The sequence below is a fragment of the Saccopteryx leptura genome, chromosome 2 (genome assembly GCF_036850995.1).
Source record: "Saccopteryx leptura isolate mSacLep1 chromosome 2, mSacLep1_pri_phased_curated, whole genome shotgun sequence".
In the NCBI taxonomy this organism is placed as follows: domain Eukaryota; kingdom Metazoa; phylum Chordata; class Mammalia; order Chiroptera; family Emballonuridae; genus Saccopteryx; species Saccopteryx leptura.
In genome coordinates this window covers 6,219,382-6,453,600 of record NC_089504.1, presented here as the reverse complement: position 1 = coordinate 6,453,600, position 234,219 = coordinate 6,219,382, and the positions used below count along the sequence as shown (strand labels likewise).

At 46.2% G+C, this 234,219-nt stretch overlaps 2 protein-coding genes across 15 annotated transcripts; one reads left to right on the top strand and one right to left on the bottom strand.

Moving 5' to 3' along the window:
* Positions 1 to 3,965: 3,965 nt before the first annotated feature.
* On the bottom strand, positions 3,966 to 138,565 carry FNBP1 (formin binding protein 1). 14 transcript variants are annotated; one of them, XM_066366905.1, is made up of 17 exons: positions 138,307 to 138,479; positions 83,807 to 83,922; positions 72,444 to 72,500; positions 70,767 to 70,914; positions 61,414 to 61,476; positions 60,900 to 61,004; positions 33,842 to 33,970; positions 32,852 to 32,998; positions 26,824 to 27,021; positions 25,668 to 25,850; positions 19,703 to 19,717; positions 15,844 to 15,953; positions 11,555 to 11,687; positions 9,823 to 9,944; positions 9,404 to 9,543; positions 7,669 to 7,827; positions 3,966 to 4,127 (listed from the first exon to the last, which is right to left on the bottom strand). In XM_066366905.1, the coding sequence occupies exons 1-17, from the start codon at positions 138,328 to 138,330 to the stop codon at positions 4,120 to 4,122; spliced, it is 1,857 nt and encodes a 618-aa protein (XP_066223002.1). In that variant the 5' UTR covers positions 138,331 to 138,479; the 3' UTR covers positions 3,966 to 4,119. The 14 variants fall into 14 exon arrangements, with proteins under 14 accessions (XP_066223002.1, XP_066223015.1, XP_066223001.1 ...); XM_066366918.1 differs by lacking the exon at positions 3,966 to 4,127 and having other exon boundaries at positions 6,810 to 7,827; positions 138,307 to 138,565; XM_066366904.1 differs by lacking the exon at positions 3,966 to 4,127 and having other exon boundaries at positions 6,810 to 7,827; positions 9,404 to 9,540.
* A 10,440-nt stretch (positions 138,566 to 149,005) lies between these two features.
* Positions 149,006 to 228,767, top strand: GPR107 (G protein-coupled receptor 107). The gene is made up of 18 exons (XM_066366919.1): positions 149,006 to 149,357; positions 170,609 to 170,731; positions 171,242 to 171,292; positions 171,537 to 171,616; positions 172,655 to 172,794; positions 175,557 to 175,594; positions 177,357 to 177,413; positions 189,495 to 189,605; positions 190,133 to 190,266; positions 194,244 to 194,319; positions 196,575 to 196,648; positions 197,078 to 197,195; positions 201,011 to 201,141; positions 205,124 to 205,167; positions 218,735 to 218,784; positions 219,861 to 219,944; positions 220,973 to 221,094; positions 228,409 to 228,767. The coding sequence occupies exons 1-18, from the start codon at positions 149,211 to 149,213 to the stop codon at positions 228,503 to 228,505; spliced, it is 1,677 nt and encodes a 558-aa protein (XP_066223016.1). The 5' UTR covers positions 149,006 to 149,210; the 3' UTR covers positions 228,506 to 228,767.
* Positions 228,768 to 234,219: the final 5,452 nt, after the last annotated feature.

The window sequence follows — 234,219 nt, the reverse complement described above, 5'->3', positions numbered from 1 at the left end:
CCGCCTCGTCCCCAGCGGTCATGTTCCCGCGGCAGCTCCCGAGGGCCACGGTGTCCTCGCTCCACAACCCCCACACCGAAGCCCAGAGAGTGGGGGCGCGGGCCCCATGCAGGACACCCAGCTCCCAGCCCAGCCAGGCCCTTCAGGGAAGGAATGTTCTAAGTGAGATGGGGACACGTGTCATCTCTGACAGGGACCAACTATTCCCCAAATATGACAAAGCCCAAAAAGAACATGCTGGAAACATTCTTCCTAGATTAACCTTTTGCTGACAAGCTAGACAAGAGGCCTCAGGGCACTAATCAAGTGACCTGGGTCTCTTTACCATCTTCCTGGGAACCAGGACACCTGGGTTGTTGAGAAGCTTTGGCTCCCTGATCGCATCCTCCCGACACGGATGGCCCATTCCTGTGTGGGAGGCGGTGAAGGTGCGGGGAGACTGGCCTCCCCTTCCAGCCTCAGCACACGAGTGCACACGTGGCCTTGGCAAGCCTGCTCTGCTCACAGGCGGGTGCTCAGAGACCCTTAGGAAACGAAGGGGTGAGAACACAAACCAACCACACTCCCCTCAAAGGCCCCGGGTGAGGTTTCCAGGGCTGGATGGAAACAGCCTTCCACTGCACATGTCCAGGGGACGCCAGGCACGAGGCCCCCACCCCAGAGCGGCACACCATCCACAGCTTCACAGAAACCGGGGGTGATTCAGCCAAGCCACCCGATGGTGGGCTCTAGTCCCCTGCCCCCACAACAGGGTCCCTGAAAACCTACAGTAGCTGCCAGCTGAATTTGCACGCAAAAAAAAAGTCCTGGTCTCCTGGCCTGTGTTGGCGCAGTGGACAGAGCATCAACCTGGCATGCTGAGGTCGCAGGTTCGAAACACCAGGCTTGCCTGATCGAGGCTCACACAGGAATCCACTACTGCAAGTTGAGGCTTCCTGCTCCCCTCCTCCCTTCTCTCTCTCTACTCTCTCTAAAGTCAATCAGTAGGATCTTAAAAAGAAAATGCCCCGGTCATCAGAAGTGTCCCTCAAATCCTTTGACAGAATCCAGAAGTCACCAGGCCCTCCCCAAGCAGATGGGGAGGGCGTGACTGGCCCAGGGTTTGCCCAGTTAATCGGGTGCCAACAGGAGCCCAGCCCCAGCCCCAGGGACTCGGGCTGCGTCTGTGACCCGAATCCTCGGTGTGCCACAAAACACTCCCGCGATACCGTGCCAGGAGTCATACTTTTATTTAACATTTAGAGGATTAACATATAGTTACAAGGTCAATAGAAGCCTTCCAATGGAACACTTATTTGGTTTAATTCTATCTCCAGAGACAAACGGGCAACTGCAGAACCTTGACATTGGCGATGACCGTGACCACAGTAAAGTGCCTCCACAGTTTCGAGTTAGTGCAACACACACAGACAAACCAGAACGTTTAAGGGTGCTCGACATCAGGTTAAAATAGAATCTTGGATTGCTTTTTAAAGGTTTTTTGTTTTTGTTTTTTTGGATGACAAGCACAGGAGGCAGCGCCATTAAGAAGTCTGAAATCAAAATTTCTGGAAAAATATTGAGCATCAACATAACTTTTTCTTGTCCAGTCAACTTTCTTCTGTAATGGCCAATGTTACCAAAAGGCATGAGAGGCCTCTGTGCTCCCGCTGGTGAGACGAGCTCGGGGCTTATGTTGTCGCTGCTGGAGAGAGGCTTCCAGTGTCAGGATGAAAACCAAGGGGAAACACACCCTGCCCTTTCATGCTCCCCATCCTGCAGATAACAAGTCTCTCTCGTTCATCTGAAGTCCTTTTCAGGGCAGGTTCTTTAAACATTGTGTCATTCTGACAACACAGCAGTACCCCAGCCCTGGTGGGGAAGAGGCGGGCGGTGTGTCCGAGCGCCCAGGGAGCCCGTGTGCGGCTCCGCGTTTCCGCTCTGCGGGCGCTGCCCCTCAAGGCCAGGGCACTTTGCAGGAGGGTTCCCAGGATGAGCGAGGTGTCCCCACTCTCACGCAAGGACCTAACCCCTTCAGTGAGCCCGGCCGCGCAGTTTGGCAGACCAGCTGATGCCCAGGTGAACACTGAAAAGCACTCACTGCCCATTCTTCTTTGGACACAGGTGGCACAGAAGGGGAAAAAAAAAACGGTGCAGGGGACACAAGAGGAGACAAGCATATTCCATACTGGGTTTAACTGACATGAAAAGAACAAATGACTGCAGCTTATACCTCTCCCTATGTTGCAAGAAATTAACCTATCCTGACCCATTACAAGAGGCAATGCACATGCGTGACGGAGGCTCTAAGATCAGAGTTGAAAAACCACTAACACCCTCGCGGAGCGGAGAGGGGCCCGCTGGCCTTGGTGGAGCTCAGATCCCGGAGGGAGCCGATCACCCCGCTGCCGGAGGGACCCTGGGCGGAGTCGCGTTGCCCGTGCACCCGTTGGTTTGCAGAGACACAGGTGAGGCCCTGCCTAGTCTCACCTGCGGCATCCTGGCTTCAGTGTCACCTGCCCAACCCTCTCCTGATATTATTTTTGCTACAATGGGCTGCCCACCATGAGGAATGTAAGCTGCTTCGGAGGCGGCAGCCCTGAGACTCCCCAGCTGCAAGGCTCCAGGCAGCTGGTTTGGGCCCCCGGGGCTGGCTCCACTTCTGGGGAAGAGAGAGTGAGAGAGGGCCCAGGCGCCTCGCTCGCTTGCCCTGGACCTGAAGCCACTTCCTCCGCCGGCTCACCACAGGCGCCATCGCTCTCAGTCTGGTGGCCAAGGGTTGGCTGAGCCGCCCCGGAGGGGGCCACTCCCCCCCACTGGACAGAGGCCCAGCCCCCAGGACCGGTCGCTCCTTCCCCTGACCCTCTGGCTCCTATAAGACGGCCTTGTCTTTGATTCCATCACACCGGGAAGAACCAAGGATGTCCGAGGTGACTGCCTAGCTCCTGAAGGCCAAGCAAAGGCAGAACAGGCCCGGTTTCATCCTTGGGCTTCTGATGGCCTCTCGTCCACAGCTCACAGCCAGTGACTTCTCTCGACTGTTTCTGCACCAAAAAAGAGAAGCTTCGCTGCACTAAGGCGTGAGCGGGCACAGGCTGCATGAGCTCACGGTTTCTTCCGAGAGCCGTGAGAGGAAGGAAACGTGCTCAACAGCCAACTCGGTCCACTCCAAGGGGCCCGCCGAGCAGGTGGCAAATGCAGAAGCCGGAGCCGCAGGGTCACTGCAAGGACCACAGGAAGCACAGGGTCTCTGGTGATGGAAGCCCGAGAGCCTAGGAGGCCAACCTGGGGATTCACGAGGAGGGGGGTGTTCACTCTGCGACTAGCTAGCGGAGGGGAGACACTTGTTCACCGAGCACCAGGGCTGCGGTTCCCACGGGGGGGCAGTGGTCGCCCCAAGAGGCGGGCACAGGCAAGACAGCAGGGCTGGTCCGCGAGCTGGAATCTGAACTCCAATGTGAGCCCCAAACAAAAACGTGTGCACATGTGTGTACGCGCCAGTGCCCACCACTGACACGCTCAGGCTGAGCAATGTTGCAAGGGCCAATGTTTAGTATGAGGTGAGAAGCTGCCGTCAGGAAAGGTCCCCTGAATGCTCAGTGGACCTGGGAAAAGATGAGTCCTTTCTAACGTAAACAACACGGGACCACGTCCATGGCGTCTGGGCGCTCAGTCCTCCCAGGGAGCTCCTGACCCTCCTGGCCCGGGTTCTGATAGTCTCCCTAGGAGACCAGTGGCAAAGTTTTCACAAAAGGCACAGTACGAACCGTGGATGGGCCGGGGCGGGCCAGGAGGCCTGCGCACCGAGGCAGGATCTGGGGGCAGAGGGAGCCCGCATCCAGCTGCCTTCCATGGTCCTGTGTGGGGTGAGGGGCGGGACAGGGACAGACCAGCCCCCAAGGGTGGTGCGACTGGGCCGTGGGAGGAGCTGGGCCCCAAGGAGCATGCTGTGAAAGGAAAGAAAGAAGAGGCAAGCCGCTGGACGCGTGGGGGGGTCACTTCGGGTCCGGTTACCGGAGCCACACCCCAGCCAGCCCGGGAGTGGTCCGCTCGCTCGCTTGCGGCGCAGGCCGGTGGGGACAAGTGGACCGAGGGGTTTCTCCTGGGAAGGCTCCCGCGGCTCTGGCTCCTTAACCACCTTTAGGAATCTACAACACAAAAAGAGAGAAAAACACTCCGTTAGAGGAAGGCCCAAGGTCCGGGGTGGGCTGTCTGCTGTTCCCGGCAAACTGCACCACCAGGAGGGGCGTGGGCGGGGGAGGGGGCCAGGCCCAAGGTCCGGGTGGGCTGTCTGCTGTTCACGGCAAACTGCACCACCAGGAGGGGCGTGGGCGGGGGAGGGGGCCATTTTAGAGCAGCCGTTATGGGGGCACCACAGATAAGGAACTTTCACGGTTTACTCTTCCCCCTCCCTCCAGAGCCCACCTAGAGGGCGCGGCACCCATCCACCCAGATCGTCTCTAAGCAGCTGAGTCCTGAGACACCGACAGGCGGCCGCTCCCCGGAGGGGAGCAGGAACGTGGAGCCGCTCCCGGGTGGGTGCAGTCCCGAGTCCACAGCCACCAGAGCTACAACCTTTGGTAAAAAGGCAGGCCTGTCGCTCAACATGCACCCGCCATAAACAGTGAAAGTTCTTCATCGTGGAGGGGGGAGAGAAGCCCGAGAGATGGACTCCTGAAGCCCTGAGGTGCACACAGGGTACAGACAGAAGGTATCACCAGGTAAAGGGGGAAAGGGCAGAATGTTTAAAAAGCATCGGCTAGAAAATTCCCCATTACTGAAGACAAAGGAGTTAAATACTTATAACACACAGAGTCATTTTCTCAGAACGGTGAAAAAGAAAAATCACTTAACAACACTGAGAAAAATATAACGTTTATTAGAGAGGTGGGTATGAGGGTACAACTAGGAGGTGCCAGACAGATTCTTTTCTTTTAGGGTGAGAGTAGAGAAAAACAATCATGTTGGCCATATTCAAACAAAACTTACTCAGAACCCAAGTGTCTATAATAAACTCAAGTGTGGAGCAGCTGGCAGGGCCCTAGCTACCCGTGGAAGTCCTTCCGGCTTCCCCGGCGGTTACAAAAACAAAAAGGTCATTAGGCAGCAGAGTCACCAATAAAACAAACAGATAAGAGAGTAAAACATTAAAACAACGAATTCAAGTAATCCTTTTAGTTTATAAATTGCAGTATATATACAAATATATTGGGGGAGGGCTTATGGACATATATAACAGAAAGCAACTTTGACAACAAAACAGAACCATGAAAGACGGTAGTCACGGTAGTCTAAATATTTTGGCAATTTTTAAAGAGTCACATCGTAGACGCCACACACGCACAAGGGCACGGGCGAGGCTGAACACGAAACGAGCAGCCGCGCCGACCAATCGGGGCGCCCCTGGTGACCGGGCGGAGGGGGGCGGGCAGGGTTGGTAGAGGGGGGGCGGGCAGGGTTGGTGGGGGGGGGGGGGCGCGGGCAGGGTTGGTGGGGGGGGGGGCGCGGGCAGGGTTGGTGGGGGGGGGGCGCGGGCAGGGTTGGGGGGGGGGGGCGCGGGCAGGGTTGGTGGGGGGGGGGGCGCGGGCAGGGTTGGTGGGGGGGGGGGCGCGGGCAGGGTTGGTGGGGGGGGGCGCGGGCAGGGTTGGTGGGGGGGGGGCGCGGGCAGGGTTGGTGGGGGGGGGCGCGGGCAGGGTTGGTGGGGGGGGGCGCGGGCAGGGTTGGTGGGGGGGGGGGGCGGGCAGACCTCTAAACCCGGAAGGGAGAAGGCTGCTACACAGACGTTACTAACCTAGAGTGTAGCTCTAAAGTAACAGGAGAAAACTTTATAGAACGTGCTGAGACCGCTGCTTTTATGAGAACAGATAACTAGGGGAGAAAACAAATTATACTTTGGGAGGAAAGGGACGTTCCGGATTCTTTGGGAACTGTTTCAGCAAACTGAAACTACAAAATACATCGCCATTTAATCAATATTACATCGATCCATGGCCTACAGGTACTGAGGCATACAACTTAATAAGCATAAGATAACTGATGCACCCAGACCGCAGGGAAAACCGTCTGAGCTATTTCCTGAACCACGTTTGCACAACACCAAAGGAAAAACAGAAAACAAAGGCAAGGACTTCACAGAATGCTGTACTTTTCAAGGCAGGCCTTTCAAAGGCTACTGTTGTGTGGCCCCATTTTCAAGACTTTTTTCAGTGTTAAGGTTTTTTTCCGAGTAGTTCATCGTCTGGAAATGCATCTATCGCTGGGCAGAAGAGTTCGATCTTAAATCCTCGGTTATGGGCCTAAAGCTGTGACCTCCTGCTCATTAAATCGTACCCCTGTGGTTTAAGGGCCAGCTGATTTTCTCGTCACCATGCTTGTCCTAGACCCCCCCCCCCCCCATGCACTGCTGTTGCTTTTAAAATCAGCTCCAAACTGACTTGGGTGTATAAAAGGAGCCCGCAGTATCGAGGCAAGGAGCTAACTTCCCATTTAAAAGCAGGAAGGATATGAATAATTTTCAAAGCCAAATAAAAAGCAGCTCAATCCGACACCTTCATCCTGACCAACTTATAGTTACCCTCTGTGATCCCAGGGTAGATTCTGGAAATGGGCAAACCCTGGGCTTGGTACCATTCTGTGCATGCAACAATTTCACCACCAGTCCTGCCAACTTCAAAATGCAAATCCCCATGTGACCCAGTTCCCTTTAGAGATGGTGAAACATTGTATCTTATCCTGGCTACAGTTAATTATGTGAAACCAGCTAGCAATTCCAAAACAATCTGCAGCCAATTTACACTTTGGGGTTTAAAGAACAATGATTTAAAAAAAAAAAAAACCCTCTTCTTTGACAAGTACTGTGCTGGACACAGGTGCTGCTCATAGTACTTACAGCTACGCCCAGGAAGGACCAGTGGGACACAGCTCCACCTGCCACACCACCTCCACAGAGCAGAACAGAACTAAGAGAGCTATTTTTACAGGGGTTTGTCCAAACGACACTGGCAAACCTGATCAACTCTGTCAACTGTCGGAGGGGAGGTCACTAGTCATGTATAAAAATCAACTGGGTAATTAACCAAACTTTTCCGGATTTCAACTGGTTGTTTGGGATGAAATAGGCATACTAGGATAATCCTGATGATCTAACAATGACCTTACCAGGTTTAGGTGAAAATAAACCCTTCTGGTTCCAATGAAAGAATCTTATTTGCTTCTCTACTCAAGAAGGGGGCTTTTTATTTATGACTTCCTCCAAAGTGAATGACTGTAAAATTTAACAAACTAGTGTGGGAATTGAAGTCTTCTGCACGTGGTGTGTGTGTGTGTGCGGAACTTTCAAATTCAGAAATACTGATTGGAAACTAGAAGACAACTTTTTTGTTCTTATCTACAGATGCTGCCGAAAGAAGAAATGTCTATCAGATTTCAAATGACACAGTTGTGAATTGGCGGTTGGCAGCTTTCCACATAAAATTTCATCAGCAAGTGAAACCTGGTCTACAGTCACACCCAGACCAGGAAACGCGGTGTGCGATCCCTAACGTCCACAGAGGGCTCTCTATGCAAGCATGTTCTCCGTCCAGCCTTTTGAAGAACTGCCTGTAACAGTCACAGGTGTGGGGAGAAAACTCCAACTGTTTTTTAAAAGTTTTTTTTTTTTTAAGTTGTATTAAATATAAGTCTTAGCACCTTTGGCATTTTTGTCCAAATAGACTTCGACGTATGAAGTGGGGACATAGCCCTCTTCATCTTCATTTCGCCGGATGCGGGTCCACCCGTCCCCTTTGTCTTCCTCTATGACATACAGCGTTTCTCCTTCAACCACTGAAATGGTTCCTTCATTCTGACCTGAAACAGCAACATCAGAATTTATCAGGTTTCTAGGCAAAGCCGGGTTGACAGCAAAGAGGGAGGTTTGCAGTGAGACAGGTGCAGTGAAAGCGTAGGCGCTGGGGCGCAGTGACCCCGCCCCCCCCGCAAAGGCCCCGCCCCTCCTCACACGGGGAGGACTTCCGGTCCTAGGTATTCATCCCGCACCCCTCCCCACACACACCTCCTGTCCTTTCCTCGCCTCTTCCCCTCTCTCCGGGTGTAGGAACTCCCACAGCTTCAATGAAACCTCTTTCCACACCATCCCCCCTTCTCTTTCTCCGTTCTGGTTCTTTTCTGCACCTAAGGTTCCCCTTCTCCTCCTGCCTGAGCCCGTGTTCGCCTGGATGTTGTCCCGACACCTGGAACACTACCAGGGCGGACCTGAGCCCGGACGGCCCCCTCTCCCCGTCCCAGGATGCCCCATCTTTGATTTCCTTCCCGCTTTGTCCCCACTGGCCAGCAGCCAGGAGTCTGGCGGGGTGTTAACTGCAGCATCGCTGGGTCCGTCCCTCCTGCGAGCTCCCAAGGCCATCTGCTCAGATAATTTCCCAAGACAAGCCACCACTGCCCAAACGGTTCTGAAAGGCAACCTGTTTCCCGAGCTGTCAGTAGGGGCACGGTGGGGGGAGGGGGTCAGGATGGAGACGGTTTAGACGGAAATACCATTGAGAAGGTTTAACCTGGTCCTTCTCTGTTTTGTCACAGTGAGGACTCATTTACCGCAAGGCTTCCCCGCCGTATGGGAACTCGGACTGCTTCCTTCACGGCATCCTGTCGACATTCTGCAGGGTGCTGCCTCAGGTTCACCCGTTTATAAAGCACGGCTCATCTTTCTAACCATTATCCCTGCTTTCTAATTGCTCCTACATATATGGCAAATGTCCCAAGACACAGCTTTGACCAGGTCAAGACCTTGCTCAGATACTCCAACCAGCTTCTCAGCGGTTGTCCAATAAAATCCAAATGTGTCTCTTAGCACACCGCCCACTTCCTCGTGTCATATTCCGCTGTTACCACCTAAGACGCCCGAGCTCAGCCACACAGAGCCCATGCGTGACAACGCCTGTGCCTCCAATACGCTGCAGCCCAGAGGTCTTTAATTCCCGTAAGGAAGTGAGGCCACTCCTGTGACTCCCCCACCAGCCTGGACCCCTCCCCCGGTGGGTGCTGCAAGTGCCTGTCCTAGACACCGTCTGCTCTGTTTCTCCAGGGGTGGGCACCACACCCCACCTGCGCCCCACCACCATTTCAGGAGTCTTTTCAAAACAGGAGTCCTATAAATAGTGAATGAATGCATGAAATAATCATTATACCATATTATCCGCTGCAATTAAGCTCATTGAAAGTTGTCAAATTATATGGACCAAAAGGCAAAATATACAGCTATCAACCTAATAAATAATGATAATAATAATAATAATAATGATACTATCAGTGGAACAAGAGTCCTAAGAGAAAGATCTGGGAGGCTTTAGCAGAGTCACATCACAGAAAGCGCAGGGCGGCTGAGAGTTTATGAGAGGCGGGGTGTTGGGCTGAAGCTGAGTGCTACCGTCAAACGTGTAGAGCGCTTTGCAAGTCCCGATGGCAGGCAGGGGCTCCTCGTCGTCAAACTCGTCGTCGAAATCCGCCGCCAGCACCTTCACCTCGCTCTCCTGACTCTGCTCCTCCGTGTAACTGCCATCCGGGCTGCTCAAGAAAGGAAAACACACAGCAACTATAGCCACTGCGCCCAGACGGGACGCCAGCTCAGCCCCGCGGGAGCACGGTGCTCAGAACTAGGACCGTCTTAGCTCGTCCTGAACCCCGGGGGGAATCAGACACCCGCCCGCGGGAAAATCCTAGGTCCATCATCGCCGACACGATGGTGTCTAACACGTGTCGTCTTACAACCGCTTCCAGATTCTGGAATGGAGCAGTAGGAGCAAAGCTGCTGGCCCGCCAGGGAGCAGGGCTGTACCCATACTGTACCTCTCCCGGGCCTGCGCGCAGTTGTTGACCGTCGGGGCAGTCTGGGCGTCGTACAGTCCACTCTGTCTGCGGGCCTGATCGCTGCGAGCCGGGAGCCTGCCTTCCACTTCCGCCAGCCAGGCCTGGAAACAGAAGCCACCCGAGAGCTGGCCTGAGCTCAGCTGAAGGCCCCACCCTGGGGTCTCAGGGCCCCCAATTCCATCTGCTCCTGGTCACCGAAGCTGATGGAGGAGGACCACCACACGGGGCAGGCCTCCAGTGTTTTTGCATTCAGCTGTATAAACAGACTGGAGGAGACTGTTTCCACTCCCTCCCAGGTTGGAGAAGAGGAAGTAAATGCATTTAGACAACTGCTCAGGACGGGGCAGGAGGGACACTGGGCAGTGTTGAACTCTTGGGCTTTAAACAGCTGTGGGACTTTGGAAAAGTCACTTCTTGTTCCTTCTGGTTCCTAAACTTCCGTGACCATGAGGAGGTCACACTGGGAAGCATGACGGTATTGCTAAACTTGAGCAGTGACTCAGTTTGAAAGTCACACTTCCCTTTTCCATTTTTTTTAGGAGTGTAACTTTATTTAATAGTGGAGAAACTTGTACACAGGACATCAAAGTAGATCATGTTACTGATGGTAACATCTAAACTAGTAGTTACACTATTCAGCTTGAATTGTTACACTGTTCAAAAGGCAAAAGAATACAAATGATCGGAAAAGGACATTTCTAGGTTCTAAAAACTCAAACATTCATGACTTATTGACAGATTCCAGAAATAATGAAAAAGCTATATTTGACCCCACATTGATAGAAAGAACCTATTCTGATGGGAATGATTGTTTCTTAGTTGCTCTGAAGTCTTTTACACGGGGGGAGGGGGGAAGAAGCCTTTTGTACATAGCTTCCGTGTACTCGCCTCTCTTTAAAACATTTATTAAGGTGTTTTCAGAAGGGTTTCAACCTCATTTGTATTTCCTACAGGTTTTCACATCTATAACCTTTTAATAATGGGTCCTCTGAAAGAACAACATATTTCAATTTAATTGTCCTTTTGATTCTCTGAGATGATGGATGGTACATTCCCAATTACACTTTGTCAACATGAGATGTCATAGCACAAACTGAAGTCAAACACTTCAATTAAAAAACAACACTGCCTGACCAGGTGGTGGCGCAGTGGATAGAGCGTCGGACTGGGATGCAGAGGACCCAGGTTTGAGACCCCGAGGTCGCCAGCTTGAGCACAGGCTCATCTGATTTGAGCAAAAAAGCTCACCAGCTTGGACACAAGGTCGCTGGCTCAAGCAAGGGGTTACTCGGTCTGCTGAAGGCCCGCGGTCAAGGCACATATGAGAAAGCAATCAATGAACAACTAAGGTGTCCAGACGAAAAAGTAATGATTGATGCTTCTCATCTCTCTCCGTTCCTGTCTGTCCCTATCTGTCCCTCTCTCTGACTCTCTCTCTTTCTCTGTAAAAAAAACAACCCCCAAATAACAACAAAAGACACTGTACATACACCTTCTGATGGTGCTGATTTGAAGGGACACAGTTAACACAGGATCTGCTGGAAGCAGGCACCCAGGGTGACAGCGTTCTCCCCATTCCCACAGCCCGGGCCACCTGACACTGCAACATTGTCGCCCTCAGAGAACAACACTGGCGTTCCGTAACCACGTCCGCCTCACGACACCCGTCCCTTCCGCTTCTCCCCTCCCCGCCACGGGAGCTTTTTCATACCTCAAATTTCTGGGCCTCTAGTCGTAGCTTTTCTATATTTTGGCTGACTTCTGTTAATTTGTGGTCCAGACTGGCTGGGTCTCCCATCTGGGGGTTCTTCAGGTAAACATCTTTCATTTTTGTTATGGCATCTCTGCAAAAAGGACAGCACGTGGGCAAGGTGAACGTCCCCAGGCGGTGGTGTGTCCCCGTCGCCCTGGGAGCGAGGGAGCGGAGGGCTGTGTCCGAGTGGGGACTGCAGGGAAGGCTGGGACTCCTCTGTAGGAGCTCCGCTCCCAGGTCTGCGTAGGCCGGGCTGATATTAGCACCTCGGCTGCCTTCTCCGGGTGGGCTCTCCCCACTGTCCTCAGTGAGTGAGAAGCAGAAATCAACCCTGCCCCTCCCTTTGCCCCAAACAACAGAAACGAAGTCCCCACAGTTCCCAGCACACAGTCCTCATGCAGACCAGAGCCACAGCTGGCATCTGGGTGGTGTGGGCTGCACGATGTTACTTCATGAAGAAGTCTGGTTAATTAATTGTTTTGGAAACTTTATTACACACTATTCCAACTATTAGGAAACTGAACCCACAGCTGGTGTCCATGCGAGGCAGACAGCAGAGCTTCAAAGCCACCCGCTCCCTGAACCGGGGGCCCCCCGAATCGGGGTTTGGGAGCCGCCCTCTCCCGCGGCGGCTGAGGGAGAGGCCCCAGGAGGCGCACTGCGGGCATGCCTGGTGTCCTCTCCGGGACCAGAGCTCCGTGGACTTGAACTCGAGCTCCACGGGGCTTTCAGAGGGTTTGAGTTGTTAAAAGTTTAGAGCAGATGATTTTGCCAATCAACTTCATGAGCTTCAGCAAAAGAAAATCTAAACCAACTGATAACAACACAAGACTAACAGATTAAACCGTATTTTGAGTCATGGGAAATAGTTTAACCGAAGATGCAGAATCAACAGGAAGAGAATTTCCACAGGTCCTCACCACCCACCACCCACTTCCTCGCATCTCAGCCCATACATCCTGCGGCCCCCAGGGTCTTCCAAGAACCGCTGCTGCTCCCTCAGGCCCCCTCCTCGGCTTACCTGCACTCCCAGCACCCCCACTTTGCTCGACTTCCTCTTCTTGCAGAGCACGTACACTCTACCACCTTATATAATTTATTACTATGCTGATTGTCTGTCTCTTCCTATTAGTTTGGAAGCTCTCTGAGGAAGACTGGATGTACTCAAGCTCTTTGCTACCTTGATAAAATCCCAGGGGCAGGGCAATACTGGGCACACAGTAGATGCTCAATAAACACTCACTGGGGGACTCAACATTCTTACAACTGTCACGCCGTCCACCTTCACAAAATTCCTCTCTGGACTTCCTGGCCTACACCTCCAGCCACTGCTCTGTCTCAGCGAAACTTCTCAAAAGAGTGGCTCTCTGGCTTTTAGTGTCCTTGTTTTTAACGTGCAGGGAAAGCTCCGAGTTTCCCTTTGTCACTGTGGCTTTAGTGACTCCCCAGAAATGGACACGCAGGGTGTCTGTCCAGGCTCTGTTCAGGCTCGTGCATTTCCCAATATCTGGACGGTTCCTCCTTTAGTCTCTGACTTTAGAGCTCCCATTGGCTAATATCTGAATTTTTGTGACTGCTGTCCAGTTTCAGTGTAGCCTTTAGAGCACACACCTTGAGTGACACCTGTCCTTGGCTGTTTCCTGCGACTTGCATTATGATACCAGGACAAGCTCAATTTTCGGAAGTGTCCTATGTGTGTGCTTAAAAACACTTGTGTCATGCAGCAATTGGATATGTGTGAGTTAGGTCAGCTTTATGAATTGCACTATTCAGATACTCTATCCTGACCCTGGGCATATCTGTTCCAGCAATTACTGAGGGAAGTGCACTGACAAGCTTTCACTCTCAGGAGGTAGTTCTGTTCCTTGTACTTATGTCAGAAGGTCAACAGCACAGCCTTTCTGTATGGGGCGGCGTGGCCTGGCCGGCAGTCTCGCCATGCCAGTTTTCTCTGGGTTGGCATTGGCATGGCATATATTTTCCATTTTTTAGCATTCACCCTTTTTGACCGTTGGGAGATGTGTCTTGTGTGGAGAGTGCGCAGGTGGATCCTGGGTTTTTGTCCAGTCAGAAAATCTCTTTTCATTGGCTTTGTGAACACTCCTGTGCCAGGCACTGTTCTCAGCACTTGACACACACTGTGTTTGTGTTCGTTCCTCACACAAACAGGCACGAGAAACTGAGGACCCAGAGGGTGAGGCGCTTGTCCAGAGTCTGCAGGACAAGGAGGGCGAATCGGACTTGGGTCCAGGGTGCCTGGAGCACCCAGCATTTTACGCCTACAACCCAGACCTGAGCTTCCGAGCCACCTGCCTCGTCTATGGATTGTCTCTCTCTTCCTTGCCTTTTTGGACAAAAAAAAAAAAAAAAAAATCCAGTACTGTCTTCTCTGCACGAAATCATTCCGCAAAAATGTAAGTTGCGTAAGAACAGAGGTTTCTGTTTTGCTCACTGCTTTCTCCTCAGTGCCTAGAACACTCCCTGCGCCCAGGGACACTCGGAGAGTCATGACGTGAACAGCTGAATGTGACCCGCCTTCCCATCAGCAAGGGCTACTATGGGGCTAAAAGGTTCACCGGGTGCCAGGGCCTCGACCCAAGTGACAGAGAAATTTTTTTGCATGTTATTGGACAGTGAGAGTGTCAGTACCCTATAAAATGTCCTTTCAGATACTTGAGTCCTAACATCTTACTCCTGCACAAAATATAAATCTGCTTACTTATTAAACAGCAAGAGGCTTAATTGGTTTATGTATTTATAAACCCTTTGTATTTGGTCCCATATGTAATAAAAGATACAAAGACAAAATTTCCATCTCATGAAGTATATTCTAATACAAAACTAGAACACAGTTAATGACGTGGGTTCCATTTCCTTACCCCTTCTCCGGGAGCTGCTCTAACAGAGGTGAAGAAGAAAAGGCCGCTTTTCTTTGGCGTGTACTGACACTGTGCGCAATTCTGTTTGTTCTTAGCGTAACCAAATTTTAAACCCAGCTTCGCCAAAACTAAATTGCTGTCGGATCAGCAAGCAGCCTGTTTATAGAGTGTGTAATCTCAAGTTGTCTTTTAGAAAATCTCAAGTTCAAATATCAAATACATGAGCGATGGACTCACCTAATGCACTCACTGAGGGAGTTTAATGTTAAAAGGCGAGAGACAATTCATAAAGGGGCTTTCGCTTGGGATCAATGGCAGATATCCCTTCAGTGACGTGCAAGCGGTAGAGGTTATAAATGTAGGGAGGAAAGTGCACATGAAGAGGAATCGGATCTTTCCTTACCGTATCGCCCGCGCAGCAACCTACCACCCCTAGGCTCAAACTTACAAAGCCGCTCAGGAAGCAGGAGCCCCTCCCGCGGGAGCCTGGAGCAGCCGGACTCACCGGCACCTCTTAGGGCGGGGCCGCGTGGAAGACACACTGCGCTTTGTTTTCTAGGCACCGTCAGTGCGCTCTATAAAAGGACAGGAAGACGGGAGAGCCGACGGGAAGGCTAACAGTTACATCAAGTAGAAAGACAAGTACATTTCTGACCCAAAGCTAGGATGTGGGGGCGAGGGAGAGAGGGTGGGGGCCAGGCCACATTGCTCTTCCTGTTTTGTACCAAAAATCTCACCTTCTCACTCAAGATAGAAGGGGTAAATCCTAGCCTGACCTGTGGTGGCGCAGTGGATAGAGCACAGACCTGCAATGCTGAGATTGCCAGTTCAAACCCCCGGGTTTGCCTGGTCAAGGCATGTACGAGAAGCAATTATATGAGTTGATGCTTCCCGCTCCTCCCCCACTTTCTCTCTCTCTGAAAATCAATAAATAAAATCTTAAAGAGAGACAGAGATGGAGAGGGAGAATTCTATGTGTTTGTTCCGCACACTCAGAATAAAATCTGCTGATAAAATAAACTCTCCCAGTCCATAATAAAGCAATCTGGTAGACTACCTCTGGCACAACACGTGGCTGAAATAAGAACTCAGAGTAAAATCTAGTTTAGAGCTTCTGCTCTTTCCAAACTGAATTTGAATTTCTTCTAAAATTTTTTTATTTATTCACTTTAGAGAGGAGAGGGAAAGACAGAGAGAGAGAAGGGGGGGAGGAGCTGGAAGCATCAACTCCCATATGTGCCTTGACTAGGCAAGCCCAGGGTTTCGAACCAGCGACCTCAGCATTTCCAGGTCGACGTTTTATCCACTGCGCCACCACAGGTCAGGCTGAATTTGAATTTCTTAATGAGTCACAATGATCCACTCTACCTTTGATCCATCTCTTTCTGAATCTCCTTATTTAACTCGTCGACTTTCTGTTGGAGCTTTTTCCTCCTCTGTTCGGGTGGGAGGTTGCTGAAATCCTCTGGTGTGGCACCCTGCAAATGCAAACAGAAATAAGCCAGACACAGCCTCAGGGCTCCTTGGAAAACAGGCAGGGAGGCGGCCTGCGGGGACTCCCGACACCAGGGTGCAGGCGGCTGTGCGCTCGCTCGCTCGCTCGCTCGCGGAAGAAACCCAGCCCTTTCCCGGGACACCAGCCCGAGGCAGAATCAGTGCATGCAAACCAGTCCCAGAGCCACTCGTGTTTCCTGGCGGCTCCCAGCCGCCTCCCCAGAGGCGAGAGCAATGCTGCAGGGAGGGGAGAGAGGAAGAAATACCTCCGACTTCGGGGAGAGGCAAAAATCCGATTTTGAGACAGATTCCTCACTTTGCCGTCAGTGTTGGTGACAACACTGAGGCTTTAAGGAAGCTTTACATCTAGACTGTCTTCATCTAGAACAGTGACGCGTGCCCCACCCACCGTTCCACACGGCAGGCACTGCTCCCCCCTGGTCTGAGTCTTCCTTCCCGTCTCTTCCCACAGGCTGAGGCCAAACATATCCGTCCCCGTGAGGTGACGGACGGACATCGAGTTCCTCAGAGAATGTGGGTGAAAAGGGCATTTGGGAAATAGACCCTCTCTCCCCCCATGCGCTCTTTGCCCCGCTGCCTCTGAAATTCTGGTCACTTCTTTCTGACAGCCCTCCGGTAATCTCGGAAAATCCGTCAAGGACGCTCCCCCGAGCGCGTCTTCCCGCACCGTGCGCCGTGCGTATGAAATCGGCCTCAGCTGCTCTCAGTCCATCAGAAGTGTATTTTGATATCTTGATTCCCTTTTAAAAAACAACTGCTCTTTCCTCTGTGCATGCCATGGAAGTAGAAAACACCAACCCTGAGCTTCTAGACTGACGTAGATTCGCCTGTTAGATGTGGAGCGGTGGTTTATCCAGTGCTTTTAACGTAAATGAGGCGATTTTCATAAAGAAAGAGACATGTAAATGTAGCCGATGACCTGGGATAGACCTGAGATATTCACAAGAGATCTGACTTTGGAACCAGCTAGACAAAGGCAAGGCTGGCTCAGGGGGTGGGTGGGAAGGAAGGGCCCCGGATAACGTCATCCCCGAGTTGAGTCCGCCAAGCAGCTTAGACGGGGGATTGTGGCTGGGGTTCCTGGGCTGCTTAGCAGGAAGTGCCAGGCTGCCTGCTTAGCAGAAAATGCCAGGCTGCCGTCCTGAAGTGTGTGACCCAGCAGACAGCTTAGGGCCAGGGCCACACAGAGACCTGTCAGCTCCTGTTCTCAGGGAAGTGCGTGCGTGCAGATAAGACGAGTGGAGAACCAGAATGGAAGCGGCTATTCCCTAATGCCAAACCAAGGAAATTCAACTCGCCCCTAAAACCAAAATGAAGCGAACTACTCTCAACATATTCAATAAAAATAAACCAGACTGTGTTCTCTCCCATGTCCTACTGTGTCATAATACTCGAAACCTCGAGTATGTGCTTTTCCATTCGCTCCGTTCAGCCACCGAGCCTGAACTCAGTCGTCGGCCCTCATGTTGGATTCACCTAACACAGAGCAGCTTGTTAAAAACCCCAGAACTGAGGTTTGGTTCTTCTTTTGTTTGGTTCCTCGCTGCTGAATGCAACAAAATGCAGTGTGAGAGTCGCTGCTCAGAAGTCCGGAGGACCAGCAGGTGGTCAGTGTTAACTCATTGATATCCTCTGAGCCTTTCGAAGTGCTGAGTTCAAAAGAACTTTCTACGTGACGGGCACGCTCCATACTTGCACCGTCCCGTACAGAAGTCGCACGTGGCTACTGAGTGCTGGGAAAGCGGCTAGTGCCTCTATGGAACTGAATTCCAAAATGTTATTTAATTTTAATTAGCTGAAGTTTAAATAGCCACATGTGGTGAGTGGTTACCAACTTGGGTGACACGGGTCTAGACTGAACAGGTGTAAGATCTGGACTGGTGGATAAACAGCTGCAAAGAACTGTGTAAATAAAACACAGTGTACCTGTGGCTTACAAATAGACACCCCTAAACGATAACATAAAATACAGCCCTGATTATTTAAAAAACTAAAATGATTCAGTAATAAATAAATGAATTCTTTTCAGTGGATCAGGAGTTGGTCTAATGGACCGATTAGGACCCTCCCGACAGATTGTCTGTGTGTCTATGTGGTCCCTTAAAAGCTAATCTCAGTAACTATGCCTCAGATAGACTTCCTGTTGCTTGTGGAGGTCAACAGCTTCTTCTGGGTTCGAAAAAACTTAGGGTTTACTCTGACCTGTGATTCATTCTGCCATGAAGGAATTTGTGTTTATAGCGTTGAGTCAGAATAGATTTTCTGAAACCTCTGGAGCATCCTGGGGTTCAGAGAACGTGGTGGCAGTGGCTCTGGAAGAAGGGGTCACACACATACATGTGTGTTTTCAGTGGCAGTGGCTCTAAGAGAATCCTGTTTTATAGTGTCTGGAATCAGGCACAGATGGGTTTGCTGTTTGTGTGACACTTCACCTCTTCATTAGCTTCAAGGCAATGGGATAAAGCAGCGATCCAATGCCAGGGTGGTAAAGTGACTTCTACCTCGCATCAGAAAGTCTGCGTAACACCATCATCTTTCCGCAGAAGGACAAATAAAGGACGAGAAAGAGCCCCTGGCATCCGAGAGACGCCCCAGTTAGCCGATCCAGCTTCTCCCGAATTCATACTGCGGAGGGATGCGGTTCATTTCGCTTCCAGATCTTTCCATCTGGTCCTTCATCAAGGACTCTTCTTAAGATTTTTATCTCAGTCTAGGAAATGCTTAATTTCATAAAAATATTCCTTGGCTTTAGGGTTGGGTCCGTTTCTCTAGGGTTGAGTCAGGTTGAAAAGCTGTGGGGATGTGGACATATACACATGCACACACATACGTGTGTAAGAATGACTGTACAGTAGAGGCCTCACTACTGATGGCAGGGCGGGGCACACTCGTCTTGTCCCCGTATGAATTGTCACCCTTCCTTTATCATCATCCATAATTTCAGGACGTTCTCAGCTGGAATGTTTGAGAATACTGTGTAACGTGCAAATGTTTGAAGCATAGTTATGGGTTTTGTTGGTTAAGATTTCCTTTTAATATATGTAAGTGATTATTAGTTTGTTTGCCAGGGCTGTGCGGTTACGTAGACACAACACAGAACACTCAGCCAGGCATTCTGGAGAGGCCGGGGGGATGGGGGGGGCTCTTTCCACTGCCCGCAAGGAGCACCCGGAAGAGCCCCTGGCTCTCCGTTCCGCGGCCGCCTGGGACCCGCGGCTGCCTGGGACCCGCGCCTGAGACGGGCGTCATTCCTGCACGTGTCCCTCAGGCTCCCCGCACCCTTCCTCAGCTCCGTGGCCCTCTGGGAGCGGCCTCTCACAGCTATTAAATTTACTTCTATTCCAAATGATCCAAGAAATAAACTCCCCACTGCTTGACATTTATGTTCATATTTAAGTCAAGTTCATCATCAGGGGCCGTCCCCTTATGGCCCCAACAGTGTAAAAAAATAAAATAAAATAAAAAAATCACGAGTTAAGCGTTAATTTTCTTAGCAACTTAAAAAGATTAAGATTTTTTTTAAAAAAGATTAAGATTAGATTCTCAACCTTTGTGTTTCAAAGGTCTAATAGAGAAAGAGCCGCAAAAGCACCCACGAGGGAAACGCAAGCCACCCGTGCCCTCTGAAGGCAAGCTGCACACGGCAGAGCACCCACAAACACACGGCAAGACACCTGGTCGGACAGGACATGCACGGGCCGATTGTGCTTACCAGCTTGAGAGAAAGCTTCGTGTACAAATCGGAGGGGGTAACGGGGAAAAAAGAGAGAGAGAGAAACAACACATCAGAAGAAGAGGAACGTGGTCAGCGCCACCGCGTTAACATAACACAAATTCACCTGTCGCTTCGTGAAAATGACTCAGAGCGGATCTGTGCGGAAGTTCACAAGAGGGGCTGCTCCCCGCCAAAACCTTCCTTTAGCTGCCATGTTGCCAAAGCAAAGGGCAGACGGAACAGGAGGGTTTCTGTCCACAGTCTGTACGGTCCCAATCAGCCTGGACAGAAACCAGGCTTGTAGTTGGTGACATGGAATGATTGTAAGAGACAAAATAACCACACAGGCTGTTGTTCACCAAACCTGCTACAGACTAAGAGTCTGGAGAGCAATGACTCCCACAACACGCAGGCTACCTTTTCATAGCAAGGGAGTCTAATGAGTGTGAACACGGGCGATTCTTACAGGCACGTGGGCGGACTCTCAGATGGTGAAGAGGAACCCCAGGACTGGGAGCTGCTCTGAGAAACTACAGACAGGAGCCAGAGAGCCCTGGGCGCCCGGCCGGAGGCAGGAGGACAATGCTGCTGGCCACCTGAGCACCACGTCCACTGCCGGCCCTGCGGAAGCGGTCGTCAGAGGCCTTCCGTCCACTCTGGGCCCTACCAACAGGGGCAATGGAGCGTGCGGGGAATTCACAGGAGTAGCTGCCCTTGAAAGTTAGCTTTGGGAAATAGCCAATTTTCTCCAATTTTCTCCACAGCCACGGGCTACTCCTTGCTGTGGCTTTCGTGACAATCATCAGGACACAGCAGCTGCCATCCTACCAGGCCTTAAGGTTAGCAAAGGTGTAGTGATTACTGGACCCCAAACAGATGAAAAGGCATCTCGAAATTAGGAAAAGAAACATTTGGTTTTTCACTGACATGTGAGCCCTGGCCTCTGGCTACAGAAGTGCTATTCTGAGAGTTGAGTGCATACTTACTTAGCTCCTGTGAATTCTACATGTTCTGGCAATGGGGAGTGGGACCCTAAGATATGTCAGAGACAAAATATTGCAGATAGTGCATTTTCACTTTACATTAGGAGCCGGGAGGGTGTTCAAAATTCCTTAAACAGATTGAGAAAGTTGTATGCTTAAGATTAACTCAAAGTTGGCACTTTGCAAATAGGCATTAAACTTTTAGACAAATTGTCTGTGTGAAGGAAAAGGAGACTTTTAAGGATAGAAATTGCAAGACAAAACTTTTTTGGGGAACGGTGCAGACGGTCATATTCCCGGCTGTTCTGTGGGCAGCCAATGTGAACTCCTTGAGCCCCTCTGGTGAACTTAGCACAGATCTATTCGTCACAACTGGCGGTCTTTACAGACAACATTCAGGGCACAGCAGGAAACTTTGCATAGACCTTCCCTACGAAGGGCTGCCAGAGACAAATGTTTTCTCATACATCACTGGCTAAATGTCACTGACTCAAAGAACAGAGATGTGAAGTCAGATCACTATCTGTTCTCTATTTGGCTATTTCCGTTATTTAAAGTTTCATATACTTTCTTAAGCATTCCAAAACACGGAGTCCTAACATCAAGATGAATAGCCTTGGGACTATTACCACTTCATAATAATAAAGTCATTAGGGTTGAGAATAAATCCCCATAGAAATAGGAAATACCAAATTCTGGGATACATTCCCTTTTCCCGCCATCACAGCTACTCCTTTTAATGATTATAAACAGGTTCTTGGTCTTCCGTTGTAAGTTAGATCACTTACAATCAGAAACCGAATCATCTGCTAAGAGAGAATTCTAAAGGCTGCCCATGGTGCATAGCAAGACACCTGGAGAACTAAAAAGCTGTCAGCTTCAGGCAACGGTTATGGAACCTGCGGAGCCACAAATGTCAGGAGCACAGGAGGGAACACAGAGCCAGCGCTACTGTCCATGTGTTATTGGCAGTCACAGGTACTAACCTCAAGTACAAAGAAAGGGGACAGTGAAAATGAATATCTAAGCAATGTGCGGAAGGTCTGCAGAAAGCCATTTCTCTCCTCTGTGACCTTGCTCACGCATCATGGTTTTTTTTGGGTTCTCCAAGCTTTATGGTATAACTCCCTTAGGAATCATCCGTTACAGGTGTGGATGTGGGTGACCATGCCTCACAACTGCCACCTGTAAGAGCGTCATCCTCCTGTGACCATGCTCTGCAGATGCATTTTATGGGGAAAATTCTGCTGTAAAAATGCACCCAGAGAGATCTCAGACGGCAGTCACCGTCAATGACGAGGGGAAAGAAATCTGGCTCTGCTGACTGATTGTTACTGGGAAGTCCGGTTCCTTTTCCCATTCGAGTTTCCCAGACGAAGTAGTCCGGGGTTGGATTTGTACAATTAAGATCCTCCCCATCTGCCTCCCTCCGACTCCGGTGACCAGCTCTCAATTGAGAATTTCATTTCTCAATGGAAATACAACAGAGTGCGTCTGGGTCCCCAGTCTTGGTGGTGTCAATGGGGTTAGTGCCTGTGCCGTGACTGTATGACCTGGCCGTCACAGGTGAACTTACAACATAGTCCCTAGCTTCAAAAGCATACGTGGGTTTCCCTATTGTCCTCTTCATGAGTTCTTTGTGAAAACAGAAAGACTGAGTCTGCCAATAATCAGCAAGAGAACAAAATGAATAAAATAAAGTAACCATGAGATTGTAACATCTGACAAACAATTGGTAAGGACTTGCAAAGTCATTCAAGTAACTTCGATGGCATTTCCCATACAATTACTTTTAAAACACGGGGCAAGCAGGTCCATATTTCAGATTTACAAATCCTTTGCTCAGACCTGGAAAGAATCCCAATTTATGACAACACATTTATTTATACTTTGTAGATTGCACATTGAAAATATACAATCTAGGGTAAAGATGGAATATGGTTACTAATGCTCAAGTGGCATGCCATCTTTTAAGATGTTCAATGAAACAAAGTTTTCTTACAGATGTCACCAAGGTACAACAAAAAACATTTTATACTGCTTAATTATTTAGAAACAAAATCAGCTAAGAAAATGTTTGCACAAGATTTAAACATTGTAATAGCAGAAACAAATGATTCAACTCTAAATCTGGAAGCTGCAAACATGATTAAATTAAAAGACACATTAAAATCATAGACCTGTTATCTTCCTAGGATACTTTTCCTACCATTGGCACAATAGTCTTAAAGTTATAGAGCAGAACAAACAAAACAGTACCAAGGACTGTAGCACTTGGTCATGGATCCAATAAACCATGTACCTTCTGTTTTGAAATTGCTTTAAAATCAAATTTATTTCCCCAAACTTCAGATTTGTTTTTTATTTTAAACTTCCTAATCTTACTTCTCTGATGTATTTCCTTTTCCTTTTTTCCTTCCTTCCTTCCTCCTTCCTCCTTCCTCCTTCCTCCCTTCCTCTCTCCCTCCCTTCCTCCCTCCTTCCCTTTCTTCCTTCTCTTTCCTTCTCTCTCTCTCTCTTTCTTTCCTTCTCCCTCCCACTTCCGGAAGTCAGGGCCATCAAATCTGACCCTGATTAACATAAGGGAAAGAAAAATACGGTTCTGCCTGACCAGGTGGTGGCACAGTGGCTAGAGTGTCAGACTGGGATGCAGAAGACCCAGGTTCAAGACCCCAAGGTTGCCAGCTTGAGGCGGGCTCATCTGGCTTGAGCAAAAAGCTCACCAGCTTGGACCCAAGGTTGCTGTCTTGAGCAAGGGGTTACTCAGTCTGCTGAAGGCCCACGGTCAAGGCACATATGAGAAAGCAGTCAATGAACAACTAAGGTGTCGCAACGAAAAACTAATGATTGATGTTTCTCATCTCTCTCCGTTCCTGTCTGTCTGTCCCTATCTATCCTTCTCTTTGACTCTCTCTCTCTGTCCCTGTAGAAAAAAAAAAGAAAAAAAAAAAAAAAAAGAAAGAACAATACGGTTCTATGTATTTACTAATAATGCTTTGAGTGTGTGTGAAAGAAAACACACTCACTGTTTAGGAAATTTTTTTTTTTAATTTTAATAATTTTATTTTTTTAATGGGTGAGGAAATTTTTTAAAGAGAGGTTTGCTGAACATAGATTTGAGGAGTAAGAAATAAAATTAATTTTACTAATTATGGTTAAAAAAAAGAGGGGTGGAGGGGTCCTTTATATCATCAAAATAACCAGTTTCCCATTTTACTGGTTTTTAAGCGTTCTATTTTTCTTGCCATCTTTTCTTATACTTGTTGATTCCTGCCATTCTTTGGTTTTCCTAAACATTTAGAAAACACCATGAAACAGATTCAGAAACCACACGCAACCAACAGACTGTGATGTCGAGAGAAGAATGCAACAGCTACAGAAACAAAAAGTCAGCCATCCCCAACAGGCACACCCCTCCTCGTGACATTCCAGAGGACAGTGCGCAGATACTTATTATGAATACAATAACTGGGTGCTCTGTAAAGGTTTTGGAAGTGGCAGAAATACACTCTGGTCAGACCTGGGACATTTCCTGAAGAACACGTTGGGACGGGCGGGGGTTCTGAAAGCCAGCACACTTGAGCTCGAGTTATTGAGCTCAACGCGACCTATTGTCTACTTGGGAAGCTATACTCTGACTTTTAACAATGGTTGTCCTGAAATCTCCAGGAAATTAAATTTCCAATTTTTAACCTGATATGCTGGGTAACCTTAAAACAAGATAGTTCCACCAACTGTACTCTGCATAAATCTCTGAGATTCTCTTATTAAAGGACCTCTGGATATAAAGTAGTGGGGGCTTTTGTCCCTTATTTTTAAAGTGAACAGCTTAGTTATCTACTATATATTTGCATTCTTTTTTACTCAGAAGGAGGAAAAAGTAGAAATCCCATTTGTGTGAGACCACAGCCCACAATAGCCGGCCCCAGCACAGGGTTGAAGAAGCCCTTTATGGATGTGCTAAGGCACTAAATGCTTACTCTTGATACACACACTTCATTATTTATTCTAAAGAATAACTGGGGACAGCTTAGGCTAGACTGACAATTTAGATTTATTCAGGATGCCACCTCTTACTTTATTCCAATCTTTCTTCTAACTGCTGGCTACTCTGGGTCACCGGCTCAATTCCATAAAGCCGTTCCAATGTTCCGATGGCCCACCTGAGTCTGCTTGCTATGAGTTACCTGTGTCATAACAGATTCTCCCAGTGGGGACGTCACCGAATCCAGGCTATGAACAGGTTCCCTGGCTTCAACCCCTGCCTGTCCATCTTCCTAGCATTATCTTTTTATGTCTGTTTTCTCATTTTTCAGAGTTCCCTGGGTGGTTGAAGAAAATCAACGAGCGCATGGGACAGCCTGGCACGGAACAAGCGCTCAGTCAACGTCAGCGGCCGCGACGTCACCTTTTGCAGACAAATGCTGCATGAGGCCTTTTCCAGTCAGAGATTTCATCAGACTGTGTATCAGTATCTTCTAAGTCGCCAGGACAGCTGAAGAAGCCACGGGAACCGATTTCCCTTCGCACCCTGTGGCACAGCTCAGAGACCCGTCCTCACCAACTCGCCTCGTTTCAGTCATTATTAAACAAGCATTTTCTGACATACAGCGACCTCTAAGCCCTCATCTCACAGGGCACTAACTTTAGAACTGACTCAAAGTCTCCCTTTTTTTTTTGGTAAAATTAAGTAAAATATTAATGACTCGGATGTTAAAAGGGAAGTGGAGAAAAGTCCTTCCAGAATCTGTATGAAAGACAGAAAGAGCTCGGGGCCGGCTGGCTCTCTCCTTCCACCCACCCTGCTTCCTTCTTCCCTTCTTCCTCGTCTTTCTAACTGCCCGTCATGAGCCACAGGTCCTTACTGTTTTATGCCATGGGGAAACACAGTGAATTCAGTCACCAACAAAACAAGTTCTGCAGAACCAGACATGCAACCCCAGCGCACGAGAGAGACAGGATTCCGGAGCAGAACTTACCCCTCGCTTTAGGCTCCTGAAGCAGTGGATTTTGGGTTTGGAGGTCATGAACTCGTTGAAGCGATGGGAGAGGGGTTCCTTTGGCTGCTTGGGAGACTGGGGGCCGTTGGGAACAGCAGAGGGTGAGGCAGAGGCAGGGGGAGGAGGGGGAGGCTGATGGGGGGATGTTAAAAGGGACATAAGCTACGTGTAAGAGATGGAGCGGTGACAGTAAATCAGAAACAAGAAGATAAGACACAAAACAAAAGTAAGCATCAAATAATATTTGAAATCCAAAGCAAGTAAAACACAAACAATTAAATATTTAGGCCATGGTCCAAAAGAAAACATGGAGAATATGCCAAAATGAAGGATAGGATGAGAGTGGGATTTTTTAGTAAGTAAGGCAACAGCAGAAGAGCAAGAAATATTTGACAAAGCAGCTCATGCAGATTTCACATGCAAATTACAGTTCTAATCAGTTACTCTAAACCAGTTTAAGCCAGAAGGGTAAATATTTTGAAATCACCTAAACTTACACAGCTTGATGGGAAAATAAAAAAATAAAAGACCTTAAATGCTAAGATTGTGAAAACAGCAAGGCAGTCTTTTTTTTTTTTTTTTTTTTAATTAAAGAGTAAATTATTCTAAGGGAGAAGCAGTCACGTCGCCTCGATCAATCATATTTTATGCCCCGGTTAATGCCGTCATGCACCTACGTATTATTACGCTATGAAAAGAAAATGAAAAACGTTCATGGAGCCACATGTTAGCATGAATTCCAAACCAAGTTATTAACCCATGGAAACAATTTCAATTAGCTATGCCGATGGATGGTTACAGGAATTTTGCACACTGTCCCTTCGCCCAGCCCAGGTAACCAGCAGTCTAGGACACTGAGGAGTGAGAGGCGTGATGGGAAGCGGCGAGGTCAGGAATCTGTTAGTGTGGGTGACAATGCATCTGAAATCAGACAAATGGCCATGGCAAAGGTACCACCACCAAAGAGAAACACTGTTGTAAAAGAAAGTAACACTCTAGCTTTTTCTGCACGTTGAAGCATAGAACCCTAGTTTTCTCTCTCTCTCTCTTTTTTTTTTTTAGACTAAAAGATAAAGTCAAAATCTGCACAATTTATTAAACTCATTTCACACCGGGTACCAACAATGATCAGTACCTTATTTTTCTTGATGAACGGCCATAACTTTCCTTTGGATTTGCCACCAAATTTGGGTTCTGCTTTGCCTTCTCCTCTGGAATTCGAGAGGCTGTTGTCCGACACGGTGCGCTTCATCGGCTGAGTGTAATCCTCAAATTCAATGTCTCCGGGAGGCTCAAACCCTGACTTATACGCTTCTATGACCAGCTGTGAGTCCTGAAATTACACCCATCAAACGCAAGTACATTCAAATACGCGTAAATGCTTTTAACATAATGAATTGTTTACTGCATATAGATGCTATTCTAAGGCAGTTATATTGATTGATACCATATTTTTCTAGTAATAGTATTATTAGAAGAGAGAATAATTTATAAAGCTGTATGTCCAGTTGAGGTTTGGAGATATTTTACTTTCAATAACCAGTTTTCTGCATTTGGAGAAACAAATATTAAGAACAACTTGGCTAGCCTCACCGGTGGTGGCACAGTGGATACGCGTCAACCTGGGACACTGGAGGTCCCAGGTTCAAAGCCCCCAGGTTGCTGGCTTGAGCCCAGGCTCACCAGCTTGAGCATGGATGATCCCATGGTTGCTCTAATTTCTTGGTTCACTGTGATATGAATTTATTGAACAATTTTACTTCACGTATGTATTTGTTCAGTCTCTCCTCTGCTAGAATGTAAGTTCTCCTGTTTTCCCACTGCTGTATCCCTTGAGCTTCGATGGCACCAGTGTGAATGACATTCTGCCAGGAACATTGGGTTCAACATGTCCCCAGGGGGGCTCATAGTCAGGTGGAAGAGATAAGTGTGTGAGAAAATTACAAACATCATGCCCGCAATAAATTGATGTGTAGAGCAAGTATTCTGAAAATACATGTGATTTGTGATAGCATTCTAACTCAATGATCATCTGATTAAAAAAAAAAAAACAAAAAAACACAACTAAACAACCAGGAAGATAATTTGAAAAGATTTTAACTTCTTACCATGAGCCCGCATTTTAATTTGCCATGGTTACTTTAGCTAATAATTTGTAGGTGTGTTATGGGCTGCCAGTGGTCTTCCAATAGCCAACCACCCTCCCTCCTTAGTGACGAGAACCCTGATTTTTGAGCCGGGCACACTGCCACCCAGCTAAAGGCTTCACCCCCAGCCTGCTGGATAACAGCAGGTAGCCACCTGTCTTGACCTCTGAGACCTCTGATGTAGGCAGAAGTACAGCATGCAGTTTTAGAAAGCCTCTTTAAAATTTTTTTCCCCACTGATTTGCGAGGAGTGGGGAAGGCGAAGGGAGAGCATGAACTCGCTGTTCCACGTAGTTCCATTTTTAGTTGTGTATGCAGTGATTGCTTCTCGTACGTGCCCTGACCAGGGATTGAACCTGCGACCTTGGTACACCAGGATGATGCTTTATCCACTGACCACTTGGCCAGGGCCTTAGGAAACCTTTTTATTTTATTTTACTTTTAATTTTGTTTTGAGAGACAGAGGGTGAGAAGCATCAACTTATAGTCACTTTCATTTTAGTTGTACATTGATTGCTTCTCACATGTGCCTTGACTGGGGATGAGCCAGTGTCCCCTTGCTCAAGCCAGCAACCCTGGGCTTCTCATACCAGAGACCTTTGGGTCAAGCTGGCGAGCTTTGGGATCATATGGCGATCCCCCCCACCTCAAGCCAGCAACCCCACGCTGCTGAGCCCATGCTCAGAGCTAGAGACCTTGGGGCCTCGATCCAGTGCTCTTAGTGTTCCGGGTGAGGCTTGATCCACTGCACCACCACTGGTCAGGTAGAAAGCCTCTTTAAAGGGATGATGTGGGCCTGTCTCTATTCTGCTTCCTGGACTTTGGATGCAATGGTTGGAGTTCCAGAAGTCCTATTAAGTTTGAAAGTCATGTCATCAGAGGCTGTGATCTGGGAGGAACCCGGGTCCATGAAAACTCGCCCAGGCCATGGCCGGACCCTCTGCCTGTAGCAATCTGTTCCACGAGAGGAAAACAAAACCGCCTTGTGTAAAACACAATTGTTCTTGTTATATGACGCTCAACCTACACTAGCAGATTCTCTCCCACAATCCCAAGTGTGCCCGTGAGTACAGCCTTCATCTATTCTAGTGAAAACAGGACCATATGGTATAAATGGGAATGAACTTTACATCAATAAACCAGTTTGACTTCCAAGTAATCATGTGACCGAGAAGTTACATTAAGGGGTAGGAGCAGGTAACAGAGCCGGGAGCTTTCTATCCTCCGCCCCACCTAAATCATTATGAAATCGCTTCTTTCTTTCAAGTCTGCGCTCAACGGCGCTCAACGGCGCTCAACGGCACCTTCCGGGAGGAATACGGCCCCGCCCCGCTCCCTCCAGCACTTCCATCGCCCTTTTCTACTTTATTTTTTCCAAAGTGCTCTAAAAAATGTTCCTGTTTGTTCTGTTGTTCTGTCTCTTCGGAACTGTGCTTAGCACTTGTGAAGGAGCGAGTCGATTCACACGTGTGCTAGAAACTGTCCTTGTTCTGGAAATACAAAGAGCAAGGTGGTGGCCCTTGAGGGGAGAAAGACAGGCTTGGAGCTGGATGGGTGCATTCAGCATGTGGCCCTGGGCAGGCTGCCACCTCTGGGTTTAGGGGTTTCCTCAGTGGGTTGTGGTGAGGACAGCAGGCATGAAATGCAGTAAATGCTCAGTAAACAATTTTATAATGACACCATCAACTTTTCTCAAAGTGAAAATTTTAAGAATGGGTATAACAGTAATTAAAGGCGAATAAGACGGAGAGGAAGAAGGTACGATGAAGTAAAAACTACAATAAGAATGCCTAAGATCAGGGCAGCAAGACCATAATACGCTTTGCCAAGAACCAAAGCTTCGAAATATAAACTTGAAGAACACATCGAAAATGTAGCAGAGATATCTGAAAGAGGGAAAGAGCATTCAGGGAAAGACGACCTAGATGGGTTAAGTAAGATCCGACCTTTGAATTCTCAAAGACAGAACAGAACAAGACATTCGTTCATTGAAGTCAAGACCCAAAGGAGTGGCGGGGGAGTCACGCAGCATCTGCGGGAAGAGCATGCCCCGCAGAGGGAGCAGCAGGGCAGAAGCGTGGTGCTCAGGGAGTGCCACGGAGAGCACGGTGGCAGGCGTGCTGGGGAGAACCGAGAACAGGTGACGTCAGGAAGATAGATGGGGACGAAATTAAAGGTGTTCCTGACAGCGTAGGGCGTTGAGGCTCCAGACGGCTTTGAGGCTTCCTCCGAGGGAGGTGGAAGCCCGCGGAGGGTTCTGAGAAGAGGCGGGGCGCGACTGGCTTCCTGTGAAAGAATCCCTGGTCTGCATGTGAAGAAGGGAATTGGGGTTCGAGTCAGGGGCAAAGGGGGAGGGGCTAGTTAGATGTCTCCTGCAGTCATCTACGCTCCTCCTGCAGTCATCCGAGATGACAAAGGTCTTGAATCAGGAAAGTGAAGGTAGGGGTGATGAGAACTGTCTGAGTTCTTAATGTATTTTAAAGCTAAAAGCAACAGGGTTGGCTGGTAAAATTGACACAGGTGTGAGAAAGGGGGAGTTCCAAGTATGACTCTCAGATCCGGGAAGGAGGGAACTGCTTATAACCGAGACAGGGAAGACCACGGGAGGAGCAGGTCTGGTGAGAAAGGTCAGCAGTGTGGCTTGGGATATGCTGAGTCTTCGGCCCCTATTAGACAGCCAACTGGACAAGCCATGAATATGCGAGCCGGCGTGCAGGGAGAGCCCGGGCCAAGATGCGAAATGTGAGTCGGTTCTGAGAGGGGCTTGATGCTCCAACAGTCGACAGATCGCTCAGAGGAGTAAATGTAGAGAACAGGGAGGTTTCAGGTCAAAACCCCAGAGGAGGCCCTGGCCGGTTGGCTCAGCGGTAGAGCGTCGGCCTGGCGTGCGGGGGACCCGGGTTCGATTCCCGGCCAGGGCACATAGGAGAAGCGCCCATTTGCTTCTCCACCCCCCCCCCCTTCCTCTCTGTCTCTCTCTTCCCCTCCCGCAGCCAAGGCTCCATTGGAGCGGGGATGGCCCGGGTGCTGGGGATGGCTCCTTGGCCTCTGCCTTGGGCACTGGAGTGGCTCTGGTCGTGGCGGAGCGACGCCCCGGAGGGGCAGAGCATCGCCCCCTGGTGGGCAGAGCATCGCCCCTGGTGGGCGTGCCGGGTGGATCCCGGTCGGGCGCATGCGGGAGTCTGTCTGACTGTCTCTCCCCGTTTCTAGCTGCAGAAGAAAAAAAAAAATACAAAAAAAAAAAAAAACAACCCAGAGGACCCCAAAGTTCAGTGAGAACGAGACAAACGAGCAAAGGACACTGAGACCAGTGACCAGGACAAAAGCCATCACAGTGTGGGCTCTGAGAGAGCAGGGGGAGGAGGGACAGGTTAGAGGGGCCGAGGCTGACAGTTCAAGAAAAACCTGAAGACTTAGAATAAACTCTTCAAATGAGCAACGTACAGATTATAGGTAAAAAAGAATTATCAGGGATATAAAGGAAAACAAGGCTCCCACGTGGGAGAAACGGCCTGTAAATGGAGACGGGGCACAATTTCCCAGATAAAACTGATAAGATGGGCACCAACATTCTGACATGATTGTTTTTAGATTTTATTTATTCATTTTAGAGAGAGAGAGAGAGAGAGAGAGAGAGAGAGAAGGGGAAGGAGCAGGAAGCACCAACTCCCACATGTGCCTTGACCCGGCAAGCCCGGGGTTTCGTGCCAGCGACCTCACACTCCAGGTCAACGCTTTATCCACTGCGCCACCGCAGGTCAGGCCTGACACAATTTTGTGAAAATGTAAAATTTCAAAGACAAAGAAATTTCCAAACTTCTAATAAAAGAAATTAAAATTATGTTTATTTCAGATTTTAATCAATGCCAGAAGTCAATGAAGCTAAAATAAAAGATTCACAAAGAGTTGACACTTTTGAAGGCTTAACTTATAAACCTCACTATTACTATTTCTTTTTAAAAGACCCCTCCTGCCTGACCTGTGGTGGCGCAGTGGATAAAGTGTCAACCTGGAAACGCTGAGGTTGCCGGTTCAAAACCCTGGGCTTGCCTGGTCAAGGCACATATGGGAGTTGATGCTTTCTGCTCCTCCCCCCTTCTCTCTCTCTCTCTCTCTCTCTCTCTCTCTCTCTCTCCCCTCTCTATAATGAATAAATAAAATCTTTGAAAGACCCCTCCTGTCTTTGGCTAGGTAGCCCAGTTGGTTAGTGCATCATCCTGATACACCAAGGTTGCGGGTTTGATCCCTGGTCAGGGCACAGACAAGAATCAAGTAATGGCCTGACCGGTGGTGGCACAGTGTATAGAATGTGGCACTCGCATGCTGAGGTCCCAGGTTCAAAATCTCAAGGTCACTGGCTTGAGCATAGGATCATAGACATGATCCCATAGACGCTCACTTGAGACCAAGCTCGCTGGCTTGAGCATAGAGGTCACTGGTTCAGCTGGAGCCCCCAATCAAGGCACATATGAAAAGCAATCAATGAACAACTAAAGTGATGCAACTATGAGTTGATGCTTCTCATCTCTCTCCCTTCCCCCCCCCTCTCTCTCGTACTAAAAATACCCAAAAACTAAAAAAAAACAAAAAAAAGAGAATCAAGCAATCAATGCATAAGTAAGTGGAATGATAAATCAATGTTTCTCTCTTTCTCTCTAAAAAGCAATCAATAAAAATTATTTTAATAGGGTAGTCAGAGAAGGCCTCCCTGAGACTATTTCTTGATTTCCTTCTATAAGCCAGGCATATATAACCACGACAAGCCTTTGACCAAACTGAAGATGCTGAAATGTATGGAAACGATGAACCAATAGTGATGAGAAAACGGAACAGGTGCTCATGACACGGAAAACTCAGACAGCGTGGAAGCAGCTACTGCTGAAAGGTGCCCCTGACCACTGGAAAGCGGCGACCCATCACGAGAAGACCGAATGAGGTCACCATGGAAGGGACGGAGGAGGGAGAAATAATGGAACCACAGACAGTGGTCAATGAGGTGCAAAGTACAATACTTACATTTTTCTCATCGATTGACTCGGCCGCCTTTACTATCCCATCCAAGCACTTCCCAACGATCGGAATCACCTGCCGGTCAACCTCCGCGTAGGTCTTCATCGACTCTCCGATCCTCACCACCCTCCTCTCTTCCATCTCTTGTATTTTCTGTAACACCAAGTTGTGTAGGAAAGTAACTGGCCCACTGCTGTTATTTCAGGATGCCCCTTTTCGGCAGCGCTGTTACCATTAACAAACTGACCAGTAAGGAACCAGGCCTACAGGGGGGGTTAGAGTTAGAGTCTCCGGAAGCGGAAGCTTCACTGCGCCCCAACGTTAACCAGCGTTCTATGAACTGTGAGTCTGCCCAGATGTACACTTCACACCATTCCACTCCAATTTCAACTAGAACCCCAAACTCAAGCGCTTTCCCAACCCAGGCTGGGGTGTAATTAGCGCACCTTCCTTCTACAAGGTGGATGCTCTTGTTGGCTGTGTTGGGTAGACACCATGGAGCAAATATATATTATTTTTTCTACACCAGGACTTGAAGTTGTAAAAGATTCCCAAGATATATATATATATATATTTTTTTTTTCTCATACCATTTTTGAAAATGTAAAGAAGTCGAAAGAAAAACAATTCATCAAAGAACTGTCACTTGTGTTCAAATCCTACAACTATGAATGCTGCTTTGATTCCTCAAGTTAAGGTGGTTTGTTTTCTTTTTGTAACCGGAATGGTCCTTTTAGCAAAGGGAGCGTTAACCTAAGGGTCACAGTTCTAGGACTAGCACGGCAAACCACGGACACTTGCAAAGGCTGTCGACTGCTCTTGAGATGAACAGTGTATTTCATTGTACTGCTAGTCAGTGCTTGATCCAGATGCTTTACAAGATGATCTGAGTTCGAGGAAACTGAGAATTACATGAACACCCAGAACGACAGCCCAGCCATCCCGACCCCACTCCGCCTGTCTGTGGAAAGGCCGCGCGAGGCCCGAGCCGCTCACCTGGAATATGTTGGGGATGTGCGTGTGGTAATACTCGCGCTGCTCCTGGTTGAACTTCTGGAGAATCGATGAGTAATCCGCTTTGCTGTCCTCTGCCATTTGGTGACGCATTTGAGCTTGTTGTCGCGCCTGGAGGCAAAAAATGAGAATATGCCCATTTACCGAGACCAAAAAAAAAAAGTCTAGAATTGCAAACTGGAGGGGCTGGGTTCAAATTTACTTCAAATGAGTTGTACTTAGCAGGTGCTATTTAAAAACAATTTTTTTTAAATTAAAGTTTACATTCAATATTATTTTGTATTAATTTCAGATGTACAGCATAGTGATTAGATAATCACATATTTTACAGTGTTCTACCCTCCCATATTTCATGCCCACCTGGCAGGGTATGTAGGTATTACAGTACTATTAACTGTATTCCCTGTGCTGTACTTCACATCCCTGTGACTGTTTTGTTACTGCCAGTTTTTTATATATTTAAAGATTTTATTTATTCATTTTAGAGAGGGGGGAGAGAGAAGGAAGGGGAGGAGCAAGAAGCATCAACTCCCATATGTACCCTGACCAGGCAAGCCCAGGGTTTCTAGCCAGCGACCTCAGCATTCCAGGTCGAGGCTCTATCCACTGCGCCACCACAGGTCAGGTGTAACTGCCAATTTGTACTTCTCGATCCCTTCACCTTTTTCAACCCGCCCCCAACCCCCGACCCTCTGGTAACCATCAGTCCATTCTCTGTATCCATGAATCTGTTTTTATTTTGTTTGTTCATTTATTTTGCTCTTTAGTTTCTAAATGTAAGTGAAGCCATATGGTATTTGTCTTTCTCTGATTTATTTCACTGCGCTTGATACCCTCTAGGTCCATCCATGCTGTTGCAATCGGTAAGATTTCATTCTTTTTTATGGCCAAGTAATATTCCTTTGGATATACCCACCAGATCTTTATCTACTCATCTAGTGATGGGCACCTGGGTTGCTTCCAAACCTTGCCTATTAATAAAATACCAGGTGCTATTTTAAAAACATGGTTTAGAATTTCAATTTAGGTAAGAATGTGCATTGTAATTTGTCACAAATTGCACAATAATGTATCATCATTATTGTCTTAATTTGGCGTCCCTTTCTAGTTAGACACAAGTATCACCATTCTTTACTGCCTGCACTTGGCCAGATTCACAGATTTATGTTGCCCAGATGGTCCTTGTGAGAACCTCTGTGCATGCGCACACACACATATATGTATGTGTGTATATATATACACAAATATATGTATATATATTTTTTTGAGAAGGAGGAGAGAAGATGAGAGATTTCATATATATTTTTAAATGTTTACTTTATTGACTTGGAACCCTTTGTGCTTTTTATGTTTTTGTATATGTGTGCTATTTTGTCATTTACTGCATTGCTTTCCTCCTGAATAATCAATGATAAAATTCACAAATTGGTTTCTCACTTCTAATTCATGTCTGGTTTATCACATGCCTACCAGGGGCAACTGTTGACTCATTACGAAATTGATATTAAAGCTCCAGCAAGAATGTACGTAAATGCTAAAGACATCCACAAATACCAGCGAGTGTTAGGATGGTAATGCCGTCTTACATTCACCTAGATACTGGAGGCTCCCTAGATAAATATCATCTCAGGACTCGCTAAGACAGTCTGTGGGGTCCACATGCGGCAAGACCTCCAGCCGCCCGAGGAAGAGCTGGCACGGCTTACAGGTGACCTGGCAAACTTGCCACACCGAGCCAAAAACACCACAGGGAAGGGGCCTTGTTCCAACATAACCAGGCAACTTTTTGTTTTGTTTTATCAAACTCAATCTTTAAAAAAGAAAAAATAGAAACATTCAAATGTAAACCCTAAGAAGAGGTGCTGGAGTAGTTCATCACTCTTTTATCTGATCGTTGATCACATCTCCTATTGGGTTTTAGCATCTCAGTGTTCTTCATCGGTTTCCTGCCTCTGTGACTTAAAGGCTTAACCTGGTTTTCACTTCCTTGACTCACTGACTCATTTGTGTAAAAGCCCAAGGTGGTCACTTAGAGAGGCTTCCTTTATTCTCTTCCCCATTCATACATAAGCACTTCCCAAACCAAGGTAACAATATCAGTCTTTCCACACGAATTTCCTTATCACCGCAGGCTTTTTTAGTTTCTTAAGAGGCCTGCAGGTACCTCAACACCACCGTATCCACTTCTCACCCCCCCTTGGTTATTTCAGCTGCCACCTTCTTCCTCTTTGCCGGCAGCCTGCTAACTCCCTTCCTGACCGTATGCTTGGTTTGGCTTCCTCTTCTCTGTCCACCAGTAAGGACAGTCCCCAAAATGTTACGTGCCCAGCTACCCTGAAAAGTCCGTGCCCTCCTCTGTGTAAACAGCTTCCCCACCTACATGCATTCCATCTGCTCCTCGATGGGACCAACACAGATCCTCTTAACTCTTTCAATTACCTAGAGCTTTATCACTTATCACTTTGTCATGAGTGTGAAAAAACAACAACAAGGGAATCCCCAAGGTGACCTCAAATGTCTAAAACATTCTCTACTTCACTCAGAAACCTTCCTCAGAAAAAGACACAAAAATCCAGGGTGGCTGAGGACAGTTTCTATATCACTTTTGGAGAAATGATTCTACTCTGGTGAATTTTTAAAATAGCTTCATTCTGAAACAGATATCAGAACATCATTATTATACATACACACATGCACATGTGTCTGTGTGTGCACACAGACACACACCACATGAGCAGATGCACACTCCCTGACCACAGATCCTTCGTGCGGACCACTGAATACTTGACCGATGAGCTCTGGAGGCTCCCTGTGGAGGAGCCCAGCACCATTTGGATGGAAGTGACTGATTTTCCTCCTCCCTCCCCGGGATCTCCAATGAAGTCTTCGCTCTGGTATAGGACAGCTTTTGTAAGCACATTCACTGGTAATAGTTTCCTGCTGTCCTTTACCTTGTTTATCTGCAGTAATTCTAACGCAAAACAGTAATTCTAACACCTAACTAGGGACCGCTCTTATGTGAGCTGTGGAGACAACTGAAATACGCAGTAACAAGTATAAAAGCTGAATAGGAATTTGAAAATAAACGTATAAAACCCGAAAAGTGAGCTAAGTAGGAGAAAACAAACAGGTGCTGAAGGGAATGGGTCTCCCTCTTATGTTAAAGAAGCATTATCTCTCTGAGAGTTTTTCTTGAACGCAAAAGCTTGCACATAGGTGGCAAAAGTCTATGCAATTCTCCAGTCTCCCTCTCCTTCGCTGGCCGGGCCGGCGGAGAAGCACTTAAAAGCAGCGAAACATCGTTGCCCATGAAATTCCGCAGAGCCACAGCAGGAAGACAGGGTGGACTGTCTCGTCCTCAATCCCGGCACCCATCTGCTTCGAATTAATGCTGTTCCTGGGCCCAGAACGTGCCATTGTTCTGACCAAGTTTTAAGATGGAAAAATCTATTTTTATTTAGTAAGCTGTTGTTTCTTTTACAAGGGAAAGAGCCAGCCTCATCGGTTACTAGGACAGAGATATTTAAAGATATCTCTCTAACAGTATTTTTTTAAATGTGTATCTGCAGCAACCAGTTAGTAACTAAGTGGTTTCGACAGGGCAGCTGCTGACGGACGCTAAGGCCCCACGGAGAGGAGAGCGTCACTAATTCTCCCCTCTGAGCCCGCCTAAAAATAGCAACCATTGTCTTGAAGAGGTACAGTAGCTCCATTCTAAACCAGACCATTAGAGTTGTCTTGTAATTAAATTTTCCATTCTAATACTAAAAGACACTGCATCTTAGGGCGACATTACTGTGGGGCACAGAGAAGTTCAGAGGATTGGGTGTTTTTTCTTTTTTCTTTTAATGAGTCAGAGTCACGGAATTTAAAGATAATCTAAAAAAGTCCGGAATGACCACAGCTGCCTGAGACTGTAAGTCACAGACACCTTTGAATAAGACCTAGACCACTTTCATTGTCAATCAGAAAGACTGAATTTAAACTTCCAAATTTCCATGACAAGCCCAGGGGACTGTCCCTAAGGAGATCCACAGAACCATGCACTGTTCACACCCGAGTTCACTGCTGGGTAATTAAAAAAATTTTTTTTTAGTTTTTAATTTTTATTGAATTTATTGGGGTGACATTGGTTAATTAAAAGTATACAGGTTTCAGATGTACAATTCTATAATACATCATCTGTATATTGCGTTGTGTTCAACACCAAAGTCAAGGCCCCTTCTGTCACCATTTGGGTCATTCTTAATATGGTCCACCCCCATGTCCTGCCTAAAAGGTCAGACTGGCAGTTTCTAAGTAAAGAAAACAGTGTATCAGAACTGCAGCCCCATGTTTCTAAATCCTAATGTTTAAAGACAAAAACGCTGTAATCCGTTTACATTATTAGCATGGACAAACATGTGTAGTGACTTCCTGTTCAAGTCAGTACTGCTTTTTCCTTACTATTTCAAATAGCAAAGAGGAACTTCCACTGCTGCCTGGCTCCACTGGCATAATCAGCCCAGCCAGCAGGGGGGGTGCCAGAAACTTCTCACCTTCACCTAAGGACCCTGGTAAATTTGCTTACCAAGGGAGACCCTCACAACTTTGATCAGGGCTGCTTCTGGCTTCTGACCTTTTAATACAATGAGCAAGTAGTTCTACATTTACTGTAGATAAATAACAAGAGCTACTGTCGTTTTAAATCATAACCTCAGACACCTCCAAATGGGACCCACGGCTGTTCCTAAGGGATACACCAGCCATTGCAGAGCTTTGGAAAGTCCCTTTCCCCCTTTGAATGTAACATTTAATTACAAAGGCCTACTTTTCATAACCAAAACTTTGGGGACAGCAAGTGAGGACAATTTTACGGTTATCCCCGGCAGCTCAAATAACGGTAAATGTTCTGAGGAGCAGCTGTACTTTCAGTATTTTCTTTTGTCATGATCATCAGAGACCAATTATTTCAGGCCGGAAGATAAAGGGACGGCATTGAAATTTTATTCTGAATTTACTATCCTGCACAGCAGCCAGGCAGTCTGTAACTGTCACTGCACTGGCCACGTGCGGAGGCTTGGCTCAGAGGGCAGATGGCCGGACCACAGGGCCAGGACCCAGCCAGGAGGAGCATGTGCACGGCCCAGGTGCAGCGAGAACCTGGTGCTTGGCTCTTGACCCACCTCTCTTCAATTTACCCAAGCTACTGACTTAGAATTCTATGTATTGTGGGTAAAATGATATGTGTGACTTTAATCACCTGGCTTATCTGGCCCCACCCCTCTTTAGTTCTTTTTTTCCACCCAATTATAAAAATTTGCTTGTGGTAAAATAGTTTGAATTTATAGAATTGTGTGGTTTAGAATGTAGAAGTCCTTGCATCTTCTAGCCTCTGATAATCACTATTAACAGGGACAATCTGGAGTTCTTAATTTGTGTGTGTGTGAGAGGGGGTGGGAGATAGGGGGTCTGAGAAAATGCGGGGGCGGGGGGCAGGCACAACAGCCCGGGGCAAGTCACTGGAAAGTTCTAGAAGTACAGTTGCAAGGACACCACTAAATGATGTTTCAGTGATCCCCAATCAACAGCTGGCAAACTCGGCGAGTCTGAGTCATGAAGGAGCTCCAACCACGGGGCACCTTGCCTTCCGGTCAGTCCGGATGACAAGAAACAGCACATTTCACAGGATACGAGGGGGCAGGGCTTCTGGACATTATGACCTATTTTCCAGGTATTTCTGAGATCAGACAGACAGCAGCCTATTGAGAACGCCTCACATTCTAATTCGTATACTGGGTCTTCCAGGATTTGTCAATGATGAAGAGTAAAACCAGTCTTTGACCCAGCAATTCTACCTCTGGGAATTTATCCTAATGAAATAATATTAAATGTTCCCAAAGGAGACTTATCCATCATAGTATTGTTTACAATAGCTAATAACTTGAAACAAACACCCAGGACTGTGATTGATTAAATTATATGTCATACCCTTGATGGACTAATGTGTAGTATGTAAAAAAAAAAAAAAGAAAGAAAAAAAGAAAAAGAAAAAGAAAAATGGGCCCTGGCCGGTTGGCTCAGTGGTAGAGCGTCGGCCTGGCGTGCAGAAGTCCCGGGTTCGATTCCCGGCCAGGTCACAGAAGAGAAGCGCCCATCTGCTTCTCCACCCCTCCCCCTCTCCTTCCTCTCTGCCTCTCCTTCCTCTCTGCCTCTCTCTTCCCCTCCCGCAGCCAGCCGAGGCTCCATTGGAGCAAAGATGGCCCGGGCGCTGGGGATGGCTCCTTGGCCTCTGCCCCAGGCACTAGAGTGGCTCTGGTCACAACAGAGTGATGCCCCGGAGGGGCAGAGCATCGCCCCCTGGTAGGCAGAGCGTCACCCCCCACCCCCCCCACCCCCACCCCCGTGGGCATGCCGGGTGGATCCCGGTGGGGCGCTTGCGGGAGTCTGTCTGACTGTCTCTCCCCGTTTCCGGCTTCAGAAAAATACAGGGAAAAAAAAAATGTGAAAGAATATTTAATGAGAAGGGAAAATGAATGGTGTATATAACTTAAAAAAATTTTAAAGTTTCTCTAAAACAATATTTACAACATAATCTCATTATTGCAAAAATAAAATGCTAATAATGATCACTTTGGTCAGTGATTAAGGAATATCTTATTTTGCCAAAAAGATTAGTAAAAGAGTCTAATTTTAATGCCGAATTACAGAAACAGTGAAAGACTGAAGAGGTATATGGCTTGCCTTTGAGGTCCAGAAGAAGGGTAATGTAGCAGGAAGCTTACTAATAAAGGAGGTGGAAAAGCTCTCTGGCCAGAGCAATGTTGTTGTATGATAAATGGCATTGTTCAAATGTCCCAGCAAACTGCTGTGTCTAGAATACATTTCCAAGTTCAAGACTAAGAAGGCATTTAAAAATTCCTATTCAGACCAAGTGCTGTGAGTTTGTGTTGGAGCCTTCCAGGCCAGGAACTTGCCAAAACAATGAGTCTGTCTTTGATAAATTATAAGGGCAGCGAAAATACAAAACAGAGAAAAACTTCAAAATAAGTTAACCAAAGAAATATGCTTGAAATATTCCAGCAATTTCCTGATTTTTTTTTAACAGTCTTATAACTTCTAGCCCCAGTCTGGTAGGTTCTCCGGTGCGTGGTCACTGAAATTGGAGAAAATACGGAAAGATAGCAAATGAGACCAGCATCTCAATCCCACCGCGCCATTCACTTGCTAAATAGTGGTAAGAAAAGGCCTTCTGTTTCCCTATACCCTGGTTGCTTTATTTGAAAAATCTGTTTACTCAAGGTGAGTGACAATTTCTGCTAAAAGAGAAGCCAATGCTGACATTGTTCATCTTGATGTTGGCACAATTCCAAGGTGGGCTGGTGAGAACAGATTTGGGAGGAGCTCAGAGGCTCTAACACTCTTCCTCTTCCCTGGTGCTTTCAGTTATTGTGGGTTTGAAATGATCTCTTTTGCTTCTCCTTCTCCCCTTGATAAATAACCTCACCACAGACTATGACAATCCCAAGGTTTCATATACGTGCAGCTGAAGGTAACAGCCTGGATTCTGGGAAGTTAATGCCTATATGACTTCCATTCTCCCTTGCTGTGGAGTTACTGTGGAAAAAAGAAATACTGAAAGCACTTTGTAAATATAGTTCAGAAAAGATATGTTCCCTAGAAGAGAAAAGTGATTCACGATACATACTCTAAGGGAAAGAAGTGAAATACCATACTCCATGCAGTCCTGAAGAAATCTGAGGTGTCTGGTGGTAGGTTATCAGGAGCTCACCCTTACTTAGTACCCAAGTCACACTAGATGTTTAAGCAGCACTGTTTAATACGAAACATTGTTCATGTGTTATTTAGTATATACTATCAATAAGCTTAAGATGTAAGATCATAGACTCTTCCTCTATTTCAACCTCAGTGTTAGTTTTCTCTGCTTTTGTTTAAGCTGGGTGACACCTAGCAAGATTTCTTTAGTGATCAGACAAGACAGCCAGGTAGCTTGTTTAGATCTCAAGCTATAGGGTTGAGGGGGGAAGAGTGTATCTGAGAAACAAAACTTTATACTTTTGTGTATTATACAGATGGTACAAAAATCTCAAACCCAAGTAATTGACATAAAAATTAGTTCCAGATTGGCTGGCAGAAACAAATATAAAAACTTGCTGGGGGGATACTCCCACAATCCTGCCTTTATGGGATTCTCAGAGGAAAAAGAAATCTCTTTTGAAGATATATGCTCAAACAAAAAAGAGAATAATAATCATAAATGCACAAGGAAATAAACCACCATGAGAGCTGACACAATGAAGAGAAAATGATCACCATAAGAACTCGAGCTAAAGCCTGCCCTGTGGTGGCACGGTGGATAACGCATTGACTTGGAACGCTGAGGTTGCCGGTTCAAAACCCTGAGCTTGCCTGGTCAAAGCACATACAACAAGCAATCAATGAACAACTAAAGTGAAGCAACTATGACTTGATACTTCTTGTTCTCTCCCCTCCTTCCTCTGTAAAATCAATATAAAATTTTTTTTTTTAAATTAAAAAAAAAGAACTTGAGCTAAAAGAACACTTTGAAAGAAAAATGATTCAAAAAAGAAAAGACTAAATAGAGCACAAGACAATAAGAAGCAGCATGGGGAGAAGAATGAGAAGTTTCACACATACTGAGTATGAGTCCCAGAACCAACAACTTGAGAGAAGGAAAGACAGGCAATATTTGAAGAGTTAACACCAGAGAGTTACCCTACATTACAAAAGAAAGAAATCCTCCAGAGAAACCCACGCAGAGTAAATAAGAAATAAAAGTCTGTCCTTTGAGAAAACGTAGTAATGCCACAGAACGCCAAAAGCAAAGACAAGGTCATAACAACTAGAGAGAAAAGTCAAATATCTATGAGGGAATTCAATTAAGTAGACAGGCAATGGCCTAAAAGGAACAATCCATAATAAAAGACAATGGCACGGCACTTTCAAATTGCTTAAAGAATATAATTGTTCGTTTAGAATTCTATACCTAGCTAAACTATCACATTCGAGTGAGGACAAAATAAAGATATTTCAAACAAATAAAGTAGAACTTAATCTTCACAAACAGTCACAGAAAAATATAAAACTAACTTATCATCCATGAAGGAGGAAATTTCACCCAGAAAGAAATATTAGGAAAGAAGTAACAATACTTGGCCTGCATTATCACATGGTTACGGCTGTGTGGACAGATGGGGGATCAATGGTTGCCCCTTTTCAATGGTTCCTGTAGTTCCTAGTCTGGTATAGTCCCCATCTTTCTTTATTAGGTCCCCAATACTGAAGTTTCATGTCAATTACTATTTATCCTCTTATCCAACCCCTGACCTCCCACCTCGTTCTACAGGCAAGGACAGTGGCTCACAGGAAAAGAGCTCATTTGCTGTTGTAATCCAGGAGTAAAGTCATACGGTACACTGGCAAGAACACTGAACTTGAGGCATGGAAATGTGCTTTGGTCTTGGCTGTATGTCATCAGCAGGGTCACTTTAGGCTCATGGTAATTTAATGTTTTATAGCCTTACCCTTTTTATCTATAAAGGGAAAAAAGAATTATGGAGAAGATTAAAATCCTTTTAGAAAATATAAAACACTTTCTCAGTATAGGTTATTTGAGAAGTGGGTTCAATAGCATTTCGTCAGGGTCACCTTCATTCTGCCATTTCGCTTTTAACATCACGAGCTGTTCTCATCTCCCCTCTGCATCTAGATCCTGCCCAGTCCCCTGTTCTGTCAGGCAGGTCAGCATCTGCAGTGTGTTCTCCTCAGAGCTCTGCATGAAGTTCTTACAACCTCAATTGCTCTCTCTCTCTGCTCCTTTTTTTTCAGTTTCCACCCATCCTTCGTCCTCAACTGCCAATTCCTCCTTCAGGCCTGTCTCAACAAACTAACCCACACAGAGCTTTTTCAGAGGCGGCAACCACACACAACTTCTGAGCTCCTAGTATGTATTGGTCACAGGACCAGGTGATCGCATATATGACGTGCCTCAATCGTCTTTTAACTGCTATTGCTCTAATTACCTTCACCACGGAGTCTGGCACATAGTAGAATGGTACTCTTCTTTGCCAATTGACCCAGGTTTTCCTTGTCTCTTCATTCATCATTTTTGCTAACTGGGTTCCTCATAAAAGGCATCTACTATAATCCTATTGATGCTATGCACTATTTGTTCAATAAATATTCTCTTTTAAAAATAATGTTTAAAAGACTTTATTTATTGATTTTTATAGAGAGAGAAAGGGTGGGGGGGTGAGAAGTAGTTGCTTCACTCTGGCTGTTCATTGTTTGCTTGACCGGGAAAGCCCAGGGTTTTGAACTGGTGACCTTAGCGTTCCAGGTTGGTGCTCTATCCACTGCGCCACCACAGTCCAGGTTCAATAAATATTCTTGTAGAATGCCTAGATGGCTAGAATGTTCAAAATATACTCAACTGATTCACAGTAGGTTGAAGGGGGAAGGATTGAGGAGGGAGGAACCAGAAGCAATCCAAGGGAAGGTCACAAACAGGTAACATTCAGATGACAAAAACAGTCTGAACCAATTAACTGAAGTCCAAAAATAGGCCACTACGTGACACACACCCGGTACCACTGAAGCCTCACGACCAGCCCTGGTAGTGTGTAGTGTTATCCTTATTTTATAGAATAGAAAATAGGCTCAGATTAAATAAATTGCCTCATGTTATATCATTAGTGAGTGGTAGAAACAAGATCTGAACCCACTTCTGTGCAGGATCAGCATTAAGAACAAGCTCTTGGCCAAGCTCAATCATTTACTATCAATAAAAGTTAGAATGTTGCCTGACCAGGCAGTGGCGCAGTGGATAGAGCGTCGGACTAGGATGCGGAAGATCCAGGTTTGAGACCCTGAGCTCACCAGCTTGAGCGCGGCTGCTGAAGGCCCGTGGCCAAGCCACACATGAGAAAGCAATCAATGAACAACTAAGGTGTTGCAACGCGCAATGTAAAACCAATGATTGATGCTTCTCATCTCTCTCTTTTCCTGTCTGTCTGTCCCTGTCTATCCCTCTCTCTGACTCACTCTCTGTCTCTGTAAAAAATAGGTAAAAAAAAAAAAAGTTAGAATGTTATTAAATGTGTTGCTATATGAAAGCCTTTAGAACAGTGAGGGGCACAGAGTAAGTGCCAAGTGTTCGAAGCCATGCACGCACGCACAAACATAAGTAAATATAATTTAATTCCTATTCATATGCCTATATTCATGTCATATGAATACTTGTATTCAGACTATGTTTTTCTTAATTCATTTTTATCTTCAGATCTAAGGTGTAAGAATGACCTATCATCTTACTTTGCTCTAATGGTATTTTTATTTATTTATTTATTCATTTTAGAGATGAGAGAGAGAGAAAGGGGGGAGGAGCAGGAAGCATCAACTCCCATATGTGCCTTGACCGGGCAAGCCCAGGGTTTTGAACCGGCGACCTCAGCGTTCCAAGTCGATGCTTGATCCACTGAGCCACCACCAGTCAGGCTCTAATGGTATTTGGAACATTAACTTAGAGGTTTGGTAATGGTTATGCTTTTTAGGAATGTTAAAGCAAAATTAAGACAGCTTCTCATGTCAACATTTGAATGCAAATGGTATAATGCATACTAAAAATATTCACTGAAGAGGGTTTTGGAAAGTACTTATTTTTCACACAAATTCACTTTGGTATCCCCTCCTCCACCCCCAACCTTGCTGATATGCTGAGATTTTGACATTTTGACTTTCCTGTTTCTTTTTAGATGTTTATTTAACCAAAGTCTATTTTTAGTGTAAAATATTACTTCAAAAACAAATAAGTGAAAAATTAAGGTTAACAATAGAGACAGTCATAATTGCTAGAGAATGAACTGAAACTAGGGACTGAATACAACTTTTTTTTTTTGACAGAGACAGAGAGAGAGAGAGAGAGAGAGAGAGGGATAGACAGGGACAGACAGACAGGAACAGAGAGATGAGAAGCATCAATCATTGGTTTTTCATTGTGCTTTGCAACACTTTAGTTGTTCATTGATTGCTTTCTCATATGTGCCTTGACCACAGGCCTTCAGCAGAACGAGTAACCCCTTGCTCGAGCCAGCGACCTTGGGTCTAAGCTGGTGAGCTTTTTGTTCAAACTAGATGAGCCTGCGCTCAAGCTGGGAACCTCGGGGTCTCAAACCTGGGTCCTCGGCATCCCAGTCCGACGCTCTATCCACTGCACCACCGCCTGGTCAGGCTGAATACAACTTTTGTGTGAAATGTTTGACCATAGTAAATAATTTTATGTCAACATTTTTGTCACAAATGTAATTTTTTTGCATTTAAAAACTTTTTTAAATTTAGAAATTAAACTTAATGGGGTGACATTGGTCAATAAAACTACATAGGTTTCAGGTAAACATATCTATAGCATTTGAACTGTTGATTGCGTTGTGTGCCCATTACCCAAAGTCAAATCAATAAATTTTATTTTCATGATAAAACTAGTACGTATTAGTATCATGGCCTTTAAAAAGAGGGGGCAGGTGGAGGAGGGGTTAAAGGGTGAAAAACAGAGACTTGACTTGGGGTGAACACACAATACAGTGTACAGATGATGTGTTATAGAATTGTGTAATGATGTGTTATAGAATTGTGCACCTAAAACCTATTTAATTTTGTTAACAAATGTCACCCAACAAATTCAATAAAAAGAAAAAAAAATCTCATCCTACAAATATTCATTTCACATAGATCAAAGTTGTTTCCTGTTGGCATATATAAATACATTAATTCCACATCTAATAATTGGAGAACATTTCCATTAAATTCTATTTCCCATGTGAAGTGGCAAAGGAAGAAAACATATCTATTATTACTCATGACAAATATTAAGAATCAGAAGCATTACCAGTTGGTAGCACAGTGGATAGAGCATCGACCAGGGATGTTGAGGACCCAGGTTTGAAACCCAAAGGTCACTGGCTTTAATATGGGTGGGATCATAGATATGACCCCATGGTTGCTAGCTTGAGCCCAAAGGTCATTGGCTTGAGCCCAAGGTCACTGGCTTGAGCAAGAGGTCACTGGCTTGGCTGGAGCCCCCCAGTCAAGGCCCATATAAAAAGTAATAAATAAACAACTAAAAGTGCCACAACTATGAGCTGATGCTTCTTATCTCTCTCCCTTCCTGTCTGTCTCTGTCTCTCTCTGTCTCTCTCTCTCTTAAAAAAAATAAAAATAAAATATATATAATTGAAACAATGGAAACCATTCAGGATGTTCATTTAATACAGACATGCTGAGAGGCAAAGTGAACCTAAACAAAATATAAACCTTACTTCTTACAGGATAGATACAAACAATAGAATAACAAAAGCATCTTTTCTAGAATCTTTGATTTGAACATTGATCCGTTTATAAAAGAATAGTCACAGCAACAATATTCATTTTTTGATGGTGTCTTTTTAATTCTATACTTTTCTTCTGTAACTAAAAAGCATTTCAAACGGAAAGATCAAGCTGTAGTTGCAAAATTTATTTCCTGTATTCATATTAACCACTTCCTTTTTTTAAAAAATTTGTTCTCTAAATTGTTACAGTGAACAATTCTTTTAGACATTTTAAATGAAGCAAATTTGGGGAAAGCACTAAAGATATTAACATGTTCAATAAAGATGTCAGCTCCCTAGTCACAGCCAGGGCAGAGAAAATATTTAATAGTACAACTCCTTATACGTACAATAACTCAAGTAGTCATCTTGCTAGAGACTGTTTCCCCAAATGGTAAAAGAACTGAACCCTCTGCTACTGCGCTGGCTTCGGTTAGTGCAGAACTGACCCAGCGCTGCCCGGGTGCAGAGCCGGCAGCTGACTGCAACCGGCGTGGGCGGGCTCCCACACCACTAAAGCTCATCGGTTTTATCAAGATAATTACCAAACTGATACTCGTTCAAAGTAAATCCCTCCGAACTTGCTTTAAATAGCATAGATTCTTTACTGTAACTTTCTTTCTCGTTAAAATAGTCTATTGTGTAATACTTGACATAAAAAAACAGCACATGTATATTTGACTGTAATCAGAAACATGAAGTTTTATCACTTACTTCTTAGAATTCTACCTTAATTCATGACTCAAGATTTCATATTCTACTTCACCATAGGGACATCTGTGTAGAATTTAAAAATGAATAATGCTCAAAGCCAAATATTTTTGGAAGACATAATATCACACAAAAGTGGAATATAAATGCCCTAAGAAACTGATACACTGCTCTACACGCTCATGGCCCAGGCTTTAATTTAATTTAGCTTTGAAACATTTCCTCAAATCGGGTTATATAATAAAACTCATGATTAAGCCAAATAAGGAAACCTCTCACATTGTAGAGAATTATTCTGCTTAGTCAACACTCAGAGTTACAATGGATGGGAATAAAGAAGCCAGTTAACTGTTTCACAGTGACAACTGCCGTAAAATTGAGACTCTAGCAGCAAAAGAATCATTCAAGTTCAATAAAACTAGACCTGCAGGAGAAGGAGAAATTGATGCTAGAGTTTAAAGAGCATAACGTGAACTCACTGACAATTTCTGCAGCTACTTGTGACCAGTAACTGCAGTTTCTGTTAAACAATATCCTATTTTGCATTTAGAAATTATGTAAGAGCTAACAGTCACAAGGCAAGAATGAATTAGAGAAAGGGAATTATTCACTGCCTGACATGGATGAACTCAGTCTAATGCATGCATTTAGAAAACACTGTTCTCTCTGTTCAGAAATATTAGTTCACATTCCATTCATTTTGATAACCTTCTCCTTTTTCATCCAGCGCCACCCTAACCGACTGCAGCACCATCAGAGTTCAGGAATCCCGTACTGCCTCTCACCCAAGTGTGTCTAGCTTGTTATTAATTCAAAGCAGAGTGACAGGGAAGTGACCTGACTTGAAAGATTTTGTCACTAAAAAGAGTCGTTTTGGGGGCAAATGGGAAAACTCACCAGTCAGCACACTAAATATTAGGGAAAAAATGAAAGTCACGTTCCTTCAAGTCAAGGACTGTGCGGCTACACGTTGGTATCTGCGCCGCCCCCACACCTCGCCAGCAGTCAGTGAATAACGAGGAAGGGAACGAAGAAAAATGAATGGGTCCATTTCACAGCTCAGGAATTTCCCTAACAAGTTGTGTTTTTTAAAAATGAGAAGATAATGGAACCATGAGTACATTAGAATTCCCTTAAATTATTAAAACTAAAAAGTATGGGGTAACTCATTTGTGGGGGCTATATGGAAATATAAAAAAGTTATTCAAGCAGCATAAGGTTGTTCAAATGGCGGATAATGGCAAACAAAATAAGCTCAACATTTTTCATCAAAGAAATGCAAATGCAAATTAAAATTACAAGATTCCACTCCACACTCATCAAAAAGGCTAAAAAGAAAAGACCAATGAATACCAATTGCTGGTGAGGACGAGAAGCAGCTGTCCAATCAGTGCCACGTGGTACGACCACTTTGTCACTCTCTTTGACAGCAAAGCAAAACCCCATAAACCCTATGGCCCGGGATTCCACTCCTAGGCACGTACCCAAGGAACATGAGAGGCCATGTTCATCAACGGATTTGCATAAGAACCCACATAGTAGCTTTATTCTTCATACGGTCTCAGAATGGACACAATCCAAATGTCCACCAACATGAGGAAGAATAAACAAGTTGTGGTATAGCCTGACCAAGCGGTGGCACAGTGGATAGAGCGTCGGACTAGGATATGGAGGACCCAGGTTCGAGACCCAGAGGTTGCCGGCTTGAGCACGGGCTCATCTGGTTTCAGCAAAAAAAGTTCATCAGCTTGGACCCAAGGTTGCTGGCTTGAGCAAGGGGTTACTCGGTCTGCTGAAGGGCTGCGGTTAAGGCACATATGAGAAAGCTATCAATGAATAACTAAGGTGTCACAACAAAAATCTGATGGTTGATGCTTCTCATCTCTCTCCGTTCCCGTCTGTCTGTCCCTATCTATCCCTCTCTCTGACTCTCTGTCTCCGTAAAAAAAAAAAGAACAAGTTAATGTTTATCTTTCTCTCTCTCACCTTCCTCTCTTGCTAAAAATCAATAAATAAGAAGATTTTTTTTAAAAAGACAACACATAAAAAAAAAGACAGCACAGGTCCTAGCTAGTTAGCTCAGTGGTAGAGATTGGCCCGGCACGTGGAAGTCCCAGGTTTGATTCCTGGCCAAGACACACAGGAGACACCCATCTGCTTCTCCACCCCTCCCCCTCTACCTTCTTTCTCTCTGTCTCTCTCTCTCTCTCTTTCCCCCTCCCGCAGCCAAGGCTCCATTGGAGCAAAGTTGACCCGGGCACTGAGGATGGTTCTATGGCCTCTGCCTCAGGCACTGGAATGGCTCCAGTTGCAACAGAGCAACGCCCCAGATGGGCCAAGCATCGCCCCCTGGTGGGCATGGTGGATGGATCCCAGTCAGGTGCATGCAGGAGTCTGTCTCTCTGCCTCCCTGCTTCTCACTTCAGAAAAATACAAAAAAAAAAAAGACAACACAAACTACCACAATATATATGTTTTGTATAATTTGTATGAAGTACAGAAACAGGCTACATTTGTGTACGATAGAGGTCAGAATAGTTACCTTTGGGAGTGGGGGGAGGGCCTGAGGAAGCCTGCTGGAATCCTAGAAATGTCCCGTATATTGGGTGGCAGCACATAATTTCATATGTATCTGAAAACTCACTGAGCTGTTCACTTAAGATGTGGCCATTCATTGTATGTAAATTTACCTCAATTAAAAAAAGAAAAACATGCCTGACCTGTGGTGGCGCAGTGGATAAAGCGTCGACCTGGAAATGCTGAGGTCGCCGGTTCGAAACCCTGGGCTTGCCTGGTCAAGGCACGTATGGGAGGTGATGCTTCCAGCTCCTCCCCCCTGTCTCTCTCTGTCTCCCTCTCTCCCTCTCTCTCTCCTCTCTAAAATGAATAAATATAAAAAAAAATAAATAAAAAAAAAGCCACTACAGTCAGACCTGTAGTGACACAGTGGATAGAGTGTTGACCAGGAATGCTGAGGTCGCCGATGAAACCCTAGGCTTGCTTGGTCAAGGCTCATACAGGAAGCAACTAGAGTTGATATTTCCTGCTTGACCCCCTCCCTTTTCTAAAATCAATAAATAAAATCTTTTTAAAAACTCAAACACTGTAATAGTTCCCCTTATCCACGGTTTGCCTTCCATGGTTTCAGTACCCACAGTCAATTATGATTCAAAATATTAAATAGAAAATTCTAGTCAAGAATCTAAAAGTTTTAAATTGCATGTAGTATTACCACGCATGAACTCCCGCGCCATCCCGCTCGGTCCCACCCCAGGACGTGAATCCCCCGTGTCGAGCATAGATGCTGTACACGCTCCCCGCCCCTCGCTCACCCCGCAGCCAGGGCAGTATCAGATCGGCGGTCTGTGGTGACCGTCTATGCATACTGCAGTACTCATGTTCAAGTCACCCTTTTTTTAAAAATTAATTAATTAATTAATTAATTTTATTTTATTTTTTTACAGAGACAGAGAGTGAGTCAGAGAGAGGGATAGACAGGGACAGACAGACAGGAACGGAGAGAGATGAGAAGCATCAATCATTAGTTTTTCATTGCATGTTGCAACACCTTAGTTGTTCATTGATTGCTTTCTCATATGTGCCTTGACCGCGGGCCTTCAGCAGACCGAGTAGCCCCTTGCTGGAGCCAGCGACCTTGGGTTCAAGCTGGTGGGCTTTTTGCTCAAACCAGATGAGCCCGCGATCAAGCTGGCGACCTCGGGGTCTCGAACCTGGGTTCTCTGTATCCCAGTCAGACTCTCTATCCACTGCGCCACCGCCTGGTCAGGCGAAGTCACCCTTATTTTACTGAGGCCCCACGTATAAGAGTAGTGATGCTGGCAGTTCAGAAGCCCCAGGGAGCCACAGTGTACCTCCTTAAAATGAAAAGGGGAGTACAGTATGGTAAGATATTTTGCAATAAACCACATTCACATAACTTTTATTATACTATATTATTATAACTGTTCTTTTTTGTTATTGTTAATCTCTTACTGTGCCTAATTTACAAATTAAACTTTATCATAGGTATCCATGTATAAAAAAACCATAGTATACATAGTACGTATACATAGTATATATAGTATACATAGGTTTCAGTACTAGACAAGGTTTCAGGCTCCCAGTGGGAATGTAGTCCCCAGAGAGAAGAAACTACTGTATTTCAAAAAGATCTACAAGGACACAACACACATCAAGTGGCAAAACTGAGGGCCTGGGATGAGGGAGGGAGGGACAGCAAAGAACACTTTTGCCTATCCTCAGCATTTGAATTTTTTTAGGAGAGAATTCTATTTTGAGTAAGACACATATGGTTTGATTTGTGAACCCGGCTAGGAAGGACTCCTGGTGGCTCACAGGGCTCAAATTTGAAAACAAACACTCCCCCCCCCCCCAATCAGCCTAGTAGTCATTTCTACACAGACAGCTCTCCCTCAAACTGCACTTCAGGGAGAAGCCTGCACGTGTTCCTGCCATGCGAGCAGGCCCTTATAAAGGAGCTCCTCGGATCTATTTCAACCAATGGGACTGAAGCTTTCTCCATCCAATCAGAACTGTACAGCTGCAACCAACCAGAGCAGCTCTTTGCTGACCTATCAGGACAGGGCCTTTTGGACCAATCAAACTGCGTGGATTTGGGGTCCCCCAGGGATGGGGAATTCTGTCGGTATAAGCCAGCTCCCCTCGAGCTCTTAGAGCACGCTTGCCCTTTCCACTGAAGACTGCATCTCCCTGGGTGCGCTGAAAACACCACAGAGTGGAGCAGACTAGGTAAGGGCAAAGCCGACTGGCAAGGAGCAGAGCTGAGCCATCCTAGTTCCTTCTGTCTAGCTGGAGCGGGGCCCGGCCTCAGGGCTGCCTCACAGTAGTGCTGGATCACAACTGAGCTGTTTTGCACTGAATAAAGTGCCCTTCCTCCTGGCACCCAAACTGGGGGTTCTGTTGGTGTTGAATTGGTACCAACGACCATGGGTTGACAGATTTTTCCATGTTCCTGTGCAGCCCTTCAACTTTTCAATAACATAAAACAGATAGTAGGGACTATCTTTTCCATCTCATAAAAGAGGAGAAAAAAGTCTTGGTTTTACCTTCAACTTAAGCACAGGGGTCATGAGCCACAACATGACCTAGTCCAACATGGTTCTCCTACAAACCCAGAGGAACTAACTCCCAATCACGAGAGCTTGTTTTAAGCCTTCAAATTCAGAACTCTGACAGCGGCATCTGAGCCAAGGGCAAGAGTCTGCATAGTTCCTTCAGCCCCATCCCCAGTGAAAACCATCCCACTGAGCTATTTCCTTTCCTCGCCGTTCCTCTGAGGAATGTGGCATCCTCACAACATCCAAATGTGTTCACCAGCCCAAAGAGAAAACTGCCGGTTTTTCCTTATGTCTACTTCACACGTATAAATTCCCTTTTAGTTAAACTGGCTGCCTCCAGAATAACACATACCCTCTTGTAAGCAAATCACTAAACATCTGGTTATACAACGACATCAAACACAAAGCAAATGTCTACTGGTGTCCCATGTGGACGCCGATGGATTTTAGGCGATCTGGACACAGTGTTTAGGAAAAATGTGGTTCTAATCCCTGTGTGGGACATTTAACTTTTCTAAAAGAGAAGAAAACCAGGCTTCTACTAACTTTAGGTTGTTTAGAAGACACATGCACACTGGTTCATAACTGCATCACCAAATACAAATGCAACTTAGGAAACTCCTTGCAGAGGGGCAGTTACACCTTCCTAAGTGCAGGCATGTCCCTCCAAGGGCTCTGGGGCTGTTAGAAAAAGGACAGCGAGGGATTTCTAATACGATCGGGTAATTTAATCATTTGCAGAAACTGGTGGGGGGGGAAGACATTGGTGGGAGATTCTAAGACTTTCTAAAATCAGAATGGAAAATTACGTTAAGTCACAATAAGAACTGAAACACTGCATCCTTTCGGCTTGATACTGACAAGAGGCTTTACCGACAATAAAGCAAATCCCTGATATAACAGCCCAACTGCTGTTTGAGGAAATTACAGTGCTCCGAGTCACAGTCATCAGCAACACAGCGTAAGAATCCCAGTGTCTAGATCCTGCTCTATCGGCTTCAATGCTTGTGGTGCCAAAATAGGTAATTTATCATATGCTGGGGGAGGAGGTAAGTGGGACTTCCATATAAACAACAAAGGGAGGCTCTCAGTAGAAGGGGAAACAGTGCACCCTTGGAAATATTGAAAAGGTTGAGAAGAGCAAGCCAATGGGCAGATCCTATCAAGTCCTATAGCCTTTGGATCCCGCAGCTGCACTTTTTTTCTTTTTTCTTTTTACAGAGACAGAGAGAGAGTTAGAGAGAGGGATAGACAGGAACGGAGGGATGAGAAGCATCAATCATCAGTTTTTCGTTTAGTGCTGCGACACCTTAGTTGTTCATTGATTGCTTTCTCATATGTGCCTTGACCGCGGGCCTTCAGCAGACGGAGTGACCCCTTGCTCAAGCCAGTGACCTTGGGCTCAAGCTGGAGAGCTTTTGCTCAAACTAGATGAGCCCTCGCTCAAGCTGGTGACTTCGGGGTCTTGAACCTGGGTTTTCTGCATCCCAGTCCGACGCTCTATCCACTGAGCCACCGCCCGGTCAGGCCCGCAGCTGTACTTTTGATAACTTAATTACCTTGGATCTGACCAAGGGAGACAAAACAAAGGAAAATGTCATCCTGGAAATTTTTGAACCACAAAGGGCAGAACTCACACAGCCTGTGTGGATCCCAACTCCAATTTGGAAAATTTAGATGGATGCAGTCCTGGCTCGGTAGTGAGCCCAGATAACGCCACTTCCTGGAGAAACCACGTTAAGTGTAGGCCACCGATCAAATTCCAAAGAACGTACATTCATAATCACACATAGACTAGTCTCAGTCTCACATGTCTGTCTTCTGTGACTTACACCTTATGTGACTGAAATATAGGGCAATGATGTTAGTACACCACAGAGGTCCTATTAGTCTCTAGCAAGTTCTCACAGCCCGCTAATGTTTGGGAGCAGTCATGGGGAAGCTTTCTCACAACAGCAAGTCAAACAGACCGCATGGGAAAGATCTGTCAGGCCAAGCCAACCTCAGAAACGCAGCTTAGCTAGACTTCAAGGCAGAAAGCATGACTGTGGGAAGAAGATGACCCCACATCGATGAAAAATTAAATCTCACTGAAGATATAATTCTAAACTTTATTTTCTAATAAAATAACTTCACAGTAGAAGAGAAAATTGACAGGAAAGGGCAAATCTTCTACCGTCATCAGCATAGTCACTTGTGGATCAGAGGCCACGGCATAAACGGCTTTGAGTATCCTGTCCACATGAACTCACTTAATACTCTCATCAGTCCTGTTCTGTGTTCCCATTGAACAGGCAAGTAAAGCAAGACACAAAGAAGTGATACATCGCTCCCCAAACAGGTGGCTGCTGTTGACAAAGAAATCCTTAATGGTGGGAGGGTCGGATAACACAATCAACAAGTTTGATCTAATGGAAATATGTAGAACTCTACAACTAAGAACTGCAGAATACACATTCTTTTCAAATACTTACAGAACATTTATAAAAACTAACCATGTACTAACTATTAGGCCATAAAACAAATCTCAGCAACCATAAGACTCAAACTCAGACTTTTTACAACTACAATGCAGCTGTATTAGAAACCAGTAACAAAAAGATATGTTTAGCCCTGGCCGGTTGGCTCAGTGGTAGAGTGTCGGCCTGGTGTGCAGGAGTCCCGGGTTTGATTCCCGGCCAAGGCACATAGGAGAAGCGCCCATCTGCTTCTCCACCCCTCCCCCTCTCCTTCCTCTCTGTCTCTCTCTTCCCCTCCCGCAGCCAAGGCTCCATTGGAGCAAAGATGGCCCAGGCACTGGGGATGGCTCTGTGGCCTCTGCCTCAGGCGCTAGAATGGCTCTGGATGCAACAGAGAGATGCCCCAGAGGGGCAGAACATCGCCCCCTGGTGGGCATGCCGGGTGGATCCCGGTCGGGCGCATGCGGGAGTCTGTCTGACTGCCTCCCCGTTTCCAGCTTCAGAAAAATGAAAAAAAAAAAAAAAGATATGTTTAAATATGTCATACAATTGGAAATTTAAAAATATGCTTCTAAATAAGTCATAGGTAACACTAAAATAGTAAAAGAAATGAAAAAGATCTGGGAATAAACAATAATAATAATAATACTTTACGTGTCAAAAATTTGTGGGTTGCAGATAAATCAGTGCTTAAATGGGAAATTTGTTACTCAAGTGCTTATAATAAAAAAAAAAAAGAAAAGCTACCTGACCGGTGGTGGTGCAGTAAATAGAGTGTTGACCTGGGACGCTGAGGACGCAGGTTTGAAACCCACAGTCACCAGATTGAGCACCAGCTTGCCAGCTTGAGCTCAGGGTCGCTGCTGGCTTGAGTGTGGGATCATCAACAGGATCCCATGGTTGCTGGCTTGAGAGTGGGATCATAGACATGACCCCATGGTCCCTGGCTTGAGTCCAAAGGTCGCTGGCTTGAGCAAGGGGTCACTGGCTTGGCTGGAGCACCCTGGCCAAGGCACATATGAGAAAGCAATCAATGAACAACTAAAGTGATGCAACTATGAGTTGATGCTTCTCATCTCTCTCCTCTCTCTCTGCCTCTCTCTAAAAATAGAAATAGAAAAGAGAAGTTCCATAAAGATAAATTTTGGTTCTTGGAAAATCATAATAAAAATGATTTTAGAAAAGTGAGCCCCCCAAAAGGGGGGAAGAAGGTATAAATAAATGATATTAGTAATAATATATGCAGCAAAAATTAAGATGAGAGAATATTATGGGCAACATTTAGTTAAGACATTTCAAACCTTATGATGAAATGGATAAATTTCTAGAATAATATAATCCTAAGGTCAACCAAAGCAGTCAATTAAAGACAGTAGTTAGAAACTTTACCACAATGCATCACAAAACATTTAAGAACTGTTAATTTTATCTCACATAAATTATTTCAAAAAGAAAAATGAGTAAGTTTACTCTGAAACTAGTAAGTAAAGCAAACTAGAACAGACAAAAACAATTATAGACCAATGTCAATGACTATAGACACAAAAATCTTGAGTAAAATATTAACAAAAGAAATTCAGTTATGTATAAAAAAAATTCACAATGACCTAGTTGGAATTGTCCCAGGAATGGTAATTTGGTTCAACATAAGAAAACTGATTAATGCAATCTATCCTATTAATGGATGAAAGGAAGCAGAAAATGTATTTAATGATATTCAATATCAAGTCAAGCTTTAAAGAAAAAACTTCCTAGCCAGCTAGCTCTGTTGGTTAGAGTGTTATCCTGAAGCCCTGAGGTTACAGGTTTGATCCCCAGTCAGGGCACATGCAGGAACAGATCGATATTCCTCTCTCTCCTCCTCTCTCTCCCTCTCTCTCTCCCTCTCTCTCCCCCTCCCTTCCTCTCTCACTAAATTCAATAAAACAACAACAAAATCAACAAAAACACCCAAGAACCTCTTGGCAAAATAGGAAAAGAAGAGAAATCCCTTAACCTGATGAAAGGTATATTAAAATCATACTTAATGGGGAAACATTTGAAGCACTCTTTATAACCAAGCACAAGATGAGGAAGTCCACAATTACTACTTCTACCAGCGTGACAGAGGTCCTAACCAGCAGAGAGAGATAAGGAAAGTAAACAAAAGGCATAAGGATTGGAAAAGAAGAAATAAAACTGTCATTATTTGCTGGCAATAGGACTATCGCTACATAAAACCCAAAATAGAAATTAAAAGAGACTTTAGCAAGGCCCCTGCCTCTCAGATTAACACAGGAATGTCATGTGATCTATACTCCGCAGGAATAAAGTAAAAAACATTATGTCAAATGAAAACAAGTGAAGTCAGGAGAAATTAAAGTATGATTATGTTTAAAGGTGGAAAAGAGGTAAAATTATAAAATATATTCTTTGGAGATACATACACGTGCAGTAAAGCTATGAATAGCAAGGAGGTAATTAAGGCTAAATTAAGGATAAAGTTGCTCTTAGAGTAGGGGAGAAGGATAAAGTTAGGGAGGGGGGCTTCAAAGGCACCGATAAGATTTTATTTCTTTTTATTTTAAAAATTTATTTGTTCATTTTAGAGAGGAGAGTGAGAGAGAGAGAGAAAGTGGGGAGGAGCAGGAAGCATCAACTCCCATATGTGCCTTGACCGGGCAAGCCCAGGTTTCGAACCAGTGACCTACCTCAGCATTCTGGGTCGACGATTTATCCACTGCGCCACCAAAGGTCAGGCAAGATTTTATTTCTTAAGATAGGTGTTCTTTTTATTATCATTTCCTCTGTACGTGCTATACATAATTATTTTAAGAAAAGGTACTGAAAGAATACTTTTCATTAAAACAGTTGGTTGTTTTAATATTTTCCTCCCCTTTCAGATGTTTGTATTTTCAGATATTTCCACAACGAGGGTGGATAGCCTTTATGCCAAGAACAGACCTTGGAAATCATTTCCTTTATTTTTTAATTTTTTATTTTTTTTGTATTTTTCTGAAGGTGGAAACGGGGAGAGACAGTCAGACAGACTTCTGCATGCGCCCAACCGGGATCCACCTGGCACGCCCTCCAGGGGGCAACGCTCTGCCCACCAGGGGGCGATGCTCTGCCCCTCCGGGGTGTCACTCTGTTGCGACCAGAGCTACTCTAGCGCCTGGGGCAGAGGCCAAGGAGCCATCCCCAGCGCCTGGGCCATCTTTGCTCAAATGGAGCCTCGCTGCGGGAGGGGAAGAGAGAGACAGAGAGGAAGGAGAGGGGGAGGGGTGGAGAAGCAGATGGGCGCTTCTCCTGTGTGCCCTGGCCGGGAATCAAACCTGGGACCTCCGCACGCCAGGCTGACGCTCTACCACTGAGCAAACCGGCCAGGGCCGGAAATCATTTCCTTTAAAAGTGTTTAAATGAGCCTGACCAGGCGGTGGTGCAGTGGATAGAGCTTCAGACTGGGATGCGGAGGACCCGGGTTCGAGACCTCAAGGTCGCCAGCTTGAGCGTGGGCTCATCTGGTTTCAGCAAAAAAAAGCTCATCAGCTTGGACCCAAGGTTGCTGGCTCGAGCAAGGGGTTACTCGGTCTGCTGAAGGCCCACGGTCAAGGCACATATGAGAAAGCAATCAATGGACAACTAAGGTGCCACAACAAAAAACTAATGATTGATGTTTCTCATCTCTATCCGTTCCTGTCTGTCTGTCCCTATCTATCCCTCTCCTGACTTTCTTTCTGTTAAAAAAAAAAAGTGTTTAAATGAATAAAAGCCACTCCAATTTTACACTTAGGATAATGAAATATTTCATAAAGAATGCATATATTGCCCTGGCTGGTTGGCTCAGCGGTAGAGCGTCGGCCTAGCGTGCGGAGGACCCGGGTTCGATTCCCGGCCAGGGCACACAGGAGAAGCGCCCATTTGCTTCTCCACCCCTCCGCCGCGCCTTCCTCTCTGTCTCTCTCTTCCCCTCCCGCAGCCAAGGCTCCATTGGAGCAAAGATGGCCCGGGCGCTGGGGATGGCTCTGTGGCCTCTGCCCCACGCGCTAGAGTGGCTCTGGTCGCAACATGGCGACACCCAGGATGGGCAGAGCATCGCCCCCTGGTGGGCAGAGCGTCGCCCCTGGTGGGCGTGCCGGGTGGATCCCGGTCGGGCGCATGCGGGAGTCTGTCTGACTGTCTCTCCCTGTTTCCAGCTTCAGAAAAATGCAAAAAAAAAAAAAAAAAAAAAAAAAAAAAAAAAAGAATGCATATATTTGTGCTAGATATGTTTCTGGGACACATACTGATTTTACCTCTTTTAATCTCAAATTTTTTAAATAGACTTTTGGTCAGTCTCTATTAAATGAATAACATTTTGAATAGTTTGGGAGGTTGGCTGTGTAATGAGAGCTTATGACAGATTTATGGTCATTTATAGTAACTCTACCAAAATGTTAGCATATCTTTCCGTAAAGTAAATAACCCCACTCAAGATCAAGTATAGATATTGAGAGTGCGTTTTAAGATATGAGATAATGCCAGAGGAAGGCATACTGATAGGTACCTAAGCTGTAAGTAAGGAATTTGGCAGAATTGAACTAATAACTAAATAACTAATACACGCTATTTTCCAACAAATCTCATTTCCAACAAATCTCATTTCCAACGAATCTCATTTTCAACGAATCTGGCAAAAGTGCAAGAAACCTATGAAAAGGCAGAGCGCTTCCCCTTGCGAAGCAGGAGGCTATGAACGCTGAAACAGCCCCGGGCAGTAACAAATGAATACTGTTATTTAACAGCCTAATTTTGTTTACACGCTATTGATGACTTTTAGAAGAAAAATTCAGCTTCTAGGGAGAAAGCACAGGAAGATACACTACAAGCTTTATGATATTCCTAACTGCAACCCCTGTGCACTGAGAGAAAAGCTTCTGAGAGGGCTCACACATGCCAGCCTTCAACTACAACCTGTTATCAACCCCAGCGACGCACTTAGAAGTCAGGCCAGCAGTGTCAGCCGCTTTATCTTCCTAACAGGCATTAGCAGCGGCCAAGCTCTTGCAGATGGCGCTGTGCGGTCTGCTCCAGCTTTCAAGAGGTTGACTTCTTCTTTGAAAAGCCATTAAGTGAAAGCCACAATCTCCAGACACCCCAACCTCTAGGACGTGTTCATGGTATACACGTCTCGGTGTTATCACCCTGGTGACTGAACAAATAAGCCAACTGCTCAGTCCCAACGCTGAAGGGTCCCGGGGTTTTCATTTCTGGTCCCCATGGCAGCTGACACAAACTGAAAACGATCCCAAGTTGAGTGGCCTTTTGTGGCCGCAACAGAAAGGAGAACTTGGGGACAGATATCCTGGGAGGAGGCGTGACGCACAGCAAGAAGGGGAACTGAAAGGAAGGCTCACTTTCACCTTACCTTTTCAACATCTGCTTTCGTAACGTTGATGTCAGCATCCATCTTCTCAAAGTACTGCTGCGCCCGGTCGGCCTCTTTGCAGTCCCGCTCAAACCGCCGTTTACTCTAAAGGCAGAGGAAATGGGTGGCGGGGAGCATCCTTATTAATGCAACCATGGGATTCCCGTGAGCACCTACACTTTTACCTAAATCCCCCGACGAGCATTCTTCTCTGAACTGATTTGCTATACCTCATAATCTCAGGAAGTTGCTTTAAAATCTGCATTTATGTTCACCCCAACTGCCTAATCGTTGTTCTTTCCATATGAGTTTTAGAAAAATACTCTCCTTGGGCTCTTTCAGCTCAACATTTCACTTTAGGTAACAGTTTCTAGAATCATACTACGTTCAAAATAGAAAAAAGCTCTAAAGAGGTTTTCTTTAGTGTTTGTTTTGCACAGACTGATTGACTCGGGCTTAAGTTAGATTCAAATGAGAAAGCCACGCGGCCTTCCCTGGGCCGTTTCTCACTTACCGATTCAAGCTGCTTCCAGCAAGTCTCTATGTGCTGCTGGGCCTTCCGTCCGTCGTGAAAGTGCTGGGAGAGACAGCGCCAGAGGTCAGTACACCCTTTTTCACACTAACACGAGGAAAACCATCCCCTGAAACCAGACTCATCACTGAATCCCCAGCACAGGCGCTCCCAAGAAGTTCAAGAGTTAAAAAATAAAGGGGAAATGAAAACAAGGCTAACCTCAGAGTGCCCTTCAAGACTTTACAGACTGTAACGCGGAATTCTAAGACTACATACTCCACTTGTAAAAGTGACAGGGGTGATTTAAGACAAAAATCACTTAGATCTTTCTTTTTGATGGCTTTGAGGCATAATTCACATACCATACAATTCACACATTCGAACTGCAGAAGTCAACAGTTTTTAGTACAGCCCCCCAAATCAGACAACCATCGCCACAACTGGTTTGAGAACATTTTTGTTACCCCAGAAAGAAACCCTGTAACTCTTAGCTGTTACTCTCCGATCCTCCCATCCTCCCCGGCCCTGGGCAACCACCAGTCTTCCTGTCTCTGTAGACATGCCTCTTCTAGATGTCTCATAGAAATGGGATCTTATAGCATGAGCTCTTTCGTGACTGACATAATGCTTTCATTACTCCATAGCGTTCACTTAGCAAATTATGTTCTCAAGGTTCGCCCATGTTGTAACACGTATCAGTACCTTATTCTCTCTTAGTGCTGAGTGACTCTCCATTGTTTGGCTGTATCTCACAACTGGTTTATCCATTCGCCAGTCGAGGGACTTCTGGGTTGTCCCAGTCTGGGCTACTATGAAGTTTTGTGTAAATGAATGATTCCATTACTTAGCTCTTTTTAAACTTAAGATAAATTCATCACCCTAGTATCTGCAAAGGCCCTGAGGCAGGTACGTGCCTGGTGTTGGCCAGTAAGGATACCAGAGGACTAGACCAGGGTGAGCCTCAAGAATATTAGGAGACGGGGTCAGAGAAGAAAGGGGCAGCTGTGCAGGGTCCTGTGGGCGTTCCTTCATGTCTGAATGAGCTGGCGAGTGTGGGTGGCTCTCAGTTTGGAAGCACTCTGTTGTAAAGAAGGTTCCAGGTGGGATGCTCTCTCCAATCCTGGAGATGACAAACACTCGGACCATGCGGCAGCAGTGGAGGTGGTGAGAGAGGGTCGGAGTCTGGTGTCCTTTGATCGGGAAAACCACCAGACGTCCTGGTGCATCGGATCAGATGTGGGCTGTGAGACACACAGAGTCAGGGTGACTCCGAGGTAGTCCTGACCTGCCTGGACCACATGGTTGCCCTCTGGTTCTGTTAGTTGTCCTAGAGAGGTTCTGGTGTATCAGGGGGTAAAGTTGATGTCTGTAGCTTCCTCCAACTACGATGCTCTAGGTTGCCTGGATCCCTCATCCTAAGACCACAGCTCTGAAGTCCCTGTAAGTGTCCCCGTCCCCTGAGACCTGGGGCCATGGGCACTCCCCACTGTGGCCCGCTCTGGGGCATTACCAACACCCCTCACTGCTTCTCCTGAACCCTCTCCACAACATCCTAAATCAGGCACGGCCAACACATGGCCTGCGGGCCGGATCTGCCCATGTAATGCGTTTATGCGGCCCACGATTAAATTTTTAATATTCTCCGCTACTTTAAAATCTCAGCTACACAGAAGCGGAAGCGTCTTTGATTACTGGGAATCGAGATATTTAAGATGAGAGTGATACATGGAAAAGAATTCCGCGTGTGACTAATCTAGGGTTAACTTCTAATAATTGGTCGAATGGATTCGCGATACTTCTTTATTTTTTAAAAAAATTCCATTATAAAGATTTACAACTTTTGTACTCGTCTGTACTCAATATGAACTGTTTGACGTTTAGCGGCGATGTGAAACCCACATTCTTTTAGGCGGAGTTAGCCAGTGCTCACCCAAGGTCAAATAATTCGTTATTTTTGTGATCAAGTGTGCTGAACCAAGTGGCATTGTAGCATAGACAATAGCTGCAGTCGATAATTAAAAATGTGTCGCCTGACCTGTGGTGGCGCAGTGGATAAAGCGTCGACCTGGAAATCCTGAGGTCGCTGGTTCGAAACCCTGGGCTTGCCTGGTCAAGGCACATATGGGAGTTGATGCTTCCAGCTCCTCCCCCTGTTCTCTCTCTGTCTCTCCTCTCTCTTTCTCTCTGTCTTTCCCTCTCCTCTCTAACATGAATAAACAAAAAATAAATAAAAATTAAAAAACAACAACAACAACAAAAAAAACAAAAAAACGTGTCCAGGCTGTTTATAAAACAAAATAATTATTTTATTTGTGATATAACCCCTTCAAGCTCATTCTATTAATTAAATATTGTTTCGATTGATTGCGATACAGTTTGGATATTTATACGGTATGTAATTATATTTTTATTAAAATATTATATATTAAAATTTTTTTCACTCACATTTATTCATAAATTACATAATAAAATTTTGTTTACTTAAATTGTTTTTGTATTTAACATTTTTAAATTTTAATATTTCATCTAGCCCATGAAAAAAGTTTTCTTTCTAATCTGGCCTGGGGGCAAAAATTGTTCGTCAGGCCTGTCCTAAATGCTCCTTTTAATAAATGAGCTTCTGCCTGATCAGGCGGTGGAGCAGTGGATAGAGCGTCGGACTGGGACGAGGAGGATCCAGGTTCGAAACCTCTAGATTGCCGGCTTGAGCGCAGGCTCATCCAGCTTGAGCAAGGGGTCCTAAATTGAGCAAGGGATCATAGATATGACCTAATGGTCGTTGGCTTGAAGCCCAAGGTCGCTGGCTTGAGCCCAAGGTCGCTGGCTTGAGCAAGGCGTCACTTGCCCTGCTATAGCCCCCAGTCAGGGCACATATGAGAAATCAATCAATGAACAACTAAGGAGCTGCAACGAAGAATTGATGCTTCTCATCTCTCTCCCTTCCTATCTGTCTGTCCCTGTCTCTGACTCTCTCTCTGTCTCTGTCAAAAATAAATAAATAAAATAAAATAAAATAAATGAGCTTCCTTCAGTTACTGGGCTCAGTGGGCTGCTTTCTGACCCCAACAGGTAAGCTTGGTGGGCGGGGGGGAGGGGTGCTATGGAGAAGGCCGGGTGATGGAGGGCCAGACCAAGAGGCCCCTCTGTGCGGCCTCAAAGTTGTGCCTCTCCTCCTCGGAGCCCGGGGCTTGGCTGAGTCACAGAGATAGCTGACTGCTGGGTGGCAGGGAGGAGGAGAGAGAACAGCGCTTCTTTATGGGGATGCCTCTCGCCTCTGTTTGAGGTCACGCCACTGTTTTAAATGCTTCTTTACAGCAAGTTTTATCCACCCAGCCATTTTTTAGTGTCTGTGGACCCAAGAGAGCCCCCCGGGGCTTCATTTTTCAAGTCTCATAACAGACCCAGGGACCCGACAGAGAGACCAAGTCGAAAGGCAGGAATAAACAGACGAGACAAGAGGCAGGCTGTGCGGGAGGAAGAGAGAGAGCTGGGGGCAGACTTAGGGAAGCCTTGAACTTCGGAGAAAGTATAAAGGGGGGGGCAGGTTTTTCTGGAAGCCACCAAGATCACTTTCACAGGCTCAGGGCCAAAGGCTCAGCTGTGCCCTTCCCGTATGGCCTCGTTGGTCCTGAGAGTCCCTGTCCCTGCAGAAATGTGACTTCCCCAAATCGTCACAGGTCCATTCCCATTCCGTGAGCAGGATCACTGTGTTTGCTCTAAAGTTTCACCATTCCCCCAAATTTTACTCTGAGATTCAAAGGTGGCCCCCAGAAGAGAAAGAAAACCTGAGCCTCAGATTCAGAGCCATGCCCTAGGGAGGCCCCCACCCTCGGTGTTCTCGCCCGGGGCAGAGGGAGAACGCGGGCACAAGAGCAGGCAGAAAGTGACAGACACCCCCAGGAAAGGGTGACACAGTTTCATCGCAGAACCCTCTCTGAAGACGGCAGGTTTCAAAAAAAAAAAACCCAACACGTCATATTTTGGAAGCATGAGGAACGCCTGTGATTGAAAACCCACACAGGAAATTCTCTTGCTACTCCTTCATTTAAATCTTTTAGATAACAAATAGGACATTATAAGCACAGTGTGGACCTTGACGTGACTGGTAAGCTTCCTCCCAAGAACCCCTCTGCCACATTCCCTCAGAGTAAAACAGGGTCCTGCAAAGCACACTTGATGTTAAAAAATATATATCTTAGTTGCCAGTGATTTTCCTTCTATTCTTTCTCTCATAGTCTGCGTTCCTCCCAAATGTATCTGGCTACAACACACACACACACACACACACACACACACACACACACACACACACGTTGTTGCCTCTGATCCCTTAGGAAAGGTGGAACAAAAGCCCCTCTTCCGGTCGCAGCACCCTGTGACCCAGATAGCAGGGGCCCTCTGAATCCAGTTCCATGCCTCCTCCTTTCATCCGAAGAGCTACTTTAACAGTGACCGAGCTAAACAAACCAGCCCGCCAGATGTGTTTGCTGTTTGCTGACAAACAATGGCAGAAACATTTCTCCGCTGGCCAGTGAGCAAGCGTGTATCTAGAGAGTGTGCCTCTGAGCTCCACAGAAAGAGGGATTGTTCTCCAGACAAAGATGATAAGCGCTCCTTTCGGAGCCGGAGCCTCGGGGTGAGGTCATCCCAGCTCCTTCCTCCTCCCCGAGGAGAGACAGGAAATGCCATCTCTGGAGACCCACGGAGGCGCTCCTGCTCTCTCCCGGAGTAAGACGCTTTAGTTTCTCTTCAAACACAATTTAAGACTTTTAGAAATGCCTGATGGTATCTGGTTGAGAGCTACACTCACTCACTTTCATTTCAACTTTTTGGCTGACCCTTAAAAATAGACAAGTAAAATCATCCTTCGAAAATGTTTTCGAAATTTCCCAGTGACCAGGGGGTAGCTGAGATAAAAAATCACAGGGAACTTAAAATAAGCAAGGGGTTCCTTAAAGAAAGACTCCAGCAACAAGGCTTCCAGGAGGTCTGACTGCGCTGCAGGAAATCACCCTCAGGCTGAACGCAGTGTGAGAATGCTGATTATTCACACTCCACAATTAGGGAGACGGGCGACAGCGGCTCCCCTTTGCTGTCTCTATATAAAATTGTCCATTAATCTTTAAAACTCCTTAATAAAGCAAAATATGGCATGGATGTGAGAACAGCCACTTCAAAAGAAATAAAGTGTGGGGGGGGGGAATAAACACTCAATTGAGGACAGTCAGCCATCTGGAATTTTAAATAAAACTCAGATTCCACAGATGAAAACAAAGGAACACAAAGACTTGAAAAGGGCAAAGAAAAAAGCATCCAGAAAATATGTCTGTGACAAATACTGTAACTTCCTCCAAACCCACCTTGGTGGGTCTGAAACTAGTCCCTCAGAGTCCGACTCTGGATTAATTCACGCAATGCTAACTCTCTGTGGCGTGGACATGTGCGTGCACCGCGTGGGAAAACAGTGAAACGCCTCCAGACGGCTCAAAGGGCATCTCACCCCGTGTTTCAGTCCCAAACCACAGACCCAGAAACATTTAGGACAGGAGTTGCATTCTGCTTTTATTTAAGGGTTATTTCCCCAAATCCATTTATAATAAAAATACCTTCTCAATGAACTTGTTTACAGTTCCTAAAATGCCTACCTCCCACTGTCATGCTCAGTGGCTAAACTTCACCCCAACATCAAGCATCTGTGCACGGGGTAGGGGCTCCCGTTTACGGCCCAGGTCCAACGACACTGGGCAAGTGAGTCCTTGCCCCACAGTTCCTGCTGTGCTCATGCTGGCTTTTGCTAACCAGAACTCTCCTGTCCAAAATTGACCGAGGTTCCAGGAGCCTTTTATTCATTCTTCAAAACAATCCCTTCTTTCATATTCCTTAACATCCTAATTCCTCTGAGGTATCCCAATTAACTCTTAGGATGACAGCATCTTAAAATGACCACTACTGAGCAGCAAATGGCTTGTGTGCCTCACTTATCCCTTCCCAGGGCATAAACTCTTACTTCAAACCAAAACAAGGAGAATCACCATTAATAAGAGTTTAGGCCTGGCCTGTGGTGGCACAGTGGCTAGAGTGTCAACCTGGAATGCTGAGGTCGCTGGTTCAAAGCCTTGGGCTTGCCCGGTCAAGGCACATATGAGAAGCAAGCAATGAACAACTAAAGTATTCTTGTTCCCCATCTCCTCTCTCTGTAAAATCAATAAATAAAATCTTTTTTTTTTTTTTAAAGAATTTAAATAGAGTTCCAGGTCGGTGGGTGAAACTTTAGGGAACGCAGTTGTTCCCTAGGCTGGGAGGTGCCGGGCATCCCACACAGGTTAACGGCATATCCACACAGCAGGCTGCGGCTCTGGGCACCGGAAAAGCAGCGAGAAGGAATCAGTGGACACAGCGGTGCAGAGAGGGTAAAGAACGGAGAGGGACGCATGTGTGTGCAAGCAGCATTTCAGACAGAGTGGTCCGGGGCGGTGTTTGCATGGGGCCTTGAAAAGAGCGTAGGCGGGAACTTGAAAGGGCCGGGAACACACCCTGCCACGTGGCAGGGACAGCAAGTGAAGGGGTTCCTACGTGGGGAAGGGCGGGGCTGGAGCGAGGCGAGGGATGGGGATCCAGCAGGGTCGGGTGGGGCGAGACCACGGACAGCTTCTCAAGCCCCGGTGAGCACAGTGGAAAGCTACCGGGAGAGTTAAGAAAGGAAGTGACAGAGTCTGGGCTGCGTTATCACAAGACAGCGCTGACTGTGACACGGGGAATGTATGGAGGGGCCAGGGACCAGGGAAGAGGTGGCTGCCTTTGTTTGACGGGCGGGAGCTGCTGATGGAGAAGCCAGGAGCTGGACGGCCCACTAAGGGGCACACCTGGAAGCAGGGCACGGAGTTCGAAGTTCCGAGGCTAAGCTACGGGGGTCCTCCAGGTGAGGTGGAGGGACTGGGCGGGGGGACGTGGAGGAAGTGTGAGTAGTGTTCGGATTCACATTCCTGCAGGTAGAGCCGACAGGACGTGGTATTATGTACAAGAAGAAATGTAACGGAAAAGGAAGTCCTTTATGCCCACGTTCTTGGCCAGAACCACCACACCAAAGGGGAGTGACATTTAATGGCTGGAGGAAATGCAGGTTGGCATGGGGCTGATAAGAGGGCTTGGGGACCCCAGGTTTGTTTGGGGGGTTCACAGGTCCGCTGTGCACAGCGCTGGGGCATCGCTGTCACTGTTGCTGAGCTCAGGGGCCTCCACTGACAACCGTATGATGACGGGATACAGGAGAGCTGGGTGAGACCCAGACGGTATAAAGTAACTCTCACAATTCTTAGGTGAAAAAGAAGGGCTCATTCCAGCTTAGAAGGGAGAAATATACACCCAAACCCGCATTTCAAATCCATGAAATCAAGGACAGGATCTAAGCATCCTGGTAACTAAGCACGTCAGCCCATAAATGATCAAGTCAAATTTCTTTGGTTCACCAACTCAATGGTGTCGCAAGGGACAGAACCACAGTGGTGACAGGGCCTTAATTAGCAGAATGCCGCAATCACATGTTCTTTTCAAACAAAGGAGATAAAACAATTCAAGATGCACCTTCTAGAGAGACATTAAACCAGGGGGTTATCGACCAGCGTGCTGTAGTTAGTGTGACTCTCACAACAGACCAACAACTAAAAGATCAAAGGATGCCTTGCCTTTTGATTTACTTAATTAATGTAATAACACCAGGAAGGAAGGACGGCTATGAAAACCCACAGCTCCTTTTCCAGGTCATGAAATCTAAAATCTGTCCTGGTTTCTATGTTTTCTTCCTTTGGGGTCTGTCCTTGTAACAGATGTATCCACAGTAGGCTCTCAATAGAATTAACTCAATCCGAGATAGAGTTGTAATTGGCTTGATCATACATATAAACTCCTTTTAGTTTTTGCTTTCTCTCACATTCAATCTTACTTGTTTGCTGCGATCTCTTATAAAAGAAATATTCTAAACATACTGGAGTCAGCCCGTGCCACAGAACCACCTTATGGGAACCCTTTATAGTTCATAAATAGGACCCATCAGATACCTACCTTTAAGAAGACATACTACAGCTTTTAGTATCCATAAATGTTTCTGAAACTACGGGGGGGGGGGGGGGGGATTTAATGGTCAATTCTAAATGTTATGGAGTCTTCCAGGCATTCTCTGAGGTTTATAAAAATTTTAGACTTTTAGAAATGCCTGATGCGTCCCTACATGTATTGTAGAGGGTGGGGAAACCGTAGTTGTTTGTATGGAAAATAATACAATAATTAACGGATAACAATACAAGAATAAACTGCGTTTCGCATCCTTGCAACCGTAAACCTGCTCTTGCCCCACCCTGTGTAATTGTTTCCTCTGGAACTCTTCAGATAACCACTGCCAAGACAGATTCTGCTCCTGGCCAACATTGCATCATGAACCTCACACGCACTTTTCTCCTGCAGGGAGAGGGCTACTGGGAGGTTCCCGTAAGTGTTGGCGGGAACCTCTCCATTCCCCTTCCGGAGCTGCAGGTCTCCACAATCCCTCAGAGGCCACGAGTGGCAACCGCTGTGGATAACCCCAGACAGACCCGAAGGCTGGAGTGGAACCCAATAATCTCTCTAAAATTATGGTAATAACTTGATTCAGCGTGCAAACATTGCTAGTAAGAGCGTATTTACAATAGTTTTTACGGAGGAAGATATCTGATAACCAGAGCACTGAAAGAATTACTGTTGACTCAGATTTATATTTTTTAAAAATACGTATCACTGGCCAAGTTTGGTACTTTATTACTAACAAATTATTATGCGCCTCACAAGCGATCAAAGTTCAGTGACACAGATCGTGACTTAAAGATAAATCTCTTAGGGCAAAATCTCGACTACGAATATACGTTGAGTGTACATTTTTCTCTCAAGTTCACAATAAAAGCAATGAAAAGATTTGAATGGTGTCAAGGTCCTCTTCATTAGACAGTAATGAATGAATGCAAGTGGGTGGAGCTGAGATAATCTTTCTGGCTTTTTAAAACTCCTGATAAGCCTTGATTTTAATACTATTTATTCCACACAGTGTACACCATACTATATTCTCACTCTTGTATAGCTGATATCCTCAAACATACTTAAATTCCTCAAAGGAAATAGTACTAATCTGGGGCCCACAGATGAGTTAGAGTGTCAGAAGGACCCTTGAGATTGTAAAGACCTAGAAACACTTTCTAGGAACAAGGTTCGTACCTTTTATCAGGCATCCGTTTAAGACCCACCATTTATGATTCTAGTTCATTGTAAAGTTTCTAGGAATAACCCTCTTATCTTTGGCCCATCTCTTAGAAAGAAAAGAATTTTGTTACCGATTTCCTTTCCTGCTTGAGCTCTTGGACGTAGCGTGCTAAGCCTGCAATGATCTGTGCGGCCAGGTTCTCGGAGATGACTTCGTGCTGCCCGGCGTAATCATTGGTTTCATTCAGGGTGGAAAGGAAGGCTTTACACGCCGTGTACCTGCAGACAGAACACACACCCTGCCTGGTCAGACACGGTCGCCTCCAGGCTCGCACCGCTTCGCGCTGGCGAAACAGTAATTAAAACCAGGTTAATTTGCATCGACCTCCCACAGGATCCTGACAATTCATTACACATAAGAGTGTTTTCATGGGAACGGCTCAGAATTATTAATTACAACAGCAACCCTTTTCATTCCGTGAAACTGAACCTCTACCCTGGGCAATATTTGGCTTTGTTTATACTCGGTTCAAATATAACTCAAAATACATACACATGCTGTATGTATAAATGTAACGGATATTTAGATCCAAATTAGAGGTGTAATACTTTGGGACTGCCTGTGTTAACACGCCATATTTTCCGAACGAAATAAGCACATATCTTAGATAAATTACTATGAACGACTCAGTATTACAAAACCAAATCAAGACTGTAGAACACACAATCCACACTCCCCCATTTGCTTAGATCAGTGGTTTTCAAAGTTTGTGCCCTAGAAGATTTCCAGGTGCGCCCTATGGTATTCCAGAGAAGTATGTGCCTGTTGGGAACCAAAAAACCAACAGGGTTTTTGGATTTTAGATTTTTGGGGGACAGGAATTGCGTGTAAGCTGACAGCCTGCCCAACCCCCACCTCACTTGCTGAATTAGGTTGCAAAGGCTGTTAAGCTGTGGTGCTGGATTGTTTACACTGCCCTCCATGTTCCCCGGAAAGACTGGAGGCAAGTTTCTTCTATCCTTTGTTTGGTGTCAAGTTAAGATAATATGTAGGTGGGGGGTTTTCTGCACTCAACACAATTAAGAGTAAAAAAAGAGGAATTCTTCAATGTATTGATGAGGAAATGAGAGTTGCCTTTCAAATACATGCCCAAACATTGAAGAAATCACTAGGACACATCAGGCTTATGTTTCTCATAAACACAAGAATGAAAAAAACTTAACACATTCGTGCGGGGACCTGCCGAATTTACTACATCTTACTAAGAATGTATCTATATATATAAAAGATAACTTTTTTGTCGTTTTTTTGTTTAACCCCTCTTTTTTACGAATTCTAAAAAGCATAACTCAAAAATATAACATAAAAATGTTTTTTAATGTCAGAATAAATTTAATTTTGTCATTTATTTCATTTAATTACCATAAAAGCACACTTGAACTTTATATTTTCTTTAATATTTGACTTAATTATTATAACATATTTCTCAGAAATTTGTATCTAGTGTGCCTACAATTATTTGTAGGATTTTAAATGCACCCCGACTTCAGAAAGACTGAGAACCACTGGCTCAGATTATATTCTAAGCGTTTCCTACTTATCTTAATGGAGACAATCTGGAACACTCCAGTGGCTCAGAGAAGAAAAGTTAACTGAGTAGGTTTTTATTTCTCTCTCCCCCAACTTAAACACCCACACAAATACGGATGGAGATTGCAGCTTATTTTTGTAGCTATTTCTCCTTTCCTTCAGAACCATCGCCAATGGTGCAATGATGTTACCACATCACTATCAATGATAAACAGACCTGTATTCTTCCTCCTCCTTCGAGTTCTTTTTAGGTTGGTATTTCTTCGAAAGATTCCTAAAACAAAAATGCAGACATGTCACCTTACATAGAAAGATAATAAAGAAATCAGGCATGACAGACTAAATTAGTGCTTTTTCTGTTAAGTTTGGAAAAACGATTACAGGATGTCCACAGCTAAAATCCACTTACTTCCCTCCATCTTCCAACACGTGTGCTAAAGCTCCCGTCACGAAGGACTCACACAGTTTTGAGTCTCTGCCTCAAAGGCAGAGCAAATTAGAGTGGGAATGGGCGCTCGCTGACCACCTACCTGGACATTAGGACCCGACCTGATTTAATTGGAGAATGCAGGCCATGTGTGCAGTTTTTCTTACCAGGACACCATGCCCTTGTGGTCACCTTCAGTTGAATATTATTGCTCTAAACTCAAGGGAAGCATAGGCATTGTGTCCAAAAAGTTTAACTTAAGAATCACAGTGCCAAGGGCCGGTGGTCAAGGCCGTGTGGCTGCTCCCCCAAAGAGCTCATGAAAACCGCCTGTGAATAAGTCTTGTAAGGCAGTAGAGACCATCTTTGGGGAGCCTCCATGCTAAGACATTTAACTAGGAGAGCTTAGAACCTGCCTCACAGGTCTGCACTGAACACACTCCGATCGGCCCAAGTCACCCTACTCTCTTCCTAATCTCACCTCCAGGCCAAGAATGCCAGTGCGTGCCTCAGTGTTCCGCATGCTTAAGTTTACACAAAAACAAAGAGGTCATCAAAAATCCAAACCCATTTTATTTCTTTCATTTCCCTCGAGTCTACAGACTTGCCTACAAAAAATGTGAAGATAAATTTACAATTTTGATCATGGTACCTTCTACAAAGTCAAGTGTGATTTCACCTCTCGCAAGTGTGACTAGACGACACGTGAAGCAGTGGGCTTAAAAACTCCAGAGGCCACTGTGCCTGGATGGCGTGACCCTGGACAGGTCAACAAGCAAGTCTGGACTCCCGATGCCTCGGCCGTAAGTCTGAGGGGGCTAAATGAAACGACCTCTATCGTCCCCTCAAGTTTGGAAATTCCAAGGAGATATATAACATCCAATAGACTTTCGGTTGCTGCAGTCATTAAAGAATGAAGACATGATATAAAACAACGTAGAAGCTATACTTCAGCAAACTGAGGAAAGACGAACGGACTCACCTGAAGGCTATCACGTTGAGTTATACCTGACCTGTGTCCTGTTTCCTCTACTGATACTCTAAATACCAAACACAGTTTACCTAGTAAACCTAGGTTTGTTAAAAAAATGTGTATCACTGACAAAGTTAGCGGAGAGCATTCAAATGCTTCTTAAAAGCACCAATGAATAATTTACTCCATAAATGCCAGTGAAAAACTAAAAGCTTGAGAGGTCCAGAAGTGAAGTTCAGGTCTAAGGATATGTCTCCCCGGACCGCTACAAACAAGATCAACTTTCCTTTCTATTCTCTGAGACAGGTTCTCTTGTCCTATTTGTATGAGGTTATTTTCAAAAAACAAAAAACAAGCAAGCCAACAAACCACAAAAAGCATTTTTATATTTATGGGGTCTCCCTGAAAATTTTTAAGTGTTTTATATACTTAACCTGCTCTTCAGAGAGGCTAATTAAAAGGTAAGAAAAAAAACACACAACCTTTAATAAGGATACTGCCTTTAAACTTGGTTTAGCCGAAGAACCACAGGGAAGCTTTTAAAAAGGAGCCACTTGGGCCCCATGCCAGACCCTCTGAAATGGAACATCCAGGGATGGGTCCAGGAATGTTTTGTTTTTTCTCTCTTATTTTTTTAAGAAGCTGACCACAATATTTCGGAGGTGGTGGGTGGGGGTGGGGAGCGGAGATGGCAGAAGAAAATTCAATCAGAGAATTGTGCTTTTCCAAAAGCAAGAGACGAAAGTCAACAGCCAGGAAAATATTCAACAGCAGCAAATACATCGATAAAGAAAGGGGAATGACCTTAGTCTACTCACTTAGGAAGTAGTGACCGGGAGCAGGGGCTGAAGATGCTGCCCACCCCCACTGTTGTAGCAGCGAGTCTCTCAAACCCCCAACACTGATGCAAAGGAAGTAAACTGAGGGGGGAGGAAGCTGCCGGGGAACAGGGACAGAAGGCTCCGAGAGGAAGCAGCCAGGCCGACCACCCAGGCTCTGGAACACGTGCACAGGACCAGGAGCTAACTGCCTAGGGGGACATCACCCCAAACCTAGGGGCTCCAAGGGACCTCTGACCTCACAGAGTAAACCCCAAAACAGAACCTCTAACAAAGTTTCATATGAGGCAACAGACTGAAACCAGGCCCTTTCCTGCCCCCGCCCTGTGATGGGGCTCCGGGGGCAGGCCGCTGGTCCTGGGAGCATGAGGGACCGTCACAGACGCTGTCGGAGTGCACGAGAGCCCTGCGGATGCTCAGTGGTTACAGAAGCAGGCTTAGGCATCAGCCGAGAAAGTGTACCTTACCTGCTCTATCTTGTTAAGCTCCCCCCACCAACAAAATTATAAGGTGGGAATTAGTATTACCACATTTCCCCATTTATAAGACACATCCTTTTTCGAAAAAACTTGGGGTCTAAAAACCGGGTGCGTCTTATACGGTGCTTGTGGCATCACAAATGTCATCGATGGAACTGAGGATCAGGCAATAGATGAAGACAGTGATTCGTCATCAGACGCAGATGAGGACAAGCTAATGGATGGGAGTTTTGACAATGATGAGGAGTTGTATGAATTATATGATGAATAAAACTTGAGTTCAATAACTTTATGTAATACTTTTTTTTTTTTCAAATTTCAGGCCCCAAAATTAAGGTGCGTCTTATCCATGGAAGCGTCTTACACATGGGGAACTATGGTATTTATATTTTATCTGTGAAAAAGATAACACACAGAGTAATTTGCCCTAAGTCACTGACAGGACTGAGAACGCATCCCAGGCAGTGGGCTCTACAGTCTGTCCTCTCAGCCAGGTCACTAAACTGCCCTTGATGATTATAAGCCAGCTGAAAAGGTACATATGATATGTAAAAAGAAGAAAAGGAAGGAAGGAGGGGAGGGAGGGGAGGAGGAAGGGAGGGAGGGAGGGAGGAAGGAAGGAAGGGGGGAAGGAAAGAAAGGGATGACAGAAAAACCCAACCTGGAAGAAAACATCGAAGGAAAAGAAACTAAATCAGACTCCTCCCGAGTATTTTATATTATAGCCAAACTTAATAAAAACGCAAAGCCAACAGAGCAAGAATCCCCAGATTAAAGGATAAAACAGAGTCGGATAAAAAGGTAGACTGCACAGCTAAGAAAAGGCACTAGGGGTGCCTGACCGGGTGGTGGCGCAGTGGATAGAGGATCGGACTGGGATGCAGAGGACCCAGGTTTGAGACCCCGAGGTCACCAGCTTGAGTGCGGGCTCAGCTGGTTTGAGCAAAGCTCACCAGCTTGGACCCAAGGTCGCTGGCTCGAGCAAGGAGTTACTCGGTCTAATGAAGGCCCACGGTCAAGGCACATATGAGAAAGCAATCAATGAGCAAAGGTGTCAACAAAAAACTGATGATTGATGCTTCTCATCTCTCTCCGTTCCTGTCTGTCTGTACCTATCTATCCCTCTCTCTGACTCTCTCTATAAAAAAAAAAAAGAAAGAAAAAAGAAAAAGAAAAGGCACTAAGAACTAAAACACACCACTATAGAACTAATACATAAGGCTGGCTATCAAATTAGAGAGGAAAGTTTTGAGATAATCAACATGTGAAAAATAACAAACATAATCAGAAAAGAGACGACCTAAAGAACAAGGCGGCCTGACTTGTGGTGACACAGTGGATAAAGCATTGACCTGAAACGCTGAGGTCGCAGGTTTAAAACCCCAGGCTTGCCCCGTCAAGGCACATACCAGAAGCAACTATTACAATCTGATGCTTCCTACTCCTTCCCACCTTTCTCTCTCTCTTCTCTCCTCTCACTAAAATCAATAAATAAAATCTTAAGAAAAAAAAATGCAGTTTAAGAAAAAGTAAAGAAAGAACAAGAGGATGAGGACATAAGGAAAATTCTGGAGTACATAAACTGATAAGTAGAATAGAAAACATATTTAGATATAATTGAATCCCCTGCAAACAATGAAGACTGAATCTGCATATGAACCGGCTCTTGGAAAAACTGACAGACCGGGCAACAACAAGGCCCAGCCTGGTGAAGTTATCAAGCTGCCGAGCCAGCGGAACAAAAACATTCTTCAGAAGTATCCTCAGAAAAGCAAGTCACCTACAGAGAAAAGGAATCCGGCCGGCCCCAGACTTGGACACCAAAAACCAACGCAGCAGCCAAGTTTGGGGAGAAGGGAAGTGTGACCGCAGAACAACCAAGTCACACCGCTGTCGGGGACAGGGGGGTGGCACCCTCAAACCAGAACGAGCTCGCGGGGACGGGGTGGCACCCTCAAACCAGAACGAGCTCGCGGGGACAGGGGGGTGGCACCCTCAAACCAGAACGAGCTCGCGGGGACAGGGGGTGGCACCCTCAAACCAGAACGAGCTCGCGGGGACAGGGGGGTGGCACCCTCAAACCAGAACGAGCTCACGGGGACAGGGGGGTGGCACCCTCAAACCAGAACGAGCTCACGGGGACAGGGGGGTGGCACCCTCAAAGAACCTGCTCACGGATTATGCCACAAGCTCTATTTTCTTGATACCAGCAAGTGCAGAGCTGTGGTGGAAGGAATGGTGGTGAGCGTAAATCTATGTCTGAACACAGAATGAAGACGAACTGTGGGAGTCATGTTACAGACCAAATTACATAATTTGATTAGAAGAGGAAGCGAAACATGTAAATTACTTTTTTTTCTTTCTTTCCTAGCAGTGAGTCAATTGAGCCTGTTCAAAACTACAACATGGCGCTTAGAAAACCAAACAAAACAGTAAGGACAGCCCTACAAGTTTTTCAGAATCTTTTTGCTAAATCTTATATGAGTCTGTTTAATATTTAAAGTACAACAAATCCTTCAGTTTCACTTTAATGCCTTTTGGACTGTTAAAGTAAATTTCAATATAATACCTTTTATACACAATGTGCAACATAGTTTATAAAATGGTTTCTACATAGTTACCCTTTATTTACAATGAGCCCCAGGGGGGGAAAAATTGACCAGGACATCAAAAGCAAGTACAAATGACTCTAATGTATGAAAACATGCTCGACCTCATTCATACTAAGAGAAACACAAATGAACACTCAGACTTCCCAATTTTTATTATCAAATTGGCAGAGGCAAAGAAGAATGGTGACAGTAGGCACTGAGGGGCAAGATGAGTGGCACTGCCACACAGAGTGGTATGTTAAAGGTCACAGCCTCTGAGGGGGGCAACTTGGCAAATTCTACTAACTAGAGGGCTCCTTTTAGAAACGTATCCTCTAGATTAGCTTGTCCAAGTATATCATTCAAGGTCATTCATTGCAACTTTGTTCAGAGTTGCAAACAACTGTCAACAACCAACGCATCACCAATCCAGTGCAATACTGCACAGCTGTAAAAAATAAGTGAACCTCAGAACAACCTCCAGGACACAGCAAAGCAAGGCCATCTCGAACTGCTGTGGAGCCAAGGAGGAAAACACGGACTTCTTTGCCCGTGTGCACATAATACCCCTCTAGAAGGATATATAAGAGACTGGTAACATTTACTGTCCCTGGGGACGGGGTAAGACAAGGGACACTTCACTGTACACTGTTTTGTACCTCTGGCATTTCTGGATTTTCAATCATATGCATTCATTATCTGGTCATAACAAATAATTCAGGGTTTTTTTTTGTGTGTGTGTGTTTTTTAAACAAACAATTGCTAAGGACAATCAATAGTTGGTGCTCTCATATAGGGCACAGCAGATGTTTTAAAATATATTAGGACTTGGACCCTATGCAGTCTTGAATAAATTTTAACTCTAGCAGGGGTCAGCAAACTTTTTCTCTAAAGCGCCAATCAGTAAATATTCCAGACTTGTGAACAGGTCATGCTCACGTGGTCTGTTACAACTCTTCAATCTCCACAGTTTTTGCAAAAGCAGCCATAGAAAATACATAAAGAGTGGATATGGCTGCATGCCAATAAAACTTTATTTATAAAATCAGGCAGTTGGTGGATCTGGCCAGGGGGACTATGTAGTTTGCCAGCCTCTGACTGATCTACAGAAACCAAAGTCCCAATCATCACCTTCTATACCTAATATAATTTGGCCATTTTTTCCTCCAATGCAGAAAAAAAATTATTTAATGTCAGATGTCTCCCTGGCTTTTCCATTTCTTGGCCGTGTTCCCACCTCAGGACCTTTGCACTCACTGAGAAGAGCTACTCCCAGACCCTTCCACATCTGCCTCCTCCTTGATCTTCAGTTTTCAAGCAATGGGTTTTCCCTGGCCAGTCTAACTAGCAACCCCTGCCCCCTCACACTCCAGCGCTTCACTGGTTTTACTTATCTGCGGTGAAGAATGTTATCTTTAAGTGATTTAGTTCCTTAATTATTTGCATGCAGTCTCTTTTCCATAGCAGGTAAATTCCTCAGGCTCAGCTACTTCTTATGTCTTGCTCATTAGAGTCCCCCTAATTGTTAGTTGATACATTGTTAGTTGTTCTGTTGTAGTTAAACCCTCATTGGCTCCCACAGGCTGTGCAAACACATACCGTCTTTCCCCATGTGTAAGATGCACCCCTTTCAAAAAATTTGGGGTCTAAAGACTGGGTGCGTCTTATGCAGTGGTTGTAGATTTTTTAACTTGCATTTCTCGCTTTTTCATGCTTGTTTTTGCGCTTCTTGTTGTAGACGAATAAAACCTGAGTTCAATAACTTTATGTAATACTTTTTTTTTTTCTTTCAAATTTTGGGCCCTCAAATTAAGGTGCGTCTTATACATGGGGAAATACGGTAATTCTCCTGCAAGCTCTGCTGACCAACTATCTTTTTTTCTTTTCTTTTTTTTTTTTTTTGTATTTTTCTGAAGCTAGAACGGGGAGAGACAGTCAGTCAGACTCCCGCATGCGCCCGACCGGGATCCACCCGGCACACCCACCAGGGGGCCACGCTCTGCCCACCAGGGGGCGATGCTCTGCCCCTCCGGGGTGTCGCTCTGCCGCGACCAGAGCCACTCTAGCGCCTGGGGCAGAGGCCAAGGAGCCATCCCCAGCGCCCGGGCCATCTTTGCTCCAATGGAGCCTCGGCTGCGGGAGGGGAAGAGAGAGACAGAGAGGAAGGAGAGGGGGCAAATGGGCGCTTCTCCTGTGTGCCCTGTCCGGGAATCGAACCCTGGACTTCTACACGCCAGGCCGACGCTCTACCACTGAGCCAACCGGCCAGGGCCTGACCAACTATCTTATCTTGGGCCTGTACCCTATGGATTCACTCTTACCACAAGTCCTTACGAAGCACCATTGTGGGCCAGGCACTGCACCATACTACCAGGTACGTTAATGAACACACTCAGAGCCCTGTCCTGGAGGGGCTGACGTTCTAGCAGGGAAGGAACGGGAGACAATGAACAATAAATATAATAGAGGGGAAAAGGATACACTGTTATCTGGCCAGCAGCTCCTAGGGGGTGAACATACAGGTGATCTCTATCTAGAAAGGCCAGTACAACTAACTGTACAAGCAACAGCAAGGAGGCCAGTGTGGTTACCGCAGAGATTAGGAGGAAGAGAGTAGATGGAACCAGATGATGTCAGAAAGGTATGGGACCCAAGGGACACCCACCCTGAGGATTTTGGAATTCCTGTGAGTGAAATGGGGAGGTATTGGTGTTTTAAACAGAGCAGCACCATCATCTGCTGCTCTGTGAAAAACACACAAACAAGAGGGGTCAAGGGTGGAGTAAGGGAATCCAGTTGAGGACTAACAATCAGACAAGAGGTGGGGGACGACTCTGTCACGGTGGCAGCAGGGGAGGTACTGAGAAGTGGTCAGACCCTGGACCAGTCTGGAACGGACAGCCACCAGGACTCCTGGACAGCTCGGATGGGGCAGGAGCCAGTGTGAGAGAAAGATGGGAGCCGAGGATGACTCCAGGGTTTCCGAGCTAAGCCAGGGTGGCACAGCTGCCCTCAAGGGCGTGGGGGAAAGCTGGGCCCTGCAGATGCAGAATTTGAGTGGGGAGATTCCGTTTCCGCTTTGTTACAGTTCAGATGTCGTGTAGACGCCCCAGTGGAGAATTTGTGTAATCTCTTTCTGGAGTTCAGAAGAGAGGTCCAGCATGAGGTGACACGTATCTGCAAGTCGCTGCCTTACAGATCATACGCCGGAAGAGGAGGAGGGAGCATCCACCCCGTCAAAGTGGCTGAGGTCAAGGATGATGAGGACAGAGGACAGGTGACTGGGCTGCTCAATATGGCGGCCACCGGCGCCTTTGAGTGGCGGCGCTGGTGAGCCGAGGTCACGGTAGTGAGAGGAGAGCAATGGGAGGCGGCAAAGAAGGACACTTTGGAGGAGTGTTTCTGCAAAGGGAAGGAAGCAAAGAAAGGGCGGTAGCTGGTGGGGAAGGTTAGCTCAGGAGCTTCTTTTTCAAATGAAACATAATGGTGCCTTTGCATGCTGATGAGAACAACCCAGAAGAAACTGAGGAACTGCGTGGGAGGAGAGAGGAGCACCCGAGGGACAGAGCTCTGGAGTCAGAGCGCAGCGAGCCCCAGTGCGCAAGAGGCGGCCTGGGCTTAGCCAGGAGCATGGGGCGGGGCACAGGGACAGGGGACATGCATGCTGGCTGGCGGCAGAGTGCCAGTCTGAGGCCGGTTTCTCCTGAATACGTCCATTTCCTTAGTGCAGGAGGCAGCAGTGGGTGAGCGTGGGACAGGGGGTGTTGGGGCTGATGGAACCGTGGAAGAGTCACTGAAGGAAGGGGCAACGCAAGTGAATAAAGGATCAGTAGTACGGTGACGTTTCAGCATGAAGGTCCAGCTGAGATCTCAGCATCAAGGGTTAGAAGACATGTCCAAAGGCAGGCATTCATTCAATTACTCATAATCTTTTTTTTTTTTTAAATCAACTTCCTCCACCAAGTACAAAGTTAGATACTTCTCAGGGATGTAATGAAACAAGTGTTAATATTTAAATCTCAGGAAAAGTACTTCCTGGGAGGTTATCATCATATGGTAATACTGATACTCTATTTCAAGTAGGGTAAGATGGGGAGCTATTCAATTTTACCCTGAGCCTCTCTTGGAATTCGGAGTCTTCTCCAGTAGCCTCCCGTTCTGTCAGCTAAGTCCTCAGCCCCCTCACCCAGGGTGAGGAAAGGCTCACTGGTGAGGAGGACGGGGACTAAGAAAGCACTCCTCTCACGGCACAGAATGATGCGAAAGTGTGTCAGAACCAACTGAATGACGTCCAATCACAGCCCTCCCAAGCAAAAGGAGACGGTGGGCTGAGGCCCCGGCAAAGAGGAGCGTATGCTAATAGAAAAAGAAGAAAGACAACAAATGGAGATGAATCCTAAGGTGAGCCTTTATTTTGGCTAAAACTGTATGTAATCTATTTTCACACTCAAGACCACATTTTATGACTAATAGTGCAATTTTTTTTTTTTTTTTTTTTTTTTCATTTTTCTGAAGCTGGAAACAGGGAGAGACAGTCAGACAGACTCCCGCATGCGCCCGACCGGGATCCACCCGGCACGCCCACCAGGGGCGATGCTCTGCCCACCAGGGGGCGATGCTCTGCCCATCCTGGGCGTCGCCATGTTGCGACCAGAGCCACTCTAGCGCCTGAGGCAGAGGCCACAGAGCCATCCCCAGCGCCCGGGCCATCTTTGCTCCAATGGAGCCTTGGCTGCGGAAGGGGAAGAGAGAGACAGAGAGGAAAGCGCGGCGGAGGGGTGGAGAAGCAAATGGGCACTTCTCCTGTGTGCCCTGGCCGGGAATCGAACCCGGGTCCTCCGCACGCTAGGCCGACGCTCTACCGCTGAGCCAACCGGCCAGGGCTAATAGTGCAATATTTTAAGAATCAACACAAAGCAGCTCATTCTCAACTCGGATTTTCGGACCACATGTTCCACATAGAAGAACATTCGATGTTCTAAAAGCATCAAAGTTATTGAGGCTGATGTACAACAGGGATACCAGTGCACACACAGTAGAAACCGATCTGGATTCAGCAAGCAGTAAAAATTATTTCTTATTTTATTACTCAGTGGAAACAAAACTTGTCTCCATAAAAATATCTTCCAAGTAACACTTAGATCTTATGGTCAAACACCACCACTGGCCCTAGAAGACCCCATCTCTTTCAACGGCACATGACCCACCCCTACTGCAGAGGCTGTCTGGATTAAAAAGAAATGTTTCCAAACCAAGTCATCTAGATCTCTTAACATGTCTTAAAACAATCTGCACAAACCAATGCAAACAAACAAGTAATCATTTGTGATTTTGCATGCCCCTTCAAGTTCAAGCTTAGTTCTCCGAAAACTTTTCAATATTTTATATAAAGCATAAATTTCTTGGATAATTTCATCATGAAAGATGTAACAGATCCAAAGTGCTTTTCAAATGCTGCCCCACGGGACCTCTCACCTGGTGCCGGAGGGAGTGTGCACCAGCAGAAGCATTTTGGAAAATTGTCTGACCGCCCCCCATCTACTCAAACTAAACATACCCAAAGCCTAGGACCCACAGTCCACCCCCAGGAACTTCTCTAGCTTCTCCCCAAGTAGGGATCAAGCAGCCACCCAGAGAGGGAGAGTGGATGGACTGTGCCACACTCACGCACCCAAAATACTGAGACCCACGGGAAGAGACCAGCTGCCACCACGTCCAACAACATGAACGAATCTCACAAAACACGATGGAGAACAATGAAGCCAAATATAAACACAAATTAAAAAAAATAGGCAAGACTAACTCCATGCTGTTAGGAGTCTGGAAAGTGGCCACCCGTGAGGGAAGGGTGGAGAACAGGAAGGAGTCAGAATCCTCTGACGCTGGTAACTGTGTGTCCTCGCTTGTGTGCTGGTTACATGTGTTCACCCTGGACGTTCTGGACATGTAGCATTCCTGCACTTCTCTCTCTACAAGTTACATCTCAATAAAAAGTTTTCTGAAAAAAATCAGCTACTCCAAAATTCAGAAAATATGCTTTTTCATAAAAAATGAACCTGAAAGCAATAAGTTAAGTTTTTATGTTTACTGCTTTATGAAAATTACTTTTCTATATAAAAAACAATTGCTTCTGTTGAAACATTATCTTACATGAAAGGGGAAAAGAACTATCTAAAGGATCATACATGTGTACTATAAAATAAGAATATCAATTATCCTCACACCCACGGTGCAGTTAACCAACAAATAAACTTTCTCAGTATCAACCTACCTGAGTTGCTTTGCATAGCTGAGTTCAATTTCTGTTCTTTCCTTTACAAATTTGATGTATTTCTCAAGAATATCAATTCCCCACTGTGTGTGTTTTTCTAAGTTGTCAAATTGATCCTGTTAAAAAAAAGAGAGAGAGAGTTTATAATCTTTCTCTGTGATTAACACAATTCCAATGAACAGTTCCCTCGATAATAGATTGCCACACAGACAGCAGATTTAATATCTTCCATGATTGTACCTGGGTATTTCAGTGCTGAGCAGTTTTAAATCAACATTACCGAATTTGGTTTGAAAACTGCTTTGGGTACTGCACTCCAACCCATTGGTGCACGTTCTCTATCCTATTAGAAACATTTTTTTTTTTTGGATATAAATAATGTCCTGGTACAAAGGAAAAACTCTTCATCAGACACTGAAACTTGAGAGGTGAGACACTCCCCACATTAACTCAGTCACACTCTTAGCACTTTTTAAAATTTTTTATTTATTGATTTTTTAAAGGGAAAGAGAGAGAGAGAGAGAGAAACATCAATTTGTTGTTCCACTTACTATGCATTCATTGGTTGCTTCTTGTATGTGCCCTGACTGGGGATCAGACCTGCAACCTTGGCTTAGCAGGATGACTCGAACCAACTGAGTGACCGGCCAGGGCTTAGCACTTTCCTGTTATCTCTGAGTGATCACTCAAAACAGCTCATTGAAATCTGGAGCAAGGATTTAGGAGGGAAAAGTTATAAGATACCGCTTTCTTCAAACAGATAAAATAACTCGGATAGATTTTATTCAGACAGATCAAGCCTATGTGCCAGGAATTGTGCTAGGAGCTAGGGAACCAAAATGAACAGAAGTAGCACTCAGTTTGCATCGTGCCTTGAGGTTCCTAGTGTGGAAGGATGGGGGGCATTCCAGCAAGCACTAACACAGAGGCAGGCAGCCGTCCGGGAGGGAGGTGAGCTTGTCCTGCTGGGGCACAGGGGGAGGCGGGGTGCGAGGGAATGAGTGAGGTGGTTGGCGATGGAACGGGCCAACGTCCCGGCCTGATCGCCCCGGCCCTGAGTGCCAGGCTCAGACTCTCCCGTGGGCACAAGCGAGCCGCAGAAGGGCTTGCAAGAAGGGGGCGGGGGTCAGCACAGCCGGCCATGTCCAGAATCACCAAGAGATTGAAGTCAGGGGACTGTTCCAGTTCAAATGAGAGGCGACGGGAGCAGATTTCACTGACATTTAATATAATCGCGTCCTAGTGGCTGACTGGCTGAGGAGGCTGGGAAAGGACAAAGGGGAGGGAGGATTCCAGGGTGACTCCCTGCTTCTGCTTCCTGTGGTGACACCACGGCGGCAGGGCAGTGGCTGGGGGTGTAGCGACATGCTGAACCAGGGAGGGGGATGGCCAGAAGAGAGTTGGCAACGCCGATCTATTAGCACTCAAGGAAGGAGGTCAGTGAGCTGGTGGACGTGAGCTGCAGCCAGGATGAGAAGGCCAAGGCCTGCAGCAGCCCCGCTCCGCACTCCCCAGGGAAGAGCCAGCAAGGGCTGAGTGTGACGGTCACAGCACAGGGAGGAGAGAGTTACAATGAGGCAGAGATGGAAAGTTTGCTGCCTCAGGGGGTTTCAGTAATGGAGGATGAGGTTCCAGCCCCAGCTCTGGGACTCCCCTGGGAAAGGCCACTGAGCAACGCAAGGTGTTAGTCATTTGCCTACCAGACACAGAAATAATCCCTGCCCCATGTCACGAGTCAGTCGTGAAGATCAGTAAAATGGGAAAGGGCCAAGTCAAGTAAAAATGCAAACCTGCCACGGAATCCGGTCCCAGGCGCGTGTGACCTGACAGTGACATCTTTGCTGTCAAACCTGCCCAGGGGCTCTGATCCTGTTTCCTGTTCCGAGCAGCGCAGTCTGTACAGTGACTCCAGCTCGGGTGGGAGAGGGGAGCCGGCAGAATGGAAGTCACTCCTTCTCAAACTGGAGAAGCCCTCCTTCTGAAGGAAAATCACTTCCTCAGCCTTACTCCCATCCAGGCCCACAGAACAGCTTGAAAAACATCCACTTAAGAAATTCAGGTTGTATTTTACTAGCATGTTTTTCTCATTAAAAACATCACGGTAAAAATGTCTTTATGCCTAATCATTTTAAATGTTCTCATAAAAATAAGGGACCGCTATTCAAGGCGTTCGTAGATTCTTGCTCCTCAGTAATTCCACAAATTCCTAAATTCCACTTCAAGAGACACTGCTCAGGGAGATTATTTATTTATGTTATCTAGAAAGACAAGGGTTGTCAAGCAGAGCAACAGTGTAAACACAAGCCTGCAGGTCTCTCTAAACTACTTGAGAGAACAAATACACAAACAACTCGAGTGCAGCCGTCCCTCATCCACACTTTCTTTCTCCACGGTTTCAGCTCCCGGCCGACCGCCTTCTGAAAATACTGAAACGGAAAACTTTTCATCACCGAGTCACTGTGTCACCTCGCATCAGCACAAGGAGGGTGCGCACAGGACAACAGGACATTTTGAGCGAGAGAGAGATCACATTCACGCAACTTTTAGTACAACTTATTGTTCACGATCGTCCTATTTTATTGCTGGTTAATCTCTTACAATGCCTAATTTGTATGTTAACTTGATCACGGGCATGTGTACATAGGAAAAAGCCTAATACAGATGGGGTTTGGTACTATCGTGGTCAGGCATCCACCAGGGTCTCAGGTCGTATCCCCCACGGATAACGGGGACAACTCTAAGGGTTCCAAGTCACTCCTAGCTCTTTAGAGCAAGGCTTCCTTAAAGCCCTCTGCTAATCAGCAAACCTTTGTTGATTTAGTTTTATAGCAATCATATGTATTATATTTAAAAACTCTTTTTACACCCTCCCAATTGAGAGCCCCCTCTCTGTAAAATTTCCCACCAGCTCCGAAGCATTGGCTATTTTCAGCAGTTAAAGGTGTTTCCTTGAAGAACCGCTAGGACCATCTGCTCATAGATTTCACTCTGGCCTTGTAAACGATCTAACTCCATTATTTTTTCTCTATTATGTTAGTTTGCAATTCTTTTTAGCCCCAATGTATACAATATAAAGCAACAGCTTTTGATACCCAAACTTTTTTTGTTTGTTTGTTTGGTTTTTTGTGGGTCTTTTTTTCAGAGACAGAGAGAGAGTCAGAGAGAAGGATAGACAGGGACAGACAGACAGGAACGGAGAGATGAGAAGCATCAATCATTAGTTTTTCATTGCATTTTGCAACACCTTAGTTGTTCATTGATTGCTTTCTCATATGTGCCTTGACCGCGGGCCTTCAGCAGACCAAGTAACCCCTTGCTCTAGCCTGCGACCTTGGGTCCAAGCTGGTGAGCTTTTGCTCAAACCAGATGAGCCTGCACTCAAGCTGGCAACCTCGGGGTCTCGAACCTGGGTCCTTCTGCATCCCAGTCTGACGCTCTATCCACTGTGCCACCGCCCGGTCAGGCTTGTTTGTTTTATGTTGTTTTTTGTTGTTGTTGTATTTTTCCAAAGCCAGAAGTGGGGAGGCAGTCAGACAGACTCCTGCATATGCCCGACTGGGGTCCACCCGGCATGCCCATCAGGGAGCAATGCTCTACCCATTTGGGGTGTCGCTCCGTTGTAGCTGGAGCCATTCTAGTGTCTGAGGCAGAGGCCATGGAGCCATCCTCAGCATCTGGGCCAACTCTGCTCCAATGGAACCTTGACTGCGGGAGGGGAAGAGAGAGACAGAGAGGAAGGAGAAGGAGGAGGGGTGGAGAAGCAGATGGGCGCTTTTCCTATGTGCCCTGGCCGGGAATCAAACCTGGGACTTCCACACACCAGCCCAACGTTCTACCGCTGAGCCAACCGGCGAAGGCCACCCAAACTTTTTTTTTCCCATCTCCGTTTGAATTGGGTTCACCTTAAAAATTACTGGCCTCAAACCAACAATGTGTTTTTAATAAAATTATCTGTATCCAAGAACATTCCATAAGCCATAATAAAGCACTTGCTAGACTACCAGGGTCTAACTGAGATAGGAGGTCATAATAAGACCTTGCGCAGTACCAAATAAACACGGGCTTGCTTGTGAATGAGCCTGGTTCTGGTTCTGCTACATGAAAATACCCCTGGCGATGCCTCCCTCCACAGCTGCTATCACATGGGTCACCACAGCGTGAACTTTTTTGACAGAAGCTAAAAGGAAATTCAAAACAGATGAAAAACTAATCAACCCACTTACATTCTTGACAAAAATGTGGAAAACTTAATGGAAAAAAATTCCAAATCTTAAAAAAAAAAAAAAAGCCTTTGCTACTTTGGGATGGTGCCATTACCAACAAGGCACCCCTTCCTGGTGGCTGTCACAGGACAGAGGTTCTGAGGACCCCACTGCCCTCTAAAAACCAGTAAGGACCCCAGCATGCTTCTGTTCATTTGGGTGGCAGCTATCAATATTTACTCTATCAGAAATTAAAGACTGATTTTTTTTAAAAATAGTTATTAATTCACTTAGACAATAAATCCATTTCATGTTAATATAAATAACACTTTTTCTTTAAAGAAACTTACTTTCCAAAACAAAACAAAACAAAACAAAAAAAAAACAGAAGAAGGCACTGTTTCATATTTCTGCAAATCTTTTTCATGTCTGGCTTAATAGGAGACACCTGGTTGTTCACAAATCGCTTCTGTAGTCCATCTGTTGTTGTGACTCCTTACTTTGGTTGAAGGACATGAAAAAGACGACTTACTTCACAAAGATATGTAGTTAGAAAACAGGAGAATTTCAATAGCCTTGTTAGGCCAACAGTGGATGTTCTTGTTTGCTACCACATCAAAACCTGACAAATAATGGCTTCTTAGGGGCTAGGTGCAGTGCGAAATCTGAAACGCTGGCAGTGAATTTTTCATACTTGGTTACAAGAAAATGCACTGGTCTACCTTGTGCTTTGAATGGATGTTTACCTGGGCATGATTGTGTAACAACACACCCACTGGTCATTGAGAAAACACTATTGCACTAACACACGCAGATCTTCCAAGCCTTGACACACTTCATTATAAAACATTTAAAAATCACATTTGTTTATATCACTGCCTCGCTCATCTTATCTGATGAGTCTTCAACTATTTGGAAGCTGTCAAGCTCACAGTGGCAAACATAAATTTTCCAAAATCCCAGTTTTCACTTAAAAGCTAGAATTCGATCATTGGCAACAAATGTTGTCAGTTGTTTCCTTGAAGTGGCAGGCTCACTCCATTCATTTTTGAGAAAATGCCTGCCAAATTCTCTAGGGTTTGTCTGTCAACTTTTCTTTGAAGCAGAGATGGTGTCCCGTGACCAGCGGAGGCCAGTTCAGCTCACAGCACGGCCCCTTTGGAAAGCACCCAAGTGCCCTTGCACACTTCCCGTCTCGCCACACATTCTATTAAAAAGATGGATATTCAAGGGTTAAGATGAATATAGAATAATATTGAATGTCAACTGTAATTGAAAAATAAAATGTAAAAATAATTTTTCTTTAGCCTGAAAAAATGAAAAAGTTGAATCACTACCAAAAAAAAAAGGGTTGAAATTTAATAAAAGTAATATTCTTTTCTGTTTTATCAAGGTCATTTTTCTTTTTTTTATTCAGTGAGAGGAGGGGAGGCAGAGAGACAGACTCCTGCATGCGCTCCGATTGGGATCCACCCAGCAAGCCCACTGGGGGGAGGGGTGATGTTCTGCCCATCTGGGGTGTTACTCCATTGCTCAGCAACTGAACTCTTCTTAGAGCCTGAGGCAGAGGCCATGGAGCCATCCTCAGGGCTCAGGGCCAACTCGCTCCAATTGAGCGGGAGGGGAAGGGGGGGGAAGAGAAATGAGAGGGGAGGGGTGGAGAAGCAGATGGGCACTTCTCCTGTGTGCCCTGACCCCGGGACATCCACATGCCAGGCCAACGCTCTACCACTGAGCCAACCAGCCAGGTCCCAAGGTCATTTTTCAATAAAATATTATTTTACCAGTAGTTTGGAGCCAGTGCTTTGACTCATGCTAAGATGTCAGCAGTCTTATCCACCATTGCTCTTGTACCATCGGCTGCAAATGTCCACGGCGACAAAGACAACATCATTATGAAACTAGTTTTGATCTTGTGGACTCCGAGAGGTTTCTAGATCCTCTAGAGGTCCAGGGACCACACTTTAAGAACCTCTACCATATGCCACATACCCTGAAATTTCTGTCTGAAAGCTGCATATTGCCAAACATTAAGAAAGCTGTACAGTACATGACCTAATGGAAAAGAATGTTTAATTTAAAATACCTACTATATATAGACTCAACAATTAACTATAAAATGGCCAAGAGGACTGCAAATGGATGTTTCCAAGCTGCTGGTTACAACTTGACAGGTACGTTTCAAGCACCTCCCTAAAGCTCCCTCTTAACCTATCATCACTCGTTGCATTGGGACCAGCCTGAGTCTGTGCCAGCAGCTCTCAGCTACGCGAGGCTGATCAAGCTGAAGACAAATGAGGAAAGTACAGTGGTATTAGTTAATATACAGCTGCTGTACTTCACAGTATTTCCAGGTCTGGGTTTATATTCTATACCATGATTAAGCTCCTTTATGTACTGAAGATTGAACCAGAAAAAGTATGAACTACGGCATTTGCTTACGTCATTATATCTTCATCCGACCATGAAGTTCAATACAAACAAAATCTGCCTTCACGCACCTACAATATAAAACCATCAGTCGCCGTTAAGGCAGGGCTCTCTAGCTCACTGTACAATGATTATTCTTGGTTATTCAGGAAGTCTTCTGACATCTGATTTCTGCATTGAAATTATGCAAACAAGCTGACACAGAAACCCCATTCAGAAAAGCTACTTAGTTACTTTGAGATAAGGAGATCCAAGTCAGTCACAAGAAGTTTTTCTGCAAAGTACAGGCCAACCGTTGCCCTGGCCAGAAGGCTCAGCTGGTTAGAGCATTGTCTTGGTATGCGGAGGTTGTGGGTTCGATCCCCAGTCAGGGCACATACAGGAACAGATTGATGTTTCTGTCTCTCACTCTCTAGCTCCCTTCCTCTCTCTCTAAAATGAACAAATTTTAAAAAAAAATTTTAAAGTATAGGCCCACTTTTAATACTGTACTTCCTGTAATTGAAAAGTGTATTAAGCTGACACTAAATCAAAATCCCTGGATAAGCCAATCTAGGAAGAAACTGAGCTGCTCAAGTTCCCTCCGTGAAAATGACTCCGACTCAGAGACTCAGAGAAAGGGCGTCCTGGGGCCGCTGGCTCAGCTGTAAGCCCCTCCCTCTGCGCAGGGTACGCCCCCAGGGAGGGGAGTTAACCCGTCCACATCCGCATCGCCAGGGCCGCTTCCTCTGTGCCGTCTAGACCGCAGCTTTAGGATGCTCTGTATTTTGGAATAAATTCACTTTTCTAAAAACTTGGGCTCTTTGAGAAGCAGCCCGTAAATGGCTCTATTTAAGCAGAGTCCCTTGGGGATGATATTACTGGTATTGGCTTCCTCTTATCTTTGAGAGAAAAGTGTCAGAAGGTATAGATTTACCCAGAGTAAATGTAACAAAAGCTCCATTTGAAATGTTTTAAAAAATCAATTTGGGCCTGAATACTAAAGAAGCTGTATATACAGAAACAAACACAAAAAGAAGTTTTATAAAACTTGAGAGACAAAAATATGTCATCACAAATACCACCACCTAGAATCCTAGTTCTCAAATTTTTAACAGACTTCAATTAATGTCCATGGACAAATTAAGAACTTTTCTTGGCTGATGCCACTAGGGTCTCAGCGCATCTGTTTGCAGATGCATAAATAAACTTCTTATAAAATTAAAAAAAAAAAAAAAGCCTGACTAGGCAGTGGCGCAGTGGATAGAGCATCAGACTGGGATGTGGAGGACCCAGGTTCGAGACGCCCAAGGTCGCCAGCTTGAGCGCGGGCTCATCTGGTTTGAGCAAAGCTCACCAGCTTGGACCCAAGGTCGCTGGCTCGAGCAAGGGGCTACTCGGTCTGCTGAAGGCCCGTGGTCAAGGCACATATGAGAAAGCAATCAATGAACAACAAAGGTGTCGCAGCGAAAAAATGATGATTGATGCTTCTCATCTCTCTGTTCCTGTCTGTCTGTCCCTATCTATCCCTCTCTCTGACTCTTTGCCTCTGTAAAAAATAAAAAAATTAAAATAAATAAAAATTAAAAAAAGAATTTTTCTCCTACATTGAATTAAAAGCAGAAATACCTACCACATATATATTTTCAACATAGAAGTGTCAAACCTTGAGGGGTTGACAAACTATTAGCCAAAATGACTTCACTGTTTGCCCACAGAAAGAACAGATAAAATATAAAAGGAAGAATTAGGTTTATTGTAAGCAGCCCAGATCCCTTATGTTTTGACAGCACCAGTAGACGCAGATTCTGTAACATTGTGTATTCTCTATTCCTCTGCAGTTTCTGAAATTAGTGTAGTGTGCTCCCTGGGACGAAAATGCCAGCTACAGCCAGAGCCTGTGGTATAATTGACAACACAGGCTCCAATCTCTCAGCATCATGGCTAGACAGTCAAATGAACACAACAGGTTTTAATCAGAAAGGAAAACACGGGTATTAAAAAAGGTCGGACAGCACGCAGCATCTCTTTGAAATGCAAATCTAGATACAAGTTGCCATAAAAACAGGTACAAATATAGGCATATCCCCTGTATCTAGCCATAACCTAACTAGGTCTGGTTCTGTGTTTAAAAATAAAGATACCAAGGACTTATTCTATGTTCATGGTTCCTTCCAGAACTGCATTCTAAACATAAGAGGTAAGAACATAAGCAAACCCAAGAAGATAATATATAAATGAGTTTAAAAAAAAACAAACAAAACAAAACACCTTAGCCTGAACAGGCAGTGGATAGAGCATCAGACTGGGATACGGAGGACCCAGGTTCGAGACCCCGAGGTCGCCAGCTTGAGCGCGGGCTCATCTGGTTTGAGCAAAAGCTCACCAGCTTGGACCCAAGATCGCTGGCTTGAGCAAGGGGTCACTCGGTCTGCTGTAGCCCCCAGGTCAAGGCACAAATGAGAAAGCAATCAATAGACAACTAAGGTGTCTCAACGAAAAACTGATGATTGATGCTTCTCATCTCTCTGTTCCTGTCTGTCTGTCCCTGCCTATCCCTCTCTCTGACTCACTCTCTGTCTCTGTAAAAAAACAGAAAAAAAACACCTTAAAAATCCAACAGCATACGGATGAAGTCAGTGATATAAACAATGTGGCAAGGCACACAGAACATTAAAAAGCTGCATTTTTATAGTTTCACCACAATAATTATATTGTGATGTTGGATGTGTGACAAACGGCAGGACACGGGGTGTCAGGGCTGGTGGGGCTCAGGAGTGCAGGGATGCCCCCACCAAAGGTGATGCGGCTTTACAGCAAGTCCTAGAATGAAAACCGAGGTTAAGAAATAAAACTTGAAGCCCGACTTGTGCTGGCGCAGTGGATAAAGCATCAACCTGGAATGCTGAAGTCGCCAGTTCTCAACCCCAGGCTTGCCTGGTCAAGGCACATACTAGAAGCAACTGTTATGAGTTGATGCTTCCTGCTTCCCCCCTACTCACCTTTCTGTCTCTCTCTCTTTCCCCCCCCTCTCTAAAAAGTCAATCAATAAAATCTTTTAAAAATAAAAAGAACTATAACTTGAAGAAAGAGCACCAGATTTGCCTGACCTGTGGTGGCTCAGTGGATAAAGCATCGACCTGGAACACTGAGGTTGCCGGTTCAAAACCCTGGGCTTGCCTGGTCAAGGCACATATGGGAGTTGATGCTTTCTGCTTCTCCCCCTCTTTCTCTCTCTCTCTCTCTCTCTCTCAAATAAATAAATAAAATCTTAAAAAGAAAATAAAAGAGCACCAGGTTTTGACTCTCCTGGAGTCTGTGCAGGTGGGATCTGGGGGGGGGGGGGGGAGTAGTTATGGAACACACGCCTTTAAGAAGCAGCAATAAGCTTCTGGACCGTTTCAGGTTCTCAGGACCCCTCAGATCCTCCCCATTCCTCTCTGTTCTCTGGAGACAGTAACAGCAACAAACAAACATCTGTAACTGCCCCACATATGCTGAGCGAACAAGACCATAAAGAATAAGGGTTTCAAGGAAAAACATTTTAAAGAGTGCTTACTTTTTCTCATTAACCCCCCCCCCACTAATTTTTAAAGGGATCTTAAAGATTCCTTCTGCAGAGAGGCTATGTCAAATATCTTAAACAGAAGAAGACAAGTATGAGGAATGATGCGGCTATATATAAACTAGGTTTGGAAAGCTTGGTCTAACTTGTCATCGTGTTGGGCTAGGTCAGTGGTTGGCAAACCGTGGCTCGCGAGCCACATGCGGCTCTTTGGCCCCTTGAGTGTGGCTGTTCCACAAAATACCACATGCGGGCGCTACCTTGATAAGGAATGTACCTACCTATATAGTTTAACAAATTTGGCTCTCAAGAGAAATTTCAATCGTTGTACTGTTGATATTTGGCTCTGTTGACTGATGAGTTTGCCGGCCACTGGTTAGATCAACGCTAATGAAAGAGAGAAACGGGTCACAGGAGCCCTGTCTCATGGGGACAGAACACAGGAGGGGCTTAGTTAAGCTGTCATCGTGAGATCTTTCATGCACAGGGTCATTGTCATTAAGGTCTGCCTTCGACCCGGAAGTGGCATCTTCTCATTCATTTCCTGGTTTCTAGGCACCAGCTGGGACTAGGGAAGGCTGTCTAAATATGACCTGGTCTCTTTCCTGAGCCTGCTCAGTCAGCAGATAAAAGAGTTGAGTCACCTTCTGCTCCTCACCTGTCCCCATTCCCTTCGGCCCTGGAGAACCAACGTTTCCTCTCAGACACCCACACTGACCAGCCGAGAACAGAAGGACGGAGGGGGAGGCAGCGAGGAGAAAACCACACCCCGAACACCAGGAGGGGCTTGGAAGGCAATCCAGAGACTGAAGAGGAGCGAAGTGTAGAAGCTAAATTCTTAATGAGAACTAAAAGCCAGGTTTTTAAAGACTCAACTTATTTCTAAACCCTATAAGTACTTCCAGATATGTGTGTGGGTGTTGGCACAAGGGCGGTACAAAGTATTACAAACATATCATAGAAAAAATAATTTTTTATGCCCTGGCACCTGAAACTTAGTTCATGCCAATGGAAAAGATTTTCCAAACACTTAGCAATTAACTCACAATCTTAAGTAAAAAAAAAAAAGGTTAAACAGACACATAGGTGTCATCCCTTTCTCAGACAAGGGGTCCCACCTCTCAACCACACTGCCAGAGTTGGGCATCTGACCTGAAGGACCTACATGACGGGCAAGACTGGACCAATAAGAAACTCTCTGGAACCGGCGCTGGAGCTAAGAGGTGAACACTCCCCATGCACGGCACACTAGGGAGAACACTCCGGTCCGCGGGGAGGAAGAACGAAGCAGAGATGAAAGACAACATTACGCTCGCTGGGCATTCAAAATGGGTGTACCTGTGAGCTTCCCCCTGGCTGACTCAGTCTTTGTGAGACGGGCCTGTTCTTCAGCCCCTGGTTTTGTAAGATGTCCTTTGGAACACAATGTCTTGGCTGAGAGTCCAGTAGTCACCCCCCCACACACACATCCTGCGGGTCAAGTACCTCTGCTATTTATTACAAGGGAGATTTTCTCATGCAGCTAGGACATGGCTCACCAGATGTCTGGGGTATCTATGGGTGGCGACTGGGGAAGGTTATCCTCCCTAATAAACGCTTCCTCTTCTTTACTCGACATGGTCATAGTTCCCAGTGATGTTGGAACAGCAGAAACAAAAGGTGGAAAGCACCTGGCTCTTTGATGAGATCACTGCACTTCAATACCAGTACCTGACTCTCTCTGCCTAGGGACTCCTCGCAACGTGAGATACTGTCTCCCTTATTATCTAAGCCGCTTTCTTTGGGTCTTTTGCCACTTTCCGTCTCACCCACACACCTGTCTCTCTCCAATAAGTTACAATAATTCAGCCACGCTCTGTGCGCCCAGCTCTGTGCCAGGCCCTGGAGTTATAGTGGAGAACAGTGGAGCTTTAATGGGGGTTACAATATAAGGGCAGTGGGAGCATCTAAGCGTGGGACCCAGTCTAGCTGTGGGACTAGGGAAAGCTCTCAGAGGAGGTGGTGTCGAAGCCGAAATGAGAAGGGTAAGTAAAGCCAGCAGGCAGGTCGGGAGAAGTGAGGCCAGAAGGCAGGACAACATTCCAGCAGAGGGAAGAGAATTTGTGAGGGTCGGACAGAACATGGTAAGTGGAAGGAAATGAGAGAGATCCTGTGAACCTGCAGTGTGGGGGGAAGGGGAAGAAAGGGTGGTGGGGAGGCAGGCAGGGGCCCAATCACCAGGGCCTTGGAGGCCCCAGCCAAGATTTCATTAGCTTGGTGATTTCAGAAATGGTGGTGAGTGTTTGCCAACTAATACAATCCTTCTTTCTCTCTCTGACCCCTTTGTGGCTTAGAGCCTACAAAGTTTCAAATTATTTAATGAGGTTCAGCCATATAATCTGTGATTCTAAAAAGAGTTTGGTTTCGGTTTCTTACTCCAGGAGGTCCACTATTCCATTAAAGAAGAGAAATCTAATTTTTGAGACAAGTCAAAAGCCTGGTCGGTATTTTCTTCTAGTTAGGCCACTAATCCAAACCCAACAGAAGTTTTAAATTTCATCTTTCCAAACTTTCCTAAGCAAGAGAACAATGTTTGTGCAATAAGTGTAAACTTTGGACTTGTAACCTGGACACCTGGGTCCCAATTCTGACTCAAAGAGCTATAAGTCATTACATGGGGCAAGATTCTTTCTTTATTAAGCCTCAGTTTCCTCATCTGAAAAATGGGAAAGTCTTCCCCTATTAGCTGATACAGGTTCTTAAAAAATCAAATAACATAGTGTGTGTGTGTGTGTGTGTGTATGTGTGTGTGTGTATGCATGATATAAATATAAGATTTTGTTATTTTCCCTGTTAATATAATGAAATATAATTTATTTTACTTCACATTCCAAAACCAGTTGATGTCTTTGAATTGACATTCTCAGAAAAGAAATGAAAACGAGAGAATAACCTTTAAAGAAAAAAAAATAACCAGATACAAAGATTGAATATTAAAATAATTAAAGTAAATGCGAGGAGAGAAGCCATTATGATCATCTAATACAGTCAACAGTCTCTTATTTACAAACCCCAAGTCAAAACATTCCTAAAAGCCAACACTTTTTATTTCTTCTTTTTTTAAAATGTTTCCATTACTTTGAGAGAGAGAGAAAGAGAGAGAGAGAGAGAGAGAGACAAAGAAAAGGAAAGGGAAGGAGAGAGAAAGAGACAAAGAAGGGGGAGGGATGGAGAGAGGGAGAGAGAGAGCAAGAGAGAGAAGGATCACCTCATTGTTCCACTTAGTTGTGCACTCATTGACTGCTTCTTGTACGTGCCCTGACCGGGGATCAAACCCACGTCCTTAGTGCTCTGGGTCGATGTTTTATTCACTGAGCCACCTGGCCAGGGCCCCAACGTTCTTTTCTTAACTCATCTGGTGACAAACCTCACCTGATTCTATTTATAAATAAATTATAGAAACATTTTGGAAAATTGGTTGTTCAATAAGATAGGACAAATTAAAGGTATAAGGATTGGAAAGCAAGACATAAAACTGTCATTATTCACAGATGATATGATTTAACTATGTGACAGACAAAAAACCCACTGAAAAGTCATTACAATTAAAAGTTTAACATAATTACTAGACATACAATCAACGTATAGAACCCAACTGCTTTTCTATTTACCAGCAACAAACAGAACATTAATTTCAAGAAATAATATCATACAACAATAGCATGAGCAATTACGAGTAGACAGAAATAAATTTAATAAGACATTTGCAAGTCTGTCATGGAGAAGATGGTAAAACTTTTTTAAAAGACATCGAAGAGGCCCCTTGCCTGACCAGTGGTGGTGCAGTGACTAAAGCAAAGCGTACCCCAGAACGCTGGGGTTGCTGGTTGGAAGCCCTGAGTTCGCTGGCTCTGAGCATGGGCTTGTCAGAGAGCGTCACTGACTTGAGCAGAACTGTCCACAAGATTCCAAAGCTCGCCAGCTTGAGCCCAAAGGTTGCTGGCATGAAAAGCCCAAGGTCACTGGCTGGGACCAGGGGACACTGGCTCCGCCCTGGACAAGGCAGGTACAAGAAGCAATTGATGCACAACTGGAGTGAAAGTGATTACGAGCTGGTGTTTCTCACTCTGTTCTCCCTCTCTCTGGAAGCAATCAATGCACAACGAACAGGAGAGCAACTGTGAGTTGATGCTTCTCGTACTTCCTCTTCCTGCGGACCAAGTAAGTGCTTCTCTCTCTCCCTTCCTCTCTCTGTCTCTCTTTTAAAAAAAAAAAAAAAGAAAAGAAAAGTGAAACAGACCTTGAAGAAAGCCAGAATAAATGGGGAGATAGTAATCGTGTTTGCAGGTTGGGAGGCCATATATTGTGAGTACAGTATATCAGTTCTCCTCCAAATTTTCTATAGATTCAACACAGTGCCCATGAAGATTCCGAGTTTTGTGGAGAACGTAAGTCATAGGTTTACATGGAGTTGCAGAGGTCAAGCAGTAGCCAAAACACTCTTGCAGAGGAACAGGTGGGGGTAGCTGCCATCCCAGATACTGACTTACTATAAAGTGAATGAAAAGGCTGTGTGGTGTTGGTCAGGGACAGAAACATGGGTAAATGCAAAGGACAGAAAGGCCAGGAACAGGGCCCTGAAAAAAAAAAAAAAAGACACTTGGTGTAGAAAAGAGGTCGCCATGTAGAAAAAGACACAGACTTTAATGGCCAAGGACGTGGGCTCTGGAGCCAGATGAACTTGCTCTTTGAACTCCGGCTCTGTGACCTACCAGCTATGTCACAGGCAGAAAGTCACTTACCCCCTTTCGGTTTCTTACCTGAAAAATGGGGATAAAGGCAGAATCTATCTGCAGGGTTATAGTAAGAATTAAATAAGTTCTCTCCTGCTGAGAACACTGCTTAGCACATGGTGAGCCCTCGGAAAGTGTTACTGCCGTCATCATCACACCTGCCACTGTCACAGGCCCACAGGGAAAGAGCACGCCTTTCAGTACGATTGCCAGCCTAACTGTCTATCTGCTGTTTAAAATAAAACCAAACCTCTATTTCCTGCAGCATATGAAAACTATTTCTAATGAGATTAAAGACCTCCATGTAAAAAGATGGGATCAGGGAAATCCATACTGAAACCATGCGATACCATCTCATACCCACCAACCTTCTAAAAATATAAAGTCAGAGTAACAGCAAGCCCGTGTCGCGATGGGACCGATCACACATGGCTGGGGGACCTTGGAACATAGACTGCTCTGACCTAATAAGGGTGAACAGTACCCTTGTACGGCCGAGTGATTCCTCTACTGGATATACATACATCTTAAGGTCTAGGACTTATTAGACCATCAACTCCTGCACCAAGAGACAGGCAGAGCGGTGAGATTCACAGCAGCAAAATGCTGAAAACTGGACTGATTTGTTTCCATTTATGTAAAGTCCCAAATCAGGCAAAACTAAACAATGTATTATTTACTGATGCATTTGTAAGTGATGAAAACCACAAAGAAAAACAAAAGTATATTTGTAATACAAAATTCTGGGTAATACTTAGCTCGGCAGCGGGTGGGGGGGATGTGACCGGGAAAGGGCCCGAGGAAAGTGTGGGGAGCAGGGAGCGGGGAGAGTGCGGGGAGCGGGGGGAGAGTGCGGGGAGCGGGGGGTGGGGGGGTGGGGGTGGGAGTGCGGGGAGTGCGGGGGGAGGGGGGGAGTGCGGGGAGGGGGGGGGAGAGTGCGGGGAGCCGGGGGGGGGGGGGAGAGTGCGGGGAGCCGGGGAGAGTGCGGGGAGCGGAGCAGTGCTCTGTCTCCGTCCCTGGGTGGGGGGGCCCGGGCATTCATTTCACTGCTGTTTCTGCACACATATTCTATGCCTTCACATTTCCATATTCGCTTCCGTGATACATCCTAATTCATACTGAATAGCTGGTTTACATGGGACTGATGGGAAAATCTTCAGGATAAGAGGAACTTAAGATCACTTGAGCCTCTGCCAACTGGAGATCAAAACTGAAGATAAACGTTTTCAAAAAAAGAAAAGTCAATAGAAAAATCTATTATATAAAGTATTGAACTATTTATTATTATCTTTTCTTGATTGCTGTACTTCCTGTTCTGTTCCCATTAAAAGTGAAAAATGTTCTTCAGAGAATGGGCATCATTAATAACCAAGTAAGAATTGATTATTGATTACAAAAAAGACTTCACACTTGGGAAGAAAAAAATGTTTTTTAAAAAATCCAGTACTATTATTGTCTAAAAGCGAAAAGCATTTTTCACATATCACTGCAAGAATATAATTTCCTCCCTTAAATAAAATGTTTATGAAGGTTAAGAGAACACAGATGTTACATTAAGCAACAAATGTTGTGTTTTTACTCTAAGCCAGGGGTCCCCAAACTTTTTACACAGGGGGCCAGTTCACTGTCCCTCAGACCATTGGAGGGCCGGACTATAAAAAAAACTATGAACAAATCCCTATGCACACTGCACATATCTTATTTTAAAGTAAAAAAAAACAAAACGGGAACAAATACAATATTTAAAATAAAGAACAAGTAAATTTAAATCAACAAACTGACCAGTATTTCAATGGGAACTATGCTCCTCTCACTGACCACCAGTGAAAGAGGTGCCCCTTCCAGAAGTGCGGCAGGGGCCGGATAAATGGCCTCAGGGGGCCGCATGTGGCCCGCAGGCCGTAGTTTGGGGACCCCTGCTCTAAGCCAAAGTCACATTTTTCTATTCATTCGGCTATCAGTATTTTACTGAGCACCTACTATGGGTCAAACACTATTCTAAAAACTGAGGACATAGAAGCAAACAGAAGACAAATTCTCAGCTTTCTGGGAGCTTACATACTAGTAGATCTTTACTATACCAAGTTATGATAAAATTTCAAAAGATTAATTTAGTTTATGTTCCCATGAGAACTACTAGGTCTAAGGATAGGGACATTTTAAAGCCCAGTGATTCCTGTTAGCAGCAGTGACAGTCAAAATATTTAACAACCAGGCCCTGGCCGGTTGGCTCAGTGGTAGAGCGTCAGCCTGGCGTGTAGGAGTCCCGGGTTCGATTCCCGGCCAGGGCACACAGTATAAGTGCCCATCTGCTTCTCCACCCCTCCCCCTCTCCTTCCTCTCTGTCTCTCTCTTCCCCTCACGCAGCCGAGGCTCCACTGGAGCAAAGTTGACCCAGGCACTGAGGATGGCTCTGTGGCCTCTGCCTCAGGCGCTAGAATGGCTCTGGTTGCAACAGAGCGACGCCCCAGATGGGCAGAGCATCGCCCCCTGGTGGGCATGCTGGGTGGATCCCGGTCGGGCGCATGTGGGAGTCTGACTGTCTCCCCGTTTCCAACTTCAGGGGGAAAATAAATAAATAAATAAATCTTTAAAAATATATATATTTAACAACCAATTATCAGCAGACGCCCCAGTCAGAGCGAGGCCAACTGTGTCTGTCGCCCAAGTCGTTTCCAGGAAAGGTGAACCCCTAACACACCCTCCCACAGAGCACAGGGTCCCTACCTCATGGAAACCTGCCTGGCATGGGATAGTACCACTTGTGACACAAACAAAATAACAAATGAAAAAGAAAAGATGAAGAAGAGGACAGCGGAGAAGGGAAAAGGGAAGAAGAGAATGAAGAGGGGAAGGGGAGGAAGAATACAAGGAATAGGAAGAAAGGAGGAAGGCTTCGCTTACACTGTAAGCCTATCGCTGTTACGCATTCGCATTCTTTAATTATTCATGAAACTATCCTTTTTATCTGTTCATTTTATGTTCATAACCCTTTGGAATGCAACTGTTCTCTGCTTAATACAGGGTGGGGCAAACCCGGGTTTATAGTTGTGAGTGTGTGAAACACAGTTTATGCTTATATTATTATTATTATTATTATTATTATTGGATTATTTTCCATAAGAACTGTAAACCTACTTCTGCCCCACCCTGTACTTATTCATTTATCTCTTAGAAACTTCACATTTTTCTTATTGTTTTGCATAAGCTGTACCTATATTAAAGTTGGACTCTCCCATTCGGTATAAATATTTTTCCTGGTTTGCTTGATTTAAAATTTTATATATATTTTGGCACACAGACATATAAATGTACAGTTACTTCTGTGGTGAGAACTATGAGGGTTTTCCCCACTAATTCACATTTTTCTATGGGCTCCAAATTTTCTTCAAGAGTATTTTGTACTCCTTCAGAGAGAATAATTATAATTTAATGAACATAGTATAATTTAATTATCAATATCGTATAATTTAATTTATTTGACGGGTTACTATTTTAGACACCTAAGAAAAAAACGTAAGAAAATACCTATTCTGGCCCCAGCTGGATAGCTTGGTCAGTTAGAAGCATCGTCCCGAAGCACAGAGGTTGCCGGTTCGATCCCCAGTTAGGGCACGTACAAGAACAGATCGATGTTCCTATTTCTCTCTCCCTCTTTCTCTCTCTCTCTAAACTCAGTAAAATAAATTAAAAAAAATATTTTCTGGAAGTAATGTTACCTTCGCTTTACTGTATTACCATTTCCTTCTAAGCAGTAATTCATTATAAACTAGCATGAATATTGCCATTTTACTAAAAGGAGAAACGTCTCTACTGACATGTAGCATTACATAGAAATCCAAGTTTCGCCTGACAGGGCAGTGGCGCAGTGGATAGAGCGTTGGACTGGGATGTGGAAGACCCAGGTTCAAGACCCTGAGGTTGCCAGCTTGAGCAAAAGCTCACCAGCTTGAGCCCAAGGTTGCTGGCTCGAGCAAGGGGTTACTCGGTCTGCTGAAGGCCCGCGGTCAAGGCACATATGAGAAAGCAATCAATGAACAATTAAGATGTTGCAACGTGCAACGAAAAACTAATGATTGCCCTGGCCGGTTGGCTCAGTGGTAGAGCATCAGCCTGGCATGCAGAAGTCCCGGGTTCAATTCCCAGCCAGGGCACACAGAAGAAGCGCCCATCTGCTTCTCCACCCCTCCCCCTCTCCTTCCTCTCTCTCTCTTCCCCTCCTGCAGCCAAGGCTCCATTGGAGCAAAGTTGGCCCCAGCGCTGAAGATGGCTCCATGGCCTCTGCCTCAGGCACTAGAGTGGCTCTGGTCGCAACAGAGCGACCCCCCCCCATGGGCAGAGCATCGCCCCCTGGTGGGCGTGCCAGGTGGATCCCGGTTGGGCGCATGCAGGAGTGTGTCTGACTGCCTCCCCGTTTCCAGCTTCAGAAAAATACAAAAAAAAAAAACAAAATAAAAAAAAAAAACACAACAACTAATGATTGATGCTTCTCATCTCTCCGTTCCTGTCTGTCTGTCCCTGTCTATCCTTCTCTCTGACTGTCTCTCTGTCTCTGTAAAAAAAAAAAAAAAATCCAGGTTTCATTTTCAACCATCTTTTCTCCTGAATTTCTAAATCTACTTGCCAAGTGCTGCTGTCTGCATACCGATCCATTTACACAGGAGCACTGGGCACTCTTACCAGGAGTCCTCATGCTCAGTTACTCTTCCGCTCAGCACGACCTCCCCTGTGCCTGCCTCGCCACATCCTGCCCAGGAGTCATGACGAACGTGGCATGCACCCCCTGGGTGCCCTTCCATAAATAGCTGCCGAGTGAGTGAATGAATGAATGAATGAGTCAACGGAAGGGTCTTCAACCATCACTGTAATTCTTCTGCTATTTAACTCCTCCCAGCCCATGACTGGAACTAGTTTAGTTCGCTTACGTCGTCGTTTATTACCCCGGATTTCAGGAGGAGGTGTGCAGCCTCTGCGAAGTGCTGGGTGCCACTGTGCGCAGAGACAACCTGCTCTCGTGGAGCCGTGAGAAATGTGGTTGACGAAAAGCATGGGCCTCATCAGATTTTACGTATGTAAGGGGATAATATTTTTTTTAACTTTCAATCATACCATGAGGAACTCTCAAGTCCCTGAGATCAGGCACACACACAGAAAAATTAAGTTAAAAAAAAAATCATTCTAGTACATGGCTGCCTTCCTTAAACTGTTGCCAAAGAATGCAAGATGGCTAACTGCTTAGACAGCTACAATCAATCAATCCTAGCATGTTTCCTTTTCGTTCATTACACGCGGGTAATCAGTTCTCCTGATACCTAAGCTATTCAAGTTTAAAAAATAAACACAAATAGATAGTTCAAAGAAAACCCATACCACCTTCGGCTCAGAATTGAGTGGTCAGAATTCTTTCTAGCTTTATCTTATGTCAATGTTTTGAGTTCCTGTCTGTGGTTTACAAATTTCTTGTGGGAAAATGCTCATATAGCCAACACATTAATACTAATATGATACAACCAACCCACTAATGCTTGACCAGCCAGCATTCTGATCACACTGTGTACTTTCTCGCCCAGCAGGAAAGGTGTGGATTCCGCAGCAGGAGGCCCGGGGGTCAGACTGCCCGGCCTCTGGTCTCAGAGCGTCACCTCCCTAGCAGGGTCAAGTTACTTTTGTGTTAGTTTCCCCATCTGGAAGTGGAAACAATAGTCCCATACTTCATGCCACTGAACCGTACCCTTAAAAATGGTTAAAATGGCATAGTCTGTGGTGTCTGTATTTGGTCACAATAAAAAAAAAGTTTATGGAAAAAGAATAAGACTATAAGGAGAAGTCAGAAAGATCATGAGACCCACCATATATATAGGGCCGTGCTGCTAGCCATGGGAAGCAATTTCGGAGTGAGCTGGGAAGCCATCGGCATATTTTGAAAACAGTGAAATCTAGTATTGTTATTAGATTAAACTAATATTGTTTATTGACTCTGTATCCTTTTCACCCCTTCTAAGTTTCCATTTTACCATAAATGCTAGAAGGCTTTTTTTTTTTTTTTTTTTTTCTTTTTTCATTTTTCTGAAGCTGGAAACAGGGAGAGACAGTCAGACAGACTCCCGCATGCACCCGACCGGGATCCACCCCGCACGCCCCCCAGGGGCGACGCTCTGCCCACCAGGGGGCGATGCTCTGCCCATCCTGGGCGTCGCCATGTTGCGACCAGAGCCACTCTAGCGCCTGAGGCAGAGGCCACAGAGCCATGCCCAGCGCCCGGGCCATCTTTGCTCCAATGGAGCCTTGGCTGCAGGAGGGGAAGAGAGAGACAGAGAGGAAAGCGCGGCGGAGGGGTGGAGAAGCAAATGGGCGCTTCTCCTGTGTGCCCTGGCCGGGAATCGAACCCGGGTCCTCCGCACGCTAGGCCGTAGAAGGCTTTTTAAAATTACATTTGTCAGTCTTTCTTGTACTTAGGAATCTGGGTTTGGGTTTCATGAGCAAGAGGAACCCTCGTGAGATCTGGAAAGCAAAAATGAGATGGGGGGGCAAACAAGCAAACCAGTATCAACCTGGTAGAGTTGCTGGGACATAAAATGAATGAATATAGTGTAAAGCGCTTAGAACTGGTACCGAGCAAGTAAGCAGCTAAATAATAGCTTACTGACAAAATAAATACCATAGCAATACCACACACGGCCAAACGATGAACATTTGTACCCTCAAAGACCAGGTAAAACCATCTTAACACTAGATCCCATCCCCGCTTTCTGTACATTAAGTAGTCACGGCATCAGCTAGGCAGGAATCCCACACTGCTGGTGGTTACGACCATGCCCGGAATCTAACCACAGAACTCCCAGTGTTCCAGGGCTCTGGGGCAGGACCCCAGGAAACCTTTATTTACGTCAACTGGAAGTGCCCATACTTCAGGAATTCTTCAGAGCATTATGCAGTGCAAGATAATGTACATGGCCAATGCAACCACCCGTACCTACATTTTTGGCAAGGTTGTTAATGGTTTAATTCCGATGTACCTTATTTTCTTATCAATATAAATTGAGATAGTCTTTTCCTCCCCCCTCCCTTTTTTTCTTGCAATCACAAGGAAAGATTTGGTAAGATTTATTAGAAATAGACTTCATCTACCCTGAGCTCCCAGTTTCTGGAGTATTCATTCAGGTCATAGAGGATAATAACAACAGTTACCACTTCTAGTGATCTCACTATGATGGGCGGGCCCTGCTCCCAGCACGTCTCATGTTCCACTGAATCCTCACACCCATCCTTTCATATCCCCTCACTTAAAGTGGGTAAAACAAGGCACAGAAAGGTTAAAGGACGTGCCCAAGGCCACACATAAACTGGAGAAGGTAAGATTTGAACCCAAAGTCCATAGTGAATAAGGTCATGTATCCCCCATGACCGTATCACATGAATTGTTTCGTTACCCTAGAACCCTCTGTACTCCCCTACTCCTCCATCCTTCCTTCCTAATGCCTGGCAACCACTGGTCATCTTTTTTATTTTCTTAATACAATTTATTGATTGATTTTATTGAGTTGTTCTATTTATTTATGCATTCATTGGTTGATTCTTCTATGTGTCCTGACCAGGGATCAAACCTGCAGCCCTGGCGTATTGGGATGATGCTCAAACCAACTGAGCAATCCAGCCAGGGCACCACGTACTCTCTGCATAGTTTTGCCTTTTCCAGAATGTCATATAGTTGGAATCAGACACTGTACGGCCTTTTCAAACTAGCTCATTTCACTTAGCGAAATGCATTTCAAGTTCCTTCATGATTTCCTGTGACTTTGATAGCTCAGTTCACTTTATTGCTGAGTAATATTCCATCGTCTGGAAGTACCAGTTGATTTATCCATTCACCTCCTGGAGGGCATCCTGGCTGTTTCTGAGTTTTGACAATTGCAAATGGAGCTGCTATGAACATTCGTATGCAGGTCTGTCCTGATAGTTTACCTTCAACAAAGAGTTTTAGAAAAATTCCTGGGATTGTTCTCTTTACTTCTTTATTTTAACAAGCAACATTGATAAGAAAACAATTCGAGTGCTATTTTAAAAGCACACTGATACCACAGAAATGTCCTCAAATTAAGCAAACTTTCTCTTGGATGGTTCTCTCCCCACTATTAGGCATTTATGAGAAATGCTAATGCGCACAGAGCCAGCCGGAGTGCCGCCAGGAGCACAGACTCAGCTAAGCAGGACAGGGACAAAGGCTGGACTGGACCGAGCTTTGATAGGGATTGAACCATGACTCAGAATGTCTGGACATCGGCCTTTCTCCTGGCACTGGAAGCCTGGGGGCAGCCTTCTACATATTTCAACCACATTAAAATTTATCGAGCCATGAAAAAAAGAAAGAAAGAAAGAAAAGAGATGCTAATGAGCAAAAAGGACACAGAGCCTCTGATTAAGAATTATGAATAACTTGATGAATGGTCAGTTGCGGGCATGCTGTATAATTATTTTCTCAGGCAGTATTTGTAAAAGATAGAATAAACTAGCAAAACAATATTCACTCCTGTGGGGAAGCCTCTTGGAATTCGGAGCGCTTAGCTGCTCCATTTCTGTGCCCGTCTTTTGTGGCACTGATCAGAATATAAATTCACATTTATCTGGGGAGTTATTTGGTTAGAAGCCTATTGTGGACAGACACCCTCTGTGCTCACCCTTGTAACCCCCAGGATGTAACAGAAAGATGGGATATCTTGGCAAAAGTACTATTTTAAACTGTTTTTTTTTCCTTTTTTCTTTTTTTTAATTTTTATTTTATTTATTCATTTTAGAGAGGAGAGAGAGAGAGAGAGAGAGAGAGAGAGGAGAGAGAGACAGGGGGGAGGAGCTGGAAGCATCAACTCCCATATGTGCCTTGACCAGGCAAGCCCAGGGTTTTGAACCGGTGACCTCAGCATTTCCAGGTCGACGCTTTATCCACTGCACCACCACAGGTCAGGCGGCAAAAGTACTATTTTAATAACAGCCAAAGAGCCAGCATTAGTGAGAAATTTCTTAAACTAAAAGACATATTTCTAGTTTTAAGAAAATTCAAATGATGTCTTATAATGATTGTAGGAAGAGAAAAGAATTGCTAAGGTTCGCTGCCATTTTCACCAACTCAAAATTTGATTTTTAGACCTGACATACAGCATGTAGGGAATACCTGGATTATTACATAGTTACTTACCAATTGTTAAAAAATTAAAATATATGGATAAATAAAAAGTGGTATATACGTGTGTGTGGATATACATATATCCACACAATGCAATAGTATTCAGCCATGAGAAAGAAGGAATATTTTGCCATTTGTGACAACATGGTTAGACCTTAAAGGCATTATGCTGAGATAAGTCAGACAGAGAAAAACAAATTCTGTATGCTATCACTTATAATGTGCAATCTAAACATGCCAAACCCAGAGAAAGAGAGAGCAGAATGCTGGTTACCAGGGACCTGGAGTGGGCATGTCATAGGGAGATGTTAGTGAAAGGGTACAGACTTCTGGTTAGAAGACAAATACATTCTGTACATCTAATGTACAGTATGGTGATTGTAAGGAATAGTACTGTATCATACACTTGAAAGCTGCTGAGAGAGACTGTAAATATTCTCACCACAAAAAGGAAATGGTAAGTATGTGACATGATGGAGGCACTGGCAGAGTGGTAATCAATTTTTCCATATGTAAGTGTATCAAATCAACACACTGTACACCTTAAACTTACACAATGTTATATGTAAATTATATCTCAAAATTGAGGGGAAAAGAATATAATGTAGCTAAACAATACTAGGATAATTTCTATAAACTCAAGTTCTGTCCCTGAAAAGATGAAGCGGGTACTTTATTTCAGGTAAGTAAGAACCATCTTTTACTAGCTAGAAATAGTAAAATAATACATTTTAAAAGACAATCCAAGCCCTGGCCAGTTAGCTGAGTTGGCTGGAGCATTGTTCCCTACACACCAAGGTTGCAGGTTTGATCCCCAGTCGGGGCACATACAAGAATCAATCAATAAATGCATAAATAAGTGGAACAACAAATTGATGTTTCTCTCTCTCTCAAATCAATTAAAAAACAATTTAAAAGACAATCCAATTGTTATATTATTCCCCAGACAAAACCCAACATAAACTAGCCAAATTGATTTTTTTTTTTTTTTTATTAAACTGACAACTAGATTGATTGCACAGGTTTCACAGAAAGTCTTTGTGGGTTGAGTAGCGATTTTGGATGAAAGATACATCCGTGGAGTGATTTAAGAACATATTTCAGAATATCAATTTTGTAATTTGCTCTGATGTTTACAAAAATCACGAGTAAAGCTCCAAAAGAGAGCATCACAAATGTTCCATCTGGAGGCCAAATCTGCCAAAGAGTCAAATTTGGCAATAATTAACTGTAAAGAAATAAACAATACCATCCCTGCTTGTTTTGGTTTTTGGAGTGATGGCTGGCCAAAGAAGAACTTCAAGTTTTTCAAGTGACCAAATGCATAATGCTGATTTTATCTATATAAACACTGGATTAATTTCACAGGACCCCACTAGATTAAAAACAAAACAAAAAAGCCCACAGAACTTGAAAGTACCACTGCCCTAAGTCCCCTTTAAAGCTGTTCTGATGATTTGCCTTTTAGGCAACTCAACTATGTTTCAATCACATTTTTCATTGAAAATACTAAGAGGAAAATTGGGGGAAATTCCCATTGGCTATCAAAACCCTGGTATAGCCTGACCAGGCGGTGGCGCAGTAGATAGAGCGTCAGACTGGGATGCAGAGGACCCAGATTCGAGACACCGAGGTCGCCAGCTTGAACCCAAGGTCGCTGGCTCCAGCAAGGGGTTACTTGGTCTGCTGAAGGCCCGCGGTCAAGGCACATAGGAGAAAGCAATCAATGAACAACTAAGGTGTTGCAACGCGCAATGAAAAACTGATGATTGATGCTTCTCATCTCTCTCCGTTCCTGTCTGTCTGTCCCTGTCTATCCCTCTCTCTGACTCACTCTCTGTCTCTGTAAAAAACAAATAAATAAATAAACAAAAAAAAAAACCCTCTGGTATATACCTATGGCACCTACACCAGTGACCCTGCCTAGAAGACAGTGTCACACACGTTCATTTTCACATCAGTAACACACATGGACATGGAGATGTCACCTCACACCTGTCAAAATGGCTATTATCAATATATCAAACAGGTGCTGGCGAGGATGTGCAGGGAAGGGAAACCGGGTACTGTCGGCGGGAATGTAAACTGGTGCAGCCACGATAGAAAACAGTATGGAGCTTCCTAAAAATAATAATAAATAAATAAGTAAAATAGAACAACCAGCTGACCTATCAATCCCACTTCTTGCTATTTACCTGAATATCAAAACACTAATTCAAAAATATATATGCAGCCCTGGCCGGAAAGTGCGGTTGATTAGAACATCATTCCGAAGCACAGAAGTTGCCATTCAATCCCGTCAGGGCACGTACAGGAGCAGATCGAGTTCCCCCCTCTCTCTCTCCAAAAACAATAAAATAAATATTATAAAAAAGAAAGAAAGATAGAAGACTGGATAAAGATGTGGTACATATATACAATGGAATATTACTCAGCCATAAAAAAGAATGAAACTTTACCATTTGCAACAACATGGATGTACCTGGAAGGTACTATGCTAAGTGAAGTAAGTAAGACAGAGAATGAAAAATACCATATTATCTCACTTATATGTGGAATCTAAAAACCAGAATAAACAAACAAAATGGAAACAAACTCATAGATAAAGAGAACAAACTGATGGTTCCCAAATGGAAGGGAGTTTGAGGCTCTGGGTGAAAAAAAGTGAAGGAATTAAGAAGTGCAAACGGACAGTTATGGAATAGTCACAAGGATGCCCTGGCCGCGTAGCTCAGTTGGTTAGAGCGTCATCCAAACGCCAAGGTTGCAGGTTTGATCCCTGGTCAGCGCACATACAGAAATCAACCAATGATGGCATAATTAAGTGGAACAGCAAATGATGTTTTCCTCTCTCTCTCTTTCCCTTTCTCTCTTTCTAAAAATCAATAAAAAAAATAGTCACTGGGCTATAAAGTGTAGCATAGGGAATATAACCAATATACAATAAATAATATACAATAAATAATATTGTAGGCCCTGGTCAAGTGGCTCAGTGGATAAGCATCGTGCCAGCACGCCTGAGGTCACAGTCTCACTCCCCAGTCAGGGCGTGAAGGAGAAGTAACCACTGAGTACACGACTAAATGGAAGAAGTTTATGGTTCTCTCTCTCTCTCTCTTTCTCCCTTCCTCTCAAATCAATAGGGGGAAATACTGTAATAACTATGTATGGTTATTACAGGAGGGGCCACTTTGTAAGTTATATAATATAAATGTCTTAACTACTATGCTGTACACCTGAAACTAATACTGAATGTCAACTGTAATTAAAAATTTTAAATAAAAACATTTTTTGAAAAAAAAAGTACAACTATATATACATGAACACAAACTTCCTCATTTAATCAGGATACTTTAGAATTGCCCTCTAACTTTTCTCGTGTTGGGCATTTTTCACCTTTTGTCTTAACTATTGTCTATTCGCGACCAACAAACAGTACAATCATGACTTGAAAACTACAGTTTCTGTAACATTTAACCTACCTCACATCAACATAAAACTAAAAGGTACTCAGAATTTCGCAGCACCACCAAAAGTTACCCGGAGGAGTAGAGAATTTAGGGTGCGACGCCACCTGGGCAGAGACACAGGCCCACTCAGCCCTTCAGGTGGAAAGTTCCTGCGCTCTCCGACTGTTTCACCAGACTCGGGAGGTTGGCACTCCGGGGCTCAGCTCGGAGAAGCTGCGGCCCCTCAAGTGGCAGCCGCTCTCAGCGCTCCGTTCCCACTACGGGAGCATCAGACGATGTCACATGTGATGGCCCCAGTAGATCGTGAGTGTCAGTGCAGTCATATTTCATTCTAACATCCTCTAGTCCTGAGACTAATTAAAACCTATTAAACATATACACAGAGATTCTCACCTCTGTTATAAAAGACTTCCCCAAAACAATGTAAAATTGCTGCTTATTTTTTTTCAAAGTACTTCTGATATAAGATAACATAAAACTGGTCATTCCCAACAGATGGGCTTTTAGGTAATGTAAAATTATCATAGCAATTTCTAGACGTCTCACACCTATTAAACTTAAGGACGGCCGTGGGGCCCTTTCCTACTCACCGCCCAGGGCACCCAGCTCAGTGCCTTGCACAATACATGTTTGTGGAAGTTGGTTACAACCCAGGTAAAATGAGTGGTGTTTACAGTCAAGCTAACTATAGTGGCATTAAAAAAGAACCAAATAGTTACTTTTAGTCACACGCTGTAATTACAGTAAAAGGTGTAAAAAAAGTCAACCTTGACCACTCACTGTGAACTCTATTCTCCTCTACTCTGGCTCAAGTCTCCCACATGCTTGGAGAAAAAAACCACCATTTGCCAACTTGACTGAAAGCCACTAAATACTGGTTTTAGTAGGTACAGTATCAACTTATTTGATGGAGAATTAATTGGCAGAGAGAACAAATCCCAATTAATACTCTGAGTTTGGTTCAATGTTGTGGGTGTATTTTTAAATAGTACCTAACATACTCCAGTAACCTGTTCTGCAACAAGAGTGCTTAGACAATCATTAAGGAGACTTCAAACACAACACGGCACCCTTTAATTACTTGGGAGAACATTTACAGAACCCTTCTGAAGAGTTAAAGATCAATTGTTTTATACAGCATTTACAATGGCTTTTAAACTTCCAAAGACCAAGGAGGGCTTCCTAGATCAGCTCTTCGCCATCTTGGAGGTAACTGAGATGCCCCAGCGCCAACCTGTTTTGTTTTTTAATTGAGGTGAAATTCACATAAAATTAACCATTTTAAAGAGAACAATTCCGTGGCATTGAATATGTTCACAACGTTGTGCAACCACCACATCTCTCTAGTTCCACAGTATTTCCACTGCCCCAAAGTAAAATCCTGCGCCCACTATGCAGGCACTCACCACTTCTCCCTGCCCCACACCCTGGCAAACACCAACCGGCTTTTTGTCGCTATGGATTTGGGTTTGCTTATTTTATATATATATATATATATTTGCTGTTACAGAAACAGCACACAATATGTGACCTTTTGTGTCTGGCTTCTCTTCACTAGGTTAATATTTTCGAGATTTATCCAAGTTGTCGTGTGTACCTGTACTTCCTTTTTCTGGCTGAATAATACTCCATTCTGCGGATGAACCACGTTTTGTTCATCCATTCAGCCGTCCACGAACACACGGGTTATTTCCACCTTTTGGCCATTGTGCCGCCAAGAACATTCCTGTATTAGTATTCATTTGAAGCCCTCTTTTCAGTTCCTCTGGGTTTATAATCAGGAGTGGAACTGCTGAATCATACGGCAATTCTCTGTTTAATTTTTTGAGGAATTGCCAAATGATTTTCCACAGCTGCGGAACCATTGTACATTTCCACCAGCAGTGTCTGATGGTTCCACTCAGTATTTTCCACTTTTTTTTTTCCTATCGCAGTCACCCTGTGAGTGTGGTGGGGTGTATTACTGGGCTGCTGACCTGCACTTCCCAAGTGACTAACAAGGCTCACCAGGTTCCCTATGCTTGCCGGCCATTGGTCTACCTTCTTTGGAAAAACGAATCTCTTTTTATTCCCCACTTCCATGACAATAAATACAAATAATTTTAGTCTTTACTATTACTTTCTTTAAAGCGGACCTCTCTCTCCACTTTTTAAATCTATGTTTGGAAGTCCCATGAATTAGTGAAGAGCCTGAACTGGTGTTTTAGTCAAAGGGCAAAACCCAAGACTGTTTCCACTTTGGCAACTGGCGTACTTATTGAACATCGACTACGGGCAAGGCACTATTCTAGGGGCTGGTGATACTGCATTGAACCAAACAAACAAAAAGCCTTTTCCTCAGGGACCTTACTGCTCGTGGAACGCCTGATAAATACTAAATCTATTAACCTGGAAAATCAAAACTGTAAAAATGATTTGCAGTTTTCATAGAAATACCAGTACTTTAAAATATAAAACTGTACAAAGGCCCTGTAGGGCTCTGTGTGTAGACATTAAATGATGTGGAAGGACTGCCTTTCTTTTACTGTTAAGAGCACTGCTTGGTATAACAGCGAGACACATTTTACACAGCTGTAACTAGGAAATGCAAATTTTCTATGAGTTTACAAAGCTTTGGGTCCAAAAGAGCAGAACAACACGCTGTTTTAATATCCTGAAGAATAAAATGTCTGCCTGACCTGTGGTGACACAGTGGATAAAGTGCTGGCCTAGAGTGCTGAGGTCGCTAGTTCGAATCCCCGGCTTACCCGATCAAGGCACATATGGGAAGCAACCACTACAGGCTGATTGCAACCTGCTTGCCCTTCCCCCTTTCTCTCTCTCTCTCTCCTCTCTCTAAAATCAATAAATAAAATCTTTTAAAAATAAAGAATTAAATGTCAGACAAGTAGCAGCACTCTTCTTGTCATTCTAAGAATAAACTCAACTTTTAGAAATATAGCTGCTATAATATATTAAATTAAATGACAAAGTTAGAAACTATGGTTTGCAAAAGCGACATTTCACCTAAGTCTGACTGTTGAACAAAACATTCTTGAGGGGTAAGTTTAACCGAACTTCTCTCTTTGCAGTTCTTTCTGTGCCCGCACCGAAGATGAAGTCACTCTGCTGGGGGACGAGAGAGTGAAGAGGCGCAAATAGACGCTGACAGTAAAATGATCTGACTGGGCGATGAGCACACGATGCAATCCACAGTTCAAATGCTAGAGAACTGTTCACCTGAAACCTACGGACTCTTATTGATCAAGGTCACCCCATTACATTTAATTTCTAAATAATCAAAAAGAAGTCATTTTGCATTAGACATTCAGCATATTACTTATTAAACCACATTCATGTCCTGCAGCACCACGTAATAGAAAATGAATAGAGGACATGAATAGTTGATAGAAAAGAAAATGGTTCTTAAGCCTGGGAAAGACAAATGAAAATTAAAGCTGGCCTGACCTATGGTGGCGCAGTGGGATAAAGCGTCGACCTGGAAATGCTGAGGTCGCCGGTTCGAAACCCTGGGCTTGCCTGGTCAAGGCACATATGGGAGTTGATGCTTCCAGCTCCTCCCCACCTTCTCTCTCTGTCTCTCTCTCCTCTCTCTCTCCCTCTCTGTCTCTCTCTCTCCCTTTCTCTCTCCTCTCTAAAATGAATAAATAAAATTTAAAAAAAAAAAGAAAATTAAAGCTATACTGAAATGCCACTTTTCACCTAATTAACAGACTTCAAAACATTTGACTCTACACTGCTGGGGAGAAGGCAGGACCACAGGATCTCGAAAACAGGGCTGGTGAGAGCTCAGCATGAGAGCCGCCCTGGAGGGTGGCGAGGCCACACTTAGCCACGTTCTGGGTCTTTATCCTCCGTTCTGGGTCTTTATCCTCCGGATATACACCAAGATACTACATGATAAAAGTAAGGCACCAACAAGTGTGAATACTATGCTAACATTTGTCTGGGGGGAGGGAGGGGGTGGGGGGAGCATTTACGTATAAACATTTAATAGCTCTCTGAAAGAATTCACAAGAAATGAATAACAGGGGTTGCCTCCAGGGAGGAAAAGGGGTGACTGGGGAAACACGTACCATACACATGTGTAGTCTATTCAAAAATTCGTTAACAAATAAGAAATAAATCGTGCATTGAAATAATAATTTTTTTTCTCCCCAGTTTGGCTCCCTTAACAGAGCCGTCTGTCCTGGCGGAGCTGTCGGCGCTCATGTCAGTGTGTAATCGCTTCCAGGACAGTATGTGGACGGAGCTGTACGCACAAGCAGGGCTGGCGGGAGGAGGGGAAGGGTCACGAAGCCACCTAGGGCAAGAGCATTCCCGGTGAAAGGCTAAGCCGGGACAAAGCTGGGCAGAGCCCTGAGATCAAAGCAGGCTGGGGTCATGAGGATGAGATGGCCAAGCCGGCTAGGAGAGATTGTGCAGGAGGGGGGCCAGCCACAAAGGGTTTGTCTACACTGAGCCTTCACCCTGAGGTGCTAAGTCCTTGTTAGATTTGTGCTCAAGGTCTGAGCCTCACCCACCCACTCTATAATTAGGTAACCCAAGTCCCTACGTGTTCGCCCCACAACACCCCCTGGAGCTGCCTACAGAGTCCAAGGGGTGGGTCATCACTCTGACTTCTAGGCACATGAGCAAATCCTACCTTCTCTCTAGTCTTCCTCTTTTCTCTTCTTTCTTTATTCTCACCTCAGATGAGACTGCCTCATCCCTACGGCTGGCCCACAATTCAAAGACAACCAAGTAAATATCGATAGATAGTGTTTCAGCTTGAGCACGGAGTTGCCGGCTTGAGCATGGGATCATAGACACGACCCCATGGTCGCTGGCTTGAGCCCAAAGGTCACTGGCTTGAAGCCCAAGGCCACTGACTTGAGCAAAGGGTCACTGACACAGCTTGAGCCCACCAGTCAAGGCACGTATAAGAAGCAATCAATGAACAACTAAAGTGACCCAACTACGAATTGATGCTTCCCATCTCTTTCCCTTTGTCTCTCTTTCTCTCTCAAAAAAAATTTTTTTTGTTAATCCTTTAATCTCTCTTTAAGTTACCCTGGTCTCAGCTACACTGAAAAATCAAGGTAAGTATAATCTTCAGTTTGGCCAATGTTTGCAATCACTGAAGAGCCAGCCCCCCAGCCCGAGCCCCCATACTCCACACACATGGTCTGGCGTTGCTAATTTTCACTTACAAATATGACTTACTTATTAGTTACTTATTATTACTGACAAATATTTCTTTAAACAGATCTTTTTGCAGATGCCTGACTGAACACAGCTGATGGAGACTTCCCGTTGCCTGTTTCTGCAACTGACCGTTAAAGTTTTCATTCTTTTATTTTTTTATTCATTTTTAGAGAGGAGAGAGAGAGGGAGAGAGAGAGAGAGAGGAGAGAGAGAGAGAGAGAGAGAGAGAGAGAGAGAGAGAGAGAAGGGGGGAGGAGCTGGAAGCATCAACTCCCATATGTGCCTTGACCAGGCAAGCCCAGGGTTTCGAACCGGCGACCTCAGCATTTCCAGGTCGACGCTTTATCCACTGCGCCACCACAGGTCAGGCACTTCAGTCTTTTTTACGTAATCAAATGACAGTCTACAGATCTGTGTGGAGTCATCAGACACAGCCTTTATCCTAGCCAACTGCCTGCCACTGCTCCCAAGGGTTCTCTTCTCATTCAGCCGGCTGTTCACCCCACTTTCTCAGACAATGCCTGGCACTTCACAACCGGGAGAAATCCAGAAAGGGCAGAAGGAAGAAGTCATCATCCCACACTCCATTTCCATCAGGAGTTGAATACTTCTAACTAGAAATGTAGCACTTGACTGCCTAGAGTTTTTGTTGTTTTTTGGAATACTATTTACCTACCTTATTGAATTACCAGAGAAAATTCATTACCAAGCCTTTCAGGATTCTCAGCCAAAAAGTTATTGTTCAGCAAAGAGTCCCGGATTGTTCTTTTTTCTTTTCTTTTTCTTTTTTGCCTATGGAGTCACACCCAAGACATTCATTCAACCCCCGGACAGAGTGCCTGACAGCTTAAAGAATGTGCCTCCCGGTTCTATTTATACACCACTTTTTGAGCTGCTGAATCTTTTACAAACCTATTAACATGATTAGCATTTTCTCTGCGCTACAAAATGGGAACTCTACCTAAAATACCGAGATAGAGGTTCTAGCCTTGGCAGCAGCGGCTCTAAATAAGTGACACGGACATCGACGTCTTCTGCATATATTATGAATCAGTACTCTTAGGACAAACATTTCGCTGTCAGTTGATCCTGGAACTCAGATTACCCTGGAACACCTGAGTGGAAGGGAGCTGAGGTCACGCAGTCTAGCTTACACCCAATTCTTTGATCACTTCTACAACGGCCCTACAGAGGTAAGGGCTCCTGCTTCCGAACCTTTTCAGCATGGAATTCAAGATGTGAACAAAACAGCGTCACAAACAGCCGCATGTGAAGGTGAATAATGATGGCCAATGCCCATTGAGCTTCCTGTGTCAGACTCTTACTGCTCTAAGTATTCATTAACTCAGTTAATAGTCTCAATAATCCTATAAAGTAGGCACTATTATTATCCCCATTTTACAGATGAAGGAACTGAAATTAGAAGACTAGCCCAAAGTTACTCAGCTGGCTAGTATTAGGCTCTGAACCAGGCAGTCTGGCTCCAGACCACACTCTTGAACATTATGCCATACTGACTAAGTTGTAGATATGGTAGCAAAATGAAAGGAAAGGATTTTACAGCAGGCAGCTACTGGAGACGCACGCCCTCACGGAGGGAGGACTCTAAGGAAGGAGCGGAGAGACGACTACACCCACCCACCTCGGCTCCAGTCGGGCAGGTCACTGCCTCCACAACGTGGACTGGGCTTCACAACTAAAGCTACAGAAAAATTCCGCATTTTATTTGGAATTTCTCAAACAACTCTTCTCAAGTGGCTCAGCAGGGCTTACATTTCAAAGAACAAGAGATAAAATTTGGGGGGGGGGGGAATCCCACAAAACCATTTCTCCCAAAAGGGAATTGCAATGAAATGTCCTCTTCCGTGGGTCAATGGTTATGACAACAATGTCAAAACTCTTGAGACTTTTATAAAGAATGACACAGAATCACCATATTCAAGGTATGCAATCTTGCGACAAGAACCTTAGCACAAACTAGGTTTAAAACTTTCTTTCTTCCTATAAGTCTTTATGTCAGAGCTTCTCAGTGCCCTGTTCCATCATCTTCAGAAACTATAAGTATATAAACTTCTTAAATGTTCCTCAGCTTTTTAATTTCATATTCTAAGTAATTTCTTCAAAGAGAACATGATCATAGTTTTTTCTTTCTTTCTTTCAATATTTTTCATTGATTTTAGAGAAAGGAAAAGAGAGAAAGACAGAGAGAGAGAGACAGGGCCCTGGCCAGTTGGCTCAGTGGTAGAGTGTCAGCCCAGTGTGTGGAACTCCCGGGTTTGATTCCCAGTCAGGACACACAGGAGAAGCGCCCATCTGCTTCTCCACCCTTCCCCCTCTCTCTGTCTCTCTCTTCCCTTCCCGCAGCCAAGGCTTCACTGGAGCAAAGTTGGCCCGGGCGCTGAGAATGGCTCCATAGCCTCCACCTCAGGAGTTAGAATGGCTCCAGTCACAACGGAGCAACGTCCCAGATGGGCAGAGCATCATCCCCTAGTGGGCATGCCAGGAAAATCCTGGTCAGGCGCATGCAGGAGTCTATCTGTCTGCCTCTCCCCACTTCTCACTTCAGAAAAATACAATAAAAAAGAGAGAGAGAGAGAGAGAGAGAGAAAGAGACAGGAACATCCATCTGTTCCTGTATGTGCCCTTACCGGCAATGTCTGTGTTGCTGGCCGATGCTATAAACAACTGAGCTATCCAGCCAGGGCTCATAATTTATTTTTAGATGAGAATAAAAGGATGCACAGTAGACCTATTTAATAAATAAGTTCATTTAATAAATGAACAAGGGTAGTGTTACTATCTTTATGACACCCAAGGATATTGTCCCAGTTTTTACTATTTAACCTATCACCCCCAAAGCTTACTGGGCAAGAATCATTTTCTTGCCTGACCAGGCGGTGGCGCAGTGGATGGAGCGTCAAACTTGGATGTAGAGGACCTAGGTTCAAGGCCCCAAGGTCACTAGCTTGAGCGTGGGCTCATCTGGTTTGAGCAGTAAAAAGCTCACCAGCTTGAACCCAAGGTCGCTGGCTTGAGCAAGGAGTTACTCGGTCTGCTGAAGGCCCACGGTAAAGGCACATATGAGAAAGCAATCAATGAACAACCAAAGTGCCACAACAAAAAACTGATGATTGATGCTTCTCATCTCTCTCCGTTCCTGTCTGTCTGTCCCTATCTGTCCCTCTCTCTGACTCTCTCTCTGTCTCTGTAAAAAAAAAAAAAAAATTAATTAAAAAAAAAAAAAAAAAAAGAATCCTTTTCTTATGGGTCAGCAATTTGACAGGGACAACTTATCTTTGCTCCTCCATGGCTGGCGCCCAAACTGGAAAAGCTTGAAGGCTGTGGGGACTCAACTGCTGAGATTGAGACTCATCTGGAAGCCGTTCATTCATATGGCTGGCAGCTGAGTGTGACTGTTAGCTGAGACCTCAACTGGGCAGTCAGCTGGAACCTTTCCAGTTGGCTTCTCCATATGGTCTCCCTATGTGGGCTGGTTGGGCTTCCTGACAATATGGCACTGGGTTCTAAGAGTAAGCATCCCAAAAGAGCACAGCAAAAGTGCATGGCATATTTATGTCCTGCCTCAAAAATCATATGGTGTGACTTTTACCGTATTCTATATTAAGGCAGTACATAGAACCGCCAAGGTTCAAGGGGGATGGACATGAGTCCTCTTCCATCCCTCAGCAAAAGGAGAGTCAGGTCATGGAGAAAGAGCCTGTGGACTGAGAAAAACTGTGAGGTCATTTTTGCAAAATAGAATCTGTCACACACATGAAGTGGGTTTCCTCTCTAATCTGATTTCTTTGGTGATCTAGTATTACCAGTGTTAAGCTGTCTACGAGAAATATAAAGAGAAAAATTAATATCCAATACAATAAAGATCTCAATCCAGGCTTGACCTGTGGTGGCGCAGTGGATAAAGCCTCAACCTGGAACGCTGAGGTTGCCGGTTCAAAACCCTGTACTTATCTGGTCTAAGGCACATATGGGAGTTGAAGCTTCCTCCTCCTCCCCCCTTTCTCTCTCCTCTCTAAAATGAATAACAAAAAAGCAAAAAAAAAAAAAAAAAAGATCTCAATCCACAAGGTCTGAACTGAATAATTCTAAATATTTCCTATTTATCCTCAAATGTCAGAATAAGCACACAGGCAGCTTTCAAAGAAGTAGAGTAGAAACTATTAGAGCGCCTGCAAAAACCTATTAAAATAATGCATGTATGACATGAATTTCTGATTACTACCAAAAACCAAATGCCCATCAGTGGCCCATTTATTTTATTTTTTTCCATTTATGAATTACTCCATTAGTTTTACTTCTAAGCATATCAAAGCTTCAAGATCTGTTTATTATGCTCTTAGAACAATTTATAAAATCAATCAATTCTTACTAGTCTACACCCCTCCCAATCTGAAACAAGTTTCACATAATGATTCTCAGTAAGATAAACAGTTCAGCAAACAGAGAGCACAGCCGCTGTCCAAAAGGGCAACGTGCTGTGACCGTTCCACTCCTGAGTGACAGAGTTCTGAAGTTAAAGAAGAGTGCTTGGAGGAATATCGCTATGCCAAGAGCTCAGAATTTTATCATTTTCATTCTTCCTTTTCTGATTACCCAAACTTATATTGGGCAATCAGACCCAAACAAACCCGAACAGCCTGGCCCTGTTCCTGGAGCCCCGGATGCATACGTTAAACTACTAGCTATGAGATAGTTAGGTATCCGTCCAATGGGCACCTTGCAGAATGTCCAGTACAACACCTCTCGCCTTCTCCCCACCAATCCAACCCTCTAGTTCTCAGTCTCTAACACTCTTATTTTTCTCCATAACATTGACCATGATCAGATGTCATACAGAGATCACATAGAAGGGTAATTTTTTAACTGTTTGAGTCAGTGCCACATTCCCTTTGCCTAGAACAATGCCTGGCATAAGGTGAGTGGGTAGTCAATAATATTTGTTGAATGAATTAACGACAACTTATCTGGGTACCTGCATCAACGACAACTAGACAACCATAATGAATAAAAAGTACTTTAGGCCAGTGGTCCCCAACCTTTTTTGGCCTACGGACTGGTTTAATGTCAGAAAATATTTTCACAGACTGGCCTTTAGGGTGGGACGGATAAATGTATCACGTGACCGAGACAAGCGTCATGAGTGAGTCTTAGACGGATATCCATAACAGAGGGAATCTGGTCATTTTTTAAAAATAAAACATCGTTCAGACTTAAATATAAATAAAACGGAAATAATGTAAATTATTTATTCTTTCTCTGCAGACCGGTACCAAATGGCCCACGGACCGATACCGGTCCACAGCCCGGGGGTTAGGGACCACTGCCTTAGGCCCTTGCCGGCTGGCTCAGTGGTAGAGTGTCCGCCCAGCATGTGAAAGTCCCAGGTTCAATTCCCAGCCAGGGCACACAAGAGAAGCGCCCATCTGCTTCTCCACCCTTCTCCCTCTCCTTCCTCTCTGTCTCTCTCTTCCCTTCCCGTAGCCAAGGCTCCATTGGAGCCAAGTTGGCCCAGGCACTGAGGATGGCTCCATGGCCTCTGCCTCAGGCACTAGAATGGCTCTAGTTGCAACAGAACAACGCCCCAGATGGGCAGAGCATCGCCCCCTGGTGGCCATACTGGGTGGATCCAGGTTGGGCACATGCCGGGGTCGATCCAGGTTGGGCACATGCCGGGGTCTGTCTGACTGCCGCCCGGCTTCTCACTTCAGAAAGATACAAAAAAAAAAAAAGAAAGTACCTTAGAATGATGATGATCTTTGTAAGTGGCAGGGTATGAGAACAGGTCCAAAATATTGCTGGATTTTAAATTTGTTAGAAAGAATTAAAATGAGCAAAACCCAGAAGGAACCACAGGGAGAAGGGATCACAGTGTCACAGTGCTAAGTGAACCACATCAGAATGACCTCCGAAAACGACTTTCAACAGTTCGGATTCCCAGACTTGCCAGTTTGGAAAAGGCTGAAAAGTGAGATGATGATGAACACCCAACGTCCAGTTTGCGTACCCAGATATAATCTCAGGGATGCAAGATTGAAGAGAGACAGATTGAAAAGGTCTAAACTTAACTAGTCATCTTGTAGTCTGTCTAAAGAAAGAATACATTGAAAGGAATTACCTACATAGCATCCATAAAATAGACTCTGTTCTATATCCTTCATGTAGATCTATCTCTCTGGAAGAGACAGATGCCTTAGGCTTCCATATCTTGTTGTCGCAAGCCATTAAATTAATCCAAATCCATTTTGATTTTATGTGCTCCAAAAAACTTTGCATAGAATTTCTCTTTCCACATAGATGAGCCTATAGGGAAAAAGTGTGCAGCTCAGAGAATATGAATAGCTAGTCTCTTAATGGATATACCCCTGGCTTGTTCATCAGTGTTGGGAATTTGGTTAGTGTGGGTCACCTCCAGGCATACTGGAGGGGCCACTTGAAGAGAAACAAAGAGAGGGCAAGAAAGAAGTGACTGTAGGTTTTGGTTTCTGCCTGAAGGCTGAAAAAATGGACCCAAAGTTAATATACTATTTAACCCACACGCCCAAACAGTGAATTGGCTTCACCCTCTCAAACCCTGGATCACCACTCAAGATGTACACTGCGAGGCCTTCCACAGGCACCCACGGCTCCCTGACTGTCCGCTTTAACCCAATTCCACCCATACAGAAACGCTGACTCATTCTCGAGCTGTGCCTGCCCTCTGCCGCTCCTGAGCCTTTGCGGGTGACACTTCCTCCCTCTTTCCAGGAGGCTGTTTAGATCACCCCCCAACTTCACCCCCACCCCACCTGTATAACTCGCTACTCCTTCCGGACTCCACACAGGGGCCACTTAGGCCCAACTAAGTACAGGTTTCCATGTAGTGACCCTGCCTTAGTCCTTGTCACACTGCACTGTCATTTCTTGCCCACATTTCTGCACCCCTGCTAGACTATAAGCTCCTTGAAGGCAAGAACCCAGTCTTGGCACTTAGTAGATGCTCCAAAAATAGATACTGTGAACAAAATAGAGAAATCTGATATCATTTTTATAATTTCATCTGGTTTTTCTTTTAGACACAATTACTTGCCACCAACAACACCAATCCTCTTGCCAAAAACAGTAAGAATTAAACCTATGTGAGGATGACAGGGAGACTTTTTATGTACATCTTAGTATCTTTTGAAAATTAAACAATGCAAATAGATGGCCTGTTTTGTTTTTTATTTAACAAGAGCCTTTATTTTATTTTTTTTCCAATTACAGTTGACATTCAATATTATATTAGTTGCAGGTGTATAGAACAGTGCCTAGATATTTACATAACCTTTAAAGTGATCCCCTGATGAATCTAATACACACCTGGCACCATACAGTTATTATAATATTATTGACTCTATCCCTTATGTTCTACTTTGCATCCGCAGATGACTTATTTTTAAAGATAAGTAAAATTTAAATTTAAAAATTCAGTGCCATGCCTGACCAGGCGGTGGAGCAGTGGATAGAGCGTCAGACTGGGATGTGGAAGACCCAGGTTCGAGACCCTGAGGTCGCCAGCTTGAGTGTGGGCTCATGTGGTTTGAGCAAAAACTCACCAGCTTGGACCCAAGGTCGCTGGCTCCAGCAAGGGGTTACTCGGTCTGCTGAAGGCCCGCGGTCAAGGCACATATGAGAAAGCAATCAATGAACAACTAAGGTGTTGCAATGCGCAATGAAAATCTAATGATTGATGCTTCTCATCTCTCCATTCCTGTCTGTCTGTCCCTGTCTATCCCTCACTCTGACTCTCTCTCTGTCTCTGTAAAATAAATAAATAAATAAATAAATAAATAAAAATTCAGTGTCATGGTAAACAATATATCTTGCATTCACATACATACCCATGAAATCTAAATTTTTGTCCAAACATTGCCAAGCATACACATACACATACATGTATGTGTTCTAATGCAAATATTTTTAAACTTCTTAGCTTTCTCTGCTAAGAAGAAATCAATCTCACACTAAGCTAATATGTAGAATAATTCATTAGATGTCTCAAGCAGCAAGTATCCTACTTTGGGGGGGAAGTAATTTGACTTCAATAGAACTTTTTTAAAAAGTAGTAATAACAGACAAAGAGAACTAGTTCTCTCTGAGGGACAACATTAAAATTATATTTTGCCTGACAGATGGTGGTGCAGTGGATAGCGTGCTGACCTGAAACGTTGAGGTCCCAGGTTCAAAACCCCAAGGTCACTGGCTTAAGAATAGGCTCACCAGCCTGACCAGGCGGTGGCGCAGTGGATGGAGCGTCGGACTGGGATGCAGAGGACCCAAGTTCGAGACCCCGAGGTCGCCAGCTTGAGCGTGGGCTCATCTGGTTTGAGCAGAAAGCCCGCCAGCTTGAACCCAAGGTCGCTGGCTTCAGCAAGGGGTTACTCGGTCTGCTGAAGGCCCACGGTCAAGGCACATGTGAGAAAGCAATCAATGAACAACTAAGGTGTTGCAATGCGCAATGAAAAACTGATGATTGATGCTTCTCATCTCTCTCCGTTCCTGTCTGTCTGTCCCTGTCTATCCCTCTCTCTGACTCACTCTCTGTAAAAAATAAATTAATAAAAAAAAAAAAAAAAAAAAAAAGAACAGGCTCACCAGCTTGAGTGCAAAGTCACCAGCTTGATTCCATAGTCGCTGGCTTAAGCCCAGAGGTCACTGGCTTAAGCCCAACATTGCTGGCTTGAGAATGGGATCATAGACATGACCCCATAGTCGCTGATGTGATCCCAAAGGTCACTGCCTTGAGAAAGGGGTTACTGGCACAGCTGGAGCCCCCAGTCAAGGCATGTGTGAGAAGCAATCAATGAACAACTAAAGTGTCAAAATAACTAGTTAATGCTTCTCATCTCTTTCCCTTCCTCTCTCTATCTGTCTCTCTTGCTAAAAAAGATTATATATATTTTATGTAAATCCAAGTATACTGCTAAAATTAATATAGTTAGTGTTTTGCAGTGCATTATATATATATACGTATACATATAATATTTTAAGATACAAACATGCATGATCTCCTAAAACCCAGAGTTCCTTTCTAAAACAATGATTTCCAGTCATTTTTCTACTATCAGGTTATTTTATCCTATTGTTAACGTGTAATGAGAATTTTAAATCAAAAGACAAAGACTTCACTGTAAAAATGAAGGGCTAGGACAGAGAACAGCTCATTTTTTGTGTGAGCCCTGCCTGAAGCAGGAGAGTTCTACAATTTGTACCCAAGGAACAGGGTTTTTCCCCCTTTAATCCTCCCCATGAGTATACCAATTTGTATACCCATCGCTTCATCCAACAACGGCAAAGCGCTTTTCAAACAAGCATTCATCTTTGTGGCGAAGAGGAAGGCAGACTTCAACACACAGCTTTATAAGTCGGCAGAACGAGGAACAAAGGTGCGAGGACTTGTCACAACACTAATAAATGTTGGCTTAGGCAGCCAGGCGAGCCCTTCCCAGCTGTCTCCCTCATGTGGGAGCACCCACACCTTTTCTCCCAAGAACCTGCTGGGTGTCTGAGTGCATTTCAGAAACCCACTCTCAGGTTTGGTTATGCAAATAGAAGTACAAAGGGAATAGCTTCTTGTAAAGATGCCAGTTTTTCTTTTGCCATAGACAGGAGGGGACACTAAGTTTAGTTCCATGTTTCTCAAGACCCAAAACTAAGATAACCCTGAACATAACAGCTAGAACACCCCCCAAAGTGGTCAATATCTTCTTTGTGCTTTCTCAATTCAATTTAAAAACTTTCACCAAAACATACTTTTGTTAGGCCCTGGGCCGGTTGGCTCAGCGGTGGAGCGTTGGCCTGGCGTGCGGGGGACCCGGGTTCGATTCCCGGCCAGGGCACATAGGAGAAGCGCCCATTTGCTCCCCCCCCCTCCTTCCTCTCTGTCTCTCTCTTCCCCTCCCGCTGCCAAGGCTCCATTGGAGCAAAGATGACCCGGGCGCTGGGGATGGCTCCTTGGCCTCTGCCCCAGGCGCTAGAGTGGCTCTGGTCGCAGCAGAGCGACGCCCCGGAGGGGCAGAGCATCGCCCCCTGGTGGGCAGAGCTTCACCCCTGGTGGGCGTGCCCGGTGGATCCCGGTCGGGCGCATGCGGGAGTCTGTCTGACTGTCTCTCCCCGTTTCCAGCTTCGGAAAAAATACAAAAAAAAACAACAAACGCCGTCTTTGCTCCAATGGAGCCTCGGCTGTGGGAGGGGAAGAGAGAGACAGAGAGGAAGGGGGGGGGGGGGTGGAGAAGCAAATGGGCACTTCTCCTATGTGCCCTGGCCGGGAATCGAACCCGGGTCCCCCGTACGCCAGGCCGACGCTCTACCGCTGAGCCAACCGGCCAGGGCCAAATTGATTTCTTTAAATTAAAAAAAATTGGATTTAAAAGAGCGGGGGCGGGGAGAGGACTCACTAGCCGTGGTGTGAAACACCTGTTAGAACACAGGCTTCACTCCTGATAGTTTCTGTTTCGTCTGCAGCACTCAGCACTGGGAGTCACTGATTCTCAATGCAGCTCAGTGCGAGGAACATCAAATATTTCAGAAAGCAAAACCTACATCAGTGACGGGAAATACAGACAAGGGGTGGGGAGAAAAGGGACTGCTAGCTACTCACACAGAAGACGCCTTTTTTAAACTACTAGTTGTTTAGTGTCAGAAAAGAAAACCACCACCTGTATTTAAATTCTAGCCCTAGCTCCCACTGTTTCGGTGAGTCCAGTTAAAAGTATCTTCACCGCTCTGCGACTCATCTGCAAGGTGGAGATCATGATTAAACTCACAGGGTCCTCGTTAGGTTAGGAAAGGATGCACTTAAATTCCAAAAAAAAGGTGCACCAGACATTTAACAAGTTGGCTCTCTTCTGTTTTCATATTTTAAAAACAAGGGAGAATTCTGGTTCTCCACATGATTCCCCCGGAAAGTGGGATAGCAGAGCAGCATTGTGATGTGAAGCGGAGTGCGGTGGGGTGCTAAGGAGCCGTGTGGGGGCACAGGATGAAACAAGAATGCCAAAATACTGACCATCTGAAAGGCTGGGCCCTGGCCATGTGGCTCGGTTGGCAGAGTGTCGCCCTGATGCACAGGGCTGTGGGTTTGATCCCCACTCAGGGCACATAAAAGAACAGATTCATGTTTCTGTCTCTGTCTCTCTCCCTTCCTCGCTCTCTAAAAATCTATAAATGGAATTTAAAAAAAACAGTAAAAGCTCGGTAATGAGTACATAGGGGCTCAGAATATTATCTTCTGTTAAGTACATAGGGAAATTTTCTATAATAAAAACTTGAAACAGTAATAATTTTTGAAGGTGTTAGCTGGAAAAGGACGAGGAGATGGGCTCGAGAGTCCCAGAGACCCGGGCTTGAATCTCTCCTCTCTGTGAACTTATGCAAGTTATTGCACCGTCTGAGCTTCAATCTACCCTCTTATGACAGGAAATGGCAGGGAGAGTGCAGAAATGTGCCGCTCATACCCTTTCCGGAGAGGGCTCCCTGCTCAGACAGGAGGCCTGTCCGCGTCAGAAGGACTCCTGTAGGGTCTGCCTCATCTTCTGAGCCAAGCTCATGGTCTTCTTGTAGCAACCCCCAACCAATGACTGAGCAAGACAGTAGCCAAGGTGACACTGTCCTTGGCCAATGAAAGCTATCCTAGGGCCTGGCATTTTCTGTGCAAGGTAAGACCCGTCGGACGGGTGATCTTTGCTCTGGAGCTGCTGGCTGGCCGGGCAGAGACGGGGTCAGGCTGCACGATGGTCTAAGGGCTCCCTCGGCCTAATCTCACTTGCTCCCTTTTCGTTTCGCGGGTGCTACCTCACAACAAAACTTACAGTGTCCCTAACTCCATCTGAGGGTCCTCTTCTCTGATGCTGCCACTGAATGGTGCTTACCTCCCTGGATTCCCGTGAAGAATAAATAAAAAAGGCGATGCATGGAAAAACATCGCACAGCACCTGGGACCCAACAAGTTCTCAACAATCAGCAACGTCGATGACAAGTATTCAACAGTGTTTAAGACAAGAGGGCAGAGTGCATATGAAGATACTACAGAAACTACGAGGCTTATGTAATTATAAGCTGCTTCTATTTTTACAGCCCATTAAGAGAGTAGAGAAGTACAAGGTAGAGAGGAAACTGCAGCCGCTAAAATATAGACACTAAAACCACAGATATTAGTGAAAGAACTAATTCTTATTTTTAAAAACCTCGTTGTAATTACTAGAATGGTATGCTCTAAACTTTTAAAAAAAACCACAGTATAGATAATGTAATATTATACAGGTTAAAGGTTAACAGATATTCTATCTTTTGCAACAAGAAATTGGAAAAAAAGAAATGAAGAATTTCATCTTTTTTTTGGTGGTGGTGGTGGTAATAGTGATTTGAATCTCTTTCTAGCATTAAATAATTGGGGCTAGCCTGACCTATGGTGGCGCAGTGGGATAAAGCGTCGACCTGGAAGTGCTGAGGTCGCCGGTTCGAAACCCTGGGCTTGCCTGGTCAAGGCACGTATGGGAGTTGATGCTTCCAGCTCCTACCCCCCTTCTCTCTCTGTCTCTCCCTCTCCTCTCTAAAATGAATAAATAAATAAATAAAATAATAATTGGGGCTATTAAGCTGTACATAGCTTTAACATAGAATTTATAAACCATAAGAGGTTTACAAGCTAAAAATTGGTCCCAATAGGAAGACCATGATTAATCAATAGTAAAAACCTGTATGCTCTCAATTAACTCTCTAATATACATACTTGGCCCTTTATGATTTTTAAATTTTTTAACTAGACAGATCATTACACTCAAGCTAGTATGAGTATACATTACTAAAACAGGAGACAAATATTTCATTACAGACAATTTCAGAAGATTTCACACCCACATTCTAAAACCTAATTAGATTAATTTCCCAGAGCTGTCAAGTATTCTTGGTAGCTTGCAATTTTTAAGTGACAAAATAAAGCCTTATTTTTAAATGTGGGCGGTGTTGATGAAATAAGTATGAGTAATACTTGCAGGAAACACAATATTAGCTTTAGCTAGGGAGTGGGTGACACTTGAATAGTCCTTCAAAGAAGTGCTTTTCATGTCGAACAAATGTAAAGCAAGAGTGATACTGTGGCTACCTGGTGAGCACAGACACTTACAAAACTGCCTCATGGTGCTTGAAATACAGCTTCACCCACCAAAAATGCAATTTAAGTCCATGTTCAGGATTAGATCGAATGTATAAAGGTAACAGGCTGATGTGTAAATATCAACCACAAAATCGCCAGACCTCCCAGGTTATGTTTAGTATTTACTAACTAGAAAAGATTGTAAAGCTTGTTTCAATGGCGTGGAAGGGGTGACAGAATTAAACCTGATTTAATCTATCATCTGAGGGAGTTCCGCTCTATTCACCATAGTTCCAGGAGTAATGTTTCCCTTGTAGGTCTTGCTATGTTGATCCCAAACACATCTCTGAAGGGTTAAAAATAAAGAACAGTAGAGAGCTGTGTACTGCTGTTAGTGCCGCACTCGCACTCGGTTCAGTGTTTATTTTGCAGTAAGAAGAGGTAATAAGGGATAATTCTCCAAAACCGGGAACTATTCATAGTCCATTAATTATGTCAAAGATTGAAAAAGAATCAGTTTAACATTTTAACACATCATAAAGAGTTCTTATACATACACACACACACACACACACACACACACACACACACACACACACAATCAGGCATACAGGAATGAACAACAGAAAAACAATCTTCCAGCCCTACTCCAAAGGTGAGACGGTGCCTAGCTGTGAAGTCGTGGGCAGAGAGTCTGGGAAATCCATGTCCCTTCCACTCAATTTACTGTGAAACTAAAACTACTACATGAGTCAGGCGTTGTTCCCAGGACAGTGGGAGATAAATAACTTCCATTGCTGCCTCTAAAAGGGCACACCACAGTGTCGCCATTGTCAACACATCAGTGGATGCACATTGTATGTCTGGCATCGTCCTAAAAGCACAGGTTAAAAAAAAAAAATTACCTAGTCAACACAGGTGGTTTCTTACTAAGATAACCAACATGTCTCATTCAGGTCTCTCTGTTCACTTTCTTGCTTTTTATAGTTTGGGTTCCTCCATTTCTTACTGGCACCAAAATAAAGAAATAAAAATGGCAAGAGAGGATACGGGGAGACAAAAGGGCAGGGGTCGGGAACCTATGGCTTGCGAGCCAGATGTGGCTCTTTTGATGGCTGCATCTGGCTTGCAGACAAATCTTTAATAAAAGAAATAGTCCTGGCCGGTTGGCTCAGTGGTAGAGCGTCGGCCTGGCGTGCAGAAGTCCCGGGTTCGATTCCCAGCCAGGGCACACAGGGGAAGCGCCCATCTGCTTCTCCGCCCCTCCCCCTCTCCTTCCTCTCTCTCTCTCTCTCTCTCTTCCCCTCCCGCAGCAAGGCTCCATTGGAGCAAAGATGGCTCGGGCGCTGGGGATGGCTCCTTGGCCTCTGCCCCAGGCGCTAGAGTGGCTCTGGTCGCAACAGAGCTACGCCCAGGAGGAGCAGAGCATCACCCCCTGGAGGGCGTGCCGGGTGGATCCGGTCGGGCACATGTGGGAGTCTGTCTGACTCTGTCTCTCCCTGTTTCCAGCTTCAGAAAAATACAAAAAAATATATATATATACAAAATAAAATAAAATAAAAGAAATAGTAACGTTAAAAATATAAAATAGTCTCATATATTACAATCCATTCATTTCCTACCACTCATGTTCATGGTTGTGGGTGGCTGGAGCCAATCACAGCTGTCCTCCGGGACAACACCAAATTTTTATTGGATAATGCTTAACATACATGGGTCATTCGTTGTATGGCTCTCACTCCTGTGCAAAAGGGGCTTGTCACCAAGTAATTTGCTAGCTGCAAAGAGTAGAATAATTATGAGGAAAGCTAAAACTTCTAATGGATTTAGTCACCCTTCACATGAACGATCCAGCTAATAAAAAGCTGAACTGACACTTCCCTAATTTGTCACTTCTTTCTCATAAGTAGGTAAAAAAAAAAAAAAAATCCCATTCAAATGCAAGAAACTCTTGCTTTGCCATTTCTCCAAAGATCAGTCACAGCTTCAACAAGTCATTTTTGGTTCTTCTTACAAACAAATCTAAATCTCTCTTTTGACTCTGATATTATAGACCAGCGGTTCTCAACCTGTGGGTCGTGACCCCGGTGGGGGTCGAATGACCAAAACACAGGGGTCGCACGACCAAAACACAGGGGTCGCACGACCAAAACACAGGGGTCGCCTAAAGCCATCGGAAATACCCACAGGTTGAGAACCGCTGTTATAGACTATGTTTTCACTGAAATAAGTGGATATCCTTCAATGTATAATATTGATATATATGTGACTTAGATTCAGGTAGGTGTCCTGCACATAATAGCTGTTCAATAAAATTTTTTAAATTTTGTTCAAAGGGCAGGTTATGAAGAGTTTTACAGAAACAATTTTATTGTAACGAATCCCTTTAAAACATCCATTTACAGGCATGCTCTCCCTCCCTGGGGCATGCTGCGCCTCTCCCTTCCCTCTCTTCTTCCCCACAGGCATGCACCTCCTGTATTCGAAGGCAGTGTTTTCCAATCTCCAGTCCACCAGAAATTTTGTACCAATCTGCAAAGGAGTTAACTGCCCGGATATTGTATGGAGATTACAGATGCAACGATCTTAGTCCGATACGCTTATGCTCAGGGTGGTTCCTGCCTGAGTGGTCTCTGAAATAATTCTATTTTCTGCGGTCCCCGGTGTTGGTTTCTGCCTGAGTGGTCTCTGAAAGAACTCTCCTATTTTCCGCGGTCCCCAGTGTAAAAAGGTTGAAAACCACTGCTGGAAGAGACTCCCCAAGATTTGTAACCAAGGGAGCAGTGGGCAGCGGCAGCTCTCCCCGGCTAAACCCTGAACCTGTCTCCAAGGCCCCTTCTCTCTGACTTCCCAGTGACCCAGAGCAGCCCTGCTGGGGCTCTGCTGTTGCTTCTTCTATCCTAGGCCCTTCCTGTTTCACCGTCTCCAGCTTTCATATACTCAAAAAAAAAAAAAAATTAACCCCCCCCAAATACAGCCATTTACACTTTGATCTGATACAAAATAGAAAGCCCCAATTTAAATACGAACTAAGCCAATAAGGTTATTACAAATTATGGGGTTTGAGTCCATTTTAATAGTTGTATGATAACTTCCTGACATGTCATGATTTCTAAAAATTTCTTTTTTTTTTTTGTATTTTTCTGAAGCTGGAAACGGGGAGAGAAAGTCAGACAGACTCCCGCATGCGCCCGACCGGGATCCACCCGGCACGCCCACCAGGGGGCGACGCTCTGCCCACCAGGGTGTCGCTCTGTAGCGACCAGAGCCACTCTAGCGCCTGGGGCAGCGGCCAAGGAGCCATCCCCAGCGCCCGGGCCATCTTTGCTCCAATGGAGCCTTGGTTGCGGGAGGGGAAGAGAGAGACAGAGAGGAAGGAGGGGGGGGTGGAGAAGCAGATGGGCGCTTCTCCTGTGTGCCCTGGCCGGGAATCGAACCCGGGTCCCCCGCACGCCAGGCCGACGCTCTACCGCTGAGCCAACCGGCCAGGGCCTCTAAAAATTTCTTAAGAGTCCTGGCCAGGTAGCTCAGTTGGTTAGAACATTGTCCTGATAAGCCAAGGTTGCAGGTTTGATCCCTGGTCAGGGCACATACAAGAATCAACCAATGAATGCATAAATAAGTAGAACAACAAATCAAGGTTTCTCTATCTCTCCTCCCCTTCCTTACTCTGTCTCTAAAAATCAACCAATAAACAAAAATTTTTTAAAAATAAAAATTTCCGGCCCTGGCTGGTTGGCTGAGTGGTAGAGCGTTGGCCTGGCGTGCGGGGGACCGGGGTTCAATTCCCGGCCAGGGCACACAGGAGAAGTGCCCATTTGCTTCTCCACCCCCCTCTCCTTCCTCTCTGTCTCTCTCTTCCCCTCCCGCAGCCAAGGCTCCATTGGAGCAAAGATGGCCCGGGTGCTGGGGATGGCTCTATGGCCTCTGCCTCAGGCACTGGAATGGCTCTGGTTGCAGCAGAGCGAAGCCCCAGATGGGCAGAGCATCGCCCCCTGGTGGGCATGCCGGGTGGATCCTGGTCGGGCGCATGCAGGCGTCTATCTGACTGCCTCCCTGTTTCCAACTTCAGAAAAATACGAAAAATAAAAATTAAAAAAAACACACAAAAAAACATAAAAAATAAAAATAAAAATTTCCACACTGGCCAGATAGGTCGATTGGTTAGAGCATCATCCCCAAAGTGCAGAGGTTGCTGGTTCAATCCCCAGTCAGGGCACATACAGGAACAGATCGATGTTCCTGTCTCCGTCCCCTGCATCCTCTCTTGCTAAAATCAACAAATAAACAGTTTTTTAAATAAAAAAATAAATAAAAATTTCCTAGAATATGAAAGTTTACTCCTATATAGGTGTTAAAAAAAAAAAAAAGAAGAGAGGAAGGTTTTACTCCCTCTACACAGCAGGATGTGGCTCAAGTGTAAGCCCTTCCTGTAAAGTGCATGTGAGAAACAGGCAATTTTTAAAGGCCTATATGGACTTTGATGAAAGTCCTATAATGTGTGCACGCTTGATGGTATCTGTGAAGGTCTATGAAAGTTGCAAGCACCTGTTACAAACAACTCACAGCCACCCAAACCATAGCTCCATTCTCCCCATCTAGAAGCATAATTCTGCCAAGTTAGGCTCAGGCGCCCCATCATTATCTCATTATGCATGTGCACAATCCCAAAGCCACCATTCAAGGAAAACCCTCAATCACTGCCCTGGGCTGGGCTACCCCACACTGCCCAGCACACCGCATATCACGAAGTCCTTTACCACTGGAGAACAGCAGTTTATTTTTCAGAACCCTTCATTATTCCACTTTAAAAAAACTCAAATACTAATAAAATAAGGCAACTGAGAATAGACATTTATTGCCCTAATACTTCTTGGCATTTCATCTGAAAACTCAAATTTTGCACTTCTCTCTCTCTTTTTAGCAAAAGAGAGACAGAGACAGATAGGGACAGACAGACAGGAAGGGAGAGATGAGAAACATCAATTCTTTGTTGCAGCACCTTAGCTGTTCATTGATTGCTTTCTCATATGTGCCCTGCCTCATATGGGGGGGTACAGCTACAGCAGACCAAGTGACCCCTTGCTTCTTAATCCAGCAACCTTGGACTCAAGCCAGCGACCATAGGGTCATGTCTATGATCCCACACTCAAGCCAGGGCCCCTACACTCAAGCTGGTGAGCCCACTCCCAAGCCGGATGAGCCTGCTCTCAAGCCAGCAACCTCGGAGTTTCAAACCTGGGTCCTCTGAATCCTAGGCTGATGCTCTATCCACTGCGCCACTGCCTGATCAGGCTTGCATTTCTATTATTAGTGCAAATAGATGTGTTCATTCCTTTCCTTCCATTAAACTCTAAGCTACTCCACAGTGAAGACCAGTACTGTAGCAAATACCTTTTCAAAACAAACTCTTCACTGACGTATACTTGCATATATACAACTGCTAACTGACTCATTCTTCCTCATAAACTTATCAAGTTAAATTTTTTTTTCAAGTAGTTTACACACTTTCTCCCTTAGTAATATTTTTGATCATTTTTTTGTTTGTTTTCTGAAGTGAGAAGCAGGGACGCAGAGAGACAGGACTCCCGCATGCGCCCAACCGGGATCCAGCTGACATGCCCACCAGGAGGCAATGCTTTGCCCATCTGGGGCATAGCCTGTTGCAACCAGAGTCATTCTAGTGCCAGAGGCGGAGGCCATGGAGCCGTCCTCAGCACCCAGGCCAACTTTGCTCCAATGGAGCCTTGGCTGCAGGAGGGGAAGAAAGTGATGGAGAGAAAGGAGAGGGGGAAAGGTGGAGAAGCAGATGGGTGCTTCTCCTGTGTGCCCTGGCCGGGAATCGAACCCGGGACTTCACAGGCCAGGCCGATGCTCCACTGCTGAGCCAAACGACCAGGGCCCTTGTTTGTTTTATTGTACAAAAAATTCAAGTACATGCAGTAGAAAGTACTGTATAGCGTCATAAGCCCTCCTGTCCCAGTTTCAACAATGACCCACTCATGAGAGCTTTTCCTACATCATCATGCCCATCCACCACCACCCCAAATTCTTTTGAAGCAAATCCAAGACTTTATAATCATTCATATATATCCCAGTTCCCATTTATTTTCAACAGCTCCTTGGTTTTGCCTTCCCTCCCACCCCTCCACCCCCAAGAAGAAGTGTTCAGAATAATGCAGGCACCAGGACCTCATTTATTATTGTCCTTCTGGTAGCCGCCTCCCTCCTCTGGTGCGCCACCCTTGACAACACTCGCCAACATCTCTGTGGAATGCCCACCAGTATGCTCAGTTCCTTTGACCAGAGCCTATTTCACTTAGAAATATATTGTATTCCCCCCCCCCCCACACACACACACACAATCCTTTTCTCTTGTTTGAACAAGTGTGTGTGGGGGGGAGAATTGTGCCAAAAATTACTATTCTCTTGATAAAAATGACTTCTGATTTATTTCCCCACACCAGATAAGCTGAAAAAAGCCAAAGGAAGTGGAGCAGGAATAGAAAAGGAAAGAAATACAGTTAAAATGGTAGATTTTACCTAATGAAGTGTGTGCAAATATCTTAAGCCATCTGGTATTTTATTTTAAAAATAAATATTTGTAAACAGCCAAAATCTTGGGTTCCTTTAGACAGAGGGATGTTTATAAAATGAATTATCTTAATTTAAGGGGTATATTGCCTTCAGGATTTTAGTTAATAACAGTATTGCTTCAGAGCCAAAGAAATGGTTATGTGAGAACAATTAGAGCCAAAAAAGTAATTAAGGGAGAGGATGCTCTTCCTATAGCTCTCACCTTGTTATACTCTGAGGTGAGATTTCGCGGCCTCGGCTGAGACAGCAACCACCGCCACCCCTCGCTTTCTCCTCCACACCCTTCACAAATGGAATTCCGAAAGGAGGCACTTTCGAGTTCATCATGGGAAATGTCTCATCTTGAGAACACCTCAGTGCAGTAATTGAGATTTCATCCACTTCTCCCTCCGGACACTGTACTGCCCGGCCCTTCCCGGATGATTTCCCCAGGAATCCAGACGCAGGCAGAGGGAAAAGGTCCATTCCGCATCCCACATCCTGTCCTCCCGGGGACGGCCAGTGCACCGCCTAGGCACCCCCTGCTCGCCCTGGTGTGAGGACACAGGGCTTCCAGACACCACGCCATTTCTTGCCTACCGCACCCCGAGGTTAGGTAGCTGGTGGAGCGCCCTCACCGCCACCCTTCCAGATTTACAACTGTTTCCTTTGAGCAGTTGAAGAATTGTTACCCCGTAAATGGCTCTTCCCGAAGGTGATCTCCTCTGACTCCGACTACTCTCCCCTCCAGGCCAAACGCCGCAGTCCCCACATCAAATTCAGGACCTGAGCTTCCCATTAAGAACCACAAGTGTGCCCCACACCGTCACAGGTCAAAAGTCCTCGCCTCTAGATGGAAGTCGCCACTTGTCGCCCCCGCCCCCCCCCCCAAGTCAAGACGCCGGACCCAGCCCCGCCAAAGCCGCCCGCCCCCGGGAGGGGCGCCCGACCGGCCCGCACCTTCCTGCAGAGAGAGCAGCCCTAGGAACTCGGGACTGGCGTCCTAGTAAATAGCGCAGTCCCCAGAACCCGAGGGCTTCCACGCCCCCATCGAAGCCGGTCCGCGGCGCGTCGTTATTCGCCCTGAGGGATTTAGGTTCTTCCCTACAAACCCCGCTGGTCTCCCTGCTCTGGCCGCCGGGGTGGGGAACCCGGACCCGCGCCCCCAGTTCTAGCCGCCGGGGTGGGGGGACCCGGACCCGCGCCCCCTGTTCTGGCCGCCGGGGTGGGGAACCCGGACCCGCGCCCCCAGTTCTAGCCGCCGGGGTGGGGGGACCCGGGCCCGCGCCCCCTGTTCTGGCCGCCGGGGTGGGGAACCCGGACCCGCGCCCCCTGCTCAGGCCGCCGGAGTGGGGGGACCCGGGCCCGCGCCCCCTGTTCTGGCCGCCAGAGTGGGGGGACCCGGACCCGCGCCCCCAGTTCTAGCCGCCGGGGTGGGGGGACCCGGGCCCGCGCCCCCTGTTCTGGCCGCCGGGGTGGGGAACCCGGACCCGCGCCCCCTGCTCAGGCCGCCAGAGCGGGGGGACCCGGACCCGCGCCCCCTGCCCAGGCCGCCAGAGTGGGGGGACCCGGACCCGCGCCCCCTGCTCAGGCCGCCGGAGTGGGGGGACCCGGGCCCGCGCCCCCTGCTCAGGCCGCCGGGGTGGGGGGACCCGGGCCCGCGCCCCCTGCTCAGGCCGCCGGAGTGGGGGGACCCGGGCCCGCGCCCCCTGTTCTGGCCGCCGGGGTGGCAGGACCCGGACTCGCGCCCCCAGTTCTGGCCGCCGGGGTGGGGGACTCAGACCCAGAACCCACAGCAGCTCCACTCGCCTCGGAAGAGCGAATCCGGCTCGCACCTCCTGCTCGGGCCAAAGCCCGTGAGGGGCACCGGATCCGCGCCTCCTTCAGGCCGCGGGGACCCCGACCCAAGCGCCGCCGCCGCCTCCGCCAGAGCCGCCCGGCCCGCGTGCCCTGCCCCGGCTGGCCGGACACCTTCTCCCGCAGCCCCGCGGGCCCAGCCCCTCACTTACCCAGAGCTCGGTTCCCCAGCTCATGGTGCAGGGGGCGGGAAGGGGCGCGCCGCGCGGCGGGCGCGGCTCTCTGGTCCCCCTCCCCGGCGATCCCTTCGCCCCTCGAGGTCCCCGCGATCCAGGAGAGCCCGGGCCGCGCTGCCGCCGCCTCCTTCGGCTCACCGCGCCTCGCTTGGGTCTCCTTGGCGGCTCCTCCTCCCGGTCGCTCCCCAGCAAAATGGCCCGAGGAAGCAGCAGCCCCGGCCGCCGCAGCGCGCGCCCGCCCCACAGCCGGAGTCGAGGGCGGGCGGGGCGGGGCCGCGCGCCGGGGCGGGGCCGGCTGACAGTTCGCGCACGCGCACGCGCCGCGGCCCACCCCGCCCGCAGGTACCCTCAGCCAGGCTCGCTTCGCCTGCGGTCCGGAAGGACGCCGAGGGAGGCCGGCTGGCTCTGTACCCGCACCATTTTTTTTTTTTTTAATCACTTATTAGCGACGGCACTCTCTGCTCTTAGGACAACCGCGCGCCTTTGACACAGAGCCGGCCCCTATTAACATCGGTGCTGTGCGAGGCCCGAGGTGCTCTTCTGCGCCGAGCTCCGCTTTGCATTTAAAGGACAGGACTTGTCCCCGGCAGCCATTCACGCCGATCACAGCTCGCTCCGGATAGGCTTTCCGCACCGCCCGGGAACCGGAGGCCCAGGAGCCCTGCAGCCCCGCGCGGTGGGAGGAGGGCCTGGGACCGTGATGTGTGTGCACTGTACAGCTAGGGACGTCCAGGCCAAGAGCCACCAAGCTGCACCGAGTGGCTAGGGAGGGAATCCAAGGGCGCACAACCAGTGATTTCTAATCTGAAACCAGTGGTTTCCAACTTGTTCAGCCAAGAAGCGCTCAGACGTGAGATCCTGTTGCCGCTTAGTAGGTCAAAACAAAGGCACTGGGGTCCACCGATAAAAGTGTTTGGTTCCAATGCTGCCTCCCGCACGTACTAGCTGGGTGGCCGAGGTCAGACTCGAGAAGCTCAGAGCCCCCGTCTGCCAAATGGAGGTAACGCATCCGTTCCAGCGTGTGCTGGCCAGGATCAAGGAGATGAGCACCTGTAACCTGGCTATGGTTGGTAAACTGAGAGCTAATTTTTAACTGGATTCTGACTCTCTCTCTCTCTCTCTCTCTGTATTCCAAAGGTCTAAACAAATATTCTCGACAAGCTACGGAGAATTTTTTATTTCCAATTCTTACCTCTGAATCACTAGGCCCTTTCTCCTCACTGAATGCTAATGACTTTACTGAGCAGCTGTGGACTCCTAAGTGGCCCCCCACTTTGAACTGTTTCACCGGCATCTCTCAGATACCTACTATGCCCGCCGCCCAGCCTCTACCCGCTTTATAGTTCTCTGCTAGAAAGGGTGGAGCTGAGAACCCTTGCGGACAAACCACCAGGTCTCCGTCCTTTGTTGGACAGGCAGAATAAATGTAACCTGTCAAAACTGTTTTGGTCTGTCTTTTTTCAGTTTCCCCACACTCCTTCGTTTTTACTGTGTGTGTTTAAATGTTTTGCTCTCACAGTTACTAGGTCTGGGAACTCTTTACTCCAGAGACTGCGAGATATATGACAGAGTTGCTAGCCACCTACCTCCCAGGTCAGATTAACAGCCAGGATGCGTTGGAGGGGTTAGAAATTCAAAGAACGCTGCACAGTTTAGCTTGCAATCTGGAAACTGTAAGTGAAAAGCAGGTTATCTAACAAGACCCTGCCTCAGTAATCACCTCAATTTCCCTTCCTGCCATGGCTTAAATATTTTTTTTCAGTCAAATACAATGATCTAATCTCTACTGAGTTCTTGGAGACTTTTCAGAAACAGTGACCACTTGTGCAAATATGCTAATCAGGACGAAAAACAACCTGCTGATCTAAAGAGAAAGAAGAAAAAGGAGAAAGACAGCAGAAGTAAAAGAGACCACATTGAGATAAAAAACGTTTCAAGATGAGTAAGCAGTAAGTAATTATAGAAACCTATTGATGGAGGAGGGGTTTGGGAGAAGGGTGTAAAAGGGACAAATATAAGGTGACAGAAAAAGATTTGACTTTGGGTGATGGGTATACAACATAATCAACAGTTCAAATGCTACAGAAATGTTTACCTAATTGTGACCTGTGTACTCTTATTGATCAATGTCACCCTCATACATTTAATTTTCTAAATAAAAAACAAACAAACAAAAAAGAACAAAAAAAAAGAAATCTATTAAAAGTGACAGCAATAAAACTGTGTGGAAATGTGTTAATTAAACCACAATGCAAATATCTTTAACTTCATTAAGTTTGGGTGGTAACTGGAAAGGTTTGAAAGTGTCATAATCTTAAAAAATAAAGGAGAGAAAAAATAAAAATAAAAAATAAATAAAGGAGAAAGACACCATTGATCTTGAAGCAATGTAAACAAACAGCATTTGGAATAAAGAGAAATAAGCTAGCAGAGAAAAAGATAAAATGAATATAGCACAGTATTTTTTTTAGGAAGAAATGAATCCACTCACTTTTACTAATAGTAAGAGGGACTGATTCTAAGACAAGGAATAATCACTATTAACAAATTATTGTGACCTGACCTACTTAGGAATCAGTTTTCACAAGAGATATTCTAAACCCTGTCTATGTAAATGCTGGAATCACCTAGGGTCAGTCTGGGTTATGTACACCTGTTTCACTTAAGTAACATCTACAGCCTGACCAGGTGGTGGCGCAGTGGATAGAGCATCGGACTGGGATGCGGAAGGACCCAGGTTCGAGACCCCGAAGTCACCAGCTTGAGCACAGGCTCATCTGGCTTGAGCAAAGAGCTCACCAGCTTGGACCCAAGGTCGCTGACTCCAGCAGGGGGTTACTCAGTCTGCTGAAGGCCCGTGGTCAAGGCACATGTGAGAAAGCAATCAATGAACAACTAAGAAGTCGCAATGCGCAACAAGAAACTGATGATTGATGCTTCTCATCTCTCTCCGTCCCTGTCTATCTCTGCCTCTGTAAAAAAAAAAAAAAAAAAGTAACATCTACAAAGCACTGATTTACAAAGTTATGATCTTAGTGGTGACTTCTTTTTTTATTTATTTATTTTTTACAGAGACAGTCAGAGAGAGGGACAGATAGGGACAGACAGACAGGAACAGAGAGAGATGAGAAGCATCAATCATTAGTTTTTTGTTGCTACACCTTAGTTGTTCACTGATTACTTTCTCATATGTGCCTTGACCAGGGGCTACAGCAGAGAGAGTAACTCCTTGCTTGAGCCAGCGACCTTGGGTCCAAGCTGGTGAACTTTGCTCAACCAGATGAGTCTGCACTCAAGCTGGCAACCTTGGGGTCTCGAATCTGGGTCCTCCGCATCCCAGTCCAACGCTCTATCCACTGCGCCACTGCCCGGTCAGGCAGTGGTGACTTCTTTAATTTCCACTGAATCTCATCATCACAGATCTTATTAGAATGAAAAGGTATGGAGACAAATAGAGACCCTAGATAGGTTGCTGTGATGTTAGAGGCGAACAATTCTTTGTTTCGTAGCATGCAGGAGAGAAAGAGAGACAGACAGACAGACAGACTGGGACAGACAGACAGGAGGGAGAGAGATAAGAAGCATCGACTCAATTGTTGCAGCACTTTAGTTGTTCATTGATTGCTTTCTCATATGTGCTTTGACTGGGGGGCTCCAGTTGAGCCGCAGACCCCCTTCCTCAAGCCAGCAACCTGGGGCTCAGCAGTGACCTCGGGGTTTCAAACCTGGGATCTTAGCGTCCCAGGTCAATGCTCTGTCTCCTGCGGCACTGCCTGGTCAGACACAAACAATTCTATTCGGGCTTGTTTGGGCAATTGTCATGGTGCTTGCAATTAATGAACATTTAATTCAGGGGATTAAATGTATAAATGTATCTTTACCTATTTTAAAGGGGGTAGGTTTTTATCCTTACCTATTTTAAAGGACGTAGGTTTTGTAATTGTTAAATTGGGATCCCAATGTTCACTGTTTTTTAGGTGTGTGCCCTTCAGCAAGTTACTTAAACTTTCTCTGAGCTTCAGTTTCCTTATCATAAAACAAGGACCTCACCGATTGTTACGAGGCTGAAATAAGGGAGCTGGCAGGGAGCACAGGCTTTGGTGTTAGTCAGCTTTGAACAGCTCTGTACAACTTTGGTTGAATTATTTTTCTTCTCTAAGACTCAGTTTCCTCTATAAAATAGAATTAATGCTGCCTGACCTGTGGTGGTGCCATGGATAAAGCATCGACCTGAAACACTGAGGTTGTTGGTTCGAAACCCTGGGCTTGCCTGGTCAAGGCACATGTGAAAAGCAACTGAGTTGATATTTCCTGCTCCACGCCCACGCCCCTCTAAAAATCAATTAGCAAAATTAAAAAAAAAAAAAAAAAAAAAGGCCTGACCTGTGGTGGCACAGTGGATAAAGCGTGGACCTGGAATGCTGAGGTCGCCAGTTCAAAACCCTGGGATTACCTGGTCAAGGCACATATGGGAGTTGATGCTTCCTGCTCCTCCCCTGTTCTCTCTCTCTCCCTCTCCCTCTCTGTCTCTCTCTCTCCTCTTCCTTCTCTCCTCTCTAAAATTAATAAATAAAGTCTTTAAAAAAAAAAAAGAAAATAATGCTACTTAGGTTACTGCAAAAATGAAAAGAAAAAAGATGTAAAATGCTTACCAGAGGGCCCTGGCCGGTTGGCTCAGTGGTAGAGCGTCAGCCTGGCGTGCAGGAGTCCCGGGTTCGATTCCCGGCCAGGGCACACAGGAGAAGCGCCCATCTGCTTCTCCACCCCTCCCCCTCTCCTTCCTCTCTGTCTCTCTCTTCCCCTCCCACAGCCAAGGCTCCATTGGAGCAAAGTTGGCCCAGGCACTGAGGATGGCTCTATGGCCTCTGCCTCAGGCGCTAGAATGGCTCTGGTTGCAACAGAGCGATGCCCCAGATGGGCAGAGCATCGTCCCCTGGTGGGCATGCTGGGTGGATCCTGGCCGGGCACATGCGGGAGTCTGTCTGACTGCCATGGCTCTGGTTGCAACAAAGCGACGCCCCAGATGGGCAGAGCATCGTCCCCTGGTGGGCATGCTGGGTGGATCCTGGTCGGGCACATGAGGGAGTCTGACTGCCTCCCCATTTCCAATTTCAGAAAAATACAAAAAAAATAAAAAATAAAGTAAAATAAAATGCTTAACAGAGGGCACATTGGTACCCCTTCCTTACCTTTTGTTTTCTGGAAGATTTTTACTTCTTGTATCAAGGAAATCAATCCTGTAAGCACTTCTGATGTAGCGAAACAGCCTGCCTGAACTACAACTGATTGGTTTTCTACTGGTGAAGTACTATTCCTATTGAAATTCTCAGGGTTGTTTTTTTTTTCAAATAGCTTCCATCAGTTTCAGCTTACAATCCCCCATTTGTTCAGCATTCAAACTACTTACTAAGGACCCACGAAAGCACTCAAATGGAAAAGGTTGGGAGTAGGATAAAAGTAGGAAGTCTGTAGAGGAGAATATTAAAACTGCAACCAAATTTTGCAGCGAATAATGGAATTCCCCCGAAGGTCTATAAAAATGTACACAAAATCAGGAAAAACCAGCTGTCCTGTGGCTGAGCAAGTTACACATTGTGCCGCCAAGAATAGGAGAAGTAGATTTGAAGTTTTTCCCCAACCCGCAGGATTCAAGATGTGTCAGGGCCTAGCTTCTCCATGAAGTTCACTCGCAAGAAAATACCCCGGGCTTCTCCATACCCCAAGGAATGACATTTCAGGTCAAAGAATTGATGTGGTCCTGGCCAGACAGCTCAGTTGGTTCGAGCACTGCCTTGAGGCCCAGAGGCTGCCAGTTCAATCCTCAGTCAGGGTTCCTCTCTCTAAAATCAATAAAATAAACATTTTTTAAAAAAGTGACATTTGACTTTTAAATGTAGTGCCAGGTTCCAATTCGACCTCTAGTCCCTTATACTGTCTTTATACAGGTTTTGGGTCTGAAATATCAACTTCTTTGATAAGAAAATAAATGGAAATTATACCTCATTACAACTGGAGAATATTAACCCATTAATTACTTAAAAGATTTATGGAAATTTCTAAGCTGATGCCAAATACTGTTATTAATTACATTAGGTCCGAAGTACAAATTCTGCTACTAGTGGCAACTTTTGGTGGATCCTGCAAAGTTAGGGGAAATAGAAAAAATAAATGCACTTGACTAAGACAACAGGCTAAAAGCCAGGTTCGGGAGACCCACTTTCCGGCCCCTCCAGGCCCTTTCAGTCGATACCTTACAGTTTAATGTCCCTTTGAAACCATCGCCAGGGAGAAGCAGGCATAACTTGTTCTGTTACTCAACATGTCCGTTTCCAGTTATAGTATGATGAGTATGCAAATACTCAGTTCTTGAAACTCTGAAATCATGCGCCTAAATATAATTGCCAACATAGCAGTTTTCATGGAATTTGGAAAAGTAACTGCAGCCCTGGCAGGTTCGCTCAGTGGACAGGGTGTTGGCCAGGCGCGTGGACGTCTCGGGTTTGATTCCAGGTCAGGGCACACAGGAGAAGTGACCATCTGCTTCTCTTCCCTTCCTCTCCCCTGCTCTCTCAATTCCCCTCCAGCAACCAGTGGTTTGATTGTCAGTCTAGAGCGCTGAGGATAGCTCAGTTGATTTGAGCATTGGCACCAGACGGGGGTTGCCAGGTGGATCCCGGTTGAGACCCATGCAGGAGTCTATCTCCCCTCCTCTCACTTAATTTAAAAAAAAGAAAAAAGAAAAAGTAACTGTATAAAAAAAAATACTTCACTTGCCTGACCTGTGGTAGCACAGTGGATAAAGTGTCAACCTGAAATGTTGATGTTGCTGGTTCAAAACCCCAGGCTTGCCCGGTCAAGGCACATACGAGAAACAACTACTATGAGTTGATACTTCCCACTCCTCCCCCATCTTTCTCTATATCCTCTCTCTAAAAAAACCCAAAAATCAATAAAAAGAAATACCCCACTTTAATCTTTGTATAATTAGTGTTTCCTTTTTTATTTCTCTCAATTCAAAGTAATGACTAGCACAATATAGTTTTCAAATGCCCAATGGAAGATATTCCTTCTATACATCTGGACACATACCATTGGTATGCAACTCTGTAAAGGTCACATAATAATTCCCAAATGAAAAGAAGCTAAAAATAAGAATTAGCTTTAAGCCCTTATAAAATTGCTTTCCAGAAACTAAAAGACAGAAGTCTCCAATTTTTCTAACTATTTAAATGTTTGGTCACTACTATATTATTAAATGAAATTAAGACTATTCCTGACTATTCTGTTTTTAAAAGCCTACTACAATAAAATTTAAAATAAGGGATTCAAAAATGGTTCCCCATTTTAAAAAGTAAACAAGGCCCTGGTTGGATAGCTTGGTTGGTTAGAGCTTCATCCTGAAGCACAAAGGTTGCAGGTTCAATCCCCGGTCAGGACACATATAGGAAAAGATAGATGTTTGTACCCTTCTCTCTCTTCCTCTCTCTCTAAAATAAATAAAGTACAAAAATAAAAAGCACACATACAAAGTAAACAAGACTTCAAACACTGCAAACTACTTTTAAAAATGAAACTGTACTTAAAAATCACCTTTCCCTTTAACTAGTTTCATACTGAAGTGACAGTCAGTTAACAGTCTATTTCTCTTGATATCTAAAGAATGTATTACTTATTTTATATTCCTGGTATGTTCTTTCAAATTGCTGATTTTTAAAATGCGTTTTGAAAATTCCTCTAGCATTTCATCTGATAACCCATTAATTACTCAGATTCTGGGCTTTTAATTTTTTTGAAAATTTATTATAAGAATTAGAAAGCCGTTTATGGTACAGTGTGAGCACAGATCCAATTCTGAAGCAGATGAGGTTACAGTCCTGGTTTTAAAGATACCTGCCAAAAATTACACCCACTAGATGTGTGATCTTGAGCACAGTCATTTGAGTTCCTTGTATTTGTTTTCGTATCTGTTAAATAAGGTGGGTGGATCTGTTGGTTATCTAAGGACCCTTTCTGCCTAATATGCAAATGAATGTTTTACAACAATGCAGGACAGATTTAGTGCTGGGTTTTGTGGGTGAGTCCTAAATGAGAGTTCTATCTGGGTCATTAATAATTCAGCAACGCACCCATGAATAAATTAATTAAACTAACCAAGTCTCATCTCTAAAAAAATGGATTGCCCTGACCAGATAGCTCAGTTAGAGCGTTGTCCCCAAAACACAGAGGTTGGGGGGTGGATCCCCAGTCAGGGCACAATTAATAAATCGGTGTTTCTGTCTCTGTCTTTCCCTTCCTCTCTCTTTGAATTAAATTAAAAAAAAAAGTTTTTAATGTGAAATGAGATAATGTATATATAAAGTACTTAGAATGCTTAGCAAATTTTTTTTTTTTTTTTCATTTTTCCGAAGCTGAAAATGGGGAGGCAGTCAGACAGACTCCCGCATGCGCCCGACCGGGATCCACCCGGCATGCCCACCAGGGGGCGATGCTCTGCCCCTCTGGGGCGTCGCTCTGTTGCATCCAGAGCCATTCTAGCGCCTGGGGCAGAGGCCAAGGAGCCATCCCCAGCGCCCGGGCCATCTTTTGCTCCAATGGAGCCTTGGCTGCAGGAGGGGAAGAGAGAGACAGAGAGGAAGGAGAGGGGGAGGGGTGGAGAAGCAGATGGGTGTGTCTTTTTTCTGTGTGCCCTGGCCGGAAATCGAATCCGGGACTCCTGCATGCCAGGCCGACGCTCTACCGCTGAGCCAACAGGCCAGGGCCAAAATTTTTTATTAAAGATTTTATTTATTGATTTTAGAAAGTGGAGAGAGAAATGGAGTGAGGGGAGGAGCAAGAAGCATCAACTCATAGTTGCTTCTTGTATGTTCCCTGCCTGGACAAGCCTGGGTTTTTGAACCAATGACCTCATCATTCCAGGTTGATGCTTTATTCCCTGTGTCACCACTGGTTAGCAATACTTGCAAATTTAATCACTCGATACTTAACTATGTTTATCTCACTGTGTGGATTCACAAAATAATAATTTAAGTTTCTTTATCTGTAAAGTGGGGTAGTAAGATTAGCTGAAAATTCTGTTCAGAGATGTAAGATTCCATGTTAGTAATGTACGGTCAAAGATCAGATTTGTTGAAAAGGGATATTCTTTATTTTAAATTTTATTTTTATTTATCAAGAGAGACAGACAGACAGGAAGGGAGAGAGATGAGAAGCATCAACTCGTAGTTGTGGCACCCTAGTTGTTCATTAGTCGCTTTCTCATATGTGCCTTGATGGAGGGGGGGTACAGCTGAGCCAGTGACCCTTTGGGATCAAGCCAGTGACCATGAGGTCCTGTCTAGGATCGCACACTCAAGCTGGCAACCCCAACCTCAAGCTGGTGACCCCACGCTCAGGCTGGTGAGCGCGCTCAAGCCCACGGCCTTGGGGTTTCCAACCTGGGTCCTCAGCGTCCCAGGTGGCCGCTCTGCGCCACAGGCTGGTCAGGTGAAAAGGGATGTTCTTCACAACCTAGTAAACATTGCTTTTCTGTCTTCCTGGAGCCACCTTAGTGCCCTACTTCTGTCCTTGCCGAGTGTGACAAGAATTGTATATTACTTTTCTTCTTTTTTAATTCAAGGGAAGAATTCATAGGTTCATGACTTTTACTAAGACTGAAAACAGATAACAAATCTAGCACCCTCCTTTTCTCCCACCCTCCACCCCTGTTCTGTATTTTCCCCAAATTGATTTTTGTTACCTGAATGCAGCACTTAGCTTCATTAAAACATATCATGTTAATTTCAGTTCCTAGTTCCATTTTAAGAATCTGATTCTATCACAAAACACACTAGTACACTGACAGTCACCCAGTATTGGGATTCCTGGTGGTTTTTAATTCTCCCCTTTCGCTTAAATTACTTCACACAAAGAGCAAGCATTACTTGGGTGGCAAGCTGGAAAAGAATCTAAAAACTACATAACCCTGGTTAGTCTACTGGCAATTTTAATAAGCATGTTAATAAAAATGGTGAGAAGAGGGAACCAACTACTGAACCCTTCCATTAAAGATCTCCCAATAAATTCCCCAGTTGAGAAGCAAAGACGTTTCCACACAGAATTAAGAGAAAAATGTTGACATACTGACTCTAAGTGGTCAGGTGAAATAGCATAAGGCAAGATAACATAGTTGTTAAAAATTGCCATGTGGTTCCCATCTCAACCTGAAATAAATGAGTTCCCAGAGGCTCAGTTTCTTACCTGTAAAGTGGAGATAATAATATCTACCTCCTACATCATTAGATTGGTCCAAGAATAAAATAATAATGCGTACAAAGGCCTAAGTGCCTGATAAAGGCTTAATAAATCATAATATTGCGCCCATTTCGTTTGAAAATTGAAAAAAAAAAAAAAGAAAGAAAATCAAGAGACCTATGACCAGCCAGGAATTTGGTATTCTCCACCTAATCAATCGCCAGGCAAGGTCTGTAGCGGCTTTTAAGACACCATCACCCCGAAGAGCCAGCCGGAACCCAGCTCGCGGCCGTGGTCTCGCAGGCTCGAAGTCGCTTTCAAAGCTTGGCGGGTTGTAGGTGTGGTCCGGATGTTTCCATGACAACCGCCACAGGGTTTTCAGGGTTTTTGTGTCCCCCCCCCCCCCCCCCACGTCCTCTAACTGGCAGTTCCACCTCTTCCGGCTGAACCGAAAGTCCGTCAGTGGAGATGGACTGAACGGCCCCTCCGCCACTTTCCCGGACGCACACTCCAAGATCACAGGCACCCCGCACTCCGTGCACTCCGCGAGCCGCCGAGCCCCCCGCTTCCGGGCCTTTGCCGAGGCCGCCGCCCTTTAACCCCGGAAGTGGTTAGAGGGAGAGGAAGCAGCTGGTGATGCTGGAACAAACATGGCCGTCCCGGCGCCCGTCGGCCCGTCGGCCCCCCGCGGTCCTCGGCTGGTAGCGGGTCTCCGTTTGCTTCCGCTCCTGGAGCTGCTGCTACTGCTGCTGCTGGCGGAGCCTGGCTTGGGCCGCGTCCACCACCTGGTGCTGAAGGTAAGGCCGGGCCGGGCTGGGCCGGGCCGGGCGGGGTGGGGGCGGCGGAGGCCGAGGCCGCTCCCTGGGGGCTGGAGGCAACTTTGGCCCGGGGGGCAGGGGAGCCTCTGAGCAGTTATCCCAGGTCGCGGCCTCTCTGTGAGGGGTCTGTGGGGGAGCCGTGGGAATGGCGGGGGTCCTCGCGCCGTTTGGAAGGGGCAGGAACGTTCCGAGAGGGGAAGGGACGGAACTGCGGCGAAACTCCTAAGGACTCGGGAGGCCGCGCTCGTAACCCCTTCTGGCTTCCCTAGGTTCCTCGTTGACAGCATCCTGCGCCTCTCCCTCCCTTCTCAGCTCCAGCTTGTGTCCCTGACTTGACTTGTCCACGGCCTCCGCTCTTCCATTCCCTTGTGCCCGGCGCTTTGAAGATAGGCGGACCCTTAGCCTCCGTTTCCGGGTTCGGCTTAGAGTGCGCTCTGGAATGATCCAAGCGGGAATCTCCAGGAGGAATCTTAAGTTTCGCTTGAAATACATGCCAGAGAATGTCAAACCAGCACTGAAACTATTTTTCTAATGAGCGGGCCTGTCTCTTTAAACCTCGTCCCTGTCGTCTGTGTCTGTCTGTCTAGGGAAGAGATTTAGGTCTAGTATGATCCCTTGGACCTTGCTGTATAACTCACAACCTAAAGTCACCTAAGGCTAAAACGTGCCTCCAGGCGGTTCAGCAAGTTAATATAGCTGGAGAACAGGAAAATAAATCGTTAGGACTCAAAGCCTTGTACATGGCCTTCATAATATGCAGTTTTCTAAGAAGTTATGGGATTGTAGAAAGTTTGTCTTATTGAAATACATTACTCTAATAAACCATGAGGCATTATATTTTGTGAACATATAATTTAAGAAATACAGGATCTGCTAAAAAAAAAAAAAAACTTGTCAGATCCATACACCATACTTTTGGGTTTGTTATTTTTAAAAAACTATCTTAGGCCTGACCTGTGGTGGCGCAGTGGATAAAGCGTCAACCTGGAAATGCTGAGGTCGCCGGTTCGAAATCCTGGGCTTGCCTGGTCAAGGCACATATGGGAGTTGATGCTTCCAGCTCCTCCCCCCTGTCTCTCTCTCCTCTCTCTCTTCTCTCTCTCTCTCCCTCTCTCTCTCTCTCTCTCTTTCTCTACTCTCTAAAATGAATAAATAAATAAAAACTACCTTAAATGGTTCTCAGCTTCAGGGAGCTAGTTGAGTCTTGACTCCTTTTGAGAATCTGCTAAAATCTATAAAACCTCTCCAGCAAATTTCAGATAGAAGCTTAGACAACACTTTCTTGGAATTTCTAGGGCTTTATATTCCTGCTGAAGCTTATCTATAGGCCTTCTTCGCCAAACTGATGACTCCTGATCTTCAGAGATCCTTCTCTTTAAAATCCTTTAATTTTATAGTTTAGGATCTCGAGTCTTAGATTAAATAATAGAAGTGAGTTCGTGTAGTTTATAAATTAGAGACAAAGCTAATAGGACACACTGGATCATGTTTCTTGGCTCCCGATCCAGCACTCTTTTGTACAATTCTAGAATTAAAATACAGTATCAGGTGGTGTCATTAGGTAAATACTGGTCATATTGGTATAGATTGGAAAAGTGTGCTAACCTCAGTGGTAGAAGCAAACTGAGTGGTACAGTTCTGATGATTGATTTTGCCCTATTGTGCTAGACTGGTTAATATTTTTATTCTTTGTAATATGTTTCCTAAATACTGTGGTGCCCATTCTATAATCAGTACTGCAATTGCTTCTTTTCTGTTAGAGTAAATTCTAACTTCTTGCTCGAACAAATAGGTATCACCTGAGTGGAGCATGTTCAGCATCAATATAAGATTGTCTTGTTTTGCTTGAGACTGAGAGAAATAGGAGACTTGATTATAGACCCAGATTGGCAAGAATGACATGTAGAGAGGGCACTGAGTACCAGAAGTATGCATTGGCGTTTTAAAAAACTTTTATCATAGAGAATTTCAAACATATATCAAATTTGAATAGTATAATAAGCTATTCTAATTTGGTTGTAGCTGTCACCCAGCCTCAATAACTGTTAATCAGTGATTAATTCTGTCCTTTCCCACACACACTACTTCTCTCTTCTCATTCTTTTTCTTTTTTAAATGTAAACAAGTTCTTTCATTTCTTACTGCATCATCTGGTTTTCTCAGTCTTCTCAAATTTATTCTCTTTTGATCTTTCTCTAAAGTCCTTACCTTTTTAAAGTTTTTTAAAATTGATTTTAGAGAGAGAGAACCATTGATTTCTCGTTCCATCCATTCATTGCGTTCCATCCATTTATGCATTCATTGGTTGACTCTTATATGTGCCTTGGCCAAGGATTGAACTCATAACCTTGGCGTATTGGGATGATGCTCTAACCAACTGAACTACACGTCCAGGGCAATTCCTCAAATTACTTTATTGAGGTATGCTTTGCATACCATAAAATTTGCCTATTTTAAGTGCACAATTCTGTGATTGTTAGTAAATTTGCTGAGTTGTGCAATATCACCACAGTCCAGTCATAGAACATTTCCATTATCCCCATAAGATCCCTTTTGCTGCGTTACAATTAAATCCCTCCCCCAGCCTCAGGCAACTACTAATCTACTTCCTGTCTCTGGATTTTCCCTTTCTGGATATTTCATATAAATGGAATCACACAGTATGTAGTTGTTTGTTCAGGTGAGAAGAGGGGAGGTAGAGAGACAGACTCCCTCGTGTGCCCCCAGCAGGTCCCACCCGGCAACCCCTGTCTGAGGCTGGTGCTGGAATCAACCGAGCTATCCTCAGTGCCTGGGGCCAATGGAGCCAACACTTGAACCAATTGAGCCACTGGCTCTGAGACAGGGAGAGAGAAGGGGGAGAGGGAGGGATAGAGAAGCAATGGTCGTTTCTCATGTGTGCCCTGACTGGGGATCGAACCCAGGACTTCTGCACACTGGGCCGATGTTCTGTTCACTGAGCCTACTGGCCAGGGCAGTATGTGGTCTTTTGTGTCTGACTTTTTTTACTTATGTCTTTGAAGTTCATCCATGTTATATCACATATTATTAATTCATTCCTTTTAATGGCTGAAGACTGTTCCACTGTATGGGTGTACCACATTTTGCTTAGCCATTCACCAGCTGATGGAGATTTGGGTTTCCACTTTTGGCATTGTGAAGGATGTTGCTAAAGACATTCACATGTAAATCTTGGTGGGGACATATGGTTTTTGGGTGGGGGTGATTCTTAGGAGTGGAGTAAAATTGCTGGGTTATATGGTGGATTTATATTTAATTTTTTTGTGGAGGAATAATTGACATAATATATTAGTTTCAGATATACAACATAGTGATTTGACATCTGTATACATTGTAAAATGGTCATCATAGTAAGTTACCATCTGTCACCTTACAAAGGTAATATAGTCCCTGTGCTGTACTTTATATTTCTATGACTTCTTTATTTTATAACTGGAAGTTTGTACTTAATCACCTTCACTTTTCTGCCGTTCCCCCACCATCCCTCTTCAACCTCCACCCCCGGCAACCACCAGTCTGTGTCTGTGAGTCTGAGTTTTTGTTTGGTTGGTTGGGTTTTTTTTTATATGTATACAGTATATGTCTACACTTTGAGGATAAAGGTGCATCTTATTTTGTTCCCTTGCCACCTACTTGGTCACATAAACAATAGTATCCCATCCTCCTATTCCTGTCCTCATGTGGTCTATTAAGTGGTGAGCCAAGATCCACCTTCATAATCTGCTGGCAACCTAGATGTCACCTCCTCCGTCACCCCCACATTTGTTCCTCATTTACTCTAGTCCCACCCTTCCACTCACATTCGTAGTGGAAGGATTAAGTTGGGGCTTTGATTATAAATTTTTTTGTTTTGTTTTGTTTTTGTATTTTTCTGAAGCTGGAAACGGAGAGAGACAGACAGACTCCCGCATGTGCCCGACCGGGATCCACCCGGCACGCCCACCAGGGGGCGATGCTCTGCCCCTCTGGGGCGTCGCTCTGCTGTGACCAGAGCCACTCTAGTGCCTGGGGCAGAGGCCAAGGAGCCATCCCCAGCGCCCGGGCCATCTTTGCTCCAATGGAGCCTCGGCTGCGGGAGGGGAAGAGAGAGACAGACAGGAAGGAGAGGGGGAGGGGTGGAGAAGCAGGTGGGCGCTTCTCCTGTGTGCCCTGACCGGGAATCGAACCCGGGACTTCTGCACTCCAGGCCGACGCTCTAACACTGAGCCAACCGGCCAGGGCCGGGGCTTTGATTATTTAACCAGCATATTTTGCAGGATGTAAAGGGAAGTTCCTGTGTAATGATTCATTAACCTAGCTGAATTACTCCTTTTTCTCATTAAACCAACTGAGTGAGGTGTTTAGTCGGGTTGGAGCCCGTGCTGCTTTGGTTAATCACTGTGGCAGCAGGCTTCGTGTAGTGTGGGCCTGGCTGATGCACACAGAGTAACTGATCTGTGTCTTCAGCATTTTACCTTTTCCTGCCTACTTTCATGTGCCAAAGTGGGATAGTCTGTATAGCACTGTGAAGGTTATTTGAACATAGTACCTGGCCATTTGAACAAGAAAGACTCCTAACTTCGATACACTTTAAATGATCTTTATACAGACATTTCAGGGTTTCATCTTTTGTAAATATGAATGTCTATTAAATATCTGTTCTTTGGCATATGTGTTTATAAGCACATAACACCTTTTGTTTAGTGACTACTTTTGGCAGCTATATGCCACTTTGCCACTTCTGAGAAGACTAGTAGTCTAGTCTTCTACCACAGTTCTAGTGTATGAGTCTACTCTGCTCTGTACACAGAAAGGCTGAGACTACCAGTCTGAGGACAGCTGTTCTGAGCTGGTGTGGGGAAAAGGAGGTGTCCCTACAGAATCTAAATTTTAAATACTAACTAAATAGTTGATATTTTTTATTCATTGGCTTTTCATAGCAGCCCTTTGAGAGAAATGCTATAAATTTGGAAAAAAGGCCTTGGGTGACGGAAGAGAAGGAGGCTGACTTTGAACCTGGAATCCGTGTTCTTTCCACGCGACCGCGGAACTGGCTGCACAGCCCTCAGGGCCTGTCCAGGGGGGTCCCCTAAGTTCCAGGCTCCCAGGCTTCCGTGCTTGGCATCTTCTTTCAGGCTTTTTGTAGTTTTTCTTCTCTCATGTGCTTAGTTGTCATATTTTTGTTGTCTGAGTGAAATTTTTTTTTAATTTTATTTATTTTTTACAGAGACAGAGAGTGAGTCAGAGAGAGGGATAGACAGGGACAGACACAGGAACGGAGAGAGATGAGAAGCATCAATCATTAGTTTTTCATTGTGCGTTGTGACACCTTAGATGTTCATTGACTGCTTTCTCATATGTGCCTTGTCCATGGGCCTTCAGCAGACCGAGTAACCCCTTGCTTGAGCCAGAGACCTTGGGTCCAAGCTGGTGAATTTTTGCTCAAACCAGATGAGCCCACGCTCAAGCTGATGACCTCAGGGTCTCGAGCCTGGGTCCTCCGCATGCCAGTCTGACGCTCTATCCACTGCACCACCGCCTGGTCAGGCTGGATCTGATATTTTGAGCAGAGGTCACAAACTGAGATGCTATTAGAAACTGCGCAGATACTTTGTAAATGAGCCGGCCGGCCGAGTGAGATGGAAGAGAGGACAGCCAGCTCCTGCAGGTGGCTGCTGCTGCTCTGCTCCGGCAGGTGGTGGCTGCACTGGAATGTGGCCTAGACGTGCTGGGTCTTGCGGTAGGTTGCTTTCTTTCTTTCTTTTTTTTAAGAAAAGCTAGAAATTCAAGCTTTTATGTTAAGTAGCTAGCAATTTAAAAATAAAATGCCCTGGCTAGATAGCTCAGTTGGTTAAAGCATTGTCCCAAAGCACAGAGGTTGCTGGTTCAATCCCCAGTCAGGCACATACAGGAACAGATTGATGTTCCTGTGTCTTTCTCTCTCTAAAATCAATAAAATAAACATTAAAAAAAAAAAAGCAAAACACTGTTGGCCCGATCTAACACATTAATGGACCAGGACAATCTGTGAATTGCCAGTTGGGTGAGCTTTTAAGTAGGGAAGTGGTCAGTTATATGACCTTCAGCTAGTTTGGTTAAGAGTGACCATATTTATTGTCTGAAGTTTAGTTTATGAGAGAAACTAAATTGAAATATCAATACTCTAGTGCTTGCTTTGGCAGCACATATACAAAATATCATTACTTGCTTTACATTTTAAAGCAATTTAATGTGAAATTGTTGAGGAAGTTAAAGCAAAAGCATTTATGTTTTGCTATTTAATTAAAAGAGCAGAAATTTTTGTGTAAAACAGCAGTTTTGAGTGGGAGGAAAAAAAGGCAAAAATGTCCCAAAATAGTAGTCGTCTTTAGGGAGTTTTTTTTTCATCTCCAGTTTAGAACTTTCTTCTCATTAATATATTTTTTAAATTTTTATTTATTGATTTAGAGAGAGGAGAGAGAGAGAAAGAGAGAAGGGAGGAGCAGGAAGCATCAACCCTGGCAAACTCAGGGTTTCTAATTGGCGACCTCAGCATTCCAGGTCGACCCCTATCCACTCCTCCACCGCAGGAGGACAGGCCCACACCTTGTTCTTGAGCTGTGGACAAGTGTGTCCACTGGCTTAGCCCTCCACCCCCGTTTCCGTTTAGGTGTCTCATAAGTATCTTTATGGATGAAACCAGTTCATCCTCTATTCCCTTTACCCTCAACCTCTCTATGCTCCTCTTCCAGATTGTCTTAGTAACTGGGGCCACCAGCTCCTTGTTTTCTCAAGCCAAATATCTTTTAACTTTTCAGAGATGGGCATTCTGAGGAGTTTCCCTAGCCAGCCACTGCCCTCGGTCGTCAGCACTAACTCTTTGGTCCAGGCCACCCTTCTATCTTGTGGGCCAGTGCAGTCTCCATGTACTGTGTCCCAGCACTACTCCCGGTCACATTGTGTTTGGTAGCTGCAGTGGACTAAGAGCGCCATCCGGTCATGATCCTGCCCTTTAAACACATCAGGGCACCCACCCTTTTCCCCTTTGGAGGGAGCTCACGATCTGCAGTGAGGCTGCCAGACTCTGAGCAGCCTCCTCTCTAGCTCTTCCTTCTTTTCTTTAGTTTCTTAGTTCATAAGTGTGCAGCTTGATGGATTTTTTTATATACCATGCAACCAGCACCAGGTTAAGAAACAGGATATTACTAGAACCCCAGAAGCCCCCTGATACTCCCTTCTAGTCACCAGAAGTCCTGAAATGGCCAACAGAGTTCTTAACAGGGAGGAAAGAGGTCTTGCTTTACTCATTTTCATATGAAGTCATATGACACTGTAGCAGTGGGAATCAGCAGATTGATGGGACAGAGTAGGAAGCACTACAGAGACATTTATCTTAATATGAACTTGATATGCAGTGTAGGTGGCATCACAGCAGTGGAAGTTAGGACAGATTGCTCAGAAGTATGTGAACGCTGGCTTTCCATATAGAAAAAAGAATAGCTGACCAGGCGGTGGTGCAGTGGATAAAGTGTCAGCCTAGGATGCTGAGGACCCAGGTTCGAAACCCTGAGGTCCCCGGCTTGAGTATAGGCTCACAAGCTTGAGTGCAGGGTTGCTGGCTTGAGCATGGGATCAAAGACATCCCACGGTCGCTGGCTTGAGTCCAAAGGTTACTGGCTTGAAGCCCATGGTTTGAGTAAGGGGTCACTGGCTCGGCTGGAGCCCCCCAGTCAAGTCAAATATGAGATAGCAATCAATGACCAACTAAGGTGACACAACTATGAGTTGATGCTTCTCATCTCTCTCCCTTCCTTTCTGTCTCTGTCTGTCTATCACTAAAAAAAAAAAAAGAAGAAGGAATAGGTGCCTACCTCACACCATACATAAAAATTATTCCAGGTTGATTAAAGACCAAAGTGTGAAAGCGGAATTCTAAAGCTTTTAGAAAAACATGGTGAATATTTTATGACATTGGAATTGAGAAGGATGTTTTTAAAAATACATTTAAAAAGTACCTGTGCAAATAAAGATTGATAAGTTTTCTCGTTTAAAAAAATTTTTTTAAAGACTTTTTGTAGTTATTTTTAGATAGAGAAGAGAGAGAAAGGTGGGGGAGGAGTGGGAAGCATCAACTCATACTCATTGTTTCTCATTGTGCCTTGACTGGACAAGCCAGAGGTTTGAGCCGCCAACATAAAAATTAAAGAGCAAGCCCTGGCCGGTTGGCTCAGTGGTAGAGCGTCGGCCTGGAGTGCAGAAGTCCCGGGTTCGATTCCTGGCCAGGGCACACAGGAGAAGCGCCCATCTGCTTCTCTACTCTTCCCCTTCTCTTTCCTCTTCGTCTCTCTCTTCCCCTCCCGCAGCCGAGGCTCCATTGGAGCAAAGATGGCCCAGGCGCTGGGGATGGCTCTGGTCGCGACAGAGCTACACCCCGGAGGGGCAGAGCATCGCCCCTGGTGGGTGTGCCGGGTGGATCCCGGTCGGGTGCATGCGGGAGTCTGTCTGACTGTCTCTCCCCGTTTACAGAAAAAAGAAAAAAAAAAATTAAAGAGCAGTAGCCAGGCCTGGCCTGAGGTGGCGCAGTGGATAGAGCATGACCTGGAGCACAGAGGTCGCAGGTTCCAGGCCCCGGGTGTGCCTGGTCAGTGCACATGCAGGAAGTAACTAGGAGTAGATGCTTCCCACTTCTCCCCCACCTTTCTCTTTCTCTCTCCTTTCTCTAAAATTAATAAATAAAATCATAAAATTAATAGCCAGAATATACAGTGTGTCTGTAAAGTCATGGTGCACTTTTGACCAGTCACAGGAAAGCAACAAAAGACAATAGAAATGTGAAATCTGCACCAAATAAAAGGAAAACCCTCCCAGTTTCTGTAGGACAATGTGGCAGCATGTGCGCATGTGTAGATGATGACGTAACACCGTGTATACAGCGGAGCAGCCCACGGCCATGCCAGTTGAGATGTGGACGGTACAGAGGAAAGTTCAGTGTGTTCTGTGGCTCGCTAAATTCAAATCCGTGACCAAGGTGCAACGTGAATATCGATGCATTTATAACGAAGCGCCACCACCTAGGAATAACATTACTCAGTGGGATAAGCAGTTGAAGAAACCGGCAGTTTGGTGGAGAAACCCCGTTCTGGTAGGCCATCAGTCAGTGAGGAGTCTGTAGAGGCTATACGGGATAGCTACCTAAGGAGCCCTAAAAAATCTGTGCATGAGCCCACATCGAACTGCACGGAATAGGTGTGCAACTGGGAGAGTTTTCCTTTTATTTGGTGCAGATTTCACATTTCTATCATCTTTTGTTGCTTTCCTGTGACCGGTCAAAAGTGCATCATGACTTTATAGACACACTGTATAAAGAACTTAAAAAAATCCAAAAGGAAAGTGGACATAGGATATAAAAAAGGTATTTCACAAAAGAAAAATCTAAATGGCTAATCATGTAGTATTTGCATTTTTGTATCTGGTTTATTTCACTTAGCATACTGTCCTACAGTTTCACTGATGTTGATACGAATGATAAGGTTTCCTTTTTTTCTTTGTTCTTTTTATGAAGTGAGTGGCAGGGGGCAGAGAGATAGACTCCTGCATGCGATCCACCCAGCAACCCCTGTCTGGGGTTGATGCTCTGCCTATCTGGAGCCACTGCTCCGTTGCTTGGCACCGAGCTCTTTTAGTGCCTGAGGCGAGGCCATAGAGCCATCATCAGCACCCAGGCCAACTTGCTCCAGCCATTTTGGGCTTTTTTGATCCATTGCCACAGGAAAGGAAGAGAGAAAGAGGGAGGGAGGGTTGGAGAAGCAAATGGTCGCTTCTCCTGTGTGCCCTGACTTGGAATTGAACCAGGACTTCCACACGCCGCTGGTCTGATGGTCTACTGCAGAGCTTACCTGCCAGGGCTGATTTCTTTCTTTTAAAAGCTGAATAGTAAACCATTTTGGGTGTGTGTATGTATTTTTTTCTTTTAAAAAATCTTTTCATTGATTTGAGAGAGAGAGAAGCATCAACTCGTTTCACTTCTTTGTTCCATTTTGTTGTGCACTCATTGATTGCTTCTTGTACAGGGAGGTCCTCGGGTTTACGACACAGTTCCATTTCTATGATAGTGATGTAACCCAAATTTTGGTGTAAGTCAAAACACACCCAAGCCTAAGTCACTTACCTATCCTAACACAGTTGTGAAATCATAATCTAGAACATAAAAACACATCTAAGGCACAGAAAAAGAATACTCTGTATTCTTCTGCTGCGCTCAGCAAAACTAGTTTGCTCACCTATACCGTAAGTACGACACTAATGGTGTAAGCTGAAATACACCTCAATTTTTTAGTTTTTATGGGAGTGAGCATTGTAAACTTGAAATGTATGTCAAGACTGTCATAATCCAAGGACCCCCTGCTCATGCCCTGACCAGGAGTCAAACCTGTAAACTTTGCCGTGAAGACAACACTTGACCTACTGAGCAACCAGGCTAGGGCCTGTGTGTTTATTTTTTATTCATCCCTTGACAACCACTTAGGCTGTTTTCCTATCTTAGTTATTGTGAATACTACAGTGAACAGGGGAGTGCAGCTATCTCTTTGAGATAGTGATTTTATTTCCTTTGGACGAATGCCCAGAAGTAGGATTGCTAGATCCTGTGGTAGTTCTATTTTTAATTTTTTGGGAAACCTACGTGTTGTTTTTCATAATAACTATTCCAGTTTATATTCCCATAAACAGTATATAAGGGCTCCCTTTTCCCCACACCTCATCAACACTTGTCTTTTGACTATTTAAAAAAGTTTTTATTGGGTGACACTGGTTAACATAATTATACAGGTTTCAGGTACTCAGTTCTACAACACATCTGTGTGCACAGCTTTGTGCGCTCACCTCCCAAGTCAGGTCTACATCCATCACTGTTTATCATCCCAGTATTCTCCCCTTGCCTTTGGACTTTGTGAGAATAGCCATTCTAACAGGTGTGAGGTGCATTTCCCTGGTGATTAGTGGTCAGTGGTGTTGGGCACCTCTTCTTTTTATTTTTTAATGGTTTTTATTTATTGATTTCGGAGAGAGAGGAATTGAACCAGCAACCTCTGTGCATCAGGATGATGCTTGACCAACTGAGGTATCCGGCCAGGGTGAAGCTTTTTAGTTTGATGCAATCCCATTTTTTTCTATTTTTGCTTTTGTTACCCGTGCTTTTGTTTTCCATTCAAAAAATTGTTGCTCAGACCAACGTCAGAAAGCTTTTTACTATGTTTTCCTGAAGTAGTTATACAGTTTCAGATCTTACATTTAAATCTTGGATCCATTTTGAGCTGTTGGTATACGGTGTAAGATAAGGATCCATTTTTGTTTAATGTATGTGAATATCCAGTTTTCCTAACACCATTTATTGAAGAGACTGTTCTTTCCTTACTGTGTGTTCTTGGCGTCTTTGTTGAAGACTAGTTGACTAAAGGTGTGGGTTTATTTCTGGGCTTTCTGTTCTGTTCCATTGGTCTATATGCCTGTTTTCATGCCATACTTTACTGTGTTTGAATAGATTTTAAAATCAGGCAATGTGATGCCTTCAAGTTTTTCCTCTTACTCCAGATTGCTTTGGCTAATGTGATATTTTGTTGTTCCATATGAGTTTAGGATTTTTTTTTCTATTTCTGAAAAATACCATTGGAATTTTGATAGGGATCGCATGGAATCTATAGATTGCTTTGGACAGTGTAGACATTTTAAAAAGTTTAATTCTTCCAATCTATGAATGCAGATTATCTTTCTACCCACTATGTCTTTAATTTCTTTTATCAATATTTTTGTAGTTTTTAGTGTATAGATTTTTCACCTATGGCAGTGATGGGCAGTCTTTTGAGCTTGGTGTGTCAAAATTCGCCAAAAAACCGAGCATAACTCAGGTGGTGTGTCACTTCGAGAAAAAAACCCCATAATTTTGTGATATTTATAGTTTAAATTACAAAAATGTATAACTGTAATATATAACTATTTTTATTTATTTATTTTTATTTATTTTTATTTTTTACCGAGAGTGAGTCAGAGAGAGGGATAGACAGGGACAGACAGACGGGAAAGGAGAGAGATGAGAAGCATCAATCATTAGTTTTTCATTGCGCGTTGCAACACCTTAGTTGTTCATTGATTGCTTTCTCATATGTGCCTTGACTGCGGGCCTTCAGCAGACCGAGTAACCCCTTGCTGGAGCCAGCGACCTTGGGTTCAAGCTGGTGGGCTTTTTGCTCAAGCCAGATGAGCCCGCGCTCAAGCTGGCGACCTCGGGGTCTCGAACCTGGGTCCTCTGCATCCCAGTTCGACGCTCTATTCACTGCGCCACCACCTGGTCAGGCTGTAATATATAACTATTTAATAAACCAAAAACTAATTATTTAACTTACCTGCTTAGTGACTTCTTTGTTCATCTGTCAGTCGATTTCTTTTGTGGATCTTGATATTATTTAACTTGTGTGGGATTCCGTGAACTAAGATAAGTGAGGGGGAGGGGGAATTCTTTAACTAACCTATAAGTGACTATTTTTGTTGCTGAATTTCATTGGCTAAATCTTCAACTGAAGGTTGGTATTTTGTACACTTCAAGCCCAAGCAAGCGCTACTAACTTCATCTGTCAATCTGTTTCTTTTTGTTGGTTTTGATATTATTTAACGCTGAAAATAAGGTCTCACAAAAGTACGTAAAGGGAAAAATTGTGAGTTAAGCCATTGCTATATTTTTCAGGGTGCTAAAGGTGTCTGGTAATCGGTTCCAGGCACTCCAAATTTCCTGTTCGTAGTGGCACTCCTCTTGATTCTCCAAGCGGCACCTCTCCAGATTCTCAAGCTTTGATCTCAGGTTGACAAACACCTGAGCCCAGATGCTGTCTTTGAAATTCTGCAAAAAAATAAAATTAATAAAATTAAAAATTAAAAAAAATTAAAAAAAAAAAAGAAATTCTGCAAGTTGCATTTTATGTAAACTAAGGTGACTGCCGCTATTTCTAATGACTGGAAACGGCACCCATCGCACAGGCCCTCGCCTCTCCCAGCCTCCCCCTCACTTATCTCAGTGATGATGGTCAATTAGAAATCCATGACACCCCAGAACAGTAGACTGGATGATGGTTGCTGTGGTTATGTGGTTGCTGGTGATGGCGATCACAGGGCCCCAGAGATGTGTCCCCCGCGGCATTCCGCTGTTCTCTGCTCCGGCTGGAAGTGAGGTCAAAGATCCCCCAGAACTAGACACTCTGTGCCGGAGTTCTGTTGTTTTGGCTTACAGACCTCCCGCACAGAGTGTCTGCGCTACAGCAAATGTTTTCTCCTCGGCTACTGCACCTGGCCGTGCAGGAGCCGAGGATGAAACGTCCTTCTCGGCATGTGGCCCCATACTTCTCATACTTCTCTGGTACGGGGCGCCATGTCATGTAAAATGGCTACGCGTGTCAGTGCTGACACACGTGTCATAGGTTCGCCATCATGGACCTATGGTTAAATTTGTTCCTAAGGGTTTTTTTGTTTGTTTGTTTGCTTTTTTCTTTTATTGATTTTAGAGACTGGAAGGGAGAAAGCAAGAGAGAGACAGGAACAATTTGTTCCTGTATGTGCTCTGACCGAGGATTGAACCTGCATCCTCTGGGCTTCAGGGCAATGTTCTAACCAACCAGGCCAGGGTATTTTTTTGTTGTTGTTTATTTTATTGATTTGTAGAGAGAGGAAGGGAGAGAGACAGGAACATCTGTTCCTGCATCTGCCATGCCTAGAGATTGATCCAGGAACCTTTGAGCTTTGGGACGATGCTCTAACAAACCGAGCCATCTGTACAGGGCCAGTTTTTTGTTTTTTTGATGCTATTGTAAATGAGATTGTTTTCTTTATTTCTCTTTCAGGTATTTCATTGTTAGTGAATATAAAAATGTCACTGATTTTTGTATGTTGATACTTATATCCTGCAACTTCACTAAATTTATTAGTTCTAACAGGGTTTTTTTTGGTAGTTTTTTTTTTTTTTTTTTTTTTTACAGAGACAGAGAGAGAGTCAGAGAGAGGGACAGACAGACAGGAACGGAGAAAGATGAGAAACACCAATCATCAGTTTTTTGTTGCGACACCTTAGTTATTTATTGATTGCTTTCTCATATGTGCCTTGACCACGGGCCTTCAGCAGACCGAGTAACCCCTTGCTCAAGCCAGCAACCTTGCGTCCAAGCTGGTGAGCTTTGCTCAAGCCAGATGAGCCCGCCTCAAGCTGGCGACCTCGGGATCTCGAACCTGGGTCCTCCGCATCCCAGTCCAACGCTCTATCCACTGCGCCACCGCCTGGTCAGGCTTTTTTGGTAGAGTCCTTAGTGTTGTTTATGTACACTGCTCACTAAAATTAGGGGATCAGGAACGTGCAGATACTCCAGTACCTTCAGCCTTTTGTTTAGTGCATTTTCACCAATGAAATAAAAGTTGGTTTTGCATCTCATTTGCATAATCGAACAACTTTCTTTGACGTGTTTGTTTTTCTGATATTCTTCTTTCTTTTTTTTTGTGGCAGAGACAGAGTCAGAGAGAGGCACAGATAGGGACAGACAGACAGGAGGGAGAAAGATGAGAAACATCAATTCTTTGTTGTGATTCCTTAGTTTTCATTGGTTGATTTCTCATATGTGCCTTGGGGGGGGTTCAGCAGACCGAGTGACCCCTTGCTTGTGCCAGCGACCTTGGGCTCAAGCTGGTGAGCTTTTGCTGAAACCAGATGAGCCTGCACTCAAACTGGCAACCACAGGGTCTCGAACCTGGGTCCTCCGCATCCCAGTCCGACACTCTATCCAAGTGGTAGTCAACCTGGTCCCTACCACCCACTAGTGGGCGTTCCAGCTTTCATGGTGGGCGGTAGCGGAGCAACCAAAGTATAAATAAAAAGATAGATTTAACTATAGTAAGTTGTTTTATAAAGATTTATTCTGCCAAACTTAGCAAAAATCGAACATAAATTACTTGATAAGTAATTATTATTATATGCTTTAACTTGCTGTAACTCTGCTTTATAAATTTTATAAAGTAAAGTTACTTCCCTACTTTATAAATCACCATTACTGTGGAACCGGTGGACGGTTAGAAAAAGTTCCTACTAACAGAGATACAAAAGTGGGTGGCAGGTATAAAAAGGTTGACTACCCCTGCTCTATCCACTGCGCCACCGCCTGGTCAGGCCCGATGTTCTTGTTTAATAAGAAAAAATCAAATGCTTCTTTTTTTTACCCCTTCATATTCATTTTGAAATATCCCCTAATTTTTGTGAACAGTATATATCATCTTCAAACAAAGACAATTTTTTCTTCTTTTCAATTTCTTTTTCTTGCCTAATTACTTCCAGTACTATGTTGAATAGGAGAGTTGAGAGTGGGCATCTTGTCTTGTTACTGTTGTATATGATCCTAACTATGGGCTTGTCGTAGTTGGTCTGTATTATGCTGAGGTACATTCCTCCTGTACCTAATTATCTATATTATTGAGAGTCTTTATCATAAAAAGATGTATTTTGTCAAGTGGTTTTTCTGTATTTATTGAGATGATCATAAAGATTTCCCCCCTTCATTCTGTTAATGTGGTGTATCACATTTATTTTTATATCACAGTTATTGATTTGATTTGCATAAGTTGAAGTATCCCTGCGTCTCAGGGATAAATCCCATCTGATCTTGGTATATGATCCTTTGGATCATGGTGTTGGGTTCCGTTTGCTAATATTTTATTCAGTAGTTTTGCATCTTTGTTCATCAGAGCTATCAGTTTGTAATTTTCTTGTAGTGTTCTTATCTGGCTTTGGTATCAGGATAATACTGGTCTTAAAAATGAGTTGGAAGTGTTTCTTCCTTTTCAGTTTTTTGGAAGAGTTTGAGAAGAATTGGTGTTAATTTTTCCTTAACTATTTGATTACAGATTTAAATCTCCATGCTCATTATTGGTCTATTCAGATTTTGTTCCTTTGTGATTCAGTCTTGATAGGTTGTATGTTTCTAGGAATGTTTTTTTAAGATTTTTTTTCAATGATTTAATTATTTTATTTATTTATTTATTTTTACAGAGACAGATAGATAGGGACAGACAGAGAGGAATGGAGAGAGATGAGAAGCATCAATCATCACTTTTTCGTTGCGACACCTTAGTTGTTCATTGATTGCTTTCTCATATGTGCCTTGATGGGGGGGGGGGGGGGCTACAGCAGACCAAGTAACCCCTTGCTCAAGCCAGTGATCTTGGGTCCAAGCTGGTGAGCTTTTGCTCAAACCAGATGAGCCCACGCTCAAGGTGGTGACCTCGGGGTCTCAAACTTGAGTCCTCCGCATCCCAGTCCGACGCTCTATCCACTGCTCCACCGCCTGGTCAGGCTGTTTCTAGGAATTTGTCCATTTCTTCTAGGTTGTATCACTTGCATTTAATACTATATCATGATTACTTTTTCGTATTACAAGTAGGCTTTCACATAAGATCTTTGTTGAAATCCCTTCTTTACCACTGTAGTCGGCATAGTCTCGGTAGTCATTTTATCTCTGAATTTTGTCTTCTCTGAATTTTGTCTTCATGGGGATACTACTCTTAACCACCCTGAGCCGAGTGTGGATTGGGTATCATAGGAGAGATCTTGACACATAACCCAGTTCTGGGTAAGTGCTGAAAAAATGAGCTGGTGTGAGGCTTATGATTATTCAATAACACTTCAAAAATGTGTTTTTAATGGCATTGTATTATTGAAATGATATATATAAAAGTGAGGAAAAACAATAAAATAATGTACTGTTTATATGAAAAAAAAATAATAACTTATGAGGTTGCAACTGACACATTCTTCCCCCAAAAACCTGGAAAGTATCCATTGTAGTGAACTAAATGAGTATGAAAATCATCTAACAGGCTTCCATTTGCTATCCAGCATCTAAATGCTGGATAAATTAGAACAAGCGTACTTTTAAAATGTAAGCTTTATTGAAGAATAATATGTATGCTAAAAATACTTATAAGCATACAACTCTTACGATAATTTTCACGAGGTAAACACACTTGTGCATCCAGCAACAGACAGAGTGTTACCAAGCACTTGGAAAAGCTCCTAAGGTCCCTCTCCCCCAAGTGACTAAAGTCTGTCCTTCCCAAGAATAGTCACCATCTTGACCTTCTCACAGTAGAGTATTTCCCCCACATTTGAATTTGTGACACCTATATTAAATATGGCTTTGTTTCCTTAGTATAATGTCTGTGAGAGTGATCCAGGTGTTGCATGGGGCAGGCATTTGTTTGTTTTTCTTTATTACTCTCTCTGTTTGTCCTTCTCATCTGGGGATTTTGAAAGTATGAAACCCTAATGTCTTTTAACATGAAAATAAAAGACCAAGAGGCAGCAGTGTTCATCTGAGATCCAAAAGTACAGCTCTCTAGGAAGCACTGATGCAGGCCGAAACCCCAAGTTTTCCTAGGAGAGAAGTGCAGGGGCGTTTGACAGAGGGAAGAGGAACAATTATGTGAATAGAGGGAAGGCCTATAGAAGGTGCAGAAAAGCTACCAGAGGATGCTAATTCTGAAGAAAGTTTTATATTTTCAGTCTGGTAGTCATGATAATCTGCTTTCCTATTGTCTTTACTGACGGTTGGAATACAGTGCCGCTTTAGGCCCAGTCCAAAGATTGTTTTGCCCAGTTTTAACATTCTGAAGGTTTGAGAAGACCTGCAAGGCAGTTAGTTCCACTGGGATAGCAGCTCGGACTCCATTTTGAAGTGGCTTTGGTTATTTTTCACATGTCTGTAGTGGTCGGCAAGCTGAGGCTCACGAGCCGCCTGTGGCTCTTTGGCCCCTTGAGTGCGGATGCAAAGGCCAGCTTAGGAGTACCCTAATTAAGTTAATAACAATGCACGTACCTATATAGTTTAAGTTTAAAAAATTTGGCTCTCAAAAGAAATTTCAATTGTTGTACTATTGATATTTGGCTCTGTTGACTAATGAGTTTGCTGACCACTGTTAAGGCATCCATCGTATGTAGTTGAATTAATTTCTCTTGTGTTCACCTAGGATGTCAGTAGCCTTGTAATGCCTTTGGGAGGATTGAAAACATAATCACTCAAATCATTTTCTGTAAGACGTTAATCTCTCACAATCTTGAGAAAGGCCGTGAGCCTTTTAGCTTTTCTGGTTTTATGCTCTAGCAGCTGCCTAATGCCTTTCAGCAGATGACTTCTATTATCTTGGCTGGCTTTTCTACTTCTCCCTGGGAGTACTGGTTTGCTGCAGTCTACTCCATCCCACCAGGAAATGGAAGTCTGGCCAACATGCTTTAAATGCATAGCTGGGCTCCTAGGAAAATAAGGGAAATTCCCAGGGGCCCAAAAATAAAAAAAGCTTGCAAGAAGGAGCTGAAATTCCAGTGGGTAAAAGAACACAAGCGAGGGCTGTCCTGAAGCACTGCAGAAACTTGGGCCCTACGACCTCGGGTTTTGAACAGCTGGTGAGCGTCAGCAGGAGCCAGACAAAGCCTTCGACCCAGGCAGGGAGGGGGCCGGAACTGTTCCTCTCCTCAGCCCAGAATATGAGGCTCTCGAAGAGCTGTGTTCCTTGAATGGAAGTGGGCTAGGAAATAAAATGGCAAGAAGATGTATGTCTTAGCTGTGCGTGTGGTGGGGGAAGGACGACTTACGATTTTTCTGCTGCAGATCTGATCCATAGCCTCTCCTCCTAGGCCCTTGGTGTTTGCAGTTAGACTGCCTCTAATGTCCAGGAGAGTCAAGTCTGGAAATGAATCATTACCCCTCCCGCAAAGAAACAACCTGCTATGAACACCGTGTAGAGACAACAAAGAGCAGAATTAGACCACAGAGCACCTCAGTGTGTTGTAAAATAGCTATATTTAAAATTGGAAAAAACAAAAGATGGAATTTAAAAATATGAGCAAGAAGCAAAAAACACTAGCAAAAATGATTATGCAAATTTGAGGAAGAACCAAATGTACATTTTAGAAAATTGTTTAGCATAGTGCCTTGCATTTAGGAGGTACTTACTGTTGTTAACTTACTGCAAACTTATTGAAGGTGTTCCAATTTGCGCAAAAAATTCTCCATGTGAAACTCGTGACTCTCTTTGTCGGACCTCAATTTTAGAGGTATTCACTAATATTGTTACTAGTCCAAAGTTCATTCACCCGCTGCCTAGAAAAGCCAAACCTCATAAACATCTGAGTTTGGAATAAGGAAAGGCTTATTGAGCGAAAAGGCATTGAGTAGTTTCTCAAATCCATCTTAAGAAAGTACAGGGTTCAGGCTTCTCTTACATCAATGGAAGGGGCTGTTTTTATAAAAACTCAACACCAAGCAGAGTTCCTCTAATGATTAGCATGTCTAAAGCAGGAGCTGTTTACCTGAGGGCCATCAACCCACTCAGGCCCAAACATGGAGTGGGACCAAGCATTTCACTCTGTTACAATACCTGTGCTCTGGTGGCCTTGTCAACTAAAAAATAATAACTGGTTATTTTGTCACCAGAAAGGATTTATTTGGGAAAAAGAAAGAATTGCAATGCTCTGCATGCAGACATGGTAAGCCACATGCACACACGGGCCTTGTGTGTCAAGATGGGAGGGGTATTTATAGAAGGGAAGAGGAAGTTAAGGAACAATAGAGCTTTATTATAGAGTTCTTCCTGTAGGGTCCTCACCATTACTAGAGTGTGAGAACTTCCATATAAGCCCTAGCTCCCTAGACCCTTCTGACTAATTATATTGGCTTAAAGCAGTGGTCCCCAACCCCTGGGCTGTGGACCATTTGGTACTGGTCCGCAGAGAAAGAATAAATAACTTACATTATTTCCATTTTATTTATATTTAAGTCTGAACCATGTTTTATTTTCAAAAAATGTAAAAAAAAATGAACAGATTCCCTCTGTTACATCCGTCTAAGACACACTCTTGATGCTTGTCTCGGTCACGTGATACATTTATCTATCCCACCCTAAAGGCCGGTCCATGAAAATATTTTCTGACATTAAACCGGTCCGTGGCTCAAAAAAAGTTGGGGACCACTGGCTTAAAGTAAGTTAGCTTTTTGTTTTTTGTGGATTTTTTTTGTTTTTTAGCTAGAGAGACAGACGGAGAGAGGGACAGATAGGGACAGGCAGACAGGAAGGGAGAGAGATGAGAAGCATCATTTCTTCATTGTAGCACCTTAGTTGTTCACTGATTGCTTTCTCATATGTGCCTTTACCTGGGGGGCTCCAGCCGAGCCATTGACCCCTTGCTCAAGCCAGTGACTTTGGGCTTCAAGCCAGTGACATTTGGCCCTAAGCCAGCAACCTTTGGGCTCAAGCCAGCGACCATGGGGTCATGTCTGTGATCCCACACTCAGGTCAATGACCCCACATTCAAGTTGGTGAGCCTGTGCTCAAGCTGGCAACCTTGGGGTTTCGAACTTGGGTCCTCTGCATCCCAGGGCAACTGCGCCACCGTCTGGTCAGGCCCAGTTCGTTTTTATCAGCCTTAAATTTATTGACTTAGTTGGGATTGGAATCGCCTATTTGATATGGTTTCAAGCAAGTATGATAGGCATTTGCCCAAGTGGTTCAATTTCAGCAAACCTCAGGATTGTCCTGTGTCCAGAAGATTCTGTCTTTACCTGGCTAGTCCCTGGGATTACTCTTGCATAAGGCTTTATTTCCTGAAACCCATCATATATATAACACCCTTTTTCAAGGCAAATGAACCTATGTAAAAAAAAAAATTACAGCTTAGAAAAGTAATGGCAGTTATTCCTTGTCATCCTGCAGTGGGAGGAGCCAGTTGCATATAGCTTGTTAGTAGGTTTATATAAATGAGTTTATTCTCAGGGCAGTTTTGGCTACTCCCGGACTTCCTCCTAACCCGCAGCTTGGTTTTGAGTGCCTACTGGATGCTAGGCCTGTACTAGCAGGAAGGATGCGAGAAGGGCTAGAATGTTGTTCTTCATTACCTGGAATTCACGTTCCAACTGACCACCAAGTCTGGACCATCACAAGTGCATCAGGATAAACTGCATCTATTATGTGCTTTCTTCTGCAAAACTGTTGATAACTTATGAGTTCTGATGAGTAAACTTCAGCTTTTGAAACAAGATAAGGTACCATAGCTGTATATTTTACTCAGTATATGGAAACATTGGTTAGCTAGCAGGAAACTAGATACTAGGCAAATGAATAGGTGAAATAATCAAGTTAACCTCTCCATATTACTAATTTTATCACCAAATCTTTTTTAGGATGACGTGAGGCATAAGGTTCATCTGAACACCTTTGGATTCTTCAAGGACGGGTACATGGTGGTCAATGTTAGTAGCCTTTCAGTGAACGAGCCTGAAGGCGCCACAGACAAGGACCTCACTGTAAGTGCCCTTCCGGGACATCAGGCTTTGCCCTTTTCTGTTCCTAGCTCAGAGCTTTGCCCCATGCTTAAATAAGAAGTATCGGAATGTGGAGAGAGTAAAACTTGAGAGCAGGCATCAGATAGTTTTATTTAAAAAAATTTTTTTTGAGATTTCTTGATTTGAGAGAGAGAGAGGAAAGGGGGAGTGGGGAAACATCACCTCAGAGTAGTTACTTCTTGGATGTACCTGGACCAGGCAAGCCCCGGGTTTCACACCAGCAACCTCAGCCTTCCAAGTTGGTGCTCTGTCCACTGCACCACCCCAGGTCAGGCAGGTAGTTTTATTTTTACCACTTAAGTTGTAATTCTTGAATAATTTTTGGAATTGGTGATCCTTCTTACAAAATGAATGCTAAGAAAACCGAGACGAGGTGAGGTCAAAAGAGCCTTTTCTTCTCTCTGAGTAAGAAAACTATGGACACCAGGCCATGGTGTGGGCATTTACTTCTGCTCTTGTTACCCCTCTTAGATTGGATTCAGCCTCGACCGAACAAAGAACGATGGATTTTCTTCTTACTTGGTGAGCATTAAATGCATAACCCATCACTCCTTTCACTTGGGCTTAAGACACTGGTGGGCACTCGGTTTCTGTCCGGCTGTTTTCTGGGGGTGGGGCTGCTGTGACTTCCAGATACCGGTGCACCCGCAGTTGTATTGTTTGCAGTGGAGGCTGGGTCACTTATTTGTCTTGTTCCTGAAAACTTTCTTTTCTTGTTCTAGTGTGAAGGAAAACAGTGATATATAATTGGGTCTTTCTTTCTTAGGATGAAGATATGAATTACTGTATTTTAAGGAAACATCTTGTCTCTGTCCCCCTTCTAATCCTAAACATCTCCAGAAGTGAGTAAGTAATTCTAATACTCCTTCAGTTCAATTCTAGAGTAAAGTTAGGGGGAATTTGGTCTTTAAGCTACCATTTTTTGAGTATCTACCATTTGAGTATCCTGTGCTGAGTGCTAGAGATTAAAAACAAGATGAACCTGACCAGGCAGTGGCGCAGTGGATAGAGCATCAGACTGGGATGCAGAGGACCCAGGTTCGAGACCCCAAGGTAGCCAGCTTGAGCGTGGGCTCATCTGGTTTGAGCAAAAGCTCACCAGCTTCAACCCAAGGGGGGCTTGAGCAAGGGGTTACTCGGTCTGCTGAAGGCCCGCGGTCAAGGCACATATGAGAAAGCAATCAATGAACAACTAAGGTGTTGCAACGCGCAATGAAAAACTAATGATTGATGCTTCTCATCTCTCTGTCCTGTCTGTCTGTCCCTGTCTATCCCTCTCTCTGACTCACTCTCTATCTCTGTAAGAAAATTAAAAAAAATTTAAAATAAATAAATACATTTAAAAACAAGAAGAGGGAGAGAGAACAGTCGTTGCAGTGATCACGGCAGAGTAGGGAAGCGGGGCAGAGAGACTGATAAGCAGGGGGAGAGGAGGGAAGGCTTCCGGTAACTGTTGGCCCAACCCATCTGCTAGTGTGTAGACATCAACAGTGAGTAGAAGGGGAATAGCATTTCTGGCCACGGGAACATTCTATACAGAGGCAGAGCAGTGTGCAATAGTGTGGTGTGCTCAGTGAAGGGAGCCAAGGGAAGGACCAGAAGGCTTCTCCCCAGGCAGGACTAGAAGTGCTTCCCTTCAGCTTGACTGTACCAGTTTAGGTCACGTGTCCACCGAGGCTTAGAGACTCACTGGCCCCCCCTGTGGGGCATGGTTCCGTTTCTGAACCTCCATTTCAGCATCTGTAACATGCAGGTGGTACAGTCTACATCATAGGACCACGTGAGATGTTGAACTTAGAACTTGAAGCAGTGGCTAACATACAACACTTAAATGGCTGTAAGCATTACTTTGAACTTTTTTTCTTCTATCTTACTTGAATATAGATTGAAAATAAAATCTCCACCAGAAACTGGTACCCAATTACCAAAGATCATCTTCAGCAAGGATGAGAAAGTCCTTGGCCAGAGCCAGGAGGCTGGTGCTGACCCCGTGTCAACAGGCAGGCAGACTGAGAAAAAACAAGGTAAATGTAAGGTAACAACTAGTATTTTCTTCACTGCCCGGCTTCATAGACTCTTTTTGTTCCTAAGTATAAATAGACATGATCTTGGCATTATTTTATACTAAAATACATAATCATTAAAGAAAAATGTGGAAACATGGAAGTGAATAAAGAACCATCATTGCTCCTTAGTCCCAGTATTAAAATTTTAGTAATGGATGTTTCTTTTTTTTTTTTTTTTATCAAGTGAGAGGCAGGGAGGTAGAGAGACAAACTCCTGCATGCACCCTGACCAGGATCTGCTGGGCAGCCATGGTTTAGGACTCATGTTCTGCCCATCTGGGGCCTGCTGCTCCGCTGCTCAGCAACTAAGCTATTTTAATGCTTGAGGTGGAGGCTATGGAGCCATCCTTAGCCCCTGGGACCAACTTGCTCATTCCAGCCATGGCTGCAGGAGAAGGAGGAGAAGGAGAGAGAGAGAGAGAGAGAGAGAGAGATGGAGAAGCAGATAGATTGTCACTTCTCCTGTGTGCTCTGACCAAGAATTGAACCCAGGACTTCCACACACCAGGCCGACACTTTACTGCTGAGCCAACTGGCCAGGGTTGTAATGGATGTTTCTCTCTGAGCTTGTTTGTTTTTGTTTTTTTTTTGTATTTTTCTGAAGTTGGAAACGGGGAGGCAGTCAGACAGACTCCTGCATGCGCCCTACTAGGATCCACCGGCATGCCCACCAGGGGGCGATGCTCTGTTGCAACCAGAGCCATCCTAGCGCCTGAGGCAGAGGCCATGGTGCCATCCTCAGTGCCTGGCCAACTTTGCTCCAGTGGAGCCTTGGCTGCAGGAGGGGAAGAGAGAGACAGAGAGGAAGGAGAGGGGGAGGGGTGGAGAAGCAGATGGGCGCTTCTCCTGTGTGCCCTGGCCGGGAATCGAACCCAGGACTCCTGCACGCCAGGCTGACGCTCTACCAAGGAGCCAATAGGCCAGGGTGAGCTTGTTTTTTAAGTTAGAAAATTTAATTTTTAAAATTCATAGTCATGCCTGACCAGGCGGTGGTGCAGTGGATAGAGCATCGGACTGGGATGCCGAGGACCCAGGTTTGAGACCCCGACGTCACCAGCTTGAACGTGGGCTCATCTGATTTGAGCAAAATCCTACCAGCTTGAGCCCAAGGTCACTGGCTCCAGCCAGGGGTTACTCGGTCTGCTGAAGGCCCACGGTCAAGGCACATACGAGAAAGCAATCAATGAACAACTAAGGTGTTGCAACGCGCAATGAAAAACTAATGATTGATGCTTCTCATCTCTCTCCGTTCCTGTCTGTCTGTCCCTGTCTATCCCTCTTTCTGACTCACTCTCTGTCTCTGTAAAAAATAAATAAATTAAAAAAAAATCATAGTCATGTATAAATAACACTTTGAGCATTCCTGTTCACTTAACTTTAAGATATTTTATACTTTCAGCTATCCTGTTAAATGATACTGTAATTTGCTCAACCTTTCCCTTTAAAGAGACGTATTTTCATTTTGATACCATTATAAATATTGCTACATTGAACTTTCTTGTTTGTAGAACTGTTTTCATATATAGAACTTTATTTAGGATGGGTTCCCAGAATTGGACTATCTGGTTCAGAGAATCTGAATACATTTAAGAGTATTGATGCATATTTTCAGTTCCTTTCCAAATGAGCTGTGTGGATTTATGTACTCCTATCAGAAAATATGTGGGAATAGCGCCCATATCACCGTGACCTAGCCAGTACTGGCAATACTGGCCGTGTGTGTGTGTGTGTGTGAATATTAAACCGAAAGGCAGAAAAGGTATTCTTATTTTTGTGTTCACTGTTACTACTATGTTGCATCTTTTCTCTGTATGTTGATTATTTTATGTTTATCACCTCTTTTATTATTAACTGTTAGGTTTGTATAATAATTTATATGCATTTTTTCAAGATAATTGCATATTTATGATATTATTTACGCATTTTTCTTTGTCAAAACTCTGACCCAAATTAAAAGACATACTTTTCACAGACATTCATGTGATGATGTGGTTTAATGTCTGTGCACCATGGACTTGTCCAGGTCCTTCGCTCAGTAACCACTTCCTGGGCAGGACAGTTTCGTTTCCTTCTTTCCTTCTGAAACGCTCTCTCTTCCTGCAGGGAGTTTGGAGTCCTGTCTTCCTCATGAAGAGTATCTTAAGTAGAAATAAGGCCCAGGTGCCCTTTCTGTTCCATGAAAGAAACCATTAGCAATCTTAACATTTCTTGCTGTGCAAAAATAAAGTATGCTAGTATTATTTGCAATTAGCTTTTCCATGTGTGTAAACAGATCTCATATATATTTATTTTAAACAGTGATCTGTTTTCTTTATTCTTAAAATTTTTTTGAAAGTTTATTTTATTGTCTTCAGAGAGAGAGGAAGGGATCCCCCTGACAGGATTGAACCAGCCACCTTTGTGCTTTGGAATGATGCTCTAACTAACTGAGCTATCTGGTCAGGGCACAGTGATCTGTTTTCAAATATGATTACTTAGAAAATCAGGAAAGTCACTCCACGTGGCATCTCTGGCAATAACATACAGTACCGTGGATTATTTCAAGATGAGTTCCCTGTTGGTACTGAATGTTAATGTTTCTTAGATCGCATCTATAATATAATAAATTTTGGGTTGAGTTTTTTGAAATTAGACAAGCTAGAGTCTCATAAAATGATATTGTTACTATACATCTGAGGCTGAATCCTACAGTAATACCTTCTAAATGTTTCTACTTCTAGAGAGTGGAAAGTCAAAAAGAAGTACAGTCGATTCAAAGGTAAGAACTAACCACCAACTTGTGCTCAACTTTTCTGGCTATACGTGTATATGTGTGCATACGTTAATTTATGTATATACATATGCACACACAAGAACATGTATATACACGCACGTGCCTGAGCTACAGGCAGCTGCCATCTATCTGGGGCAATGATGTTGACACACTGAAACAATTTCAAAGTGACACTGAGTGCTGCCTTGTACAGCACTGCTGTGATAAAGGGCCAGCCTAGTGCACTGAGAGCGAGGTGAGCCGTCTGGAGAGCCTCTGGAACGAGGTGTCATCTGGGCTTGAAGCTGGTGGATTTGTTTGGGGAAGAAGAGAAGGAAGGGAATGAATACTGAAGTGGAAATAAGCATGACAGGTGCTGGGCACTGGCCTGTTTGAGGAAACGGTACATATTTGGAGCAGAGAGAAGGCTCTTACGTAATGCAGTGCCAGCTGTGTCTGCTCTCCCTGCCCAGTCATTCAGTCGTCATTGCGGTTCTGAGACCAACTATCGTGACACCACAGTGTTTGTTCAGGTCACCCTTATTTTATTCAGTAACGCCCCTGAGAGCAAAACTGGTTATGCAGGCAGTTCAGATGTGACAGTGAGAGGCTTCCTTTATGTGAAAAGGTGAACATCTTTGACTTAATAAGGAAAGAGAAAATGTGAAGTTACTAAGAGCTATAGGAAAAGCGAATCTTTCTGTGAAACTGCCTAATTTATAAATGAAATTTTATCATAGGTATGGATATATAGGAAAATACATAAACTGTACATATAGGGTTTGGTACTATCTGCGGGTTCAGGCATCCGCTGGGGGTCCTGGAATGTATTCCCTGCAGATAAGGGGAGTATTATATTTAAAATGGCAGTTTGATAAGTTTTGACTTAGATGTATACTTGTGAAGCTGTCACTGCAATCAAGGTAGCAACCGTATCCATCACCCCACAAGTTTCTCCTGCCCCTTTGTCATTGCCCTGAGCCGCAGCCACCACTGGCCTGTCACTGTAGATGAGTCCTGTACAACTTGACACAGATCGATGTTGCACATGTGCTCGTCTAGGGCTTGCATGCAGCACAGTTGTGTTTAGTGCATCCGTGTTGCGCATGTCAGTAATTCTTTTCATTACTTTGTTCGTCATACCAAGGGCAATGCATCGATCATTTGAAATCACAAGTGGAGTCCAGGTGATGGTCAGGGCATGACCTGGGTTGGCATCCTTATGCCAAAGCTCTAAGAGCAGAGAAGTGCTCTTCCAGGAAAAGGGGGGATGGGGCAGGGGTGGGGGCTTAGTGAAGAGGCAGAAGAGACAGCTGAGGAGAGGAAATGGGTGAAGAATTAACGTTCTCTGTGGAAGGGGATTTCTAACATCTTGAAAGGATGGTGGGTTTTATTTTCAGTGAGCTTTTTTTTTTTTTTTTTTTTTTTTTAAATATCTTATTTATTGATTTTTTTAGAGAGAGAGAGAGGAGTCAGAGAGAGAGAGAGACAGAGAGAGAGAGAGAGAGAAGGGGGAGGAGCAGGAAGCATCAACTCCCATATGTGCCTTGACCAGGCAAGCCCAAGGTTTGGAACTGGCGACCTCAGTGTTCCAGGTCGACGCTTTATCCCACTGCGCCACCACAGGTCAGGCCTCAGTGAGCTTTTAAAGGTCAGCAAATTTAGGGTTTAAGGAAAACATGTTTTAGGTTTCTTTTTTTAAAGTCTTTACTTTTATTAGCCTCCTTTTTCTGCCAGTGTACTAAAACAGGTTGTTGTGTCTCCTCAGGCAATGGAAGAGAAATCCTTTCCTGTTCGTAATAATAATGGGGCAGTTTCATTTAAGGTATGTATCTTCTTTGAGTAAAGCTTTGCAGAATTTATCTTTGCCATGTAAAAAGGTTGAGTGTATTTTTGTTTTGTTTTGTTTTTTATATAGAGACAGCGCGAGAGTCAGAGAGAGAGAGAGATAGGGACAGACAGGAACAGAGAGAAATGAGAACCCATCAGTCATCCGTTTTTTGTTGCGACACCTTAGTTGTTCATTGATTGCTTTCTCATAAGTGCTTTGACTATGGGCCTTCAGCAGACCAAGTAACCCCTTGCTCAAGCCAGCAACCTTGGGTCCAAACTGGTGAGCTTTGCTCAAACCATATGAGTCCGCGCTCAAGCTGGTGACCTCGGAGTCTCGAACCTGGGTCCTCTGCATCCCAGTCTGACGCTCTGTCAACTGTGTCACCACCTGGTCAGGCTAAAAAGGATGAATTTTTAGCCCTGGCCGGTTGGCTCAGCGGTAGAGCGTCGGCCTAGCGTGCGGAGGACCCGGGTTCGATTCCCGGCCAGGGCACATAGGAGAAGCGCCCATTTGCTTCTCCACCCCTCCGCCGCGCTTTCCTCTCTGTCTCTCTCTTCCCCTCCCGCAGCCAAGGCTCCATTGGAGCAAAGATGGCCCGGGCGCTGGGCATGGCTCTGTGGCCTCTGCCTCAGGCGCTAGAGTGGCTCTGGTCGCAATATGGCGACGCCCAGGATGGGCAGAGCATCGCCCCCTGGGGGGCAGAGCACCGCCCCTGGTGGGCGTGCCGGGTGGATCCCGGTCGGGCGCATGCGGGAGTCTGTCTGACTGTCACTCCCTGTTTCCAGCTTCAGAAAAATGAAAAAGAAAAAAAAAAAAAAAAAAAAAAAAAAAAAAAAAAAAAAAAAAAAAAAAAAAAAAGGATGAATTTTTAAAGGAATTTTGAATTTAGGAATAATAACTTAGGTATGCTGTGTATCAGTCACTAATACAGTAGCTCTCTCCATAACAAACCTACAAGGGAGACGTTATAGTCCACTGTGTATCAAGTCTTAAGTCTGAGAATGAATAACTTCACGAATGTCCAATGTAAATGACAAGGCCCAGATTCCGACCCAGTTCTGCCTGGCTGTCCCCACACCTCTGCCTCTCTATTCCTATGCTGCCTCCCAGCCAGTGTTCCGGAAGCACAGGATTCCATGCCTGAAAGGACTGCTGGTGATCATTTAGGGTGATGTGTGCTTTAGATGCGGTCACTGAGACTCAGGCCGTGAGTGACCGTTTTTAACTGCCTGTGAGTGTTTGTGTGGCAGCATAGCCGTGTATGGAGTGGAACACTGGACTGGACCTCAGTAAGTCACCCACTTACTAGCTGATGACCGTGGACAACTCACTTGACTTCTGAATCATCTAAACATGAAAAACGATGGGACCTATCTCAGTTGTTAGGCGTATCATTTTTAAAAAGTAAAAGTGCTCTTAAGGTACTGTACATATAACCTTTATCATTGATTTGTAAAAACCACTGCCTCTTTTCTAACTAGTTTTTGTTAGTTGAGGTATAATTTGCTCATAGTGAAACTCACAGGTCTTTGAGTATACAGTTGAGTTATTTTAGACAAATGCACGCACCCATGTAATCCATTCTCTACCAAGATTCTCTGGACTAGATCACCTTAGGGAATCCCCACTCCGCATCCACGGTTCTCGCCTCAGTTTATTATGCCTGTCTTAACAATTTTTATATGTTCCTTAGTAGCCATCGGTATTAATAGCTAACTGAGAGCTTGTGGAGTACTCACCTGCTCCGAATCCTCAGCGGCTTTCCATCTGTCTTAGAGTAACAGCCCAAGTCTTTCCACTGGTCTGCTCACCCACGCGGTCCGGCCACTGTCACTGGATCCTCAGCTCCTATTTCTCCTCCCTCCTCCTCACTTACTCTGCTCCAGGCACACAGACCACCTTGCTGCTCTTGGAAGAGGTCAAGCCTTAGTCTCTAATTTAACTGTACCCACTGAGAGGGACACTTGTCCCTCAGGGTCCTTATTAATTTCTCCTTCAAGTCTTTGCTCAGATGTCACTTTCTCAACAAATTCCCTCCAATCACCATTATTTATTTATTTATTTTGACAGACAGAGACAGACAGACAGGAATGGAGAGAGATGAGAAGCATCAGTTCTTCGTTGCAGCATCTTAGTTGTTCATTGATTGCTTTCTCATATGTGTCTTGACTGGGGGGGGGGCTACAGCAGAGCGAATGACTCATTGCTCAAGCCAGCGACCATGGGGTCATGTCTATGGTCCCACGCTCAAGCCAGAGACCCTGCGCTCAAACTGGTGAGCTCGCGCTCAAGCCAGTGACCTCGGGGTTTTGAACCTGGGTCCTTTGCGTTCCAGTCCAATGCCCTATCCACTGCACCACCACCTGGTCAAGCCAGTCACTGTTATTTTAAATGTAGCCCACTCCCCTCCGCCCTCCCTGCTGTTCTTTCCCCTTAGCATGTCCTGTTTCCAGCACGCTGTAGCTGTACTCATTTATAGTTATTGTCGGTCACTCACTTTAGCAGGTAACCATAAGGCAGGAATTTTTTTCTGTTTTATTACGGATGTACATGAAATTCCTAACCTTGGACTTGGCCCATAATAGTAGACTCTCCATCAGTAATTATGGAGATGAATGAATGAATGCCAGGATTGTGCTAAGTATAAATACTTATATGTTATCATTATGTCAGTTCATCCTCCCAACAACTCTGTGAAGTAGGTACTGTTATTATTCCCCTTCTACAGATGAGGAAACCGAGTTACAGAAGTTAAGTAACTTGCCTAAGGGGAGGGTTCAAATTCAGGTTTTTCTGACTCCAAGGCCCATGTGTTTACCCACTTTGTTTTACTACTTCCTTAAGAAAATACAGAAGGTACTTTTTCTTTTTCCTCACTTTAAAATGCTTGTTAATAAAATAAGTGTTTTGGATTTATTTTTAAAAACCTTTTTAAAAAGTAATTTCAAAAAGGAGAGCGTTCTAGGCTGTATACATTTGTCAGTTGCTAGTGTTTTGTGTCGGGGTGAATGGCAGGGAAAGCAGCATCCCTGCTGATGAAGGACATCGGTGGGAACGCCCCGCCTCCGCACAGCTTGCCCTTGGCCCCTCCCCCCTTGCTGTCCTGCTCCCGCAGGCCTGCCCTGTCGTGGACAGCACCATCTCTTGAGCCTTCCTGCTCCACCCAGAGCTGGAAAGGGACTAGCAGAGCTGTTCCAACTCTGAAATTTACAGTTTGCTTTGTTTTTGTTTTTGTTTTGTCTTTGAGGGTCAGGTGCCTACTCTGATCTCCATAATGACTCTTGATTTTTTTGTTTGTTTTTTTCCCCAATATTCTTAGAAACTTCATATGAACCTTAACTTTGAGAACTAAAAGTTGTTAATGTTTAGCAACTTTTTTTCTGGCTACCTTGCAAGGACTAAAACACATCTCCAGTTCACAAGGCTGAGTTTGGGACATAGTTTAACAGATTAATCATTTCAACCTGAATATTCTTGGACTTTTATTTTCATCTTCTTGTCAGATACCTCTTTTTTCTCCCATCCTTTTAAACTGTAATATGTAGTATATATATATTATGTTTGCAAAAGCGCGCCAGTGCCGGTATGGAGTACAATCAATCCCAAGTGGTCCCCTTTGTAGCCGTCACCTGGGCAAGAGACCGAACAGTCCCAGCACCTGCAACCTCCTTGTGTCTCTCACGTCCCTTCCCAACTCTAGAATAACCTCTACCCTGAAAAATGTTATAATCATCTTCTCCCCTCTTTATAGTCTATCATCTGTATATGTAGCCCCAAACCACATAATTTAGGCTTATAATAAAATGTTCTCTGGAATAGACCAAGAAGCCACTTCTGTAATCTTATATATATACTGCTCACAAAAATTTGGGGATATTTCAGAATGAATATGAACTGATAAAAAAAGAAGCATTTGATTTTTTTTTTTTTTTTTTTTATATATATGGTTTTATTTCTGGGTTTTCTATTCTGTTCCATTGGTCTCAGTGTCTATTTTTCTGCCAATACCATGCTGTTTTGATTGTCGTGGCCCTGTAATATAGTTTGAAGTCAGGTATTGTAATGCCCCCAGCTTCATTCTTTTTCTTTAGGATTGCTTTGACTATTCGGGGTTTTTTATAGTTCCATATAAATCTGATGATTTTTTGCTCCATTTCTTTAAAAAATGTCATTGGAGCCCTGGCCGGTTGGCTCAGCGGTAGAGCGTCGGCCTGGCGTGCGGGGGACCTGGGTTCGATTCCTGGCCAGGGCACATAGGAGAAGCGCTCATCTGCTTCTCCACCCCCCCCTCCTTCCTCTCTGTCTCTCTCTTCCCCTCCCGCAGCCAAGGCTCCATTGGAGCAAAGATGGCCCGGGTGCTGGGGATGGCTCCTTGGCCTCTGTCCCAGGCACTAGAGTGGCTCTGGTCGCAGCAGAGCGATGCCCCGGAGGGGCAGAGCATCGCCCCCTGGTGGGCAGAGCGTCGCCCCTGGTGGGCGTGCCGGGTGGATCCCAGTCGAGTGCATGCGGGAGTCTGTCTGACTGTCTCCCCGTTTCCAGCTTCAGAAAAATACAAAAAAAAAAAATGTCATTGGAATTTTTATGGGAATTGCATTAAATTTGTATATTGCTTTGGGTAATATGGCCATCTTGATTATATTTATTCTTCCTAACCAAGAACAAGGAATATTCTTCCATCTCATATCTTTTTCGATTTCCCTTAACAATGGTTTATAGTTTTCATTATATAAGTCCTTTACATTCTTTGTTATGTTTATTCCTACGTATTTTATTTTTTTTGTTGCAATCGTGAAGGGGATTATTCTTTTGAATTCGTTCTCAAATGTTTCATTGTTGGCATATAGAAAGGCTATTGACTTCTGTATGTTAATTTTGTATTCTGCAACCTTACTGTATGGGCTTATTGTTTCTAGTAGTCTTTTTGTGGATTCTTTGGGGTTTTAGATGTATAGAATCATATCATCTGCAAAAAGTGATACTTTTACTTCTTTTTTTCCGATATGGATGCCTTTTATTTCTTTGTCTTGTCTGATTGCTCTGGCTAGAACCTCTAGTACCACATTAAATAAGAGTGGAGAGAGTGGACAACCCTGTCTTGTTCCTGATTTAAGGGAGAAAGCCTTCAGTTTAGTGCCATTTAATATGATGTTAGCTGATGGTTTATCATATATGGCCTTTATCATGTTGAGATATTTTCCTCCTATACCCATTTTGTTGAGAGTCTTAAACATAAAATTGTGTTGTATTATATCGAAAGCTTTTTCTGCATCTTATTGATAAGATCATGTGGTTTTTGTTCTTTGTTTTGTTGATAATGGTGTATTACGTTAACCGTTTTACGTATGTTGAACCATCCTTGAGATTCTGGGATGAATCCCACTTGATCATGATGTATTATCTTTTTAATATGTTGTTGTATTCGATTTGCTAGTATTTTGTTTAGTATTTTAGCATCTGTATTCATTAGAGATATTGGTCTGTAGTTTTCTTTTTTTGTGCCATCCTTGCCTGGTTTTGGTATGAGGGTTATGTTGGCCTCATAAAATGTGTTTGGAAGTATTGCTTCTTCTTCAATTTTTTGGAAGACTTTCAGTAGAATAGGAACCAAGTCTCCTTTGAATGTTTGATAAAATTCGCTGGTATAGCCGTCAGGGCCTGGACTTTTATTTTTGGGGAGATTTATAATGTTTTTTTCTATTTCTTCTCTACTAATAGGTCTGTTTAGGCTTTCTGCTTCTTCTTGACTCAGTCTAGGAAGGTTGTATTGTTCTAGGAATTTATCCATTTCTTCTAGGTTGTTGAATTTAGTGGCATAAAGTTTTTCATAGTATTCTACAATAATTCTTTGTATATCTACAGTGTCCGTGGTGATTTCGCCTCTTTCATTTTGGATTTTGTTTATATGAGTTCTTTCTCTTTTTTCCTTGGTAAGTCTTGCCAAGGGTTTGTCAATTTTGTTGATCTTTTCAAAGAACCAGCTCCTTGTTCTATTAATTTTTTCTATAGTTTTTCTGTTCTCTATTTCATTTATTTCTGCTCTGATTTTTATTATCTCCTTTCTTCGGCTGCTTGTGGGTTGTCTTTGTTCTTCTTTTTCTAGTTCCTTAAGGTGTGAAGTTAAGTGGTTCACTTGGGCTCTCTCTTGTTTGTTCATATATGCCTGAAGTGATATGAGCTTCCCTCTTATCACTGCTTTTGCTGCATCCCATAGATTCTGATATGTCGTATTGTCATTTTCATTTGTCTGTATATATCTTTTGATCTCTGCACTTATTTCTTCTTTGACCCATCATTTTTTAAAAGTATGTTGTTTAGTTTCCACATTTTTGTGGGATTTTTTCCATCTTTTTTGCAGTTGAATTCTAGTTTCAAGGCTTTATGATCAGAAAATATGCTTGGTACAACTTCGATTTTTTCTGAATTTTCTGATGTTGTTTTTGTGGCCCAACATATGGTCAGTTCTTGAGAATGATCCATGTACACTGAAGAAAAATGTATACTCAGTCACTTTGGGATGAAATGTCCTGTAGATGTCTATCATACCCAGGTGCTCTAGTGTTTTGTTTAAGGCCAGTATATCTTTGTTGATTCTCTGTTTGGATGACCGATCTAGAGCCGTCAGCGGTGTATTGAGGTCTCCAAGTATGATTGTATTTTTGTCAGTTTTTGTTTTAAGGTCAATAAGTAGCTGTCTTATATATTTTGGTGCTCCTTGGTTTGGTGCATATATATTAAGAATTGTTATGTCTTCTTGATTCAGTGTCCCCTTAGCCATTATGAAATGGCCATTTTTGTCTCTGAGGACTTTTGCTGTCTTGTAGTCAGCATTATCAGATATGAGTATTGCTACGCCTGCTTTTTTTTTGGATGTTATTTGCTTGGAGTATTGTTTTCCAGCCTTTCACTTTGAATTTGTTTTTATCCTTGTTACTTAGATGAGTTTCTTGTAGGCAGCATACAGTTGGATTTTCCTTTTTAATCCATTCTGCTACTCTGTGCCTTTTTATTGGTGAGTTTAATCCGTTTACATTTACTGTAATTATTGACACTTGTGAGTTCCCTATTGCCATTTTATAGATTGCTTTCTGTTAGTTTTGTGTCTTGTTTGATCCTTCTCTTTCGTTTTTCTATCTTTTGTTTTTATTTGGTTGTATTCCATACATCTTTCCTCTGTTGCTATCTTTTTTAAATCATGTGCTTCTGTGGTGGTTTTTTCAATGGTGGTTACCTTTAGGTAATGAAAAGGGTTCCTACCCTGTTCATTGTAGTGCACTATTTTGTGAGTACTTTTGCACTCCAACGTCCTTTGCTACTGTTAATCTCCATCCTCTCCCCCCCCCCTTTCTTTTTGTTGTTGTCACAGTTTAAATTTGGTTTTATTGTGTTCTTCTTGGAGCTTTTACTTGTGGCTTTGTTTTTTTTTTTTTCTTTGTATCTGATTGGAGAACCTCCTTTAGTAATTCCTGGAGTGGGGGTTTTCTGATGATAAATTGCCTCATCTTTTCTGATTCTGTGAATGTTTTTTCTTTTTTTTTTTTTTTGTATTTTTCTGAAGCTGGAAACGGGGAGAGACAGCCAGACAGACTCCCGCATGCGCCCGACCGGGATCCACCCAGCACGCCCACCAGGGGCGACGCTCTGCCCACCAGGGGGCGATGCTCTGCCCCTCCGGGGCGTCGCTCTGCCGAGACCAGAGCCACTCTAGCGCGCCTGGGGCAGAGGCCAAGGAGCCATCCCCAGCACCCGGGCCATCTTTGCTCCAATGGAGCCCTGGCTGCGGGAGGGGAAGAGAGAGACAGAGAGGAAGGAGGGGGTGGGGGGTGGAGAAGCAAATGGGCGCTTCTCCTATGTGCCCTGGCCGGGAATCGAACCCGGGTCCCCTGCACGCCAGGCCGACACTCTACCGCTGAGCCAACCGGCCAGGGCCTGATTCTGTGAATGTTTTTATTTCTCCTTCATATTTGAAGGATAGCTTTGATGGGTATAGTATTCGTGGCTGAAAGTTCCTCTTTCAGGACTTTAAATATTGGGGTCCACTCTCTTCTAGCTTGTAGAGTTTCTGTTGAGAAATCTGATGATAATCTAATGGGCCTTCCTTTATATGTTGTATTCTTTTCCCTGGCTGCCTTGAGAATTTTTTCTTTGCCGTTGGTTTGTGCCAATTTCATTATGATGTGCCTTGGAGTAGGTTTGTTGGGGTTAAGAAAACTCGGAGTTCTGTTTGCTTCTTGAATTTGAGGCTTTAGTTCTTTCCACAGGCTTGGGAAGTTCTCGTCTATTATTAGTTTGAGTATGTTCTCCATTCCATTTTCTCTCTCTTCTCCCTCTGATATACCTATTATTCTTATGTTATTCTTTTTGATGGAGTCAGATAATAGGGCTATCTCATTTTTTTTTAATTTTTGAGTCTCTTTCTTCTCTCTGTTGTGCCTCAAGTTGCTTGTCTTCTATTTCACTAATCCTACCTTCTATCTGGCCTGTTCTATTAGCTAAGCTTGTTACCTCGTTTTTCAGCTCATGAATTGAGTTTTTCATCTCTGATTTGTTTTTATAGTTTCAATTTCCTTGGAAATATATTCTTTGTGTTCATTGAGTTGTTTTCTGAGCTCCCTAAATTGCCTTTCTGTGTTTTCTTGTATATCTCTGAGTATTTTTAGGATTTCTATTTTAAATTCTCTGTCGTTTAACTCCAAGGTTTCCAATATATTAAATTTTTTCTCCATAGATTTTTCCTCATCTATCTGTATTACCTCTCTTTCTTTTGTATCCATGATATTCGATTTTCTCTTCCTTAATGGCATCTGAGGGTGGTTTTGTTGATAGTATTAATGAGATTTAATAAAGGATAAAAAGTTAAAAAAAATAAAAATAAAAAATCAAAGAGTTGTTTTTTTAAAAAAAATAATTAAAGAAAAATAAAATAAAATAAAAATTTAAAAAAAAGGAAATTATTCCTCCCCCTCCTTTTTTCCTCTCCTCTCCCCTCTTTCTTGAGAAAATCTTGTGGTGAACTGTGAATTATATTATACTAAATAGAACAAACAATGCCTGTAATGGAGGGCCTGAATTGGGGAGAAGTAATAAAGGGGCAAAAAAAAAAGAAAATAAAAGGGGGTATGGACCCACAAAAAGCAAATAAGGAAAAAATTTGGGTCAAGAATAAAATGATATGCTTTTAGGTGTTGGTTGACTAAGAGTTATGATGAGAGGAATAAGAGGGAAACAGGAAAATGGGAGGACAAATTAAAAAATTACTATTGTATTTAGTGGAACAAGAACTAGATAAAATGGAGAGCCAGGGATGGGAGCACTGCTAGTGAGTTAAAAAGGTGAAGTAAAAAAACCCCAAAATGCCACAAACATAAGTTTGAGTCCCAGATAAGATAATTTGTTCGTTATTGAGGTTTGAATGAGAGACATAAAGGAGAAAGGAAGAAACTAATATAGAGGGAGAAAAGAACTGAGGTTGCCAGTTCAAAACCCTGGGCTTGCCTGGTCAAGGCACATATGGGAGTTGATGCTTCCAGCTCCTCCCCCCTTCTCTCTCTCTGTCTCTCTCTCCTCTCTCTCTCGCCCTCTCTCCTCTCTAAAAATGAATAAATAAAAATAAATAAATAAATAAATAAAAGAAGGGAAAGCCCTTGCAAAAAAAAAGAATGAAGATAAGAGAAACAAACGAACAAATATAGTAAAATGGGATAGGGTATAAAGTCTGCGGATTATTCTTGATTTTGAGAGGTTATCTTCTTGCTTTTTCTTTTCTCTCCCTCTTCCTGGTCAGTGACTCTGTACCCCGGGTTCTGCCCCTTTGGCACGCTCAGGTAGAGGTTTGCAGTTGATAAGTCTCTATGGCGATGTCATGTATTGTGCTTCAGTCTCATTGGCAGTCGAGGCTCATTAGCATTTATAGGCTCCGACAGTGAGAGAGTCCGTGTTCCTGGAGCCTCTCACCTAGTCTTTCCTTCCTCAATAAGTAGCCTGATAATCCAGTATGGGGTTGCTGCTGCCTCTGCCTGGATAGTAAGAGGCTCAAAGAGCTGGCAACTCCCCACTCTATTCCCACTCAGCACAGGGCTCTGGGTAAGGCTCAGTCAGTCAGAGGGGCTAGCATAATGAGGCGGGGCTTCTGCCCACTCAAAGACCTCTGGCTCTGCCACTCTGTCCGGTAACACGGGCGGGTGGGTGGGCGCCCACTTCCGGGGCGCTTGGAGGAAACTCTCGCTCACTATCTGTGCACAGATCAGGATATCAGGCCGGCCGCCTCACCCTCTGAGTGAAACCTCCGCCAGCACGGAAAAGTTCCAGTGTTGGAATTGGCTCTCGCTCCCTCCCTGTGTGCGGCTTTCCCAGGGCGCTGGGGCGGCCTGGAGATTCCGCTTTTGGCCCACACAAAGGCCCCTGACTCTGCCCCTCTGTGGGATAACACGGGCGCGCACTGCCGAGGCACTCGGAGGAATCTCTCACCCACTATCTGCACGCGCCGACCAGGAGATCGGGGGAAATGGCTGCCCCACTTGTCTTTCTTTGTCTGGGTTTGGCGCGAGTGTTAGCTTGTATTGACTGGGTTGCCACAGGCACAGTTTTTCTTCGGCTTGGATCTCCATGCCACAGCCTGGTTCGGCCGTTTGTGCCGTGGCCTGGATCTATTCAACCCCTTTGCCCGCCTTAGTTTCTATATTCTCAGTTCCCAGTGAAAGCAGCCCTGTTTAGGTTAGTGAGGAAGGCGGAGCATTTCTTACTCCCTATTTCCTTCAGGATTTGATTATATATTTAGCCAATTTTTCGCTCGACCATACCTTTGGGTGTATTGCAAAACATCTGGAGGCTCCAAGGATAGGTTTTTCTGTTTCTGGTTGAAGATCTTGTTGAGTTTGGGGGGAGATTTATCGGTATCGCTTCCTACCGTGCCATTACTCTGACGTCATCTCTGAAAATATCTGATTTTTTTTTTATTAAAAAAGGACATCAAAAGCAAATGACAAGTCAAAGAAAGTTGTTTGATTATGCAAATGAGATGCAAAACCAACTTTATTTCATTGGTGAAAATGCACTATACAAAAAGCTGAAAGTACTAGAGTATCTGCACGGTCCCTGATCCCCTAATTTTTGTGAGCAATGTGTGCGTGCATATGTCTTGATGTATACACTTCATTTGAATACATGAAATAATCAATATATATATGAAAAACAGGAAAATGTCTGAATGCAGAAAATGTATCATCTGTGACTTTTTTAAAATCACAGGTATAAATTTTAATGAGGGGATATTGGTTCTTTACTTTGTCAAGTATCAAAGGAGTCTCCTTCCTTTTCAGGGGTATTTTTACCTAAAGAGCAAAGTAGTATGTTGGCTCAAAAACTAGGTAACTGGCCTGACCAGGCGGTGGCGCAGTGGATAGAGTGTCAGACTGGGATACAGAGGACCCAGGTTCGAGACCTCGAGGTTGCCAGCTTGAGCGCGGGCTCATCTGGTTTGAGCAAAAGCTCACCAGCTTGGACCCAAGGTCGCTGGCTTGAGCAAGGGTGACTCGGTCTGCTGAAGGCCCGTGGTCAAGGCACATATGAGAAAGCAATCAATGAACAACTAAGGTGTTGCAATGCGTAACAAAAAACTAATGATTGATGCTTCTCATCTCTCTATTCCTGTCTGTCTGTCCCTGTCTATCCCTCACTCTGACTCTCTCTCTGTCTTTGTAAAAAAAAAAAAAAAAACAACCTAGGTAACTTTCTCAGGTTGTCTCTGCAGATTTCTGACAAACCCATCGCTGATGGATAGATAAAGATAAAGCAAGGATAGCAAAACAGTCATTGTGGAATCTAGATGCTGGTTTTGTAGGGATTCGCTTGTATAAGTCTGTCAACTTTTCTGTTAGCTTGAAATTTCCAAAACTAAATATTGGGAGGGTATCATAGAAGAAAAGAAGATTTGTTTAAATTGTGCTGTGGGAGAATTTGGCTTATTTAAGTAGTCTATCTTCTCTTCTCGTCATAGTATTCATGATTTCTTTTTAACACTTAACAATTTAGCTGGAGATTTGGGTACCCTTTAATTTCTTGTTTCTTCACTTTCAGTTTTTCTTTAATATTAGCACCAATGACCAAGAAGGCCTCTACAGTCTTTATTTTCATAAATGCCTTGGAAATAAACTTCAGTCTAATGACAAGCTTTCATTCAGCCTTGATGTGAGTACTACATGGAAATTGTTTCACGAGTTCTCCCAGTTCTGTAAAATGTGAGACGTTTGTTTCTCTAGTAGAGTAGGTTTTAAGACAGGCGTCCCCAATCTACGGCCCGCGGGCCGCATGTGGCCCCCTGAAGCCATTTATCCGGCCCCCCGCCGCACTCCCGGAAGGGGCACCTCTTTCATTGGTGGTCAGTGAGAGGAGCACTGTATGTGGCGGCCCTTCAACGGTCTGAGGGACAGTGAACTGGCCCCCTGTGTAAAAAGTTTGGGGACCTCTGTAATTTAAGATCACTTAAGCAGAGTAAGAGAAGGATGTGGCCACTGGGCAGGTACTTCAGCAGAGGATGCATACACAAGAAGATATGAAGCAGCGTAGGATATGTTTACGTTTCAGCTTGCACACTGAGAATGTGCTTGTTATCTTCTGGCACTCACTTTCTTAAGTAAAGCAGCTAGGATTACAAATTGCTGAATACGGAATGATCTGTCCCTGAAAAGTAAAAATGAATTTTGTGTTGGTTTCAGATTGTGATCATAGAGAAGAATCCGCACAGCTATCTCTCAGCAGGAGAAATTCCTCTCCCTAAATTATACATTTCTATGGCCCTTTTCTTTTTCGTTTCTGGGACCATCTGGATTCACATTCTTCGGAAACGACGGTAAAGTATTACTTCCTTGAGCCCTTCAGCATCTGGTGTGTTGGGATTTGTGTAACCTCACCTTTGCGCCTGGGAGGAAGAGGTGCCAGCCATCTTTTTCTCTTCTGAGGGCATCTTGCCCACAACACACGGAGACTGTGCGGGAGCTTTGCGTGCCTTGCTGTGTGCTCTCTTCCCACTGCTTTGTTTAAAAACGCAAATCCAAATATTTCAGTAATATATAAGTATAAGCAGAATAAAATGTATAAGCCAAATGTTTCCGTTGCAAAGACACCACAGTGCAGGACCTCAGGTGAACACACTGGCCTCAGTCAAGAGCTGTCTGTTCTGGAGAGGAGCTGAGTGACAACGAGCACTGCCTGGGTGAGACAGGAGGCACTGCTTAGTGCAGAAGGGCAAGGCTCAGAGCTGGCCGGAGGCTGCTGAGCTGCCTGTGCTGGCCTGGGGCTTGTCACTGGAGGAAACCTGCAGAGCCCTTCTGCGGGGCTGTTGGCCTTTCTTCTGCAACCCCTGTGGCTTTCACTTCCTGTACTTGGCTCTTGAGGGTGGTGTGTGCATGTGGAACTAGTGTTAACTGTCTCCTCCCCCAAAATTGAGAACAGAATACTAATTTTCAGTTAAAGAGTAGTGTGAAGTATTTGTTACAGGATAAGGGGCATAAACTAAGTAAAGGATGGTATGTGAATATGGCACTGTAATATAGAGTAATTTAAATGTTTGTAATCGTTAAGAACCCCAGATACCAAATACGTCTTTCTCTGAGGCATTGAACAGAAAACACCTGTCCTCTCTTGTGGCCTGTGTTCCCATGGACAGCATAGCTGGGGAGCAGTGGCTGGTTCGTGTTTGTTGGCTTATCTTTTATACCCATTGTATGGAAAGAGCTTTTTGTTAACCTGTGGAGTACCCTATGCAATCATGTTGGGACAAGAGGGTCAGGCAGCCATTAGTAAGAACAAAAAGAATCCTACAAATTTAGACCATAAGGGGGTTGTTGATTTTGTTTGTTTATTTAAAACAAAGTTTTGCTTTTGCCTTTATTAGAAAAGTAAGACTAGGAGTCAGAGAGCTGGTTTCAAGTGTGGACGCTGAAGCCGCCTCTGCGTTTCACTCCAGGTCCGTTCTGGCCGCAGACCTGGGGCAGCATGATTCCCCTCGCTTCCTCCAAAGAGCCTTAGCTCTGTAGGGGTATTTGGAGGAGAGGGTTCTGCACATCAGGATGCTACACAGATGTGAGGCACATACTAGCCAGGTGTCTAGTGGTATTTTAATTTCCCTGTATTTAGTGATACAGCAGTCATTATTTACTTAAATAATAAAACCTGCGGCAGCAATTTTAAATCTGTGATTAAATGAGGCTGACCTACTTTATACAACATGTTTTAAACTTCTTGAAGTATAGTATGTGTACAGAAAATGTATAACTTAAGCTCTGCGCCCCATCTTCATGTTTCCCCAGGTGTCTCACAGACACGTGTTAGGCTGGAAATTTGAGTCCTGGAAAGGATGTGACTCTGAGACCTCGGGTGCGTTTCAGAGGCCACAGCCCCTTCCGCCGAAGGAGTTCAGAGACCTTTGCCTTTTTCATTGAGGCCTCGAGAGGGGAAGTGAGAGCCACAGCGAGTCAGCTGACAGAGCTGGGCCTGGCACCCAGGTCTCCTTGCTGTGCGTAGGGGGCTCCTCTCAAGTCTGTGCTTTGTGCCGTGGGCCCCAAGCCCCAGAGAGCATGCGGGGGCAGCCCGGGGAAGTGGAGGGGAAACAGGCAGCTGGGCGTTTTTGAGTCAGGCACTCTATACTGGTTATTTCAACTAATCTTCCAACAGCTCCTTGTGGTAGGTGGGTGTGGCCCCATTTTCAGAAGAGGTTACTGAGGTTTAGCGGGCTGAAGGTCATCGGGGTAGAATGAGTATTCGAGCCAGTTCAGTGTGGCTTTGGAGCCTGTGTTCTTTCCATCATGTCACAGCCCTAGCCAGGGGTGGGGGGGTGGTTCTGAACTAGGACTGCACGTTGAGGTTGCTGAGGTATGAGGGAGCACCGCTCTTGACAGTGGGTGGTGTTACCCTGTGGGTAGATCTCATTGCTATTTTGGAGTGACAGACTACTCTGGCCTTGACTTCCTTTTTGACTTCAAGTCATTGGGCACTGGGACAGGAAATGACCAATGACCGGGGAGGAAATCATTCCGGAAACCGAGCATGTATCAATTCAGGACACGCCCTCCTAACCATTTACGCAAGGCCCTCCCCTTCATTCTCCCTTTGTTTCCTATCCCCTCTCTTCTTTCCCAACTGCTCAGATGTGTCTAATATATGTTTTTGGATATTTGCGCTTTTGTAAGTTAGTAGTGTTTACGACATTGCATGATTTCCAGTTTATTTGAATGATGCTATCTATAGATTTTGTTGATTTGTCTGATGCTGTATTATCCCAGTGTTTATTGCTGTGGCTTTGCAGAGTTTTTCCCCCCAAAGGATTTTTATTTATTTTTTAATTGAATTTATTGGGGTAATACTGGTAAGCATTTGCAGAATGTCTTTGTCTGAGAGTGTGAGTTTCCTCTGTAGCTCTTACTTAAGTCTGTGTATTTGAATAGAATTTATCATTTTCCCCCTGAATGGGCTTACGTGTTCTATCAAGTTAAGTCCTGCGCTGAGGTGGGGAAAGGCAGAGGAATTTAATGCCAGCAGCCCGAAGGTGGACAGGTGCTGAGTGAGCGTGACGGTGGGAGTGGGCTTTACCCCGCTGGCCTGGTGTGCTTGGCCGGTTCCAGCCATGATGGGAGAGAAGTGGGCACGGCCATCCCTGCTGCCGCCCTTGAACCGCCTCTCTTGGGCTGCCCATTTCCCTCCAGCTGTGCCCACTTACCTCTGCTTTCCTGGGGATTTCATGTGTCCATAGACCCATCCACCCACTCCTTTGTGCCTTTCCTGGGTGGTTTCTGTTGGGGGGGGGGGACAGCAGTCTGTTTAGATTTCCATCTAACAGGACTCACAATCTATCATGCTTTTGTGCATAACTCAGTTCTGTTCACAACACCTACTTCTGTGGTTGAGGTGACTCTAGGACAAAACGGGAACAAATACAATATTTAAAATAAAGAACAAGTAAATTTAAATCAACCAACTGACCAGTATTTCAATGGGAACTATGCTCCTCTCACTGACCACCAATGAAAGAGGTGCCCCTTCAGGAAGTGTGGCGGGGGCCGAATAAATGGCTTCAGGGGGCCGCATGTGGCCCGCGGGCCGTAGTTTGGGGATCCCTGCCGTATAGCCTCTACAGACTGGTCACTGACTGATGGCCTATCAGAACGGGGTTTCTCCACCAAACTGCCAGTTTCCTTCAACTGCTTATCCCACCGAGTAATGTTATTCCTATGTGGTGGCACTTCGTTATAAACGCGTCGATGTTCACGTTGCACTTTGGTCACGGATTTAATTTAGCCAGCCACAAAACACACTGAACTTAGCTCTCCAGGCATCCCCAAACTACGGCCCACGGGCCGCATGCGGCCCCCTGAGGCCATTTATCCGGCCCCCCGCCACACTTCCAGAAGGGGCACCTCTTTCATTGGTGGTCAGTGAGAGGAGCACTGTATGTGGCAGCCCTCCAATGATCTGAGGGACAGTGAACTGGCCCCCTGTGTAAAAAGTTTGGGGACCCCTGCTCTATACCGTCCACATCTCGACTGGCATGGTCGTGGGCTGCTCCGCTGTATACACGGTGTTACGTCATCATCTGCGCATGTGCACATGCTGCCACATCATCCTACAGAAACTGGGAGGGTTTCCTTTTATTTGGTGCAGATTTCACATTTCTATCGTCTTTTGTTGCTTTCCTGTGACCGGTCAAAAGTGCACCATGACTTTACAGACACACTGTATTTGCTGCTTCCTTATAAATATGTCCATTGCCTGGAAGTTTATCCTTTGGGAGAATGGTGTATTTCTTTCATTTTTTTCTTTCTCTTTTTATAGGAACGATGTTTTTAAAATTCACTGGTTGATGGCGGCCCTTCCCTTCACCAAGTCTCTTTCTTTGGTGTTCCATGCAGTATGTATTAATATAAATATTCTGGGGTCATTTATGAAACGATGAACAAAGCCTCATGATCGGGGAAAATCAGTTAGAGGAAGGGATAGACCGTGGGAAACAGGGTGAAAGGGCGTCTTGCCCCTGAAGCCTGCTCTGGCCCCGGGAACTCCGGGGGGGACTGCGGGCAGAAAGCAGGACAGCCTCCCTCATCCCACACGGAAGACCCTTTCTCATACTCGCTACGGACCCAGAATTAGCTCAGAACACTTGCTTGCTTTTCTTTGTTTTTGTTTGGTTGGTTTTGGTCATTTCCTGAGACTGCAGTGCCACCTGCTGCAGTGTTTCCACGCCTCCCTTCATTTTTCAGATGTTCCCATTTGATTTGAATTTCAGTGTGGGCACACTTACGTAGGAGAGCATTGATGCTGTACAGACTGAGGCATTGATCAGAAACTTTGAATGTCTAGTCCTGATGCACACTGACATGAGTGCGCCCAGGAAATAAGATCACAAATTCCCCGAGTTGTAGGCCTGGAGGCATGCACAGGTGACACTCTCCAGACATGTGCTCTCCTTCTGCACTTAAAAATGTTGTCGTAGGCCTGACTGGTGGTGGCGCAGTAGATAGAGCATCCCACCTGGTCAGGCAAGAACACCCACCGCATTTCCCCACATATAAGACACACCTTTTTTCAAAAACTTTAGGGTCTAAAAACGGGCTGCGTCTTATACACTGGTTGTAGATTGTTTTTACTTGCATTTCCCACTTTTTCACACTTATTTTGGTGCTCATTGTTGAAGACGGTGATTCATCATCAGACACAGATAAGGATAAGCTAATGGACGGGAGTTTTCACAGTGATGAGGAGTTGTATGAAATTTATGATGAATAACACTTGAGTTCAATAACTTTATGTAATACATTTTTTTCTTCAAATTTTTGGCCCCAAAATGAAGGTGCGTCTTACACATGGGGAAATACGGTAGTTTTCTAAGCTGGGTGTTAGGTGTTTTTTGTTTTGTTTTGAACTGAGTGGACTGATTTACTTATGTAACCTGGGGTATGAAAAGATAAAGTTCTTGGTTAGAATACTGAAAAGACCTATGGCATTTGGATCTTGGAGATTTAAAAACAAGAGTAGGCCGGCATTTGCCAGGTACACCACCTGCCTCGAAGGGAGGGCCAGCTGCGTGGTGGGATGGCTGCGTGGTGGGGACGGCTGCGTGGTGGGACGGCTGCGTGGTGGGGACGGCTGCGTGGTGGGGACGGCTGCGTGATGGGACGCTGCGTGGTGGTGACGGCTGTGTGATGGGACGGCTGCGTGGTGGGGACGGCTGCGTGATGGGGACGGCTGCGTGGTGTGACGGCTGCGTGATGGGGACGGCTGCGTGGTGGGGACGGCTGCGTGGTGGGGACGGCTGCGTGGTGGGGACGGCTGCGTGGTGGGACGGCTGCGTGATGGTGACGGCTGTGTGGTGGTGACGGCTGTGTGGTGGGACGGCTGCGTGGTGGGGACGGCTGCGTGATGGGGATGGCTGCGTGGTGGTGACGGCTGCGTGGTGTGACGGCTGCGTGATGGGGACGGCTGCGTGGTGGGACGGCTGCGTGGTGGGGACGGCTGCGTGGTGGGGACGGCTGCGTGGTGGGACGGCTGCGTGATGGTGACGGCTGCGTGGTGGGACGGCTGCGTGATGGGGACGGCTGCGTGGTGGGGACGGCTGCGTGATGGGGACGGCTGCGTGGTGGTGACGGCTGCGTGGTGTGACGGCTGCGTGATGGGGACGGCTGTGGTGGGACGGCTGCGTGGTGGGGACGGCTGCGTGGTGGGGACGGCTGCGTGGTGGGACGGCTGCGTGATGGGGACGGCTGTGTGGTGGTGACGGCTGTGTGGTGGTGACGGCTGTGTGATGGGACGGCTGCGTGGTGGTGACGGCTGCGTGGTATGACGGCTGCGTGATGGGGACGGCTGCGTGGTGGGACGGCTGCGTGGTGGGGACGGCTGCGTGGTGGGGACGGCTGCGTGGTGGGACGGCTGCGTGATGGTGACGGCTGCGTGGTGGGACGGCTGCGTGGTGGGGACGGCTGCGTGGTGGGGACGGCTGTGTGGTGGGACACAGAAACCTGTGTCAGGTGTCTCAAGCTGGCTGACACTGTCGGCACACTCACTGCTTTACTGTCCACTGCGTGGACATGAGTCATTAGACACCCCCAGCACGCAGTCCTCACTGGCACTTCCTGTTTGCGGCACTGACACGCGGGTGTTTGGTTGCAGATCGACTACCACTACATCTCCTCCCAGGGCTTCCCCATCGAAGGCTGGGCTGTTGTGTACTACATCACGCACCTGTAAGTATGCAGGGTCACTCGGGACATACTGCCCCTGTGACGTGGCATGCCAGAGATGCTGGGAAGCTGGGGCAGGAAGAGATGTGCCCGAGCTGACTGGCCCCACCCTCCTGTGGCAGCCTGTGTAGCTTCCTTTCATGCCAGAGGTGTGTGGCGTGCAGGTAGCTGTCCAGACTTGAGAGCTCAGGACTGCCAGTGTGCCCCCGGGGGCGGGTTGTCTCCTGTGGGGACTGGTCGCAAGCAACAGTGCATAGCGAACTATTTTTGTGCCTGGAAAAATGTGTTGCTCTTTTAAGCTGAACTTCCTCAATGTGACCACCCATCTTTTGCAAGAAGCATGTGCGGTCGTAGCATGAGCTGTAGAACCTAACTTGCAGGGTGAGAGCCTGAAGAGACCCACTCCTGTCTGTGAAATGTTTCCTTCTTCAGCTTGAAAGGGGCGCTGCTGTTCATCACCATCGCGCTCATCGGCACTGGCTGGGCCTTCATTAAACACATCCTTTCTGACAAAGACAAAAAGATATTCATGATCGTCATCCCACTCCAGGTAAAGGGACACCAGTCCTGCTTGTTCTACTTGTCTGGTCATTTTCGGGCCCCTCCCCAGAACTTCTGCCATCGGGGTTCCATTTCTGAATTCTGACAGGCCTAGACCACCAGCCATTGCACCAGGAGACGTATGACCACCATCATCTTTCACCAGCCTGTGGACACCTGCATTTTTTTTTTTTTTCGAAGCTGGAAACAGGGAGGCAGTCAGACAGACTCCCACATGCACCCGACCGGGATCCACCTGGCATGCACACCAGGGGGCGATGCTCTGCTCATCTGGGGCATTGCTCTGTTGCAACCAGAGCCATTCTAGCACCTGAGGCAGAGGCCATGGAGCCGTCCTCAGCGCCCGGGCCAACTTTGCTCCAATGGAGCCTTGGCTGCAGAAGGGGAAGAGAGAGACAGAGAGAAAGTAGAGGGAGAGGGGTGGAGAAGCAGATGGGCGCTTCTCCTGTGTGCCCTGGCTAGGGATCGAACCCGGGACTCCTGCATGCCAGGCCGACGCTCTACCACTGAGCCAACCAGCCAGGGTGACACCTGCATTTGAGTGGAGAGTGGCTGAAAAGTTATGGGGGTGCACTGCCTTCTTGTCTGCATCTGTTTGCCATGTAACCAAATGGTCCTCTTAGCAAAGAAGCTCATGTACAGAGTGTTTTCATTAACAGATTGTTTTTAAACTGAATGAATGACACTAGTGAGTTTCCATGTGGTACATGTGGTAGTATATTAAGTAGACTTTAAGGGAAAACATTAAACCCTCCTATGTTTGGGGCCCTGGGCCAAAGCCAGCCTTTTAAGGTTGTATGCCCCTCAGGAGAGGAACCTTATAATGTATAACATGTAACAGTGTTATTGGAGGCAGGACTGGGACAGAAGAGCTCCTGATCAGCAGTGGTCCTGGCAGGGACGGACATCTACTCTGTTCTGCTGATGGAAGCACATCTGTGCGATGAAGTCGTTCGCGTCAGCCGAACTCATTTTAGGGCGTAGTGTGAGTTTAAGGACAGCCCCGCGGCTCCCAGCTCAGCTAGCTCTGGACGTCTGCAGGGGAGCCACCTTCACAGTCAGTGATCGGGGGAATAGGTTACCGCCAAACAAATGGTACAGACCAGTTGGCATGACTAATCACCCAGATTCGAAGGCTGGAAGGCTGTGTGTACAGCTGGGCCTGGCCTAGATGCTTAAGGAAAGAAAGATGACAGAGGCAAGAGCAGCAGTGGAAACGTGATGCTGCTGTCCAGGGAACACAGGTGCTGAGTGGCTGTCCAGGTCTTGGTGTTGAGCCACCAGGACCGCTTCCCTGGCCAAGGTCTAGAGCTTGTGAGTGATGGGCCTGGTCCTCTTCCCACTTTGCCACACTGCTCTCTGTTTCCCTTTCCTTCTAGTAGCTGTTGCCACATCCCTTCCATGTGAACTTCCTCCCCAGCCTAAGCTGTGCTGTGCCGGGCCCCGGCCTTCCCGGCCTCCCCTCCTGGTCATCTAGAGGAGCCATGCACAGGGCTGCAAGGCAGGCCGCTGACGAGACAGGGACTTTAAAATTACCCACAGCGCCACCGCCTGGTCAGGCAGGGCTTTTATAATGAAATGGGAGGAAATTAACATATTTAAACATAGGGACTAACCTCGGAAGGCCGTGAACATCAGCCTGCACAGTTAAAGCCGCCTCTGGCCGTGGGAGCACTGCACCGTCTGGGTGAGATGGGAGTGACGTACAGATGGACTCGCGAGCATCACTGCTCGGCATTCCACCCTGGCACCCCAGGGACCTGTGGACCTGTGGGCCTGTGACAGGCATGTAAACTAAGAACAGGATACAATTGTGAACTTAAGCTGTGAAAGCCTTTGTTTTCCACGTTGTCTTCATGGATGGAGCCACAGAGGCAGACGCTAGGGTTGACTGGGTTCAGGAGGAACCCAGAAGCTGGGTGTCAGTTGGAGACTAACATTTAAAAATAATGTTTGCATTAGTATAAAGAGAAGTATGGCATCTGTGGTGATTTACCTGGTAAGCCCTAGACAGAAAGAGGAACTACACTAGGAGGCTTCAGTAATAGTTCAAGAGTTTTACATCCTGTTAAAGTGTGGGAAATGACTGTTAGGACAGCAAGTCAAGCCGACTATTTGGGAGCGTGGCCTTTTAATGAGGATAGAGGCGGAATTGTAATCTCTGCATCCATACCTAGGGGTGGTCTTCAAAAGACGTCTCAGGTTGTCGCCCTTATGCTGAGGAGCATCACAGGTTTTAACGTTGTCATCTTTCAAAATAAAATAATACATAATAAAATAAAAGGTGCCGTCTCAGTTTAGCCAGCTGCCGGGCCTTTCCTAACTCGCTGAGAGCCTACTGGCAGGACTGAGCCCACAGGGCAGAGCGCCAGCTTTGGAAATGGAAGTGGGAGCAGAACACGGGCACAGATGGAGCTAGCTCCCTGGAAGGACTGCACTGTGTCCCCTGTGGAGAGGACCTGGACTGGACTCATTCCCGGGCAGAGCGGTGTGGCTCCACCACTGGGCTGCAGTCACCATTCTTGCTGCTCTGGTCTCTGATAACATCAGCTGACGCTTAGAAGGGACACTGACAAGCCCAGGGACCCTCACAGAAAGACTTTGGGCCTGAGGAATCTGGACTGTGGCTAAACAGAATGTAAAGTGCAGTGCCTGCCTGACCAGGTGGTGGAGCAGTGGATAGAGCATCAGACTAGGACGCAGAGGACACTTGTTCGAAACCCTGGGATCGCCGGCTTGAGCATGGACTCACCAGCTTGAGCACAGGGTTGCTGGCTTGAACCCAAAGGTGGCTGGCTTGAGCAAGGGGTCATTCACTCTGCTCTAGCCCCCCAGGTCAAGGCACATGTGAGAAAGCAATCAGTGAACAAGTGAAATGCCACAACGGAGAATTGATGCTTCTCATCTCTCTCCCTTCCTGTCTGTCTGTCTGTCCCTATTTGTCCCTCTCTCTGTCGCACACACAAAAAAGAAAAGGGCAGGCCCTGGCCACATAGCTCAGTTGGTTGGAGTATCATCCCGGAGCACAGAGGTTGCCGGTTCAATTCCAGGTCAGGGCACATGCAAGAGCAGCTCAATGTTCCTGTCTCTCTCTCTGCCCCTGCCTTTCTTAAATAAATAAATAAATAAATATTTTTAAAAAAAAAAAAAAAGAAAGAAAGAAAAGGGCAGTGCTTGGGTGACTGCCGAAGCCTAGGTGCCTACGAAGCAAATGTCTGGTTATCTGTTGCTGTGCAGCAAATCACCCTGAATCTTAGTGACTTAAAATAACCATTTAGCATCTCACATTTTTTGTGGGTCAGGAATTTGGGAGTTAGCTTAGCTGGGTAGGTCTGACTTGCTGTCTTATCAGTTACAGTTAGACAGTGGTCAGGCCTGGGATCATCGTAAGGTTTCCACTTGTTTCTTTCTCTGGGCTGGGAAGACTTGATCAGATGGGGCGGGGACAGCTGGGACTCCTCAGACATCGTTCTCTCTCTGCCTGGTCCTCCAACATGGCAGCTTGGGACAGCCAGACTTCTTACATGAAGGCTGAGGCCTCCAGAGGTGTTTCTGGAGACAGCCAGGCAGACGCTGTGTCCTTTGTGTGACCTACCTTGGAAAGCACATGGCGTCACTCCCGCCATACTCTGTAGGTCAGAGCAATCAAGCCCAGGAGCAGGCACAGAGACTCCATGCTGGTGGGAGGAGCATGTGGGAGGTGGCAGTGCTGCTGTGGCCTGAGGTGTGTCCACCTTCTAGTGGGACTGCTGTTATGAGAATCTACCCATTCTGTGGACCTCACCAATTTCTTGTGTCCTGTAGGTCCTGGCAAACGTGGCCTACATCATCATCGAGTCCACTGAGGAGGGGACGACTGAGTATGGCCTGTGGAAGGACTCTCTGTTTCTGGTTGACCTGCTGTGCTGTGGGGCCATCCTCTTCCCAGTGGTGTGGTGAGTGCCTGCAGGGGAGGGGGCGCGTGGGGCCACGAGGCTTGTCTGTGCAGCCCTGCGGCTGAGGCAGCCACTCCCAAAGTGGGAGTCACCTGGGCTTCTGTGTAAACAGTGTGGCTTTCTGACGGACCTGAAGCAGTGTCCCTGGGCAGGACTCTGGCACTTGTCGTGATCACGTTCTCGGGTGGATTCTGATCGAGCTGGCCTGGCACTGTGGCCGGCTTAGCACAGTTTAGACAACAGAGAAGAATTGGGGAATTTAGAGCAACATAAAAGAGCAGCGGGATTTGGAGGGAAGGGAGTTAAGAAAACCCATAAATAGGCTTTTCTCACCAAGGCGCACTGAAAATAAGGAAGCACATTAACATGAAACTAGTGATAGTTCTCACCGCATAAATATCTTAGATGTTTTCAGAATGGTGTGCTTTATTCCTGGAAATGGCAAGCATTATATGCATAGATTGTAAAGAAGTGTGGTGCCCAGTCAGTGGCTGATGAAAGTGACCTTGTTAGATCTCATAGGAAGGGAAGGAAGTTCTTGGTTCAGTGGGGAAACAATAGAGGAGAAAAGTCTAGCAAAACCAAAACACTCCCCTTTGTAATGATCTAGGCCCGTGGCTACTTGAAAGCAATTAATTTTTTTGGAATAAATTGTTTTAAATAATGGGTTTATCTACTTTCTGTTAAAAGTGAAGTGTTCCATGTTGCAATGCCCCATACACTTCAGTTAGTATTTTTTAGGATCCCGGGTTTATGGGTCATTTACTTATTCTGATGATCTAGAACAGGGGTCTCAAACTCGCGGCCCGCAGACTAATCAAACTTCGTGGATTAGTCTGCGGGCCGCGAGTTTGAGACCCCTGATCTAGAACATGGTGCCAATAGAGTGTAATCCTCATTCCAGCCAATTAGATTCACTCTTAACCCTCATTCCACGGTACATGTATCAGTTTAGCAGAGAAGAGAGTATGAATAAGATTTTTAATCTCTGCAAGTTCCTCACATCCTGCCCAGGAATAAGTAAACTGGGGCATCTGTGAACAGACCAGCATTGTCTTCAGAGCGAAGGAGCATCCTGGGAGCGTTTGAGACCGTGTTCCCCAGCATACGTCATCAATTGGGCTCAAATAAACACATGAAAATTTTTTTAAAAAAGAAAGAAATAGCATCCTGGTAGAGAACAGAGTAAAAGTGTACTCACACCTGCCACTCAGTGAACTAGAAGGGTCAAGGGCCACTGGGGAGACCCAGACACACTATCGAGCTACAAATGGCCACTTCCTGCCACTTGTTAATTACAGCACTAACAAGCAGATGCCAGATGACAAGTTCCTTAAGGTAAATATTCCGCAAACTGCTGTGAAATGGGAAAAATCAAGTCCTAGAGAGGTGATTTAAGGAGCAGCGCATTTGGATATGAGATGCACAGTATTTGGGAAGATAATAGAGGGTCCAGAGATGCTAGATGAACTGGAGGAAGTTCCCAGTAAGTGAGAAGGCGTATCAACCTCTTAATGATGTTTTGCATTAAGGATATAACTGTTCATGCCAACCCATTTGCTCAGTAGCTGTAGTAGACATGACATGGACAAGTCCTTGGCAAACTATTTGAGGAACACACCTATCATGGTTTGCCCAGTTTAATTATGTGAGAGATTGTATCATCCTTCTTGTTTACAAGTAAGATCTGAGTTGGTAACCGAAGAGAACCAAATAGCTTTTACTCTCATTCTTAGAGCATAGTCTTTTTTATAACTATTGTCCATTGTGTTTAATTTTAAAAATCCAAAACTCTTCTGGCCTGACCTGTGGTGTAGCAGTGGGTAAAACATCGACCTGGAACGCTGAGGTTGCTTGTTCGTTGAAACCCTGGGCTTGCCCTGTCAAGGCACATCTGGGAGTTGATGTTTCCCGCCCCTCCCCCCTTTCTCTCTGTCTTTCTCTCTAAAATGAATCAAATCTTTAAAAAAATACTATTCTGTTTATTTTTTTACATTAAAAAATTCATTTTTCAATGCGAGGCCTCAGATCAGTTTTGAGCACTCTAATTATAAACTGCTACTGTATCTACAAAAAGGAAAAAAACATCCTGGTTCAGGCAGGGTTGGTTTGGTGTCAGCTTTGTGCTACTTGCTTTCACTTGTTGCTCTGTTCATTTCTCACGGGCGCTCACATCACGGGGTTTTAGGAGAAGTGACTCCTTCACGGTCAGATGGAGAGCGGTGGGCAAGTTCAGACTCCAGCCTGCGTCGGACCCTCCTCCCCCTGCCCCACAGCTGCCTGTGCTGTGCTCATCCTTTAAGACGGTCCTTCCCTGGGTGCCTTTGAGCTCTACCTAGAACTCTGCCCTGCAGCTTCTTTCATGATATTAATGTTCTCCTGCCTAAACTGTAATGATGGTCATTAGTTACCAGCACCTCCCAGGCGGAGAATGACTCCCTGGAGGTTTGCATGTTCCAGCCAAGTTGTAAATCTCCAGTCCATGAAAGGTGGAGTTTGTGTGAGGCCATGTTCACAGCTCCTAGGCCCACACTTTGAAAGCCGGGCTGTGGCTGCCTTGTGGGTCCCTTCTCTCCAGGGAGCAGCTGAACTCAGTGATGCTCCGTTGTCTTACTGCTGGGTGGGGCTCGGGAGCACTTGTAGGAAGGAGAGATTAGGTAGAGAGATTGGGAATGTTTTATTTTCTCCTCATGCCCAGCCCCCTGCCAGAGTGTTTTTGGTCAGCAGAGGACATCTTGAACGCCCAGGCATGAGCATCATAGATGCTGAAGTGTTGATTATCAAAGATCATGTGGATAGGGAGAGCGTCTAGAACAGTGATGGGCAGTCTTTTGAGCTTGGTGTGTCAAAATTCGCCAAAAAACCGAGCATAACTCACTCGGGTGGTGTGTCACCTTGAGAAAAAAAACCATAATTTTGCAGTATTTATAGTTTAAATAACAAAAATGTATAATTGTAACATATAACTGTATTTAATAAACCAAAAACTAATTATTTAACTTACCTGCTTAGTGACTTCTTTGTTTATCTGTCAGTTGGTCTCTTTTGTGGGTCTTGATATTATTTAACTTGTGTGGGGTGCTGTGAACTAAGATAAATGAGGAGGGGGAATTCTTTGACTAACCTATTAGTGACTTTTTTGTTGCTGAATTTCATTGGCTAAATCTTCAATTGAAGGTTGGTATTTTGGCACCCATCGCACAGGCCCTCGCCTCTCCCAGCCTCCCCCTCACTTATCTCAGTGATGATGGTCAATTAGAAATCCACGACACCCCAGAACTGTACACTGGATGATGGTTGCTGTGGTTATGTGGTTGCTGGTGATGGTGATCACAGGGCCCCAGAGATGCGTCCCCGCAGCATTCTGCTGCTCCCTGCTCCGCCGGCTGGAAGTGAGGTCAAAGATCCCCTAACGGCCTAACCGGAAGTCCCAGAACTAGACGCTCTGTGCCAGAGTTCTGTTGATTTGGCTTACAGACATCCCGCACAGAGTGTCTGCACTACAGCAAATGTTTTATCCTCGGCTACTGCACCTGGCCGTGCAGGAGCCGAGGGTGAAACGTCCTTCTCGGCATGTGGCCCCATACTTCTCTGGTATGCGGCTGCATGTCATTGAAAATGGCTACGCGTGTCAGTGCTGACACGTGTCATAGGTTCGCCATCACAGGTCTAGAATCCTCGTTTAGGAGGAGGGTATGGGGGAGATAAAGGGTGATTGGAGACTTGACTTGGGGGGTGAACACACGATATGATGTACAAGGATGTGTTGTCGAATTGGGCACCTGACACCTGTATAATTTTGTTAACCAGTGTCACCCCAATAAGTACAATTTTAAAAAAATAAGTAAAAATAAAAATAAAGCCATCTAGTTTAATCCTTTAAGTTGATAATTGAGGAGTTCAAAGCCTCAAGTTACTGGCTCTGGAAGTAGAGGGGTACAAATGTTGGCTAACCTTTTGTTCTCCAAATGTTTATTTTTAGGTCAATCAGGCATTTACAAGAAGCATCAGCGACAGATGGAAAAGGCAAGTTTCCTCGTGCTCTTTCTGTGCTGCTCTGCCTCCCCTGAAGCCACGGCCTGCGCCCAGTGGGCGTGGAGGAGGAGGGCGTGGCTCAGGTGCCGTTTTCCCTGGAGTGGCTGGGGGCCTCTCGGGGAGGCCGGGCTTTGTAAGAGCAGCGGGGGTCGTTTAGTGAAGAGGAGACCTGTTGTGTGAGGAGGCTTGGGGTGATTGCTGTTTATCACAGGATGATCTGTGTAATTTCCACTCCTGAGTGTGATCTCCACTTTCTCAAAACTGAGAGAAAATCTTGTCTTGAAAGGACCAAACACTCCCCTGTGAGAACGGGTATTAGGGGTCGCGATGGCTCTGTGTAAAGCATGTCTCCCTGCTGATTTAACACACTTTCAAAATAGATGTGTTGGTATTGAAGTGAGCCTGCTGCCTGAAAGAACCCTTAAAACTCTGACTTTTAAGTGGTTGTGCCATTAAAACCCTTTGCATCTCCTTGATTTTCCAACCATACCTTCTGGTCAGAAAAGAAGCCACAAAGACAGTATTTTGTGTGCTCTGGGGTTTATTTGAATAATCTCTATGGTCTGCGCTGCCCCTGGACCCACAAAACCAGGGGGATTCCCAGGTCCGGGTCGGAGCTGTGCGCTCAGCGGTCCGCGCTGCCCCTGGACCCACGAAACCAGGGGGATTCCTGGGTCCGGGTCGGGAGCAGTGTGCTCAGCGGTCCGTGCTGCCCCTGGATCCATGAAACCAGGGGGATTCCCTGGTCCCGGTAGGGAACAGTGCACTCAACAGGCCACACTGCCCCTGGAATCAGGAAACCAGGGGGATTCCCTGGTCCCGGTAGGGAACAGTGCACTCAACAGGCCACACTGCCCCTGGAATCAGGAAACCAGGGGGATTCCCTGGTCCCGGTAGGGAACAGTGCACTCAACAGGCCACACTGCCCCTGGAATCAGGAAACCAGGGGGATTCCCTGGTCCCAGTAGGGAACAGTGCACTCAACAGGCCACACTGCCCCTGGACCCGCGAAACCAGGGGGATTCCCGGCTCAGGTCCGGAGCAGTGCGCTCAGCGGTCCGCGCTGCCTCTGGACCCGCGAAACCATGCAATCTGTGCTGATAGTCGTGTTCTCCAGAGTGCTCATTTGTTGTTAGTGTAAGTTTTGTTGCCAGTCTGTTTTCTGATTATAAAAGTAATGTGGCTTGACCAGGCGGTGGCACAGTGGATAGAGTGTCAGACTGGGATGCGGAGGATCCAGGTTTGAGACCCTGAGATCACCAACTTGAGCGTGGGCTCATCTAGTTTGAGCAAAGCTCACCAGCTTGGACCCAAGATCGCTGGCTTAAGCAAGGGGTTACTCCGTCTGCTGAAGGCCCGCAGTCAAGGCACATGTGAGAAAGCAATCAATGAACAACTTAGGTGTCACAATGAAACACTGATGATTGATGCTTCTCATCTCTCTCCGTTCCTGTCCGTCTGTCCCTGTCTGTCCCTCTCTCTGACTTTCTTTCTCTGTTAAAAAAAAAAGTAATGTGGATTCAGTCTAGAAAATTTGGAAAACAGGTAGTCGGTACCAATCTTGCTTCACACTTGCTGTACAATTAATATCACGTTTTCTTTACAGTGAAGTAAACCTAACTTCAAGACTTCTACCCAGTGCTGGGCAAGACCCTGGGGTTCTTGGAGCTGGGCATTCAGGAGTATTCCTGGTTGTGGCCGCAGCACTTCCCGTGGAGATTCCTGCTCTCTGGCTTGTGTGAGGCAGTAGTTCAGGGCAGCCTGGTTTGTGAGGGTCCTGCCTAGACTGGGAGCCCCCGACAGTGCTCGGGGTCCCATCTAACCACGAGGTCTGTTTACAGCACCTCCAAGGCAAGGTGCTCAGAAAGCCCCCCCCCCCCCACCTTTGGGGAATGGGGTAATGGAAAATTGCAAAAAATACAAAACATTAGAATTTAAATAAAGTACTTGGCCCTTGAACAGAAAAATCCTGAGTAAAAAATAAAACCCACCTTCTGGGTATAAGTATAGTTTGGGGATATTTTTGTCTTTTTTCGGGTTGTTGTCTTCAATGCACATTATAAGATGCTTTTATTATTTCTGAAACTTAATGAATAGGTTTTTCTCTTAATTTATTATACTCAGATGGGACTTTTTACTTTTTTTTCTTTATACACTTCAATATTTTTGGATTTGTTTTCTCACTGTTTGGCTGAAAATGTTGAGAACCCCCAGGGCAGTGTTTTATTTGTATTTTTCTTCTTGGCTTCATCCTTCCCCCTTGGTGAATTCCTCCAGCCCTTCCTCACCTTCTCCATCATTCTCACCCCTCCGACTGTCTCTCTGCTTTCTCCACCTGGCTTTCAGAGGGCTTGGGGATAACTGTCTCTGTGACCATTTATTCCACGAGAGGTTGATCATCAGCTGAGGACTTAGTAGAACTCTGGTGGGGTAGACGGCACAGCAGGTGAGGCCTTAAGACACAATGGGGTCTTAATTGTCCCCCATCATCGGTAGTAAAGAGACTCCATGGAATAAGAATGCTTTTGTCATCACCTAGTCCTAGGGCACATGAGGCAGTTCCTCATTTGCTCCACCAGGTGACAGCATGGGACCTCTTCAACAGAGAGGGACTCTGAAAACAGGAAGTCATACAAGCACTCAGGGGCCCTCATTCACCCTTCTTGGGATGACTGCTGTTAAGAAAGCACCCATTTCTCATCAGCGAATATCGTGAACCCTTTGAAAGGGGACAGAGTAGACTGGAAAGTAGGGGTATTTTCTTGACTCCTGTTCGCTTACTGAGTTGGCTTAGGCCATGGGTGCCTTGAAGCTAACCTGCAAATGCATGTTTCAGTATTGAAAAGTGATCGTGCTGTGACTCTTCCGAGCAGGGTAGCCTGTTCCCAAGGCTCTGCCCTGCAGAGAACTCACGGAAGCAGCATACACCCCATCCCCACCCTCCCCGAGGACTGGGAAGCCGACCTAGGGTGTGACTGCAGAGTGCTTAGCCTTGCTCGTCCACTGCAGGGCAGAAGCCAGGCAGTGCAGGGATGCTGGAGCGAGCCCGTGAAGACTGACCACTGATGCTGTGGTTGACCCCGTGTGCCCTCAGTTCACGCCTCCTGGGGTCCCGCCTGTCCTAGAGGCACTGGGAGAGAAGACCGTGGGCAGTGCTGTCTCCTGGCTCCGGAGGCAGTGTGCTGCGCGGAGCCTGTTCTTAGGCTCGCTCTTCCACTGACTCATTGCATGACCTTGACACTGACCTGGGCTTAGGACGCCGTGTAAGCCCCGTCCGGGCTGGCTGGCTGCAGGTGGGGGAGACACCATGCGTGGGGGCCCTCCCTGCATCCGGGCTGCACACGCCTTTTAGGGTGTGTGCTTGGGTTTGTTTACTTTTTGTGTCTGGCTTCTTTTTCACTGAAGCCAGGGAAACATCAAGGATGAAGCTGCCCACTGTTTTTGTTTTGTTTTGTCACAGAGACAGAGTTAGGGACAGATAGGAAGGGAGAGAGATGAGAAGCATCACTTCTTCGTTGCAGCACCTTAGTTGTTCATTGATTGCTTTCTCATATGTGCCTTGACTGTGGGCCTTCAGCAGACCGAGGAACCCCTTGCTCGAGCCAGCGACCTTGGGTCCAAGCTGGTGAGCCTTGTTCAAACCAGATGAGCCCGCGCTCAAGCTGGCGACCTCGGGGTCTCGAACCTGGGTCCTCCGCATCCCAGTCCGAGGCTCTATCCACTGTGCCACATCCTGGTCAGGCTGCCTACTGTTCTTAAGCTGTGTCTTTCTCTTTTGTCACACACCGGCCTCTGTCAGGACCTGTCGTTAGAGTCAGTGCTGTGCTGTGTCCTCCGAGAGGAGGCATCAGGCACACCTAGCTGTGGTTCCACTTCGCGCGCTTTCCCAGGGCACCGGCTGACACCTCCCGGATCACAGCCATGGAGACTGGCTCGGGGATACACACCATACACTTAACTCTGTTTCTGTGCCTGGTTCTCTTTTTTCCCTCGTGTCTGAGGAACATTGAGAGGATGTATTCTGAGGCGTTTTAGCCTTTCTGTGAGGGAGCTGCAAAAGTGTGTCCGCAGCGAGCTGGCTGCACCCTGAGCTGCTGTGGCCACGAGTGTTTGTCAGGGCAGCGGTTCTCAGGAGGGTCCTTCAGGGCAGCCTTTCTCACTGTTGACATTTGCACCCAAGTGGGAAGTGCGCAGAAAGCACTCTGCTGGGCCCCACTGTGTGGAGGTTGTCTCGAGGGTGCACACATGCAGTTGTCTGAGCTGCGAGCTGAACCAGCCACTCTCCTTTTGGGGCACCATTTGCATTTGAAAGAATGATGGCAGTAAGCCTGACCAAGCGGTGGTGCAGTGGATGGAGCGTCGGACTGGGATGCGGAGGACCCGGGTTCGAGACCCCAAGGTCTCCAGCCTGAGCGCGGGCTCATCTGGCTTGAGCAAAAGGCTCACCAGCTTGGACCCTGGTCGCTGGCTCGAGCAGGGGGTCGCTCGGTCTGCTGAAGGCCCACAGCCAAGGCACGTGTGGGAGAGCAATCAATGAACAACTAAGGTGTAGCAGCAAGAAACTGATGATTAATGCTTCTCATCTCTCTCCGTTCCTGTCTGTCTGTCCCTGTCTCTCTCTCTCTCTCTCTCTCTCTCTCTGTGTTCCTGTAAAAAAAATAAAATAAAATAAAATTAAGGAAAAAGAAAAAGAATGATGGCAATCAAGGGCCTGACCAGGTGGTGGCGCAGTGGATCAAGTGTCGGACTGGGATGCAGAGGACCCAGGTTTCAAACCCCAAGGTTGCCAGCTTGAGCGCGGGGTTGGCGGCTTGAGCAAGGGGTCACTGGCTTGACTGGAGCCCCCTGGTCAAGGCACGTATGAGAAAGCAGTCAATGAACAACTAAAAGAATGATGGCAAACTGTGGTTATTCAGACTTGGGTTTTGGCAGATACCCATTTTTTCTGGGCAACTCATGCCAGAAAAAAATGTTTTGTTGGGTGTTTTTATATAAACTGCTCTAATGAGAAACCCACTGTGAGGAAGGGGAGAAGTACCTTCACCTGTTTCTGTAAGTCAGTTTGTTGGGACAGCGTGCCCGTCTGTGCGTGTGGTCTCGGGTGTTTTCTGCTGCAGGGCCAGAGCTGACTGATGAGCTAGGCAGAGAGGTCAGCCCACACAGCCGACAGCCTCTGCCCTCCAGCCCCTCACAGAAGAGGTTTGCCAGCCCCTGGCTGCTGTGGACACAGTGTGTGATGCTGACTGCTGGCTCTACACTGAGCACTTTGAAAACTAACGAGCTCACAGGAGATATAAGAAGTTACTGCTTTTAAGTGTTTACCGAACTCCAACTTTGTGTCCAGATCTGTGTTCTTTATTGTTTGATTGGACAGTAGCTTTTGCATCCTTATCTGCTCTGAACTTTTAGCTAATGTTCTACTCTAGTGGAAATATATGCCTTTTTTCAACTAACAAGACAGATTTAACATGAATTACCTCCGTGCACCAGCAGGGCTCTGGGTTATACATTTCCACCTGGGCCTGACATTTTATAAGCACTTTCTTCCCTAACTTTGGACTCAGTTCCTGGTTATAATTATAGACTCATCCCACCTTTATTTTCGCTTTCCAAGGAGAAACTAAAGGAGTCCCAGACCCACTGGAGCTCTGAGCACTGGGTATTATTAAGTTAAACTTGGAGACCCTAACTCAGAAGCTGCAGGGGAGCAGGAGACCAGGAGAAAGGGGAGCCTCCCTCCTGCACATGTGCTGTGAAGAGGGCTCTAGGACTGCGGGCTGGGCGAGGATGCCTCCCCCAGAACTGCCGTGTGCTCTTGTCTGCACTGCGGTTGAGGGAAGTCCTGTGGGAGCCTCATAGTAGAAGGGAAGAAGAGGCAGAGGAAGCAAGATTCCCTTTATCTGGTCCCTCAGCATCTTCGTCCTTTTGTCCCATGTAGTGAGCAAAGGCTTGTAGGTGCTTTCCTGTCCCTGAAGTTTAAAGCCACACAGTGAGAGCACTCTGTTGCAGAGGTTGTTCACAGGGCATTCGTGAACTCTTCCATGGGACGGTGCGCACCAGAAACTGTGGGCGAGGCTCTGGGCATGCCTGCATTTACCTGGCAGGGGGTAGGTGGCTTCTAGCAAATTTGCAGAGAAGTCTATGACCTGCCTGACCTGTGGTGGCACAGTGGACAAAGCGTTGACCTGGAACATGGAGGTTCTGGTTTGAAACCTCAATTGAGGTCAGTGGTTCTGAGCATGGGCTTATCAGTGTGGGATCGCGCTGGCTTGAGCTGAGGAATTTTCCACAAAATCCCCAAGCTCGCCAGCTTGAGCCCAAAGGTCACTGGTGTGAGAAGCCCAAGGTTGCTGGCTTGAGCAAGGTGATGCTGGCTCGGCCCCGTCAAGGCACGTGCGAGCAGTTCAGTGAACTGAAGTGAAAGCGACTATGAGTTGATGCTTCTTACCCTCTCTCTCCCTCCCCCCCCTCTCAAAAAAAGTAAATAAATAAAAAGAAGTCTGTGACCATGGAAAGGGTAAAAACCACAGCTAAATGGACTGTCAAGGGAGAATGAGAAAAAGTATATTTTATTAGACTGGCTTAATACAGTGATTTAAAAAAATTTTTACTTTAATCACCAAAAACTTCTTTTCAATACATTCCCTCAGCGGGTCACTCAGAATTTCTTTATTGTCATCAACCTAATCGTAGCCTCTGATCAACATTTTGAAACAACCAGAGATACCACCCTGAGTCACTAAAACAGACACCCCACAGCAGAGAGGCCTCCCGCTTCCCCTGCCTGAGGAGCAACCTCGTCGTGGACTCATTGCCAGCCTTTTATTAGACCGTTAAGGCGTCAGGAGCTAACTCCCTTGGGGGCCTCAGCCACCCAGTGGGCCTGGTCAGCAGTCCGGGTTAGCATGCCCGTCCCGGGCCAGGACCTGGTTCCTGTGCCTGCTGGTGTTGGCATGCCTGTCCCGGGCCAGGGCCTGGTTAGCAGTCTGGGTTAGCATGCCTGTCCCGGGCCAGGGCCTGGTTCCTGTGCCTGCTGGTGTTGGCATGCCCGTCCCGGGCCAGGGCCTGGTTAGCAGTCTGGGTTAGCATGCCCGTCCCGGGCCAGGGCCTGGTTAGCAGTCTGGGTTAGCATGCCTGTCCCGGGCCAGGGCCTGGTTCCTGTGCCTGCTGGTGTTAGCATGCCCGTCCCGGGCCAGGGCCTGGTTAGCAGTCTGGGTTAGCATGCCCGTCCCGGGCCAGGGCCTGGTTCCTGTGCCTGCTGGTGTTGGCATGCCCGTCCCGGGCCAGGGCCTGGTTAGCAGTCTGGGTTAGCATGCCCGTCCTGGGCCAGGGCCTGGTTCCTGTGCCTGCTGGTGTTGGCATGCCCGTCCCGGGCCAGGGCCTGGTTAGCAGTCTGGGTTAGCATGCCCATCCCGGGCCAGGGCCTGGTTAGCGGTCTGGGTTAGCATGCCCGTCCCGGGCCAGGGCCTGGTTCCTGTGCCTGCTGGTGCTGGCATGCATTTGCTCCCTGTGAGTCCTGGGACACTGTTGAAACCAGCTCTTCTCGGCTGATGACTGCAGTATCCAGGAAGGTCGGACTCTCCTAATAAACGTTGATGCCTGCTATGGACCAGACTGTGTCATCAAGCATGTGAGCGTGGGCCCCGAGGGCCCCTTCAGCAGCAGGGCCTGTGGTGGGTTCCAGACTGGGAGAGAGGGGAGAGGCGGGAGGCGGAAGCACCTCGACCCGACCACAGAGCTCTCACAGAGTCAGTCTTCCGCACTGGTGTCAGCCACTCTCTGGGGCTATTTGTGCCTCTTTATTATTTATTTAAGATGTTTCTCTTATAATGAGATTGCTCAGTCCTTACCGGTTCAGTTTTATGACTTCAGACCACTCTTGGGTCGGTCGCTGTTTTAAATGTACATTGGATTGAAAATCAAGAAATTTTATTCTTTACATAGTCCTTATTTTTCATACTTGCTCTGGATACCGTCTCTGTGAGATGGATTAGTGGGCTGTCCTCTTGGTGGGGGCCAGACGGCACCTCGTCAGCTGATCCCGCCCCAGAGCGGACACTCTTGGACCATGTGGTCCGCTGTCAGGCCGGTGCTGCCCGGACTGGGAGGAGCGGCCCTGTCCCCCGGCAGACTGGGAAGTGCTGAGGCTGAGAGAGTCAGAGCCGCCGGTGCCACTCGGCTCTGCCATCATCGTGTTCCTTTCACTTCTGTGTTTGACTCAAAAGTCCCTCTGCAGCGCAGCGGGGAGCCAGCCGGAGAGAGGGGTGATAGGTAGGTAGGGATGTTTTTCAGCGTTGAGGCTTTCTTTACACCAGGGAGGGATTGTTTTGGAAATTTTTTACCCTTTAAGTGTCTGCTCTGGGCCTTTGCTCTGTGTGTGCCATAAATCATGTAGGATTAACTCCTCAAGATGGATTGCGGGCAGCTCCGGGGCAGTGCCTGGCGTTTGGAGCCATGATCACGTCTCCCTGGCGGCCAGTGGATTACAAAGCCGTGAATTGCCTTTCTATTAGGACAAAGTGGAGGCATTGAGAGCTTAGTCCTTGGAGGGAGCTGGACTTTGGTTTGAGTACTGGCTTCTGCACTTATAAGTTATGTGACCTTGGTAATTTGCTAAACTTCTCCAGGCCTGAGCCCATCACCTGGGGGTAGTGATGATAATGCCCTCCCTCACAGACGTGTCGTGAGGATTACACGAGGTAGACTGGGGACGGTGACCAGCCCAGTGCCTGGCACATGGTTAGCAGGGATGGATGTGAAGATCAGCGCTGTTCTTCTCACTGTCGTGACTCCAGGACCACCAGGGAGGTGTGCTGGGGAGGGACAGTGGTCTGTCTTCTTGCCAGCCTGCTTGGCCATGCTTTGGCCTGAGAGGAAAGGTGGAAGGAAGTCCAGGAAGGGCAGCACCCCCTCTGATGGGTGCGCTTGCTGTTTCGTGCTGGGTCGGAGAGAGTGCTGAGTTGTTAAGCATTTGAGAGGGCTGGGCACTTCCTCAGTGAGCGCTTGTTTCGTTCTCATCAGTAAAAAGCACTTGCCAAGATCCAGAGTTTTGGCCATAGAGCGAGTGGCCTCTCCCTCCATGCCCCCAATCCCTCCTTCCCCATTTCCTGGGAGGGTTTCTAGAATCCTTCTAGCTGGGCCTGATTCCATGACGAGCGGGCTCCCTGGGCATCCGTGCCCGATGAAGCTCTGGGTGATCTGGTGCTTGTGCCCCAGTTAAGAACCATTGCCATAAAGAAACTCCCTTCCAAATGAGCAGGCCAGTGCCCTGAGAAGGAAGTGGCCAGCCAGGCTCCACCACCCTGAGCTATAATGGTGCAGGGACTGGAATTCAGGTCTCCTGGCTCCTGTCCGAGGCATTTTTCCTCTCACCATGCTCATTCTTTTACCATATTTGATGTTCCTTGTGGTGGGGTCAGAAATAACCAGCCCAGACATGGCGAGCCTGGTCCTCCCCGTGGCCCAGCCCTGCCGTGGCCCAGTGAACAGCAAGCTGTCAGTGCTCCCAGCTCCAGGGGAAGAAAATGAGGAGGCTTGGGACTCTGGGCTGCTTCCTGTTGCATCATTGCTCATTGCGTTCCGCTGGTGAAGTCCCCCGTCCCAGAGTGGCAGTCCTGGTGCAGCAGGCTGACTCATCCATCATGTGCCTATGACAGCCCCGCGTCCAGCAGTCCCCAGGCCACTGCTGTCCCAGTTCACTTACTAGAGTCTGGATTTCTGCCAGAGGTGGCAGCCGCTGTAGCACAGTACATGCCACATTTTTATTTGGTTAATACAACATAATCCTAATGTAACCCTGATACTGTAACCAGGCCCAACAGTCCCAGAGGGTAGGTATTATTCTTGTTTTACAGATGAAGAAACTGAGACTCCGAGAGGTTAGGAGATTCACCTAGGCCACACAGCCAGGAAGCAGCAGAGTTGGAATTTGAACCCAGATGTTCAGGTGTGCAGGGCCTGCACTGTTACCCACTCCTGTTTCTTTCTTTCTTTCTTTCTTTCTTTCTTTCTTTCTTTCTTTCTTTCTTTCTTTCTTTCTTTCTTTCTTTCTTTCTTTCTTTCGACAGAGACAGAGAGAGGGACAGACAGACAGGAAGGGAGAGAGATGAGAAGCATCAGTTCTTCATTGTGGCACCTTAGTTGTTCACTGACTGGTTTCTCATATGTGCCTTGACTGGGGGGCTACAGCAGACTGAGGGACCCCTTGCTCAAGCCAGCGACCTTGGGGTCAAGCTGGTGAACTATGCTCAAATCAGGAGCCCATGCTCAAGCTGGCAACCTTGGGGTATCGAACCTGGGTCCTCTGTGTCCCAGCCCAATGCTCTATCCACTGCGCCACCTCCTGGTCATGCACCATTCCTGTTTCTTAATGCCATAAGTAAGCTTCCTCCCCACCTTTGCTGTCTCTGCTGTGACTGGAACATCTGTATAAGATCTGGAAACCTGATCCCATGGCCAACAGTCTCGTAAACAGATGTGTTGCATGTGACTGGACATGTCTGTCATGCCTGGTGGGTTTGGGAAACAGCCTTAAGCTTGGTGTGTTGTGGCTCCTCTCATAAAGACTGCACTGGTTGTGCCCAAGGGTGTTTGTCCGTCCTGGCACAGTCCTGGATGGCATGATGTTGGTGCCCACGCTGATGGTTCTTAATGGGGCCTGGGTGAGGGGGTGCAGGTCACTGCTAGAGAGGTTGATGGCCTGCCTCACTGCAGTCTTACAGTGGTGATGTGGGCGACACCAGGCAGCTGTTTGGACAGCAGCTTCCGCTCCCTCTCTCTGCCTGTATTGTCCAAACCCCTCTGCTACCTATCAGTCAACCGCCCCCCCTTTGCCTTCGTTTCCAGATAGGGAGGGAACCAATCAGCTTTCTCTAGAGCAGGGGTCCCCAAACTTTTTACACCGGGGGCCAGTTCACTGTCCCTCAGACCATTGGAGGGCCAGATTATAAAAAAAACTATGAACAAATCCCTATGCACACTGCACAGATCTTATTTTAAAGTAAAAAAAAACAAAATGGGAACAAATACAATATTTAAAATAAAGAACAAGTAAATTTAAATCAACCAACTGACTAGTATTTCAGTGGGAACTATGCTCCTCTCACTGACCACCAATGAAAGAGGTGCCCCTTCCGGAAGTGCGGCAGGGGCCGGATAAATGGCCTCAGGGGGCCGCAGTTTGGGGACCCCTGCTCTAGAGTTCTCTCTGGCCCTCAGCTGCAACACCATCTCCTTCTGCTCCCTCAGCCAACCAGCCAGGGGGTCAGCCTTGCTCACTGCCCTGTGCCCTGCTGTGCACTGAGAAATACCTTACCACCTCTTAGCAGGACCTCCACAGATCCAAGGCTTTAGACCTCAGTTGGGCTTTTACTTTGGTTCTCCATCCTTTCTCCAGAGAGAGTGTTCTAAACGCAGATGTGATTGAGGCACTGCCCTGCTTCAGACCCTTCCCAGGCTCTTTGGAGCCCTTGGTGTCAACAAGGAGGCCAGCTGACTCAGCATCAGACCTTTCTGCCAGCCCCGCCCCGCCCCGCCCCCTAGCCTCTCCCCAACCAGCCAGGTCCAGCTCACTGAGCTGCTCTCATCCCTGGTGCGTGACACTGGCTCATGTCGGAACCTTTGCACCTACTCTTCCCAGACATCCACTCGCTTGGTCTCACCACTCTTGCTCCCTCCTGAGCCCCTCTCAGGCCTCTGCTTAGGCGCCACCTCCTTTGGGAACCCTCTCGCCCACCCTATGCCCCAATGTGGAAGTGCTCCTCGTGTGGCCGTGCATCTCCCCTCATGGCACCTTGAAATCCCAGAGGAAAAGCATGCCGCCGCTCTGTCGGGCTGATGGGTTTGGTGAACGAACCTTCAAGGGCAGGAGTTTCACTTGTCAGGATGCATTTCAGCAAGCAAAGTTCAGAAGAGACAGCATTTTTGTTATCTAAATGGTGTAGTTACTGGTGCTGTTCTATCTCAGTTCTTCACAAGGAGGAGAACTCCGTGTTCCTATTCAAGAGCCATCTTGCTCGTTGGAGAGGGCCGCGTTCCCGGAGGCTGGCTGGCTGTGTGGGCAGAGCGTGGGAGGAGCGGCTGTCGCACTGACCGCTGCTGCAGGAGACTGCACACAGAAACAAAGGAACACTCGTTCCTACAACTGAGTGAGGCTTGAAATCCATGGAAACGTAGTTATCCGCGACTTCCCTATTAACACCGCGTCCTCAGCGAATCCGCTTCCACCCCTCAGACGAGGGGGCTACCGCTTCATGTCACACGCTCACCAGGTACTCTGTGCACACTTAGTATATTGAATGCACAGCAGCTTCGGGTTTGGTGACTGCTGAGGAGTGGCAGCCACTCCTGGGACAAGGCCACAGCTGCCATGGTCACTGCTGCATCCCGAGCCTGGCCCAGAGTCAATGAATGAAAAATGGCTGAGAACCAGAGATGGAAGTTTAAAGAGTCACGAGACAACCAGAAAGATTGCTAGATAAGAGAGCCTTCGCCGATGTGTCTACTTGAGCTTCAGCTGTTGCATGCGGATGCGAGTCCATTGCTGTCTAATGTGGATGTGATAGCCTGTTCCTCTGGGTCGTTAGAATTTTCCAGAGAGATTTTCTGATCGTCTCCTCATCCATGCATTTGGTTTCTCAAGAGAGATTCTCACAGATACTGTTAGTTGATAATCACCTTGAAGATTATTTGGGATTCAAGGAATTTCTTTTGGAATTCTAAGCATGACCCCCCCCCCCAATAATGAGGGAGAGGGGGGAGGAAGAGGAAATTTGAATATCCACCACCCATAGGCCCGTTCTTAAATGGAACCAGTAATTGAATGCTATTAAGCAAAATTAATTTGCCCCCTGCAGGAAGGTTTATAGTGAATGAAAGGACTGCTAATTGGGGAGGGAGCCAGGCTCCCCTCTGTGGTCATCAATATTTCATGGCATGGGCCGGGGCAGGAAGTTAGCCATCCTGGCTCCCTGACCTTGAGCAGTCACGAAAGTAAGACAAAGCCAAGGAGGTTGGATTTGAAGAGCTTGTTATAAGGCACTTAGTGAAAATCTAAGTAAAATTTAAATTTGCAAGATGCACCCATGTAAATTGAATTTCCACCCTGCACTAGTGGAAATTTCCTGCAGATGGGACTCGGGGATCCCCTGAGATGGGTCCTGCTGAGGGGTGTGGCTCTGTCCGTCACAGTGGCAGAGCTGAAATGTTTCATGTGGTGTTGAGGGGCAGGGGGGTCCTGATCTGAAGTGACTGCTGGTTTCTGCGGTCTCGGTGTACGCCCAGCGCGGCCAGGGGGAAGCTCTGACCCAGCACTGGAGAGCTGTGTGGGTTTGCCTGCGCAGTGGAGCTGGAAGCCCAGCCGGCTGCCCCCACGACTCTCTGACTCTTCCTGGTGGTTGAGGGAGACCCTGCAGCGGGGTTGCAGTTCCAGAAATGCAGATGTGCCCTGGGCAGAGCTCACGGGGTAGACTGGCCCCTTGGTGGGAGGGTGCCTGAGTGCTCCATGCTTTCAAAATGAGGAAAGTTAATGTGCCTTTATTTTGTTCTTTCTTCTCTTTAGCTGCTATTAACTTAGCAAAGTTGAAACTTTTCAGACATTATTACGTCTTGGTGAGTAAAATAATCCTAAGTCTATAAATAAGGAGTAGACCAAGTGGGCTTCCAAAGGATCGGTGCGAGCCCGAGACGAGACGGGTGCTCCCCGGGGTTTTGTGGGTTCCACCCCACGAGACCAGGTGTGTCCTTGGATATGGGGAATTAAATGTCTGAGTTGCTGCTTTTTAAAGTTTAGTTCTAAATTTGGCTTTACATACTCAGAAAAGCAATACCTCCTTGATATTTTTAAAATCCAGAATTATAGATCCTTTATGACCGTGATCATCTTACCCCCTCCTCGGTAATCACTGTTAACAGTTCAGTGTAAGAATGGGGTCACGCCTAAAGGCAGGACTGGGATGAACATGGAAAGTTCATACTAGCATTAGTGCTAAGGCAGGACTTACTATAAATTATCAGGAACATAATTTCTTGGGATATTATGGTCTTCTAGAGTTTGCTTCCTGACCCCTGAATACTTCTGAGTCATCCTCCACCTGGGGGTTTGGCATCGATTGTCTTGGACATATTTTCCCCCCTGTAAGTCGTAAGTCTGGCTACCTGGGCACAGTCCCAGTGAGCGGGCACACTCGAGTGGCCAGGATCCTCAGCACATCCGCCCTTGCTCGAGGACTTTGTGTTATCGGTACTTCCTCCCTGTGGACCATCTGCTAAAGAGACTGAAAGTCAGCATTTTCCCTGTGGGGCTTTATTTTGCTATTACTGTTGGAGAACATTCATCTAAGCCTGGGAATAAGAAATACTACCCTTTGGGGATTGAAACCACTGGGTTATATATGTAGATACGGCAAGGGAGAGGTTACTGAGGAGTCAGGCACCCATACTGGAATGTTTTGTCCTCCCATGGGTGTGGCTTTACCAATAGTGTGGTCACCTAGAAACTCTTTTCAGTATAACTAGCAGAGTAGTCATCTCTCTGCCAAATTTATTATCAGCACTATAAGTGTCAAATAATTTCCTTCAGGTCATTCTGTTCTCTGTTTTGTGGTTATTTAAAAGCAAATTGTTGGGAAAAATGGTGCCAAATTTCTATGTTGATTTTGTTCCTTGTTTCTTTCCTCTTCATGCAGATTGTATGTTATATATACTTCACCAGAATCATAGCATTTTTCCTCAAATTTGCTGTTCCGTTCCAGTGGAAGTGGCTCTACCAGGTATGGGGCATGGGCCATGGGCCAGAGCTGTCTGTCTAAGGACGCAGTCAGCGGCTGGGACTTACGGTTGTTACAGTGTATCTGGCAGTGGCCAGAAAGACCTCTGTCTCTGGTCTGCTGTTAAGATTATCTATCCGGGAAAGCTGCTGGCTTACATGAGAAATCTGGAAATAATTGCATTACTGATTTTAGTGTTCCGTTTGAAAAGTCTTTGAAGAGCAAAGCCTCAGGGAGAGATATAAGGTTTACTTTGTATAATTAAAACCCAAATGAGATGGGTCTTCTCCATCAGTTGTAGAGCTCAGAGCAGCTTAGAATCCATACTTTCCTTCTTCTTTGCTTATTATTTTTATTTCAGTTATAACTGTCTTTCCAGTATGCTAGGACTAGTTTAACTGTTAGGGCAAGTCATCAAATGGTTTGGAGATTTTTTTCTTTCTTTCTTTAAAAAAAAAAATATTCTTTTAAGTGAGAGGAGCAGAGATAGTGAGACAAACTCCTACATGTGCCCAGAACAGGGTCTACCAGGCAACCCCCATCTAGGACCAATGCTAGACTCAGCTGAGCTATTTTTAGTGCCTGAGGCTGACAGACCAGCTGAGCTATCCTCAGTGCCCAAGATCTATGCTCAAACCAATTGAGCCACTGGCTGCAGGAGGGGGAAAGGGACAGGGGATAGAAGCAGATGGTCACTTCTCCTGTGTGCCCTGACCAGGAATCGAACCCAAGACACCCATACCCTGGGGTGACGCTATATCCACTGAGCCAGCCAGCCAGGGCCTGAGACTTTTTTTTGAAGTACTCATTTGATGCCTTAGGCACTGTAGGAAGTGTGGATATGTAATGACTCCTAAAAGATAGTAAGACTCCAATTAAAGCAGGAAGTCTTAAGTGTCACCTCTGGGCAGAATGTTCTGGCTGAGGCTTCAGATGGAGTGGGGGGGGGGGTGTCAGCTGGTTTATTTAGTTCCGTTGCTTTTAGAAGAGCAGTGTTGCTTATCCCTTTGTTCGGGGTGTTTTGACTGCAGCTCCTGGATGAAATGGCCACGCTGGTGTTCTTCGTTCTCACTGGGTACAAGTTCCGCCCAGCTTCAGATAACCCCTACCTACAGCTTTCTCAGGAAGATGATGACTTGGAAATGGAATCTGTGTAAGAACTCTCCTTTCTTTCCTCTCCTTGCTCCTCTCCCAAGCTAGGAGCAGACCGGAGGAGCTGAGCAGCCTCTCCGCGGGTTGCTCCAGAGGGGGAGGACGGACACTGCTCCTGTAGTGTACTGGGGTGTACTGGGCCTGCTCTGAGCCACCGAGGACTGACAAGCCCTCTCCGCGGGTTGCTCCAGAGGGGGAGAACGGACACTGCTCCTGTAGTGTACTGGGGTGTACTGGGGTGTACTGGGGTGTACTGGGCCTGCTCTGAGCCACCGAGGACTGACAAGCCCTCTCCGCGGGTTGCTCCAGAGGGGAGAACGGACACTGCTCCTGTAGTGTACTGGGGTGTACTGGGCCTGCTCTGAGCCACCGAGGACTGACAAGCCCTCTCCGCGGGTTGCTCCAGAGGGGGAGAACGGACACTGCTCCTGTAGTGTACTGGGGTGTACTGTAGTGTACTGGGGTGTACTGGGGTGTACTGTAGTGTACTGGGGTGTACTGGGCCTGCTCTAAGCCACTGAGGACTGACAAGCCCTCTCCTGTGGGTCCCCTGCCATTGGGAGCCTGTGTCTGAAAATGTGGTTTTCCGAGGCATCTGTTCAATGTGCTCGGTATGGTCAGCTGTCCTTTATCATCAGATAACTCGGTGGCTCTTCACAGCTAGCACATAACCTGACCTAAATCTGAGCATAAAACGGGCTTCTCTGAGTCACAGGGTAAGGGACTCTAGGGTCCTGTTTTCTGGGAAAAGGCAGTCATTTTCAGGAGAAGTGAATAGTGATTAAGAACGTTGGCTTGTTAACTGGTGAACTCTGATGGGCCAGGTCAGTTGTCGTTTGATGATTAGCCTGAGGCTCAGTTTCAAGAGCATGGCCTCCGGAGAGGGCGGCCTTTTGATTTCCCCAATTCAAAGGCTGCGCCTGGGCCCATGCTGGGCTCTGCCGGCTGTCAGGCGGTCAGGCAGCCAGGCGGCCTGGGACAGCCCTCAGTGCTCAGCTCCATGTGCAAGCAAGAAGCGGAAGGCAGATCCCACTGTTGGGCTCCAAACCCCTCCCTGTGCAGAGGAAGAAATACCTTTTTATAGACAGTGGAGGGGAAAGCAGGAGGTGCCTTTTCTGGGAGTCGCAGAATCTGAGCAAGTGACTGGTTTGAAGAGGCACAAATGGGAGCCAGTCTGATAGGCAGCAGCATCAGGAAGTAACCTAAGATCTGGTGAATTTATGACCCAGCTGGAGGCCTCTGGCTTGCTCCCTGAACGTCACAGCAGGGTTCCTCTGAGGCAGGCAGCTAGAAGCTGAAGGCTGGGTTGCGGCATCTTCCGAATGACTTGAGTGGTGCTCCAAAATACCTGTACCAGTTGGCATTCGCTCGATCATGAAGAAGTTCCCGTCCCCACACCCTTTCCAACAGCCTTTGCATCTGGGGGTTGGGGGTACGTTGGGAAGGTATTGTCTTGTGGCAAAAGTTTGTTTTGGATTTTGTTTCTCTCTGACAATATTTGACGGTAGTGGTAACCATTTTAGCAGGAGGGTCTGTGGTGGTTAAGTCAGGAGGGAAGGTGAGGGAGTGGACAGTACCCGTCCCGTGGGACTAGAGTGAGTTCTTTATTCTAGCAAGCTTTGGGGAAGTTTGGAATGTCTTGGGCTGCCTTAGTTTGCCCCCTGCTCCAGACCAAGTGCTCTGAGTGCAGTTTTTAGTGGCTCGGTGGGAGCCATCCTGTGATAGCCTGTGGGTTCTCTTCAGTGGCAGGACGGCCACTTCTGTGGCAGCCAGAGGGACGGGCAGGCCAGGTGAAGGCTGGCGGCACTCCTGGGGAGCACTGGCCAATGAAAAGAAGTTTAGGCGTAGCTTAAGGTCAAGTGCCTTTAAATTGGCAAGGAAATTGTTCTGGGGTTTCTCTTTGGCTAAGAACTCTGCTGTTTGAAAGTTCTGTGAATTTCTAAGGTGTGACAGGGCCAAGCAGGCCTGGGGCAGGGGCTCCAGCTGCCAGCCGCCTCGTGTTCAGCTGCGGGTGAGTGCAGAGGCTCCTCGCAGCTCCTCAGGGCTGCCGCGTGTCCGGCTGTCAGCTCCCTCTCCCACGCCGAAGTGCTGTTCCCGGGAGGCGCCCCTTACGTCCTCTGCTGCTGCCCCCGGCCAGCGGCAAGCAGAGCCCGGCCGGCCGGAGTTTCCTGGAACGTCCTGAGTTCTCGCCATCCACACTGCGGGGGCGGGGAGTTAGTCTGATCCTGTCACAGATAAAGCGCCTCTTTGTGGAAAGTGACGTCCCTTATACCTCACCTCCCACAACAGATCCGCTGTCTTCCTGGTGTGTCTTCGCCAGCGCTCCCACCCGGAGAGTCTGGGAAGTTTCTCGCACCTGCCCTCCCCTGCTTTCTCTGAAGCCGAGCTGAGGGCGTGCTGTGCATTTGGGGAGGGAGTCTTTTTCTTCTTCTCTTTCTTTCAACATCTCCCTTTGGACCAATTTTGGTAACAGAATTTGTCATAAAAAACTCAGCCTATAAAAAGTGTTGGCTGTGAGCTCAGCGCTCAGACTCAGAACTGCCTTGTGTGCTGTGCACCTGGGTGATCTGAATTCTTTCTTTCGTCTGAGGAGTGACGGTGGGAAGGGCTGTTTGGTGTGGGTTCAGGACCAGAACTTGTCTCTGGGGTTTTCGCTCCAGAATGCCTTCCTCAAGGTTGCCAGCCACCTCGACTACTTCCCGAGTCCGTCTGAGCGATCGGCACCAACCGTGGGCGCTGGGGGATCGGAGACGAGTGGGGCTGCCTCTGAACCAGGCCACGCCGCAGTTCCAGTCCAGAAAACAACCTTTAGTTCAGTTACAGTCTCTGGGTTAGCTTGTTAAAGAAATAGATTATCCCTGGACCACATAGGCCCAAGCCACCTGTGACTGAGCTGTGTGGCAGCGGGAGCAGTGGGTGTCTGAAGCCCCGTTCTCATCTTCCCTGTGTGCATTAGGCCCTTCGGGGTGCAAGCACCAAGGCCTGGGACTCGGCCAGGGAAAGAGTGGGCGCTGTGGACATGTAGGAGGCAGCCCAGGCCCACGTGCTCTCTCCATCTCTGTCAGCTAGCTCTCCCTGCCCCACTCTCCTGTCTGTCCTCCACAGACTGCCCTGTACTGACCCCACAGGGGGCACGTCTGCCTGGTTTAGTACAGGTGCCCCGGCCTCACACCAGCTCCCGAGCTGCTGGGCCCTGACGCTGGTGCCCTCCGGAAGTCAGGAGTGGCCCTCCTGGCTCAGAGAGGCGCTGCTCCCCCAGGCAGGCACTGGAGGCAGGACAACTGCTGCTGGAATGAGTGCTGGGCCCTGACGCTGGTGCCCTCCGGAAGTCAGGAGTGGCCCTCCTGGCTCAGAGAGGCGCTGCTCCCCCAGGCAGGCACTGGAGGCAGGACAACTGCTGCTGGAATGAGTGCTGGGCCCTGACGCTGGTGCCCCCCGGAAGTCAGGAGTGGCCCCCCTGGCTCAGAGAGGCGCTGCTCCCCCAGGCAGGCACTGGAGGCAGGACAACTGCTGCTGGAATGAGTGCTGGGCCTGGCAGCTGGAGGCCAGCCTGGCCGTGTGCCCTTGGGGCAGTTGTGGAGCTCCGGCTGGAACAGAAGCCTGCCTTCTGGGAACTGTGGGACGGTGCTGACAGTGCCATGGTTAGGGTGTGCACTGGGGCCCTGGGGGACGCACAACACCAGCCTGGCCGCCAAGCAGCCAGTCTGGCAGAGAAGGCATGAGCAGAGGCCTCCCTGTCCCCGTCGGTGAAGTGAGTGGTGGTGGCTGCGGCCTGGGCAGGTCCGGGAGACCATGCTGGTGTCCCCAGAGTGGGAGCTCAGGCTGGAAATCCCGCTCGGGACTCACTGCAGCTTGCAGAGCACCTTTCCAGCCGCGGGGGGCCTTGAGAACTGTTTCCTGTAGTGCAGATGGTGGCTCTTCAGCTGTTGTCCCCTTCAGTGTTGGCACACAAACAAGGACGTGCTGGGAAGTGCTTGCAGAACTGTGAGGTCCCTGCCTAGGAGGCTGCAGGGCGTTGGGCCGAGCTCCTTCCCTCTGTCTCGCTGCTGCTGCGTCTGAGCTGCCAGGGGCTGTGCTGTCACCCTCAGCAGCAGCTGGAGCGGCTGCCCTTCCCAGAGGTCTGCCGGGAGGGGTGCGGCACCCAGCCAGCATCACTGCCATTGGTCTGACGCGCTTCAGTCACTCAAGCAGCTCCCGCTCCGGGTCACATCCTTCACCTCATCATTGCCTGCTCTGCCGGTGGCGTCCCCAGTGCTGGGCACTCCTTCCTCCACCAGCCTCGGGGACTTGCATTCTCCCTCTTTGCGTTTAGAATGCTCGCTCACACCCAGGCTGCCTGGACCATCCACTCTGACCACTCCCCAGTCTCCTACGGCAATTTATGGCCCTGACCCACCTGCCCCCATCATCCCAAGCTTGCCTGACCCCTGCATCCCTAGTGGCATTGCTGGCACGGCCATTTACCCAGTTACCAGCGGTGGAGGTAATCTCCCCTGGCCGCCAGCAGACCCACTGTTTGCCAGTCCTGTCGGTCTGAGTGCTTTGTGTTTGGGGTTCCGTCCCACAGAGCACCTGGCCAGTTTTGTCCCTCTGTCCTGGCACCAGGCACCAAGGCGTGGACGATGTTTTCTCAATGAGTCCAACGTCTGGAAGGGAACCTTCTCTTAGGGAAAGAAAGGTAGCAAGTGTTTTACCCAAACACACTGTCCAGGCTGTGCCCAGTCACGGTGAACGTGGTCTGCTCTGAGTGGTCGCACGGATTGAACTTCTTGTCCCCTTAACAAGGTACAGCCGTGGAGCAGTGTTTCTGGAGGACTTCAGGTGGCTTTACTTCTCCGATCCCAGCACGTGTGCAGAGTGGAGGTGTTGCATGCCGAGACTCACAGGCTAGGCTTTTCTTGGTGCGACAGCCACACCACCTCCCGTGTCCCAGCTGGAGAAGCGGCCTGGTGCTTGGATTCCCTCTGGGGAAAGAGCGATCTCTCGCTGAGGGGACCAGGCCGGTGTGTGCCCCAGCTGCCGGTCGTCTTCATTTCCGCTGTCTGGGGCCACATTTGCACGACGTCCACAGGGACTCCTCACCCACAGGGACCACATCCTGGCAGTACGCCTTTTTTAAACTTTGTCCAGCATACAGCCAACCTACAAGTTTGAGGGACTCTTGTTTGAGAAAAGTCCCAGCTCAGGGAGGGCTGGGTGGCTTGGAGCTTGGTCACAGCAGCAACGTGGTGGCAGGTGGAAGGGAAAAAGGAAATACAAACTTTCCTTCCTCACCATATGCAAGATCACTGATTTGCCACTAGGCCCCATGGGACAGACTGGCTGTACCACATGTTGGGCCCGAGTCTCTGTGGCTCCTGACAGGACTGGGGAGTCGGGGGTGGATAGGTAGGGTCCTTGGAGGGAGTCTGCTGAGTTGATTGATTGAATTATTTCACTGACCAGGACGTTGTTGGTCTGTGATGCGGACATAGGCGCCCATTGTTTTCTAGAATACTTGGGTGATGCTGGGCCGGGGGTGTGTGTGTGTGTGTGTGTGTGTGTGTGTGTGTGTGTGTGTGTGTGTGTGTGTGTGTGTTTTAGCATGAGAGAGAGACAGGGAGAGAGATGAGAAGCATCAACTTGTAGTTGTAGCACCTTAGTTGTTCATTGGTTGCTTCTCATACCTGCCTTGATGGGGGTGACGGGGGTGCTCCAACAAACCAGAAACCAGTAGCCCCTTGCTCAGGCCATGGCCTTGGGCTCAGGCCAGTGGCCTTGGGCTCAGACCAGTGACCTTGGGCTCATATCAGTGATCCCACACTCAAGCTGGCAACCCCATATGCTCAAGCTGGTGACCTTGGGATTTCAAACCTGGGACCTCAGGCTTCTAGGTTGATGCTCTGTCCACTGTGCCACCACCATTCAGGCAGGTGTGTTTGTTCTTAACAGACTATTTAGAGCAGTTTTAGGTTCACAGAAAAGTTAAGCAGATAATACTGAGAGTTCCCATATGAACCTGGCCCCCACACATGCCCAGCCTCTCCCATTACCCACATCCCCCTCCAGAGTTGTACAGTTACAGTTGATGAGCCTGATTGGCTATCATTATGACCAGAGTCCTTAGTTTACATAGGGTTCGTTCTTGCTGTACTTTCTGTGGGTTTGGACAGATGTGTGATGGTGCGTATCCACCATAATGCTGTCACACAGAGTGGTTTCACTGACCTGAGAATCCTTCCAGGTGGAGCTCAGTCTCTGTGCTGATGTCTCTGTGGAGCCACCTTGTTCTTCTAGACACGACATCCTCATAGACCCACCACTCAGGGCATGCGGTACTCCACTCCGGAGAGGCCGGCGTGCTTCCATTTTTGAGCCACATATTCAGTGAAGGGCTCTGTGGCACCTCCTGAGTGCTAGGGACCAACAGAGAATATGGCTGTGTAGCCTGGCCCAGCCTGCAGGGACCAGGGCCTAGAATTGCAGAGAACAGCCAGTTCTCCATCTCTAGTGGTCAAGGAAGCTGGGCCCAGATGGTTCCTCCACACCTATTGTTCTGTTCCACGACTTAGAAATTCTCCATTGTGTTGCCTAACCAGGCGGTGGCGCAGTGGATAGAGCGTTGGACTGGGATGCGGAGGACCCAGGTTCGAGACCCTGAGGTTGCCAACTTGAGCACGGGCTCATCTGGTTTGAGCGAAGCTCACCAGCTTGGATTCAAGGTCACTGGCTCGAGCAAGGGGTTACTCGGTCTGCTGAAGGCCCACGGTCAAGGCACATATGAGAAAGCAATCAATGAACAACTAAGGTGTCGCAACGAAAAACTGATGATTGATGCTTCTCATCTCTCTCCGTTCCTATCTGTCCCTCTCTCTCTCTGTCTCTAAAAAAAAAAAGAAAAAGAAAGAAATACTCCATTGTGGCTGGTTATTGTAAATGTATATAGTGGGTTACCTTTCTTTTCAGAATGTGAATTGAATTACTGGCATTGGTCTCCTAATCATAACTAGAGTCTGTATATGCAACATAAAAATTCACAGAGGCCATGCCAAGAGATTAGTGTTGATTGTAATAGTAACCGCCCGTATGTATTGATTGGACGCTTTAGAGAATCTCATTTTTCCCTCATGATGATTCTGGGAAGTGGGAATTATTTATTACACCAAAGCACAGAGAGATCAGCTGACTTGGCCAAGGTTACCCAGCTAGCCAGGAGCAGGTCAGAATTCGAACCCCGTTCTGTCTGATTCCAGAGCCAGCGCCCTCCGCCACTGAGGGTGGTGCTGTGAGAAGGATAGCCTACTGACACGCTCTTCATTTTTTTTTTCCTGCTCAGCGTGACGACATCAGGCGTGATGGAGAATATGAAGAAAGTCAAGAAGGTGACCAACGGCTTGGTGGAGCCCCAGGGCGACTGGGAAGGCGCTGTGTGACAGCACCTTTGAGGCTGGCCCCATCAAAGAAGACATTTAATTTATTGAGAGTCCTGTTGATGAGCGAGAGAAGTTGGCACCTCCTGACAGTGACACCACAGAGCACATGGCCCGGAGCAGAGCGCCGCGGAAAGCTGATTTTATCTTCTTTCTTGGAAACTGGACCTGTGGCTGGTCATAGGCAGCTGGACTTCTCCTTCAGGTGGGAACGGTCAGGAGGGAGTATAGCAAGGAGGAGAATAAAAGGAAGACTTTGTTTTGATTTATATATATATATTTTTTTAAACTGAGAGCTCTTAGGGTATAGCAGTGACCCCCCCCCAGAGTGTAGCACTCAAAGGACACGGTGGGTGAGGAGGGTGGGTCCGGTGCGTGCCAGCCACGGGGGAGCTGTGGTCTTCTTTCACAAAGGGCTTTAGTGTCACTCAGAGCCCAGCCCTGGGATGCAGCAAGGCCAGCTGGTGGAGAGGTGTTTGTGATTGCAGCGTATTCTCTGTTGCCTAAAGGGGGGGATAGAAACATATTTTTAGCTCAGAAAAGCATTCTGTAGGATTTCCTCAGACCTCCCCGAGCAGCGCCTCTCTCGTTTCCCTCTTCTCGTGGCTGTATCTGCTTGTGTGAGCAGAATATGGGGCCATGGGAAGGGATTGCCCCCAGCAGCGGCTGGGCTCAGAAAACGTAGTGTTGACGCAAACACTTAAGTACAAGCAGACCGTCATCATCATCAAGCTCTTCCTGTAAGCCAGACAGGATTTCTGAGTAAAGGGATTAGGCAGAGCTTATCCCTGTCTGTATTCCAGGGGTGAGTATGTGCAGAAGGCGAGTGAGGTTAAACACTTCCGCTCTCAGGGATGGGGGTGAAGTCTCTCAGGAACTCGGTGAGGCTCCCTTCCAGACTCTCCGAGCTTGGGGATGAACACAGGGAGCTACCTAAAGTGAACAGCAGTCCACCTGTCATTCAGATCATGGGACAGGCTTGGAAGGTCCGTTGGGACTGAGGGCAGGGGGCCTCATGGTAATTTCCCACTACGGTTTTGGTCACCTGGGTCTGAGATGAGACTGAAACAGGGTCACATCAGGAAAGCTTCCTAATGCTTGGGGTGCCGCTTCCAGTGCCCAGGTGGGGGGTGGACAGTGACTGTTTGGGGGGGTGGTTTTCGTACCTCCAGCTTGGGAGGGTCAATCAGAAACCTCAGGATTTGGGACTGGCACTCAGTATCCCAGAGTTGGGAACCTGAAGTCTTTCCTTAGAAACAGTTGTTTTCCCTTTCCTGTGCCATTTTCACTTCCTAAATGACCTGCGAGGAAGCAAGCATACTTTTCACGCACTTTTGCTGGCCCGCTGTGCTGTTCCCGGCCGACCTCCAGGGCCTGGGCCGGCTGCGCGCGCAGGAAGGCAGCCGCCATTGCTTCCGCCTCTCTGCAGGTGTTTCAGGGAAGGTTCACGTGTCTTCCCATCTTCAGGACCAGGGTGAGACACTCTAAGTATCCATTTAAGGGACCTTTTTCTCTTTTTTAACTTGGAGCTGCGTGACAGGGGAAGGAAGTTGCAGGGAGGATGGGAATATTCTTAAAGCTTTTTCTGTGTCCAAACAATGCTAGCACTGCAGAAGTGTGTCTCAGGCTGTGGCCACACCCCCTTAGGAAGCCTCCTCAGGGGCACATTTGCCATTTGTTCTGTAGCACATGTTCTTGACTCAGCCGTAGATTTCTTAGCAGAACCGAAGTGTGATGAAACCTCCCTCCTAGAAAGGGTCTCCACCGAGGTGTCCTCGCTTCACAGGCCCGAAGCAAGGAATCAAGTGCGTACAGGGAGCCCTGCACGGTGCCCTGCCTGCTCATCCGAGGGGGCCCTGGTCCTGCCTCCTCCTCCACAGCGCCCAGCCTCAGCAGGCACACGGGCCGAGCCACGCGCTGGCTTCTCTGTGTGCCGGGCGTTCTTTAAATCCCACACTACCTCTAGGAGCCTCTGGGCTCTCACATGACACCCGAGTGGCTGCGCCTTCACAGTCCTGACCCTTCGGGAACAGGAAGCACAGATGGCAAGTGGCAGTGGTTTGGAAACAGGCTGGCACAGCCTTCCTCCCAAGCAGCTCGTCTGGCCACATCCTATCTGGAACGCAGAAGGTCTGAAATCAGGCCGATGATTAGGAAAAGTCTAAAGCCCAGCTTGCAATTGGGAAGACAGGTGGTAGTTCAAGTTTCTGCAAAGTTGCCCCAGTTCTCTGTCCTGTTTCATAAAGACTTCTCTCACCTCATCGTGTGGCCAGCATTCAGCTCAGTGTCTGTGTCGCCTCATCGTGTGGCCAGCATTCAGCTCAGTGTCTGTGTCGAGAGGACTGCAGTGCGAGCAGCCTTTCCCGAGCCAGCGCCCTCCTGCAGCCTAACGGCAGTTCCTGGGCTGGGTGAGCCGCAGTGCTCCAGCAGTTAAGCCCCGCTAGGATCTCAGGGCGGGCAGGAAAGAGGGGTGCACTCATAGAGCCCTCGCTGTTTATAGCTTCACTTTGTGCTCGGACTCTTTCTGCCCACGCAAAAGATCCATGCTTCCTGTGAGAAACCTGCTGTGGACTGGAAGCGCTCCTGGCTGTGGAATTTTAGGAAGTGAAAGCTGTTTCCTTTAATAAGATGTGTGTTTTTTGTAGAAATTACTTCTTGGACCACAAGAACAGTCACTGAGCTCTTAATCCTGGCTCGTCAGAGACGCGTCAGCCTGGTCCTGGGCCTGCGAGGCTTTCTGATTTTAGCGGTGCTCTCCCCGCCGCCGAGTCGCTGCCCCGGACACGGCAGCTCGCCCTCCTGAGAGACAGGGTTTCTCAGGTCACAGCCCGAGTCAGTTCCGTTTTCTTCTGAGAAACCACTTTAAGGTTGTCAGGCTTCCCCCCGCCCCCCACCCCGGGACGGAGCCAGCCAACCAGGCGGCACTAGGTCTCGTCATCCTACACTTCCCGTGACATCACCACAGGGTCTCCACTTCCCGTGACGTCACCACAGGGTCTCCACCTCCCATGTGGTCTCAGCGAGATCTCTGCTCCCCGGCTCCACCTCCTGCCCCCCCCCCCCACTCCTCGCCTCCCTCCCTCCCCGCTGCCCACATCTGTCGGCTCCCCGCTCAGCCTCGGGAAGGGGGCTGCAGGCCATGGTGCATTGCAGCCTTTCTCCCAGCAGCTCGGCCAGGGTGCGTGTCTCAGCTAAGGAGGACTTGACCGAGAGGGCACTGCCGGTGCGCCTTAGTGCTCTGGACTGGGGAGGATGTGCTTCCTGCGTTAAAATGCGTGTCTTATCGTAGTACTTAAAAGAGTCTTACATGCTACAAGAAGCCAGCTCTTACAGACCAAGGAAGAGGGTAAAAGATGCCTCTTTGAGTTGCAAATGGCGTTGGGCCATCCCCCCCACACACACCCACACACACACCCACACCCCCACCTCCACCCCCGTCCCGAAGCATTTTTTGCAGGGAAGGCCATAGACCCCCAGACAGTCTCATGAGGTGCTTGGCCCTGCACCACACACCCTGTAGAACAGCAGAGGCTGCAGGTCGCAGCCTCCTCCACCCATACCCTCCACGCCTCCCCCTCGGCCGCGCTCTGACTCAGCCCTGGCCTCTTCACAGGTTCAGAACCTGCCGCATCCAGGGTGCTGTGGCCGCTGCTTTGTCAACCAGTTAGGATTCACTAGGTGAATGGTTCCCCCCCAAGGAGGCCAGGCCTTGACACAGTCCTTCTTGGTGTGTCAGAAAGGCGTTCATCTTGACCACACCAAACGTTCTCGAAGACCTGCTGTGTGCTCCGGTTTCCTGGGTGTTTGGCAGGAAGTCTGTAAAGAGATCCCCCTGCGCTGAGGCTAGTACTTGTCACCACCCGGAAGGTAGTTCTTGAGCGGCGATCTGAACACGCTACACATTCCCCAGCGGCCTCTCGTAGCCTGACAACGCATCTGTGCCTTCTCTGCATGGCTTATGCTTGAAAAGTAGACGGGTTTTCAGTGCGTACTGCTAGCGCGTGGTGTGAAGAGAGCACACTGAGAGAGGGACGAGGAGGTGCCGGAGCAAGGACTGGGTCGCTGCTGCACCAGGGACCTGTTGGGATTCCAGTGGCAGAAAGTCTGCAGCCAGGCGTTTTAGAAAGGAGTTCTGAGCAAAGTCATGTCAAAGGGAAATAGAAAATCTGACCCTCTCCCCAGGCGGTAGGCTGCTTTTGAGGCAAGGTGCAAAGTTTTGCAGCAGGTGGCCAGATGGGACGGACACACGGACGGACACACACACACACACACACACACACACAGGGTCGGCCTTCTTAGCATTTAAGGTACGATTTAACCAAAGGATCCAAAAGTCCTGTCCACCCAAGCGGGTTTCTTGATGCCTTGGAGTGTTTACAGGTCATAAATCCGATCTGCCTAGTCATATGACCACAAAAGAAGTCAGACGCATCAAATCCAGAAACAAGCTACATTTTGGGGAGAAAATGTCTGTACATAGCATTTGCTTTACAGGTTAGATTGGGGTGCAGAAGGATTTTTCAGGATTTTTCTTTCTAATACCAATGATCATTGGAGAGCATTTATGTAAACATAACGGGTGGGGCTTCCGATCAGGGTGATGTTTGGGATGGGTTCTCTCGCTGTGATGCAAAACATGTAAAATAAAGATTCTCTGCAGGAATGTATGTTTGTAATCTGAGGAGTCACTGACTCCCGGGCTGCCGTCTCTCCTCCACCTCCCTCAGAATTTTTTTCTTTGTGACTTTTGTTCATTAAATTAGTTAACTGCCTCCCACCTACTCCCACTGACAATAGTAACACCTACCGGGGAAGTTCTGTGGCTCTTCGATCTGTGGCAGCTGCTGCTGCAACTCCAACGTGACTTCCCCCCCCAGAGGCCGTGTTTTGGAACAGACTGAACATCAGTTGTAGTTCCTGGTGTCCTGCTTGCGCCGGGGGCGGGGAGTTCCTTCTGAGTCAGGACTGGGGCTTGCTGCCAGCTGAGGGGAGGCGACAGTGGGGACTTGGGGCGAACCCCTCTCTGGGACAGGCTGACGTTCACCCCCTCTGCCCGCGGCCACCAGCTAGCCCTGTGAGATGCATCCCACAGAGAATCAAAGGAATTCAAGATTTTTTTGACTCAGCATTTTTAGAAGTCACCTGATCCCAACCCTCTTGTTTTATTAGGAATGTTTTCAATGGAGGCATGACTTACATACAGTAAGATTCACCCTCTTAAAATAAGCAGTTGGGTGAGCTCTGACCAATGCATGTGTCATCTGTAGCCTCCACTATAATAGACAGGGAACATTGTCATCACCCCATAAAGTTCCCTTGTGCCCCCTCTCCACCAGCCCCACCCCCTTTTCCAAATCTGCCACAACCACCAACTGCTCTGGTCCCCGCGCCAGCGGCGAGCTTCCTCTCCCAGAGCCTCACGGATGCGCAGTGGGATCACACAGTGGTCCCATGTCTGGCTCCTTCCACGCAGCATACTCGGTGGTGGTGTATCCATTAGAACACCAGCTTTAAAGCTACGAACACAGACCTAGAGGAGTTTATGAGAGGCACACACACCCAGGTCAGCCAGCAATAGGGGTCGGAGCCAAGAGGGGAACGCGGGTCTCCTGCCTCCGACCTCGTTGGGGATCCAGGCAGGGCCCCGGCACAGGGAGGGCTCTGTGGGTTCCTGCTCGCGTGTTTATCATGTCAGCATGATCCTCGGCTTGCCCTGT

Bases quoted from the DNA above. Each gene is read 5' to 3' on its own strand.
- FNBP1 (XM_066366918.1), bottom strand. From the start codon at position 138,330: ATGAGCTGGGGAACCGAGCTCTGG. The intron at 70,915-72,443 runs GTCTGTTTATCA...TTCTGTCTGCAG, and splicing joins AAGGAGGAGGAAGAATACAG to GTACACGGCGTGTAAAGCCT. The intron at 27,022-32,851 runs GTAAGTATTGTA...GTGTAATTTCAG, and splicing joins AGTCAATCGATGAGAAAAAT to GACTCACAGCTGGTCATAGA.
- GPR107 (XM_066366919.1), top strand. From the start codon at position 149,211: ATGGCCGTCCCGGCGCCCGTCGGCCCGTCGGCCCCCCGCGGTCCTCGG. The intron at 189,606-190,132 runs GTGAGTACTACA...TGTTGGTTTCAG, and splicing joins AGCTTTCATTCAGCCTTGAT to ATTGTGATCATAGAGAAGAA. The intron at 205,168-218,734 runs GCAAGTTTCCTC...TCTTCTCTTTAG, and splicing joins ATCAGCGACAGATGGAAAAG to CTGCTATTAACTTAGCAAAG.